This window comes from Somniosus microcephalus, chromosome 9 (genome assembly GCF_052327205.1).
Source record: "Somniosus microcephalus isolate GS21.2 chromosome 9, FLI_Smic_1.0, whole genome shotgun sequence".
NCBI classification, from domain to species: Eukaryota; Metazoa; Chordata; class Chondrichthyes; order Squaliformes; family Somniosidae; genus Somniosus; species Somniosus microcephalus.
This window is the reverse complement of record NC_140995.1, coordinates 139,370,744-139,657,197: the sequence shown is the minus strand read 5'-3', so window position 1 is coordinate 139,657,197 and position 286,454 is coordinate 139,370,744. Positions and strand designations below refer to the sequence as shown.

At 46.2% G+C, this 286,454-nt stretch overlaps 4 protein-coding genes and 1 pseudogene across 13 annotated transcripts; 4 read left to right on the top strand and 1 right to left on the bottom strand.

Moving 5' to 3' along the window:
- Window positions 1-48,415: 48,415 nt before the first annotated feature.
- Window positions 48,416-87,665, top strand: LOC147112725 (G protein-coupled receptor family C group 6 member A-like). The gene is made up of 4 exons (XM_085998211.1): window positions 48,416-48,616; window positions 53,715-54,032; window positions 85,620-86,477; window positions 87,486-87,665. Exons 1-4 carry the CDS (start codon window positions 48,416-48,418, stop codon window positions 87,663-87,665), a joined length of 1,557 nt encoding a protein of 518 aa, XP_085854337.1.
- Window positions 83,779-85,247, top strand: LOC147112726 (mitogen-activated protein kinase kinase kinase 1 pseudogene; annotated as a pseudogene).
- A 9,122-nt stretch (window positions 87,666-96,787) lies between the features above and the next one.
- On the top strand, window positions 96,788-99,455 carry LOC147112724 (G protein-coupled receptor family C group 6 member A-like). The gene is made up of 3 exons (XM_085998210.1): window positions 96,788-96,793; window positions 98,051-98,171; window positions 98,335-99,455. The coding sequence occupies exons 1-3, from the start codon at window positions 96,788-96,790 to the stop codon at window positions 99,453-99,455; spliced, it is 1,248 nt and encodes a 415-aa protein (XP_085854336.1).
- A 22,960-nt stretch (window positions 99,456-122,415) lies between these two features.
- LOC147112723 (G protein-coupled receptor family C group 6 member A-like) lies at window positions 122,416-168,469 on the top strand. Its single transcript, XM_085998209.1, has 5 exons — window positions 122,416-122,603; window positions 135,442-135,745; window positions 140,442-141,029; window positions 153,762-153,965; window positions 166,004-168,469. Exons 1-5 carry the CDS (start codon window positions 122,419-122,421, stop codon window positions 166,991-166,993), a joined length of 2,271 nt encoding a protein of 756 aa, XP_085854335.1. The 5' UTR covers window positions 122,416-122,418; the 3' UTR covers window positions 166,994-168,469.
- A 113-nt stretch (window positions 168,470-168,582) lies between these two features.
- On the bottom strand, window positions 168,583-274,845 carry fam184ab (family with sequence similarity 184 member Ab). 10 transcript variants are annotated; one of them, XM_085997319.1, is made up of 18 exons: window positions 273,970-274,845; window positions 270,117-270,252; window positions 261,325-261,506; window positions 258,130-258,327; window positions 256,975-257,097; window positions 250,133-250,294; window positions 242,984-243,105; window positions 232,015-232,165; window positions 221,097-221,138; window positions 217,005-217,217; window positions 207,588-207,741; window positions 201,984-202,111; window positions 192,904-193,088; window positions 190,280-190,426; window positions 185,002-185,119; window positions 181,977-182,081; window positions 181,582-181,787; window positions 168,583-169,287 (listed from the first exon to the last, which is right to left on the bottom strand). In XM_085997319.1, exons 1-18 carry the CDS (start codon window positions 274,618-274,620, stop codon window positions 169,200-169,202), a joined length of 3,111 nt encoding a protein of 1,036 aa, XP_085853445.1. In that variant the 5' UTR covers window positions 274,621-274,845; the 3' UTR covers window positions 168,583-169,199. The 10 variants fall into 10 exon arrangements, 9 of the variants coding, with proteins under 9 accessions (XP_085853445.1, XP_085853438.1, XP_085853446.1 ...); XM_085997312.1 differs by having other exon boundaries at window positions 181,582-181,784; window positions 273,970-274,710; XM_085997315.1 differs by lacking the exon at window positions 168,583-169,287 and adding an exon at window positions 176,379-176,415 and having other exon boundaries at window positions 273,970-274,710.
- Window positions 274,846-286,454: the final 11,609 nt, after the last annotated feature.

The window sequence follows — 286,454 nt, the reverse complement described above, 5'->3', positions numbered from 1 at the left end:
GGAGAACCCCTGAGGAAATTCCTGGTGTATATTTTTAGTGTCAACTACCAATATGAATTCAGTCAGCTGCTCAATGGCTGCAGCCGCTCTCTTGTAGCAGAATTGCAAGAAAAATTGCATAAATAACCAAAGAGAGCTGTTAACATCATTTCTTGAGGGTTTCCAACAATCATCTGCTGCAATTGCACTGGGAAATTGGGAGGACCCTGTGGAAAGTCAGGGCCCAAGGCCCAAAATTCCTGAGGAGGGCAGCATTTTAGCTTGGAGGGCCAGAATTTGGAGCAAAACCCTGTTACTTCAGGATTCTGCCCATTTATCCAAGCCTTTGACTTTCCAGTGGGGGGGCATGAGTGGAGCTTTTGCCCCCCCATGTCAAGAGGGTATGTCGGAAGTTACTGGGTTACCCCAGGAATTCTGCCTTTTAACAGTGGAACTCATGTTGAGAGCTGGTGTGACTCCCTTCGAGGCCTACCACCAGAATAAGGTCATTGATCCCTGCAAAATGACTCCACGAGACACGGCCCGATCGGCGGCCGCAGTCCAGCACCCGAGCGACGACCGCAGTCCAGCACCCGAGCGACGGCCGCAGTCCAGCACCCGAGCGACGACCGCAGTCCAGCACCCGAACGGCGAACGAGGCACAGCCCGAGCGGCGGCTGGGATAGAAAGCCCGGGAAAGGCCCGAGGAGCCAGGCCCAGAGACCTCTGAGGCGAAGGGGAGCAACCAGAAGGCTTCCAGAAGCAAACCAAGACTGTGAGTACAGGGCCCAGGGAGGGAGACTGAAGCCAGGGAAAGGCCCGAGGAGCCAGGCCGAGACAGAGGCACAGAGACCTCTGAGGGGGAGGGGAACAGCCCGAAGGCACCGGGAAACAGCGGCTCACAGACCCAGACCTGAGAAGGGTGAACCCAGAAGCCGAGGCCCAGGGACCACGGGGTCGGAGAGGGGGACCGGGAAAGTTCGCGAACAGGGAGAGGGAAACACCAAACCCGGGGCCCCAGAAAAGCTTATTCTAAGATCAACAATACTTTACCAAAAATGAGCGAATCAGAAGATCCACAACAGCCCCGCTTCCAGATTCCCCCCAACACCGCAAAAAAAGCTATAAAAGCGATCAAGCATGAGCAGATGAGAGAAAAACCAGAAACACTTTTTGCTGACTGTTACAACAATGGGACAAAAAGTAACCTCATTTTCTACTCAGATCAGCCAGTGGCTTGGATCACAGCAATAAAATCACACTATACCAATGTTAAGCTAGAAAATACCGCAAATGGGTCCATAATGAAAATTAACACACCAGGAGACAGTTCAACTACGACGGTCAACGCGTACAATACCGGAACAATATTAGTGCAAGGCAACCTCGACAAATTTGCAACAGCCTTCAGGACACTGAAAAAATTAACTAAGGGGGGAAGGAACAGCCCCAGAGTGGCCCGCACTCCCCCCAACATTGACAACTTACCAGGAGAAAATCTGCCTGGTCAGGAGGTGAACGAGCCACACAGTTCAAACCAGACACCAACCCCGGGGAACCACAGCCACACGATACAACTGACAAACCCCAGCATAACTACCAGGGAGGAAGCCACACATAGTCCCCCTACCATTCCCAGCTCACCAAGAGAAGAGCAGCATAGCCAGGAAGTGAGTGAGCCCTCCAGGGCCGACCAGCCTAGCCAGGAAGTGAGTGAGCCTTCCAGGGCCGACCAGGCACATACCCCGGGATCACACAGCCAGATACAACCAAAAGATAAATTTAATCAATTAGAGATAGAGGTGGTTAAACTTAGAGAGGACTTCCTCAAAATGAATGACTATCAAAATCAGGAGAGGGAGAGACACAAGAGAGAGCTGAAGCTACTTGAGAACCAGGTGAATCTACTTAGGAATCAGGTGAAAGAGCTGCAGGAAAAAGAGAGCCATAGAGGAGAGATAACACCATTAGACCAGCAACCAGAGGCTAGAGATAAGACAAGGCAGAGCTGGACGGAACGGCTGCACTCCCACACGGAACAAAAGCAACAGACACACAATACAAGGGGTGCCACACAGACCGACCAGCATACTGATTCGCAATCTTCCCCCACCACCGTGGAACCACAAGCGGGCCGCTCACAAGAGGTACGCACACACCAGACACCCCAGCCCAGCACACACACTATGAGTCCAAGCGAAAGCCACCAGACAGTAAACACAAACAAGGCTGACGTCGTAATACTCATAGACTCAAATGGGAAATTTCTATGGGAGAAAAAGCTATTCCCTAGAAGTAAAGTAGAAAAGATCTGGTGCCCAACAACAAACAGAGCCATGGGATGGCTGACCAAATCCAGATTAGGCTCCCCCCAACACATAATAATACACACGGGCACAAATGACCTAAAGACCCAACAGAAAGAAGTAGCAACATCGCTCAGAGCAATGATTAGGAAAGCAAGCAGTACATTTCCAAACACTAGAATCACTGTTTCCACAATATTGCCGAGAACAGACTTCAACAACAACACAATTCATGAGATAAATGCCAGCATAGCAAGAGACTGCGAATCAAACCACAACGTACACCTGGCCCAACACCCCACCCTCGATGAGGAATGTCTTTACGACCACGTCCACATCCAAAGGCAAAGAATATCGATCTTTGCTAAAGCCCTGAAGGACGTCGCTTTTAACCGGGTCCATACCCAGACTCCAAGAGGACCCCCCCCCGACCACCAGAGATCAGCGGGGTACATATCAGGAACACTACAAGGACCACCAACACACCAACCGAGACCAGAGAGGATCCCCATGCAAAACAACAATATCAGACCTGCACCACTCCTGTCCCACAGGGGAATAGGACTGCTCCCAGCCAGACAGAGGGAGAGATGCACAGGACGTACGCAATACCTCAGACAGAAACAATCCATTAAGAGACAATAAGCAGATGTGCAGCAGCATCTACTTCCACCTTATGGATCAAGGACTAATTAATAGAAAGAACGGTAACCAAATTGTATTAACTTTTGTAGACAACTGATGTGATCTTTTTTTTTCCCACACTTAGACACGACAAACACGTACCACTCTTTAACCTATCATAGTAAAAGATCAAACTTAACATGAAATCCTTATATATTTCGACCTGGAATATCCAAGGTCTACGCTCTTCACTGCGAGAAGTGAAAAGTAGGACCCCAGAGTTCATAGATGAAACTAAAGACCTAGATATTATCATTTTACAGGAAACTTGGTATAAAGGAAAAGGACACACTGGCTGTCCCCAAGGGTACACTGAGCTGGTGGTCCCCTCCAATAAATTACCAAGTGTAACCCAAGGCAGAGACTCCGGAGGCATACTGATCTGGTTTAAAACAGAACTTAAGAATTACATCAAATTTATAAAAAAGGGCGAAAACCATATGTGGCTCAAACTTGAGCGGGAGATTATCTCAAACACCCAAGATGTTTACATTTGCGCACTTTATATCCCTCCAATCGATTCCCCGTACTTTAAAGAGGACACCTTCTCCAACATGGAGGGGGAAATTATCCAATACCAGGCCCAGGGGAACGTGTTGATCTGTGGGGACCTCAATTCAAGAACGGGCGAAGAACCAGACTTCACCAATAATCAGGGAAACAATTACGTTTTCGGGAATAACCACTTTGACATCCCTTCCCTTCCATACAGGCATAACTGCGACAAGCAGTCAAATACCAACGGAAAACAGCTACTACAGCTCTGTCGAAACCTGGGTCTGTACATTGTCAATGGTAGGTTCATAGGAGACCTCCTAGGAAGATCGACCTATTGCTCACCTCTTGGCTGCAGCACAGTAGACTATATGATTACAGACTTAGACCCATCCTCTTTCAGAGCATTCACAGTCAAACCACAAACAACACTGTCAGATCACAGTCAAATTACTATGTTCCTCAAAAAGACAGAAACAAACAACACAGAAACACAACCCAGTAAACTGTACAACACCAAAAAATCGTACAGATGGGCCAAAAACGACACGGAAAAATACCAGAAAACAATTAGCAATGCATCAACTCAAGCTCTCTTAGACACCTTTCTGGATAACATATACACTCACAATAAAGAAGGCGTAAACCGGGCAGTTAGTAAACTAAACAATATTTTTGATAATTTGGCAACAAATGCAAACTTGAAAGCTCGCAAGAACAAACCCAAAACAAAAAACTATGAAAAATGGTTTGACCGAGATTGCCATAACATGAGGAAAAAACTTAGAAAAATATCAAACCAAAAACACAGACATCCAGAAAACGAGGAACTACGCCTTACTTATTGTCAGGCACTAACACAATACAGAAACACACTCAGAACCAAAAAAGAGCAATATATTAAGAATACACTCAGCTCCATGGAGGAATCCATTGATTCCAATTGTTTCTGGGAAAACTTGAAAACACTACACAAAAAACAACACGACGATTTGGCCATTCAAAATGGGGACACATGGGTAAACCACTTTGAAAAATTATACCAGAAAAACACACTAAGACCAGAGCAACACCAAATATGCAAAAAACTGGAAAAGCTAGAAATGGCCATAAAAGATAACCAAAACCCGCTGGACGCCATAATAACAGAAAAAGAACTTCTTGAAAAACTCAAGGACCTGCGACCAGGAAAAGCCTGCGGGACAGACGGCATACTAAACGAGATGATTAAACACACAGACAACAAAATGAAACTGGCTATCCTAAAACTCTTCAACTTGGTTCTGAGTGTCGGTTATTTCCCTGATATCTGGAACAAAGGACTCATAACGCCCATATACAAAAGTGGGGACAAAATCGACCCAAACAACTATCGAGGCATCTGTGTAAACAGTAACCTGGGGAAGGTATTCTGTAGCATCATAAACAAAAGACTTATAAACTTCCTTGAGGAGCACAATGTCTTGAGTAAAAGCCAAATTGGATTCCTGCCAAACTATAGAACATCCGATCATATCTTCACCCTACAGACCCTAATTGACAAACACGTTCACCATAACAAAAGCAAAATCTACGCATGCTTTGTAGATTTCCAGAAGGCTTTCGACTCCATCTGGCATGACGGTTTATTCCTGAAACTTATCGAAAGCGGGGTAGGAGGGAAAACATATGATGTAATTAAATCAATGTATACAAACAACAAATGTGCAGTTAAAATTGGAGACAAACAAACAAAATACTTCCCACAGGGGCGGGGGGTGACGCAGGGCTCGCCAATCTCACCGACACTCTTTAATATTTACATAAATGGATTGGCAAAACTACTTGAACAATCTACAGCACCCGGCCTCACCCTATATGAATCCAAGGTTAAATTCCTCCTCTATGCAGACGACCTGGTTCTGCTGTCACCTACTAAAGAGGGGCTACAGCAAAACCTGGACCTGCTGGAGTCGTACTGCCAGACTTGGGCCCTGACAATAAATCCCCAAAAAACCAAAGTCCTTGTGTTCCAGCAAAGATCCAAACATCAGGGACCCAAAATAAATTTCACAGTAGGAACAACCAAAATTGAACAAACCACTAACTACACATACTTGGGCTTAAAAATCAGTTCTACGGGAAACTTCAAACTGGCTGTGAATGAACTGAAAGAGAAAGCAAGAAGGGCTTTCTATGCCATCAAAAAATCAATCCAAATAGAAATCCCAATTAGCATTTGGCTCAAAATTTTCAAATCAGTAATTGAACCAATTGCACTCTATGGCAGTGAGGTATGGGGACCGCTAACTCAACAAGAATTTGCAAAATGGGACAAACACCCAATTGAGATCCTACATGCAGAATTCTGTAAAAGTATCCTCCGGACTCAAAGGAAAACAGTAAACAATGCATGCAGGGCGGAACTAGGCCAATATCCATTAATAATCACTATCCAAAAAAGAGCCACCAAATTTTGGAATCACCTACAAATGAGCAATCCCCAAAGCTATCACTACGACGCCCTGAAATGCCAAGAGCTGACCATAAAGAAGAATACCCTCAGTCAACTAGTCCTGGGACTCAGTGAAGTAACTACTAACAATACTAACAATAACCAGCCCCAGGACAGTGACAGGGTAACACAAAGAATTCGACCCAACGCAATCGTCGCTAAGCAAAAGGAAAAATATCTGACATATTGGGCAGAAACAACAAAAACCCAAAGCAAACTCAATTGCTACTTGGCCCTAAACAGACAATACAACATAGCTGATTACCTGACCATGGTAAAGGATAACAAACTGAGAAGAACCTTGACAAGGTACAGACTTAGCGAACATAGCCTAGCGATCGAAAAAGGCAGACACAGGCAGACCAGGTTGCCAAGAGAGGACAGGATATGCTCGCACTGCAGTCAGGGAGTGGTGGAGACAGAGATGCACTTCCTCACAGCTTGTGGAAAATATCAGGGCATCAGGGAGAATTTCTACCAAAAATTCTCACAAATATGCCCTGATTTCAGAAATCTGAATGACAACCAAAAACTCCCATTCCTACTGGGAGAGGAGAGAAGCTGTATAACACTGGCGGCACGCTATGTTACAGCTTGCCATGAACAGAGAGCCAACCAGTAAACTAAGAAAAGAATATATATAAACAATGCGAATGTATATTTATACACTCAGGGATATACCTGTTTATACACTGTATGAATAGAACTGCGTTTATGTGGTAAACCATAAATGTATTTTGATGCTTTGGCAACATAAGATGTAACTTATCATGCCAATAAAGCGATTTGAATTGTGAATTGTGAATTGTGTGTTGTTGGGCATCGGGGACCTCAGGCGGAGCGGATAAGTGCTGCTCCACCTAATAAGGGTGGATTAGGCCTGGCCGGGGCAGGCATCATTGATTTGAAGATGCCGGCAGAATTTGGAATGGTGTCTTCGGCCTGGAGTTAGGGTAGACAGGGGGTTCCGCTCCGCCACACCCGACCTCTAACAATTTTGGGACTAAGCCTTTCATTATTATTTAAGATTTCTGTTTGCAAGGTACTTTTACTTTAAAAGGGAATCACAAAAATTAAAAAATCTATCATCTGTCTCTATCATTTTAGCTTTTTATATGTACTTGTATCACATTAGATAAATATTTGTGTTGCATAATGATCATTTTAGAAGATATTTTTCCTAATATTAATGCAGTCTCTATTTGATGCATTTTTTGCTAATTACTGTTTAGTTATGGTTCACTAATGTCCTTTAGGGAAGGAAATCTGCCGTCCTTACCTGGCCTGACCTATATGTGGCTCCAGACCCACAGCAATGTGGTTGACTCTTAACTGCCCTCTGAAATAGCCTAGCAAGTCACTCAGTTGTAACTAACTGCTCACCACATGGACTGCAGCGGTTCAAGAAGGCGGCTCACCACCACTTTCTCAAGGGCAACTAGGGATGGGCAATAAATGCTGGCCTTGCCAGTGACGCCCAGATCCCATAAGCGATTAAAAAATAAGATGTGGCACACATTTTGTGCATTTGCTAAAATGAGAAATAAGTAATGGGAACTGAATTCTAAAATAATTCCCTTTTCATTTGTGTTTTGTCTTTTCATTTCATAGAACTATAACACAATGACATTTGTTTTAACTCACATTAAGTGGAAGCCTGTTCAATAAATTCCCTTACCCAATGTATTTAATTTGCATTAGGCTGGAATAACACTGTTATAATAATGAAATTACTACCTCCCTCAGATTAAAATCTGAGCATTAGTCTTTCATTGTTCACGTGGATCAATGAAAACTGCTCCCACTGGCCATAAATATCAGAATATTCCAATGAGTGCACAAGAGGATTTATTGTCCAAGGGAATTAGTTGCATTGCTGGCCATAAATATTGGCTGTAATAGCTTGAATTAAATAGCTTAATATTATACTGGTGGAACGGATGTAATTTACTACCTGAAATCTGTAATAGTGTAAAAATGGGCCTTCAGCCCTGTAAGATTTGCTTATTGTAAATGCTACAGGTTTATGCCCACGATGATGAAAAAAGGCTGAAAAAAGTATGCATAATGCCAGCGATGAAAGTGATAAAAATATAATACTTTTGTTCTATAACTTCTAAAACTTCAGATTCCAAATCCATGAAAACTTGATTTATACAATTCATCTCTGTCTACCTTCTGAAGTTCAGATGTAAGTGTTGATTTTAAAATAATGTTATTGTTTGAATATTAAATAATGATCGATTATATAAAAAATTGCTGTAATTTTATTTAATGCCCCAGTAGGTAGATAATGGTAGAAATAAAAATCTCATTACTAGAGAGCACCAGCACACAAATGTTATCACATCATGTTCTGCTGTTCGTTTTAGAACAAGAGAACATAGAAGTGTGCCAATACTTACGAACATATGAACAATGACAGACCCTCTGGCCCATCCAGCCTTTCCCACACAATTCTGATACCTTGGGGGTGATTCTGCTAATAGGGGCGCATTGGAGGCGGGACTGCTGCTTGTCGGGTTTCAGTCCCGCCTCCATCGAATTGTGGCCAACCCACACTATTTTCCCTTGATTGACCTTATTAAGCATGCTGGGCGGGCTTAGCAGGCCAATTAAGGGGAAACCGGTTACAGAGAACGTCAGCGTATGACGTTTCAACTGTCAAAAATTTTTGACAGATGAATTGTCATTGTTTGAGAAGCTGTCAAACACTGACATTCTCTGTTGTTTGGTGAGTTCTTGTACTCAAGGCTCACCAAACCTATTTTGTGAGCAGAAAGCAGATGGCTGTTGCATCCCCAACGATTGAAGCCTGCAGGAAGAAACAAAGGTAAGGAAACTTTTTCTATCACTTTTCACTCACTTCACATACTTACCTCTCCACACTTGCACCCATCACTCACCTCCACAGTGCACTTTTGGACCCCTCCAACCCCTGCAGACCCAGTGCTCGCCTCGCCGACCCTGGCGGGGTTTCCTGACATCGGGAAGTCTGCACCTATGATGGAAAAATGGTGTGGTGTATGTGCCTTTAAGAGCAATTGTGGTGTATGTGCCTTTAAGAGCCCCAGGTGTGCGTAATGCCGGTAATTGCCACTTGGGCTATATAAGCCTGTGTATTGTGTATATCCTTTAGAACCCCCCCCCCCAGACTTGCTTAGTAAATACCTATGAACCAACTCCTGTCTTCAGTGTCTTTATCTACACACGGACACTACAGTGGCGACGAAGTGGAAACGGACTTACCTGCAATTCGGCAGCACCTCAAGGACATCGATTCCTCCAGCGTCCAGAAGACTCAAGGAAGTAATAGAAACTGTGGTTTCACCAGCTGGCCAAGCTGGTGGCAGGTACTGCGCTAATCCTTCCTGGGCGTCAGGCTGGGGCTCCAGTGGCGGGCTCTACAGCTGAGACAGGCAGCGAAATCGGAGGCAAGCAATAACGGACTGGGAGGGTGCACTCGGGAGACGGCCGGCGCGGCAAGCAGGTCAGCGTTTAGACCTCCGTCGGGAACGAGTCTCCAACAGTGAATAAACAGAAACCACAGTAAAACAGCGTTGTTATCGGTAGCAGCGGCGGGAAAGCGCAGGAAGCGCCATATCGTTGCTACAGAGAGAAAAAAAAGTGCGGGAAGCGCCATATCTTTTTTGAAATGCCTAAGTCTGGCAATATTGATGCTTTTGATAACGAAACAGAGCCTAACTTTGGCAATATTGATGTTTTTGATAACAAGATAGAGGATTGGACCACATATGTAGAAAGAGTGGAGGTGTTTTGCACCGCAAATGGAATAGAAGATGAAAAAAAAGCTTCAGTGCTTCTGGATCTAATGGGCGCAGAAACATACAAGCTGTTACGCAACTTAATCACTCCAGCCGAACCGATGGACAAGAATTTTGAGGAGATTGTTGATACCCTACACTGCCAATTCGAGGCAGGACTGGCAGATTCTCTGCAAGACAAATTCATCTGCGATCCCCTAAGTGTAGAAACACAAAAAAAGGTATCCTCTGGAAAAGATTTAACACTGGACAAGGCTTTCAGTGCAATAGGAGCGGCAAAGATACAGCAAAAGCCACAGGACTTCGGCACCCATGAAATGACACGGGGTTTCGAGAGATGTTATCGCTGCGGCAGATCCAACCATGACCAGAGGGATTGCTGGTTCAAAGAAAAAGCATGCAGGCGATGCGGAAAGATGGGACACGTTCCACGTGTATGCCGATCTGAAAATAAAAAATCCACTAACGGGAAAAGAATCAATAAGGAAAAGCACAGAAAGGTACAAATGATGACGGACAGTAGCTCCGAAGACCAGAAGAGCGATAGCGACTCCAGGAACAAGAGACTAAGCTCTCTCAAATTACATAATGTAATTGCCAATGAAGATTACCAGACCATTTGGGTTACCCTCATAATAGCAGGGTCCCCAGTTAAAATGGAGCTAGATACAGGATCAGCTCTAACCGTAATAAATCGACGAGATTACGAGAGGCTATTTTCGCATATACCTCTAAAAGACACATCCATTATCTTAAAAACATATACGGGGCAGAAAGTATACCCCAAAGGAAAAATAAAGGTGCCTGTGGTATACAACGGCAAAGAAATACAAAAGTTGTATTTATACATTCTACAAGATGGTGGTCCACCGTTGTTGGGACGTGAATGGATAAGGAAGATACGTTTAGACTGGCACTCCATTCAGGCACTGACGGTGACCAGTAAGGAAAAAAACAATGATGACATCATACCTGAACGATTAAAAGACATCTTGGCCAACGCCAAAGAAGTGTTTCAAGAGAAACTAGGAACCTTGAAAGGCATCACCGCCTCAATAAAAGTGGAAGATGCAGCAATTCCAAAAATTTTTAAGGCAAGACCGGTGCCATACGCAATACGTCCGGCAGTCGAGGCAGAGCTGGAGAATTTGGAAAAGGCAGGCGTATTACCAAAATAGATTGGAGCGAATGGGCAACACCCATCGTTCCAGTCATGAAAAAAGCATTGAAAAATAACTCTGAGGAACAGAGAAAAATTCGCATCTGTGGGGACTTTAAGGTGACTGTAAACCCGGTCCTTCACACGGTACAGTATCCTCTTCCGAGGATAGAAGATATTTTCGCCTCACTATCCGGAGGAAAACGTTTCACAAAAATTGACTTGGCACAGGCATATCTACAGATGGAAGTTGAGGAGACCTCTAAAAAGTATCTCACAATAAACACACACAAAGGCCTGTACCAGTACAATCGACTGGTTTTTGGAGTAGCATCAGCTCCAGCTATCTGGCAAAGAGCTATGGAGCAAGTCCTGCAAGGGATTCCGGGGACTCAGTGTTACCTAGACGACATCCTTATAACAGGAGAAAACGACAACGAGCACCTTGCCAATTTGGAGCAGGTGCTCACTAGGCTGAAAGAACGGGGCCTACGAGCAAATCGCCCCAAGTGCGAATTTTTCCAAAATCAGATATCATATTGTGGCCACATAATTAATAAGGAAGGGTTGCATAAGTCACCTGAAAAAATTGAAGCAGTTATAAAAGCCCCAGCACCTGAAAATGTTTCACAATTGAGGTCATTCCTGGGATTAATAAATTACTATCATAAATTTTTACCGAACTTATCAACTATTCTACACCCTCTTAATGATCTTCTACACACAGGAGTGATTTGGAAATGGAACGAAGACTGTAAACGTGCCTTCCATAAATGTAAAGACTTAATCACATCCGAGAAAGTTTTGGCTCATTACAACCCATCACTACCAATCAGACTGGCGTGCGATGCATCCCCTTACGGCATAGGAGCGGTATTATCCCATAGATTCCCTGATGGCTCGGAACGGCCGATAGCTTTTGCGTCACGCTCATTGAACTCAGCTGAGCGTAACTATTCCCAGATAGACAGGGAAGCACTCAGCCTGGTATGGGGAGTGAAGAAATTCAACCATTACCTACACGGACAAAAATTTACCTTGCTGACTGACCATCAACCCCTCATCTCCATATTCAACCCTAAGAAAGGTGTCCCCATTATGACGGCACAAAGACTACAGAGGTGGTCCCTCTTTCTAGGGGCACACCAATACAACATTGAATACAAAGGGTCAAAACAGCATGGGAATGCTGACGGTTTATCGCGCCTGCCGTTGCCAACGATAGAAGAGGCACCTACAGTAGACCCAGTAGAGATATTCCACTCTACCATAGTGGAATGTCTACCGGTGACAAATTCTGCCATTGAAAGGGAGACCAGAAATGACCCTACTCTCTCACGGGTCTACGATTTAACAATGAAGGGATGGCCAGCACATGGCGAACCACTGTTGCCAGCATTCTCGCAAAGAAGAGAACAGCTGTCAGTGTGCCGAGGAACCTTGATGTGTGGATCCAGAGTGGTGATTCCACCCAAACTCCAGGATAAAGTGCTAAAGGAGCTTCACGAGGGGCATCTGGGTGGAGTGAAAATGAAGAACCTAGCTAGGGCATTTGTATGGTGGCCAGGTATCGATGGAGACATCGAAGACATGACCAAGAGCTGCCTAGGATGTCAGAAGGTCCAAAATGCTCCGCCACAGGCCCCTCTACATCCATGGGAGTGGCCCTCATCTCCCTGGCAAAGGGTGCACATCGACTTTGCTGGTCCATTTATGGACTCAATGTTCTTAATCGCAGTTGATGCACACTCCAAGTGGCCGGAGGTAAAAAAGATGTCCTCCACCACCACGGAAAAAACCATCACAGTATTAAGGACCATATTTGCCAGGAATGGGCTGCCGGAACAGATATGTTCTGATAATGGACCGCAATTTGTGTCCGAAGAATTCAGAAAGTTCTTAAAGAACAATGGGGTAAAGCACTACACGTCCGCCCCATACCATCCCGCCACCAATGGATTGGCTGAAAGGTTTGTCCAGACCTTTAAGAAGGCCATAAAGGCCATGGGTAATGAAGACATAAAACTTCAGCACAAGGTGGATAACTTCTTATTTGCATATAGGAATGCAACACATATGGTTACAAACCAAACTCCCGCCATGATGTTCTACAATAGAAACCTAAGATGCCGGCTGGATTTGGTCAAGCCCAACATCCGAAGGGACGTGGAGAACCGGCAGTTTCAGGGCATGAATGAAAGGCCAACTAGGGCCTTCCAGATAGGCCAACTGGTTTTGGCCCGGGACTACCGTACCGAGAAATGGCAGCCTGGAACTATCTGCACATGACTAGGACCACTGATGTATACCGTGGACATCGGAGAAAGCATAATAAGGCGCCATGCTGACCAAATCATCAAGTCATCCGAAAAGGGACAACCTACACCACCACGCTATACATCTAACGATGACGTAGAGATACCCATATCTACCTCCGATCCGGTGATACTGGAACCCGATGAACCCGGCACTGGCCTTCAAGCCGAATCAGCCTTGCCAGAAGAACCTACTACACCACCAGAAACTACTACACCCCCGAGGCGTTATCCGGGCCGAGTCAGGAAGCCTCCTGAGAGACTAACTTATAATTAATTAATACAGCAATGTATATTATTTTGCATATAACATGTAATTAATAATTACTTAAAATATGATGTACTAGTTAGCTAGAAGGGGAGGAATTGTGGTGTATGTGCCTTTAAGAGCAATTGTGGTGTATGTGCCTTTAAGAGCCCCAGGTGTGCGTAATGCCGGTAATTGCCACTTGGGCTATATAAGCCTGTGTATTGTGTATATCCTTTAGAACCCCCCCCCCAGACTTGCTTAGTAAATACCTATGAACCAACTCCTGTCTTCAGTGTCTTTATCTACACACGGACACTACAAATGGGGATAATCCTCTTAACTGCCTGTTAACTACCTGTTAACAGGCAGTTCAGTGGATGTAATCCCCTTCCTGCCTCCAGGAGACGAGACCCAGTGCGAGTCGGGGACCCGCTTCCTGGGAAGATGACACGGAGGCGGGTTGGGTACCCGCCCCCAGATTCTGCCATTTTCCCGGCAGTCCCGCCTCCAAACCTGCCTCCCCAGGGCTGACAAAATCGCCCCCCTTGTATATCACAATACGTACACGCCACCCCACCCAAAACCATGTGATATCCTGGGAGAGGTGCAAAACCAGGCCAATTTGGGGGGAAAAAATCTTGGAAATGCCTCTCTGACCCCCCTAGGCAATTGGCACTAGTCCAAGCGATCACTCTGACCCTGTTAACTCTAGGCACTACCTACCTTCTGTAAGAGGTGAACTCCGCCCTAGCCAGAAACAGGCCCAGCTCTCGTTTGACAGAATTCAGTGAATCGGCGTCCACCACACAAGCTGGCCGCCTGTTCCAGAGGTCCACTAATCTCTGGGGAAAGAACCACCTCCTGACATCTAACCTCGATCTGGCTTAATGGAACTTAAAATTGTGACCCCCTGGTCCTCCCTAATCTATTTAATTGGAACAAACTGTCAAATCGAAAACAATCTATGCCTTTCATTGCCTTATAAACCTCGATCAGATCACCCCTAATTCTACGCTTCTCTAAAGTGTAGAGTCCCAGTTCCATTAACCTATTTTGATGACTAAGATGTGTTAAACTGAGAATTAGTCTAGTGGCCCTCCTCTGCACCCTTTCCAAAGCTTCACTATCATCCACCATGTGAGGGGCCAAAAAATTGGGCTCAGTATTCTAACAGGTCTGACCAAGGTCTTGTACAAGGACAAAATATGATGCATTGTCTTATAGTCAATTGTCCTATAAATGCACCCCAACACCCTATTCGCTTTAGCTATTGCTTCATTGCATTGTTCAAGCACCTTTGGAGATCTATGCATTAGAACGCCCAGATCTCTTTTATTCACCACCTGCTTTAATGCTTTTCCCTGAAGGCTGTATGCATGGTCAGTATTTACCCTGCCCACATGCATAACAGTGCACTTTTCCAAATTTGCCAGTCACGAGCCCAATCCCCAACACATCAATATCTGCCTGAAGCCGTCAAGCATCTTTTACAGTCCGAACACTCGCACAAATATTAGTATCATCTGCAAATTTGCAGATCATGCCCACAACACCTACATCTAGATCATTGATAAAAATAGTAAAGAGCAACTGTCCCAACACCAATCCCTACAGGACACCACTGGTGCCCAGTCTCCAAACAATTTCAAATCCATCTGTAACTATTTTCTGCCTGCGGCTTTCCAGCCATTACTTGCAAACCATTCCTCTAAGATGGTGAAATATTGAAGCCTAAGACATGGTCATGACACGTTAAGGATTGCCATAGAGAGCCTTGATCCAGCTCATAAAAAATCTGGAGTGCTCAGAATAGAAATTGATATAAACAGCTAATAAGGGCAAACATTGAGGATCATTTTCTGACTCTAGTAGAAAGACTTGCCCACCAGGATTGAAAATTTGGAAGCATACTACACATGAATAGCAGTTAATATTGAATGTGGCTTCCACCGCTCCCTCCCTCCTCACTCCCATGTTCAATGCTACCTCCCAATGTTCCCTCCCCTCCTAACTCGTAAGTTCAATGATGGTTCTCTCTACTTCTTCCCGATTTCCGAGTTCAGTGCTGGCTTCCACTATTCCCTCCTCTTCTGAATTTCAATTTAATTGATGGTCAACCTCCCAATTCCCGACTTTAATGCTTACTCCAATGGCTCCCCGCTCCCAACTTTAATGCTGACTTCCACTTGTCCCTCCCTTCCAACTCTCAACATCAATGCTGGCACTGCTACTCCCCTTTAAAGTCCTGACTCGCACTGGTTTCTAAACCAAGGCTTCTTACTGTACACAAAAGGAGAAGAAACATTATTCACTCACTTTAAAATTCTGATATAAAGCAACTTAATGATTTACATTTTCACTTGGTTGGTAACACACTTTTCAATGGCAGACCTCCATCAGGTAAACCCATTTTGTACTATGCACCCAAACTGGAAGTAAAGACTTAGGACTAGAAATTTATTATAGCTAAGGAATGGGCAGTGTCAGTGGAAAAGTTGGAGAATTAGCGCCAGGCGCTAATGCTTTAGACTGCATGCAAAATTCGTGCTCAATGCTCAAAAAAACTATTGGAGTCCTAAATCAAGTCTTAAAGCCCAAGCTCATTTGCATTACCCAAGGATGGACTAATATCAGGTGCAGTCTAATTGCAAGCCATGATTGCCACAGGCTTTTTTCAGTACTTAAAGGGGAGGTTCATTGATGCTGCAGAACGTCATTCTCAGCATTGCTGGCTGTGCAGTTGGCTCAGCAAGCAGAAACAGGATAAGGAGAAGGAGCCAGAGGACTGAACCAGGTGTACTCGTGGCAGATCCACACCTCAGGGAGAGAGCCCACAGATTCTGTGATGAAGCATTGGGGGCACTGGTTTTCGCTGTGGAGAGGCAGAGGGTGGTGCTCCCCCCAGCAAGTGGCAGGAAGCCCTCGCCACAAGTCATCCGCACCATGTGGAGGAATGTAGCGCAGCATGTCTCGGGTAGCACTGTGGTCCCCAGGACTCACACACGGTGCACAAAGAAATTTAACGACCTCACTCAGGTGGTCAGGGTGAGTCAATGCTTCAACAAATGGTACATAACACCATCTGAGACACAATCTTCACACACTGCCCAAAGCACCACACCCCCCAGCACTCACCCACCACCAATCTCTACCTAGCAACACTCACACCCACATCACACACCTTGTACACAATGACAGCTATTCAACTATGGCAGGCACATCACCCAAACATATTTCTCCACACTCACTCACACACTTTCCTTTCTCTTGCAGGCCAAAGTGGCTCTCAACAGGATGGAGCAGGAGCACACAGGTTGGTGACAAGCCGACACCCAACCACTGCACTGGAGAATTGAGTGCTGCAGATTATTGGGCACCAGCTGCTGGGCGCCGTGGCCACTGGTGATGTTGACCCCCTTGGGGACAACAAGGGGGGAAAATTCAGTTGTTTGCACCTCCCGTTAGCGCCTTAAGAGGGTGCTAATGGGGCGCAAAGCAACTAGCGCCCGGGCGCGGCGATGTTTGCGCCGCTTACGAAATTAACTAGACATTTTGCGGCGGCGCTAAACACTACCACCATGATCTCCTGCGCCGGTAGATCGTGGCGTCAGTCGAGTGCGCAATGCCCCGGTAGCACCCCGGACCAGATACTGAGTGGCGCCCCCTGCCTTACCATCTGCCGCTAGCAACGACAGGTTGAGAGGAGCATTTTGCAGTCAGGAAGGAACTGGGAAAGCGCTATTTAAAGACGACCGCTTCCTGCCTTTTTTTGTTGCTGACATTTTTGCAACATGCATTCTGAGAGAGAGAGAGAGAGAGAGAGAGAGACTTCTGGAGAGATTCTACACTGTGTGAAGGAGTTTTGGGTACTGAGCAGCACTTTGCAGGTTCATTTTGATTTGCCCTCCTTGTATCTATTTAGAAGAGACTGTGGGGGCTGCACTCTGAGCTCTTTCCCTGGGTCTCTCCATTGTTCTTTCCAGCAGATTTGATGTACAGGTCTCTCCAGGCCGAGATTCAAGGCTGCAATGAGCAGGATGTGGGTGGAGAGCAAAATCAACCCTCCCCTTTAAGATAAAAACAGAAAATGCTGGAGAAACTCAGCAGGTCAAGCAACATCTGTGAAGAGAGAAACAGAGTTAACGTTTCAGGTCGATGACATTTCATCAGATCTCCCCTTTAAGAACTGGCCGGAGCCAGTGTGTCTGTGTTCCATTGCTGAATGACATCACATGAGCTTCGCCAGTGCTCTGAGGTAGCGCCTCGCTCCCCGGCCTTTGCGCCTTAAGACAGGGGTGAAGCGCCTGATTTTGCACTCCAATCACCTCCAGGGGCGATAAAAACCAAGTTTGCTGTCGGAGGCGATAATTAGCGCCAGGCGCTAAACTTTGCGCACGGCCAATAATGGCGCCCCAAACGGGGCGATACTGAATTTTTCCCCCCAACAGTATATTCATCCCTAATCCTTCTTCTCACATCCCACTTTTCCCTCCCCCACAAGCGTTTTGCACTTTCCAGCTACTCATGCCTTTCTCCCTTCCTGCCCCCTCCCCTCACCTTAACCCAACTCTTGTTCCTTTGTGCTTTCAGATAATCAGCAAGCACCTGAGCAGCCTATCCCTGAGGGCACCGTAGAGAGCGAGGCGGGAGAAAAAGAGGAGGAAGAACACACCGTGTCACTGCATGTCTCACCCGCAGACACCAGCTCAGATGCTGGCACTACGCGTTCTTTAGTGTCTAGTATAGTAGCGGAATCTGCACAGGGTGAGGCACCGGGAACGAGCGGGCTGCAGCAAGGCCAGGGGAAAGGGTAGCTTGTGGCAGCTCCTGAAAGGATTATTACTGAACAACCTGAAAATGTTACCATCCTCCAGATAGCACTTTTAATAAGTTTAGCTAGACTGTAACTTTCCAAATATTATGAGGGTTCGGAAAACTCCCCCAGAATTCTGCAACTCTTCACCAAAGATTGTACAGAGATTGAGTTTGCAAGTTTGATACAGAAGTATTATGTGAGACAATTCTAAAAATATATAGATTTATTAAAGAACCGACATATAATTTACAGTTGGTGAGTCAATCGCAACATTAACAGTTCCAAAAAGAGAAAGCTTTACAATTCTATTAGCAGAGAACCTACTCTCAAATCTTAACTTCGCTACAGTTTTACAGTTTTTAAAGTATATTCAGGATATCCACCAAAATCAAATACAGTACCTTGATAGAAACATAGAAGATAGGAGCAGGAGTAGGCCATTCGGTCCCTCGAGCCCGCTCCGCCATTTAATGAGATCATGGCTGATCATCCAAATTCAGTACCACGTCACTGCTTTCTCCCCATATCCCTTGATCCCTTTAGCCTTAAGAAATATATCTAACTCCTTCTTGAATATATTTAATGAATTGGCCTCAACTGCCCTGTGTGGCAGAGAATTCCAGTTTCACCACTTTCTGGGTGAAGAAATTCCTCCTCATCTCAGTCCTAAATGGCTCACCCCTTATCCTTGGACTGTCACCCCTGGTTCTGGACTCCCCTGCCATCGGGAACATCCTTCCTGCATCTAGTCTGCCTAGTCCTGTTAGAATTTTATAAGTTTCAATGCGATCCCCTCTCATTCTTCTAAACTCTAGCAAATAAAAGTCTAATCAACCCAATCTCTCCTCATACGTCATTCCTGCCATCCCAGGTATCAGTCTGGTGAATCTTCGCTGCATTCTCTCCATGGCAAGAACATCCCTCCTCAGATAAGGTGACCAAAACTGCACACAATACTCAAGGTGTGGTCTCACCAAGGTCCTGTACAACTGCAGCAAGACATCCTTGCTCCTGTACTCGAATCCTCTCGCTATGCAGCCCAACATACCATTTGCCTTCTTAACCGCCTGCTGCACCTGCATGCTTACCTTCAGAGACTGGTGCACAAGGACACCTAGGTCTCATTGCACTTCCCCTTTTCCCAATCTATTGCCATTCAGGTAATAATCTGTCTTCCTGTTTTTGCCACCGAAGTGGATAACCTCGCATTTATCCACATTATACTGCATTTGCCATGCATCTGCCCAATCACCCAACCTGTCCAAATCGTGCTGGAGTTTCTCTGCATCCTCCTCACAGCACACACGCCCACCCAGCTTTGTGTCATCTGCAAACTTGGAGCTATTACATCTAGTTCCCTTGTCTAGATCATTTATATATATTGTGAATAGCTGGGATCCTAGCACCGATCCCTGCGGTACCCCACTAGTTACTGCCTGCCACTCGGAAAAAGACCCGTTTATTCCAACTCTTTGCTTCCTGTCTGCCAACCAGTTCTCTATCCAAGTCAGTACCTTACCCCCAATCCCATGTGCCTTAACTTTACACGCTAATCTCTTGTGCGGGACCTTATCGAAAGCCTTCTGAAAGTCCAAATACACCACATCCACTGGTTCTCCCTTATCTATTCTATCAGTTACATCCTCAAAAAATTCCAGTAGGTTAGTCAAGTATGATTTACTTTTTGTAAATCCATATTGACTTTGTCCGATCCTGTCACTGTTTTCCAAGTGCGCTGCTATTACATCTTTTATAATGGACTCTAGCATTTTCCCCACTACCGATGTCAGGCTTACCGGTCTATAATTCCCCGCTTTTTCTCTACCAGCCTTTTTAAATAGTGGGGTAACATTAGCTATCCTCCAATCCATGGGAACTGTTCCAGAGTCTATAGAATTTTGGAAGATGACCAGCAATGCATCTACTATTTCTAGGGTCACTTCCTTAAGTACCCTAGGATGTAGATTATCAGGCCCTAGGGATTTATCGGCCTTCAATCCCGTCAATTTCCCTAACACCATTGCCCTACAAATACTGATTTCATTCAATTCCTCCCTCTCATTAGACCCTATGTTCCCCGACATCTCTGGGAGGTTATTTGTGTCCTCCTTTGTGAAGACAGAACCAAAGTATGTATTTAATTGGTCTGCCATTTCTTTGTTCCCCATTATAAATTCCCTGATTCTGACTGCAAGGGACCTACGCTTGACTTCACCAATCTTTTTCTCTTCACATATCTATAGAAGCTTTTACAGTCAGTTTTTATGTTCCCTGCAAGCTTACTCTAATCTATTTTACCCCTCTTAATTAATCCCTTTGTCCTCCTTTGCTAAATTCTAAACTGCTCCCAATCCTCAGGTTTGCTGCTTTTTCTGGCCAAATTATATGTCCTCTCCTTGGATCTTTTGCTATCCCTAATTTCCCTTATTAGCCACGGTTGAGTCACCTTTTTTGTTTTATTTTTAGGCCAAACAGGGATGAACAAATTCTGTAGTTCATCCATGCGATCTTTAAATGTTTGCCATTGCCTATCCACCGTCAACACTTTAAGTAACATTTCCCAATCCATCCTAGCCAACTCGTGCCTCATACCATCGTAGTTTCCTTTATTTAAATTCAGGATCCTAGTCTCTGAGTCAACTACTTCACTCTCCATTTTAATGAAGAACGCCAGCATATTATGATCGCTCCGACCCAAGGGACCTCGCACAACAAGATTGCTAATTAATCCTTTCTCATTACATAATACCCAGTCTAAGATGGCCTGATCTCTATTTGGTTCCTCGACATATTGGTCCAGGAAACCATCCCGTATACACTCTAGGAATTCACCCTCCACAGTATTGTTACTAATTTGGTTAGCCCAATCTATATGTAGATTAAAGTCACCCATGATAACTACTGTGCCCTTATTGCACGCATCTCTAATTTCCAATTTAATGCCACCCCCAACCTCAGCATTACTGTTTGCGGGTCTGCATACAACTCCCAATAACGTTTTCTGCCCCTTGGTATTTCTCAGCTCTGCCCATACAGATTCCACATCATCAGAGCTAATATCCTTCCTTACTATTGTGTTAATCTCCTCTTTAACCGGCAATGCTACCCCACCTGCTTTTCCTTTTTTCCTGTCCTTCCTGAATATTGAATACCCCTGGATGTTAAATTCCCAGTCTTGGTCACCCTGGAGCCATGTCTCTGTAATCCCAATTATATCTTATCCGTTTACATCTATTTGCGCAGCTAATTCATCCACCTTATTACGAATGCTCCTCGCATTAAGACACAAAGCCTTCAGGATTGATTTTTTAACACTCTTAGTCCTTTTAGAATTCTTATTTACTGTGGCCCTGTTTGATTTACACCCTTGATTTCTCTGCCTTCCACTTTTGCTATTCTCCTTCCTGTCTTTTGTTTCTATCCTTGCTTCCCTTTCCTCTGTCTCATTGCACAGGTTCCCAAACCCCTGCCATTTTAGTTTAAACCCTCCCCAACAGCACTAGCAAACACTCCCCCCTAGGACATCAGTTCCGGTCCTGCCCAGGTGCAAACTGTCCAGTGTGTACTGGTCCCACCTCCCCCAGAACCGATTCCAATGTCCCAGGAATTTGAAACCCTGCCCCTTGCACCATTCCTCTAGCTGTGTATTCATCTGAAATATCCTTCAATTCTACTCTGACTAGCACGTGGCACTGGTAGCAATCTTGAGATTACTACCATTGAGCTCCTATTTTTTAATTTACCTCCTAACTCCCTATATTCAGCTTTTAGGACCTCATCCCATTTTTTACCTATATCGTTGGTACCTATATGCACCACGACAACTGGCTGTCCACCCTCCCCCTCCACAATGCCCTGCAGCTGCCCCGAGACATCCTTGCACCAGGGAGGCAACATACCATCCTGGAGTCTCGTTTGCGGCCGCAGAAATGCCTATCTATTCCCCTTACAATAGAATCCCCTATCACTATAGCTCTCCCGCTCTTTTTCCTCCCGTCCTGTGCAGCAGGACCACCCATGGTACCAGGAAGTTGGCTGCTGCTGCTTTCCCCTGATAAGCCATCTCCCTCAACAATATCCTAAGTGGTGTATCTGTTTGAGAGGGGGATGGCCACAGGGGATACAAAGAGTTGAAGACTTACAGAGCTAGCCCTGAAGCCGATAATCGCTTTGCCCCTTCAAGCGAGTCTATTATCCCATTTGAGAGTTCAATATTTATACCCTTTTTCAAGTTGTATTTCCTTTAAGGTTTTCTGCTAATTATCTCTAGTCATTTTTCTGCTGACCCTTGCAGTTCTTACAGTCACCTCAGCTGGTAGCAGTACAGAACTATCGGCAGGATTTTCATTGTGCCATGGAGTTGGGATTGGAGGCGTGGGGAGGTTAAAATCCCAAAATCAGGGGTCCTGACCCCTTCCCGCACCCAAACCCGCCTCCATGCCAGTTTCAAAGGCAGCAGGTACCCGCCCCGCACTGGGATCCGCCTACCCGAGGCGGGAAGGGATTAGTGCCAATTAACTGCCTGTTAACAGGTAGTTAGCAGGCAGTTTTTAGCCTAATCCCTATTTTTGATGTTGAAGTGTGGGATTCCCGATGGCTCCAAACCACGCCAAGTTAGAGGAGGTGGGCCGTCGGGTTGAAGGACTTGGAGGGGTCGAGATGTCGGTGTTCAGATGTGTGCATGAGTGCAAAGGTAAGTGTGTTTGGTGCGTCTAAAGTGATTAAATAAGTTTTACATACCTTTTCTTACCTTTTCAGCCTTCCAACCTTTATGTTTCGGGAGTCCCTCATCTCACCAGCACAGAAAGCAGAATGGCTGCGAACTGTCAAAAGTGACAGCCTTCAGCTTACTGTGCAGGAAATATTTCTAACTGAGTCTGTGGAGAAGGACTTGGGTTAGAAGTAAGACTGTCAGTGTTTGACAGCTTCAAACAGCAGTGAAACACTGATATATCATCTGTCAAAAGCTCTTGACAGTTGAAATTTCAGTCTGTGACATCACCTATTGCTGGGTGGCCCTTAATTGGCCTGCTGAGCCCACCCAGTGGGTTCAACAAGGTCAATCAAGTTAAAATCGCGTGGATTGGCCGCATCTCGATGGAGGCACAACCCGACTCCTGAGTTAAATTCCTGCCCTATGTCTCTTTACGTGTTCTAAGTTTACCATAAAAAACTATGTAACTGCAGGTGTGTTTTACTTGAGGTCATTTTCATGAAGGCAGATGTTTGTTACTTTTATGTGCTCCTTTACAAGGTGTAAATTAAAACACATTGTTCTGGGTAACTATTGTCTTGTTCCCAAAGGTTCAGACTTCCAGGAGCTTTTATCCTTCTGTTTCAACAAGGTTATTGATTCAGTGTCAACAACTTATCTTATCTTAATAGCCAGAATGCTATCACAGCTTTTTCATCGTTAGGTTTCTAGATTTCCAGACCCGGTTTGTCATGTTTTAATAAGGCCAGAATTCTTTCATAGAATGGTGTCTTTTTCTGAATATTTATATGGCTTATTCCTTCACACCCCCCTCTTGACCAGAAAATGAACTGGTGCAACAAGACAGAGTTTGGTCAATGTTGCTAATAAGGTTACAATAGCACATTAATTTCACGCAATTCACAAGAGCCTAAATCATGTGCTACATGAAAATTCCTTTTAAGTCATTCCAGGACAATGTTTTGCCTTATTTTAAATTGAACACAAATTAAAAGGATGATAGGTACATTGTCATGCAATTAGCGAAACAACATGTACTTAGAATGTCCAATTGGCAGATGTACGTTCCGTAGAGGTGAGTTATTCATACGAGTCAAGGAGCTGTCATTTGGAACTGGCTGAAGCTTGACATGCTGTTCCATTGTCTTCCAGCATAAGGACAGATTCTTGTTTTCATAAAGGCCTTGCCAGGAGCTCAGTTGATTCCTTCTCCATCTGCAGTGTTTTCCTCCTTCGTTGATGTAACTCGTTGACCTTTACTTGTTTTGGTTGTGGCTTTTTGCAAATCCAATTCCTGAGGCGTTGCCAAGTATCGTGTGAAGGAGTCGGCGATACCGTCTGGCTGACCATCATCAGTAGTTCGATCGCATCCATTTCCTGTGTCATGCTCCAAGCTGGGTCTTGAAAGACAGTGTACGACTGCACCTTGTATTGTTCCTCCATTTCAGTATCCCGCAGGACATCTTTTGAAATTGTCTATGGAGACAGTTTTAAGAATATGCTTGCCATTCGGCTGGTTAATATGTATTTTAACTGTTCTTTCGTTAATAACAGAATGTATTTGAACAGGTTTTATCCACTTCGGTCTTACAGCAGGTTTTTGCTCGAACTTCTTTTCCTGTACCCATTCTCCTGCTAGTGGTTGCTATGCTTTGTTTGTCAATTTTTTCTGCCTGTTGGCCTCCCTTATCCTCTGATCAATTTGATGTATCTCCTCTGTTACTTTTTAAAAATCTAACTGTCGCTGTCGGGTCAAGGAATCAGAGAGTGTAGAAGCAATAAAAGAACCAGGGGTAAGCGGTGTATGTATCTCAACCCCATACATCAGATAATATGGAATTTTCGGGGACACTGTCCCTGACGCAGATGCAGGCACATTATTAAGTGATAGCTACACCTCCAGAATGACGGTGGTCCACTTATTTCCCCTGATTCTCAACAGTTTGACCAATAGCTTTTTTACTTCCTGGTTTTTACGTTCCACCAGCCCCGCTGATTGCAGATGACGTGGCGTGCTGTGCTCTAACCCAATCCCCCTTTGTTCGCAGTAGTTTTTGAAGACTTTGGAGAGAAAGGCTCCGCCTTGATCGGAGTGTAAGATTTTGGGTGCACCAGCTACAGAATTTATGTCAGTAATAGCATTGGTGAGTGCGTTTTCCGAAACAGCTTTTGTGGGGACCAGCCAGCAGAAGGAAGTGCATCCATCTACATGAACGAGAACATTTTCATATCCCAAAGACGGGGGAAGTGGTCCAATAAAATCAGTAAAGAATTTTCCCATTGGCTCATCAGCTTTCACAGGAGCCAATGGTGGCGGCTTAATTAGTGATGACTTATTGGTTAAATAGCATGGCTCACAATTTGCCACGTATGTTTTACAGGCCTTAAGCATGCCTGGCCACCAATATAAGGGAGTCAATTTGCAGAATGTTGTTCTGGCACCACAATGTGCTTAACCTATTTACAAGCTGTTCTCGTTTGTGTCTCGGGGGGTACTTCTCGGTTTCCCTTGGGCAACTTAACTAGCACAATACCCGTAGGGGTTTTTGAGTAAAAGTACTTTGGTGGATATCCTGATGGATTCTCTTTTGTTGGGTCTAATAGCTGAATCAGTTCCTCATCCTGATTAGCTGCCCGTTCTACCCTAGTGATTACACTAATATTGGCAGGCCCCTCTCAAGGGGGTGTCATGCAGACCGAACGTTTCGCTTGTTCATCTGCAAGACTGTTTTTGAGTGTACTGTCCCTGTGGTATGCCCGTTTACATGAATCACCTGACAATTCTGTTTCTTCATTCTCGAACGGAAAATATCTTCCCACAATGACTTATGTTTTATGGGATTACCCCTATGATTGGTAAAGTTTGTTTGTTCCCAGAAAACTAGATCTTGATTATATCCTCTTTTACAATATCAGAATCACAGAATCACAGAATCCTCACAGTACAGATAGAGGCCATTTCGGCCCATCGAGCCTGCACCGACACATATCCCACCTGATCCCTGTAACCCCTACACCAACACATATCCCACCCTATCCCCGTAACCCCACGTATTTAATCCCCCTAACAAATAGTAACTATCCGTACTGATTAGTGTGGGTTTAATGAGGTCTGCCTTTTCTAAAGCATACCGTAATGCTGCGGTTTCAGCAAGGGGTATGGACAGTAATTCTTCTGGATAAAAATAATGGGAATCTCGAAAAGTCCCTACTACTATCCCCATCCCAGCTGAGGATTGTTGGGATGTCTCTTTTTTAATTATCATTGATGAGCCATCAAAAATTATTACTTGGTCTTGTGGAGGTACTGAGCTAGGATTATTTCCCCTAATAAAGCAATTGTTTGAATTTCCTAATAAAAAGACTTAGCCAATTCCGACAGGGTTTGCCATTTCGTCAGGACCTAACCTCGGTTAGGGTTTAATATGAACTTTGTAAGAAATTTCTAGATCTCAATGGTATATTGAGGGAGTTCTGATTTAAGTTCTACAAGGCCTGATCAGGGTCTTGTCATCTCTGGAGACTTAAATCTGGGTCTTAGTACCTCTGTCAGTAAAACACTCCTTCTATACTTAACAATCTACAAGATGGATATAGATATAAATATAAGTATAGGGTTCTGTATCAACTCGTTAACACACACGTTGGGCACCAACTGAAAGGATAATTACTAGTCCAGCCACTTTAGGGCTACCCCAGATCAGGCGTATTCCTCAGACATTCACTTTCAACTAAAGTTTGAGGTAGCCGAATCCTAAAGACGGTTAATTGGATCTAAAGGTCCGGACTATCTCTCCCTAAAGGAAAGGAACAACCTGAAAATGTTACCATCCTCCAGATAGCACTTTTAATAAGTTTAGCTAGACTGTAACGTTCCAGATATTATGAGGGTCCGGAAAACTCCCCCAGAATTCTGCAACTCCTCACCAAAGAGTGTACAGAGATTGAGTTTGCGAGTTTGATACAGAAGTATTATGTGAGACAATTCTAAAAATATATAGATTTATTAAAGAACCGACATATAATTTACAGTTGGTGAGTGTGGTAAACCACTGTTGTTCACTTCACTGTTGTTCACTGTTGTTCACTTCACTGTTGTTCACTGTTGTTCACTTCACTGTTGTTCACTCTTGCCCATTGTTGTACCTGTCTGTGCATGCCTCAGCTGGCTCCGCCCCTGGCTCCACCCATATGCCCTGGTATAAAGGCGGCTGCTCTGCAGTTCCCCAGGCATTCAGGACCGGTCGACCACTAGAGGCATGCCTTCGTTCTTTAGCTAATAAAAGCCTGTTTGTTACTCTCTTAACTTCCAGTCTTTCTCAGTAATTGATAGCGCATCAATTTTATTAGCTAAACTTTTTTTTTTGATGGAGCAAATCCTCAAACCAGCACGCCTGGAACTAGACCCTCAAGAGGCGGCTTCATCTACCAAATTCGCACACTGGCTGCGATGCTTCGAATTTTTCCTAGAAGCCTCCGTTGAAACTGTTCAAAACGATGGCGACAAACTAAGGGTTCTGACCGCCAAGGTGAACCACCAAGCTTATTCGCTCATCCAAGATGCGACTACCTACAAGGGTGCTCTCGACCTCCTTAAAGAACAGTACGCACGCCCGGTAAATGAGGTTTACGCCAGACACCTCCTGGGGTCCCGCAAACAGCAACCCGGGGAATCGATGGAGGTATACCTACGGGCGCTGAAGGTGCTCAGCCGGGCCTGCAAATGTAAAGAGGTGTCGGCCACGGTGTACACGGAGGAACTTGTGCGGGACGCCTTCATCGCGGGCCTCAGGTCCAACTACACCCGGCAGAGACTGTTGGAGCAGGGCGAACTCGACCTGAAGAAGGCCACGGCCCTCGCACTCTCGCTAGACGTGGCCCACCGGAATATGGACGCCTACTCCCCTGACCGCGTGGCCGCATCGTGGATGGCGCGGGCGCCGCCATCCTGGGACACGGTAGGACCACCACCCTGCGCCGCGCCACCCCCGTCACATCCCGCCAATGGCCCAACTTCTGCAGCGATGTCCCGGGGCCCGAAGTGTTACTTCTGTGGCCAAGCCAAACACCCCAGAGCGCGCTGCCCAGCAAAAAACGCTACTTGCTCTGGTTGTGGGAAGAAAGGGCACTACGCCAGCGTCTGCAAGGCTAAACCTACCCCAAACTCCAGCAGTGCCGCGTGTGGGCCGAGCGGGCCGCCATCTTGGATGCCGCCATCTTGGATGCCATCTTGTACGCCTCCAGCCGCGTGTGGATCATGGGCGCCGCCATCTTGGACGCCATCTTGGATGCCTTCGACCATGGGTGATCCATTCCGGCCGCCATTTTTGCAACAGGCACCCGACTCACCCACTGCCTCACCTGATGACTGCAGTGACACGCCTGACCCTACGCTGGCCTCCGTTACACTGGACCAATCTAGACCTCACCAACTAGCCAGGTCCATGATGGACATTAAGGTAAATGGCCGCGCCACGACCTGCCTTTTCGACTGCGGGAGCACGGAGAGCTTTATCCACCCCGACACGGTGCGGCGTTACTCTCTCCCGGTCCTGCCAGTGCGCCACCGGGTCTCTATGGCCTCCAAGTCCCATTCAGCAGACGTCGGCGGCTACTGCATGGTGACCCTTTTGGTGAGGGGCACAGAGTACAGAAACTTTAAACTGCTTGTCCTGCCCCATCTCTGCGCTGCCGTTCTACTGGGGTTGGATTTTCAGTGCCACCTTAAGAGTGTCACGATGGCGTACGGTGGACCCCTTCCCCCACTCACAGTCTGCAACCAGCAGTTTTCAAATTGCCCGCCGCGCACCTTTTGCAGCCTCTCCACGCTTAAAGTCATCCCCCCCGTTGTTGGCTAACCTCGCCCACGACTGTAAGCCCATCGCCACCAAAAGCAGGCGATACAGCGCTGGTGACAGAGTTTTTATTAAATCTGAGGTGGAGCGGCTCCTGAAGGAGGGGATTATTGAAGCTAGCACCAGCCCCTGGCGAGCCCAGGTTGTGGTCGTCAAGACCGGCGAGAAGCAGCGCCTGGTCGTTGACTACAGCCAAACAATTAATCGATATACCCAACTGGACGCATACCCCCTCCCCCGCATATCTGATATTGACAATCAGATCGCACAATACCGCGTATTCTCCACCATTGACCTTAAGTCAGCATATCACCAACTCCCTATCCGCTATGAGGACCGCCAGTATACTGCCTTCGAGGCAAACGGCTGCCTCTACCACTTCCTTCGGGTTCCCTTCGGCGTCACCAACGGGGTCTCCGTTTTCCAAAGGGAGATGGACCGGATGGTCGACCAGAATGCGTTGCAGGCCACTTTTCCCTACCTGGACAATGTGACCATCTGCGGCCATGACCTGCAGGACCATGACGCCAACCTCGACAAATTCCTCCGCACTGCCCAACTCCTAAACCTTACGTATAACAAGGAGAAGTGCATATTCCGCACAACCCGCCTCGCTATCCTTGGCTGTGTTGTGGAACACGGAGTCATCGGCCCCGACCCCGACCGGATGCGTCCCCTTATGGACCTTCCCCTGCCCCACTGCCTCAAGGCCCTGAAGAGATGCCTGGGGTTTTTCTCCTACTACGCCCAGTGGGTCCCTAATTATGCGGACAAAGCCTGTCCACTTATCAAGTCCACCTCTTTTCCCCTGGCGGCAGAGGCCGGCTTAGCCTTCCACCGTATCAAAGAGGACATTGCTAAAGCCACCATGCACGCGGTGGACGAGTCCATCCCTTTCCAGGTGGAGAGCGATGCGTCCGACTTTGCCCTGGCCGCTACCCTTAACCAGGTGGGAAGGCCCGTGGCCTTCTTTTCACGAACCCTCCAAGGCTCCGAAATCAGACACTCCTCTGCCGAAAAGGAGGCCCAGGCCATTGTGGAAGCTGTGCGACATGGAGGCATTACCTGGCCAGAAAACGATTCACCCTACTCACTGACCAGCGTTCAGTTGCTTTTATGTTTAATAACAAGCAGAGGGGCAAAATCAAAAATGACAAGATTTTGAGGTGGAGAATTGAAATTTCCACCTACAATTACGATATCTTGTACCGGCCCGGGAAACTCAATGAGCCCCCGGATGCTCTATCGCGTGGCACCTGCGCCAACGCACAGGTTGATAGACTGCGGGCCCTCCACAATGACCTCTGCCACCCGGGGGTCACCAGGTTCTTCCATTTCTTCAAGGCCCGCAACCTGCCTTACTCCATTGAGGAGGTCAGGACCATGACCAGGAACTGCCAAGTCTGCGCTGAGTGCAAACCGCACTTTTATAGACCAGACAGGGCTCACCTGATAAAAGCCACTCGCCCCTTCGAGCGCCTGAGCGTTTATTTTAAAGGGCCTCTCCCCTCCTCCGACCGCAATGTGTACTTCCTCAACATTATTGATGAGTACTCCCGTTTCCCGTTCGCCATCCCCTGCCCAGACATGACCAGTGCCACGGTCATTAAATGTCTGAATGACCTCTTCACCCTGTTCGGTTTCCCCAGCTATATCCATAGCGACCGGGGCTCATCGTTTATGAGCGACGAACTCCGTCAGTACCTGCTCGCTAGGGGTATTGCCACAAGCAGGACCACCAGTTACAACCCCCGGGGGAACGGACAGGTGGAAAGAGAGAATGCGACAGTTTGGAAGGCCGCCCTGCTAGCCTTAAAGTCTAGGGGCCTTCCGATCTCCCGCTGGCAGGAGGTGCTCCCCGATGCGCTCCACTCTATTCGGTCACTGCCCTGCACTGCCATTAACTCCACCCCTCATGAGAAAATGTTTGTCTTCCCAAGGAAGTCCACATCGGGGACATCGCTACCGCCATGGCTGACATCCCCAGGGCTGGTCCTACTGAGAAGACACATGAGGACCCATAAAATGGACCCCCTGGTCGAGAGGGTTGACCTCCTCCACGCCAACCCCCAGTATGCTTACATTGCGTACCCGGACGGGCGGGAGGACACAGTCTCCATACGAGACCTCGCACCCTCGGGGGCCCCTGAAACCAACATCACCGCTACCCACAATGTACCGGCGGCAACGGACCCATACCTAACCCCTGTAGACGGCACGCCGTGGCCCCATGACCCGCCATTGATCACCAACCAACTCAACACCCAGGAGGACGACACGCCAGCGCTCCGGCCCGCGTGGGACTCGGCGTCGGAAGCTGCACCACCTCAGCCGTCGCCACAACGATCACGACGGCATACAAGACCCCCAGAAAGACTTAATTATACGAACTTTTAATACACTTCACCCCGTCGGACTCATTTTTTAAGCAAGGGGTGAATGTGGTAAACCACTGTTGTTCACTGTTGTTCACTTCACTGTTGTTCACTTCACTGTTGTTCACTCTTGCCCATTGTTGTACCTGTCTGTGCATGCCTCAGCTGGCTCCGCCCCTGGCTCCACCCATATGCCCTGGTATAAAGGCGGCTGCTCTGCAGTTCCCCAGGCATTCAGGACCGGTCGACCACTAGAGGCATGCCTTCGTTCTTTAGCTAATAAAAGCCTGTTTGTTACTCTCTTAACTTCCAGTCTTTCTCAGTAACTGATAGCACATCAGTGAGTCAATCGCAACATTAACAGTTCCAAAAAGAGAAAGCTTTACAATTTTATTAGTAGAGAACCTACTCTCAAATCTTAACTTCGCTATAGTTTTACAGTTTTTAAAGTTTATTTAGGATATCCACCAAAATCAAATACAGTTTGATCCCCAAGGTACAAAGACTTACAGAGCTAGCCCTGAAGCCGAGAATCGCTTTGCCCCTTCAAGCGAGCCTATTATCCCATTTGAGAGTTCAATATTTATACCTTTTTTCCAGTAGTATTTTCTTTAAGGTTTCCTGCTGATGTTAGCTAATTATCTCTAGTCATTTTTCTGCTGACCCTTGCCATTCTTACAGTCACCTCAGCTGGTAGCAGTACTAAACTATGTCTATTTAGGTGTTCTAAGTTTACCATAAAAAACGATGTAACTGCAGGTGCGTTTTACTTGATGTCATTTTCATGATGGCAGATGTTTGTTACTTTTATGTGCTCCTTTACGAGGTGTAAATTAAAACACATTGTTCTGGGTAACTATTGTCTTGTTCCCAAAGGTTCAGACTTCCAGGAGCTTTTATCCTTCTGTTTCAACAAGGTTATTGATTCAGTGTCAACAACTTATCTTATCTCTATAACCAGAATGCTATCACAGTTTTTTCATCGTTAGGTTTCTAGATTTCCAGACCCAGTTTGTCATGTTTTAATAAGGCCAGAATTCTTTCATCGAATGGTGTCTTTTTCTGAATAGGTTATATGGCTTATTCCTTCACATTCCTCAGAGGGCAGGTTCGTGCATGAGTTCTGCTGCACAGGACTCAGATGAGGCCCTCGATGGGGAGGCCTTTAGATGAAGGGTGATGGGCATGCACACGGAGATGATAGGTGCAATGGCTAGGGTGCCTGAGAGCCTCTCAGCAATGATAAGGAGAGTGGAGGAGTCCACCTCCAACATTGCACAGAGCTCTGCGCACACCATGGAGCCCATCATTTGCAGTCTGTAAAGGATGGTAGACTCCCAGAGAGATCGTGGTGACCCAGGCCTGATGTCGCGAGTGATGGGTGATCTGGCAGTTTCCATTGCAGCACAGGCAGAAGCGACGCAATGTCTTAGTGCTGTAATGCAGTCTATGCTTGGTGGCGTCCAATCTCACGCTGCCATCGTGGCTGGATCTACCACCGTCGACAGGGACTTTCATGGTGTCGCAGCAGGCCAGCAATCTGCGCTCCAACAGATTGCCAGGGATGCTGAGGTGTGACCCCGTGGGAGTGGCAGTGGGTCAATGGAGCAGGAACCTGCTGTCCTCTCGCAGGATGACAGAATTCCTGCTCCCACCACTGCCACTCCGCCATTGCCCTTGTCGTTGCCTGTCTTCTAGCCAGCCCAGACTGCTGCTGCCCATGCTGAGGTAGTGCATTCTACAGCCGGGCCTTCCAGGTCCAGAGTTGGGCGACATGCAAGGCCATCTGAAGTCTCCCGCACGGACACTCAGCAGCCTTGCACCAGCACTGCTGCAGCCACTAGTGGGCCAACACTTCATAGGAGCACTAGAGTAGGCAAAGGCACAGTAACGACAGGCACTAAGGGATTGCACAAGGGTGAATACTTAATATTTTTGCTGTAAATACATGTTCACTGATTTTTAATAAATTTATTAATTCAGTTTGGATTCTTTTGTGGTGTGGCTCATTTCAGCTTTGCACTGTGATATGACCTGCGACAGGGATGGAATGATGGGGATGTGGTGAGCAACAGGGGTCTGGGGTTTAATTTATTGGAACCACAGTCTGATGAGGCGATCACAGACTGCCCTTCCGGAACGCCGATTGAGAGGCTGCCCCCTCCCTCGCTCCTCTTCTGCCTCCTCCTCGCCCTCCTCGACGTCTTCCTTTTCCTCCTCAACCTCCTCCTCCTCCTGAGGTGGTCCCACAATCCCTGGCAGCAGGGGTTGGGCCCTCATGATGGCCATGTTGTGGAGCATGCAGCAGACCATGACAAAATGGGACACCCACTCCGGTGAGTACTGGAGGGTCTCCTCCCGAGCGGTCAAGGCAGCGGAACCGTTGCTTCAATAAGCTAATGGCCTGCTCGATGATGTTCCTGGTGGCAGCATGAATCTCATTATATGAGTGCTTGGCAGGAGTGTTGGGTTTGCGGAGGGGAGTCATGAGCCAGGTGGAGAGCGGATAGCCCTTTTCTCTGAGCATCCAGCCACAAGCTTGACATGGTGCCTGGAAGAGTGCTGGCACACTGGTCTGGCGCAGGATATAGGGCATTGACATTGAGGATTTGCTGTCTGTGGTCACACACCAACTGCATATTGAGTGAGTGGTAGCCTTTGCGGTTATGGAAAATCTCAAGATTATGGTGGATGAGCAAAAATTTTCTCCAATTAAATATTGGGAAGACCGAAGCCATTGTCTACGGTCCCGCCACAAACTCTATTCCCTAGCCATTGACTCCATCCCTCTCCTTAACATCTGTCTGAGGCTGAACCACACTGTTCGCAACCTTGGTGTCATATTTGACCCTGAAATGAGCTGCCGGCCACATATCCGCAGCATAACTAAGACCGCCTATTTCCACCTCCGTAACATCACCCATCTCCGCCCTTGCCTCAGCTCATCCGCTGCTGAAACCCTCATCCATGCCTTTGTTACTTCTAGACTTGACTATTCCAATGCACTCCTGGCTGGCCTCCCACATTCCACCCTACGTAAACTTGAGGTCATCCAAAGCCCGTGTCCTAACTCGCACCAAGTCCCATTCACCCATCGCCCCTGTGCTCACTGACCTACATTGGCTCCCGGTTAAGCAACACCTCGATTTCAAAATTTCATCCCTGTTTTCAAATCCCTCCATGGCCTCGCCCCTCCCTATCTCTGTAATCTCCTTCAGCCCTACAACCCCCCGAGATATCTGCGCTCCTTTAATTCTGCCCTCTTGAGCATCCCTGATTATAATCGCTCAACCTTTGGTGGCCGTGTTTTCTGTTGCCTAGGCCCTAAGCTCTGGAATTCCCTGCCTAAACCTCTCCACCTCACTACCTCTCTTTCCTCCTTTAAGACGCTCCTTAAAACTTACCTCTTTGACCAAGCTTTTGGGCACCTGCCCTAACTTATCCTTATGTGGATCGGTGTCAAACTTTTTGTTTTAAAATACTCCTGTGCAGCGCCTTGGGATGTTTTACTACGTTAAAAGCGCTATATAAATACAAGATATTGTTGCGATGCCCGTAAAGCCACGTGGATGCAGTCAATGGCGCCCCATACCATGGAGAATCCCGCTATCCTGGCAAAGCCACATACACGCTCGCCCTGCTGCTGCCTGGTGATGGAGAAGGAAATGCAGTCCCTTCTCCTAATGTAGAGAGCCTCTGTGACCTCTTGGATGCAGCAATGGACGGTGAACTGCGAGATGTTGGCTATGTCTCCTGTTGTAGACTGGAAGGATCCACTGGCAAAGAAATTGAGGGCGACGGTGACCTTGACTGCCACTGAGAGAGCCGTGATCACTCTGGTCTGAGGCTGGAGGTCTGGTTGCAGGAGGTGGCAGAGTTCTGTGATCACCTCCTTGGTGAAGCGGAGCATTCTAATACACTGCTCCTCGCTTAATTGGAGGTAGGAGAAGTGTTCTCCTGGTGCTTCACACAAACTCTTCCAGTCGGTGTTCACTCCAGGTGCGAAGGTAGATGGCAACAATCAATTTAGCAGATCGAGCGGTTAGTGAGTGTTGCACATTCACTGACATCACGATCAATCTGTCGTTGATGTTCCCGGCGATACCTCTTACCACCGGAGCTATTGGGGGGCTGGATTGGCGTGCGGCGCTGGATTCGCCTCGCCCCGGCAATACTGGTCTAGCACCATCTGCTGGCGTTAACGGGAGGCACTAAGGGGACGAATTTTACCCCCTTAATGTCCATGTGGGCAAAATATATTAATCGGGCGGCTGGAATCATTGTCTTCTAAATGCGGATGATGGGATGGGGGAGGATGCCAACCCTAAGTTCCTAACGGAACTGCTTTTTTTTTAAAGGAAAGAAAAGTCTAGGGAAAGTGTTTTGAGTTCATAGTACTCGCTGCAGGTAGCTCCGGATCAGCTGCTAGGTTGGTCAGGGACACTGTCCCCTTATAATGAATGATCTGTTCTAGGATCCATGGGAATCCACCCCTCCACCCCATTATGTTACAGAACTGGCCTGGAGTCAAGAGACCTGACCTAGCATGTTTCTGTTGTCATAAGAAATTTAGATTTTCTTAAAAAGTCAGGGACTATTTTTAAATATAAAAATGTTTCAAATTCAGCCCCCCGCCCTGAACTAAATGGGGGCACTCAGGAGGATGGCAAATTTCTGGCCTGTGGGGGCAGGCAGGTACCCTAGATGCACCTCTAGTGGCATAAGCACCCACCATTTAATGCAAATCGAGGGATCTCCCCCGATCAGTGCCACTTGATCCCACCCTCAGGCCCTACTCATTCCCTGCCCCATCCTTATGTTCTGCAGCCTCCCCTCTCCCTTCCAGTACAACTTCACCCAGTCCTCTGAGTCCTTCCTGTTCTGCATAGTATCTGGTGCCACATCTTCACAGTCACTATGTAATTCCCCTCAGGCACAAGTATATGAGCTGGTGTAATGTAGTGAAAAAGCAAATGATGCACAGGGTGAGATCGATGGGATTTTGGCAGAGGAGCACAGGGCAGGGCCTTGGTGCAGGAATTGAGTGGGCTTGAGCTTGACCTCCTATCCTTTCTTCATCATTACCCAGTTCTTTGTCAGCCTCATAACCAACATGGAAGAAGTACCATCTCTCCTCCTACTCTTCTCATCATCATCTCCCTCTTCTTCATCATCCTCTATTGCTGTTGCAGATCTGTAGGAAAGAAGGGTACAAGCTAAAAATGGGTGAGCATTACCCCCTTTGGATGAGGGTGACAGTGTGCTGTTTCACAGGGCTGCTATGACAACTGTATAGGTGTGCCATCACTAACCTATCACACAATGTCAAAATTACCCCCATTGTGTGTAATTTCAGGCCATAAATGATTAATTGATATCAGGCCAGAAATTCGGGTCTCCACGGGTGAGTACGCGCAGTTTACTCACCCGTAGGCCCAATGAAAGTGCCGGTTTCATGCATGCACTGCGCATGTGCAGGAAACCGGAACTTCTGTTCCCTTGAAGGAAGGTGTTCAGAGGTCAAACGCGTGCACTGGAGAGGCAGCGCGTAGACCTTGAACTTCCGTTTTTTTTTACAGGTTTCTCCGGGAGGGTAAGTCTTTAGCAGCTGCGCGTTTAAAAAGCAGCTGCAAGGCCTGCTTTTATAAGTGGTGAATTAAGTAAAATTAAAACTTTTCCACAGGTTTATTATTTTTAAATACTTTAAAGAAAGGTAAGTATATTTTTAGCCCCGTTAAAAACTGTAATTAATTTTTTCAAAAATTTAAATTATTAATATATTGGCCCAGAAATTTGGGTCTCCACGGGTGAGTACGCACGGGGTACTCACCTGTAGGCCCGATGGAAGTGCCGGTTTCCTGCATGCACTGCGCATGTGCGGGAAACCGGCACTTCCGTTCCTCTGAAAGCAGGGGTTCAGAGGTCGAACACGTGCGCGGGAGAGGCTGCGCGTGCACATCAAACTTAGGTTTTTTTTTACAGGTTTTTCCGTGAGGGTAAGTCTGCAGAATTTACACATATAAAAGGCAGGCGTAAGGCCTGCTTTTTACAAGGTAAGTGGTGAATTAATTAAAATTAAAACATTTTTTCCACAGGTTTATTATTTTTAAATACTTTAAAGCAAGGTAAGTTTATTTTTAGCCCTGTTAGAACATAAAATTATTTTTTTCAAAAATTTAAATTATTGTTTAAAATAGTTATTTCATGTAATTTATAGTTTATTTAAAAAATTTGATTTTAAAAAATTTATTTGAAGGTTTAGTGCTATTTTGGGGCCGTAGTATTTATAAGTCTTGACAGCACTTCCTGTCAAGACTTATGAATGGAGCATTCCCTGCTCCGATTGGCTGACCATGGCCCATGTGATCCCAGGGGACGCATCGAACTAACTGCGCCCCTGGGATACGCAAGCACTGTGCGCCGGCAGCTGGACCAGGCCCCGGATCGGAATTCCACGGGGCCCTACAGCTCAACGGCCGGCGTGCAAGGTAAGTGCAGGTCGGGGGCTTGCACCCGCGGGAAGCCACCGACCCGAATTTCTGGGCCATTGTTTAAAATAGTTATTTTATGTAATTTATAGTTATTTTATAAATGTGTTTATTTAAAAATTTATTTGAAGCTTTAGTTAGGTTTTGGGGCCGATCTCTATTCATAGATTTGACAGGTCTTCTTGTCAAATTTATGAATGGAGATTCCCTGCTACGATTGGCTCTCCATGGCCCACGTGAACCATGGGGACACTTCTGTTAAATCCGTGAATCTTAAGGTATGGTGTTCTTCAATAAATAGACGGAGACTGCCGATCAACAATCAACAGGTGTTTACTGGATGAGGGTAGTCTAAAAACTAACAGTACAGATCCCTGCTCAGGGCTTATATACAGGTGTGGTCACTGCCGGTACTACAGTATACAGGAGCTGTAAAAGTAGTTCTTTCTTAAAGGTACATACACTACAATTCCTCCCCTTTCAGATTAACAGTACCATAACAATCAAATAACAGTTAACACTTTTAACATGCACATTAACTGAAATAGTCCATTTATAGATTCAGTCTTTGGGGCAGCTTCCTGATCCTTGCTGGATAGCGCCTTTCTGGAGTGTCTTGTTCTTGGTGCTGAGGCTATTCTGGCCCCCTGTCGTCGGTTAGTTCATCAGCTTCCAATGCTACTGTTTCTGGGGTAGATGCTACCGGTATGTCAGGTTCATCACGAGGTACGCGAGACATGGGGTTGACTCGTTCCTGTGACGCTAGGATCTGGTCGACATGGCGTCTCACAATGTTCTCCCCAACATCCACTGTGTACATTAGTGGCCCCTGCCGTGTGCATATCATTCCGGGTTGCCATTTCCCTGTTCGGTAGTCGCGGGCCAAGACTGGTTGTCCTACATTGAAGCTCCGTGTCGGCTTCTCATTGATGTGCTGGAATTGCTTATTCTCAACATTTCTTCGCACATTTGGTCTGAGCAAATCCAGACGAGATCTCAACCTTCGGTTAAAGAACATCATGGCCGGGGTCTGGTTGGTAACTGCATGTGTCGCATTTCTGTAGGCTAACAGGAAATTGTCCACCTTATGCTGCAGTGGAATGTCGTCATCGCACATGGCCCTTACTGCCTTTTTAAAGGTTTGTACGAACCTCTCAGCCAATCCATTTGTGGCTGGATGATACGGGGCGGATGTGTAATGCCTTACCCCATTCCTTCTCATAAATTTCCGAAATTCTTCGGACACAAACTGTGGTCCGTTATCAGAGCAAATCTGCTCTGGCAAGCCGTTCCTGGCAAATATGGTCCGTAGGACTGCAATCGTTTTCTCCGTGGTGGTGAAGGACATTTTGATCACCTCAGGCCATTTCGAGTGCACATCCACTGCTATTAAGAACATTGAGTCCATGAATGCACCAGCAAAATCAATATGCACCTGTTGCCATTAAGAGGAGGGCCACTCCCATGGGTGTAGAGGGGCATGTGGTGGTGCATTTTGGACCTTCTGGCATCCTGAGCAGCTCTTTGTTAGGTCCTCGATTTGTTGATCGATCCCCGGCCACCACACATAAGCCCTAGCAAGGCTTTTCATTTTCACCCCTCCCAGATGGCCTTCGTGAAGCTCATTGAGCACTCTCTCCCTTAGCTTGGGCGGAATTACCACTTGGGATCCACACATCACTGTCCCCTGACATACTGACAGCTGTTCTCTTCTGGATGAGAATGCTGGCAACAGGGAGTCGCCATGTGCTGGCCATCCCTTCACCGTCAAATCATATACCCGAGACAGTGTCGGATCATTTCGGGTCTCCTTCTCTATATCCGTGTTAGTTACTGGCAAGCGTTCAATTATAGACGAATAAAATATTTCGACAGGGTCCACTGCTGGTGCTTCCTCCGCAGTAGGCAGTGGCAGGCGTGATAGCCCATCAGCGTTTCCATGCTGTTTCGTGCCCTTATACTCTATTCATATTGGTTCGCCCCTAGAAAAAGGGACCAACTTTGTAGCCGTTGCGCAGTCATCACCGGAACGCCCTTCTTTGGATTAAAGATGGAGACAAGTGGTTGGTGGTCAGTCAGCAAAGTGAACTTCTGCCCGTGCAGATAGTGGTTGAACTTTTTTACACCCCATACTAGGCTGAGGGCCTCCCTGTCAATCTGGGCGTAGTTGCGCCCGGCTGAGGTTAGTGACCGAGGCGCAAAGGCTACTGGCCTCTCCAACCCGTCTGGGAATTTGTGCGACAGCACCGCTCCAATACCATAGGGTGATGCATCACACGCCAACCGAATTGGTAGTGCTGGGTTGAAATGAGCCAACACCTCTTTTGATGTGATCAATTCTTTGCACTTCTGGAAAGCTCGTTTACATTCGTCATTCCACTTCCATGGTACCCCCGTTTGCAGTAGTGTGTTCAGTGGGTGTAATACTGTAGACAAATTTGGTAAGAACTTATGGTAGTAGTTCACCAGCCCGAGGAACGACCTCAGTTGTGACACATTTTCCAGTGCTGGAGCCTTGACTACTGCCTCAATCTTTTCAGGGGAATTATGTAACCCCTCTTCATCAATAACGTGGCCACAATACGAGATCTGCTTCTGGAAAAACTCGCATTTGTGGCGACTAGCTCGTAGCCCATATTCCTTCAATCTAGTGAGCACCTGCTCCAGGTTGGCGAGGTGATCACTGTCATATTCGCCCGTAACCAGGATGTCATCCAAATAACACTGGGTCCCTGGAATCCCTTGCAGGACTTGATCCATTGCCCTTTGCCAAATAGCCGGAGCTGATGCTACCCCGAACACCAGCCAGTTGTATTGGTAGAGACCTTTGTGAGTGTTGATCGTGAGGTATTGTTTCGAGGCTTCTTCTACCTCCATTTGCAGGTACGCCTGGGCCAGATCAATCTTAGTGAAGCGTTTTCCTCCAGATAGCGAGGCGAAAATATCTTCAATCCGCGGAAGCGGATATTGTACCATGTGAAGGACTGGGTTCAATGTCACTTTAAAGTCCCCACAGATGCGAACCTTCTTTGGTTCCCCAGGCGTATTACTCAACGACCTCTTCATTACAGGAATGATGGGTGTAGCCCACTCACTCCAGTCCACTTTGGACAGTACTCCTGAACGTTCCAAACCTTCCAGCTCTGCTTCGACGGCTGGGCGGATCGCATAAGGCACCAGTCTGGCCTTTAAAAACTTTGGGCTTGCATTTTCCTCTATTTTAATCGTCGCTGTTATGCCTTTTAGTGTTCCGAGTCCCTCCTGGAACACTTCCTGTGTGTCAGTTAGCATTTTTGACAGTCGTCCAGGTGTGACGTCGTCATCCTTTTTGGCCTCTACCGTCAGTGCCTGTATGAAATGCCAATCTAACTGTATCTTCCGGATCCATTCACATCCTAGTAGTGGTGGTCCTCCATCTGGCAATACATATAGGTCCATTTTTGGTGTTTCCTGGCCGTTGTATATCACGTTCACCCATATTTTTCTTTGGGGTAGACTTTTTGCCCCGTGTATGTCTTCAAGACAATCTCTGTAGCTCTCAAGGGTATATGTGAGAATAGCCGCTTGTAGTCCCTTCTGTTTATGACTGTTAGGGCTGATCCTGTGTCCAATTCCATTTTCACTTGGACTCCGTCTATCTTGAGCGTGACCCAGATAGTTTGGTGATCCTCCATTTTGATTACATTATGTAGTTTCAGACAACCCAGCTCCTTGCTTCCGGAGTCTGTATCACTTTTCTGTTCGTCTGAACTACTCTCCGTCACCTTATGTACCTTTTTGTACTTCTCCTGTGGAGATTTCTTGCTGCTGGTTTTCTTCCCCGACCTGCAGACTCTTGCTATGTGTCCTGCTTTTCCACACTGTCTGCACACTTGGTCCTTGAACCAACAATCCTTCTGGTCGTGTGTTGTTCTGCTGCAGCGATAACACTTCCCTGCTCCATATGACATTTCATTGGTGCCATATTCTTGCGGTCTCCGTTGTATCTCTGCAGCGCCCCGTGCGGCTGCTTCGTGTGATACTGCCATGCTGAAAGCCTTGTCCAGCGTAAGATCCTTTTCTGATAGAAGCCATTTCTGGGTTCCTTCACTTTGAAGCCCACACACAAACTTGTCCCTTAACGTATCTGCTAGTCCCATTCCAAACTGGCAGTGTTTCGATAGCTTGCGCAGTTCCGTTAAATACTCAGCATTACTTTTGTCTTTATGCTGGTTCCTTTTGTGAAACTTAAATCTTTCTACTATCAGCAGCGGTGTGGGGTTTAAGTGGTCCTGTAGGATTTCCACTATGCTTTCAAAATCCTTATCCACTGGCTTCTCTGGGGTTATTAGGTTTCGCAGTAAGCCATACGTTTTTGCACCCATGAAATTCAACAATACCAGTGCTTTCCTGGCATTTGGCACTTCATTCGCCTTGCAGTACACCTCAATGCGTTCCACATATGTCGCCCAATCTTCGACTTCATTGTCGAACGCTGTGACACTGCCACTCTTTGGCAGCCCTGGGTGTGGTTAGACTGGCTAAAATGGCGTCTCCCGCGCTCTCCCTTCTTCTCCGCTGGCTCAATATGACGTCTCCCGTGCTTCTCTTTCTTCCCGCACTCGCCCTTCTTCTCCGCTGCGGCTTCAAAAATAGCATCTCCCGCGCTCTCCCTTCTTCTCCACAGCTCAATGGCGTCTCCCGCACTTCCTTTCTTCCCCCGTGGACGCTGCTCAGCCCTTGAGCCCTGGCTGCGCTCTGCGCGTTCTCCTGTGCGCCTCTCCCGTTGCCGCCGCTCGGTCCTGAACCCCGGCTGTGCTTTACCCTCTCTCTCTTTTTGTTTTCCGTCAACGCTGCTCAGTCTTCAACCCCCGGCTGCGCCCTGTGCGCTTTACCCTCTCTCTTACCCCGTCGACGCTGCTCGGCCTTTTCTGTGCTGTCGGTTGGCTCCAGCCGCCGCTGTCCGGGAAGGGTCTGCGCTGTACCTGTTGCCAGCCTGTTGCTGGATCGTCGTGGCTGGAGAACCAAGCCCAGCTCTCAACAGCCTCCCCTGCGATGCTCACTCTCTGCCGGATGACTGGGCGGTTGCTCGTGGTCGACGCCCGTGCTTCTGGCCTCGACTTTCTTCCACTGTCCTCCAGGAGCGAATCCTTGGGAGGAAATGCAGAGTTGCAGGTAGGTTCGAATCAACCTCGTCGCCACTGTTAAATCCGTGAATCTTAAGGTATGGTGTTCTTCAATTAATAGATGGAGACTGCAGATCAACAATCAACAGGTGTTTACTGGATGAGGGTAGTCTAAAAACTAACAGTACAGATCCCTGCTCAGGGCTTATATACAGGTGTGGTCACTGCCGGTACTACAGTATACAGGAGCTGTAAAAGTAGTTCTTTCTTAAAGGTACATACACTACAACTTCGAACTAACTGCGCCCCTGGGATACGCAAGCACTGCGCGCCGGCAGCTAGAGGAGGCCCAGGATCGGAATGGCTTCAACATTCCCTATGCATATAACTAGGATATTACCATCTTCCCACAGGAAGTATGACCTGGGGCACTGTCCCTTTAAGAATTTGTGCTAGAGCCTGTGAGGAGATTTTCCCCCACTCAATGGGCTAGACTTTACCAACCTCGGCGGGTCCGGAGCTGGCGACGTCGGTGGCGGGTCCCAGCCTCACTGATGGCTCCAGCCCGTTGTCCAAAATGATTTTCCCCTGATTGGGCTTGTTAAGCCCACGCAGCGCGTTTGCCAGCCAATTGAAGGAAGCGGGTCTGATAAAGTCATTTGATGACGCATCATCAGCCGATTTCCTTAAAGGGACCATGAGCAAACTTACTTTGACAGTTGTGCTGTCAGTGTTCTACAGCATTGAGGTGCTGCAAACACTGACAAACACTGCACAGAGGCACATGGCTGCACCCAGGCTCTCCTCTGACTCCCTCCATATGCGTATGAAGGGAGTCACAGCACACAGGGAGGTTCTCTTCCCTTCTAATGGGCAGAAGAGACCTCCCCAGGAGACCAACGCAGCCTGGTTGCACATTGCACAGGAGGGCACAAGCAGGGATGTCATCAGGAGGACCAGGCTGCAGTGGCACAAACCTTTCAATGATCTCAGTAGATCATGAAACGTTAGTACAAAGCCACACTCAACCTCATCCTGCTGTACCACTCATCACATCCCCATCACTCTGCCTTCCCTACCCTACTCCTGCACATCCTTACTCACACCAACTTACCTTACACCTCCACCCATCCCTCTCTATCTACATTATCACTTTCCCATCTCACTAGCCACTCCTCACACTCACTTTCATCCCAGTCCAATCATATCAACTAACAACACACAAGGGTAGGCACTTGTGTGTTTTAGCCAATGTTTATGTGAGGTTTCTGTTAATGTGCTGTCAAACATTGAAACCTTTATTTTCAACACTTTGTATTCTTGGACAAATCTGTGTGCACCTTTGGAAGTGGCTTAGTGAGTTGCCATGAATAGTGAGACATAACGGTAACCCTCGCAATGGTGGTGAGTGTGAAAGGAATGGCTTGGGCATTGTAGGGATGCTTTATGGTGTTGGTGTGGGGTGGTGCCAACCTGGAGTATCATGTGGCAGCCAGGGTGTACAGCGTCAAGTGAAGTAAATCTGGCCTCCGAACCAGCACTGTGGTCGGGTGCTGATGCCCTCTCTCCTGTGCAGCATCAGTAGATTGCATAGAAGGTTGGTGTTGTTGTTGGTGCTGCTGGTGTGCCTGGTGCTGCTGGTGTTGGGGCTGATCGTGGTGGGATTCTGAGGACCAAGGTGAGATAATTTCAAAGGCACCGATGCTGATGTAATAGATGACAGAAGCGATCTGTCAATGGTGAGAGAGATTGTTCCAATGAGGTGACACTTGATAGAGAGTTTACTCAAAGCACTTGCAACCTGCATAAAGCTCAATCTGTCTTCCAACTGCAGTAAGCAACAGCTTCTGAGCTTGGAAAATGAACAGCTGTGAGATGGGAGCTTTTATAGTACATTTGCAGCTGTCAAGTAATGAGATGATTCCAGGGTCATTCAACTCCCGACGTGCTTACCTGACATGATCTCCGAGCAGCATGGACCCCATAGGCAACCTGGTAAACTCTGAAGGTGAGCTCAAAATAGTTCTTAATGGTCTGTTAACAAGGTCATAATGACCTGAATTGCCTTCCCCGCTGCTGTGTGCCGGGTCTGCTCAGCGTTGACAGACCCGACATTTGGGAAAGGCGCGAGGCAGCCCAACACACTGTCCAAAAAAAAATTCCCACCTGACCCACCAGCGATTGCGCCCACTGACCCCCGGAAAAATTCCCCCCTATATGACTGCAACTCAGTTCAATAAAAAAGAGCTACAAGTGAGAAAGTGAATTGAAGGATAGGCAAAAAGAGAGCTTTGTTAGAATGATATTTATCTGGCCTCTTCTAGGTACATGCCAAGAATGAACGTAGTGAAAAGCATAACATCTGGATGTTGCTGATATCACACACACATTTTGGGCAGGCAGCATATAAATGAGGCCTGGGGAGTTAAAATGGCCCTCACGGTGTCAAAGGTTTGGTGCTCGCATTACCCCCTCTTCCACCCGATTCCCATGCCAGGTTAAAATTGAGGTTACGCAAACACACACTGAACAACAACTACAACAACTTGCATTTATATAGCGCCATTACCATAGTAAAACATCCCAAGGTGCTTCACAGGAGAGTTATCAGACAAAATTTGACATCGAGCTACATGAGGAGATTTGGAGGAAGTGTATATTGCAGGTGTGACTTGTGACCTTTTCACATTAAAACTAATGTTGAAATATCACAGAGGAGTGATTGATGTGTCATGTTATCATAACAACTGTTGTGTCCGTGTGTTGATAAAGACACTGAAGACAGGAGTTGGTTCATAGGTGTTTATTAAGCAAAGTCTGGGGGGTTTCTAACGGATATACACAATGGGCCAGAAATTGCTGAACGGGGCTTGCAGCCACGTTTTTGCACTTACCCCGCGCTCCTGCCGATCAGCTCCAGGGACGCCTGCACTTGCTGAAACAGAAAGAATCCCGGGCAGCGTATGACGTCACGCCGCCCAGGAGTGCAGCCAGCGCGAAGCCAGGAGCGTGCAGTGCAAGTGAGACACGCCCCTTGAGGTCTCAGTTTCACTGGACACGCCCCCAATGTTTCTGTCAAGCTGCTAAGCATTTTTACATGCAAAGCAGCAGTTTAAATAGGTTTTTGGAAGTTTTTTGAAGATTTTGGTAACTTTTATAAACTTTTTAAAATGTTTACATTATTTTGAGTAATCTGAAGTAGTTTTAAAGAGAATTAAAGCAATTTAAAGACTTTTAAAAGCCCTAAAAGAATTTTTTTAATTCAATTTATTTATTTAGCAATGTCATCGTCATACGTGTCTTCACACTGTTCCCTTTGGGGAACTGTATGAAGTGGTGGAAGGATTTATGGCCATGATTAACGCTCATTCCGTGACCGTAACCATCTTTGAACCAGCCATTAGGGCGGTTAGTCCTATGGCGGGAGGGTTTTACGGGCTCCCACAAGCTATACAAGGATGGGGGGCCACCCACACCCACAGACGCAAATATCCCACTGGATGTCAACCCAGAATTTAGAGCCGGAGCTCCGACTCCACTTGCCGGGACTGTCTGGAGCGGGGTTCGAAACCCTACCCTGATCTGGCCCAGCGGCGGGGATCCTACCGCTATGACAAAGGCCCAATCCGATTAGCAACGTGAAATGGCAGCATAGGGCTCCAGTCACGGGGAGGGAAAAGGCGCAGGAAACGTATGGGTGTCACCTTTTGTGCGGAGTGGGCCTTTTGCGTAGCAGTAAGCATCCCCGCCGCTGGGCCAGAAGGAGTAGGGTTTCGAACCCCACTCCAGACAGTCCCGGCAAGTGGAGTCGGAGCTCCAACTTTAAATTCTGGGTGGACATCCAGCGGGATACTTGCGTCCGTGGGTGTTGGTGGCCCCCCCTCCTTGTATAGCTTGTGGGAGCCCATAAAACCCTCCCGCCATAGGACTAACCGCCCTAATGGCTGGTTCAAAGATGGTTACGGTCACGGAATGAGCTTTAATCATGGCCATAAATCCTTCCACCACTTCATACAGTTCCCCAAAGGGAACAGTGTGAGGATACGTACGATGATGACCTCTTGCGCAATGCACCTCCTTGGACCCTCAGTCGCAGATGCGAGGGGGCAAGTCGTGCAATTGTTAAATTTTTCATTTTATTGACATGGAGAATGTTGGCCCAGTAATTCCCTTCCAAATGCGCGAGTACGGTTGGGGTACTTACGCATCTGGCTGGATGAAATGCCGGTTTTCAGCATGCACAGTGCATGTGGGGAAAACCGGCATTTCCTGTCCTCTGAACGAAGGGGTTCAGAGGCAGAACGCGTGCGACTGCACAGGCAGCGCGTGCGCAGTATAATTCGCCGCTTTCATTAATGCTTTCAGTGAGGTCAAGTCATTACAACTTACACATGAAAAAAGCATGGGTACAGTTGCTCCAGAGGCTGCGGAGGAAGATATTTATTATCGTGGAGCTTCTGAAAGTATGTATGTCTGTATATATTCCTTTGCGTGTTATGTATATATTCCTTTACTTATGTGTATGAATGTATTATTTAATTATGACTTTCAGAGAAAGTAACTTATTGGAAAATCATAATTAAAAACATACATTCATACACATTAGTAAAGGAATATAAAACATACATACATATACGTAAAGGAATATATGTGGACATTCATACATAACTCATTCTCACATTCCATTCACACAGCCACAATTGCTCCTTCTACCTACCGTTCTGAAAACCCTTTTAAAAAAAAAAATTTTAACTTTAAAACTTACTTAAAATTTCTTAAAATAACTTCCCTCCCTTTCCCAAACAAAAATATTGCATTTCAGAAGCTCCACGATAAAATATATCTTCCTCCGCAGCCAATGAACAACTTTACACTTGCTTTTTTCAAGTGTAGCTTCTAAGGACTTACCCTCACTGAATCCATCATTGAAATCCACAAAGTTCACTGCGCAAGCGCTGCCTGTGCAGTCGCACGCGCTGTGAATAGACCTCGGGTCTGGAAATGCCGGCGTTCCCCGCATGCGCTGTTCCTGCTGAACGCCGGCATTTCCAACGGCCAGATGCGTGAGTACCCCGACCGTACTCACGCTTCTGGCCGCGAATTTCTGGCCCAATATACAGGCTTATATAGCCCGAGTGGCCATTACCGGCATTACAGCACACCTGGGGCTCTTAAAGGCACATACACTACAACAACTCAAGGATTTTAATATATTATATAAGTACTTGATGTTGTCACACTAATTCAGTTTATTGCTCTGTGTGGTATAAGTAGGAAATATTCTTCTGAAGTGCTTATCTCAGGCAATCACTCAATTTTTAACATCCCAGACAACCAACTGCTCAATGCTTTTGCTTAACAACAAGCTTAATTAATTTTGTGTACTAATCAACGGAGAACGGAGACTGGAACATACACTGCCACATGTATTCAAAATAATACCATCCTTCCAACCCCTCCCTGAGGAACAGCAATAAAAGCAGGTGTAGTTAATGCTTTGTTATATTAAAATTCACATTCTTTCATTGAGCACATACCTGTGTTGTTCCTTTTCTAAGTTCAGATCCAGCTTGATGTGTTGATGAATTGTTGAACATGTTTTCCACACTTGTCATACTTGCAGTTTCTTGCTGGACTTTTCTTTTTCACCCAGTCAGACTTTGCAATATCCCTGCTGATATTGTAGGAGCCAGAGCTCCGGGAGACATCATCATCGGAGGACTCTTTCCAGTCCACGAAAAGGTGGAAAACTTGGAAAATCGGACTCAGCTGGGACCACTACACTGCTCAGGGAAAGTTATATTTTTCTAGCCTTAGTTTGGAAATTTGGGAGAAGGAATGCTGTCGCTATTTGAATAAATATCATGCAACTTGCAGATGTCACACAAAACATGAACTGAATTATGCATAGTTACACATTCAAACAACTTGTGTAACTTCTCAAACTTGCATGTTATTGGTGTTAATGAATACTAACGAATGTTTTTTTTAGCTAATGAATAGATCCATAATTGAAAGCAACAGACTAAAGACCCATCAGGACGAGATTGATTAAGTCAACTTGCCTAGATGGTAGTACTTTTGCACTACATATACTCGCAGCTCTCCTGAGTTATGATGATAAGGCCCGAGGATGAACTTAGTTCTATGGCGCCGGTGGAATCAAGCCCAGTTTGGGACGCAAACAAATTTAGGCTTCTTTGAGTTCACTTGTAGACCCAGCAAGAATGCACTTACTAAATTTTAATTCAACTATACATATTACTGCGATGTACATTATACAATTTGAATGAATTACAATGAGTGCTACATAACTCAAATAGTTTAGGATGGTAAATTCTGCTGACTGGGTCTCTAAACTTTCTGCTGCTGGATTGTATCTTAAGAAATGGGCAGAACCAAATTGCCAAATAAAACATAAGTGAATGATTGTAGAAATAAATTTGCAAATAAAAATGAATTTAAAAATTATTTTTTAGCTGTTGGGTAAAATATCAATGCCAAGTAAAGCTTTAAAATATGTAAATTGTAAACGTGTTTGTGTTTTTATCTGGGCCTAGAAATTCAGTCTAGCCACTTTTGGGGCGGTAAAGTCGGGCGGGCGGTGAAGTTAGCGCCCGCCGGAAAGTGGAGGCCACTTCGCCGAAGTTCAGTAGCTTTGGCCAAGGAGTTTGGGCGAGCGCTGAAACTGGCGTTGCACTCCTATCTTTAGGCGCTAAGCCGGCGGTGCGGACTGATAACGCCGAGGCCGGGCGCAGCGCAGGTGCGGTCATGTTTTGATTGACAGCAGACACCCTGACGCCGGCCAGCTCTTAAAGGGGGAAGGGTCGACTTTGTCTGCTGCCACGCCCTGGATAGTGGAGCCCTGCAGCTAGGCCTGAACACTGCTGGTGGACCCAAATAGCGCCTGAAGCCATGCAGAAGGCCCGTGAACGAGCGCAGCGCTTCTCAGAGCATGCTTTGGGGGTGCTGCTTAGGGGGTTGGACAAGAACAGAGAGATCTTGTGCCCGGACAGTGGCAAGAAGGCTCCCAGGAGGCAGTTCAGGAGAGCCTGGAGGGAAATCGCCCTGAGGGTGTCAGCCAACAGCGATGTCCCCAGGACTGGTGACCAATGCCGCAAGAAGTACAACGACCTCACTCGGTTGGTCAGGGTGAGTACCCTTTCCAGTGTCCTCCTCACCCTTGCATGTGCACCTCACATTATGGGCAAAGGGACCTCAAAGGCCTAATGGCCAGCCCTCCTCCCGCAGCTATGGCACTGGCATGATCATCAATAGCACTTTCTGCACTTCACACACTGGCCAAGCTATTCGACCATGGGAGGCAGAGCACACAACAACAGGGCACCACACTGGCCAAGCTATTCGACCATAGGAGGCAGTGCAAACAACAGGGCACCACACTGTACTTAGAGGCCATCCTTTCTCTTGCAGGCCAAGCTGGCGCAGAATCTGAGGAGCCGGACTGTCACCGGGGGAGGCCGTGCCCAGTTCCAGGAGCTCAGTGACCTGGAGGAGCGCGTGGCTCGACTCATGCGTGCCCGGGTGGTTGGCCCCGTTGCTATTGGAGATGCCGACCCTGTGCTGGGCCCCAATGGTAAGGACATGACCGTTTGCACCTCTCTCGTTCCCCTTGCGCGTCAGATCTACATCCTTTGCCACTGTCCGACCAATGCGCATAATGCCACCAATCATGCCTCCCTCGCTGACGCCCTGTCCTCACTCTAAAGCTACTCTTGTGCCTTCCTGCTTTCAGCTGGTGAGGAGGAGGTCCCTGAAGCTGAGAGTGCCAGTCCCTCAGAAGAGGAGGACGACGAGGACCAAGAGGAAGGCGGCACATCGGGGGAACCCTCATCCGCGCCAGGGGATGGCAATGGAGGGGACATGTCTTGCCTGGAGGAGAGCCAGGGGGAAGTGTTGCAGGGGGGTGTAGCTCCTGGGCCCAGTGGCGTCCAGGCACGCGGGAAGGGTCGGGCAGCACGGCGGCCTTCTCCCCAGAGGGGGGAAGTGTTGCAGGGGGGTGTAGTTGCTGGGCCCAGTGGCGTCCAGGCACGCGGGAAGGGTCGGGCAGCTCGGCGGCCTTCTCCCCAGAGGGAGAGTCCGGCCTCCAGTCCGGAGACGGTCCTCGCCCAGGAGGTGCTCCTCCTTGATGAAATGTCCGCGGCCTCGGAGCGGCGCCACAACGAGTTCATGGGGGTTGTGGGACAGTTGCCTCAGGCCATTGAGTCCCTGGCTCATAGTGTGGCCGATTTCGGGGACTCACAGGCCAGGGGTGTCGACCAACTCGCGGCAGCACAGGACGCGAGTCGAGAGTTCATGAGTGGTGCCGTGCAGACACTGGCTGATCTGATGCGGGCACAGACCAGGGCAGTTCGGGCACTCACTTCTGCCACACTCGCTGTGTCACGGAAGCATCGCCAGGGCACCCGCCGCCCTGCTGCAGCACAGCGGTCTGGCCTTCACCAGATTGCTGCGCTTGCTGCAGTGCCAGCCCGGCCGAGTGCCAGTGTCTCTGGCGACCAGCGAGCGCCTGGCATCAGCCAGCTTGCCCCCATTGATGCAGCCGCCACTGCCACTCCCCCAGCCAAGCTGCGACGAGCTGCTGGAGAGACTGATGCTGCCCAGCCACAGCTGCAGCAGTCAGCAGCCGGCCCCTCCAGGGCCGGACCTCGTCTAGGCCGACCCCCAAGGGCATCTGCTGTCACGCATTGTGCCCCTCAGGAGCCTTCCCCCAGCCTTGCAACACCCACAGGGCCCAGGTTGAGGTGGAGCAACAGGTCGGGCAGGGGCCGGAGAAGCCTGCACAAGGACTCGCCCTGTCGGCACACCAAGTAGAGTGTGTTGCCAACTGTTTTTTTATATGGGGGTGTTTGTGTTCTGTATGGGGGGGGCTTATTTTGCTAACGCCGAAGATGAAGGCAACTGTTTTTTTATATGGGGGTGTTTGTGTTCTGTATGGGGGGGTTTGTCTTGCTTAGGCCGAGGATGAAGGCCAATTGGATGGACAAGTTTTGTTATTCCTCCCCAGGTTGTGGGAGTGAGATATGTTTTTGACTGTTTTTTGGGGGTGTTGTCTGTTTTTCTGTTTCATGTGGGAAGGGCCCTGAGTTTGTTAAATAAAGCTTTTTATTTATTCAGCTTGTCCAGGTGTCATGTTTCAAGTGGTTGTTGCGTTAACCGGCTGAGGGCTTGCGGAGCGGCTGCATTCAGGTGCGTTCATTGCCACAAGCCATTCCCTGACAGGGGGCCTAGAAGTGTCATTCAATAAGCCGCCGGCGGACGGCCCTTGGACCTTGTGGCTCCCTCCTGGGCTGGTACTCCTCCTCCTCCTCCTCCTCCTCATGGTCCTCCTGCTCGTCCTCCTGAGGTGGTGGTCCAACGTGAGGTGGCAGTGCCTGAGTCCTGCGGATAGCCAGGTTGTGCAGCATGCAGCAAACGACGACGAACTGGGAGACTCTATCCGGCGAATACTGTAGAGATCCGCCAGATCGATCCAGGCAGCGGAACCGTTGCTTGAGGACGCCAATCGTTTGCTCTATGATGTTCCTTGTGGCTTGATGGCTTTCGTTGTATGCCTCCTCCGCAGGGGTCCTGGGCGCGCGGAGCGGGGTCATGAGCCATGTGCACAAAGGGTAGCCCTTGTCCCCGATAAGCCATCCCCTTGGTGGAGGCTGTGCCTCGAACATGTCAGCCACAGTAGTCTGGCGCAGGATAAATGCATCGTGGCTGCTTCCTGGAAAGCGGGCATTGACAGCTAGGATGCGCTGCCTGTGGTCACACACCAGCTGTACATTGAGGGAATGGTAGCCCTTCCGGTTGCGGTAATCCTCGGCATTGTCGATAGGTGCCCGCATAGCCACATGCGTGCAGTCAATGGCGCCGTGCACCATGGGGAAGTCGGCGATCCTGGCAAATCCGACTGCACGCTGCTCCTGCCTCTCTAGGGTCATGGGGAAGGAGATGAATTGGTGTCTCCTTGCGAAAAGGGCATCGGTGACCTGCCGGATGCAGCGATGCACGGCGAACTGGGAGATGTTCGCTATGTCCCCAGCAGCGGCTTGGAATGAGCCGCTTGCATAAAAGTTCAGAGCCACCGTGACCTTCACTTCCACCGACAGAGACGTCCTGCACATCAGCTGTGGACGCAGATCTCTGTGAAGCAGCTGGCAGATCTCTGCAACCACCTCCCTTCTGAAGCGCAGCCTCTTAACACAATGCGCAGCAGTCATGGTGAGATAGGACACCTGCTGCCGGTATTCCCTGAGTGGGTAAGGCCTACGTTGCCGACGCCTGATGGCCCCTCTGCGTCTAGGCATGGCTGGCCCTCTCACACAGCGTCTGTGAGCCCTTCGCACATAATGCTGGAACTGAGGGTTGGAACCCCATGCAGCCCCCATAATAAACTTGCAAACAGTGAAATCACAATGAGTGAAATTTCCAAGCTCTGGCCAGAAGCCAAAAATACCTCTCCTATGTTGTCCCAAATCAGGAAGGTCTGTTCCTTGGTCTCTGTCCAGAAATCCAAAGCACTAAAGTCATTGCAGCAAAATGGCTGGCCTTTATAGTTCAGTCTAAGTGCCCTTTAATTAGCGCTCCCCGAAGCCCGCAGGGCCTCTGCTGCGTTCCACTTCACAGTTCTTAACAGCGCCACGCCCACATTGGGCGGGCGCCACTGAATTTCCGGTTTGGGGCGCACAAACAGCGTTGCACGCCGAAATGACGTCATAAGCTGCGCGCGCAGCTGAGCGGGCGCAAACACTTTGCGCCGGCGCTAAATGTCAACTGAAGTTGGGCGTAGGCGCAGATCGGCCTGTGCCCGGGCGCTAAGTGCCTAGCGCTGGAAATCTACCCCTCTTATGGTGCTAACGGCTGGCGGACGCAACTGAATTTCTAGGCCATTCTGTCTAGATTTAGCCTTTCTGCGTTTCTCCAAGCCCATGCTATGATATATAGCATTGAGCAGATAAACAATTCTATTTTGCGACCGGGTGTCAAACTAGGATATGAAATTTATGACACCTGCTCTGATGTCATCGCTGCAATACAAGCGACCACAAGGTTTCTTTCCAAATTTAATTCCTCGGACAGCAGTGTTGAAGTTCACTGCAATTACACAGACTATGTACCCAGTGTAAAAGCAGTTGTAGGGGGCGCATACTCAGAAATATCGATTGTAGTTGCAAGATTGTTGGCTCTGTACCTCATCCCACAGGTATGTGTATTACTTATTTTCATATGTCTGAAATGAAGTTGTATTTGTTAAATCCGTGAATCTTGATGTATGGTGTCCTTCAATTTATAGACAGAGACTGCAGAGGAACAATCAACAGCTGTTTACTGGATGAGGGTTACTCTAAAACTAACAGTACAGATCCCTACTCAGGGTTATATACAGGTGTGGTCACTGCCGGTACTACAGTATACAGGAGCTGTAAAAAGTAGTTCTCCCCTTAAAGGTACATACACTATAATTCCTCCCCTTTTAGATTAACAGTACCATAACATTCATTTAACAATTAACACTTTTAACATGCAACATTAACTGAAAATAGTCCATTTATAAATTCAGTCTTTGGGGCGGCTTCCTGATCCTTTCTGGATAGCGCCTTTCCTGAGTGTCTTGCTCTTGGTGCGGAGGCGATTCTGGCCCCCTGTCGTCGGTTGGTTCATCAGCTTCCGATGCTACTGTTTCTGGGGTAGATGCTACCTGTATGTCGGGTTCATTACCAGGTACGCGAGACATGGGGTTTACTCGTTCCTGTGACTCTAGGATCTGGTCGATGTGGCATCTCACAATGTTCTCCCCAACATCCACTGTGTACATTAGTGGCCCCTGCCGTGTACATATCGTTCCGGGTTGCCATTTCTCTGTTCGGTAGTCGCGGGCCATGACTGGTTGCCCTACATTGAAGCTCCTTGTTGGCTTCTCATTGATGTGCTGGAATTGCTTATTCTCAACATCTCTTCGTACATTTGGTCTGAGCAAATCCAGACGAGATCTCAACCTTCAGTTAAAGAACATCATGGCCGGGGTCTGGTTGGTGACAGCATGTGTCGCATTTCTGTAGGCTAACAGGAAATTATCCACCTTATGCTGCAGTGAAATGTCGTCATCGCACATGGCCCTTACTGCCTTTTTAAAGGTTTGTACGAACCTCTCAGCCAATCCTTTTGTGGCTGGATGATACGGGGCGGATGTGTAATGCCTTACCCCATTCCTTTTCATAAATTTCCGAAACTCTTCGGACACAAACTGTGGTCCGTTATCAGGGCAAATCTACTCTGGCAAGCCGTTCCTGGCAAATATGGTCCGTAGGACTGCAATCGTTTTCTCCGTGGTGGTGGAGGACATTTTGATCACCTCAGGCCATTTCCAGTGCGCATCCACGGCTATTAAAAACATTGAGTCCATGAATGGACCAGCAAAATCAATATGCACCCGTTGCCATGGAGAGGAGGGCCACTCCCATGGGTGTAGAGGGGCATGTGGTGGTACATTTTGGACCTTCTGGCATCCTGAGCAGCTCTTTGTCAGGTCCTCGATTTGCTGATCGATCCCCAGCCACCACACATCAGCCCTAGCAAGGCTTTTCATTTTCACCCCTCCCAGATGGCCTTCGTGAAGCTCATTGAGCACTCTCTCCCTTAACTTGGGTGGAATTACCACTCGGGATCCACACATCAAGGTCCCCTGGCATACTGACAGCTGTTCTCTTCTGGATGAGAATGCTGGCAACAGTGAGTCGCCATGTGTTGGCCATCCCTTCACCGTCAAGTCATATACCCGAGACAGTGTCGGGTCATTTCGGGTCTCCTTCTCTATATCCGCATTAGTTACTGGCAAGCGTTCAATTATAGTCAAATAAAATATTTCGACAGGGTCCACTGCTGGTGCCTCCTCCGCAGTAGGCAGTGGCAGGCTTGATAGCCCATCAGCATTTCCATGCTGTTTCGTGCCCTTATACTCTATTTCATATTGGTTCGCCCCTAGAAAAAGGGACCATCTTTGTAGCCGTTGCGCAGTCATCACTGGAACGCCCTTCTTTGGATTAAAGATGGAGACAAGTGGTTGGTGGTCAGTCAGCAAGGTGAACTTCTGCCCGTGCAGATAGTGGTTGAACTTTTTCACTCCCCACACTAGGCTGAGGGCCTCCCTGTCAATCTGGGCGTAGTTACGCTCGGCTGAGGTTAGTGACCGAGACGCAAAGGCTACTGGCCTCTCCGAACCGTCCGGGAATTTGTGTGACAGCACCGCTCCAATACCATGGGGTGATGCATCACACGCCAACCGAATTGGTAGTGCTGGGTTGAAATGAGCCAACACCTCTTTTGATGTGATCAATTCTTTGCACTTCTGGAAAGCTCATTTACATTCGTCATTCCACTTCCATGGTACCCCCGTTTGCAGTAGGGTGTTCAGTGGGTGTAGTACTGTAGACAAATTTGGCAAGAACTTATGGTAGTAGTTCACCAGCCCAAGGAACGACCTCAGTTGTGACACATTTTCCGGGGCTGGAGCCTTGACTACTGCCTCAATCTTTTCAGGGGAATTATGTAACCCCTCTTCATCAATAACCTGGCCACAATACGTGATCTGCTTCTGGAAAAACTCGCATTTGTGGCGATTAGCTCGGAGCCCATATTCCTTCAATCTAGTGAGCACCTGCTCCAGGTTGGCGAGGTGATCACTGTCATTTTTGCCCGTGACCAGGATGTCGTCCAAATAACACTGGGTCCCTGGAATCCCTTGCAGGGCTTGATCCATTGCCCTTTGCCAAATAGCCAGAGCTGATGCTACCCCGAACACCAGCCGGTTGTATTGGTAGAGACCTTTATGAGTGTTGATCGTGAGGTACTGTTTCGAGGCTTCTTCTGCCTCCATTTGCAGGTACGCCTGGGCCAGGTCAATCTTAGTGAAGCGTTTTCCTCCAGATAACGAGGTGAAAATATCTTCAATCCGCGGAAGCGGATATTGTACCGTGTGAAGGATTGGGTTCACTGTCACCTTAAAGTCCCCACAGATGCGAACCTTCTTTGGTTCCCCAGGCGTATTACTCAACGACCTCTTCATTACAGGAACGATGGGTGTCGCCCACTCGCTCCAGTCCACTTTGGACAGTACTCCTGAACGTTCCAAACCTTCCCGCTCTGCTTCGACGGCTGGGCGGATCGCATCAGGTACCGGTCTGGCCTTAAAAAACTTTGGGCTTGCATTTTCCTCTATTTTGATCGTCGCTGTTATGCCTTTTAGTGTTCCGAGTCCCTCCTGGAACACTTCTTGTGCGTCAGTTAGCATTTTTGACAGTCGTCCAGGTGTGACGTCGTCATCCTTTTTGGCATCTACAGTCAGTGCTTGTATGGAATGCCAATCTAGCTGTATCTTCCGGATCCATTCACATCCTAGTAGTGGTGGTCCTCCATCTGGCAATACATATAAGTCCATTTTTGGTGTTTCCTTGCCGTTATATATAACGTTCACCCTTATTTTTCCTTTGGGGTAGACTTTTTGCCCCGTGTACGTCTTCAAGACAATCTCTGTATCTCTCAAGGGTATATGTGAGAATAGTCGCTTGTAGTCCCTTCGGTTTATGACTGTTAGGGCTGATCCTGTGTCCAATTCCATTTTCACTTGGACTCCGTCTATCTTGAGCGTGACCCAGATAGTTTGGTGTTCCTCCATTTTGATTACATTATGTAGTTTCAGACAACCCAGCTCCTTGCTTCCGGAGTCTGTATCACTTTTCTGTTCGTCTGAACTACTCTCCGTCACCTTATGTACCTTTTTGTACTTCTCCTGTGGAGATTTCTTGCTGCTGGTTTTCTTTCCTGACCTGCAGACTCTTGCTATGTGTCCTACTTTTCCACACTGTCTGCACACTTGGTCCTTGAACCAACAATCCTTATGGTCCTGTGTTGTTCTGCCGCAGCGATAACATTTCACTGCTCCATATGACATTTCATTTGTGCCATATTCTTGCGGTCTCCGTTGTATCTCTGCAGCGCCCCGTGCGGCTGCTTCATGTGATACTGCCATGCTGAAAGCCTTGTCCAGCGTAAGATCCTTTCCTGATAGAAGCCGTTTCTGGGTTCCTTCACTTTGAAGCCCACACACAAACTTGTCCCTTAATGTATCTGCTAGTCCCGTTCCAAACTGGCAGTGTTTCGATAGCTTGCGCAGTTCCATTAAATACTCAGCATTACTTTCGTCTTTATGCTGGTTCCTTTTGTGAAACTTAAATCTTTCAGCTATCAGCAGCAGTGTGGGGTTTAAGTGGTCCTGTAGGATTGCCACTATGCTTTCAAAATCCTTTTCCACTGGCTTCTCTGGGGTTACTAGGTTTCGCAGTAAGCCATATGTTTTTGCACCCATGGAATTCAACAATACCAGTGCTTTCCTGGCATCTGGCACTTCATTCACCTTGCAGTACACTTCTATGCGTTCTACATATGTCGCCCAATCTTCGACTTCATTGTCGAACGCTGTGACACTGCCACTCTTCTGCATCCCTGGGTGTGGTTAGATTGGCTAAAAATGGCGTCTCCCGCGCTCTCCCTTCTTCTCCGCTGACTCAAAATGGCGTCTCCCGCGCTCTCCCTTCTTCTCCGCTGTGGCTCAAAAATGGCGTCTCCCGTGCTCTCCCTTCTTCTCCGCCGCGGCTCAAATGGCATCTCCCATGCTTTCCTTTCTTCCCCCGCGGATGCTGCTCAGCCCTTGAACACCGGCCGCGCTCTGTGCATTTTCCTGCGTGCCTCTCTCATTGACGCCGCTCGGTCCTGAACCCTGGCTGCGCCCCATGCGCTCTACCCTCTCTCTTTTTTTTTTTCCGTCGACGCCGCTCGGTCTTCAACCCCGGCTGCGCCCTGTGTGCTTTACCCTCTCTCTTACCCCGTCGACACTGCTCGGCCTTCCCCTGTGCCATCGGTCGGCTCCAGCCACCGCCGTCCGGGAAGGGTCTGCACCGTACCTGCTGCCAGCCCGTCTCGCTGGAGTCTCCGCCGGATGGTCGACGCCCGTGCCCCTGGAATCGGCCTTCTTCTGCAGAGTTGCAGGTAGGTTCGAATCGACTCGTCGCCAATGTTTAATCCGTGAATCTTGATGTATGGTGTCCTTCAATTTATAGACAGAGACTGCAGAGGAACAATCAACAGGTGTTTACTGGATGAGGGTTACTCTAAAACTTACGGTACAGATCCCTACTCAGGGTTATATACAGGTGTGGTCACTGCCGGTACTACAGTATACAGGAGCTGTAAAAAGTAGTTCTCCCCTTAAAGGTACATACACTACAGTATTTAAATGCTGGCAGTAAGTGATATGTTCCTATCTTATATTTTGACATTAAAACAATGAGTAAAACTATGAGCTATGACAGAGCAGATTGTGCTTGGTCTATGCAAGCAGTGGACTTGATGGAACAAATGTTCTTTTTTCATTCAATGCTTACGTTATTCTAAACAAGTTCCTACTAGCTTGTACAGTGTGTACCACTGATACTGTGCCTCCTTTTACTTCAAGTTATTCTGTGTTAAAAATACAGGAAGATATGACTCTCAGCTGCTCAGATAAATAGAGTAAAACAATACAATGCAAGATGTCAGGGGTCTTCCGTCTTAGGCTGCTGTTCTCTGCATTGTGTGCTAATTTCTCTTGGAAGAATAATGCCTACACTTGATATAGAAGGGAAGGAGCTGTACTCCTTTTTGGAGATGGGAGATGAACTTTTAAGGGTTAACATGCATGGCAAGATATGAGGATGCTGAAATGGAGGATCCACGTGAGAAAAACATGGTGCATGTATGTGTGAGGTATGTATGGTGTTGTTGGAGTCGCTAGAAATCAACAGGCTCTGAGACTTTTGTTGCAGCAAAGGCAAAATGCGTGTTACTTTATTCACTCTCCATGAGGACTGAGAATCTCAGCCTCATTGCAGGGCTATGACATCATCACGCTACCGACGCATGACGTCATTGCGCTACCGACGCTCTTAAAGGGACCCTGCCCTGATAACCCAACCAAGTACGTACATATAACCACATTGGCTATACATTGTGAATTGTGTTATTGTCCCTATGTTGTCTCCGCCACATACTTCCTCCCAGAATTCACTAGCACTGGCAATGTCAGTCGTTGGGGGGGCCGGATCACACGGTCGGAGCGGCTCCTCAATTCCAGGGCGGGGACGGGGGGGTTCGTCGGGGGGACCTTGGGCGTGCGGTGGTGGACTGAGGGTGCAGAAACTGGAGGTCGGCCCCGCCTCGGGGGCTGTGCCAACTCAATGGGTCGGCCCAGATCCAGGTGGGCCAGCTTAAGACGGTCCACGGAAATGCAGTCCGGCTTACCGCTGACATCCACTACGAAGGTCTTGTCCCCGGTTTCCAGGACGCGGAATGGTCCATCGTAGGGTGGCTGAAGAGCTGCCCGGTGGGTGTCGTGGCGGACGAAAACGTACTCCGCCGCACGAAGCTCGAGCGGAACGTGGGACTGCGGGAGGCCGTGCTGCGACGTGGGCACCGGTGTGAAAACCTTGGCGTTGTCCAGAAAGTCGGACCGCTGACAGGCTGCGGACCAAGGTTCCGTTGCGTTGGGGATGAAATCCCCGGGAACCCGCAGCGGCTGTCCGTAGATGAGCTCGGCGGACGAGGGCTGGAGGTCCTCCTTGGGGGTGGTCCTGAGTCCCAGCATGACCCACGGGAGTCTGTCGATCCAACTGCCGTCCCGGAGGCTGGCCCGGAGTGCAGCATTCATGGAGCGATGAAACCGTTCGCACAGTCCGTTAGCCTGAGGGTGGTATGCTGTGGTGCGGTGGAGTCTCAACCCAAGGCCTCGGGCGACAGCGTTCCAGAGCTCCGACGTGAACTGGGGCCCCCGGTCTGAGGACATATCAGATGGGGCGCCGAACTGGGCGACCCAAGTGCTGATGAACGCCCGAGCCACATTGGCGGACGTCGTTGAAGACAGCGGGACGGCTTCCGGCCATCGGGTGGTTCTGTCGACCATTGTGAGGAGGTGGGTGAACCCGCAGGAGGGCGGCAGGGGCCCCACCAGGTCCACGTTAACATGGTCGAACCGCCTCTCGGGCACCGCGAAAGGCGCCAACGGGGCCTTAGTATGGCAATGCACTTTCGAGCGTTGGCACACCACGCAGGTGCTGGCTGTGGTGATTATTCTTTATGTTTAGTAAGAAGTATTGTGATTGGTTGTTTGTTTCCTGCCTTGGGATATATGCTGTAATCTCATTGGTAGTTGATGTCATGTGATTTGTGGTGGCCATCTTAAATTCAGTTCTTTCCAGCCTTTAGTTGGGACTGGGTGTTGAAAGATGTGCTACAGGATTTTTAAGTTAATAAAGCCTAGATTAGAAAGGCAAATCTATTCTTTATTTCACTGGCCCAGTCACGAAAGTCTTTCCTGAGCCTGTGCCAGACGAACTTAGCCGCCACCAGCTTCTGTGACGGCTTCCTGCCCGGGTGGGAAAGATTATGGACGGCCTCGAAAACTTGCCGTCTCCACCCGTCGGGCACGATGGGACGTGGCTGCCCAACGGAGACGTCGCACAGGAGTGTGGTGCCGGCATCGTCGAACGCGACGTCCACTAGTTGAAGGCCCGTGACCGCCGTCCTGTAGGCCTGGACGTCCGTGTCAGAGGCCTGGTCGGCTGCCATGTGTGTGTAGTCGATGCCGAGGTGTACGCCGCTGGCGACGGCTCGGGAGAGACAGTCGGTGACGGAGTTGTCTTTCCCAGCCACATGCTGGATGTCCGTTGTAAACTCTGAGATGAAGGCCAGCTGGCGTTGCTGACGGGCCGACCACGGCTCGGAAGCTTTGGCCATGGCGAAGGTCAACAGTTTGTGGTCCACGAATGCTGTGAACGGGCGAGCCTCCAGTAGGAAACGGAAGTGTCAGACGGCGAGGTAGAGGCCAAGAAGCTCGCGATCGAAGGTGCTGTACTTCCGCTCGTTGAGGTGGAGCTGCCGGCTAAAGAAGGCGAGCGGCTGCCAGGTGCCATTGACCCACTGTTCGTGGACGGCGCCGACCGCATAGTCCGAGGCATCGGTGGTGAGAGCGATTGGCACATCAGGTAATGGATGCGCCAGCATGGTCGCGTTAGCCAGGGCCCTTTTCATGTCCGTGAAAGAATTGGCCATCTCCTCGGACCAGTCGACGGCGAGCTTGTTGGGCTCATAAAGGGGCCGCATAAGCTGGGCTGCTCGGGGGACGAAGCGATGGTAAAAGTTCACCATGCCCCAAAACTCCTGCAGGGCCTTCACGGTGAGGGGTCGCGGAAAGTCCATCACGGCCGCCACTTTTGATGGCAGTGGCATCGCCCCGTCCTTCGTGATGCGGTGCCCGAGAAAGTCGATCGAAGACAGCCCGAACTGGCACTTGGCCGGGTTGACGATTAGGCCGTGCCAGCTAAGGCATTGGAAGAGAGTCCGAAGGTGCGACTCATGCTCCGTCCTGGAGGTGTTGGCGATGAGGATGTCGTCCAGGTAGATGAACAGGAATGTCAGGTCCCGTAACACGGTGTCCATTAGGCGTTGAAAAGCCTGGGCAGCGTTTTTGAAGCCAAATGGCATGCGGAGGAATTCGAACAGCCCGAACGGGGTGATCACCACGGTTTTCGGGATGTCCTGCGGCCGGACAGGGACCTGGTGGTAACGCCGGACGAGGTCCACTTTCGAGAATACCACTTTCCCGGCCAGGCGGGCGGAGAAGTCCTGGATGTGTGGAATCGGGTAGCGGTCCGGGGTCGTAGCGCTGTTGAGGCGCCGGTAATCGCCGCACGGGCGCCACCTGGTTTCGGAGCGATGTGGAGGGGCGAGGCCCGCAGACTGTTCAATCGGCGGATGATGCCGAGGTGCTCCATGGTGTCGAACTCGGCTTTAGCGATGGCGAGTTTCCTCGGGTCGAGACGCCGAGCGCGGGCATAGACGGGCGGACCGGTGGTCGAGATGTGGTGTTCTACCCCGTGTTTGGTGGTGGCGGATGAGAACGTGGGCTTCGTGAGGTCCGGGAACTCGGCGAGGAGGCGGGAAAACTCGTCGGAGGCCGAGAGTGCGCTGGACAACTTTGTCGTGCTGGACCCGCTGAGGAAACACGGGAGCGAGCTGAAAGTCTCAGCGTTGATGAGACATCAGTTCCTGACGTCCACCAAAAGGCCATTGGTGCAGAGGAAGTCAGCGCCGAGAAGTGGGGTGGACACTTTTGCCGTGACAAAGTCCCAGGTGAACCGCTGCCCGCCAAAGCAAAGCGCCACGCTCCGTTTCCCGAAAGTGCGGATGGAACTGCCGTTGGCGGCTTCGAGGACGGGGCCGTGGTTCCCCCCTTGCATGTCTATGGTTGACGCGGGCAGGACGCTCACCTGGGCACCCGTGTCGCAAAGAAAATGACGTCCGGAGTCGGTGTCCGTAATAAATAACAAACTGCCTGAACGGCCGACAGCCATAGCAGCCGACAAGTGGTCTTTTGTTTGTTTCAACGCGGGAAAACTGCACGGGGGCCGGCACTTCCTGGCTTTGGGGCCGAACTGCGCGTGGTAGAAACAGAAGCTTGGGGGCTGCTGCCGTTGGGCTGTTACGGTGGGGGCAGGGCTCCGCGTGGCCACGCAGTACTGTTGCCCGGCGGAGAAAAATTTGTCGGCCTCCTCGGCCAGGCCGCGGAAATCGGTAATGGAAGAGTTGGCTAAAGCCGACCGTACCTGACCTGGCAGCTGTTAAAGGAACAGTTCCTTGAAGAGGAAGCACGGCCTGTGTGTGCCCAGGAGGGCCAGCATATGGTCCATCAGCTCCGAGGGCTTGGAGTCGCCAAGCCCGGGTAGAGAGAGAAGCCGGCGTGCGTGCTCGGCTTCGGTGAGTCCAAAAGTTTCTAAGAGGTGCGTTTTCAGCGTTTCGAATTTGTTGAGCTCCGGGGGGTTCTCGAGCAGGCTCACGACTCTGGCTGCGGTGGAGCTGCCGAGAGCAGAGACGACGTAGTAGTACCTCGTGTCGTCCGCGGTGATGTCCCGGAGTGCAAATTGAGCCTCGGCCTGGGCGAACCAAGCGGTAGCCTGTCGTTCCCAAAACTCGGGTAATTTGATGGAAACGGCGTTCGTCGCCATTTCGGATGAGGTCTTTGGCATCGTCCAAAAGAGCAGCGGGGTCACCAATGTTGGAGTCGCTAGAAATCAACAGGCTCTGAGACTTTTGTTGCAGTAAAGGCAAAACGCGTGTTATTTTATTCACTCTCCATGAGAACTTAGAGTCTCAGCCTCATTGCAGGGCTATGACGTCATCACGCTACCGACGCATGACGTCATCACGCTACCGATGCTCTTAAAGGGACCCTGCCCCGATAACCCAACCAAGTACGTACATATAACAACATTGGCTATACATAGTGAATTGTGTTTAGGTACATATAACCACATTGGCTATACATTGTGAATTGTGTTATTGTCCCTATGTGGTCTCCACCACAGTGTGAGGTATATATGTTCTGTGAAACCCCATAATGCACTTCCAATCATTGAGGGCGGAGAGTGACAGTTTCTTTCTGAGGGTCTCACCAGGCAGTCTTGTACTTAGTTGACATGTCACTTACTTTTACTCCCCAATCCCCATGTCAGACGATTACATTTATTCTGACATTGTAATGGGGTCCTTGTGGTCATGGAGGTAACACTTATTGCCACTGCTACCTTTGTCGAACCACACAGGCAGCTGCATTGGCAGATTTCTTGCTTCCAGAGCTAAGAATGCCACCCCAACTCTGCATTATTTCCTGTAAGGGGTCGTTTTAACGAGCTTATGGTGTGCTAAATCGATTTTGATTTTCGCACTACTCGTGAGCAGTTTCGAAGCGCTCCCCCCTCATGGTTCTAGACACTGGGCTTATTGCCAGACAACCTTTGTGTGTTGGCCCAACTCGTGACTCAGAAGACAAATGGTCAGATGAGACAGATTGAGTTTTAAATCAAAACGATCTTTATTTTTGAAAGAGAATGTACACAGAGAAAAATGGCAAGAATAAATGCAGACGAAAAATAACGTTCCTCACAGAGGACTAAATTATACACTGAGAAAAATAATTTTAAAGCATATAAACAGTTCTAAAATAGCGATAAGCTAAAAGCGGGGGTGAGGGAAGCACACGGACACATCGAGGGATAAATCACACTCCTGACTTACAAATACCCTTAATGTTACAAACCCTCCCGTTACTGAATATACCTCAATTATGTCAGTTAGGTAGAGTTGGGCCTTTATGCTCACCAGAATTTCAAAACACTTCTGGACCTTGGTACTTCTTGTTACGTCTGCAATTTCCGATCTTCCTTATGGGACCGGCTCCTGGACCCTGTTACTTGGTGTCGTCCGGGACCTCCGACCTTCCTTATGGGACCGGCTCCTGGACTCGCTCTCCTGTACAAACTTTGGAAGTCCTCCGAAATCCTCGAGCCGTTTTCTGTTCCGCACAGTCCTCGAACTCCTGATGGTAACTGGACTTGGACTTCACGGTGTGAACCATCTCTGGAGGAGTCTTCCTTACTCTGGTCGAATCTTAGACTGACTTGCTGACGATTTACCTGAACGGTTATACTCTTTTCTGGCCCTAATCTTGGCGCCAAATCAACCGTTTTCCTTTGTTAAGGTTGCTTTAACAAAAGCAAGCACATTAATTTTAACTGCTCACAAATCGAACTAATGGGAATCCAATTAGTGTCCCTTCGTTTGTGTGTGCTCAGCGGTTTCTGAGATCGGTTACCGCTCTGCCAGTGATTAGCGCACCTCCAGGTGCTAATAGTTTTGTTTACTGCTGTAACCACATTACAATATCAAAAACAGTAAGGTTCTGGATTCTTCTAATCGATGATGACTCAGACTGCTGTTAGGTACTGTGTGTGTGTCCTTTTGAACTGGGCCATGAGAACTGCCAACTCCATTCTGTGTTCTCACAATGTGGCCACTTCAGGGGCCCTACCCGTATACTGTATTTCATGGATTTTTGCGAATCCTACAGTCCCCCCTGTGATACAATGAGCATCTTCAATCGTCTTTGTATCATAAAATGTCTTTGGGTGAGCACAAATCCGTTCCCTCCCCAACTGACCTTCCCCGTAATTTACCTTGCTAAGGAGTGTACCTCGCCCGCACTTTCCTCATTCCGAACAACGAAGTTTGAGAAAACATTTCCTATTGGAGACAAACCTTTAAACAATATACAGACTCACCTAGAGTCATAACATAATCTTATTTCAATAATACAAAACCATCCAATGTACAAAACAATCCAATAGAATACCTTATACATTCATTCTAAAATAACAATAACTAAACCTTATTCTCCAAAACCGGCCGGCCAGCTTATAATCTGCGGGGACTGTCGCAGGCCTCCCCCTGCGGCGTTCCCACATCAGTCTCAGCTGCTAGTCCCAGGCAGCCCGTGGCTGCTGGCTGTGGACTGTTTAAACTTCCCGCAGCTTTCTTACGTGGGTTTCCTTTTGTGAAAACCGGCGACCAGACCTTCTTCGGTTGCGGTTTTCTATCTGACCGTCTGACGGTCACCACATATGAGGTTTCCTCATGGGTCGGACCCTTGGCTGGAGTTTTGGCCCTGGCTGCAGTTCGTGGCTTCCCCACGACTGCCGGCTGTGGGCTTCCTCCCGCAGGCTCCGCCTCCCTAGGCTCTGGGTCAGCGGCAGGCACCTCTTTGCTACCTGGGACTCCAGGTTGAGAGTCCCCGCCCCCAGACGCCACCTCTCTAATGCTACACTGAGGGGCAAGACCTAAAACCTCCGGCTCCTCCCCTTCGCCGCAGTCGGGGGCGGGACCTTCATCCTCCGACTCGGCTTCATTATGACCAGGGACAGGGCCTGGGACCTCCGGCTCCTCCCCTTCTGGGTAATCGGGGACAGGACCTGGGACCTCCGGCTCCTCCCCTTCTGGGTAACCAGGGACAGGACATGGTTGAGGGAGGGGCAAGACTGGCAGCTCAATATTCCGGGGTACAGAATCTTCAGGCGAGACAGAGGGGGGGGTATAAGAGGAGGGGGTGTAGCAATATTAATTAAGGAGTCAATTACTGCAGTAAGGAGGGATGACATATTAGCAGGTTCCTCTAATGAGGCCATATGGGTGGAGCTTAAAAACAAGAAGGGGGCAAGCACTTTGCTGGGAGTGTACTATAGGCCTCCAAACAGTCAGGGGGAGATAGAGGAACAGATATGTAGGCAAATCTCAGAGAAATGTGTAAATAATAGGGTAATAATAATGGGGGATTTCAACTTCCCCAATATTAACTGGGATAGTCAGAGTGTGAAAGGCACAGAGGGTGTAGAATTCTTAAAGTGCATCCAGGAGAGCTTTTTGAGCCAGCATGTAGAAGGTCCTACAAGAGAGGGGGCGGTACTGGACCTAATTCTAGGGAATGTGGCCGGCCAAGTGGAAGAAGTGCTAGTAGGTGAGCACTTTGGTGACAGTGACCATAATATGGTGAGATCTAAGGTGGTCATGGAAAAGGACAGGGATGGGCCGGAAATAAAGGTTCTAAATTGGGGGAAGGCCGATTTTAATAGGATAAGGCAGGATCTGGCCAAAATGGACTGGGATCAGCTACTTGTAGGAAAATCCGCATCGGAGCAATGGGAGGCTTTCAGAAGGGAGATTGAGATCATACAATGGCAACATGTTCCCGTAAAGGTCAAGGGTGGTTCCAAAAACCACAGGGAACCGTGGATGTCAGGGGATATATGAGAATGGATTAGAAAAAAAAGGAGGGCTTTTGGCAGATACAAAAGGCTAAAGACGGAGGAAGCCCTAGAGGAGTACAAAAAGTGCAGGGGGATACTTAAAAAAGAAATTAGGAGATCAAGGAGGGGCCATGAAATAACACTGGCGAGCAAAATAAAGGAAAATCCTAAGATGTTTTATAAGTATATTAAGGGTAAGAGGATAACTAGGGAAAAAATAGGGCCCATTAGGGACAAAAGTGGCAATCTGTGTGTGGAGCCGGAAGATGTAGGAGGGGTTCTAAATGAATTTTTTGCACCTGTTTTCACTATGGAGAGGGACGATGTAGACATAGAAATAGGGCGGGGGGGACTGTGATATGCTCGAACACATTAACATCGAGAGGGAGGAGGTATTGGCGGTTTTAGCAGGCCTAAAAATGGATAAATCCCCAGGCCCGGACGAAATGTATCCCAGGCTGCTGTGTGAGGCAAAGGAAGAGATTGCGGGGGCTCTAACACACATATTCAGAACTTCTCTGGCCACGGGGGATGTGCCAGAGGACTGGAGAACCGCTAATGTAGTTCCATTATTCAAGAAGGGGAGTAGGGAAAAACCGGGGAACTACAGGCCAGTGAGCCTAACATCAGTGGTGGGAAAATTATTGGAAAAAATTCTGAGGGACAAAATCAGTCTCCACTTGGAGAGGCAAGGATTAATCAGGGATAGTCAACATGGCTTTGTCAAGGGAAGATCATGTCTGACTAATTTGATTGAATTTTTTGAGGGGGTGACTAGGTGTGTGGATGAGGGTAACGCAGTGGATATGGTATACATGGATTTCAATAAGGCCTTCGATAAAGTCCCGCACAGGAGACTGGTCAAGAAGGTAAGAGCCCATGGAATCCAGGGTGCCTTGGCACGTTGGATACAAAACTGGCTTAGTGGCAGAAGGCAGAGGGTGATGGTCGAAGGTTGTTTTTGTGACTGGAAGCCTGTGGCCAGTGCTGGGTCCCTTGCTGTTTGTGGTCTATATTAATGACTTGGATATGAATGTAAAAGGTATGATCAGTAAGTTCGCGGATGATACAAAAATTGGTAGGGTGGTAAATAGCGAGGAGGGTAGTCTCAGTCTGCAGGACGATATCGATGGGTTGGTCAGATGGGCGGAACAGTGGCAAATGGAATTTAACCCGGAAAAGTGCGAGGTGATGCACTTTGGGGGGACTAACAAGGCAAGGGAATACACAATGAATGGTAAGACCCTAGGCAAGACGGAGGGTCAGAGGGATCTGGGTGTGCAAGTACACAGATCCCTGAAGGCGGCGGAACAGGTGGATAAGGTGGTAAAAAAGGCATATGGGATACTTGCCTTCATTAGCCGAGGCATAGAATATAAGAGCAAGGAGGTTATGATGGAGCTGTATAAAACACTGGTTAGGCCACAGCTGGAATACTGTGTGCAGTTCTGGTCGCCACACTACAGGAAGGATGTGATAGCATTGGAGAGGGTGCAGAGGAGATTCACCAGGATGCTACCAGGGCTGGAACGCTTCAGCTATGAAGAGAGACTGGGCAGATTGGGTTTGTTTTCCTTGGAGCAGAGGAGGCTGAGGGGGGACATGATTGAGGTGTACAAAATTATGAGGGGCATAGATAGGATGGATACTAAGGAGCTTTTTCCCTTAGTAGAAGGGTCAATAACTAGGGGGCACAGATTCAAGGTAAAGGGCGGGAGGTTTAGGGGGGATTTGAGAAAGAACTTTTTCACCCAGAGGGTGGTTGGAGTCTGGAACTCACTGCCCGGAAGGGTTGTGGAGGCTGGAACCCTCACAACATTCAAGGCGCATTTGGATGAGCACTTGAAATGCCATAGCATACAAGGCTACGGACCAAATGCTAGAATATGGGATTAGATTAGACAGGGCGTGATGGCCGGCGCGGACACGATGGGCCGAAGGGCCTCTATCCGTGCTGTATAACTCTATGACTCTATGACTCTATGACCTAAGACCTCCGGCTCCTCCCCTTCTGGGTCCCAGAACAATGGGGGAGTCTCCCGTTTAGATGAGACCACTCCTCCCCTCACGCAGGCTGCACGTCCAGCCTGTGTGACCTGTGACTGCAGCTCCCCTACAGCGTTTAACTCTTTACTGGCCTTTTCAGCCCCTGCTGTCTGTTTCCCTGCCTCCGGCTTAAACAGCTTGCACTGTTTAATATACCTGGCAGCTAGCCAGTAATCTAGTTTTATCTCCTCTTCCCTACCCACTCCTGTACTGGGGGCAGGTATCCCCTCACTGTTGTGTATGTAATATGTATGTCACTTTAAACCTATGGCCAGGGCAGCACTACTTTGTAGGGCGTAGTGATACCGTAGTACCACTCCTGGCCATAGGGGTATAAATAGTACTGTGGGTACTGATCTCCCCTCAGTTCCCGCCTGTGGGTATGAAGTAAAGACCTGAGTTCAACCCTTCCAAGCTGTCTCTTCCTTTTTGTATTAAGTATATTCACATACTTTACACTGGCGACTAGGAACGTTCGAACTCACCAGTACAAGGTGCAACAAAGGATCGGTAGCAGTACGGGGAGAGAAGCTTCTTACCAGCCTGCAGAGTCCAGCGTCGACCGAAGGAGGCCCGCCCAGTTCAGGAGGAGCGGCAGCAACGGAGCGAGAGAGAGAGGTTCCAGCGGAGGCTGCGGCAGCTGAGAGAAGAGGCTGAACGGGCGTTCCAGACACGGGGCAAAAGTCCACCCAGGGTCAGGTAAACTGCAATCCTTCCCAGGGAACGCGAGCTGCAAGGGCCAGAACGGGCAGGCGATCTGGGGAACAAACGGAGCCACGAGGACTAGCGGGCCACGAGAGGGGAAGGTCGTTGTAATAGCGGCGGTGGCAATAACGGGAGCTGCAAGGGCCAAAAATAACGAACCTGGAGAGACGTCGTTGACAGCAGAGGGAGAAAAGGCGGGAAAAGCGCCATCTAGTGGACAAAAGGGGAAAAGTTTTTTCTCTTCAGCAGTTTAAAATTAACAGCGCCATCTAGTGGACAAAGGGGGAAAGTTTTTCTCTTCAGCAGTTTAAAATGAACAGCGCCATCTAGTGGACAAAGGGGAAAAGTTTTTCTCTTCAGCAGTTAAAGAAAAAAAATAACAGCGCCATCTAGTGGAAAAAGGCGGGGGAACCTCTTCAGCAGTGTTAAAAATGGCTAAAGCAGCTCGGTTGTCAGAATTTGTTGCCGGCATAGAAGATTGGGATGCATATGTAGAAAGGCATGAACTTTATTGCATAGTAAACAAGGTGAAAGATGACGAAAAGGTAGCAACCTTATTAAATTCTATGGGGGCAAAAACATACGGTCTGCTGAGGAATCTTCTTACTCCAGAAAAGTCAGCAGACAAAACATATGCCCAAATTGTTGATACGTTAAAGGAACATTTAAACCCTAAGCCACCATTTATAGTGGAAAGGTACCACTTTTACAGACGCGACCAAAGGAATGATGAGTCGCAGGCAGCCTATTTGGCTGAGCTCAGACGGTTGTCCAAACATTGCCAGTTTGGAGCCTTTTTGGCGGAAGCGATCAGAGACAGATTTGTCTGTGGCATGTTAAATGAGAGTACACGAAAACGGTTGCTGGCCAAGAAACAGCTCAGCCTAGATCAGGCGATGGAAATAGCATTGGCACATGAAGCGGCAGCACAGGGTGCTGCCCAAATACGACAAAATACAACCGGCTATGACACCCATGAGGTGACATTTCACAAAGGTAAATGCTACCGTTGTGGCAAAACCACCCACGACCAAAGTAATTGTTGGTTTCGTGATAAAATATGCCGGCAGTGTGGGAAAAAGGGGCATATAGCGAAAGTTTGTCGGTCGGGTACGAAACCCAATAGTGGGGGCAATCCGAGCAGTACCAAGGCAAGGACAAAAATACATAAGATATCTGACAGTAGCTCAGACGAGTCACAGGAAGGCACAAAAGCAGAGCCTAAAGGTCTGGGATGTCTCAAGTTATATGGTGTAGACAAAACGGAGGACCACAGCACAATGTGGGTTAAAATGAAGGTAGCAGGCGTCGAAGTTAATATGGAGCTGGACACGGGTTCAGCCCTATCAGTAATTAATGAACAAGATTATAACAGGCTGTTCAAACGCATTCCCTTAAAGGATACCGAAATCAAATTAAAAACATATACGGGACAAAAAGTTTACCCGAAGGGAAAAATGCAAGTAACAGTTAAATGCAACGGCAGAAAAGTGCCAGGACTTTATTTATACGTCCTACCAAACGGTGGACCACCACTTTTGGGTAGGGAATGGATAAGAAAAATCCATTTCGACTGGAAGTCGATACACGAGATAAAAGTAGAGACCACCAAGGATGATACAACCATTACAAGCAGGCTGTCGAAAATATTGGCAAAAACGCCAGAGGTGTTCCAACAAGGGCTGGGGACCTTAAAGGACATTAGAGCAAAAATAACTATTGCTCAAGACGCAAACCCCAAGTTTTGTAAGGCCAGACCGGTGCCTTACGCCATTCGGCCAGCTGTGGAAGCAGAACTGGATGCCTTAGAGAGTGCAGGTGTCCTTACAAAGATTGAGTGGAGTGAGTGGGCCACGCCCATCGTCCCAGTTATAAAGAAATCTGCAAATAACACGCCGGGGGAACCAAAGAAGGTTCGCATTTGCGGGGATTTTAAGATAACTATTAACCCAGTCCTGCACACGGTACAGTATCCGCTGCCGCGGATAGAGGACATATTCGCATCGTTAGCTGGGGGTAGACACTTTACGAAGATTGACCTTTGTCAAGCTTATTTACAGATGGAGGTGGAGCAGGACTCGAAAAAGCTCCTAACGATCAACACACACAAGGGATTGTACCAGTACAATCGCCTGGTATTTGGTGTGGCGTCCGCCCCAGCCATATGGCAGAGGACCATGGAACAGGTCCTACAGGGCATTCCAGGAACGCAGTGCTACCTGGATGACATCCTGGTGACAGGACAAACGGATAACGACCACCTCGCTAACCTGGAGCGAGTACTTCTGCGGTTGCAACAATACGGACTCAGGGCGAACAAGCAGAAATGTGAGTTTTTCCAGGAACGTATCTCATACTGTGGTCACATTATAGATAAGGAAGGCCTGCATAAGTCCCCAGAAAAGATCGAGGCAGTAGTGAAGGCCCCGCCCCCTGAGAATGTATCTCTGTTACGATCATTCTTAAGTCTTATAAATTATTACCATAAGTTCCTCCCGAACTTATCGTCCATTTTACATCCACTAAATTCATTGCTGCAAAAGGGAGTCTCCTGGAATTGGGACGAAGCGTGTGAGGCTGCTTTTAAAAAGGGTAAACAACTCATTACATCAAAGGAAGTGCTCGCACACTTTGACCCAAAAATGCCAAGGAGGTTGGCATGTGACGCCTCCCCGTATGGTATAGGGGCAGTGTTGTCACACAAATTTCCCAATGGGACGGAGAGGCCAATAGCATTTGCCTCAAGGTCGTTAACTACAGCCGAAAGAAACTATGCGCAAATCGACAGGGAGGCCCTCAGTCTGGTGTGGGGTGTAAAAAAATTCCACCACTATCTACATGGGCAATGTTTCACACTACTGACGGATCATCAGCCGTTGGTGTCCATATTTAATCCAACAAAAGGGGTGCCCCTGATGACGGCCCAAAGGCTACAGAGATGGTCACTGTTCTTAGGAGCACACCAGTACCTTATCGAATATAAGGGTACCAAACAGCATGGCAATGCGGATGGCCTGTCGCGGCTACCATTGCCTGCCGAGATCGAAGAGATAGTACAGGACCCCTTGGAAATGTACCATACGGCGGTTATGGAACACTTGCCCATCACCAGCCAATGTATCGAGCGGGAAACACAGAATGACCCGACACTGGCAAGGGTTTACGAATTGACCGTGAAAGGCTGGCCGGCACAGGGTGACGCATCATTGCCGGCGTTTTCGGCAAGGAAGGACCAGTTGTCCGTATGCCGGGGCACATTGATGTGCGGAGCCAGGGTGGTGGTCCCTCAAAAATTACAACATAAAGTGTTGTGGGACTTACACGAAGGTCATCTGGGGGGCGTCAAAATGAAAAGCCTCGCCAGAGCCTACGTCTGGTGGCCCGGCATTGACAGGGACATCGAGGAAGTAGCAAAAGCATGCCAAGGGTGCCAGATGGTACAGAACATACCACCCCAAGCCCCACTACATCCGTGGGAGTGGCCCTCAACGCCGTGGCAAAGGATCCACGTGGACTTCGCTGGGCCCTTCATGGATGCGATGTTCCTTATTGTAGTGGACGCCCACTCAAAATGGCCGGAGGTCATAAAGATGTCATCAACGACAGCCGAAAAGACGGTCGCAGCCTTAAGGACCATTTTTGCCCGAAACGGGGTGCCCGAGCAAGTCTGTTCGGACAATGGGCCACAATTTGTGGCAGAAGAATTTCAAGCATTCCTAAAAAGGAATGGAGTGCGACATTATACGTCCGCACCATATCATCCGGCTACAAATGGGCTGGCAGAGCGATTTGTACAGACTTTTAAAAAGGCCATCAAGGCGATGGGGGAGGAAAGGTTGCCACTAGAACACAAGGTGGACAATTTCCTATTCGCGTACCGTAATGCTGCACATACGGTGACCAACCAGGCCCCCGCCGTCATGTTCTTTAATAGAAGGTTAAGGTCTCGCCTCGAATTGCTCAGACCAAACATCCGGAGAGATGTGGAAAACCGAGTATTTCGTAGGGCTCCTGACAGACAGACACGGAGCTTCGTGGTGGGACAGCAAGTGTTGGCCCGTGATTATAGAAATGAAAAGTGGCGGTCTGGTACGATAAAGGCCCGCCAGGGACCTTTGATGTACACAGTGGATACTGGGGACGGCATAATCAGACGACATGCTGATCAACTTGTGGAGTCCAGAAACCCAACTGATTCACTACCTCAAACGTCTCAGCACATTGTTCCAGCGGAATCATGGCCCAGCTCGTCGCTACAGAAGTCTCAGGATTGCGAGGAGTTCGGCACTCCAGTGAGCTCCACGGCACAGGATGTGCCATCAGACACCGACGACTCCAGCGATGAAGTGGTGACGGAAGTACCGCCGCCTACACCGAGACCGACTAGAGAAAGACGTTATCCTAGTCGAGACAGGAGGCCTCCTCAGAGACTGAATCTATAACATGTTTCTTTTTATATATATATATATAGGTAGACAACTCTGATGTAAATATGTTATGTATGTTGTGTTACCAAATGTTATTAGCCCTAGTTATGGTGCATCTGTTGACTTAATTGCACGGGTACGTTTTAATTAAAAGGGGAGGAATGTTGTGTATGTAATATGTATGTCACTTTAAACCTATGGCCAGGGCAGCACTACTTTGTAGGGCGTAGTGATACCGTAGTACCACTCCTGGCCATAGGGGTATAAATAGTACTGTGGGTACTGATCTCCCCTCAGTTCCCGCCTGTGGGTATGAAGTAAAGACCTGAGTTCAACCCTTCCAAGCTGTCTCTTCCTTTTTGTATTAAGTATATTCACATACTTTACACTCACCGCCCGCTGCTGGTGGCTGAAAATCTTCATGAACCATTTTAAAAACCTTTAGCTGACCCTCTAAGCTGCCAGCCCTCACTGTTAACCTAGCATTCTCCTCCCTTAAAGCCTGCTCAACTAACTTAGCCTCCGCAACCTGACACTGCAGGTATTCCTCCATTTTACTGGAGGTCTTTTCCTGTGCATGTCTTTCTGGGGGACACAGGTCGACAGGCTGCGCTGGCTCTAGTCATTGTGGGGGGGCAGAGGTGGGGGAGGGAACTACAGCAGCTGTACTTCCCTGGCCAGTCAGAAGAGACCGCATGGCCTCTAAAAATGACTCAATCCCAGCGGGAGCAATTTCTGTCTCTGCCTTTTGGACTGGGGGTGTGGGAACCTTTACCCTTGTGTCCTTCCAGGGATTCTTACAGTCCCTGCGCCAATGCCCCTCCTTCCCGCAACCGTAGCACGTTTGCCTGCTTTGGTTGGGACGGCTCCCTTCCTGGCGCCACTCTTTACGGGGCTGGTCACCAGGCCTGACCTCACAAACCTCCCCTTTTTGCTGGGGTGTCTCACTATCCCTCCCGTTTCTAAAGGTGACAGTGAGTTGGCGGATTACCGTCGCCTCCGTGGTCAGAGGGTTTCGGGGGTCGAACCAGGCCATTGCCTGCATTCGAACGCGGGGCAGGGAGTTGTTCATAAGGCACCTTAGCCAGTGAACTAACGGTTCCCCGTCCAGGTGCGCTCGCGCCGGCATTCCCGGGCACGCATCCTGGTAGACTGGCCACAGCCTGTCCGCGAACGCCTGCGGGAATTCCCCGGGGAGCTGGACTGTTCTCTCTACCCGGGAGAACGGACTCCCCTCATTCATCCCCATGGCCTCCAGGATCTCTTCCTTGAGCTTGCCATAATTCTCCTGACCCCTCTTACACTCATCGGGTAGCGTCTGGAGGAGATCGCTACCCAGGGAGAACAGCATCATTTTGGCCTTTTCTGCCTCGTCGCAGTCATTCACACAGGCCGCCTGCTCTATCTCCCTAAAGTGCAGAGAAGGGTCCCCCTTCATGGTGAGTTTGGGGATGTAGCTCACCATGGAACGCAATTGTTGCGTACCGTGTGGAATCTGGAATTGGTTCTGGATGTCCCCAGTTTCCCCGTCGTTACCGGGTGGTCCGTACCTCCGCTGTATAACGGGGTACACCGGTCCCGGTCCCTGACTCTCTCTTGGGCTAGCCTGGTCTACCTGGGGTTCTTCATCTCCCACCTGCTCCTGTTCTCAGACCTCTGGAAAACTAGGGGCTAGGGGTGGTGGCTGTGCAACCTCAGGTTCCCTAACCCGTTTTGTTCTGGGGGCTGCCTGCGGAACTGCCCTGACTGGGTTGCCGTTAAATTCGGCCTGGCCGATTTTTGGGCTAATGAGACATATCATCCCCTTTGCTTTGGCCAACTCCATACGTAGGCTTTCAATTTCCTGCCTACAGGGGCCGTGGTCTGCTTCCTCAAACCCCTGAGCGCAAGCCACCTTATAAGCTGCTTTTACCTCGGCTACTTTCTCCTCCTGTGCCTTAAGTTCCCCCGTGAGACTGCTAATTTCCGCCTTTAACTTCCTTTCTCTTTCCCTAGATTCTCTTGCTTGGTACGCAACATGTTCTACCCTAAAGCTAGCACTCCCCTCTAACTCAGCTATCTTGTCCTTTAGCCTTTCTACCCTGGCTTGGTGCTCACGCTGTACTTCAGCGGCCTGGCTTTCCATGTGCTCTACTTTCCCCCGATGATCCCGGACCATCGCTGCCCTCTCTTGGCTTATTGCTTCCAGGGCCACTAGCACTTTCCCTTCTGCTGCAACCTTTTCCTGCAGCTCTTGGGACAAATGCCTAATCTTAGATTCTTTACTGGCCACCGCGTGGTCCAGTACCAGAACCTGCTTTTTGTAACACATGAGCCATACCGCTTTCTCAATGCCCTTGTGGTGCTTTTTACTAGCCGTCCACTGAGCGGCTGCCTTTAGGGGACGCTCGGCTCCTAACATGTCATACACCCATTTTTTCGCTACATTGACTTTCCCACACACGTAGGAAGCTAACTTACCTTCCAGCACATCTGTCTCACCCGAGTCTTTGTCCACCACACAAGGTTTCTGTAGCCAGTGTCCTGCCGCGGTCGCCATTCTGTAAGGGGTCGTTTTAACGAGCTTACGGTGTGCTAAATCGGTTTTGATTTTCGCACTACTCGTGAGCAGTTTCGAAGCGCTCCCCCTTCATGGTTCTAGACACTGGGCTTATTGCCAGACAACCTTTGTGTGTTGTCCCAACTCGTGACTCAGAAGACAAATGGTCAGATGAGACAGATTGAGTTTTAAATCAAAACGATCTTTATTTTTGAAAGAGAATGTACACAGAGAAAAATGGCAAGAATAAATGCAGACGAAAAATAACGTTTCTCACAGAGGACTAAATTATACACTGAGAAAAATAACTTTAAAGCATATAAACAGTTCTAAAATAGCGATAAGCTAAAAGCGGGGGTGAGGGAAGCGCACGGACACATCGAGGGATAAATCACACTCCTGACTTACAAATACCCTTAATGTTACAAACCCTCCCGTTACTGAATATACCTCAATTATGTCAGTTAGGTAGAGTTGGGCCTTTATGCTCACCAGAATTTCAAAACACTTCTGGACCTTGGTACTTCTTGTTACGTCTGCAATTTCCGATCTTCCTTATGGGACCGGCTCCTGGACCCTGTTACTTGGTGTCGTCCGGGACCTCCAACCTTCCTTATGGGACCGGCTCATGGACTCGCTCTCCTGTACAAACTTTGGAAGTCCTCCGAAATCCTCGAGCCGTTTTCTGTTCCGCACGGTCCTCGAACTCCTGATGGTAACTGGACTTGGACTTCACGGTGTGAACCATCTCCGGAGGAGTCTTCCTTACTCTGGTCGAATCTTAGACTGACTTGCTGACGATTTACCCGAATGGTTATACTCTTTTCTGGCCCTAATCTTGGCGCCAAATCAACCGTTTTCCTTTGTTAAGGTTGCTTTAACAAAAGCAAGCACATTAATTTTAACTGCTCGCAAATCGAACTAATGGGAATCCAATTAGTGTCCCTTCGTTTGTGTGTGCTCAGTGGTTTCTGAGATCGGTTACCGCTCTGCCAGCGATTAGCGCACCTCCAGGTGCTAATAGTTTTGTTTACTGCTGTAGCCACATTACAATATCAAAAACAGTAAGGTTCTGGATTCTTCTAATCGATGATGACTCAGACTGCTGTTAGGTACTGTGTGTGTGTCCTTTTGAACTGGGCCATGAGAACTGCCAACTCCATTCTGTGTTCTCACAATGTGGCCACTTCAGGGGCCCTACCCGTACACTGTATTTCATGGATTTTTGCGAATCCTACATTCCTCCAGCAACATATCCACATTGCAAACTGTAAAGTTTGAACCCCTCTGCTTTGCTTATAGACTTGACTATTCCAACGCTCTCCTGACCGGCCTCCCATCTTGCACCCATAGAAACATAGAAGGTAGGAGTAGGAGTAGGCCATTCGGCCCCTCGAGCCTGCCCTGCCATTCAATGCGATCATGGCTAACCATCCAAATTCAGTACCCTGTCCCTGCTTTCTCCCCATACCCCTTGATCCCTTTAGCCTTAAGAAATATATCCAACTCCTTCTTGAATATATTTAATGAATTGGCCTCTACTGCCTTCTGTGGTAGAGAATTCCACAGGTTCACCACTCCCTGGGTGAAGAAATTCCTCCTCATTTCTGTCCTAAATGGCTTACCCCTTATCCTTAAACTGTGACCCCTGGTTCTGGACTCCCCGACCATTGGGAACATCCTTCCTGCATCTAGTCTGTCCAGTCCTGTCAGAATTTTATAAGTTTCAATGAGATCCCCTCTCATTCTTCTAAACTCCAGCGATTACAAGCCCAATCGACCCAATCTCTCCTCATATGTCATTCCTGCCATCCCAGGTATCAGCCTGGTGAATCTTCGCTGAATTCCTTCCATGGCAAGAACATCCTTCCTCAGATAAGGTGACCAAAACTGCACACAATACTAAAGATGTGGTCTCACCAAGGCCCTGTACAACTGCAGTAAGACATCCTTGTTCCTGTACTCAAAACCCTCTCGCTACGAAGGCCAACATACCATTTGCCTTCTTAACCGCCTGCTGCACCTGCATGCTTACCTTCAGCGACTGGTGCACAAGGACACCCAGGTCTCGTTGCACTTCCCCTTCTCCCAACCTATTGCCATTCAGATAATAATCTGCCCTCCTGTTTTTGCCACCAAAGTGGATAACCTCACATTTACCATGTTATATTGCATCTGCCACGTTTCTGCCCAATCACCCAACCTGTCCAAATCATCCTGGAGTTTCTCAGCATCCTCCTCACAGCACACACGCCCACCCAGCTTTGTGTCGTCTGCAAACTTGGAGATATTACATCTAGTTCCCTTGTCTAGATCATTAATATATATTGTGAATAGCTGGGGTCCAAGGACCGATCCCTGCGGTACCCCACTAGTCACTGCCTGCCACTCGGAAAAAGACCCGTTTATTCCAACTCTTTGCTTTCTTTCTGCCAACCAGTTCTATATCCAAGTCAATACCTTGCCCCCAATCCCATGTGCCTTAACTTTACACGCTAATCTCTTATGTGGGACCTTATCGAAAGCCTTCTGAAAGTCCAAATACACCACATCCACTGGTTCTCCCTTACCTATTTTACCAGTTACATCCTCAAAAAATTCCAGTAGATTAGTCAAGCACGATTTACCTTTTGTAAATCCATGTTGACTTTGTCCGATCCTGTCACTGTTTTCCAAGTGCTCTGCTATTACATCTTTTATAATGGACTCTAGCATTTTCCCCACTACCGATGTCAGGCTTACCGGTCTGTAATTCCCCGTTTTCTCTCTACCACCTTTTTTGAATAGTGAGGTAACATTAGCTACCCTCCAATCCATGGGTACTGTTCCAGATTCCATCGAATGTTGGAAGATGATCAGCAATGCATCTACTATTTCTAGGGCCACTTCCTTAACTACCCTAGGATGTAGATTATCAGGCCCTGGGGATTTATCGGCCTTCAATCCCGTCAATTTCCCTAACACCATTTCCCTACAAATGCTGATTTCTTTCAGTTTCTCCCTTTCATCAGGTCCTATGTTCCCCGACATCTCTGGGAGGTTATTTGTGTCCTCCTTTGTGAAGACAGAACCAAAATATGTATTTAATTGGTCCGCCATTTCTTTGTTCCCCATTATAAATTCCCCTGATTCTGACTGCAAGGGACCTACGCTTGACTTCACCTATCTTTTTCTCTTCACATATCTATAAAAGCTTTTACAGTCAGTTTTTATGTTCCCCAAAATCTTACTCTCATATTCTATTTTCCCTTTCTTAATTAATCCCTTTGTCCTCCTTTGTTGAATCCTAAACTGTTCCCAATCCTCAGGTTTACTGCTTTTTCTGGCCAATTTATATGTCCTCTCCTTGGATCTTATGCTATCCCTAATTTCCCTTGTTAGCCACGGTTGAGTCACCTTTTTTGTTTTATTTTTATGCCAAACTGGGATGAACAAATTCTGTAGTTCATCCATGCGGTCTTTGAATGTTTGCCATTGCCTATCCACCGTCAACCCTTTGAGCGACATTCCCCAATCAACCCTACCCAACTTGCGCCTCAGACCATCGTAGTTTCCTTTATTTAAATTCAGGACCCTAGTCTCTGAGTCAACTACTTCATTCTCCATCTTAATGAAGAATTCTATCATAGTATGATCGCTCGGACCCAAGGGGCCTCGTACAACAAGATTGCTAATTAATCCTTTCTCATTACATAATACCCAGTCTAAGATGGCCTGATCTCTGGTTGGTTCCTCGACATATTGGTCCAGGAAACCATCCCATAAACACTCCAGGAATTCCTCCTCCACAGTATTGTTACTAATTTGGTTGGCCCAATCTATATGTAGATTAAAGTCACCCATGATGACTACTGTGCCCTTATTGCACGCTTCTCTAATTTCCCTTTTAATTCCATCCCCAACCTCCACATTACTGTTTGGAGGTCTATATACCACTCCCATTAACATTTTCTGCCCCTTGGTATTTCTCAATTCTACCCATGCAGATTCCACTTCATCAGAGCTAATATCCTTCCTTACAATTGTGTTAATCCCCTCTTTAACCAGCAATGCTACCCCACCTCCCTTTCCTTTTTGCCTATCTTTCCTGAATATTGAATACCCCTGGATGTTGAGTTCCCAGCCTTGGCCACCCTGGAGCCATGTTTCTGTAATCCCAATCAGATCATATTCATTTACCTCTATTTGCGCAGCTAATTCATCCACCTTATTATGAATGCTCCTCGCATTAAGACACAAAAACTTCAGGCTTGTTTTTTCAATGCTCTTAGACCTATTAGAATTATTATTTACTGTGGCCATGTTTGATTTAAACCGTTGATTTCTCTGACTGCCACTTTTGTTTTTCTCCTTCCTACCTTTTGCTTTTTTCCTTGTTTCCCTTTCCTCTGTCTCCCTGCTCAGGTTCCCAACCCCCTGCCATTTTAGTTTAAACCCTCCCCCAGAGCACTAGCAAACACTCCCCCTAGGACATTGGTCCCGGCCCTGCCCAGGTGCAAACCGTCCAGTTTGTACTGGTCCCACCTCCCCCAGAACCCGTTCCAATGCCCCAGGAATTTGAATCCCTCCCCCTTGCACCATTCCTCTAGCCACGTATTCATCTGAAATATCCTTCTATTTCTACTCTGACTAGCACGTGGCACTTGTAGCAATCCTGAGATTACTACCTTTGCGGTCCTATTTTTTAATTTACCTCCTAACTCCCTATATTCAGCTTTTAGGACCTCATCCTGTTTTTTACCTATATCGTTGGTACCTATATGCACCACGACAATTGGCTGTTCACCCTTCCCTTCCAAAATGTTCTGCAGCCGCTCTGAGACATCCTTGACCCTTGTACCAGGGAGGCAATTCACCATCCTGGAGTCTCGTTTGAGGCAGCAGGAACGCCTATCTATTCCCCTTACAATAGAATCCCCTATTACTATAGCTCTACCACTCTTTTTCCTCCCGTCCTGTGCAGCAGAGCCACCCCTGGTGCCAGGAAGTTGGCTGCTGCTGCCTTCCTCTGATAAATGTAAGAAGTCACACAACACCAGGTTATAGTCCAACAGTTTTATTTGAAATCACAAGCTTTCGGCGCGCTGCTCCTTTGTCAGGTGAAGTGGAGAGATGCATAAAGACACAGCTTATATAGTCAGAGAATAATGCCAGATGATTACAGCAGTCCCCACTACACCACAGAGACCTTAAAAACTATAAACCACAGAGTTAAAGTATAAAAAGAGAGAAATACTCACCAACCAATCACTTACCTGCTTTCTGGTGACGTCACACTTTGATTACTTTTTACTTCTCTCCCTCCCTCTGAGCTCGGAGATTGGAGATTAGTAAACCTACCTGGTCCTCGCTGCCGCTTTATAGCCTCGCCGCCGCTCAGCCGCCTTGTCTCCCGCAGGTCCACTGCTGCCGCCGCCCTGAGGCCTACCTGGTCCTTGCCGCCGCTTTATAGCCTCGCCGCCGCTCAGTCGCCTTGTCTCCCACAGGTCCGCTGCTGCCGCCGCTCTGAGGCCTACCTGGTCCTCGCCGCCGCTTTATAGCCTCGCCGCCGCTCAGCAGCCTCGTCTCCCACAGGTCCGCTGCTGCCGCCATAAACTTGAGCTCATCCAAAATTCTGCTGCTCGTATCCTAACTCGCACCAAGTCCCATTCACACATCGCCCCTGAGCTCGCTGTCCTACATTGGCTCCCAGTCCAGCAACACTTTGATTTTTAAATTCTCATTTTTGTTTTCAAATCCCTCCATAGCCTCACCCCTCCATATCTCTGCCAGCTCTACAACCCTCCGAGATCTCTGTGCTCCTCCGATTGTGGTCTCTTGCATACCCCCAATTTTAATCGCTCCATCATTGGCACCATGGCTTCAGCTGCCTCGGCCCTAAGCTCTGGAATTCCCTCCCTAAACCTCTCCGCCTCGATACCTCTCTTTCCTCCTTTAAGATGCTCCTTAAAGCCTACCTCTTTGACCAAGTTTTTGGTCACCTGCCCTAATATCTCCTTATGTGGCTCGGTGTCAAATTTTGTTTGATAATCGCTCCTGTGAGGCACCGTGGGACGTTTTACTATGTGAAAGGTGCTATATAAATGCATGTTCTTGTTGTTGTTATTGTTAAATCCACAATGGTTGTTTTTTTCTATAACATTAAATTTCCTCTGCCCCCTCCCATTTCCACCCAAAAAATAAAACATATATTGCTTACCTTGATATTTGACTGGATTAAATTCCTTTAAATAAAAGCTTAACTTTCCTGGGAAATTAACAACTGAAAATAAGGAATTTTATTCATAATACTCCCCAATTATCATCTATATTTTGTGATGAACTGCCTCGTCTTATTAACAACAGAAAATGCTGGAAAAAAAGGCGGCACTAGATTAGGTGTGAAATGCGCTGGCAGAATGAGAGACAGCTGCCACTTCTCATTCTGCCAGCGCATTTCACACCTAATCTAGAGCTGTCTTTTGTCTCTCCACTAGTCCTATCACCAGCTCGTCTCGTTTTGAATACCTATAGTTATGAAACCTATTCCAGTGAAAGCTGATGGGACAGAGTTTGGCAAGCAAGCGACTGACTGTCAGACAGATGTAATTACCTCCCCACAAATGCAACGGGGGAGGTGTAGTCCTTCCCCTGGCAGTTCATCTTCATCTGTCACGTCGTCTTCATCTTCCTCAAAAACTACTGCAAAGTCTGAATCTCCCGGTGTAAGACGGAAAAGAGTATCACCAGTTCCTTTTCAGAGTGGACGTGTGACTCCTCCTAGGAGAGCTCCTTCACCAGATGGCTTCTCACCTTACAGCCCTGAGGAAACTAACCGTAGAGTCAACAAAGTAATACGAGCACGACTGTAATTGCTGCAGCAAATAGGGCCAAACTCCTTCCTTATTGGAGGTGATGTTCCTGATAACAAGTACAGGGTGTTTATTGGTCCTCAGACCTGCAGTTGTGGACGTGGAACATTCTGCATTCATGTTCTGTTTGTTATGCTACGAGTCTTCCAGTTAGAGCCTTCTGACTCATTGCTGTGGAGAAAGACATTAAAAAACTTTGAGGTGGAGAGTCTGTTTCAGAAATACCACAGTAGACGGAGTTCACGTATCAAAGCTCCATCACGTAACACCATACAAAAATTTGTTTCCCGTATGTCTAACTCGCATATATCTGCTTCATCCAGTACCTCTACATCCAGTGCAGAACATAGCTTGAAGGATGAAGAAGAACAAATGTGTCCCATTTGTCTGCTGGATATGCTTGATGAGGAAAGCTTGACAGTGTGTGAAGAAGGCTGTAGGAATAAACTTCACCATCACTGCATGTCAATCTGGGCTGAGGAATGCAGAAGAAACCAGGAGACTCTCATCTGTCCTCTTTGTAGCGCCAAATGGAAGTCCCATGAACTGCACAGCCATGAAGCACAAAGTTCAATACAAATCCAGAACCAGCCGCTGGAGGTAGATGCACAGCGGCGACAGCAGGACAGTGACTTTAACCTGCTTCATTATGGGGTTCAACAAATCCCACAAGCTTACAAAGAGTTGGCAGAACCCTGGATTCAGGTATTTGGAATGGAACTGGTTAGTTGTCTCTTTTCTCGGAACTGGAATGTACGCGAGATGGCATTAAGGCGTCTTTCACATGATGTTCGTGGTGCCTTGCTGTTGGCAAATGGCGAAATCCATACTGGAAGTTCCTCCTGTAGTAATGGAAGCGACACTGGATCTAGTAGTCTGACAGGAGCCAATGGGTCATCTCAGACTGATATCTCGGGAGACGTGGTGGTGGAGTCATGTTGCAGTGTACTCTCTATGGTCTGTGCTGACCCAGTCTACAAAGTATATGTCGCTGCTTTGAAAACCTTACGAGCCATGTTGGTCTACACACCTTGTCATGCAATGGCAGAAAGGACACGACTTCAACGACTTCTCAGGCCAGTAGTTGAAACTATATTGGTCAAATGTAGCAGAGCAGGCTCGAAGGGCTGAATGGCCTACTCCTGCTCCTATCTTCTATGTAATGTCTCTTCACTTCTCTTTTGTTCTCTCATCCCCATTTCCCAGCCCCCAAACTGGCCTTTTAATCTGTTTCATTTCCTGTGCTTTTTCAGTCCTGATGAAGGGTTTCGACCTGAAACGTTGACTCTATTTCTGGCCTGGCCTGCTGAGTTTTTCCAGCATTTTCTGTTGTTATTTCGAATTTCCAGCATCTGCAGTATTTTGCTATCGTGCCTCATCTTATTACCATTTATTAAATAACGAATTTATTCTATATTGTATAAGTATTTTGTCCATCAATTAAACAGCACAATATAATTCAGGATAACTAAAGGCGCATTTTCTATTTTGATCTTTGAACAGGTCAATTATGGAGCATCAGCTGAAATTCTAAGTGATAAAGTGAGATTTCCATCATTTTTCCGGACTATTCCAAGTGATGTCCATCAAACTGAAGCTATGGCTAAACTTGTCAATCATTTTAAATGGAACTGGGTTGGAACAGTTGGCAGTGATGATGCTTATGGCCAGGCTGGAATGAACAGTTTTATCTCAAATGCAGGGAAGTTTAATATATGTATTGCTTTTCATTATGTTATTCCAAGTTATATTAATCACCAAGAAGTTGATGGAGTGAGCATAGATCAAATAGCTGAAACCATTAAGAATTCATCGGCAGTAGTTATTATTTTATTTGCAAAGGTGCCAATAGTCATCCAATCGTTCACTGCTTTAATTAAGCAGAATGTGAGTAAGCCCTGGATTGCCAGTGATTCCTGGTCCACTTCGAGACAAGTTGCCAGCTTGCATCATGTTGAAAAAGTTGGAAACATCTTTGGCTTTTCCTTCAAAAATGGAACCATTCCAAACTTTGCTGACTACTTAAAAAAGTTGGACCTATGTCCCAAAGGTGCCAACAGGTTCATTGAAGAATACAAGAAACTCTATTTAAACTGCTCAGATCAATGTGTTAACGACACAGGGACATGTGATGCAAACTCACAGCAGTACAAACCTCTTGACACTTTTAATTTGGTGTCTCACTGTGCTTGTACCAAAACAAACAACGCTCTGAAAGATCATGATTTAATTGAAAATATTCATTCAGGCACCACCTATGGTGTGTATTTAGCCATCACTGCTGTAGCTCATGCTCTACAGAGGATCCTTAATTGTGAACAAAGAAATTGTAATGAAAATATTAACCTTCAACCCTGGCAGGTAAATAAGTTTATTTTCTTGTAAATTTATTGAGACTGCAATTTAATTAAACTCAGTCAAATTTTTCACTTCACTTTGAAATGGCACTGAAGACTCATAATGATTATAGCTGTGGCCCAGAAATCGACAGGATTCTTCCTACTCGGTTCCAGAAAACTCTTCAAGCCAACAGATAAGATGGTCCCGGCTGGACAAGCTGCAGGAACCATCCCAGTACTTTGTGCTGGTTGATTTTCCTCCTTTCACACTACTGAAGTGAATATTTAATGCACATATGAACGCACAAGAAAAGAAAAGCTCCCCCACTAAGAATGAACTCTGCCAGGATGCCTCTAAGTACTTTGATAAGTGAATAAGTCCCTATGGACAGAGCTTGTGCACTCCATAGTGGGCAAAGAGAAATTTTGTGTCGATTTCTCAGCCGGTTAGTTCAGAGACATTTATAAATGGTGAGGAGTTTCCACATGTACGAGATATCTACTGATTAAAAACTAGTGCAATGGGCAGAGATTTTATGAGACCGCCAGACAACAGGCATACTTGACCAAGATGCAGTGCCAGACCTGGGGGAAAAGGCACGTACAACGCCATCTATAACATCTAAAACAGCATCAATTACCTCAGTGGCATTGCTGGAAGGGTCATAAGAGTGAAAGTAGCAATTGGACTAGGGAAAGAAGCAAAGAATTTTCAATGACCATCCCAGCTTGCTGTGCCAGAGAGACGGGGTTGGTTTGTTACAAGGCATTTTGCAAGCAGTACATTTCAGATAGTGAATTCAAGTCGATGGATATGAGCTTTTTTCAAAACAGATTAATGCTAATTATGATCCTTCAGAGTCACTTGAAAAAGATGATTTGGTGTTCACCGTCTGAGTTGGATCTTGACTGAGGTCTCAAAGCTCCAGAGCCTGAGTGATATTGTGCTTCCATGAACTTGCATTGTTTGCCTTTTTATGTTCCATAAATAATGCAAGTGACAAATAATTAAAGAATATTTCATTTTCAGTTGGTTAATGAACTAAAGGATGTTAACTTCATGGGAGAACATGGGCCATTTCAATTTGACAATTCAGGAGATTTCAGAAATGGATATGATTTAATGAGCTGGAAGATTGCGAAAGCATCTGTACAATTTGTCTCTGTTGGCAGCTATAATGCAGTAAACAGTAAGATTAAACTTCACTAACTACACTTTCCTGAAAACTACAAAGGTGATTAACTTGCTTATTTACTTTTTTTGCGGGGGTGGGGGCGGAGGGGGTGGCAGTGGGCTTAATTGAGTAACATCAATTTTCTTGTGTATTCATTTTATATCAAATATGAAATTACCATTGTAATATGAGCGGAGAAACATTTAACACAGCCCTGGACATTTTGACCACTATTTGAATTTAAATATTAACCCATTTATTTTAAACTAGCTGGAGTACCCGGTGTTGCCGAGGGAACTGAAGAAACCTCTGCCATGTTTATAAAACTGTTTATAAAACTGTTGGGATTGAAGAACTCTTGCTAAGCACCCAGGAGGTGGTTCTCTAACTTTGTTTTTTGTTAATGGGGATCGCCAGTAGCCATACACTCCAGGTTTTACAGTTTTTCTTCTATGTGAATTTGGAGGTAGCAAGCAGAATTATAATTTTGCAATGTTATCATTGACATTAATGAGAGAGAGAGAGAGGGGGAAGGAGTGAGAGAGAGAGAGAGGGGGAAGGAGTGAGAGAGAGAGAGAGGGGGGAAGCAGAGAGAGAGGGGGGAAGGAGAGAGAGAGAGAGAGGGAAGGAGAGAGAGGGAAGGAGAGAGAGAGGGAGAGAGGGAAGGAGAGAGAGAAGGAAGGAGAGAGAGAGAGGGAAGGAGAGAGAGGGGGAAGGAGAGAGAGGGGGAAGGAGAGAGAGAGGGGGAAGGATGAGAGAGAGGGGGAAGGAGAGAGAGAGGGAGGGGGAAGGAGAGAGAGAGGGAGGGGGAAGGAGAGAGAGAGGGGGGGACGGAGAGAGAGGGGGAAGGAGAGAGGGGGGAAGGAGAGAGAGAGAGAGGGGGAAGGAGAGAGAGAGAGAGGGAAGGAGAGAGAGGGGGAAGGAGAGAGAGAGAGGGGGGGAAGGAGAGAGAGAGCGGGGGGTTAAGGAGAGAGAGGGGGGGAAGGAGAGGGAGAGGGGGGAAGGAGAGAGAGAGGGGGGAGGAGAGAGAGAGAGGGAAGGAGAGAGAGAGAGGGGGAAGGAGAGAGAGAGAGGGAAGGAGAGAGAGGGGGAAGGAGAGAGAGAGAGAGAGGGGGAAGGAGAGAGAGGGGGGAAGGAGAGAGAGAGGGGAGAAGGAGAGAGAGAGGGGGGGAAGGAGAGAGAGAGGGGGAAGGAGAGAGAGAGAGGGGGAAGGAGCGAGAGAGAGGGGGAAGGAGAGAGAGAGAGGGGGAAGGAGAGAGAGGGAAGGAGAGAGAGAGAGAGAGAGAGAGAGAGAGAAGGAGAGAGGGGGGGACGGAGAGAGAGAGAGGGGGGAGGAGAGAGAGAGAGAGGGGGAAAGAGAGAGAGAGGGGGAAGGAGAGAGAGAGAGGGGGGAAGGAGAGAGAGAGGGGGGGAGGAGAGAGAGAGAAAGGGGGAAGGAGAGATAGAGAAAGGGGGAAGGAGAGAGAGAGGGGGGAAGGAGAGAGGGGGAAGGAGAGAGAGAGAGGGGGAAGGAGAGAGAGAGAGGGGGGAAGGAGAGAGAGAGAGGGGGGAAGGAGAGAGAGGGGGGAAGGAGAGAGAGGTGGAAGGAGAGAGAGGGGTAAGGAGAGAGAGAGAGAGAGGGAAGGAGAGACAGAGGGAAGGAGAGAGAGAGAGAGGGAAGGAGCGAGAGGGGGAAGGAGAGAGGGGGAAGGAGAGAAAGGGGGGAAGGAGAGAGAGAGAGGGGAAGGAGAGAGAGAGAGGGGGAAGGAGAGAGAGAGAGGGGGAAGGAGAGAGAGGAGGGGAAGGAGAGAGAGAGAGGGGGAAGGAAAAAGAGAGAGAGGGGGAAGGAGAGAGAGAGAGGGGGAAGGAAAGAGAGAGAGAGAGGGAAGGAGAGAGAGAGGGAAGAGGAGAGAGAGAGAAAGAGGGAGAGAGGGAAGGAGAGAGTGATGGAAGGAGATAGAGAAGAGAGGAAGACACCCCGGGGAAGGGGTTGGACTCAGAGCCCGTCCTTGGTGACCCGGAGGCCCCGTGCGTGGTGTAGTGCCTCAGGCCCAGCTCGAGTGACCCCAGCTCAGCTCCCGCTCCGGCCCGCCGCCGCCGCTCACCCGCTCGATGTCTTTCGGGCTTTCAGGCCACGCGGGTGTATCTGCGCTCCGGCCCGCCACCGCCGCTCACCCGCTCGATGTCTTTCGGGCTCTCAGGCTGCGCAGGTGTATCTGTCTCTGTGTGTGAATGCTCGCTGTCTCTCGGGCCGCCTGGTTGTCTCTGTCTATGTCTGTGTATCTGTTTTCCCGCTCCCGCACTCATGGCAGGCTGCAGGATTAGGCCCCGCCCACACATGCCATGAAACACCCCCCGTGACGCACCGCGCTTCCCCTGTAGGACTGGTCAACCATCACGTCACTCAACGCTAATGAGCGGATTTTGTCCGTTTTTTGAAAGTTTTCTTTACACTGTCTGAGCAATTTTTGTCTGACCAAAAAGTAAATACCCCTATGACACTCCCCTAATCATAAGCTTTCTTTTGATATCATATGTGTAGGTATGCTCTATAACTTTTGAGTTTACCACGGACATACACACAGACAGACATACACACAGACAGACAGACAGACAGATCTATTTATTGTAATGTATGTACCTTTAAGGGGGAGAACTACTTTTTACAGCTCCTGGATATCCTGTAGTGCCGGCAGTGACCACACCTGTATATAAACCCTGAGTAGTGATCTGTACAGTCAGTTGCAGTTTGAACCCTTATTCAGTAAACACTTGTTGATCGTTCCCTGCAGTCTTTTGTCTGATTATTGAAGGACACAACATTAAGATACACGGATCTAACACTGGCGACGACGCAGATTCGAACCTACCTGCAACTCTGCATCACCTCCCAGGGATTCACTCCTGGAGAACAGTGGAAGGAGGTCGAGTCCAGAAGCACAGGTGTCGACCACGGGCAACCGCCCAGTCATCCAGCGGAGATTTGAGCATCGCAGGGGAGGCTGTCGAGAGCCAGGCTTGGCTTTCCAGTCACGGTGCTCCAGCGAAATGGGCTGGCAACAGGTACTGCGCAGACCCTTCCCGGACAGCGGCGGCTAGAGCCCAACCAAGCGGCACAGAAAAAGGCAGAGCAGTGTCGACGGGGGAGAGAGAGAGGGCAGAGCGCACAGGGCGCAGCCGGTGTTCAGGACTGAGCGGCATCAACGGGGAGAGAGATGAGAGAGAGCAAAGCGCAGCCGGTGTTCAAGGGCCGAGCAGCGTCAACGGGGGAGAGAGGCGAGAGAGAGCAGAGCGCAGCCGGTGTTCAAGGGCCGAGCAGCATCAACGGGGGAGAGAGGTGTGCAGGAAAACGCGAGGTGCTGCCATTGCCACGAGGGCTGCCGAGAGCGGCGTTGGCAGCAGAGCGGGAGACGCCATTTTAAGCCGCAGCAGGGAAGAAAGGAAAGCGCGGGAGATGCCATTTTAAGCCAGTCTCAACTCACCCAAAAATGCCGAAGAGTGGCAGTATCACAGCGTTTGACAATGAAGTCGAAGATTGGACGACATATGTCGAACGCATAGAAGTATACTGCAAGGCGAATGAAGTGCCAGATGACAAGAAAGCGCTGGTATTGTTGAATTCATTTGGTGCAAAAACATATGCCTTACTATGAAACCTAGTAACCCCAGAGAAGCCAGTAGAAAAAGATTTTGAAAACATAGTGTCAATCCTACAGGACCACTTAAACCCCACACCGCTGCTGATAGCAGAAAGATTTAAGTTTCACAAAAGGAACCAGCATAAAGATGAAAGTAATGCTGAGTATTTAACGGAACTGCGCAAGCTATCGAAACATTGCCAGTTTGGAATGGGACTAGCAGATACTTTCAGGGACAAGTTTGTGTGTGGGCTTCAAAGTAAAGGAACCCAGAAACGGCTTCTATCAGAAAAGGATCTTACGCTGGACAAGGCTTTCAGCATTCCAGTATCACATGAAGCAGCCGCACGGGGCGCTGCAGAGATACAACAGAGACCGCAAGAATATGGCACAAATGAAATGTCATACGGAACAGTGAAGTGCTATCGCTGCGGCAGAACAACACACGACCATAATGATTGCTGGTTCAAGGACAAAGTGTGCAGACAGTGTGGAAAAGTAGGACACATAGCAAGAGTCTGCAGGTCGGGAAAGAAAACCAGCAGCAAGAAATCTCCACAGGAGAACTACAAGAAGGTACATAAGGTGATGGAGAGTAGTTCAGGCGAACAGAAAAGTGATACAGACTCCGGAAGCAAGGAGCTGGGTTGTCTGAAACTACATAATGTGATCAAAACGGAGAATCACCAAACTATCTGGGTCACGCTCAAGATAGCAGGAGTCCAAGTGAAAATGGAATTGGACACAGGATCAGCCCTAACAGTCATAAACCAAAGGGACTACAAGCGGCTATTCTCACATATACACTTGAGAGATACAAAGATTGTCTTGAAGACATACACAGGGCAAAAAGTCTACCCCAAAGGAAAAATAAGGGTGAACGTTACATATAACGGCAAGGAAACACCAAAAATGGACATATATGTATTGCCAGATGGAGGACCACCACTACTAGGACGTGAATGGATCCGGAAGATACAGCTAGATTGGCATTCCATACAAGCACTGACCGTAGATGCCAAAAAGGATGACGATGCCACGCCTGGACGACTGTCAAAAATGCTAATTGACGCACAAGAAGTGTTCCAGCAGGGACTCGGAACACTTAAAGGCATAACAGCAACGATTAAAATAGAGGAAAATGCAAGCCCAAAGTTTTTTAAGGCCAGACCGGTACCTTATGCGATCCGCCCAGCCGTCAAAGCAGAGCTGGAAGGTTTGGAACATTCAGGAGTACTGTCCAAAGTGGACTGGAGCGAGTGGGCTACACCCATCGTTGCTGTAATGAAGAGGTCGTCGAGTAATACGCCTGGGGAACCAAAGAAGGTTCGCATCTGTGGGGACTTTAAAGTGACATTGAACCCAGTCCTTCACACTGTACAATATCCGCTTCCGCGGATTGAAGATATTTTCACCTCGCTATCTGGAGGGAAATGCTTCACTAAGATTGATCTGGCCCAGGCGTACCTGCAAATGGAGGTAGAAGAAGCCTCGAAACAGTACCTCATGATCAACACTCATAAAGGTCTCTACCAATATAACCGGCTGGTGTTCGGGGTAGCATCAGCTCCGGCTATTTGGCAAAGGGCAATGGAACAAGTCCTGCAAGGGATTCCAGGGACCCAGTGTTATTTGGACGACATCCTGGTCACGGGCGAAAATGACAGTGATCACCTCGCCAACCTGGAGCAGGTGCTCACTAGATTGAAGGAATATGGGCTCCGAGCTAATCGCCACAAATGCGAGTTTTTCCAGAAGCAGATCTCGTATTGTGGCCACGTTATTGATAAAGAGGGGTTACATAAGTCCCCTGAAAAGATTGAGGCAGTAGTCAAGGCTCCAGCACCGGAAAATGTGTCACAACTGAGGTCGTTCCTCGGGCTGGTGAACTACTACCATAAGTTCTTGCCGAATTTGTCTACCGTACTACACCCACTGAACACCCTACTGCAAACGGGGGTACCATGGAAGTGGAGTGACGAATGTAAACGAGCTTTCCAGAAGAGCAAAGCATTGATCACATCAAAAGAGGTGTTGGCTCATTTCAACCCAGCACTACCAATTCGGTTGGCGTGTGATGCATCACCCTATGGCATTGGAGCGGTGCTGTCGCACAAATTCCCGGACGGCTCGGAGAGGCCAGTAGCCTTTGCGTCTCGGTCACTAACCTCAGCTGAGTGTAACTACGCCCAGATTGAAAGGGAGGCCCTCAGCCTAGTGTGGGGAGTGAAAAAGTTCAATCACTATCTGCACGGGCAGAAGTTCACCTTGCTGACTGACCACCAACCACTTGTTTCCATCTTTAATCCAAAGAAGGGCGTTCTGGTGATGACTGCGCAACGGCTACAAAGATGGTCCCTTTTTCTAGGGGCGCACCAATATGAAATCAAGTATAAGGGCACGAAACAGCATGGAAACGCTGATGGGCTATCACGCCTGCCACTGCCTACTGCGGAGGAAGCACCAGCAGTGGATCCTATCGAAATATTTCATCCGACTATAATTGAATGCTTGCCAGTAACTAACGCTGGTATGGAAAAGAAGCTTCAATGTAGGGCAACCAGTCTTGGCCCGCAACTACCGAACAGAGAAATGGCAACCAGGAACGATATGCACACGGCAGGGGCCACTAATGTACACAGTGGATGTTGGGGAGAACATTGTGAGACGCCATGCTGACCAGATCCTAGAGTCACAGGAACAAGTCAACCCCATGTCTCGGCCATACGTACCTGGTGAGGAACCCGACGTACAGGTCGCATCTACCTCAGAAACAATAGCATTGGAAGCTGATGAATCAACTGACGACAGGGTGTTAGAATCGCCTCCACACCAAGAGCGAGACACTCTGGAAAGGCGTTATCCAGAAAGAATCAGGAAGCCTCCCCAAAGACTGAATCTATAAATAGACTATTTTCAGTTAATGTTGCATGTTAAAAGTGTTAATTGTAATTAGTTTGATATTTAATTGTTAAATGAGTGTTATGGTATTGTTAATCTAAAAGGGGAGGAATTGTAATGTATGTACCTTTAAGGTGGAGAACTACTTTTTACAGCTCCTGTATATCCTGTAGTACCGGCAGTGACCACACCTGTATATAAACCCTGAGTAGTGATCTGTACAGTCAGTTGCAGTTTGAACCCTCATTCAGTAAACACCTGTTGATCGTTCCCTGCAGTCTTTTGTCTGATTATTGAAGGACACAACATTAAGATACATGGATCTAACATTTATATATATATAATGTTAATGCCGCTAATAAAATAGCAGATAGAGAAATGTCATTCTAGCACATTAAGCATTTATCCAGTATCTTTACTGACAGTCATTTCTAGTTTTTTTCTTTACTTACGGGACATGTTTTAGGAAGACTTTTATGTTTAGTTTGCTTAATTTTAGGCTTAAATAAGCCGACCTAGGAGAAAAAATTTTAAAATATAAAATAATACTTGTTATTTTTTCCATATTACCCTTTATATGTAGCATGTGCTTGATAATTAAAGCAGCAAAAATTATAATGGGAACTAAATGTGTGGCCCAAAGTTCCTATTGCTTATGGCCTACCAAAAGGCATTTGACAAAGTTCCACACAAAAGGCTATGAGTTACACTCAAAGCTGTAAGTAGTCGAAGGGTAGAAAACAATGGGTATTTGTTGGGGAAATCATGCCAGGGTGGCAGAAGTATTGAATGCGGTGCCCCAGGAATTGGTGTTGGGACCACTACTGTCACCAATGTCTTGGATTTAGAAACTCAATGCAAATTGGTGATGTGGAAACTAGGAGGGGCAGTGGAATCAGAAGATACAACTCAGAAATTACAGAATGAGTTGAACAAAATATGTAAGTGGACAGAACAATGGCAAATAGAACTTAATGAGGACATGTATAAAGAGCTACACACTGGAAGTATAAATGGTAAAGAAAGAAAGAACTTGCATTTCTCTGCTGCCTTTCACAACCTCAGGACATCCCAAAGCGGTTTAGAGACAATCAAGTACTTTTGAAGTGTAATCATTGTTGTAATGTAGGAAATGTGTCATCATGAATGGTGTTGAAATAGCTAAGGATGAAGTTGAAGGAATGTTAGTAGACTCAAGAGTCAGCATGTCCAACCAGTGTAGAGCAGCAATCAATAAAGCCAATCTAGTTATGAAATATTTAGCCATAAAAATTAGAATACAAGTCAGGGAAGTCATTATAACACTGTATGGTGTGCTGGTCTGACTATACCTTGAGTATTGTGTCTAATTCTGGTCACCAAGAGAGACATTTAAGCATTGGTGGCAATGTAGAGACAAGCCAAAAGGCTGATCCCTAGTGTTATGGGTCTGAGTTTTGAGGAAAGACTGGAGAAACCTTCTGCTAGAAATTGGCCTCCTTAGCGCCTCCCGTTAACGCCTCCGGAGGGCGATAACAGGGCGCTAACGACTTACCGCCCGGATGCAGTAATGTTACCACCACCCGCGAAATTCACCTGGCGGTTTGCGGCAGCGGTAACCCCTAGCGCCACAATCTCCTGCGCCCGGAGATCATGACATCATTCGGCTGCGCAGCGCCCCGGTAACGCCCCAGACCCGAACTTCGGTTCCACCCCCTGCAGCATCACCAGGCAAAAACACCGGCAGCTGCAGGAGGTGTTCATCGGGAGGCCGGGTGTTCGGGGTTGATACTTAAAGACGAGGTGGCCGAGGTAAGTAAAAAAAATTCTGAAATGCTGTCTCTCTTTTTTTTTTCCTTTGCCTTTGCCAGCGACTGATCAGCCCAGCACTCTGCTGCACTGCATCGGGCTGATCAGGCTGGATTGCGGCTTCCGTCGGGGACCAGGTAAGTTTTCCCCTTGCAGAGCCTGCAGCGATGGCCCTTCCCTTTATGTGCTTGATTTGCATTCCACTTCCTTCCTGGAGCGCTAAAACCCAATTTTTTAAAAGCTAAGAATCATTAGCGCCTGGCGCTAAGTTTCCCTGCTTTCAAAAGTTACCGCCCCCAAACAGGGCGATACTGAATTTCTCCCTCCCGGACTCTTCAGCCCTGAAAGGATGTGCCTGAACGGTATCTAAGATAGTAAATAGTATAGAGAAAATAAATCCAGAAAATTACTTTAAATTAAATTGTAAGATTAGGATAAGGGGACACAGGCTCAAATTAGTAAAAGACAAATTTAGGACTGATATAGGAACATAAGAATAGGAGTAGGCCATTCAACCCCTCGAGCCTGTTCCACCACCATTCAATTAGATCATGGTTGATCATTATCTTAACTCCATTTACCCACCGTGTCTCCATATCTCTTAATGTACTTGCCTAACAAAAATCATTTCAGCTTTGATATTTTCAATTGACCTAGTCTCAATGGCTTCTTGGAGGAGAGAGTTCCAGATATCAGGAAGTTTTTCTTCACACACAGATCAATGCATGAAATGGAGTTCCAGATTAATATATCTCTGGAATCAGCTAAGAATAAATTGGGTACTGCAGTGGGGGACTTTGAGGTCTTTATGGATGGATGAACACAGATGGGTCAAATTGCCTTCCTCATATATGAATGTAGGAGGTATGATCAGTAAGTTCGCAGATGACGAAAATTGGTGGAGTGGTAAATAGCGAGGAGGGAAGCCTCAGGCTACAGGATGATATAGACGGGTTGGTTGGATGGGCAGAATGGTGGCAAATGGAATTTAACCCTGAAAAGTGTGAGGTGATGCATTTTGGGAGAACTAACAAGGCAAGGGAATACACAATGAATGGTAGGACCCTAGGAAGGACAGAGAATCAGAGGGACCTTAGTGTGCATGTACATAGATCCCTGAAGGCAGCAGGACAGGTAGATAAGGTGGTTAAAAAGGCATATGGGATACTTGCCTTCATTAGCCAAGGCATAGAATATAAGAGCAGGGAGGTTATGATGGAGCTGTACAAAATTTTAGTTAGGCCAGTTCTGGTCACCACACTATAGGAAGGATGTGATTGCATTGGAGAGGGTGCAGAGGAGATTCACCAGGATGTTACCTGGGCTGGAGCATTTCAGCTATGAAGAAAGACTGGACAGGCTGGGGTTGTTTTCCTTAGAGCAGAGAAGGCTGAGGGGGTCCTGATTGAGGTGTACAAAATTATGAGGGGAATAGATAGGGTAGATAGAAAGGAACTTTTCCCCTTAGTAGAGGGGTCAATAACCAGGGGGTATAGTTTCAAGGTAAGGGGCAGGAGGTTTAGAGGGGATTTGAGGAAAAATGTTTTCACCCAGAGGGTGGTTGGAATCTGGAACTCACTGCCTGAAAGGGTGGTAGAGGCAGGAACCCTCACAACATTCAAGAAGCATTTAGATGAGCACTTGAAATGTCATAGCATACAAGGCTACAGACCAAGTGCTGGAAAATGGGATTAGAATAGACAGGGCTTGATGGCCGGCGCGGACACGATGGGCCGAAGGGCCGATTTCTGTGCTGTATAACTCTATGACTCTATAATCACTGAGTTATCCAAATATAATTGCAGCCACTTTTTTATTCAACTGTACGTCATGGTTCAAAAAGCATGCTTACAGCTGTCTCGTCTACGAGTTCGAGCCACTAACTCCTCACGAATTCTGATGTTTGGATGCTGAGATGATATTGCGCTGAGATATGGTATTTCAGCAACCGGCCTCAGCTCCCATCACCCCCGAGTTGGACAGACCACAGAAGATAAAATCATGAGCCAGGGCAGAAAAGTTCAGTCTGCACAAGGCTCTGGTCCAAGTAGAATGATCACCACATTTATCAACCTAGTCAGTTCAGCATTGTGTTTGTGTTGTATTTCCCATAGGTTATATTATCTAATTGCTCACAAACCTGTATGCCGGGAGAGAGGAAGAATGCAAGCTCCAGAAGCCCTTGCTGTTATGGGTGTACACCCTGTCCAGTGGGATACTACTCTGCAAGAAATGGTAGGAATCAACTGTGATGCACATCTTGGAACAGTTGTGAAATAAAGAAGCAAAGAATAGTTGTCTGGACCTTCAGTTTACAAATGCTGATAAATCATTAGAAAATTCTATTCTACTTTTTATAGGATTCCATCAGTTACCAGTACTGCCCTTTTCGCTGCAGATTCCAATCTTTGTGAAGAATGCCCCAAGGATCACTGGTCTGAGGCAGGAAGTCCGACGTGCCAGGAAAGAACTATAGAGTTTCTCAGATGGAATGAAATAGCATCGATTGTGCTGATAACAGCTGCCAGCCAAGGAACTTTTGTAATCTTTGTAATAACTATAATAATCACAAAAAGCCTGCACACACCAGCTGTGAAAGCTGCTGGAGGTTGGATGTGTTACATAATGCTGTTCTCACTGTTACTTAACTTTGTCAGTGTGACATTGTTTATTGGAGAGCCACTTGATTACATTTGTAAAATCCAGCACCCACTTTTTGGTGTAAGTTTTACTTTGTGCGTTTCCTGTATTTTGGTGAAATCTATTAGGATCATACTGGCTTTTAGTTTTAATCCAATTACCCATAAAAGGATAAAGTATGTCTTCAAGCCAGTGCCTATTATAATAGCTACCACAGGAATTCAAGTAATCATTTGTGCAATGTGGTTGTGTTTAAATAGTCCGCAAATTATAAAATATAAAGATTTCCCCAAAATCATTTTGCTGTTATGTGATGAGGGTTCCCATGTAGCATTTGGTGTAATGTTAGGATACATCGCTTTACTTGCATGTGTCTGCTTCCTTCTTGCTTTTACAGGAAGGAAGGCTCCTGATAAATACAATGAGGCTAAACTTATCACATTCAGCATGCTCATTTACTTAATTGTGTGGATTTCTTTTGTTCCTGCATATATTAACATACAAGCTGACAAGTATTCCCCAGTGATTGAGTCAGTTGCGATTTTAGCATCGAGCTACGGCATTTTATGTTGCCATTTCTTTCCAAACAGTTATATAATTTGTTTCAAGAAAGAAAGTAATGTTGAGTTGAAATATCTAGTGCATGTGAGAGAGCATTTTAAACGGAGAGGGCAGTTTGTATGTCCCAACCCAAATACAAGAAGAGATTCTGAAATTTCTATAACAGGGCAGCTCACCACTTCTGTACCAATGAATCTGAATTTTGTTCCTGGATGTCCAGCTTATCCTTTCAATAAGGAGCATATCAAAATGTTCAAAACAGCCCAGAGTTACATAGTCACACCAAACATGCTCAGAAAAAGACGTGGAAGTTGGTAAATATTTTCTATTATGGCACTGAAATGCAGAGAGAGTCAAAATGATTGTTTATTACGCTGATTTGTACTTCAATGATGCATTAACATTGGACTACTTTTCCAACAGGACTATATGACATTATTGTAATGTATGTACCTTTAAGGGGGAGAACTACTTTTTACAGCTCCTGTATCCTGTAGTACCGGCAGTGACCACACCTGTATATAAACCCTGAGTAGTGATCTGTACAGTCAGTTGCAGTTTGAACCACATTGAGTAAACACCTGTTGATCGTTCTCTGCAGTCCTTTTCTTATTATTACACGGACGTAACATTGGCGACGAGCAGATTCAAACCTACCTGCAACTCTGCATCACCTCCCAGGGATTCGCTCCTGGAGAACAGTGGAAGAAGGTCGAGTCCAGAAGCACGGGCGTCAGCCACGGGCAACCGCCCAGTCATCCAGCGGAGATTTGAGCATCGCAGGGGAGGCTGTCGAGAGCCAGGCTTGGCTTTCCAGTCACGGTGGTCCAGCGAAACGGGCTGGCAACAGGTACTGCGCAGACCCTTCCTGGACAGCGATGGGCTAGAGCCCGACCGAGCGGCACAGAAAAAGGCTGAGCAGCGTCGACGGGGGAGAGAGAGAGGGCAGAGCGCACAGGGCGCAGCCGGTGTTCAGGACCGAGCAGCGTCAACAGGGGAGAGAGGCGAGAGAGAGCAGAGCGCAGCCAGTGTTCAAGGGCCGAGCAGCGTCAATGGGGGAGAGAGGCATGAAGGAAAACACGCAGCGTGCAGCCGGTGTTCAAGGGCCAAGCAACGTCAACGGAGGAGAGAGGCACGCAGGAAAATGCGAGGCGCTGCCATTGCCACGAGGACCGCAGAGAGCGGCGTTGGCAGCAGCGCAGGAGCAGCGCAGAAAACCCACAGGGCGTCGCCATTTGCCACGAGGACCGCCGAGAGCGGCGTTGGCAGCAGCGCGGGAGACGCCATTTTAAGCCGCAGCGGGGAAGAAAGGAAAGCGCGGGAGACACCATTTTAAGCCAGTCTAACCACACCCAAAAGTTCCGAAGAGTGGCAGTATCACAGCGTTCGACAATGAAGTCGAAGATTGGACGACATATGTCGAACGCATAGAAGTATACTGCAAGGCGAATGAAGTGCCAGATGACAGAAAGCGCTGGTATTGTTGAATTCAATGGGTGCAAAAACGTATGGCTTACTACGAAACCTAGTAACCCCAGAGAAGCCAGTAAAAAAGGATTTTGAAAACATAGCGTCAATCCTACAGGACCACTTAAACCCCACACCGCTGCAGAAAGCAGAAAGAATTAAGTTTCACAAAAGGAACCAGCATAAAGATGAAAGTAATGCTGAGTATTTAATGGAACTGCGCAAGCTATCGAAACACTGCCAGTTTGGAACGGGACTAGCAGATACTTTAAGGGACAAGTTTGTGTGTGGGCTTCAAAGTGAAGGAACCCAGAAATGGCTTCTATCAGAAAAGGATCTTACGCTGGACAAGGCTTTCAGCATTCCAGTATCACACGAAGCAGCAGCATGGGGCACTGCAGAGATACAACAGAGACCGCAAGAATATGGCACAAATGAAATGTCATACGGAACAGTGAAGTGCTATCGCTGCGGCAGAACAACACACGACCATAATGATTGCTGGTTCAAGGACAAAGTGTGCAGACAGTGTGGAAAAGTAGGACACATAGCAAGAGTCTGCAGGTCGGGAAAGAAAACCAGCAGCAAGAAATCTCCACAGGAGAAGTATTATGTCCGTGAATGATTGAGACACGGACAGCAGGAGTTGAACAAAACAAGTCTTTACTGGTGGAAGTCAATAGTGAAACTGAAAACAACAGAGACTCACTAGCGCCATTTATACAGGGGTGGTCACTGCCGGTACTGCAGTCTGAGACCAGTTATTCTCTTAAAGGTACATACACAACAATTCCTCCCCTTTTAGATAAACAGTACATAACATTCATTTAACAACTAAATGATAACTAATTACAATCACAATTACGGTTGCTAGATACATTGGTTAAGTTTAAGCAATTATAAGTTCAGTCTTTGAGGAGGCTTCCTGATTCTGTCTGGATAACGCCTCTTTGGGGTATCAGGTTCTTCTGGCAATATTGAGTCGGGATCAATGTCATTGTTTGGTTCATCTGCTTCCAATATCACCGGTTCTGCGGTAGCTGCAATTGGTACGTCGATTTCATTGCCAGGTGTATCAGATCGTGGTGTGGAGTTGACGTTTTCCAGTGGCTCTAGAATCTGGTCAGCATGGCGTCTTACAATGCTCTCTCCAACGTCTACGGTATACATGAGAGGTCCTTGCCGTGTACAAATCGTTCCTGGCTGCCATTTCTCAGTGCGGTAGTCCCGGGCCAAAACTGGTTGACCTATCTTAAAACTCCTGGTCGGCCTTTCATTCATATTCTGAAACTGCCTGTTCTCCACATCTCTTCGGACATTTGGCTTAACCAAATCCAAGCGGCATCGTAGTCTTCGATTGAAGAACATCATGGCTGGAGTTTGGTTGGTAACCGCATGTGTCGCATTCCGGTAGGCAAACAAGAAGTTGTCCACCTTGTGTTGTAGGGGTATGTCTTCATTACACATTGCCTTGATAGCCTTCTTGAATGTTTGGACAAACCTCTCGGCCAATCCATTAGTGGCTGGATGATATGGGGCAGATGTGTAATGCTTAACACCATTGTTCTTTAAGAACCTCCGGAACTCTTCAGACACAAACTGTGGTCCATTGTCAGAGCAAATCTGTTCAGGCAGCCCATTCCTGGCGAATATGGTTCGTAAGACTGTGATAGTTTTTTCCGTGGTGGTTGAGGACATTTTTATTACCTCTGGCCACTTTGAATGTGCATCCACCGCAATTAAAAACATCGAGTCCATGAAGGGACCAGCAAAATCAATGTGCACCCTTTGCCATGGAGATGAGGGCCACTCCCATGGATGCAGAGGAGCTTGTGGTGGGGCGTTTTGGACCTTCTGGCATTCTGCACAACTCTTGGTCATCTCTTCGATTTCTCTGTCTATTCCCGGCCACCGCACAAACGCTCTGGCTAACTTCTTCATTTTTACCCCACCCAGATGACCCTCATGAAGCTCATTGAGCACTCTATCCATCAACTTAGGTGGAATTACTACTCTGGATCCACACATCAAGGTTCCTCTGCACACTGACAGCTGTTCTCTTCTCGGCGAGAATGCTGGCAGCAGTGGTTCGTCATGTGCTGGCCATCCCTTCACCATTAAATCATAGACCCGTGATAGTGTCGGGTCATTTCGTGTTTCCTTTTCTATGTTTGCATTCATCACAGGGAGACATTCGACTATGGTCGAGTGGAATAACTCCATTGGATCCACTGCAAGGTCTTCTTCTTCCACCGTCGGCAACGGTAGGCGTGACAATCCATCAGCATTCCCATGCTGTTTAGTTCCTTTGTACTCGATGTCATATTGGTGTGCCCCTAGGAAAAGGGACCACCTCTGCAGCCGTTGTGCTGTCATTATCGGTACGCCCTTCTGAGGGTTGAAAATAGAGACAAGAGGTTGATGATCGGTTAGTAGAGTAAATTTCTGACCGTGCAGGTAGTGATTGAACTTCTTCACCCCCCACACTAGGCTGAGGGCCTCTCTGTCAATCTGGGCGTAGTTACGCTCGGCAGAAGTTAACGAGCGTGACGCAAAAGCTATCGGCCTCTCTAAACCATCAAGGAATTTATGTGACAGTACCGCCCCAATGCCGTAGGGAGACGCATCACACGCCAGTCTGATCGGCAGTGCTGGGTTGTAGTGAGCCAATACTTCCCTTGAAGTGATTAAGTCCTTAGTCTTCTGAAAGGCCCGCTTACAATCATTGCTCCATTTCCATGCTACCCCTGTTTGTAGCAGGGCGTTCAGTGGGTGCAGAATTGTCGACAAATTCGGCAAAAACTTATGGTAGTAATTCACCAATCCGAGGAATGACCTCAGTTGCGACACATTTTCAGGTGCTGGGGCCTTAACAACCGCTTCAATTTTGTCAGGGGACTTATGTAACCCCTCTTCATCAATCACGTGGCCACAATACGATATCTGTTTCTTAAAAAACTCGCACTTGGGGCGGTTGGCTCGTAGCCCATGTTCCCGTAGTCTAGTGAGCACCTGTTCTAGGTTGTTAAGGTGTTCACTGTCATCTTCACCTGTCACAAGGATGTCGTCCAAGTAACACTGAGTCCCCGGAATCCCTTGCAGGACTTGTTCAATCGCTCTTTGCCATATCGCCGGAGCCGATGCTACTCCGAATACCAATCGATGATACTGGTAAAGACCTTTGTGAGTGTTTATCGTGAGATACTTCCTAGAGGACTCTTCAACCTCCATCTGCAAATATGCTTGTGCTAGGTCAATTTTTGTAAAACGCTTCCCTCCAGACAGTGAGGCGAAGATGTCTTCTATCCTTGGAAGAGGATATTGTACTGTGTAAAGGACTGGGTTCACCGTCACCTTGAAATCCCCACAGATGCGAATCTTCCTTGGCTCCCCGGACTTATTGCTTAACGTTTTCTTCATGACAGGAACGATGGGTGTCGCCCACTCGCTCCAGTCGACCTTAGACAACACGCCTGCCTTCTCCAGATTCTCCAGCTCTGCCTCGACGGCTGGGCGAATTGCATATGGTACCGGTCTTGCTTTGAAAAACTTGGGAACTGCATTCTCTTCTATTTTTATCGAGGCGGTTACGCCTTTAAGCGTGCCCAGTTCTTGTTGAAATACCTCTTTGGCGTTAGCTAAGATTGTTGACAATCATCCAGGAGTGACGTCTTCATCTTTTTTACCGTCCACCGTCATTGCATGAATGGAGTGCCAATCTAAGTTTATCTTCCTGATCCATTCACGTCCCAATAACGGTGGTCCACCATTTGGCAGTATGTAGAGATACAATTTCCGTATTTTCTTGGCGTTGTATTCGACAGGCACCCTTATTTTTCCTCTGGGGTATACTTTTTGCCCCGTATACGTCGTCAAGATGATGGATGTCTCTCTCAAGGGTATGTGTGAGAATAGCCGCTCGTAGTCTCGTCGATTCATGACGGTTAGCGCTGATCCTGTATCCAATTCCATTTTAACTTGGGACCCTGCTATCGTGAGGGTGACCCAAATGGTTCGGTGATCCTCTTTTGCGATTACATTGTGAAGTTTGAGACAGCTTAGTCTCCTGTTCCTGGATTCACTATCGCTCATCTGGTCTTCGGAACTACTGTCCGTCATCTTTTGTACTTTCTTGTACGGTCCCTTAGTAGCCTTTTTGTTGTCGCTGGTCTTCTTCCCAGACCTGCAAACTCGTGCAATGTGTCCCATTTTTCCGCATTGCCTGCATATTTTGTCTTTGGACCAGCAGTCCTTCTGGTCATGGTTAGTTCTGCCGCAGCAATAACATTTTGCAAATCCCCGTGTCATTTCGTGGGTGCCGTATTCCTGTGGCTTTTGTCGAATTTCTGCAGCTCCCCTGGCTGCTGCTTCATACGATACTGCCACGCTGAAAGCCTTATCTAGTGTCAGCTCTTTCTCTGATAGTAACTTCTTCTGTGTTCCTTCACTCAGGAGTCCACAGACAAATTTGTCCCGTAGGGTATCTGCCAGTCCTGCTCCGAACTGGCAGTGCTTTGATAGCTTGCGTAGTTCCGTAAGGTACTCAGCATTGCTCTCATCTTTATGCTGAGTTCTCCTGTGGAATTTAAATCTTTCTGCTATCAACAGCGGTGCAGGGTTTAGGTGTTCCTGTAGGACAGCAACAATTTCGTTAAAACTCTTCGCCTTCGGTTTGGCTGGAGTAATCAGGTCCCGCAATAGGCCGTACGTTCTAGCGCCCATTAAGTTTAGCAATATCGATGCCTTTTTCTCCTCAGCTATTTCGTTTGCCTCGAAATATACCTCGACTCTTTCAACATACGTGGTCCAGTCCTCTGTTGTATTGTCAAAAGCAGTGATACAGCCAGTCTTCGGCATCTTGCAAATCTAAAATGGCGCCTCCCGCACTTTGCCTTCTTCCCCGATTTAACAAAATGGCGCCTCCCGCGCTTTGCCTTCTTCCCCGCTGTTGCTAGCGTTGCTTTCCGCGGTTCCGGTTGCAACCTGCAGCTCCTCGCGGTTTCCTGCGCGTTTAATGTTTCTTTTTAAAATTATTTTCCCGTCGTGGAACAACCCTGTGGGACTCTTGCCTCCCTCTTCTCGGGTCTATATGCAGCCCGGCTTCGTAGCACCGGCCGCGCCCTGTGTGCTCCACCCTCTCTCTCTCTTCTTCCCGACAATGCTGCTCGGCCCCGTTGCAAACCACCCGCTCGAGTTCGCGACCGCCGCAGCCCAGGAAGGATCAGTGCACTACCTGCCACCAGCCCGATTAGCTGAAGCACCGTCGACAGGAACCAGGCCCCGCTTCCGACAGATTCTCCAGCAATCTTCAACTCCGCTAACACAGGGGCGGATGCCCATGGTCGACGCCCGTTTCTACTGCCTCTTACTTTCTTTTCTTTCTGGCCTCGACCTCTGCTCACTTCGCTGTAGGAATGGATCCCAGGAGGTGGTGCAGACTGTAGGTAGGTTCGTATCTGCTCGTCGCCAGTATTATGTCCGTGAATGATTGAGACACGGACAGCAGGAGTTGAACAAAACAAGTCTTTACTGGTGGAAGTCAATAATGAAACTGAAAACAACAGAGGCTCACTAGTGCCTTTTATACAGGGGTGGTCACTGCCGGTACTGCAGTCTGAGACCAGTTATTCTCTTAAAGGTACATACACAACAAGAAGTACAAGAAGGTACATAAGGTGAAGGAGAGTAGTTCAGACGAACAGAAGAGTGATACAGACTCCAGAAGCAAGGAGCTGGGTTGTCTGAAACTACATCATGTGATCAAAACGGAGGATCACCAAACTATATGGGTCACGCTCAAGATAGCAGGAGTCCAAGTGAAAATGGAATTGGACACAGGATCAGCCCTAACAGTCATAAACCGAAGGGACTGCAAGCGGCTATTCTCACATATACCCTTGAGAGATACAAAGGTTGTCTTGAAGACGTACACGGGGCAAAAAGTCTACCCCAAAGGAAAAATAAGGGTGAACGTTATATATAACGGCAAGGAAACACCAAAAATGGACCTATATGTATTGCCAGATGGAGGACCACCACTACTAGGACGTGAATGGATCCGGAAGATACAGCTAGATTGGCATTCCATACAAGCACTGACTGTAGATGCCAAAAAGGATGACGACGTCACACCTGGACTACTGTCAAAAATGCTAACTGACGCACAAGAAGTGTACCAGCAAGGACTCGGAACACTAAAAGGCATAACAGCGATGATCAAAATAGAGGAAAATGCAAGCCCAAAGTTTTTTAAGGCCAGACCGGTACCTTATGCGATCCGCCCAGCCGTCGAAGCAGAGCGGGAAGGTTTGGAACGTTCAGGAGTACTGTCCAAAGTGGACTGGAGCGAGTGGGCTACACCCATCGTTGCTGTAATGAAGAGGTCGTTGAGTAATACGCCTGGGGAACCAAAGAAGGTTCGCATCTGTGGGGACTTTAAGGTGACAGTGAACCCAGTCCTTCACACTGTACAATATCCGCTTCCACGGATTGAAGATATTTTCGCCTCGCTATCTGGAGGGAAATGCTTCACTAAGATCTGGCCCAGGCATACCTGCAAATGGAGGTAGAAGAAGCCTCGAAACAGTACCTCACGATCAACACTCATAAAGGTCTCTACCAATATAATCGGCTGGTGTTCGGGGTAGCATCAGCTCCGGCAATTTGGCAAAGGGCAATGGAACAAGTCCTGCAAGGGATTCCAGGGACCCAGTGTATTTGGACGACATCCTGGTCACGGGCGAAAATGACAGTGATCACCTCGCCAACCTGGAGCAGGTGCTCACTAGATTGAAGGAATATGGGCTCCGAGCTAATCGCCACAAATGCGAGTTTTTCCAGAAGCAGATCTCGTATTGTGGCCACGTTATTGATAAAGAGGGGGTACATAAGTCCCCTGAAAAGATTGAGGCAGTAGTCAAGGCTCCAGCACCGGAAAATGTGTCACAACTGAGGTCGTTCCTCGGGCTGGTGAACTACTACCATAAGTTCTTGCCGAATTTGTCTACCGTACTACACCCACTGAACACCCTACTGCAAACGGGGGTACCATGGAAGTGGAGTGACGAATGTAAATGAGCTTTCCAGAAGAGCAAAGCATTGATCACATCAAAAGAGGTGTTGGCTCATTTCAACCCAGCACTACCAATTCGGTTGGCGTGTGATGCATCACCCTATGGCATTGGAGCGGTGCTGTCGCACAAATTCCCGGACGGCTCGGAGAGGCCAGTAGCCTTTGCGTCTCGGTCACTAACCTCAGCCGAGCGTAACTATGCCCAGATTGACAGGGAGGTCCTCAGCCTAGTGTGGGGAGTGAAAAAGTTCAATCACTATCTGCACGGGCAGAAGTTCACCTTGCTGACTGACCAGCAACTACTTGTCTCCATCTTTAATCCAAAGAAGGACGTTCCGGTGATGACTGCGCAATGGCTACAAAGATGGTCCCTTTTTCTAGGGGCGCACCAATATGAAATCGAGTATAAGGGCACGAAACAGCATGGAAATGCTGATGGGCTATCAAGCCTGCCACTGCCTACTGCGGAGGAAGCACCAGCAGTGGATCCTGTCGAAATATTTCATTCGACTATAATTGAATGCTTGCCAGTAACTAACGCTGGTATAGAGAAGGAGACACGAAATGACCCGACACTGTCTCGGGTATATGATTTGACGGTGAAGGGATGGCCAGCACATGGCGACTCACTGTTGCCAGCATTCTCATCCAGAAGAGAACAGCTGTCAGTATGCCAGTGGACCTTGATGTGTGGATCTCGAGTGGTAATTCCACCCAAGTTAAGGGAGAGAGTGCTAAATGAGCTTCACGAAGGTCATCTGGGAGGGGTGAAAATGAAAAGCCTTGCTAGGGCTTATGTGTGGTGGCTGGGGATCGATCAGCAAATCGAGGACCTGACAAAGAGCTGCTCAGGATGCCAGAAGGTCCAAAATGCACCACCACATGCCCCTCTACACCCATGGGAGTGGCCCTCATCTCCATGGCAACGGGTGCATATTGATTTTGCTGGTCCATTCATGGACTCAATGTTTTTAATAGCCGTGGATGCGCACTCGAAATGGCCTGAGGTGATCAAAATGTCCTCCACCACCACGGAGAAAACTATTGCAGTCCTACGGACCATTTTTGCCAGGAACAGCTTGCCAGAGCAGATTTGCTCTGATAACAGACCACAGTTTGTGTCCGAAGAGTTTCGAAGATTTATGAAAAGGAATGGGGTAAGGCATTACACATCCGCCCCGTATCATCCAGCCACAAATGGATTGGCTGAGAGGTTCGTACAAACCTTTAAAAAAGCAGTAAAGGCCATGTGCAATGACAACATTCCACTGCAGCATAAGGTGGACAATTTCCTGTTAGCCTACAGAAATGCGACACATGCAGTCACCAACCAGGCCCCGGCCATGATGTTCTTTAACCGAAGGTTGAGGTCTCGCCTGGATTTGCTCAGACCAAATGTACGAAGAGATGTTGAGAGTAAGCAATTCCAGCACATCAATGAGAAGCCGACAAGGAGCTTCAATGTAGGGCAACCAGTCTTGGCCCGCGACTACCAAACAGAGAAATGGCAACCAAGAACGATATGGCAGGGGCCACTAATGTACACAGTGGATGGTCACATCTACCTCAGAAACAATAGCATTGGAAGCTGATGAATCAACTGACGACAGGGTGTTAGAATCGCCTCCGCACCAAGAGCGAGACACTCGGGAAAGGCGTTATCCAGAAAGAATCAGGAAGCCTCCCCAAAGACTGAATTTATAAATAGACTATTTTCAGTTAATGTTGCATGTTAAAAGTGTTAATTGTAATTAGTTTGATATTTAATTGTTAAATGAGTGTTATGGTACTGTTAATCTAAAAGGGGAGGACTTGTAATGTATGTACCTTTAAGGGGGAGAACTACTTTTTACAGCTCCTGTATCCTGTAGTACCGGCAGTGACCACACCTGTATATAAACCCTGAGTAGTGATCTGTACAGTCAGTTGCAGTTTGAACCACATTGAGTAAACACCTGTTGATCGTTCTCTGCAGTCCTTTTCTTATTATTACATGGACGTAACAATTATAAGCTGGTCATAAATGGTAATTTTGCAGCAAATGCTTATGTGAATGATAAATTTCACAAAGTAATTTAGTTACTAGATAACACAAGAATTAATTCTAAAAAGCCAAGGCGTTTACATTCATTCAAGTTTTGTTTTTACAAGTCAGATTTAAGAGAAATAGTTTGCATTTTACAAGATGTAGTAAAACTGCAAAGCATTTTTACATTAGTTTTGTTTCTTTTGTATGTTTTACTTGGGGTTGAAAATTGCATGAAAATAATATTAAAAAGCCGAATCAGCCTGTGCTTATGTGAGATGCCTGAGTGTTTGGTTCATTTATATTCCCAAACTCATTGCTGTCAACTGAATAGACTCCTAGCATGCACCAGTATGTACAACTGCTAGCAATTTTGATTGACAGCCAGATTGACCATTCAGAGAGCATGCCACTTACAGTCCTAAAATGATTTTAGGATAGTGAAAGTAACCAGATTTTTTTCCCACATAAGCCATTAAAAACATAGCCTCTTCAATTTTGTTCTGAATTAATTTTCCTAAAAAAATTAAAATTAAAAACTAGATTCAAAGCATTATTTACAGCATGTTACATGCATGACAAGTGAAACTTTAAATCTTTGGTCCCAAGATTTCATGGGTTGTGATCAGAGCAGCTGCGCTGGACTCAAGCACTGACCCCGCTAGTGTTCACAGAGTCAGTGGGAGGGCATCTCACCTGCATGAGTCAGGCAGCTGCAAGCAACACTTCAGGTGCAGCTTTGGTATCCGCCTGCTCTATGTGCCCAGACACTCAGCCACCCATGGTGAGAGGAGGATACTCAGCCCCACCCTGTGGTAAACCACTGTTATTGCATATTGTTACCTCTGGTTGGCGCTGTGTACCAATGCATGCCTCAGCTGGCTCCGCCCACATGACCAGGTATAAAGGTGGGTGTTTCGGCAACCCACTTCCTTCATGGAAACAGTCGTCCACGAGAGGCATGCTCTGTTCTTTAGTTAATAAAAGCCTTTTCATTACCTTCCTAATTCATCGCCTTTTATGGAGTAATTGATAAGCATATCAATTTTATTAACTAAAAGTAAAATGGCGACACCTGAGCAGCAACAACAGCAACAACAACAGCAGGCGTTGCTGCGAGCCCTCAGACCAGCATGCCTGGACCTCGACCCTCAAGCAGCGGGTTCATCGATCAATTTCAAACACTGGCTGAGCTGCTTTGAGTCCTTCCTAGAAGCCTCCGCTGTGACATCGGAGGAGAACAAACTAAAAGTTTTGACCGCCCAGGTGAGCCCTCAAGTATATACACTCATCCGGGACGCTGCTACGTACATGGCGGCCCTCGAACTACTAAAAGGGCAATACACGCGCCCAGTGAACACGATTTACGCCAGACACCTCTTGGGATCCCGCAGGCAGCAACCGGGGGAATCGGTAGAGGCATTTTTACGGGCGTTACAGACACTCTGCAGGGACTGCGACTGTAAGGAGGTAACGGCTGCGGGGCAGGCGGAGGGACTTACCTGTGATGCCTTCGTTAGGGGCCTCCAGTCCGACTACTCCCGGCAGAGACTGCTCGAAAGCAAGGAGCTCGACCTGAAGACGGCCGTAGCCCTTGCGTTCTCGTTAGATGCGGCCCACCGAAACCTCGAAGCATACTCACGTAACGGCGCCGCGCCATGGCCATCGCGACCTTGGGACATGGGACCGCCGCCCCCGGTACCAACTGCTGCAGCAATGTCCTGAAATCAACTGGGACCGCCACCCCCGGTACCAACTGCCGCGATGCCCCGTAACCAGGCCCAAAAATGCAATTTCTGTGGCCAGTTAAAACACCCTAGAGCGCACTGCCCAGCTAAGACCGCTACCTGCTCGGGCTGCGGGAAGAAAGGCCATTACGCCAATGCCTGCAGGGGGAAACCCGCGAACGCCAGCAGCGCCGCGTGCGAACCGTGGGGGCAGCCATCTTATCCGCCATTTTGTGCACCTCCGGCCGCATGGCCGCCGCCATTTTGTCCGCCGCACTCAACCGCCATTTTGTCTCCGGACTCGACCACCGTCTCGTCGGACGACCATATCGACTCACTAAGCCATACACTGGCCTCCGTTACGCTGGATCAAGCCCTCCCTCATCATCTGTCCAGGTCCATGATGGACATCACAGTAAACGGCCGCGCCACCACTTGCCTATTTGACAGCGGGAGCACAGAGAGTTTTATTCACCCCGACACGGTACGTAGCCACTCCCTCACGGTCCTGCCAATGCGCCATCGGATTTCTATGGCGTCTAAGTCCCATTCAATGGACGTCGGCGGCTACTGTGTGGTGACCCTTTCGGTTAGGGGCACAGAATATAAAAATTTTAAACTTCTAGTCCTGCCCCGTCTTTGCGCTGCCGTGCTGCTAGGGTTGGATTTTCAGTGCCACCTTAAAAGTGTCACATTAGCATACGGTGGACCCCTCCCCCCACTCACAGTCTGCAACCAACACCTTTTAAATCGCCCGCCGCACACCACTTGCAGCCTTACCACACTCAAAGTCCCCCCCCCCTTGTTCGCTAACCTCACCCACGACTGTAAACCCATCGCTACCAAGAGCAGGCGGTACAGCGCCGGGGACAAAGCTTTTATTAGCTCTGAGGTGGAGCGGCTCTTGAAGGAGGGCATTATCGAAGGGAGCACCAGCCCCTGGCGAGCCCAGGTTGTAGTCGTTAAAACCACCGATAAACGCCGCCTGGTCATTGACTACAGCCAAACCATAAACCGGTACACTCAGCTGGACGCATACCCCCTTCCTCGCATATCTGATATGGTCAATCAGATTGCGCAATACAAAGTATTCTCCACCATTGACCTTAAGTCAGCATACCACCAACTCCCCATCCGCCATGAGGACCGCCAGTATACTGCCTTCGAGGCGAACGGCCGCCTCTACCACTTCCTTAGGTTTCCCTTCGGCGTCACCAACGGGGTTTCGGTCTTCCAAAGGGAGATGGACCGGATGGTTGACCAGAACGCGCTGCAGGCCACCTTTCCCTATCTGGATAACGTCACCATCTGTGGCCACGACCAGCAGGACCATGACGTTAATCTAGAAAAATTCCTCCGTACGGCCCAACGGCTGAACCTAACGTACAATAAGGAGAAATGTATGTTTCGCACCAAGCGCCTTGCCATTCTCGGCTGCGTAGTGGAGAACGGAGTCATCGGGCCCGACCCCGACAGAATGCGCCCCCTTATGGAGCTCCCCCTCCCCCACTGCCAAAAAGCACTGAAGAGATGCCTGGGGTTTTTCTCTTACTATGCCCAGTGGGTGCCCCACTATGCGGACAAAGCCAGGCCCCTCATCAAATCCACCTCCTTCCCCCTGACACCAGAGGCGTGTGCAGCCTTCACTCTTATCAAGAGCGATATTGCGAAGGCCACAATGCACGCAGTGGATGAGTCCATCCCCTTCCAAGTGGAGAGCGATGCATCCGACTTCGCCCTAGCTGCGACCCTTAACCAGGCGGGGAGACCCGTGGCCTTTTTCTCAAGGACCCTCCAGGGCCCCGAGACTCGACACTCCTCTGTCGAAAAGGAGGCCCAGGCTATTGTGGAAGCGGTGCGTCACTGGAGGCATTACCTGGCCGGAAAACGGTTTACCCTTCTCACTGACCAGCGTTCAGTTGCTTTTATGTTTAATAATAAGCAGAGGGGCAAAATCAAGAACGACAAGATCTTGAGGTGGAGAATCGAACTCTCCACCTACAATTACGATATCTTGTACCGGCCCGGGAAACTCAATGAGCCCCCAGATGCCCTATCACGTGGTACATGCACCAATGCGCAGGTTGATAGACTGCAGTCCCTCCACAATGACCTCTGCCACCCAGGGGTCACCAGGTTCTTCCATTTCATCAAATCCCGTAACCTGCCCTACTCCATCGAGGAGGTCAGGACCATGACCAGGAACTGCAAAATCTGTGCCGAGTGCAAACCGCATTTTTATAGGCCAGACAGAGCAAGCCTGATCAAGGCCACTCGCCCCTTCGAGCGCCTGAGCGTCGATTTTAAAGGGCCCCTCCCCTCCTCTGACCGCAACGTGTACTTCCTCAACATAATTGATGAGTACTCCCGTTTCCCGTTTGCCATCCCTTGCCCAGACATGACCAGTACCACGGTCATCAAATGTCTGAATGACCTCTTCGCCTTGTTCGGGTTCCCTAGCTATATACATAGCGACAGGGGCTCATCTTTCATGAGCGACGAACTTCGGCAGTACCTGCTCGCGAGAGGTATTGCTACGAGTAGGACCACCAGCTACAACCCCCGGGGGAACGGCCAGGTGGAAAGAGAGAACACGACGGTTTGGAAGGCCGTCCTCTTAGCCTTAAAATCTAAGGGCCTTCCGACCTCTCGCTGGCAGGAGGTCCTCCCTGCAGCGCTCCACTCCATCCGGTCACTGCTTTGTACTGCCACTAATGCCACCCCTCATGAGCAAATGTTCGTTTTCCCCAGGAAGTCCACATCGGGAACCTCGCTACCGACATGGCTGACTTCTCCTGGGCCCGTCCTACTGCGGAGGCACATGAGGACCCATAAAACGGACCCCTTGGTCGAGAGGGTGAACCTCCTACACGCCAACCCCCAGTATGCCTACGTGGCATACCCAGACGGGCGGGAGGACACGGTCTCCATACGAGACCTCGCACCCTCGGGTGCCCCTGAACTACCACCGTTATCCCCCACCACCCCTCCCAACCCAACCCCTGTAGACGGCATGCCGGAGCCCCAGGACCCTTCGTTGACCACCCAGACACCAGATTCGACGTTGGATACTGCACCACCGCCGCCGCCACCACGACGATCAGGACGTCAGACAAGGCCTCCTGATAGACTTACCTACACGAACTTGAAGTACACTTCACCCCGCCGGACTCAATTTTAAACAAGGGGTGAATGTGGTAAACCACTGTTATTGCATATTGTTACCTCTGGTTGGCGCTGTGTACCAATGCATGCCTCAGCTGGCTCCGCCCACATGACCAGGTATAAAGGTGGGTGTTTCGGCAACCCACTTCCTTCTTGGAACCAGTCGTCCACGAGAGGCATGCTCTGTTCTTTAGTTAATAAAAGCCTTTTCATTACCTTCCTAATTCATCGCCTTTTATGGAGTAATTGATAAGCGTATCACACCCTTAATCTCAAGCAAGTTGACCAATGCGGGAACTCAGGTCAAAGCTCTGCTACCTTGCACATCCAGTTGTGAATGGTGCTGGACAACTAAGAAACTAATGGGAGGAGGAGGCTCCATGAACATCCTCATCCACAACAATGAAGGAACCATCTTCAGCCAGAAATGCCAAGCGGATGATTCTTCTCGGCCTCCTCCTGAGGTCCCCACCATCACAAAGGTCAGTCTTCACTCCACGCAACATCAAATAAAGGCGGAGTGCACTGGACACAGCAAAGACTGCAGGACCCAACAACACCCCAGCTGTAGTGATGAGGTCCAGTGCTCTGGAACTAGCCACATCCCTAGCCAAGCTGTTCCAGTACAGCGACAACACTGAAATCTACCTGACAATCTGGAAAATTACCCAGGTATGTCCTATCCATACAAAGCAAGATAAATCCAACCCAGCCAATTATCACCCTATCAGCCTTCTTCCATTCATCAGAAAACTGATGGAAGATGTCATCAACTGTGCTATGAGGCTGCACTTACTCTCCAATAACCTGCTCAGTTTGGGTTCCACCAACACCAACTCCAGACCTCATTACTGCCTTGGTCCAAACATGGACACCAGAGATGAATTGCAGAGGTGAGGTGAGAGTGACATCAAGGCAGCATTTGACCAAGTGTGGCACCAAGGAGCCCTAGTAAATCTGAAGTCAATGTGGACCAGGGGGAAAAGGCTCCACTGGCTGAAGTCATACCTAGCACAAAGGAAGATGGTTGTGGTTGTTGGATGCCAATTATCGCAGCCTCATGAAATCGCTACAGGAGTTCCTCAGCGCAGTGTCCTAGGCCAAACTATCTTCAGCTGCTTCATCAATGACCTTCCCTCTATCTTAAAGTCAGAAGTAGGGCTGTTTGCTGAATATTGGTTGTCATCTTCCAAAATTCTATAGATTATGGAACAGTTCCTGCAGATTGGAAGGTGGCAAATGTAACCCCACTATTTAAAAAAGGAGGGAGAGAGAAAACGGGGAACCACAGACCGGTTAGCCTAACATCCGTAGTAGGGAAAATGCTAGAGTCTATTATAAAGGATGTGATAACGGGACACTTAGAAAATATCAACGGGATTAGACAAAGTCAACATGGATTTATGAAAGGGAAATCATGTTTGACAAACCTACTGGAGTTTTTTGAGGATATAACTGTTAGAATAGATAAGGGAGAACCAGTGGATGTGGTGTATTTGGATTTTCAGAAGGCCTTTGATAAAGTCCCACATAAGAGGTTAGTGTGCAAAATTAAAGCACATGGGATTGGGGGTAATACACTGGCATGGATTGAAAATTCGTTAACAGACAGGAAACAGAGAGTAGGAATAAATGGGTCTTTTTCGGGGTGGCAGGCAGTGACTAGTGGGGTGCCGCAGGGATCAGTGCTTGGGCCCCAGCTATTCACAATATATATCAATGATTTGGATGAGGGAACCAAATGTAATATTTCCAAGTTTGCTGACGACACAAAACTAGGTGGGATTGTGAGGAGGATGCAAAGAGGCTTCACGGCGATTTAGACAAGTTGAGTGAGTGGACAAGTACATGGCAGGTGCAGTATAACGTGGATAAATGTGAAGTTATCCACTTCGATAGGAAAAACAGAAAGGCAGAGTATTAATTAAATGATGATAGACTGAGAAATGTTGATGTACAAAGGGACCTGGGTGTCCTTGTACACCAGTCACTGAAAGCAAACATGCAGGTGCAGCAAGCAGTTAGGAAGGCAAATGGTATGTTGGCCTTCATTGCAAGTGGATTTGAGTACAGGAGCAAGGATGTCTTACTACAGTTATACAGGGCCTTGCTGAGACCACACCTGGAGTACTGTGTGCAGTTTTGGTCTCCTTACCTAAGAAAGGATATACTTGCCATAGAGGGAGTGCAGCGAAGGTTCACCAGGCTGATTCCTGGGATAGCAGGACTGTCGTATGAGGAGAGATTGGGTTCACTAGGCCTGTATTCACTAGAGTTTAGAAGAATGAGAGGGGATCTCATTGAAACGTATACAATTCTGACAGGGCTAGACAGACTGGATGCAGGGAGGATGTTTCCCCTGGCTGGGGGGTCTAGAACAAGGGATCACAGTCTCAGGATACGGGGTAGGACATTTAGGACTGAGATGAGGAGAAATTTCTTCACCCAGAGGGTGGTGAATCTGTGGAATTCTCTACCACAGAAGGCTGTGGAGGCCAAGTCATTGAATATATTTAAGAAGGAGATAGATTTCTAGACACAAAAGGCATAAAGGGGTATGGGGAGAGAGCGGGAATATGGTATTGAGATAGAGGATCAGCCATGATTCATATTGAATGGCAGAGAAGGCTCAAAGGGCCGAATGGCCTACTCCTGCTCCTATTTTTCTATGTTTCTATATTGTTTTTGTTCAGCTCCATTTGCAATTTCCCAGATAACAAAGGAATCTATGTCTGAATGCAACAACACCTGGACAACACCCAGGCAAAGGCTGAGAGGTGCAAAGTGACTTTCATGCCACACAAATGCCGGACAATGGCCATTTCCAAGATGAGAGAGCCTAACCACAGCCCCTCGACATTCAATGGCATTACTATCACCAAGACCCCCACCATTAGTGTCCTGGGGGTCACCATTGAAAGAAACCTAACTGGTCCAGCCACATAAATGCCATGGCTACTAGAGCAAGTTGGGTATTCTGCAGTGAGTGGCTCACTCTCCTGACTCCCCAAAGCCTTTCTACATACAAGGCACAATGAGTGTGATGGAATACTCTCCACTTACCTGGATAGGTACAGCTGTAACAACACTTAAGAAGCTCAATGCCATCCAGGACAAAATAGTCCACTTGATCGGCAACCCATCATAAATGATCTGGAGCTAGGAGTACAAAACATACTAGCTAAGTTTACAGATAATACAAAGCTAACAAAAGTGGTAGCCTCCAAAGCTGAACAGGATAAGCTGCAGGAGGATTTGAATAAATTTGGGAATTGAACAAACAGGTGTCAGTTGAAATGCAATGTAAAGAAATGCAAAGTACTTCACATGGGGACTATTACTTAAATGGAATTATGGGGACTATTACTTAAATGGAAAGAAAATTATGTGCATGAAAAATGAAAGGGATCTGGAGGTCCTGATTGACAATGTGCAATTCTGGTCACCAAAGTACATAAAGGATATTGAAAGGATACTGGAGAGACATCGCACTAGAAAGATTAAAATGAGAGGAATGAGATGATAAATATACAAATATGTACAAAACAGAGGGGAAATAATAAGTAAGCCTAGAGAAGATAAAAACTCAGGTCCGGATGGATTGCATCTGTACATGCTCAAAAGCGCTAAGGAAGAAATAGCAGAGATGTTAGTACAGTATATATATATATAATATATAAAATCAATAGAAAAGGAAATAGTGCCACAGGATTGGCAGACAGCTAATATTATTATCGCCGTTCCTTCATCGTCACTGGGTCAAAATCCTCGAACTACCTCCCTAACAACAGTGTGGGAGTACATTCACCACACTGACTGCAGCAGTTCAAGAAGGTGGCTCACTATCACCTTCTCAAGGGCAATTAGGGAAGGGCAATAAATGCTAGCCTTGCCAGTGACGCCCACATTCCATGAACAAATTAAAAAAATAATTCTGATATTCTAAATGGGAGATAGAACAAATCCAGGGAAATATGCTTGACCGACCTTACTGAATTCTTTGAAGAAGTAATAGAAAGAGTAGACAAGGGTAATGAAGTGAATGTAGTATACATGGACTTTCAAAGAGCCTTCGATAAGATACTGCAAAGTAGACTCATGACTAAGATCAGAGCATGTGGAGTCAGGGGACAAATAGCAGAATGGATAACAAACTGGCTACTAAACAGAAAACAGAAAATAGGGGTTAAAGGTCGTTTTCGGAAGGTGGGAAATGGTGTTCCACAGGGATTGGCGCTGGGACCACTGTTGTTCATCGTTTACATAAATGATTTGAACTCAGGAATCAGAAGCACAAAATCAAAATTTTCGGACAACACCAAATTGGAAGGTATAGTTAGTACTGAGAAAGACTGCAACAAAATACAAGAAGACATTAACAAACTTGCAGAATGGGTCTGTAAATAGCAAATGAATTTTAATATAGATATATGTGAGGTGGTGCATTTTGGTAGGGGGAATATGGAGGCCATCTGCTCCTTGGAAAAAAAGGCCGGGAAATTGGACCCATTTGCGCCAGCCGTTAAGGCTGGTTTAGAAGAAAAAATGGCGGCCACCTCACTTCTGCCCACTTCCAGCACAGAACACAGCGGCCGGCATTTTGGGCAGGTCGGCAGTGTTGCCATTGCTTGCGCTCACTCCAGATATTTAGATGAGCCAGATCGTGACATCAATCAATGTGCAATGCTGAATTGGTGCACGATCTGGTATTTTGGATGTCACGTGCAGCTGTATGATGGACCCCCTACCAGTGCTTCTTAAAGGGACATGCAACTTTCAGGTAAATTTAGATTTTTGCTTTTGTACTGGTTTCTTTACATTTTATTGGAGTAGTAGATTGGTGTACTACATTTAAAATGTTGTTAAAGTCTGAAGGGTATGCAGGGAGTGCTGCTGGACATTTGCAAGGCTTTGACTCTTAAAGAAAGGTCTCTGAGAAGACCACTTGCACTCAGTCCTGGCGGCTCTAGTTGCAGTCCGCGTTGGGCTGCAGCATGACATGGAGATGGAGCAGAGGCTGCAAAGGGGACAAGCTGCTCATAGAGGGAGGAGGAGGAGGAAGAGAAGGTGGAGGAAGAGGAGGAAGCAGAAGAGGAAAAAGCAGAAGAGGAAGAAGTGGAATGAAGGAGGTAACCCAGACAGCCCCTTTCTGGCTGGGATATCTGGGATTGAATCATCTGCCTGTGGTACCAGTAAACACAACCCCAATTCCCTTTCAGCATTTGTCCCATACCTTACCTTCCCTCTGTTACTGACCATTACAGCGTTCTCTTGACCACAATGCTGAAATAAAAGCCACTACAAAGCAAACTTTCCAATCCAACTTTATCCATATATGCATCCAATATTATATCAAAAAATCAACTAATCACCCTTGTGCCTTCCTTTAATGAGTGTCACACATGTGCATTTGCCTTTCCTAGTGCTCTTACGCAGTGCTACCCCAGTGGCTGCTGCATGGCTGGTAGAAGGCTGATGACTTTCAGTGGGGGACACTGCAGATGGCCTTGCAGGATGACCTCGAGGAGCTGGTGGCTGGGAATGTGAAATCGAGTGGTGGTGTTTCTTCTTCTTCTTCTCTCTCCTCTCCCTCTTCTTGTTGACCCACTGCAGGCTGATTTCTTTTGTGTCTGAAATGAGGAAGGCACTAGGGTAGGGTTGTGGTGATGGGAGGGAGTAAAGCAAGAGGTGCATGCTTACATCATGTGCAGCTTGTAAATCAGAAGATATTGTGGGATGAGAGGTAAGTGGCATGAGAGAAGGAGGATAACCTATGAGGATACTAGCATCTTGTATTTCCTCAGCCCCACCGTGGCCAAGGGGACAGCCATGCCCCTTCCAAGAATGGCCAGCACCATCCAAGGGGGTGAGTTGAAGCTAGGAATGTGAGGTGTGCCTCGTGTTTGGTAGAGATTGTTGGTAGGTGAGTGATGGGGGGGTGGGCCATGCATTGAGCAGTGTGTGAGGCTAGTGATGCCGTTGATAAGAGATGGCTTTTGAAGATGCATCCACTGACTTTGACCACTCATCTGAAGTCATGAAACTTCTTTGGGCACTGGAGCCAGGTCCTGGGGGTGACACTGCTGGCAGTGATTGCCTCGGCAATCTGGTCCCATATCCTTCTTTCTGGAGGGCCTCCTGGCCCCCTGTGGGTAGAGGACTTCTCTTCCAGTGTTGACTTCCTGCACAAAGCTCGAGACCCTGGGTGCTCTTTCCCTGGCCTGTTGAGTCATTTCGGTTAGTGCAAAAGCACTTCCATAATTTTTCATCAGCAGAAGGCAGCTCACCTTTAGGAGGTGCAGACTGCATTTAAGAGGACCTGTCAGCAGCGTGCTCAACGCTAGGCTGTGCACTGCAATCATTATAATTAGCAGGCAGCATGAAGTTGGTGTGCTGCCTGCGTTCTTTGAGTGGGCATATCTCATATCGCTGTGCCTGTGCCTGTTTTTCGCACTGTCCAATTTCTAGGCCTAAGAATCTAAATAAAGTAGAGTCACAAAGAGATCTATGAGTACAGATTCACAAATCATTCAAAGTAGCAACGCAGGTTAACAAAGCCATAAAAAGTGCAAACAAAGCACTGGGGTTCATTTATGGAGGAATAGAGTTCAAAAGCAGTGAAGTTATGTTAAACTTATACAGAACTTTGTTTAGACCACAGTTAGAGTGTTGTGCACAGTTCTGGTCTCCATAACAAATAGATAAAAATATTTACAAGGATGATAGTAGAACTAAGAGGTTATAACTATCAGGAAAGACAGGCTGCGGCTCTTTTGTCGAGAGAAGAGAAGACTGAGAGGTTTCCACTTGTGAGGGAGTCCAAAACGAGGGGCCATAAATTTTAATCACTAATAAATCCAACAAGGAATTCAGAAGTAACGTCTTTACCCAGAGAGTGGTGAGAATGTGGAATGCATTACCACAAGGAGTAGTTGAGGCAAATAGCATAGATTCATTTAAGGGAAAGCTAGATAAGTACATGAGGGTGAAAGGAATAGAAGGATATGTTGATGGGGTTAGATGAAGTATAAGGTGGGAGGTGGCGCATGTGAAGCATAAACACTGGCATACATCTATTGGGCCAAATGGCCTGTTTCTGTGCTGTGAATTCTATGTGATTCTATGTAATTTTGACTTTGGATTCAATGGAAAGGAGAGTGATGTATAATGGGCAATATTGGATCAAAGTCAAAATTACCCCCAGGGAGTGAAGATTCATAAAGCAGCCTGAATTTGACTTAAAAACCACACCCAGTAAAATGGTCAAGTAAATGAATGCCTGTTAGATAGGGGATCCTCTCCTCTCCACAGAGGCGGAACTTCAGAGACCTTTGGCAATTTTAACATTGAGCCAGGTGCTGAATTAATCTCACTTGAACAATATGTTTCCCAACCCAATTATTCCTAATCATAAAAACATCCCTTTAAATACAATTGTGTAGCACATTTAAGAGGAAGTTTTTTAAGTACAGTTTTACTTCCTTAGGGAACTTAGAAAATGCTTTCTGCGCCTGGCTTCATAAATAGAATTGTATGCAAACAGTTCTTTCACCCATACAGATAGTATTTAACGATTCTGAGTTATTGACTTCCAGTCTACATGGTTCTAGAAAGAATGTAATGGTAAAAACAGGGTGGAATTTACTCTTTCAGAAACAGGAAGAATGATAATCAAATCCTCCCTATATCTAGATAGAGCAATGTTTCTAAATGTGTACAGAGTGGTATTGTGTGCAACAGAAATGATCTCCATACCTCTTAAGTGATCTCTTTGGGTTTTCTATAATTCCAAACATTTTCAAACTGTTAAAACCCCTGAGAAAGATGTCACCCTTGCCTGTTACAGTTATTGTTTCATTCCTTATATTTTACCACCCAGTCAGACTTTGCAATATCCCTGATGATATTGTAGGAGCCAGAGCTCTGGGAGACATCATCATCGGAGGACTCTTTCCAGTCCACGAAAAGGTAGAAAACTTGACTCAGCCGGGACCACTACACTGCTCGGGGTAAGTAAGTGTTTCTTCCAAAGGCGCTGCTTACAGTGACTCGGATACACTGTTTTAAGACCAGAGGGTATTATATCATATAACACACAATATATGTTATTATATAACAACAACTTGGATTTATATAATACCTTTAATGTAGTAAAATGTCCCAAGGCGCTTCACAGGAGCGAGTATTAGATCAAATTTGACACTGAGCCACATAAAGAGATAATAGAACATGTAAGCAAAATCTTGCTCAAAGAGTTAAGTTTTAAGGAACAACTTAAAGGAGGTGAGAGAGATAAAGAGGCAGAGCGGTTTAGGGAGGGAATTCGAGAGTTTAGGGCCTAGGCAGCTGAAGGAGGAGTGATGAAAATTGAGGAAGCGCAAGAGGCAGCGCAGAGATCTCGGGGGCTTGTGGGGCTGGAGGAGGTTACAGAGATAGGGAGGGGCGAGGTCATGGAGGGATTTGAACACAATGATAAGAATTTTAATATCAAGGCGTTGTCAATGTAGGTCAGTGAGCACACGGCTGATGAATAAATGGGACTTGGAGCGAGTTATGATACAGGCAGCAGAGTTTCGGGTGAGTTCAAGTTTATAGAGAGTGGAAGATGGGAGGCCAGCCAGGAGCGCATTGGAATAGTTAAGTCTAGAGGTAACAAAGGCATGGCTGAGGGTTTCAGCAGCAGATGAGCTGAGGCAGGGGCACAGATGGGCAATCTTACGGAGGTGGTAATAGGTGGTCTTGTTGATGGACATGGGGTCAGAAGCTCCTCTCAGGGTCAAATAGGATGCTGAGGTTGCAAACAGTTTGGTTCAGCCTCAGACAGTGGCCAGGGAGAATGAGCCGTCCACAGTGTGCAGGACTCTGCTGATGAAAAAGGCCTTGGAAAATTTTGCTCATAGTCTATAAACTTAAAATAAAACTTAAAATTACCTAAAGCATTACCTAGACAAACTGAGTTGGGAGATCCAGGTCGGAGCAGCAGCAATGTTACCTAGTGTTGGAAGGCCAAAAGTAAATAATGGTCACTATAGAAACCTATACAAGCCTTACAGTATAAAAGCAATTCCTAGTGTTATGCCCGGTGAAACAAAATCATGTTAAGTTGAGGTAAGTGTGACAACCAGGACATGCATGTGTCCAATTCTGGGCACCGCACATTAGGAAGGATGTGAAGGTCTTAGAGAGGGTGCAGAAAAGACTTACAAGGATGGTTCCAGGGATGAGGGACTTCAGCTACGTGGATAGACTGGAGAAGCTGGGGTTGTTCTCCTTGGAGCAGAGAAGATTGGGAGGAGATTTGATAGAGGTGTTCAAAATCATGAGGGGTCTAGACAGAGTAGAGAGAGAGAAACCGTTCCTATTGGTGGAAGATCGACAAACAGAGGACACAGATTTAAGGTGATTGTCAGAAGAACCAAAGGCGACATGAGGAAAAACTTTTTACGCAGTGAGTGGTTAGGATCTGGAATGCAATGCTTGATGGGTGGTGGAGGCAGATTCAATTGTGGCTTTCAAAAGAGAATTGGATAAGTACCTGAAGGAAAAAAAATTGTGGAGCTGCGGGGAAAGGGCGGGGGAGTGGGACTAGCTGAAGTGCTCTTGCAGAGAGCTGGCACGGGCTCGACGGGCCGAATGGCCTCCTTCTGTGCTGTAATCATTCTATGATTCCAGATGCAAAACCTTTCGGGGTGGAATTTCTGCAGTGTTTTACCAATCATTTGCTGCAACGTCAGTGGAAGTTATGGCAAACAACAACAACAACTTGTATTTATATAGCACCTTTAACTTAGTTCTCTACCACAGAGGGCGGTGGAGGCCAGTTCATTAAATATATTCAAGAAGGAGTTGGATATATTTCTTAAGGCTAAAGGGATCAAGGGATATGCGGAGAAGGCAGGGACAGGGTACTGAATTTGGATGATCAGCCATGATCTCATTGAATGGCGGAGCAAGCTCGAAGGGCCGAATGGCCTACTCCTGCTCCTATCTTCTATGTTTCTATAACATCCCAAGGTGCTTCACAGGAGCGTTATCAAACAAAATTTGACACTGAGTCATATAAGGAGATAATAAGGCAGATAACCAAAAGCTTGGTCAAAGTGGTAGGTTTTAAGAAGCATCTTAAAGGAGGAGAGAGAGATGGGCCTAGAAATTCAGTTGCATCCGCCAGCCGTTAGCGCCATAAGAGGGGTAGATTTCCAGCGCTAGGCACTTAGCGCCCGGGCGCAGGCCGATCTGCGCCTACGCCCAACTTCAGTTGACATTTAGCGCCGGCGCAAAGTGTTTGCGCCCGCTCAGCTGCGCGCGCAGCTTATGACGTCATTTCGTCGTGCAACGCTGTTTGTGCGCCCCAAACCGGAAATTCAGTGGCGCCCGCCCAATGTGGGCGTGGCGCTGTTAAGAACTGTGAAGTGGAACGCAGCAGAGGCCCTGCGGGCCTCGGGGAGCGCTAATTAAAGGGCACTTAGACTGAACTATAAAGGCCAGCCATTTTGCTGCAATTACTTTAGTGCTTTGGATTTCTGGACAGAGACCAAGGAACAGACCTTCCTGATTTGGGACAACATAGGAGAGGTATTTTTGGCTTCTGGCCAGAGCTTGGAAATTTCACTCATTGTGATTTCACTGTTTGCAAGTTTATTATGGGGGCTGCATGGGGTTCCAACCCTCAGTTCCAGCATTATGTGCGAAGGGCTCGCAGACGCTGTGTGAGAGGGCCAGCCATGCCTAGACGCAGAGGGGCCATCAGGCGTCGGCAACGTAGGCCTTACCCACTCAGGGAATACCGGCAGCAGGTGTCCTACCTCACCATGACTGCCGCGCATTGTGTTAAGAGGCTGCGCTTCAGAAGGGAGGTGGTTGCAGAGATCTGCCAGCTGCTTCACAGAGATCTGCGTCCACAGCTGATGTGCAGGACGTCTCTGTCGGTGGAAGTGAAGGTCACGGTGGCTCTGAACTTTTATGCAAGCGGCTCATTCCAAGCCGCTGCTGGGGACATAGCGAACATTTCCCAGTTCGCCGTGCATCGCTGCATCCGGCAGGTCACCGATGCCCTTTTCGCAAGAAGACACCAATTCATCTCCTTCCCCATGACCCTAGAGAGGCAGGAGCAGCGTGCAGTCGGATTTGCCAGGATCGCCGACTTCCCCATGGTGCAGGGCGCCATTGACTGCACGCATGTGGCTATGCGGGCACCTATCGACAATGCCGAGGATTACCGCAACCGGAAGGGCTACCATTCCCTCAATGTACAGCTGGTGTGTGACCACAGGCAGCGCATCCTAGCTGTCAATGCCTGCTTTCCAGGAAGCAGCCACGATGCATTTATCCTGCGCCAGACTACTGTGGCTGACATGTTCGAGGCACAGCCTCCACCAAGGGGATGGCTTATTGGGGACAAGGGCTACCCTTTGTGTACATGGCTCATGACCCCGCTCCGCGCGCCCAGGACCCCTGCGGAGGAGGCATACAATGAAAGCCATCAAGCCACAAGGAACATCATAGAGCAAACGATTGGCGTCCTCAAGCAACGGTTCCGCTGCCTGGATCGATCCGGCGGATCTCGACAGTATTCGCCGGATAGAGTCTCCCAGTTCGTCATCGTTTGCTGCATGCTGCACAACCTGGCTATCCGCAGGACTCAGGCACTGCCACCTCACGTTGGACCACCACCTCAGGAGGACGAGCAGGAGGACCATGAGGAGGAGGAGGAGGAGGAGGAGGACCAGCCCAGGAGGGAGCCACAAGGTCCAAGGGCCGGCCGCCGGCGGCTTATTGAACGACACTTCTAGGCCCCGTCAGGGAATGGCTTGTGGCAATGAACGCACCTGAATGCAGCCGCTCCGCAAGCCCTCAGCCGGTTAACGCAACAACCACTTGAAACATGACACCTGGACAAGCTGAATAAATAAAAAGCTTTATTTAACAAACTCAGGGCCCTTCCCACATGAAACAGAAAAACAGACAACACCCCCAAAAAACAGTCAAAAACATATCTCACTCCCACAACCTGGGGAGGAATAACAAAACTTGTCCATCCAATTGGCCTTCATCCTCAGCCTAACCAAGACAAACCCCCCCATACAGAACACAAACACCCCCATATAAAAAAACAGTTGGCAACACACTCTACTTGGTGTGCCGACAGGGCGAGTCCTTGTGCAGGCTTCTCCGGCCCCTGCCCGACCTGTTGCTCCGCCTCAACCTGGGCCCTGTGGGTGTTGCAAGGCTGGGGGAAGGCTCCTGAGGGGCACAATGCGTGACGGCAGATGCCCTTGGGGGTCGGCCTAGACGAGGTCCGGCCCTGGAGGGGCCGGCTGCTGACTGCTGCAGCTGTGGCTGGGCAGCATCAGTCTCTCCAGCAGCTCGTCGCAGCTTGGCTGGGGGAGTGGCAGTGGCGGCTGCATCAATGGGGGCAAGCTGGCTGATGCCAGGCGCTCGCTGGTCGCCAGAGACACTGGCACTCGGCCGGGCTGGCACTGCAGCAAGCGCAGCAATCTGGTGAAGGCCAGACCGCTGTGCTGCAGCAGGGCGGCGGGTGCCCTGGCGATGCTTCCGTGACACAGCGAGTGTGGCAGAAGTGAGTGCCCGAACTGCCCTGGTCTGTGCCCGCATCAGATCAGCCAGTGTCTGCACGGCACCACTCATGAACTCTCGACTCGCGTCCTGTGCTGCCGCGAGTTGGTCGACACCCCTGGCCTGTGAGTCCCCGAAATCGGCCACACTATGAGCCAGGGACTCAATGGCCTGAGGCAACTGTCCCACAACCCCCATGAACTCGTTGTGGCACCTCTCCGAGGCCGCGGACATTTCATCAAGGAGGCGCACCTCCTGGGCGAGGACCGTCTCCAGACTGGAGGCCGGACTCTCCCTCTGGGGAGAAGGCCGCCGAGCTGCCCGACCCTTCCCGCGTGCCTGGACGCCACTGGGCCCAGCAACTGCCCTCCCCTGCAACACTTCCCCCCTCTGGGGAGAAGGCCGCCGTGCTGCCCGACCCTTCCCGCGTGCCTGGACGCCACTGGGCCCAGCAACTACACCCCCCTGCAACACTTCCCCCCTCTGGGGAGAAGGCAGCTGTGCTGCCCGAGCCTTCCCACGTGCCTGGACGCCACTGGGCCCTGCAACTACACCCCCCTGCAACACTTCCCCCCTCTGGGGAGAAGGCAGCCGTGCTGCCCGACCCCTCCCGCGTGCCTGGACGCCACTGGGCCCAGGAGCTACACCCCCCTGCAACACTTCCCCCTGGCTCTCCTCCAGGCAAGACGTGTCCCCTCCATTGCCATCCCCTGGCGCGGATGAGGGTTCCCCCGATGTGCCGCCTTCCTCTTGGTCCTCGTCGTCCTCCTCTTCCGAGGGACTGGCACTCTCAGCTTCAGGGACCTCCTCCTCACCAGCTGAAAGCAGGAAGGCACAAGAGTAGCTTTAGAGTGAGGACAGGGCATCAGCGAGGGAGGCATGATTGGTGGCATTATGCGCATTGGTCGGACAGTGGCAAAGGATGTAGATCTGAAGCGCAAGGGGAACGAAAGAGGTGCAAACGGTCATGTCCTTACCATTGGGGCCCAGCACAGGGTCGGCATCTCCAATAGCAACGGGGCCAACCACCCGGGCACGCATGAGTCGAGCCATGTGCTCCTCCAGGTCACTGAGCTCCTGGAACTGGGCACGGCCTCCCCCGGTGACAGTCCGGCTCCTCAGATTCTGCGCCAGCTTGGCCTGCAAGAGAAAGGATGGCCTCTAAGTACAGTGTGGTGCCCTGTTGTTGTGTGCACTGCCTCCCATGGTCGAATAGCATGGCCAGTGTGGTGCCCTGTTGTTGTGTGCACTGCCTCCCATGGTCGAATAGCTTGGCCAGTGTGTGAAGTGCAGAAAGTGCTATTGATGATCATGCCAGTGCCATAGCTGCGGGAGGAGGGCTGGCCATTAGGCCTTTGAGGTCCCTTTGCCCATAATGTGAGGTGCACATGCAAGGATGAGGAGGACACTGGAAAGGGTACTCACCCTGACCAACCGAGTGAGGTCGTTGTACTTCTTGCGGCATTGGTCACCAGTCCTGGGGACATCGCTGTTGGCTGACACCCTCAGGGCGATTTCCCTCCAGGCTCTCCTGTACTGCCTCCTGGGAGCCTTCTTGCCACTGTCCGGGCACAAGATCTCTCTGTTCTTTTCCAACCCCCTAAGCAGCACCCTCAAAGCATGCTCTGAGAAGCGCTGCGCTCGTTCACGGGCCTTCTGCATGGCTTCAGGCGCTATTTGGGTCCACCAGCAGTGTTCAGGCCTAGCTGCAGGGCTCCACTATCCAGGGCGTGGCAGCAGACAAAGTCGACCCTTCCCCCTTTAAGAGCTGGCCGGCTGCACCTGCGCTGCGCCCGGCCTCGGCGTTATCAGTCCGCACCGCCGGCTTAGCGCCTAAAGATAGGAGTGCAACGCCAGTTTCAGCGCTCGCCCAAACTCCTTGGCCAAAGCTACTGAATTTCGGCGAAGTGGCCTCCACTTTCCGGCGGGCGCTAACTTTACCGCCCGCCCGACTTTACCGCCCCAAAAGTGGCTGGACTGAATTTGTAGGCCATAGAGTGCCAGAGAGGTAGAGAGTCGGAGTGGGATGAGGCCGTGGAGAGATTGGAAAACAAGGCTGAGAATTTTAAAATCAAGGCATTAATTGACCGGGAGCTAATGTAGGTCTGTGAGCATAGGGATGATGAGTGAATGGGACTTGGTGCGAGTTAGGATATGGGCAGCAGAGTTTTGGATGAGTTTAAGTTTATGGAGGGTGGAAGATGGGAGGATGGCCAGGAGAGCGTTGGAATAGCCAGGTCTAGAGGTAACAAAGGCATGGGTGAGGGTTTTAGCAGTAGATGAGCTGAGGCTGTGGTGGAGTTGGTCAATGTTACGGAGATAGAAATAGGCAGTCTTGTTGATGGAGCGGATATGTGGTCGGAAGCCTCTCTCGGAGCCAAGTTGCAAACAGTCTGGTTCAGCCTCAGACAGTTGGTGGCTAGGGAGCAGAGTTTGTGGCGGGGACCAAAGACAATGGCTTCAGTCTTCCCAATATTTAATTGGAGGAAATTTCTGCTCATCCAGTACTGGATGTCGGACAAGCAGTGTGTCAATTTAGAGACCGTGGAGCGGTCAAGAGAGATGGTGGTGAGGTAGAGCTGGATGTTGTCAGCATACATATGGAACTTGACAGTCAGGAGAACCCTCATGGAAAGTACGGCCATTATTTTATTATTGATAAAAAGGCAGGGCTGTTGTGATCAGCAATAGATAGTGTATCTATATATATAAAGCGGTCGATCTGTCTGTCTGTCCTTCTGTCAGTCCTTCTGTCTGTCCTTCTGTCTGTCCTCACGTGTGCGTCTGTCGGGCTATGCGCTCGAAAGTTACAGAGCGTACCTACGCGTGCGTTACGTCGAAAGAAAGCTTACCTTTCCAAAACGGTCTTAAGCGTATTTACGTTTCGGCCGGGCTAAAATCGCGCCCGCGGTATCCGAAAAACCTTCAACATTCCGCTCATTAGCATCTCATTATCCGCTCATTAGCGACAGAGTGACCTCGAGGTCGACCAATCGTTGCTGCCGCGTGCGGCCGGGCCCTCCTACGGTCGAGTGACGGGACGATTGACCAATCCTACGCTTTGGTCACCTGACGGTCGACCAATCGGTGCATGTGTGGGCGGGCCTTATCGTTCTGAACCGAGGTGAGTGGCCGCCATCTTTATTCTCACCTTCTGTGTGTTTGTTTGTTAGGAGCGATTTTTTTTTTAATGTGTAAAACGTCAAAACACAATGTCTAAAACATTAAAACACAATGAAGATGGTGTCCCATCTTCTTAACAGCCGTTTTAAAAAAAATAACTTTTGGTGTTTTCAGCAAGAATGCGCGTTCCTTCTCCGTGGCAGCTTTTTAAAAACATTAAAAAACTTTCAAGATGGCCTCCCATCTTCTTAACACCCGTTTATTAAAAAAAAAAAAAATTTAATTTCTGTTGCTTTCACAGACTGCGCGTTCCTTCTCCGTGGCAGCTTTTTAAAAAAAAAAAATTTCTCTTGGTTTCACAGGCTGCGCGGGTTACCCCGGCAACCGGGCCCGCTGGCCGTCTCTCTCAGCCACAATCGGTGGACTTCAAGCCGGCTCGGCCGGGGGGGGCGGGGCTCTCAGGACTGCGGGGCGGGGCGGGGCTCTCGGGAGTGCGGATCTCGGCCGGGGCTTGCTGAGCGTGAAGGGTTACCCCGGCAACCGGGCCCGCCGGCCGTCTCTCAGCCTCAAGACGGCTCACGTCTGTTCTCGACTCGGGAGTACGGGGCGGGGCGGGGCGGCTGGGGCTTGGAGAGCAGGGCTCTCGGGAGTGCGGGGTGGGGCGGCGTGGCAGGGTTACCCCGGCAACCGGGCGTGGCCGTGGCCGTGGCCATCTCTCAGCCTCAAGCCGGCTCACGCCTGTTCTCGGGGCTTGGCGCCATTTGCGGCCGCGGGCCACTCGCCCTCTCTCTCTCCATCCCTCTGTCTCTCTCCCCCTCTCCCCCCCTTCTCTCCCACGCTCCCCCCTTCTCTCTCCTTCTCACCCCCCTTCTCTCCCCCGCTCCCCCCTTCTCTCCCTCCCCGCCCTCCCGCCCCCCCTCCTCCCCCTCCCTGCCCTCCCCCCTCCTCCCCCTCCCTCCCTCCCCCTGTCCGCCCTCCCTCCTCCCTTCCCCCCCCGCCCGCCCTCCCTCCCCCTTCCCCCCCTTCCCCCCCGCCCTCCCTCCCCCCCTTCACCCCCCGCCCTCCCTTCCCCCCCCGCCCTCCCTCCCCCTCCTGCCCTCCCCCCCTCCCCGCCCCCCCCCTCCCCGCCCTCCCCGCCCTCTCTTCCCCCCCCGCCCTCCCTCTCCCCCTCCCCGCCCTCTCTTCCCCCCAGTCGCTCTCTCTCTTCCCCCCAGTCGCTCTCTCTCTCTCTTCCAACAACAACATGCCCTCGAAAAAGCCTCGGCACCGCTGGGCACTCCAGCTAGTTATTATATAAGTTGATCACTTGTGGTGTTGCTCATGGATGAAGATAAATTGTCTCTCTTGCAGTAACATTTTCTCTGCTTCCTCCCTGCTGCCTAATTCTTGCTGTCTCTCAGTTTTTTTTCAGTTCAGTTCAAATGCTTTATTGGCATGAAAGTTTACAGAGAACCATATTGCCAAAGCTTACATAGCAAAAAGGTACAGTTTTCTCTCTCTCTCTCTCTCTCTCTGTGTTATTCTGTTTGTGCTCATTTTTTACTCTCTACATTTGGTTTCCACACACTTTTATCATTGTGGTGTCTGAGGGGCCAATTTTCTTGGCCTCCTTCAGCCTGACTCTGAACAGGAGCTGTGTACCTGAAGTGCGCTGTGTCTGTCCAAGCCAAGCTGCCGCCGGTTTTGGTGTCACGGGTCATTAACATGGCTGAAAGCTATGGCAAGCAAATGGAGCACAGCAGCTGTCAGCCTCTGGCCTTCAGACTGCTGCTGAAAGCCCCTAGGCTTATCGAGAGTTCTAAAAACTCTTCTATTTTCTGTTTATTCTTTGGTTACTCAGTCTGGGAAGGTCCTGGCACAAGCCTTCCACCAGCTTCTGTGAGCACCCCTGTATCTGGATGCCTCATAGCCATAGCAGGAAAGAGAGGTGGGAAGCTGTAAGAGGTGCCCATTCAGACATTTCAGCAATGGGCTGGTAGATATTGCCAGTGAAGGCCTAGCTCCAGCCTTGGATGAAGCCCCGGAAATGCCTTTGCACCTTGATAAAGGGCATTTCCCGCAGGTAAAGGTCAAGAAAATTGGCCCTTACATAGTGCTCTCTCATCCTGCTTCACTCTGTCCATGGGGAAAGGGATGTAAGTGTTCCTCCTGGCGTAGAAAGCCTCGGTGGCTTCCCAGATTCAGTGGTGCGCAGCACATTGGGAGATGTCGCTGGAATTCAGCCTGGAAGGAGCCTGTGCCATTAAAGTTAAGGGCTACGGTGACCTTGACGGCCACAGGCAGTGCTGACCATGCCCAGCTTTAAGGCTCATGTTGTGGCTGCAGCAGGTGACCTAGCTCGGTGACAGCCCCCTTGGTGAAGTGAAGACACCCGACACATTGCTTTGCAGTGAAGTTAAAGCAGGAGAAACTCTCCCTGAAGACACTGTGGGAATGGTCTCCTGTGCAATGCCCTTCTCCACCCTCTTCTCCCAGCTGCTTGATCTCTTTCCTGTCTTCGCTGCTCCCCCTCCTCCTCCAGCCCCAAAGGCAGACCTACCAGACCACCCATGACTGCAGTGAAACTGTTTTGAAGGCAGACAAAAGCAGTCCAGTAGCAGCAAAAAGTTGTTAGCAAAGTCACAATTCAGCTGTAGAAGGCAGAAAAAAGGCCAAAAAACACCCAAAAGTTAACCGGCAGCCTAAAAGGACAAACCAACCTGTATGGAGTGGATGAGCCCTTTTAATAGCACTGCTGCAGGGTTCTCGCTGCCTGTTAGCACCATGATTTGCTGAGCGAATTTATCACGTAGTGAGTCAGGCGCTGGGCAGCCCAATTTCACAAAAGGATCCAACAACAAGTGTAGGACCCTTATTTAAATATTATAATGAGGTTCTTTAATACTGCCAGCCTGCGCCCTGGATGCCTACGGAAGAGCCCGGTCCAATATGGCGGCCGGCGCACTTCCAGCAAGGAATGAGTGTGCACGCCACCCACCATATTGGATCATATGCCTGTAAAACTGCCGCAGGGCTATTGAATTTTCAGCCCAAGATTTTTAATTGTATAGTTTGTTGTTTTTTGCTTAATTGCATGGGACCACATCGAGGAATGGAGGAGGGAGAAAGCAATGTATTTCTGAAAGGATTAACATTGTTATCATGTTAAAAGGTATCACGGGGGTAAAGCCTGTAACCGGTTTTTGCGGTGGCCAATTTCCTATAGGCTCTGCCGCAATCACCAATTATTGTAAGTGGTTTCACCCTGCCCGTAGCGAGCACGCATACCCCCTTACTACAAGTTCTGGACGATAGAGATTACTGAGGACAGATTGGAACATGGACAGCGTTTTCGGGCTCACCCGTACAGTGTTTATTAAAGTTGACAAAACCACTCCACTCGCATACAGTACGAGCAGTGTGAACACAACAGTACAGTTTAAAACAGTACAACCCTGACTTGTCCAACAAGCCCCTGCCGTGCTGACTTACCACGGCCTAAAAACACCCTCCCGTGAACTAAACTATCACAGGACCCTTCCAACGCTAAACCCCCCTCTGGTTTGGTAGGAACACACAGGCACCCCCTCACACAGCTAAGTGATCTTGTGGGTGTGTAGGCTTGGCAATGCTCACCTAGATTGCCCTTTTTGATCTTGCTTGCAGCTTCCTCCTGTACGTCTCGGCTACCTGGTTCCGTACCGGCCTTGTGGCATGCGAGTCCCAGCCTTAGTCAAAGTCCGTCTCGGTTGGAAGAGCAAGGCTCTGCTCCTCTTGACGTCCATTGTGTGGCGGGCAGGAGAGAGAGAGCTATCCAAACTGCTCTCTGATACACCCCTCCAATACACAGACCGCTGTCTGTGGTTTTAATGGACACAATGGGCTGGATTTTCATTCAGAAGTCGGGAAGGAGGTGGGACTACAACTTTCGGGTTTTAGTCCAACCTCCATCGACGTCCGGCCAATCCACGCGATTTTCCCTTGATTGACCTTGTTGAGCCCGCCCAGCGGTCTCAGCAGGCCAATTAAGGACCACCCGGCAACAGGTGATGTCACAGACTGAAATTTCATCTGTCAAGACGTGCTGACAGATGAAATATCAGTGTTTCACAGCTGTTTGAAGCTGTCAAACACTGACAGTCTGACTTCTAGCCTGAGTCCTTCTACGCAGACTCAGTTAGAACTCTCGCCGGCACTGAAAACTGCAGGCTGTTACTTTTGACAGCTCGCAGCCATTTTGCTTTCAGTGCCGGCTGAATGATGGACTCCCGAAGCCTACAGGAAGAAAGGCTGTAAAGGTAAGTACAGGTAATTTAAACTTCTTTACACACTTTAGACACACCAAACACACTTACCTTTGCACTTATGCACCCATCACTCACCTGAACACTGACATCTCGACCCCTCCAAGTCCTTCAACCCGACGGCCCGCCTGCTCTAACCTGGCGTGGTTTGGAGCCGTCGGGAATCCCACACGACACCCTTCAAAATAGGGATTAGGCTAAAAACTGCCTGTTAACTACCTGTTAACAGGCAGTTAACTGGCACTAATCCCTTCCCGCCTCGGGTCGACGGGTCCCCTCCTCCTTTGAAACTTACGTGGAGGCGGGTTTTGGGCGGGATCCCCGAATTTGGGATTTTAGCCCCCTGCACGCCTAAAAGCCCACCTCACGGCACACTGAAAATCTAGGCCAATGCCTCAGGGAAGTGGTTTCCAAGCTTCCTCTGACGGTTTGAATGGTCTTCGAACTCATTTCGACCTTCCAGCCAGTTAACTTAACGAGTTCATCTTGACCAGAATAATGAGTTGTCAGCCTTGTTAATCAAGACTTGGGAGTGGGCCTCTCGCGCCATTGTTCCCAAGGACAGTTCGTTTCCATCCGAATACAACCTGGTTACGTGAGTCACCTCCAGCTTGAGTGCTTTTTTCACTGCTCCCCCCACCCCAAACAGTCTGTCCAGTTTTTAAAAAGCCATATGTTCAAAATCCATGGTGTCTGTGCCGACTGCTTACAAGCCATGCCTCTACTTCACCTGTACATTGGGGAAATAATGAGGTTGTCTCTGAGTAAGGTCTGTTGTGCTCATTCCCATGCAGGATACGAGACAAGAAACTTTTTTTTTAAATAGCCCAGATATATAAGAGCACTTGTTCTCTTCTTTCTGTAGGTTTGATATACGAGGATTTGTACAAGCAAGTGCAATGATATATACAGTTGAAATTATAAATAACTCTTCTCTGTTGCCTGGGGTAAGATTGGGTTATGAAATATACGACTCCTGTGCAGATTCCACAAAAGCCATAAAAGCAACCATGAGATTTCTGTCTGCATCTAACTCTGCTGACAGCCATTTGGACGTGCGCTGCAACTATTCCGATTACATCCCAGTTGTAAAAGCTGTTGTAGGAGATGCTTATTCTGAAGTTACCATTCCAGTTGCCAGGATAATGACCCGTTACCTCATGCCGCAGGTAAGATCATGAAACAGAAAGCCGTTCATTTAAAATAGAAAAGTGTGACTGAAGTCAAAAGCATTTTTATAACATTTTGTATGACTGCTGCTTCAATTTAGGAGCTTCACAAATGAGCAGCAGTTATGATAACAATTGAGTATTTTTGACTATAATGTATGGGTTCTTTCTTTGTAATGCATTCTTAGTTCAAAATAGGTTCTTATCAGAAAGACATCTTCCTCAAAATGGCTTCTGCAACTGTATGATGGGAGAACAATGCTTATTCTTTTAGCTCTGTATAAATTTTTGTATAACACAGTTGATTTTCTAACAGACACAGGCACCTGGGAAAATATAGCTACTAAACACACCCTAAAGTGCTAGACACAATGGGGGAGAAATTCAGTAGGTTGCGCCACCCGTTAGCGCTTTAAGAGGGCGCTAAGTGGGTCGCAAGCCAACTGGCACCCGGGTGTGGCACTGCCCACACCTCCCGCTAAATTCCGTGGGACGTTAGTGGTGGCGCTAACCGTTAGCGCTATGCCACTGCCGATGACGTCATCGGTGTGCGCAGCGCCCCGCTGCCGCCCCAGCCGCGATATTTGGCAGCGCCCCCTGATGTACCGCCGGACGCTATGTCCAACCAGTTCAGGGGGGCCTACCTGCGGCCGGGGAGGCGCAAATTAAAGGCGAGGTGCGGGGCGGCCACTTTTGTTGTTGGCCGCCTGCCAGCACCTGCCTGCGCTCCTGTCCCCGGCCTCCTGAACACGCCCCCCCCCGTCGCCACGGAGTGCCGGCTGCGCTCCAAGAGCCCGGCACTGCTCCTCGGTGCTGGGCTCTTTTGCCTGCACTCCCGATCCTCGGGGGCCCAGTTGGGCCCCAGATCGCGCTGCACAAGGCCCCTCCCCTTTAAGAAGGGGAGGAAGGCCTGCAATACCGCAGCGCGACGTGCCGCAGCGTGTGGCGCTGCGGCACGTAGCACCACGATATTCACTCACAGCACCCCAAGAGGGATGCGGGGCGCCTCCAGTAGCGCCGCGCTTCCCTTTGGTGCGCTACAACTCAATTTCCGGTGCGGAGGCACGAATGTTTCCGGGGCGCTACATTTAGCGCCCTGGTGAGGCTGGCGCCCCAAACGGGGCTATACTCAATTTCTCCCCCAATGAATGTGTATCACTGGCCTATTGATCAACGTTATAATCCTTTCAGGTACCATCAGCTGTTTTGAATGAGTCTGAAATAAGTGATAATAATCACGTTTTGAAGTGATGTGGAAATCCAGTTATGAAGTTTGTTGTCTATTGTTCAAGTAAAGTAGCTCCAGCTCATAGTCTAACTTTTCAAAGGCAAGACTCTTTCAAATAGCTTTATAGGTGTAAGAATCAGGCACTTTGGATGAACCAAGTGCTTAATGGTTTTAGGTGTGCTAGAAGAGGACATGGAACCATCTGCAGAAAAGGTATTGGTTCTGAAAAGAATTAGCAGAACTGAAGGTGAAGAAGTCACCAACAGCATACATCCTAGGCTGCTGAAAGAGCCATTCGAGGAGGCTCTTCAAATTGAGTTTTTTTTTAGGTGCACAGGCCACTAGTAGGCCCATCTTAAAAGTTTTTACATATTAAAAAATATTTAATTTACTAAAAAACTCTCTCTCTCCCCCGTCTCTCTCTCTCTCTCTCTCCCTCTCTCTCCCCCGTCTCTCTCTCGCTCTCTCTCCCCCGTCTCTCTCTCTCTCTCCCCCGTCTCTCTCTATCCCCCCTCTCTCTCTCTCTCCCCCGTCTCTCTCTCGCTCTCTCTCTCCCCGTCTCTCTCTCTCTCTCCCCCATCTCTCTCTCTCTCTCTCCCCCCTCTCTCTCTCTCTCCCCCGTCTCTCTCTCGCTCTCTCTCTCCCCCGTCTCTCTCTCTCTCTCCCCCGTCTCTCTCTCTCTCTCTCTCCCCATCTCTCTCTCCCCGTCTCTCTCTCTCTCTCTCTCCCCCGTCTCTCTCTCTCTCTCTCCCATCTCTCTCTCTCTCCCCCGTCTCTCTCTCGCTCTCTCTCTCCCTGTCTCTCTCTCTCTCTCCCCCGTCTCTCTCTCTCTCTCCCCCGTCTCTCTCTCTCTCTCTCTCTCTCTCTCTCCCCCGTCTCTCTCTCTCTCTCTCCCCCGTCTCTCTCTCTCTCCCCCCGTCTCTCTCTCTCTCCCCCCGTCTCTCTCTCTCTCTCCCCCCGTCTCTCTCTCTCTCTCCCCCCGTCTCTCTCTCTCTCTCTCTCCCCCCGTCTCTCTCTCTCTCTCTCTCCCCCCCCGTCGCTCTCTCTCTCCCCCGTCGCTCTCTCTCTCTCCCTCCCCCATCTCTCTCTCTCTCCCTCCCCCCAGTCTAGTAAATGGTTCTGTATAGCTTTTTTTAAGTCATTTTCAGTGATTTAAAATCGTGTTACTCACAGGTGGTGGACTAGACACTTTTATTAAAAATGCTTATTTTTTTGTGATAAACCCATTTTCAGCTGTATTAATAAAACTGCAATAGGTTACCACACTTAAATATATCAAGGAATATTTGTTAATGCAATGCAAAAAAAAACGTAATTATGTTCTATCATGCTGCCTGATTGCATTGGTTCATGGAAGATTTTATGTTTGTGATTATGCAAATGAGTTTGGGTGGAAACTTGAACCGTAACTTCACTTTGGGAAAACAGCGCAATTTCAAGCGAATGGCCCATATTTTCCGATCACAGGCCTCCCGCGGGTGGAGGCCTGCGATCTGAAAAAATCTGCGCCCTTACCCGAGGGCTCCCGGGACGCACACGCTTCCGTTCCTGGGCCTCTCCAAACTTGAAGTGCGCAGGGCCCACGTATCCCAGGGGTGCGTGTAGTTCGCAGCGCCCTGGGATCACATGAGCCATAGGGAGCCAATCACAGAAGGGAATCTCCTTTCATACACTTGACAGGAAGACCTGTCAAATATATAAATGGAGATCGATGAAAAAACATAGTAAAACTTTAAATAAATTTTTTTTTATCACATTTTTAAATTGACTTGAAATTACAATAAATTAAGTATTTTAAACAAAAATTTTATTTTTTGAAAAAAATAATGTTTTTTTATGAGGCTAAAAATAAACTTACCTTTTTTTAAAGTATTTTTAAATGATAAATCAGTGAAAATTTAAAAAAAAAAATTTTCAACTCTTATCCTGGTAAAAGCAGGCCTTACGCTTTTACCAGGTGTAAGAATTGTAAGGGTTTTCTGCGGGTGGAGGGTCTCCTAAAAGTGGAACTATCCGCCCGCAGTGGCCCTTCTCCAGGGCAGCCGGAGGATCTGTCAAGACCATTCCTGACAGATCGGAAATGCCAGTTTTCAGCGCATGCGCTGTGCATGCCTGAAATCGGCACTTCCGATGTCCCTACGGGTGGGTACACAACACGTAACCACCCGTAGGGATCGGAATATCTGGGTCACTTTGTACCCAGTTTCCCAATTGCACCCAAAGCGGAAACTCTACCCTGCTGTTTAGTTTAGCTGATTTCAGCACCTGCCTGCTTATTGCTTGTTTCTGTAAATTAATCTGTCTATCTGTCACATGCCCAGACTTGTGTCAGCAGATCACATGGAAAACTTTGCACAACATGAACTATGTTGTCACATGGAATAATTTTAAATGACAGAAACAGTTAGACTGTCACATGGAGTAACAACGTTCACAGAATCACAGAATCACGGAAACCCCACAGTGCAGATAGAGGCCATTTCGGCCCATCGAGCCTGCACCGACACATATCCCACCCGATCCCCGTAACCCCTACACCAACACATATCCCACCCTATCCCCGTAACCCCACGTATTTAATCCCCCTAACACTAAGGGTCAATTTATCATAGCCAATCAACCTAACCTGCACATCTTTGGACTGTGGGAGGAAACCGGAGCACCCGGAGTAAACCCACGCAAACACAGGGAGAATGTGCAAACTCCACACAGTCGCCCGAGGCCGGATTCGAACACGGGTCCCTGGCGCTGTGAGGCAACAGTGCTAACCACTATGCCTTGGACTATTTGCAGCTCCTGGGAAATGAGGCAGTTTTTTTTATATGGTTTCAGTTTACACATTGTCACACTGAAACAAATATTAATAGTACAGTAATAAAACTCATTAAATGTCAAGAGTATCTTTACTACTGTAATACTATATGTGGTGCAGCTTCCAGAAATTGGGTTTTAATGGGCTAAAAAACATTTCAAAGCAACAGTTATTTAGCCAATTAAAACTCCTGAGGCTGAAGATTGACTTGGCCCTGTCACAGAAATGGTCAATTCAATGCTGGAAATGTAACAATGCATTAAACAAGGAAGAATGGGCAATAAACATTAAACTCGTCAGCGGTCCAGAGAATCCAACCATACACACAATGTAAGGGTTACCTGTAGCTAGCAATATTTGGAATATTCTCCAGCTTTTATAATATTCAAACACATACTAATAATTGAAGTATAAAAACGTTGTCCTTAAATAGTAATTGGTACTGCGATATACCAAACCATAGTAGGTTGACACATCACTTTTAGTTTGCAATATTTGATTATTTATTGGCAAGATTATTGACAATTACATTTTCATCTTTGGCTATTTCCCAGACTTTTACTGGCATATAAATGTTAAAAAGATCTGCTGGTTATTTAAAATCATTTCTATGATTCTATGAAAATGGTTACTGTTTTATTTTGATGTTCTGACAGATCAGTTATACAGCATCTGCGGAAATTCTCAGTGACAAGGTGAGATTTGCATCATTTTTCCGGACTGTTCCAAGTGACGTCCATCAAACTGAAGCCTTAGCTGCACTTGTCAATCACTTTAATTGGAACTGGGTCGGAGCCATTGCCACTGATGATGACTATGGGCGGGCTACAATAGACAGTTTCATCTCAAATGCAGATAAGTTCAAAATATGTATAAATTTTTATGAACTTATTCCAAGTTATGCCAATCATCAACAAAGTGATGAAATAATAAGAAAAGTAGCTGAAACTGTTAAAAATTCATCAACAGAAGTTATTATTTTGATTGCAAATATACCAATTGTCATCAAATTGTTCACCACATTAACTAAACAGAATGTAAGTAAGATCTGGATTGCTACAAATGGTTGGTCCAATTCTAGGCAAGTTGCAACCATGGATCAAATTGGGAAAGTTGGACACATATTTGGCCTGTCCTTCAAAAATGGAAACATTGCAGGTTTTGCTGATTATTTACAAAAGTTGAATCCAGGTCCTGATACGACAAATACATTCATCAAGGAATACAAAAAAACATTAACTCACGTAAGTGAGTCTATCAATGATACCAAGGCATGTAAACCAAACTCACACTTCCTGACTCTCTAAAAGTCGTGTCATCTCTTGCTTGTCCAAACACGAATGAATCTGTCAAGGATGATTTCTTCTTTAAAAATACTCAGCGTGGTGGAGCTTATGGAGCATACCTTGCAGTCAAAGCAATAGCTAACGCTCTGCAGAAGTTGCTGAACTGTCGAAAAGGAACATGTGACACAACATTTGATTTCCCTCCATGGAAGATAATTAAATTTTGCTGGTGTTAATTATTAGCTGTGGAGGTTTATAGTTGAAGTAAAAATGTAACTTTAAAAAAAAATGTTAACACTGTAAGTAGCACAGGGTATTTGGCTGCCAACAAGATGGTCGTATGTTCATGTCTCAGGCAGGAGTACTTGTCAATGCTTGGGAATAAATGTTTCTCTGTGTCAGATAGGTTGTTCGCCTATTAGATGGTGGTGAGATGCTCTATAATGGAGAGAAAGAAAAACTGGTGCAGCCAACTTGGTCTTTTACAACTCCACTTCCTATTGTGTTCTTTCTAGCAGTATTCACCCAACAAATAACAAAACAAAATCCTTCGAACTGACGGAGGTTGCTGTGTGAAAGAGTTCCTACCATGAACTTAGTTTATATAAATTTGTTTTATTACAGTTTTAAATAGAGGATAATAAAATGTTCCACGAGTTACAAAATGTTAATATTTTCTGATGTAAATATCTTCCCTGGATGATATTGAATGAATAGATTACAATTAGTGTAAGTCTCATATTTTTTGGATAATCCCAGTTTTTCCGGTGTTTCAGCAGTTGATTGTCCTGAAGCATGAGAAAAACGAATAAATCTCCTGTGGTATCATTCACAGCTTGAGTTGTGAGGGCCTGGGGGCGAGGGGAGGTAAGTCTATCGTCAGACTAGGAAGAGAAGCAACCAAAGACCAAGACCACTAGAGAGTGGAAGACCAAGAAGCAGGCAGTAGGAGGCCTGGGGAGCAATAGGCAGGTTAGAGATGAGGAGGCGCTAAAAGTGACTGCAGATTGTATAATGCAGACAAGTTGCACATTTGCTGGGGTGGCAGACTCCAGCAGGGAATTCTCATAGTGACTGATAGGAGGGTGAAATGTGTTTACCAGCAATATGATTTGTTGTTTTTCACAGTAAAACCATTGAGCCAATTAGAAAGTTTGAAGCTTGCAGTCAGACAATCATTGGACACGTACAAAGATTTTACTTTCATTCATTTCTCAGTCAAGGGGTCAACCCACAGTACGGCCTAGAAATTGAGTGGGGTTAGCGCCCATTTTGAGGCGCTAGAGGGCCTAGCGCCGCAAGTACAGCCGATTGAGAAATTCACTTGGGCGCTGCCATCGGTGTTAGCCGGTTGCGCTGCGCCGGCACCGATGACGTCATCGGTGTGCGCAGCGTCCCGGTTGCCGTGGCAACGCGCCCGAACGCCGAAATTGAGTTGCGGCCGCCTCGACCGTGGCAGCCGCAACCAACGATTTTTCAAAAGTTCGCTACGGGTCTTAGTGCCGGCGCATTAAGGTCGCGCGGCGGCCGGCCGCTTTCCCGGCGGCCGCCTGCCCGCACCTCCCTCCCCGGACTCCTCCAACACCCCCCCGCGGCACAGATGCGTGTGGGCCGCGAGCCCAGCACTTCTCCGAGGTGCCGGGCTCATTTTTCTCCACAGATCAACGGCCAGCGGTCGGGTGCAGGCAGCTCCTCCTTAACGGAAGGAGGAGGCCTGCGCTTCCCCAGCCTGCCGCACCGCATCGGGTGCCGCAGCGGCGGATTAGCGCCGCAATGCGGCAGTCAGCGCCCATTGCGAGGCGCTGACACCCTCCAGTAGCGCCGGCAGCCGTCTGGGCGCGGCGCTACTGAATTTTTGGCGCGCGCAGGGGGACTTAGCGCCGGCGCTAAATTTCCGGCGCTAAAGCCCTGGCGCGGCGCCAACTCAATTTCTAGGCCTACCTTTTGTGGGAGCGACAGTCTGTATTACCCGAGTACATCGCTATTCTTTCTGTGCCATCTGTGAGACCAGAACATGAGTTAAAAGTTAAAATAGCTTTCTGCTGAGCATGGGTTGTAAATTGTGTAAGGGGATTTTAAAGCACAGATATCTTCACAGGAAAGTAAAATAGTAGAATGTGTAAGAGTCAGTCAGTCATATCTGTAATGGTCTGGATATGTCAGCTTGGTCACTTGTATTTAGGGGAATTGGAAGTTTATGGTAATAAAACAATTAGAAGAGTAATTGTTGTTTGGCGAACCAACCTCTACCTAGTGGAAGCTGAACGCTAACTCTCCGACACCTCCTCCTACCTCTGCCTAGACCATGACCTCACTACCGAACATTAAGCCACCGTTTCCCAGACTGTCACTGACCTCATCTCCTCTGGAGATCTTCCCTCCATGGCCGCCAACCTCATAGTTCCCCAACCCCGCACAGCCCGCTTCTACCTCCTTCCCAAGTTCCACAAACAGGACTACCCTAGTAGACCCATCATTTCAGCCTGTTCTTGCCCCACGGAACTTATCTCTTCCTATCTCAACTCTATTTTTTCTCCCCTTGTCTAGTCTCTTCCCACCTACATCTGCGACTCTTCCAACACCCTCCGCCATTTTAACAGTTTCCTGGCCCCAACTGTCTCCTTTTCACTATGGACGCCCAATCCCCCTACACCTCCATCCTCCACCAGGATGGCCTGACGGTGCTCCGCTTCTTCCTTGAACAGAGGCCCAACCAGTCCCCATCCACCACCACCCTCCTCTGCCTGGCTGAACTTGTTCTCACATTGAACAACTTCTCCTTTGACTCCACTCACTTCCTCCAAATTAAAGGTGTTGCTATGGGAACCCGCATGGGTCCCAGCTATGCCTGCCTTTTCGTGGGATATGTGGAACATTCTTTGTTCCAGTCCTACTCAGGTCCCCTCCCTCACCTCTTTTTCCAGTACATTGATGACCGTACCGGTACTGTTTCCTGCTTTCGCCCTGAACTAGAAAATTTCATTCACTTCGCTTCCAATTTCCACCCTTCCCTCACCTTCACATGGTCCATCTCCGACTCTTCCCTTCCTCGACTTCTCTGTCTCCATCTCTGGGGATAGGTTGTTGACAAACATTCACTACAAGTCCACTGACTCCCACAGCTACCTGGACTACACTTCCTCCCACCCCACTTCCTGTAAGGACTCTATTCCATTCTCCCAGTTTCTCCATCTCCGCTGCATCTGCTCTGACAATCCCTCCTTCCATACTAGTGCTTCCGCCATGCCTTCCTTTTTCCTCAACCGAGGATTCCCCTCTACAGTGGTTGACATGGCCCTTGACCGTGTCCGTTCTATTTCCTGCACTTCTGCTCTCACCCCTTCCCCTCCCTCCTGGAACCACGATAGGGTTCCCCTTGTCCTCACATTTCACGCCACCAGCCTCCACATTCAATGGATCATCCGCCACCATTTCCGCCATCTCCAGCGTGACTCCACCACCAAACACATCTTTCCCTCACCTCCCCTTTCAGCATTCCGAAAGGACAGGTCCCTCCGCGACACCCTGGTCCACTCCTCTATCACCTCCAACACCCCTTCCCCTTCCCCTTCTCCTGGCACCTTCCCGTGCAAGTGCAGGAGATGCAACACACGCCCTTTTACCTCCACCCTTCCCACTGTCCAGGGCCCCAAGCATGCCTTCCAGGTGAAACAGTGATTTACTTGTACTTCTTGCAATTTAATATACTGTATTCGCTGCTCACAATGTGGTCTCCTTTACATTGGGGAGACCAAACGCAGATTGGGTGACCGCTTTGCGGAACACCTCCGTTTAGTCCGTAAGGGTAACCCTAAGCTTTCGGTCGCCTGTCTATTTAATTCTCCGCTCCACTCCCAATCAGACCTCACCGTCCTCGGCCTCTTGCAGTGTTCCATGGAAGCTCAACGTAAGCTCGAGGAACAGCAACTCATCTTTCGATTAGGCACTTTACAGCCTTCTGGACTCAACATCGAGTTCAACAATTTCAGACCATATCCTTTTCTTTCCATTTATTTGTTTATTTATTTTTCTATTTTTTTCTCTCTCCCACATGGCAGCTGTCTTTCATTCTACCAGTGCCATTTACACTTCATCTAGAGCCATCTTTTGTTTCTTAACTTGTCCCATTACCACCTCCTTTTGCCTTGCACCATCTCTTAATCTCTCTTAATGTCTCTTAATCTCTCCTGCCTTCCATCCTATCACAGACCTTCCTTTTTGTTCTTTCCTCCCCTTTCCCTGCCCCTGCACTTGCTTAAAATCTGTTACATCTCCAGCTTTTTCCAGTTCTGACGAAGGGTCATCAGCCTGAAATGTTAACTCTGTTTCTCTCTCCACAGATGCTGCCTGACCTGCTGAGTATTCCCAGCATTTTCTGTTTTTATTTCAAATTTCCAGCATCCACACTATTTTGCTTTTGTAGAAGAGTAAAGTGCCTGGTTGTTTAGTTTATGTTGTTATTCTGTTGTCATTTGTATGTATCTTTGATGTACTATGATTTATTGGTAGTATGCATAGAATGTAGTGATCAAAGGTAAAGAATGGTACAGGAAACTTTGTGTTATCCGGAGGCTAACTGTCCGGAATGCTCGAGCTACCGGCAAAAATCAGGAGCCGTTTCGTTAGGTTTTTTCTCTTCTCGTTGCTTTTTTCTCAACAGTCAAGCTCTGCTAGGTCTCGCTGAAGCTGTTGCTAAGCTACAGAGACGCTTGGACTGTTTAGAAGCTGTTGCTAAGCAACAGGGTTTGTTGACAGATACGGAGCTCAAAAGCTTCCGTATGTTTCAACATTAGCGCTGGAATGTCCAGCAGTTTTGAGGGAACGGCAACAGCTCGGTCCCGTCGGTGCCGGATAGCACAAAGTTTCCTGTATAAGAAATGTGAGGGAATGACTGTTTAGCAGCTCATATTGGAATCATGGGAGTATAATGTCTCAAGAGTTCATACTGGATTCGTGGATAGTGTAGTGTCTCAACAGCAGCTCGCTCTCATACTGGAGTAGTGTAGTATGAAAAGACTTGTGCACTTATACTGGTTGTGGCTAGTATGAGGTTTCAATAAAGTCCTAATCCTGCATTACTACAACTGAGTGTGTGTGTAATCTGGCGTTTAAAGTAATGAGATGGAAAAGAAGAAGAAAGTAGTGTAGAGATTTGGCTAATTGGTAGCTTATCTCTAGTCTTTCAAATAATCAGGATCGAGTGAAAACAAATATTGTGTTTAATCAGAGTTTAAGACGGAATATAACATGCTAGTTATTGGGCAAAAACATACAACCGTGACAAGCAGCTGGTACCAGTCCCGATTGGACAGATGGCTGGCATGCGTGAACAGTTCTCTGGCATCCGGCCTCTCTCTTTCTCTCTCTCTGGAGCCTTCAAGTTGGTGAGTATGGGATCACTCTCAAAAGAGCGTTCAACCAGCCTAACTTCTGCTTGGCTCTCCCCTCCACCGTCTGTGTGGGCAAGCCCTCAGGGTGTTACTTTTATTCTCTTTTTAGGGGTGAGCCTGAGGCCAAATTATTGACAAGACTATTTAACCTATAGAGGTTCCCTTTTAATCAGGAGGCCCAAGCCAGAGCTGTCGCACTTCAGCCAGTCGTTATCTCACTTTCATCTAGCAAACGGCCCCATCCTAAGATGGATACCTTAACCTTCTCAAATTCCTTTCATTCTATGTCTTTTCCTAATTAACTTTTAATTATCCTTGCAAGTTTTATTAAGCTAACACCAATTCCTACCTTAGCATTATATCATGGTTATTAGTAACAATAGAAGTGTAAAGTCTGTGGGTTGTGCAGTTAATAAATACACAGACTTCAGAAGTAACAAACAAACAGGTCTTTACTATTCGAAGGTCCGGGCGAATCTGCCCCAGCAATCATGCCACAACACTTATATACTGGTGTGGTCACTATCAGTATTACAGTATACAGAAGCCAAACAAATAGTGCCACACCTAAAGTAGTTCCCTTAAAGGTGAACGGTTACATTCAATAGTTCCCTTAAAGATAGACGGGTACATAAACTACAATCCTCCCCTTTTAGCTTATTACTTACAGAGTCCCCGTTAAACATACATATCTACAAATTCCTATAAAACAAATTACAGATATAATCTCGGTGGAAACAGTTCACAGGTTCAGTCTCTGCGGAAACAGTTCATAGATTCAGTCTCTGATCTTGACTCGTTCCGAACAACATTTCTTTGGTGTAGCCGGTTCACCTGGCTAGCGTGACTCCTCCATAGCCTTTTTCTTGACGTAACAGCTTGAACTTTCGTCCTGTTGAACCAGCAGTGCGGACTTTTACAACCAACTGGCTGTCTTGACATTTTCCAGTTTTTCAACTAATTTAGCTCCTTTCGTAATGTCCCGCCTGGAATGGTAGAAGTGCTAATATTTTAGACAGTTATTATCTTCTGCTTCTTCTTTTTCGTTTCTGCCTTTTTGAAACTCTCGGAGCTCCTTTCTCGGCTGCCAGCTGTAGCGCCACCAACTCTCTATGTTCCTTAGACCTTAAGTGCTTCATCCGGATTTCAGCACTTTGGGAGTTTTCATCACAAGCTGGGCAGACCACATCCTCGTAATATTCAGTGTCACTCAACAGGTCATGGTAATATTCAGGTTCGTCCTGAGTTAGGCCAGCGAGAGAGCCTTCTTCTTCCTCCTCACCCGTCTGGACGTTAGCTGACGGTGGTTCCTTCCCTAAACATCTTTCTTGAAAAGCCTTCTCCATGCATTCATATTCATCCCGCTCTTCCTGGGTTATCTGCCATTCCTTCACGACGGACCTCATTTGTGAGTTCAATACCTTCCTTTCCATCGGTAATTGCGTTATCAGGCTATTTAACCCTTCTACTGAAATAACGGTTTCCACATTCTTCTGTTCACCTTGACGTGATTCAATGTACTTTTGGCATCCTTGTAAAATTTGTGTTGCCACCTCAGCTATCTCCGTGACTTTTGAGAGCTCCGAACTCGTTCCCCCTGAAGATTGAAGCTCGTGTTCAGATTGTTCCCCTTGCCAAGTCTTGTCCTTCAGCATATGAAGGAGTTGGCCGACCGTTAACTCTTCCCTGGGAACATGGTGGATCAGAGTCTTCTCCATTTCATCCACCTCTTTCTCCAATACTTCCACCTTATGTTCCTCTTGAACTTTGGCTTCCAGCGCTCGGCAAAGTTGCGCCCTGATGCTCTCTAGTTCATGTTCAGGGACCATTCTTAAGTGTCCTGTTCTTCCACTGAAAGGATTCCCAGTTGAATCTGTTCTTCAAGTTGTTGAACCTCGGTCATTGCCGCCTCATACTTGTCTTGGGTGTCCTTCAATGTTTTTATAAGTTCTTGGACATCCTGTCTTTCATGCTCTGCCATGATTTTCACCTCTAATTGCTCATCTATGGATGGAGCTTCTATCGATGAGTCTGTCTTGGCCTTGAGTTCATCAAGAATTTCCTGCAGCCTTTGGACTTCTTGCTCATGTTCAACCTTTAGTTGTTCATATGCTTCTACTGAAACTAGCTTTTCGGAGGCTGCCGAGTTAACCCCCTCCAGAATTGTAGCCTGGGCCTGTTCATACTGTTCTTTCAACTTCTCACACTCTGCTTGTAAGGAGTCGTAGAGAAGAACTGGAATAAAATCCTGGCTCCCTGAAGATTCCTCTTCCTTTGGTTCATTCTGTAAATATTCTAGTTCCTGAACAGCATCAGGGGAATGTGATTGGTATTTGACCATGATGGCTCTATGGTCGCTCTCTGCTTGAGCTAGCTGTCTCTGTAGTCTTTCCAGGTTCCCCCATTCGGTGTCCCAGAACTTTTCCATATTTTTCATCTCCTGTACGAGACGGTCACTCAACTGTTCTAATTGTTGTCGTACTTTGACATAAGTTTGCGTCCGAGCTCGGTGTTCTTCCGTCATGGATGAATCCTTTGCTTGAACAGGCTCAGAATTCTCTGTCAACCTGGAGTTCTGCTCTGCAGCTTTATTCTTCTTGGTACCATAAGTCCTTCTGCATGTCTTCGTTTTCTTTCCCATCATCGGCAAGTCCCTTTTAGCCTTGTCTTCCATTTCCGACTTGGTCTTATCATCATCCATTTCAGAATCTGAGCTAATAGCTTGCACCGAGTCCTCCCTCATTATGGCTTTTAGGTAATGCCATTCCATGTCTATTTTCTTAATCCACTCCCGTCCTAGAAGTGGTGGTCCTCCCTCAGATAATACGTACAAGTTCATTCTTGGGTGTTCTTTACCCCTATCTCTCACCTTGACTCTTATTTTCCCCACGGGGTATACGTTATGCCCCGTGTATGTCTGTAATACGAACTTGGTATTTCTTAAAGGTATGTGAGAGAATAGCCGGTGGTAGTCCCTTCGGTTGATGACTGATAGAGCTGATCCAGTGTCCAGCTCCATTCTTACTTGGACTCCAGCTATTTTTAGTATGGCCCAGATGGCCTGTAGATCCGTTTCTTTACCCACATTGTGGATTCTCAGACTACCCAGCTCCTGGTTGTTTGGGTCTGAGTCTGAATTCTGTTCGTCTGAACTCTTCTCAGCCACCTTGTGTACCTTGTTGTACTTTTCTGGTGGTGGCTTCCTTTGATTATTGGTCTTTTTCCCGGACCGGCATACTTTCGCGATGTGACCCAGTTTGCCACACTTCCTACACTCTTGGTTCTTAAACCAGCATTGATTCTGGTCATGCGTTGTCTTCCCACAACGGTAGCATTTTGTTGTGCTAGAAGTAATTTGGTCCACCCCGAGTGCCGCCGCCTTTAGTTGCATTTCCGCCGTTCCTTTCGCTGCGGCTTCGTGTGATGCAGCTATAAGGACAGCCCTGTCCAGTGTGAGGTCGTTCTCTTCCAGTAGTCGCTTCTGCGTCCTTTCTTTGGACAATCCGCATACGAACTTGTCCCGCAGCGCTTCTGTCAGATTCTCTCCGAACTGGCAGTATTTCGCTAGCCTACGCAGTTCGACCAGGTATTCCGCATTGCTTTCGTCTTTCTTCTGCGTTCTTGCGTAGAATTTGAATCGTTCAGCCAGCATCAGCGGTGTGGGGTTCAAGTGGTCCTTCAGCACAGCCACAATCTCTTTGAAGGTCTGATCCGCTGGTTTATTTGGTGCTATTAGATGCTTCAAGAGCCCGTATGTTTTTGCCCCCATCGAGTTTAGCAATGTTATCGCCTTGTCGTCTTCCTCTATTTTGTTGGCTTCGCAATAGATCTCTATGCGTTCCACGTACGTGGCCCAGTCTTCTATTTCTGAATTAAAGTCGTTAATATTCCCTCGCTTAGGCATTTTTCTTCCCTTGGGAGCAGCACCAGTATTTCTTTAAGTATTCTTATTTATTTGTGTATTTCTAAGATGGCGGTTTTCCCGCGAAAATGGCGGTTTCCCGCTCTTCCTTTCTCGCCCCGCCCACTTCAATGGCGGTTTCCCGCTTCTGGCGTCTTCTCCGCTTAATGGCGGCTTCCCGCATTTCTTCCCGGTGGAAGGGGTACGCTTCCCCCACAGCGGACAGGTTCAGCCGCTGGCTGGCTTTCGCACAGCTCCCCTTACTCGGCTATGTCTTTTCCTCCCGCCCGCACGGCTCTACCGGCGCTGGGTACACCCCGTTAACGGAGGACAGTTCAGCCGCTGCACTGGCTCTCGCACAGTCTCTCTCTCCGTACCCGGCTCTGTCGCTCTCTCACCCGCACGTTCGGTGCTACCGGCCCTGGGTACCCCGTTGGTGGAGAACAGTTCAGCCGCTGGACTGGCTCTCGCGCAGTCTCTCACCCCGTTTTTGGCTGTGTCTCTCACCCACTCCCGCACGTTCGGTTTTGCCGGCTCTGAGTACCCCGTTGGTGGAGAACAGCTCAGCCGCTGGACTGGCTCCTCGCAGTCTCTCTCTCCGCACCCGGCTCTCACCCGCACGGTTCCCGTTCGCCTCCCCAGCCCTCTCGCAGACCGGTGTTTCCCTCCCCGGCTGCGGCTGGGTTTCTCTTCCCGCGCCTACTCACAGGCTCAGCGCTTCGTGGCTGCGGTCGCTGCCCGGGTTTTTCCCGCCGATCGCGGTCCGGCTGTCACCCGACGCCGTTGGACCCGACTTTTGGCCGGCACAGCTCCCCCTCGACCGAGGTCGAGTGCTCTGCCCTTATCCTCCGGATACTTCTACCCCTTCCCCTACTCACAGTCTCTTCGGCCGCCTTGTTTCTTGCTGGTCGGCTCACTCCGCACCGTGGCAGAAGGGTAGTCAGTGCCTGTTGCTGATACAGCTTTTGTTGTTAGTCTTCCTGCTTTCTGTTGTTGCAGCCTCGTGTTTTCTTTTGGTAGCACGACGAGGGCAGTTGTCTCTCTTCGACGCTCTTCGTTGCTTTTGGTAATCTTGCCGCAGGGTACGATCGGACTCGTCGCCACTGTAAAGTCTGTGGGTTGTGCAGTTAATAAATACACAGACTTCAGAAGTAACAAACAAACAAGTCTTTACTATTCGAAGGTCCGGGCGAATCTGCCCCAGCAATCATGCCACAACACTTATATACTGGTGTGGTCACTATCGGTATTACAGTATACAGAAGCCAAACAAATAGTGCCACACCTAAAGTAGTTCCCTTAAAGGTGAACGGTTACATTCAATAGTTCCCTTAAAGATAGACGGGTACATACACTACAAGAAGAAACATAGGCATTGAGCCTTAGTTAGTCCTTTGAGAGCAACATCAACAAGGTTGAAATCCTAACTTGAAAACAAGATTATTTATGACCATCACACTACAGAATGCTATAACATCCGCAGGGAACCAAAACACAGGCAGATTCTACGCATCTATCTAATTATTCTAAGACTAGTCTGAAGAGACTTTCTGCCTCTAGTTCTAATACAATCATGTAAATACAGCATTACTTGCGTCACAGTTTTATCCGCAAAACCATATATATTTTGGACATCCCTGATTTCTAACAGTAGTCCAACATCTTTCTTTAAAGAAGGTTTCCTAGCTTTACTATGCCTATGAGGTGCTCCCTATGAGCAGAGTTGGTGGAAGGCTGCTGTTTCTCATGTGGGGACCCTTGAGATATTGAAGTCTGTGAGGGCCAGGCCGCAGACTGCTGCAACTAGACTGCTGCCAGAGCGATCTGGCCCGGCTGACTTGCTGGCACCATGGCTGATACTGGTTTGTTTTGTGGCGGGGGGGGGGGCGGCAGCACGCACTGCTCCCATTGCACCACTGCCACTCCCTTGGGTCTGGGGCTCATCATTTCTAGTGATCTCCGGGAGAGCAGATTGAAGAAGATGACTGATCACTTCAAAGCCCCGATCCATTTGATTGAACATTCTCTCCATTGTGGAGTCCAGGGTCTGCATGGCAGCCAATGGATGAGTTGGTGGTTGTGCAAGTGGTAGTATGTGAGAAGAGACTGGTGTTACTCTATGGTGAGGAGAGTGAGAGGTGAATGTGTTTGGAATGAGAAAAAGGTGTTTTAATATGGCTTTGTGATTGTATGTTGAAGGATGTGATGGAGTGAAGGTGATAGTTGAGTGGTGGGGGAGGGGGGGGGAGAGGTGTGTTGTCAGATAAGAACATAAGAAATAGGAGCAGGAGTAGGCCATACGGCCCCTCGGGCCTGCTCCGCCATTCAATAGGATCATGGCTGATCTGAATCTAGACTCACGTCCACTTCCCTGCCCTCTCCCCGTAACCCCTAATTCCCTTATCTGCTAGGAAAATGTCTATCTCCATTTTAAATTTATTTAATGTTGCAGCTTTCGCATGTTGAGAGAGGTGCGATATGAAGAGGTGTACTCACCCTTGCTGCTCTTGTGAGGTAATTAAACTTCTTTCTACCTTGACCCCAGGTGCTAGGAGTGATACTGCTGGCACTGACCCTGTCAGACCTGCTCGACAGAGGCCTTGGGGAACCTCCTGCAGCTCCTGGGGGTGCTGGGGAACAATACCTCCCTCCTGGCTCTCACTAGGACCACCAGGGATGCATCAGGAAAGCAGATGGCAATTCTTCAACTAAGCTCTGTTGACTGGAAAATGCAAGCTGGGGATACAAGCTTGATTTAAGAGGTGCACCCTCACTTTAAGTACAGTCATGGAACGCACCGGAAATTGCACGGGCCACACGGGAGAGCTGCAGGCGGTCAGGAGAGCAGCCCACCCTTCAAATGTTAATGAAGTCTGGGAGTTAAGATGGCTCGAGTCTCACACTGACAACGTCATGGGGGCTTCCCACCCGCATGATTCCTGTACTGTTAAAATCAGGCCTCGTGTCAGAACCCTGGTTGTTTTACTGAGTCTACATAAGTCAGTGCTGTTGCTGGTACTTTCTGCTTCCAACTTACTAAACTCTTGAATTTTGCTCATTTCAAAGCTGTATTCTAAAGGGTCAAAATATTCATCCCTGATTTAGTAATCTATTTTTAATAGTTAAATCACAAATTGCTGTAATGACATCACATATTAGATTAAGCAAGTGCCGTAAAATATGTGCTAAGTAAAACTCCTATTTGTTCTTATTTTGTTTTAAATTTACATAAACATTAATACTTTAATTTATGTTCTTAGAGCATGAATTAACATCCTAGCACTGAACCGAACTTGTAAATTAATGTAATTACATATGCAGTGAAGCTTAGCATAATTAGAACTTGTTCTAATGTACACTCAATATTTTTTTTTAAGTAAATGCCATTTTCATTTGCAGCTATTAAAAGAGCTGAAGAATGTTAGCTTTGTTGAAGAAGATGGTGAATTTAAATTTAACGAGGCAGGAGATTCCACAAATGGATACGATTTACTAAACTGGAAGACGGTCAATGGAAGTGTGGAGTTTAACGTTGTTGGTGAATATAAACTGGTCAACAAAAAAATATACATTAGTGATCACAGCTTCCAGAATGCTATCCAGGTAACTTTTATATTGCTTGATAAACCCTGCAGTTCTTTTCTCCAAGTGTAATGAGTATCCATTAAGATATATTTCCTATTAAAACACATTTATAAGAATAAAAGCATGCATCCCAGGATATAATTTATCCTTGCATAACACAGCACATTGCTTAGCCAACTACAGACTGCCGCACGACTGATTTAGCCATCCATCACCAGATCTGGCTGGACAACATCAAGCTCAATTGAGCCTTGCTCTTATATGCCAAAACTACTCTGAATTCCAGGATCATTCTGCAGAACAAAGATAACCCCTGTCTTCTTTTCTCCACTATCAAGCAGCTCCTTAAACTCCTCTCCCCTGTGTCCTCCACTGTCACCTCCAAAAGAAATGCGAGGAGAATGAGACCATGGCTGGAATTTTAAGTTTTTGACCTGCTGGGAGCAGAGGTCCCAGTAGAGCATGGGAAACCCAGAAGTCTGGCCCGGTAGAGCAAGGGAAACCCAGAAGGCAGGCAGCCAACCCCCTCCTGGGAGCAGGTTGGCTGCCCGCCCCCCCGTCCTGCCTCCGTTTAACAGGAAAGATGTGGTTGCACTAGTGAAGGTACAGAAGAGATTTACGAGGATGTTGCCAGGACTGGAGAATTATACTTAGGAGGAAAGATTGGATAGGCTGGGGTTGTTTTCTTTGGAACAGAGGAGATTTAATTGAGGTGTATAAAATTATGAGGGGTCTAGAAAGAGTGGATAGAAAGGACCAATTTCCCTTAGCAGAGAGGTCAATAACCAGGGGGCATAGATTTAAAGTAATTGGTAGAAGGATTAAAGGGGAGTTGAAGAGAACTTTTTCACCCAGAGGGTGGTGGGGGTCTGAAACTCACTGCCTGAAAAGGTGGTCGAGGCAGAAAACCTCAGCACATTTAAAAAGTACTTGGATATGCATTTGAAGTGCCGTAACCTATAGGGCTACGGACCAAGAGCTGGAAAGTGGGATTAGGCTGGATAGCTCTTTTTTGGCCGGCACAGACACAATGGGCCGAATGGCCTCCATCTGTGCTATAAATGTCTATGATTCTATGAAACCCGGATGTGGGCGGGTCGGGGTTGGGATTCACATTCTTAACACTTAACCTCCCACCCGACCCCAATCCAAAATTCCCCTCCACCCCATCTGTTTAGCTGCCTCTGCTGCTTTTCCCCTTGCCCATCATGCCAAACCTTCCTCAGAATGCCCCCTGCCCTAGCCCTGGTATCTATCCCTAGTTTCTCTCTTATCTTCTCTCGTGCCCTCTCTGAGTTGATCTTGTCCATGAGATCCACCTCCTGCTCACTTGATAGCATTCCCACTAAACTACTGACTACTCAACTTTTCCTAGCCCCCTTGCTAGCTGACATTGTAAATGTCTCTCCTCAAACCATCTGGTCTTGCAAACAATTCCCTCATCTCCATCCTCCCTTTCCTCTTCAAAGTCCTTGAACAGGTTGTTGCCTTCCCAAAACTCCTTGTTTGAATCTTCATAATAAGTTTTCTGCCCCTGATACAGCACTGAAATGAACCTAATCAAATTCACAAATTACATCCGCTGTGATTGTGACTATGATGCATGATCCTTCCTCGCCCTTTTCACCTTTCTGCAGTCTTTGACATAGTTGACCACAGCATCCTCCTTCAACATCTCTCTTCCATTGTCCACTTAGTGTGGGTTGCTCTCGTTTGGTTCCACTCTTGCCGATCTAATCTAATTGTAATCAGAGCATCTCCAGCATTGGCTTCTGCTTCCGCCCCCGCACCATTACCTCTAGCATCCCCCAAGGATCTATATTTGCCCTCTTCCTCATCTACATGCTGCCCTTTTGGTGACATCATTCGAAGACATAGGGCTGGATTTTCATTGAGTCGTCGGATAGGAGGCGGGACTACAACTTTCGGGGTTGTAGTCCCGCCTCCATCGAGTTCCAGCCAACCCACGCGATTTTGACTTGATTGAACTTGTTGAGCCTGCCCAGCGGGCTCAGCAGGCCAATTAGAGGCTACCCGGCAACAGGAGACATCACAGATTGACATTTCATCTGTCAAGATCTTTTGACAGATGAAATATCAGTGTTTCACAACTGTTTGAAGCTGTCAGACACTGACAATCTGTATTCTAAGTGAATTCATTCCTCTCAGGATGATTTAGAGATCTCCCTGGAACAGAAAGCTGAATGCTGCAATTTTTGACAGCTCGCAGCCATTCTGCTTTCTGTGCCGGTGAGATGAGGGACTCCCGAGACCTGAAGGAAGGAAGGCTGTAAAGGTAAGTAAAGGTATGTAAAACTTATTTAAACACTTTACACACACCAAACACACTTACCTTTGCACTCATGCACCCATCACTCACCTGAACACTGGACATCTCGACCCCTCCAAGCCCTTCATCACGACAGTCCGCATCCTCTAACTTGGCGTGGTTTGGAGCCGTCGGGAATCCCACACTTCAACGTTAAAAATAGGAATTAGGCTAAAAACTGCCTGTTAACAGGCAGTTAATTGGCACTAATCCCCTTCCCGCCTCGGGGAGGCGGGTCCCAGTGCAGGGCGGGTACCCGCCTCCTTTGAAACTGGCATGGAGGCAGGTTGGGGGCGGGATGGGTTTGGGACCCCCGATTTGGGGATTTTAACCCCCCACACTCCTCCAATCCCGCCTCCACGGCCCAACGAAAATCCTGCCCATTAGGTCAGCTTCCACATGTACGTTGCTGACACCCAGATCGACCTCTCCACCACCTCTCTCGATCTCTCCATGGCCTCTGTGCTGTCAAACAGTTTCTCCAATAGAGAGTCATTATTAGAGTCATTACGGCGCAGAAGGAGGCTGTTCGGCCCATCGAGTCCATGCCAGCTCTCTGTAGAGCAATCCAGTCACTCCCATCCAGTCTTGAATGAGCTGCAATTTCCTCCAGTTAAACATTGGGAAGGCTGAAGCCCGCACCATAAACTCCATACCCTCGCCGCCGATTCTATCCCCCTCACTGGCCACTCTCTCAGGCTGAACCAGACTGTTCGCAACCTCCATGTACAATTCGATCCCAAGCTGAGTTTCTGACCCCATATACTCTCCATCACAAAGACCGCCTACTTCCACCTCCATTCCATCACCTGCTTCCATCCATGCCTCAGCTCATCTTCCCATCCTCCCTGCTCTGTAAATTTCAGCTTGTCCAAGACTCTGCTGCCCGTATCCTATCCTGCAGCAACACCCACTCATCCCTCGCTCCTGTCCTTGCTGACCTACATTAGCTCCCAGTCCCCAAACATTCACAAAAAATTCTCGGTATTGGGGTAGAGTTTCCTCTTTGGGTGCAATTGCCAATTTTCCTCGCATTTCTGCTCAAACTCATTTGCCTATCACCGAAAGCAAAATCTGCCAGGACCCAGCATAATCGGGCAGCGTTTTAAAATGTAATTTAAAAAAAAAATTGCTTCAAACATTTTTCCTTTATATATTTAAAAGTGGTAACGTGGTGAAGTTTGATTAAAGCACAGCAGTTTATCACAAAAATATAAGCTTTTTAAATCACAATATCAATCTCCCACAGCTGAGTAACCCGATTTTAAATTACTGGAATTCACTTTCAAAAACTATTTTCTAGTTATATTGGGGTACATTAGTCAGTTTCTTAGTAAATTAAAACAAAAATCACATTTAAGAGCTTTTAAAACATTCCTATTAGTGTCCTTGTTCCCAAAGGAACCAGCTTAGTTTTTAAAGCCTTCCTGAAGGTCTGCAAACGAGTGCAATTAGTGGAAACTCCCAATGGTGATTAATTCATCCTGGGAGCGTTCCAATTTTGTGGGCGAGGCCTGTTTCCAGTGCAATGTTTTTAAAACTAGCGTAAAAAATCGTAGAAACTCGACTTGCGCTGAACGCAAATTTCGCTTAAAATTCCGTGATCTTTTGCGGCAGTTATGCCGATCTTCGATGAATTGCACTGAAAAAACCAACACAATTGAGCGGAAACTCCAGGCCGTTGTATGTAAATCTCTTCAATGCCTCTCACTTTCCTATCTCTATAACCTCAGAACCCTACTAACCCCACCCCCTCCTGCCCCTCCCCCATCCCAGAACTCTCTATTCCTTTGACTCTGGCAACAAAACTTTCTTTGCCCCATTATTGATGGCTGTGCCTTCAGCCATCTAGGTCCCACACTCTGGAATTCCCTCCCTAAATTTCTAAGCCTCTCCATGTCCCTCACCTCTTTTACCACCCTCTTTAAAACCCACCTCACCCCTCCTAATGGCTCAGTGTCAATTCTTGCCTGATAGCTGGAATGTTTTCCTATGTTAAAGGCGTTATATAATTGCACATTGTAGTGGTTTTAGATGTGTATACTCAAGCCCACTTTCTTACACTTATCTCTTATAGCACTTATTACACTTATAGCACGATGGCATAGTGGTTAGCACTGTTGCCTCACAGTGCCAGGGACCCGGGTTCAAATCCAGCCTCGGGTGACTGTCTGTGTGGAGTTTGCACATTCTCCCCGTGTTTGCGTGGGTTTCCTCCGGGTGCTCCGGTTTCCTCCCACAGCCCAAAGATGTGCGGGTTAGGTTGATTGGCCATGATAAAAAAATTGACCCCTTAGTGTTAGGGGGGATTAAATACGTGGGGTTACGGGGATAGGGTTTGGGTGGGATGGCTGTCGGTGTAGGGACCGGGTGCTAGGGTTTGGATGATCAGCCATGATCTCGTTGAATGGCGGAGCAGGCTCGAATGGCCTGCTTCTATGTTTCTTTCTTTAATCTTTCGTACCATTTACTTCACACTCCATAACTGCTCACTGCCTTGAGACTATTTCAACCAAGAGAGGGTGCTAGTCATCTATAAACCACATACGCCAGTGCCATTCTGGATCAGCAGCTAGGAAGGACACTGAAATTTGATTTTCTCCAAGGTGGTTTGCCACCTTGGGCTGCAGATATCAGAAGTGGGGAGATTGGCGCGTCCATAGTTCCACAGTCCCAGCTGTAGAATTCATAAACTTTTGATTACAATGTTCCTCAACGACAAAATGTTATTTGAAAAAAAAAGTTGATATTTGTATGACTTTGATAATCCGATGCAGCGACAACTAATTATTTCTAGTGAGGCAAATAAGGTGTCAATCCAGGTGAATGTGTACCTTTAATCAATGCTGACAGCAAGCAAAATATCTCAACTATTTGAATGCCAGTCGTTAAGTGCAGCTTATAAACATCCAACTTCGGAGGCTGCCCAGTGGGACAACGCGTTGCAATACCAATGCAGACACCACAGCAACAAGGGAGGCTTGGATCCTTTGGTCTACTGGGATGATGATTCTGGTTGATCTGCTGTAGGGAGCTGCTAAACAGAGCAGACCACCCAGCACTCTGGTAAAAGGCCAGAGTGACTGACTGGGGATAAAAGAAAGAAATTTGGGCCTATAAATTGGCCTCCTTAGTGCCTCCCGTTATCATCTCGGGGGGGGGGGGCGATAACAGGGCGCTAAGCACTTACCGACCAGGCGCGGCAAGAAGATCGACTCCCGCTATATTCAGCGGGAGGTTTGCGGCGGCGGTTATGGCGTTGTGTCCCGATCTCCTTCGCCCGGAGATCACGACGTCATTGCCATGCGCATCACCCCAGGCCCGAACTTCGGTTCCGCCCCATGCAGCATCGCCAGGTGAAAACACCGGCAGCTGCAGGAGGCGTTCATCGGGAGGCCGGGCACTTCGGGGTTGATACTTAAAGGCGAGGTGGCCGAGGTAAGTAAATAAAATTCTGAAATGCTCTCTCTCTTTTTTTTTTCCTTCATCTTCGCCAGCGATCGATCAGCCTGGCACTCTGCTGCAGTGTATTGGGCTGATCGGGCTGGATTGTGGCTGCCATCGGAGACCAGGTAAGTTTTGCCCTTGCAGAGCCTGCAGCGATGACCCTTCCTTTTAAGGGAGGGAAGGCGCTTCCAACGCAGCAGCGCTGCACAGCTTGATTTAGCACTCCACTTTCTTCCTGGAGAGCAAACCCCAAATTTTTTAAAAAGTTGTAAAAGGCCTGCCGCTAATTTTTTCAACTTTTAAAAGTTGGCGCCCCTAATGGGGCGATACCGAATTTCTCCCCCAATGTGCCACAAAAGCTTGAGTTTCAGAAATGCTAACTTGGAGAATGCGTATAACTAATATTTTTATTATCGGTATTTTCTCAGGTGTAACCACCACAGGAATTTTGAAGAAAATATTTTAATAATACTACTGTATTAGTTCAGCAACAGCCAGGTGACATATACTGATACAATCATTATGCTTTATTCCAGCATGCAATTCCACTCAAAATGCTTCAGGCCCAAATCTAAACTGCAGATTTGTGCTGTCTTACAATAAAAGTTACAATCTTATGATGTGTAAGAATGAAGGATAGCCCTATTTGTTTTAGCCTTATCAAACCTCACCACACAACATCACCAGATTAGCTTGACTGTACCATTTGCCCTATTGTGACTCTGTCCACGAACCACTATGTTCCATGGAGTATTTGAACCTCTGTGCATCCAGTCCTATTTTAAATAGTTAATCATAATACCATTAATTGCTTTTTCGGGGAATTGAGTCTGTTACTCAGTGAGAAAAAGAAAAAAAAATGTCTTTTAATCTTTAGTCTTGCTGGAGGCTTGTTAATTTTGTATTCATGCACTAGTTCTGTGATCACAATCTAAGTTCAATAACCTCCTTACATCTACACTAATTAGGCATCTCATCATTTTAACCTTTAGACTGCCATAACTCCTGGATCAGATAATTTTATTTCAGTTCACACACCATGACGTTAAACTGAACACTCCTATTACAACAGTAATTGTCAGTAGCAGCTTTACTAGTGTAATATCAACCCTACATAATTATTTTAAGTGCTCGTTTTAGTTAAGAGTAGAATTTTTAAAAAATAAAGCACTTCAGTTCTACTTAATTTGGTCTCCTCCAATTCTCTCTTTTCCATTCTCTTTCTTTCCTATTTTTATTTTTTGCTATTTATTTTACATTTTTTCAGCCTAGTTTTGGTTATCCTATTTATTCTAACACCTTTTCCTTTTTTTTTCAAACTTCTACTTGCCTGTTTTGTTATCGATTTGCTCCCCTCTGCTCCTGAAGGCGTGGGCTTTTTCTGGCTACAGGCCTACAGTAGCCACCCATCCTTTGGTAGCTGCCCTTGACTCAGCTTTTTAAATTCATTGAAATTAATGCAGCAAGAGTAAAATAAACACTCAAGGAGATGACTTTGTATATATTGTTTTATAACATATTTTGGGTATGCTATTTCCTTGTAACATGCAGCAAAATAAATCCAAAATGACTGCAGAATAAGTAGCACCCTTTTGTCCAAATAATGTTCAAACAAGCCTGCTGCCTCTCGCCCTCTGCTTTAACACCTGCCACCTGAATAAAGCTACAAACTTATCTGGTAAATAGCATAGAGCGACATGGGAAGGAGTTTGATTCAAGGATATACCAACTCTCAAGGTACAAATAATGTTGGTACACATCTCACTCCCACCTCTTCTGCGTCACTGCCATGTACTACAGTTCTTCTTATATACTACCCTGTAGGTAAAATAATCATTGTTGTGCTATAAATATCTATTTTGACATTTAAATAAACTTTTCTCTTTTCAACTTTCTTCTCCATACATATCAGATCCCAACTAGAGGACATATTTGTTCGCATTGTCCATAGGATTTCCCACTAGCTTTATCCTGTCACCAGTAGGATTGTGTTAAGGAGAAAATTGGGTCAAGAGACATGCACTTGTATTAAGCACTCTTAAAAAAAAGACTAAACATAATAATTGCAAGTATGGCTTACATTAATACTTGCTAGATATCCATTTAATTTGTCTTTGGTCTATTTTCCATAGAATATATTTTCTAACTGCTCAAAGATGTGTAAAGCTGGAAAAAGGAAGAAGCTTGGTACGCCCGTGTGCTGTTATGAATGTGTACCTTGTGAAAAGAATCATTTTTCTTCACAGAATGGTAAATGTTGCTGCATTTTATGTTAACATTGAGAACAACAACCACTTACTTTTATATGGTGCTGTTCACATAATGAAATGTCCCAAGGAACTTTAACTGTCAAGCAGTGGAGACTAAGTAGGAAGTAAGAGGAACATTGGGGGTAATTTTCTGCAAGGCTTTTCCCGCTTGTCTGCCGTAACTTTGGTGGAAGAGCCGTGGAAACCCTGAAAAAAAATGGCGTAAACACCGTTATGGCAAATGAGCAGGAGAACTTCCACAGAAATTCACCCCTGCAGTCAGATGAAGGAGTATTGAGCAGGTTTGTGAATAAGGAGAAAGAGATAGCAAGGTGAAGAGAATCCCAGGGTGCATGGGCATGGTGGTTGGTGAAAGCAGAAGGATTTTGCAAACAGTGAGCTAGTGGAGGTCAGTGAGGACAGGAGTGATGGGTGTGCAAGACTTTGTGCAGGATATGATTGGGCCCCAGAGTTCTGGATGACTTGACATTTTTGTAGAGTGGAGCTACAAAGCCCAGCTAGGAGAGAATTGGAGAAATTAAACCTTGAGGTGACAAAGATGTGGAGCAGGGTCTCAAGCTATATTTGCAGGAATTGTCACATTTGCTTGACAATAACAGTGGGGAACAGTCTTCACAAGTCAACAAAAAGCCAGATGGACAAAGCACATTGCATGGCTAATTTAATATTACCATTGCATTGTTTTAGTTCAACTATTGTATTTTACAACAAAGGTTCCATAATTATTGCTCTGGTCAGGCTGCACTTTGAATATTGCGCTTGGTTCTCATCACTAATGCATAAGGAAAACATTGGCCGCGATCTTACCTGAGGAGGCGCATTGGAAGCGGGACTGCTGGTTTCCGGGTTCTTGTCCCGACCCCAGCGACATCCGATGAGCTGACTCTATTTTCCCTGAATGACCTTGTTAAGCCCGCCCTGCGGGCTTGCCGGCCAATTAAGGGAAAGCTGGTGCCAGCTGACATCAGTGCATGACGCTTTATTTGCCTGTTTTCTTAAAGGGACAGGCCCCATAATTTTTTGACAGATGAATTGTCAATGTTTGACAGCAATGAGGTGCTGTCAAACACTGACAATCACTGTCCAAAGGTGAGCCCTTGCACCCAGGCTCACCAATGGCTCTCTCCTTAGGAGAAAACAGATGGCAGCTGCATGTGAGGTTGCAGAAGCCATTTGTCAATTCTCCCGATCAGATGAGGCTTCACAGAAACATCAAATCTTGTCACCTGCAGATACATATAAACAGAATAAAAATATTTCTCACTACATTCTCTCACGTCATACTTACCTGTGCACCATTGCACCCATCACACTACCTCTGCAGCTGTCATTTGCACACTTACACTGCAGCAGACCCACAGCTCGCCTCACTGACCCTGGCGGGGTTTCCCACCGTCGGGAAGCCTGCATCAGCAGGCAGAAAATGGTGAAAAGCCGCTTAACTGCCTGTTAACCGGCAGTTAATTAGCTCTAATCCTCTTCCCGCCACTAGGAGGCGTGTCCCTGTGCGAGTCGGGGACCTGCCTCCCAGGAAGATGGTTCAGAGGCGGGTTGGGACCCGCTCCCAATTTTTCCCATTTTCCCAGCAGTCCCGCCTCTAAACCCGCCTCCTCAGGGCTGGTAAAATCCAGCCCATACAATCTCTGGAAGTAAAGACCACAAGGCCTACAGTCAGGAGAAGTTGTAATGAAAAGTTCAGCTTTGAAAGAAGGTGAATGAGAGGGATCTTATAGCGAAAGATAAAATACTAAATGGAGTAGAAAAGGTTGATCATAAGCGCTATTTGTTGTTAAAACACAACTTTAGATAAAAACTGGTAAAAGGCAAATTCAAGACTGAAGTCCATTGCCGCTTTCTACGAGTTTTACTCACCTGTTTATTCGCATCTGCTTTATTCTTAAACAAAATCCAGACTGATCCAGTGAATTATTGAACCATACAGATCAGGAAGGTCCCAGGTTCTAGCTTTGGTCTATGCTAAATTAGATGATTTCAGTCAGGACACGAGTTGGTCTGAATAACTTTGGATTAGGGAAGAGAAAATTGGCCAGGGTTCCTTGCTGAGAGGATAACGTGTTTCTTGGTTTCAGCAACTGAATCTCAGCAGTCTTATGCTTGTGCTGTTATTTACCTACATTGAAACCACTGCACTTTTTAAATAATTAATTCTATGTGAAAGGCTTTGAGATGTTTCTGAGAGACATGATAAAGCACTATATAAATGTGCCTTTTATTGTTATAAAAAGTTCACAAGAGAACTATCTGTATCACGCCACTCATTGAAAATCTAGAGGCAATGGAGAAATGGACCCATATCTGGCAGAGGTCTTTTAATATGGATAAATATAGCATTGTTCACTGAGATAGAGTCCACTACAAGTATGTGTACATCCTGCAGGGTTGGATGCTCAAGGCTGATGAGCAAGAGAAAGACCTGGGTGTTATAGTGCTTGAGTCATTGAAGGTCCATGACCACTGCCACGAGGCTATTGCAAAAGCAAATAGGTGTTAGGATATATTGCCATGATAATTATAAAACAAGTAGTACTGTTCTACCACTGGTTAAAGCCTTGGTCAAGCTAGAATATTATGTCTAGTTTTGGTCCCTGGAAAAGGTTCAGAGGCCACTACATTGTTTGAAGGTCCTTAGTTGCCACGATAGGTTTAACGAGCTGGGGCTCTGAACTCTAGAAAAATGTAGACTTTGAGGAGATTTGATTGAGGTCTCTAACATAATGAAGGTATGATACACAGTCTATGTAGACAGGCTATTTAAGTTAGACAGGTTAGGGAGGACCATGGGACATGAGTATAAGTCAACCTTGGTGTCATATTTGACCCCGAGATGAACTTCCGACTACATATTTGCTCCATCACCAAGACTGTTGACTTCCACCTCCATAACATCACCCGACTCCGACCCTGCCTCCGCTCATCTGCTGCTGAAACCCACATCCATTCCTTTGTTACCTTTAGACTTGGCTATTCCAACGCTCTCCTGGCCGGCCTTTCATCTTCCACCCTCCATAAGCTTGAGCTTATCGAAACTCTATATCCTAATTCTCACAAAGTTCCATTCACCCATTACCCCTGTGCTCGCTGACTTACATTGGCTCCCAGTCCGGCAAAGCATCAATTTTAAAATTCTCATCCTTGTTTTCAAATCCCTCCATGGCCTCGCCCCCTCCCTATCTCTAACCTCTTCCTGCCCTACAACCCTCGGAGATCTCTGCGCTCCTCCAATTCTGGCCTCCTGCGGATCCCTGATTTTAATCGCTCTACCACTGGCGGCAGTGCCTAAATCTCTCTGCCTCTCTATCTCTCCTTCTTTAAGACGCTCTTTAAAACCTACCTCTTTGGCCAAGCTTTTGGTCATCTGCCCTAATATCTCCTATGTGACTCAGTGTCAAATTTTGTTTAATAATGCTCCTGTGAAGTGCCTTGGGATGTTTTACTATGTTAAAGGCACTATATAAATACAAATTGTTTTTGAAGTTATGTAAGCGAAGAACTAGATTAGATGTCAGGAGGTACTTTTTGCAGAGAGTCATTGTCCTATGGAACAAGTTGTCAACAGTGAGTGCGAATTCACTGAAAACATTCAGAAGCGATGGATGAGTTCCTGAGAGTGGCCATTTTAACTGCATTTAGAAGGTAGGTAGGTGTTGGAGGATTTGTCTCCCAGTCACTGTGGTCTACCAGAACTTGTTTGATTTACTTCAGGGGTTGGAAAGGAACTTGCCAGTTTTTTCTGAATTGGCCTAAAGTATTTCGTTTTTTTCTGCCTTTCCCAGGAGAGGCTTTGGGAAGATGAATGTGTAGAAGTTACACCATGACAGTATAGGACAGGCCCAATGGACCAAATGTCCTTTTTTGGATGTCCATATGAATTGTCAGTTTATCGGTGGTAGAATACCACCAATAATGTGAAATAAAAAATACAGCTCCTATAAAATTGGATAATGGAATTGTGATACAAATAATAAACTAAAACAGTTTAAAATCACCAGTTTACTATTGTAAATGTCTTTCTATCTTCCATTCTAGATATGGCCGAGTGTCACAAATGTCCAAAAGAACAATGGTCTCTTGAGAACAGTGAAAAATGCATTGACAAAACAATCGAGATCCTTCAATGGACAGACAGCTTTGCTATTACACTAACTGCAATCAGTGCATTCAGGGTGCTCATAATTTTTGCAATGGCAGCAATATTTACAAAGAACTTGGACACACCTGCTGTAAACGCTGCAGATGGGAAACTCTGTTACCCAATTCTAATCTCACTGGTTCTTAGCTTCGGCAGTGTTGGATTTTTTGTTGCCGAACCAACAGACCATATCTGTAAAATCAGGCAGCCTGCCTTTGGCATAAGCTTTACACTTTGTATGTCATGTATTTTGGTGAAAACTTTTAGGATCATTTTGGCTTTTAAATTTAAACCCAGCATCCATAGAAAACTGGTTCAACTGCACAAGCCAGTGCTAATTACATTCGTTGGAACAGGAATCCAAGTAATAATTTGTACACTATGGCAAGTGTTTCAAGGTTCACAGCCTGAGAAAATATATGATGTTAAGAAGATATTCCTAAGATGTAATGAAGGCTCTCACATTGCATTTGGTGCAATGATAGGGTACCTAGCCATTCTTGCATGTTTGTGCTTCATGATCGCTTTCAAAGGAAGAAAGTTGCCAGGAAACTACAATGAGGCTCGGTTTATCACATTCAGCATGCTCATTTACCTAATAGTGTGGATTTCTTTCGTAATAGTGTATACTAATATTAACATGCAAGGCAATAAGTATATTCCAACTGTTGAAATTATTGCAATTTTAGTTTCAAATTATGGAATGTTATGTTGCCATTTTATTCCCGTTGGTTACACAGTCTGTTTTAGGGGAAAAAAGAACACTGAAGAAAGCTGTAGGATTGCTCTGCACAAAAATTACAAGAGCACAAAACATAAGGTGGAAAGAACTCAGGGGGGCAAGCAATGATCCAACAGTAAACCAAATACCCCGGGGTCTTTGCCATTAGTATTCCCAACTTTTCCTACTCCTTATAAAAAAATACATAACCATACATTACAAAGCGAGCAGAATCCTAGGCGTACCCAAAGCTCCGTTAGAAAAAGATGCAATAGCTGCTAAATATTACATTTATCACACAAGCAGTGCAGACATTAATTTGAAATAAATACATCATTTTTCATCTACCATTGATTATAATTTTCAGGTTAAATCTCTTTTTAGCTTTTCCTTAGTTCATAAAAGATTGCATTTACATTGCAAGAACTACAGGGGCAAACAAAACATTTGTCGTTTTCTAATGCCAATTTTGCCAATTCCCTGGTGTTATTATATAAACGAAACAATTGTTCCTTTGAGCATTCATGACACTTAACCATATCTATAAGTTAAAGGGTATCGTTTTTCTTTTCTTTTGTATGTTTGTCCTGAAAAAGACAGCTTAATATGATATTTTCTGAAGATTTATTGTTCAATGCCAACACTCCATTCTCCTGGGAAACCTGAAAAGAAAATTCAGTCATGCCAGTTAAATTAACTGATTGTTTGAGGCATTAATGCCTGACTAGTTTAAGTTACTGCAGTAGAGGGACTGTCGACTTGCATCCCAAACAGCAGGCACAGAGTACCTTCAACTATGGAGAATGAATTAGTACAAGATCACAGGTTTTGTACAGGAGACCACCTGTCTGCAACATCGTGATGGCATCTTTATCTGCATGCTCAGCACATAATTTCCCCAGAACCTACCAAGCTAGGCTATACTGCTGTAGTGTGCGTGGAATAAACAATATACTTTGCTCATCTACATCATTTCCTCATGGTGGAAAGGTTTGATTGTAAAATTTGGTGTGTAAGCCACAAATTTTGTGCATGTTTTTCATATCCTGTTGTGGTGTATGTAACCTGTTCCACCTTAAGAGAACTTAAGCCTGTTCCACCTTAAGAGATGTACTACTTTCTCTGGCTGCTGTATACGTAATACCGGTGGTGACCACACCGGTATATAAGCACTGTGTAGTAAATTGTATTCAGTATAGTCCCGACCTCCAACCAGTAAAGACCTGTTGAATTTACTCTTGTAGTCTGTGTAGTAATTATCACTATAACACACAGACTTAACACCTGTAAGTACAGTGTGGCGGCTTATATCCAGCAGATTTAAAGGGTTTCTTCTGAAATGACAACCATACAAGTGTGGCTTTATACACTGGCTGTTACTGTATTTCTTTTGGGACCTAACTCACACTGAGACTGCATATTGTATTTCAAAATAAATGAAAAGGACTCAGCATGCATTTGTTGTTAAGTTCTTTATTCAGCCTGTGAGGAACCCAAGTAGTCACTTACCCAGCTCTGAATGTTATATTTGATTTTGTTTTATTTTATATGCAGCACATTTTTATGGCACTCTGAGTAGCGTATTATTGCATTTGCTCTAGTGAACTGGAATGAGCAAACAGTGCATAAAATCCAAATGTCAAGCAATGCTAATGGTTAATTCATGAATTGATTCAGCGATTAAACATATCCCTGAACAAAACAAAAAAAGTTCTATGTTACAGGAACAAAAGTTTATTTAGCAATCAATACAAACTTTCAGACAATGAGGCATCCCAAGGTAAAATACAAATTATATTTCACATATACATTATATTTCAACATATTGCACATTTGTACCTGAAATTATATATGTAACTTTAAAGAGGTAAATACATACTGGGGAGGTGCCAAGCAGATATAAGGCTTTTCTCCCAAAGGGGCAAGAGATAATCACAGGGAAAGTAAACCACTCTATTGGCCAGTTAAGAATGTTTTTGGCAGACTTGGAAGAATGTCACCTGTTCAACCTCTCAACTGGGGAACTGTGTAAGGAGTAGGGAGTCCAAAATCATAATGTAAAATTGAAATGGGTAAACAAAATAAAAATACATCTTGTGCTGCTGGAAATATTACATAGATTTTTTTTTAAAGTCCTAGATGGCATTTCAAACTGACCCAGGTGAATAACAATTCCTCACAATTAGCGCAGTTTATGCTGTAACTGGTCCTTTTTCAAAGATTTTATCACAATAAATATATATATATTCAAACGTGCTGAAAATGGATTTTACAGCATCATGCTCATACTGCAGAACTATATGGTTTTAAAGATCCATTAGGAGTTTGGCTAGTTTTAGAAAGTAAAATATCTTGCAAACCATTCCTCATGCTGTGGATCAGATGAAGGCTCTGTGACTGGTGTGGTTTCCATCTGTGTAGGACTACATTAAGAGAGAGAAACCATTTTTATAAGTTTGAACAATGGCAGCGAAAGTTCAAAAGACATCTGATCACATTAATCACATCCATTGGCACAGTCTTTCGCATTCTTTTGAAAGAAGTTCAATTTCTGCATACAAATAAGAACTGTGACCATTTCACAATTGAACAATGTTCTTTCAAGAAATTTGGACCATTAGGTTGGCGCTTTGATCAGGTGGTCTTTCCGCATTCTAATAATGAAGTTTTGTACATAAGACTTCATTCTGAATCGGTTTCTTTGACTGGGCAAAGCAACATTGAGACCTCAATTATACGAATGATGAAAACATAAACACAAAGAGAACAAAGCAGCTCTAAGTAATGGTTGAAAGAGAATAAAGGCTGTAAGGTAGCTTTGCACATGGAGTGAAAGAATAAGGGAGAGCTTACCTAGAGTATGTTACTGTACATTCATTCAACCCCCACATACAATGTAGTGAAAAAAATGGCTAGGGATTTAGAAGCTAGATGTAGTCTGCATAGTAGCACCAAGGAGATATGTCAGATTAAGACAATACTACTTGCTAAAAGCATATAAATTGCCCCAAATAACTGCTCATGCTCACTCATGCTGGTTTAGGAGATGGCCATTGCATGATCAGAATGGACATTGACTTTCCTCAGTGGATCCTACCTCAGGAAGTAACACAGGGAGATGTATTCTACAACCACAGCACGGACTCAATGGGCAGAATGGCCTCCTTCTGTGCTGTTATGACTCTATGACAACCAATTTTTCTAACTTTAGGTCTAACAAGGTTATGTGTTTGTAAGAGGCAAACAATTGCTTAAATTGGCATAAACTTTCCATTTAAACAATATAGAAAGCTTCTATTAATGGAATGATATGACAGCTAAAACCTCAACACTGATTTCCTGAAATAATTGAAACTCATACAATTTGCAGTGAATAAAGTATACGAACAACAGTGCTATTCATATGTCAAACTAGGTGCAGTCAGTTGGTATAAAGGCCACGTAAAAGGATCAGGTTTAAGTTTCACAGAACAGGGTCAACTACACTGCAATAAAAATACAAAATGGTGAAAATACTCAGGAGGTCAGGCTGCATCTGTGGAGAGAGAAACAGACGTTTCAGGTCAATGACCTTTCGTCAGAACTCTATCAATTTGTAGAGAACCAGTTCAAATCTCTGCCAGGAGATAACTGTTGAATGCAAAGCTCGACTTTTTAGCTGCCTTCCTAAGTTTGAACATCATAGAGCTAATTGGCATGTTATTGGCAGGGAACCTCACTCACTGGCCACACATAATGGGCATTCACAGGAATGCTATCCATTTATTTTCCATCCATTAAAATTAATGTACAGAAAATCACAAGCAGTGTGCTGGCAGTTTCCTGATATGCACAGTCAGTGGCTGAAGCTCCCTGCCAATAGTGCGTGTTCATAACCTCAGCTCTGGTCATTTGTTCCCCAAGTATCATCCCACCAAAGAATGAACTTGCATTTATATAGTGCCTTTCATGACCTCAGGATGTCTCAAAGTACTTCAGTACATTTGAAGTACAGAAATATCTCACACAATGAGATAAATTTAAAAACATTTTTTGAATTCAATCTCGAGATATGGGCATCGCTGACAAGGTCGCCGATCACAGCGGGTGGGGGTGGGGCGAAGAGAGGGCGCGATTGGCAGAAGGGTGCCTAATTCAAATATGTTATGAAAAGCAGGACACTTGCACGACACACTACCCGCCGCCATAAAAACGGCAACGGGCGAGTATGCGGCAGGTTGGGGACATGTTCCCCGTTTAAACACCACCCCCCCCCAACCCGTAGGAAGGGTTAATATCGAAGCCCTCCATTCTGCAGGGCTGGGACTTCTCTCATCCTTGGTCTGGCAAAACATCAACCGAGTGAAACCAGGCATACCAGCTCACAGATCAGTTGAAGTGGGCTCCACCCCAGACCTGGAACCCTAGCCTGCAGTTTCCAGACTCGCCCATGGTGGGTGCCTGAGGTCCACCCCTACCAGTGTTGGTATCTGCCGCCATTAAATTAAGTGTTCTCTATTTGACCCACATTGACATTAGTAACGTCAGACCATAGCTATACCCTCCATTTCCTCAACAGCAATGGTTTTTTGTGATGTGGGGAGTGTCTGTCAGTGTCTAGGAGGTGCAGAGATGGGTCAACGTTTGAGGTGGAAACCCTCATCAGAGCACCGTCCTAGCAGATCTGTGAGCTTGTGATGTGTTTTCTCTTCTCAAGACTGACAGATCTACTATGCTTTGCCTGCATTTTCTGTTTTAAATTCAGATCTGCTGCACTTGCATTTTTTTCTTCTCTCTCTCTATTGTTCCTTCATTTCTCACAATTTGTTTGTGTGGCCCTTTCCTGCGTCTTTCCCCCCCTCTACCCATTTGTCCTTTTTATATCTCTGCGTCACCTCGCTGATAATCTTTTATATCTTCTAAAAGCCTTTTATTAAGCAGTTTGCAGGTCAATTAACCCGTCAATTCCCCCTCAGTGATTGGTGTATCTGCTGACTCTCTCCTCCTTCCCTCCCCCCTTTTTTTCCTCTTTATCACTAACATGCTCATTTACCTTTCAGGCTTCAGTTCTGATGAAGGATAAACACCCAAAATGTCACAGCCTGTCTTTTTCTTTACAGATGCTGAGTGACCTGCTGTTTCAAATTCCCAGCATCTGCAGTTTCGCCTTTTGTTTTACTGATACATTAGTTACTGTACATGTTGTAGCCATCATTCTCCAAACAAAATTATACTCCATATACCAAGATAGCATTACAGCTTAGAAAATCAGTGACGCACTAGCCTAATAATGAGAATTTCTAACGAGAAACCTACATCACCTTCGTTTACTGTATCCCATAACATTGGCTCCTCAAGTCCTAATTTTTATAACTGCACGAGACAACTTAACATTAAGTGCAGCAATAATACCACAAGATCTTTTCACTTTTATGACAGGAAGGATGAGAAAATATGGCTCCTGCTACAGAATCAAATCTACTCCCTGCACATTAATGAAATGCATTATTGCGATTCAAATCAAGGAAATATCAAATGGGTGACTGAGTTCAAGTACCATCTAACAGCTGCTTAGTGTAGATTTAACACTGGCCTGGGATGAGATTACCTGCATAATCGTTTGTGCACAGTATGTAATAGAGGAAACCTAAATAAGGGGAGGGGAGCAAATCAAATTGAGGAAAGAAGCACTAATTTAAAGCCAACTTGTTAACTTGTAAGAAACAACACTGGCAAGAGTAACAAAATGCAATATGGAAGCATTATATAAACTAGAAAGCATTTTTAGTCCATACAACATATAAATGCCTTCTGAAAAACAGTAAAAACAGGGACTCAAGTACCAAATGTTCCGCAAACAAGTCCATAGACAAGTGGCAGTGATTGTATAGACTGTGGGGGCGATTTTGCCAGCCCTGGGGAGGCGGGTTTGGAGGCGGGACTGCCGGGAAAATGGCAGAAACTGGGGGCGGGTACCCATCCCGCCCCCGTGCCATCTTCCAGGAGGCGGGTACCCGACCCCCGCTGCGTCCCGTCTCCTCGAGGCGGGAAGGGGATTACAGCCACTTAACAGGCAGTTAAGAGGGTTATCCTCATTTTTCCAACAGAAGTGCGGGCTTCCCGACGTCGGGAAACCCCACCAGTGTCAGCGAGGTGAGCAGTGGGTCTGTGGGGATGAGAGGGGTCGAAAAGTGCGCTATGGAGGTAAGTGATGGGTGCAAGTGTGGAGAGGTAAATATGTGAGGTGAGTGAAAAGTGTTAGAAAAAGTTTACTTACCTTTGTTTCTTCCTGCAGGCTTCAATTGTTGGGGATCCGGAGGCTCCGGAATCTCCACGGCAGAGATGACAGATGGCTGCTGCATTCTCCGATGCAACAGCCATCTGCTTTCTGCTCAGAAAATAGGTTTGGTGAGTCTTGAGTACAGGAACTTCTCAAAGCTATCAAACGATTACAATTCATCTGTCAAACGCTGACGTTGAAAATTTTCAGTTGATCAGAGAGAGCCAGCATGGATTTGTGAAAGGTAGGTCATGCCTGACAAACCTGATTGAATTTTTTGAAGAGGTGACTAAAGTAGTGGACAGGGGAATGTCTATGGAAGTTATTTATATGGACTTCCAGAAGGCATTTGATAAAGTCCCATATAAGAGACTGTTAATTAAGGTAGAAGCCCACGGAATTAAGGGAAAATGATTGACCTGGTCGGGAAATTGGCTGAGCGGCAGGAGACAGGCAGTAGGGATAATGGGTAGGTACTCAAATTGGCAGGAGGTGACTAGTGGTGTCCTGCAGAGGTCTGTGTTGGGGCCTCAACTATTCACAGTATTTATTAACGACTTAGATATCTGATGGCATAGAAAGTCATATATCCAAATCTGCCAATGACAAAGATAGGTGGAATTGTGGGCAGTGTAGATGGAAGCATAAAATTACAAAGGGATATCGACAGATTAAGTGAATGGGCAAAACTGTGGCAAATGGATTTCAATGTAGGCAATTGTGAGGTCATCCATTTTGGCTCTAAAAAGGATAGAACAGGGTACTTTCTAAATGGTGAAAGGCTAAAAACAGTGGCTGTCCAAAGAGACTTGGGGGTCCAGGTACATAGATCATTAAAATGTCATGAATAGGTACAGAAAATAATCAAAAAGGCCAATGAGATGCTGACCTTTATATCTAGAGGACTAGAATACAAGGGGTTAGAAGTTATGCTGCAGCTATACAAAACCTTGGTTAGACCACACCTGGATACTGTGAGCAGTTCTGGGCACCACACCTTAGGAAGGATATATTGGCCTTGGAGGGAGTGCAGCGTAGGTTTACCAGAATGATACCCGGACTTCAAGGGTTAAGTTACGAGGAGAGATTAGGGTTGTATTCCCTCGAATTTAGGTTAAGGGGTGATCTGATCGAAGTTTTCAAGCTATTACATGGATCAGATAGGGTAGAGAGAAACTATTCCCACTGGTTGGAGATTCTAGGACTTGGGGGCATAGTCTAAAAATTAGAGCCAGACCTCTCAGGAGTGAAATTAGGAAACACTTCTACACACAAAGGGTGGTAGAAGTTTAGAACTCTCTTCCACAAATGGCAATTGATGCTTGATCAATTGTTAATTTTAAATTGGAGATTGATAGCTTTCTGTTAACCAAAGGTATTAAGGGATATGGGGCAAAGGCGAGTAAATGGAGTTAGGTCGCAGATCAGCCATGATCTCACTGAATGGCAGAGCAGGCTCGAGGGGCTGAATGGCCTACTCCTGTTCCTATGTTCCTAAACAGTTTTCTTGGACTCAGCTGAGTATGATGCCCTGCAACAGATAGGTTGCGGCGGAGGGGGGGAAGCGGCCAGAATGGCATACATTTTACTCAATATACTTAGCATTTTGTCTATCAGAGTCTTGCCCTAGTTTCTACCTTTTTTTGCTGAGACAAAAGTAGCCACTTTGTACTCTCTATTGAAAGGTTCAAACTCTGATAACAAGAAGCTTGGTAACAGCTACCCATTTAAAGGAAAACTGCAATGTGTATGTGTGTCTGCATGTGCATGCTTATATAAGGAAGGAAAAGGTAGAGAGAAAAGGGTCCGCTGAGATCCACCAGAGCCCAAACTGCGACCAGCGTCCTTGATCAAGATACGAGCTAATACAACACCGTATAAATGCGGCTATGTTTAGCTTTTTCTTGTGTATAACATTAAATGTCAGTTATCTGGTTTATTTGTAAAGGTGTTTCGTTTTGGAAGTATGCTTGCTGTCTGCTGTTAAGGATGATGAGCTAGGAGCAGCTACAGGCCTTGATGAGAATCTGATTCATCGTTTAATTTAACCTTCCCATTAGATTTATTTTGGAAGAATAAATGGCCCTGAAAAAATACGATTTGAATTGTACAACCCATCTGCCTTGTGCTTCTAATGTCCTTTTCCCATACAAAATGTTTAAAGTGTTTTCCCATACAAAATGTTTCCTCAATCTGTTGTCAGATTCCACAGGCTGAAAAATCAAGGTCAAGTCAGACACAACAGAAAAAAGGTTTCCAGCAGTTCTAGAATTTAAAGCATGCTAAAGCAATGAGTAATTTTCCAAAAATTAAATTGAGGAATTCAAACAAAATACAACGTTGACAAAACGTTGTTTTGCAGTGGAGCAGCATATTAAAGATGAGCACAGAGGGACCTGATGGCCTTTTCTCATCTTGGTACATAAACAAGCATAGAATGTTGAAGATGCCAATGTGATGAAAAAACCTATTAATACGCCTGAAAGTTGGTTGACGGAAAAGGAATCCTTATAAAAAATAACCTTTCAGATTATTCGCGTGGCCTTCCCATGGTATATTGCTCTTGCACACAGCAAAGTCCCACAAATACAGGAAACTTTGGTTTATCCGGAGGTTAACTGTCCGGAATGCTCGAGCCACCGGCAAAATTCAGGAGTCGGTTCAGTAAGTTTTTTTTCTTTTCGTTGCTTTTTTTTCCCCACTAGTCAGGCTCTGCAAGGTCTAGCTAAAGCTGTTGCTTAGCTACAGAGACGCTTGCAAGCTACGGCTGACTGTTTAGAAGCTGAAGCAACAGGGTTTGTTGCTAGATACGGAGCTCAAAAGCTTCCGTATGTTTTAACATTAGCGCTGGTTTGTCCGGCAGTTTTGATGGGACGGCAACGGCTCGGTCCCGTCAGTGCCGGCTATCACAAAGTTTCCTGTAGCATTGGGATAAATGACCAGATAATCTGCCCTACTTTTCTTTAAATTTTCTCCTGAAGGATCACAGGATCTTTTACGTCTGTCTTAGACCGTTGACAAGGTTTTAGATTAACATCTCACCTGAAAGATGGCACCTCTGACAGTGCAGCACTCCTTCAGTACTGCACTGAAGTTTCAGCCTAGATTATGCGCTCAAAGCTCTGAAGTGGGCTTCAAACCACAATATTCTGACTCAAAGCGAAGAGTGCTACCACTTCAGTGGAGCTAAATATTGGGCGGGGCGTATAACTGTTATCCAAAGCGATGCCACCCGTTCTGTGATACGGCCCAGGATAAATTTCTACCCCATTATTTCCGGTAATTAAGAGGTCTAGAATGAGGAGACATAGATAAGATTAAATGTAAGAGATTAAAGACAGAAACTGGGGGAAAAATTTAAAAAGGAGAGTTGCGATGCTGTGGAATGCACTTAGAGTTAGCAACTGAAGCAGAGACCATGTCAACATTTAATAATGAGGAAGATCTTGCTGGAATGGGCAGCTCGCAGCGCACGCCTATTAGTTAGACCTTTTTCTGCACTCTTCAGCACAAATTTTTTTGTGCAGTAACTTGCTGGAATTTGAAGCTGATAACGGCGTGGCGAGGGAAAGGGGCATCTGGAACCTTGGTGAACCAACAGTGTATCTCCTTAACAAATGAGTTTTGAGGATTGAGAAAGAAACAGAGGAATGACGAAGAAGGAGGGTGAATTCAATGTCAAATCAGGTACAGAAAGAGAAATAAAGCAAGGAAACAAAAGATAGGATTAAGAGAGAGAAAACAGAGACAGAAAGGAAAAGTAAGAAAAAAAATTAAATTTCAAATTTTTAAAATTTCTAACAATTGACTACGTGCAGAAATGAGATTGAACAGTTTATATTTTTCCAATTCTGGGCCAGAGAGATTGCATTAACAATTACCACATCATTAAAAAGGTACTTACGCTGTTAAATTTCAGCCCCAACTTTCTTCGGCGAGTTTAATGGGCAATTAATGTGCAAATCAAGCAAGTTCTTAAAAATAACGGGGCGATTAAAGGTGAGATGCCATTTGTGCTAAGCAAATGGTGGAGTGGCATAAATTGACCAGCAAGTTCTGAAGATTTGCAACTCATGGCGTATTTCTTAATCCCCCAAATTTGCTGGCCGATTTGCGCATTAATCACTAACACGACTCTATTTTTCCAGCAAGATCTTGCCCAATAGATTAAATCGAAGGGGAGGGGAATAAAGGGATATGGGAATAGAATGGGCCATGGGATTAGCATTATTGTTTGTGTGTAGGAGAAACACCAACACGGACTGGTTGGCGCGAATGGCCAATTTGTGCAAGATAATATTTATGTGATAATGGGAAAAGAAGTACTGCAAATTACAAATCAGTAAAACATGGCACCAAAATTTGTTCAATTGAACTAAATCATAATTTTAAAATACAGAAAACTTACACAAAGTACAACACAAGAACCCAAAATAAAAGATAACATGCAGGTTTAGTTTAAAACATCTTCATAGCATAAAGGAGTATAAATAATGTTTAATTAGTGACACCAGCATGCTTTGGTTAACATGCTACAGGCATAAGTACAGAACCAAAACAACAGCTGGTCTGCAAAATGTATTTATTAAAATAAAAAATGTATACTTTAAAAAGTGCATGCTTTACATCAAGTAGCAGCTACCAAACAAAGCACGATACAGGTACAGTAAGCCATTACAACTAAGGCCCAGATGATAAGAAATTAACAACTTAAAACAGGAACAAATTCACAAATACAATCAATGGCAAGGAAGAAATATATAACAGCAAATAAACAAGGTGAAAGCACTCATACAGATGTTTTCAGATAAAGCTGCACAATTCCCTTTTCTGCTTTTAAATATAGTAATATGTAACTATTAGAAAATTGGTGTAGCAGCTCCTGTACAATTATAAATAATTCATATTAACTATGCTTGCTTTTACAAATTATTTACAATATGTTGCAGCAATCTAGTTTCTGATGGTCATTTTTAATTTGGCCAGATTATAAATCACTCGATTTTAAATTTATGGAATTAAGTTGAAAGTGACAAAATAAATACAGATGTGGAAGCTGTAGCATTAATGACAGAGCAGAGACACAGCTACTGGACAAAACACAATAGTTAACAATGAGCAAGTGATGTGGAACCCGAAACAAAATTTAGAATACGCACTACATACCTTATCCAGTTTTGAAAAAAAAATGTCCATCAGAACACGTACTGGAAAAAGTCTAGCGCCATTCACTCATTTTTAAAAGGGAAGGAGGCTTCACAGGTAATGTAATCATTATGACGCGCTCAACTGTTTATATCTTCCATTGTCTTAGTTTTAAACCCATAACTTTTCTCTAAAAGTAAGCCATCTCAGCAGTCAAAATAGCCACACTTTCTAATGAAGGAAAGAGACCCCGATGGATCTGGTCCACTAGTTATCAGGAAGTTCTGTGCAGCCTGTATACTTAAAAGGTCAATAGGGAACCTCTTATAAAACAAATCTCATTTTCTGGTGTTACTTTCTCCCTTCTTGCAACATCATGCACCAACCATTTTCTGACAGGACACCCATTAACACATATGTGTCTATGTTATTCTCTGCTACAGCATGCTTCACACCTCCAAGTAGCCATCCTTCCTGCTGGAAAAAACAAACAATGACAGGCTCTTTCTCAAAGACCCATTTGAGACATTGAATTAACTATGTGACAAGTCACACACACAACTCACTTAACACTCAATGGTAACAATACACGCGTGCCACCAACTCACTGTCACACCAGGTACTGTGCATTTTAAACTCACTGTCACACCAGGTACTGTGCATTTTAAACTCACTGTCACACCAGGTACTGTGCATTTTAAACTCACTGTCACACCAGGTACTGTGCATTTTAAACTCACTGACACACCAGGTACTGTGCATTTTAAACTCACTGACACACCAGGTACTGTGCATTTTAAACTCACTGACACACCAGGTACTGTGCATTTTAAACTCACTGACACACCAGGTACTGTGCATTTTAAACTCACTGTCACACCAGGTACTGTGCATTTTAAACTCACTGACACACCAGGTACTGTGCATTTTAAACTCACTGACACACCAGGTACTGTGCATTTTAAACTCACTGACACACCAGGTACTGTGCATTTTAAACTCACTGACACACCAGGTACTGTGCATTTTAAACTCACTGACACACCAGGTACTGTGCATTTTAAACTCACTGACACACCAGGTACTGTGCATTTTAAACTCACTGACACACCAGGTACTGTGCATTTTAAACTCACTGACACACCAGGTACTGTGCATTTTAAACTCACTGACACACCAGGTACTGTGCATTTTAAACTCACTGACACACCAGGTACTGTGCATTTTAAACTCACTGACACACCAGGTACTGTGCATTTTAAACTCACTGTCACACCAGGTACTGTGCATTTTAAACTCACTGACACACCAGGTACTGTGCATTTTAAACTCACTGACACACCAGGTACTGTGCATTTTAAACTCACTGTCACACCAGGTACTGTGCATTTTAAACTCACTGACACACCAGGTACTGTGCATTTTATTTCCAAAGTGGCCTCTGCCAAGCTTGGCTGCACTCATATTTATGCTGGTTGTATGGCATGTTTTGCTATATGCATCGAACCAGCAAATTAAACTATGATGCCATCAGTTATGGTGCATGAAACCTCAGTTCACAATTACTTGGTGCATGTTTATCCTGGATGACAATATTGAAAGAGGCAACATATTGTACATTTCATACAGTGACAGTATTATGCAAACTGAGATGCAGGGTGAGAAAATGCTGAATTAAAAACTTTGACTAAAGAATGCACCTAAACACCTAGCTCTCACTGCAACCTAATGCTCCGATATTACTTCTGTTCACACTTGGTTCTCAGCTGAAACTCTGAATGTACAAATTTGGGATGGTTTTACACTTGGAATGCAATTCTACTGCCAACTTGGTTAAAATGTCTCAATTAAATTAATCTTTATTTTATTTTCAATTCACTGTGGTTCTCCAGGGTAAATTTGAATTTAAATAAAAGACAGTGATTCAGCAAGGGGCGCAGGGTGCATCCACTGTGCCAGAATGGTAAGGCTCGAGGCTCCCCAGATATTGGACCTCAAGCCTCATTAAAAAGGAGCTGCTGTGATGCAACAGTCAGCTGGTAAAGAGTAGTAAAAAAAAAATCGGGCTGCTGCTAGCTTCGCAGCAGCCCTCAGCCAAGTGGGTCCGGAGGTGCGGTCAGGTAACGTGGAGCTGGAGGTTGGGGCATGGGTCGGACATCGGTGTCAGGGATCACGGGGGTTGGACCGGGGATCAGTGTCGGTGATCGCAGTGGTCATGTCGGTGATCGCGAGGGTCGGGAGCACAGGGGAATCTCACCTGTGATCGGGGGGGGGGGGGGGGGGGGGGTCCGGAGGGGCAGCGATGATGGAGAGGGTGGGAAGCAGAGTAATTTTCCACTTGACATTCCTGGTGGGGAACATTGGCGACCAAGAAGGCACAATGGAAATTCTGGTTGATGCGGCGCATGATTTTCTGATCTTTATGATTGTAAAACCATGCCCAGCACATGCCGCAATCTCAGTAGGCAATGCTCCATCACGAAGGAAAAACAAATGAACAATTATCTTTACAATGCATTTTAAACCCACAGATGGATTTTTATCAGCATGGGCAATTATTGTGGTCTTACATTCTATTTTGGTGAACATTTATTTAAAGCATACAATGAAACATTGTATGAGACAAGGTCAATCTAGTTATTACTTTTACTGTTTAAAATACTGAGTAGGTTATAAGCATCAATGTGGATAAAATGACAAAACTGCTTTCAGAAGGTTAAAAATTCAGGTGTATCTTCATTGAACTTTTAAGTCCTGTTTAGTAACCAAAGGGCTTTTCCAAAAAGAAAGTTGTGCATCTTACAAAATGGAAAATTATTTCAAATTCATAAACAAGTACAAATACATTATTTTATGCCAATTCATGTCATTACGCTAATCCTAACTAGTGTAACTAGCTCATTTTTAAAGCAGTGGAGGCAAATAACAGAAGAAGGTTCAACAGTTAAAGAGGAAAAAAAATCAGCATAAACAGTCTCACTAATATTGATCAGAACTGTTGAAATAATGGCTTATCACAAATTAATTAAAAATTAAATGTGGTAATCATTAGGCTATTAAAGTAGCAATATTAATGAGGCCTGCACATCGACTAGAAGGCAGTCATTAAGTTAATTTCAAATTCAAGCATAAATTGCAGAGCAGAGGGAAAGCATGCTTTAATTGCAAAAATGTGAGCTTGAAATCAAGATCTATCCTAAAGACTTGTCCAATCTTAGCTTATGTAATTGGATGTTGAATCTCAAAAGTGGAGTTTTGGATCACGGCCAGTTTGTACCATCACCTCAATGGTCTAGTTGAGGTGGATGCTCACCTCAGAAATCTTTTTGCCTCTTTTGGAGGTACTGGCTGGGGTAGAGGCTTGTTGCTATTGAACCCAATATCATGAACAGGGGAATTAAGAATTGGCTCCAGGCGGTTGTGCTGATGTTGCCCATTTCCCACTCCTGCTGATTCCAGCGCACTTAGATTTGGGGCACTGACAAAACGATTGGCAATTTTATCATTCTTTTTCTTCTGCTGCAATAGAAACAGGAAAAATTAAGGAACAAAAATATTAATTTCAAAGAAAGGTCATTGTTAATCAGTTTTATAAATCCATAGTGTAAATATAGATGATCAAAAGTATTCACCTTGAACATAGCAAGTCCTACTGGTAACTACAGAGTACTAAGCAGATTAAGAAATTAATACTCCTATGAAACAAACCTTGGCTAGAGGATTGATGACTCCTACATTAGGGCTGGCATTAAAAACTTTGTTGAAATTTGTTTCTCTGTTCACCAGTTCCAGCTGGTAAAATTTCTTGTCATCCTGTTAAAAGTAAATATCAGAAATTAAAATTTGCATTCTATAACTATACTTTTTAACAACTTGCACTGATATAGTGCCTCTAACACAATGGCCCAGAAATTCGGGTCGGGGGCTTGCGTTCGGGTCGGGGGCTTCCCGTGGGTGCAAGCCCCCGACCTACACTTACCTATCGCGCCGACATTTGAGGCCTGGGCCTGCGTGGATTTCCGCTCTGTGACCCGGTCCAGCTCCCGGCGCACTGTGCTTGCGTGATCCAGCGGCGTAGTTAGTTCGATGAGCCGGCTGGGATCACGTGAGCACTGGGCAACCAATCGGAGGTTGCAAAAGTTCATTCATGAGTTTGATAGTAAGAACTGTCAAACTCATGAAAACTCAGGGTGCCCAAAACAGTACTTAAACTTCAAATAAAAGTTTTTAAAAATCCCACTAAATAAATGAACTATGAATAACTGTAAAAAAACTATTTTAAACAATTAATCCAATTTTTGAAAAAAATAATTTTTTAACAAATCGGGTCTAAAAATACTTACCTTACTGTAAATTCTTTAAAAATAATAAACCTGTGGAAAAAAATTTCTAAATTTTATTAATAGACCACTTACCTTTTAAAACTAAGTACTTACGTCTGCTTTTTTCACGCGTAAAAACCGGAGGCCTTTACGCACAGGCAACTCTTTAAAAAAGAAGGAATTTCAGTGCGCACACGCTGCCTGAAACGTCGCATTCGTTCCGCCTCTTAACCCCTTGCTTCAGAGGACAGGAAATGCCGGTTTTCAGCGCATGCGCTGTGCATCCTGAAAACCGGCACTTCCATCGGGCCCACGCGTGAGTACCCCGTCCGTACTCACGCGTTGGGACCCGAATTACTGGGCCAATAAAATGTTCCAAGGTACTTCACAGGAGCATAATCAGACAAAATTGACATGGAGCCAAAGGAGATATTACGACAGGTGACGAAAAGTTTGGTCAAAGAGGTAGGTTTAAGGATAGTCATAAAGGAGGAGAGAGATAAAGAGGCGGAGAGGTTTAGGAGGGTAGTGCAGAGTTTGGGCCTAGACATCTCAAGAACGACCACTAATGGAAGGAGTGGATGTTTAAGGTTGTGGCTGGGCTGCCGCTCAAGCAAACTTCTTTGTCCTAGATGGTGCTGAGCTTCTTGAGTGTTGTTGCAGCTGCATCCATCCAGGCAAGAGAGTATTGCATCACAGTTCTGACTTGTGCTTTGTAAGTGGTCGAGAGGCTTTGGGGAGTCAGGAGCAATGTTCCCTCTAATTTTTTTTTTTTTGGCGTGCATGGCCCCTATAAGGGGCTGCGCAACCCATTCAAATTTCCGCGCATGCGCGGTTTTTCCACTGTAAAGTCGGCAAGCGGCTTGTGCGGGACCTCCAGACAGCTGCGTGGCCGCACAGCTTAATGGGAACATTGACAGGAGGTGAGACACTCGCTGCAGAATACCCAGCCTCTAGCCTGCTCTTGTAGCCACAGTATTTATATGGCTGGTTTAGTTCAGTTTCTGGTCAATGGTGATCCCCAGGATGTTGATGGTTGGGGATTTGATGATGGTAATGCCATTGAATGTAAAGGAGGTGGTTAGACTCTCTCTTGTTGTAGAGGTCATTGCCCGGCACTTAAGTGGCAAGTAACATTCACGCCACACATCAGCCCAAGTCTGAATGTCGTCCAGGTCTTGTTGCATGCGGGCATGGACTGCTTCATTATCTGAGAAATTGTGAATCGAACTGATCAGTGTGCAATAATCAGTAAACATCCACACTTTTGACCTTATGATGGAGGCAAGGTCATTGATGAAGCAGCTAAAGATAGTTGGGCCTAGGATGGTGCCCTGAGGAACGGCCCAAGCTATATCTTGAGGCCGAGATGATCGGCCTCCAACAACCGTAACCATGATCCCAGCCACTGGAGATTTCCCCCTGATCCCATTGACTTCAATTTTACTAGGGCTCCTTGGTGCCACGCTCAGTCAAATGCTGCCTTGATGTCAATGACAATCAATCTCACCTCACCAATTCATCTCGTGTCCATGTTTAGATTAAGGCTGTAAGGAAGTCTGGAGTCAAGTGGTCCTGGTGGAATCCAAATTAACCATTGGTAAGCAGGTTATTGGTGAGTATGTACCAATTGATAGTTCTTGGAGGGTTGGAGGGCTAGAGGAGGTTACAGGGATAGGGAGAGGCGAGGCCATGGAGGGATTGGAACATGAGGATGAGAATTTTAAAATCAAGGCATTGGTGGAGCCAATAGGTCAGCAAGCACAGGGGTGATAGGTGAATGGGACATGGTGCGAGTTAGTCTATGGGGAGCAGAGTTTTGAATGAGCTCATGTTTGAGGGGTTGGAGGATGGGAGCCCAGCCAGGAGAGCATTGACATAGTCAAGCCCGGATGTAAGAAAGCATGGATAAGAGTTTCTGCAGCAGATGGGCTGAGGGAGGGGTGGAGACGGGCGATGTTATGGAGATGGAAGTAGGCAGTCTTTGTGATAGAGAGGCTATGGGGTCGGCAGGTCAGTTCACAGTCTAATAGGGCACCAAGGTTCAACCTCGGACAGTGGCCAGAGAGGTGGATGGAATTGGTGGTTAGGGAACAGAGTTTATGGCGGGGGTCGAGGACAATGGCTTTGATCTTCCCAATGTTTAATTTGAAATACATTCAATTTGAATCACCTATTGGCTAACAGTAGTTTAAACTTTGAAAGTTCAACTTATGCTGAAAAACCAGACTTGGAAAGCAAAATTAACAACTTTGGCACCATTTTTTCAACTTAGCCATAAAACTGTAATTATGATTTTTGTCCCAAAAAGGTCTGAATACAGCCCATAAAAGTGTAACAAGCTGGTTATTGGCCATTTGTCCTTCTTGGCTACAAGTCAGACCCTACATTTAAAGCTAATAAATACACACCATTAGTTTTTTCATGAGTTGATCCCGTTCTGTAATCATTTCCTTTAACTCAGCGATCAGCTGCAGATCCTCTGCTCTTGATTCTCTGCTATTGTATTTCTCTTCAGCTTCTTCCAATCTAGAAAAATGCAACCACATTATAGGAGTTTATGGGCTAAAAATTCGGTGGCGCCGCGTTTGGGGCGCCAAGCTCGCCTGGGCGCCGGAATTTGCGCTCCGGCCAGAGCCGCTTGCGCCCTCCCGATATTCAGTGGGAGTGCCCCAAGAGGGACTCGGGGCGCTGCTCGTCCCACTTGGGGCGCTCAAACTGAATATCGCCGCGCTACGTGCCACAGCGCCACATGCTGTGGCACGGCGCGCTGCTGTACTGCAGGCCTTCCTCCCCTTCTTAAGGGGGAGGGGCCTGCACCAGCACAATCACCGATCGCGAGTGCCAGCAAAAGAGCCCGACACCGAGGAGAAGTGCCGGGCTTTTGGGACACAGCCGGCACTGCCCGGGGGGTGGATCAGGAGGCCGGGGAGGGCGGCGCGAGGAGGTGCTGGCAGGCGGCCACTGGAAAAAATGGCCGCCCCGCACCTCCACCTTAATTTGCACCACTACCGCCACAGGTAGGCCCTGTGAACCGGTTGCGATTTGCGACCGGCGTTACAGAGGCTGGCGCGACCAAATATCGCGATCGGGGCGGGAGCGGGGCGCTGCGCACACCAATGACGTCATCGGTGGCGGCGCAGCGCTACAAGCTAACGCCGCCATTAGCGCCCCGCTAAATATCACGGGAGGCGTGGCCAGTGGCGCTAAAGCCACTGAGTGCCCTCTTTGGGCGCTAACTGGTGGCGCAGCCCACTGAATTTCTAGGCCTATGTACCAAGGATAAGCATTCAGATAGTCCAGAACTTGCCGAATCCAAATTATACATTTTGCACAATCAGGAAAATCAGAGATACACAAACCAGGTCACCACAAGGTGACTAACAAAAACATTGAAAACAAATGCACATTAAAAAAAAAGATTTTGGGGTCTTCTGTGGTGTGACTTGTGGATCAAAAGTGGAAATAAATAAATTGAGAATATCAATAAAGGGGGAAAGGCAAAACCTGCACAATGACACCAAAGAGGTTCGTCAGCAAGGAGTCAAGGGCGCCCTCTGTATTGAACAGGGATTTTCTTTTAAAAGCTGTCCCTCTCTCTCTTTCCTGTCTGTTCTCATTTCTACCCGATTTTTGTTTTTTGTCTTCCCTCCTTCCATCTTTATACTTTCTTCTGAGGATTCTGGTATGCAGAAACTAGATTATAATCACACAATGGGACCACTGCAAATAGGATCACTAAAGTGCAAGAACACAGATCTCGTGTCATGTGTGGATCTACATAAAAAGAGCAAAATCCAAAGCCTGGACTCTCAAAGAAGCCTACATGGATGATAATGTTGCAAGTGTTGCAAGATGGGATGGGTGAGTTTATTTGAAATTTTGAGAGTTCTTTTTCACAATTGTTGATTTTTTTTCCATATTTATGTTGATACAAATTTCCTTTTTTGTGTTGCATAAGGGGAATATTTCAAAATTGTAAATGTATATTAAGAATGTTTTGCTGTAAATAACGAATAACTGAAATCTTCATCCAAAGCAGATAGGGTGCAAAACCAACATGGTAGTTCAAAGGCCAGTTGGGGTTGAAATTCAGGGATCTGATTGTTTCATGAATGAGAGTTATTTTGAAAAAGTGTTGAAATGTTTACAGATTAGTTGGTTTTTCAGTGAATGTGAAACTTAAGCTCATCAGCATCCTTTTTGTGCTCCATTAACACCACTCTACAGACTATTTCTCTCCCTCTGTGTATACATATTCAATATGCGGATAGAAGTACTAAATGCAATTTTAATGTGTTCAACATATGCAATGACACATAAAATTACTACAAACACTGTTAAGTGCCAGTTACAAAACCGAGGGAGCAGCAAACACAGCCTATAAAGACTTAAAAGCTAAGTACTGTGGATGCTGGAAATCTGTAGATGTAATCTTCCTTCCAATTGTTATAAGTTTTAGTCATGATCAGGACCAGGAAAACCCTTTGTTACAATATTTGCCTATAGTTATGGAAATGCAAAGTGTCACAAGTCCTGTCTATGGAAGGTTGAAAGTAATTGCCTTGAAAGTATCAATCACAATTTACCAATTTTATTCTAGCTTAATAAAAGTAGTAATTACTAGGTCTGGCAAGATGATATTGTAAGTGACAAATTACAATAATAATTTAAAATAGAGGATTTGTATATTACATAGAATGTACAGCACAGAAACAAGCCATTCGGCCCAACTGGTCCATGCCGGTGTTTATGCGTCATACGAGCTTCTTCCAATACCCTACTTCATCTAACCCTATCAACATATTCTTCTATCCCTTTCTGCCTCATGTACTTATCTAGCTTCCCCTTTATGGCGACAGTTCTCCTGTCATCAAAACAAATGAGGCTGCATGTAAGACAAAAGACCCATTTTAACTCGGGGCGGGAATCGGGAAGGTGGGGGGCTGAGATGGGCGGCAAACCGTCCTGACCTCGGCAGCGAGATGCCCGAGCAATTTTAACTCCCTTGTCTCATGTGCATGCCCTTGGTCAGTTGCCGGTCTGAAATCAGTTGGAAGCAGCACTTGGCTGGTGGGCGGGGGTGGAATGTCAGGCGGTAGGAGGTTGGCACCGGGGTGGAAGCAATGGTCCCCTGGCACTCAGGTAATGTGCGTGGAGGGAGTTTCAGGAGGGCATCATGTTGTGAGGGGGAGAGAGGATCCCAGGATGTGGGAGGCCTAAACTTTTCTTCTGGGGCCTGGGGACAAATCCTGTTCCACCTGGCCCCACTAGGAAAGTAAAAGCAAAAAAAAAAAATTACCTGTCTGGGCCTTTTCTGATCCCGACTCTTCTTTCCGCTAGGTTCACCTGGTGGGAAAGCTACAGCGGCTTCCCTCGTCAGCCCACTGGTTAAAATAGCAGCTGGACCCCGATTATGCCATCAGAGCTCAATCTGCATATTTAAAGGAGGGCCCCGTGGATTGCAGTGGGTGTTCTTCCTGCCTGCTCACAAGAGCAGGTTAAAATGGAATACTGCAGGAAGAGAGCGGGTTGTCGGTAGGTAAGTCTCCCAGGCAATTTTTACTGCTCCCCCATCTGACGTAAATCGGGTGGGCAGGGTTAAAATCACCGTTAAAGACTATAATCACAATAACACAAGTGAGACCAAGTTTCATCATGTTAAATTAAGTTTTGAGTACTTTGCTTTAAATTCAGTCAAAACAAGCGTAATAAAGGCTTCCCCTTGCACACAGCTGTAATACAGTGAATTCAACTGTTAATTTATACCAACTCCCAATATACAGGAGCATGCAGCAGAAAACCACATTCAAATCTGACACCAGTTTGGCAATCTACTGCAGAGTGAAACTGAAATTAGAATAATTATCTACACACCTGGTGTATGCCACATTTGATCTCCTTTCCAGAAGATGTTAATGCATGCTTGGGTACGATTCCACAGGTGCCAGAAGCTCGTGAATACCTTGCCAAGTGGCCATTTCCCAAGTGCGAGCCTCAGTAGTGTGTTTGCAGCCTTTTTAAATGCGAGTGGGCAGAAGGGGAGGGGGTGCATCACAGCCAAGCCTGATGCTCACCTAACAACTTGCATGTACTTTCCAGCAGGTGTCACTGCATAGCAGGAGCCCAAACTGATTTCTTTCCTTCCGACCACCTGGATGAGGTACCTCAGTGCAGGCCCAGTGATTGAATCTGGGACCATTCTAGTTAATATGACTCAGTATCACACAAGAGATCAACTAGGACATTATAGGCCTATTAGTCTAATGTCAGTTGTGGGGAAGTTACTAGAATCTATTAGGGACAGAGTGGCTGAACATTTGGATAAATATGAACCGATCAGAGAGAGCCAGCATAGATTTGTAAAGGGTAAGTCATGCCTGACTAAATTGAATTTTTTGAGGAGGTAACAAACATGGTATTTATATGAACTTCCAGAAGGCATTCAACAAGGTTCCACATAAGAGACTGTGAACAAAAATGAGAGGGCATGAATTGGAGACAACTAATTGGCTTGGATGGGGAATTGGTTAGGAGGTAGGAGACAAAGAGTATGGGTAGTAGGTATGTACTCAAATTGGTAGGATGTGACTAGTGGTGTCCCCCAGGGGTCTTTCCTGGGGACTCAGCTTTTCACTATATTTTTAAATGACTTGGATGAAGGAATAGAGAGCCGTATATCTAAGTTTGCTGATGACAGTAAGTTAGGTGGCAAATTAAACAGTGTAGATGGGAGCAGAAATTGCAAAGGGACAGATTATGTGAGTGGGCAAAACTGTGGTAGATGGCGTTTTATGTAGGAAAGTGTGAGGTTATCCAGTTTGGACCTAAGATAGATAGATCAGAGTATTTTCTAAATGGCAAGAAACTAGGAACTGTGGATGAGCTGAGCGATTGAGGGGTCCAAATGCAGAAATCACTAAAAGCTAGTGGACAGGTACAAAAATAATTAAAATGGCTAATGGCCTTTATCTCAAGAGGTCTGGAATACTAAGGAATAGAAGTTATGTTACAGCTGTACAGAGCTCTGGTTAGATCCCATTTAGAGTACTGTGTTCAGTTTTGGGCACTGCAGCTCAAGAAGGATATACTGGCCTTGGAGCGGGTACAGTGGTGATTCACCAAAATGATACCAGGGCTAGAGTTAAATTATGAGGACAGATAGCATAGGCTAGGTTTGTATTCCCTTGAATATAGGAGATTAAGGGATGATGTAATTTAGGTGTTTAAGATGATTAAAGGATTTGATAGGGTGGATAGATAGAAACTATTTCCTCTCGTGGGAGAGTCCAGAACAATGGAGCATCATCTTAAAATTAGAGCCAGGCCATTCAGCGGTGAGATCAGAAAGTACATAATCACACAAAGGGTAGTGGAAATCTGGAACTCTTTCTCCCAAAAAGCTGTTGAGGCTAGGTCAATTGAAAATATCAAAACTGAGATTGTTAGGCAAGGGTATTAAGAGTTACAGAACCATGGCAGGTAGATGGAGCTAAGATACAGATCAGCCATGCTCTAATTAACAGGCTCGAGGGGCTGAATGGCCTACTCCTGTTCCTATGTTCCTATCAAGTTGTATGTTCTCCCAAGTACTGAACAACAAATTAATCAGTATCCTTTCTAGTACTGATACTACAGCTATTTGCTTCAGCTCCTAAAGTCATTATTTAAAAATGCCACACAACATACAAGATTTCCAGAGCAGAAATTTTATCCTTCAGGAGTTCCTGAGCCTTGTTGAAGTCTGCTAGCATGCACTGTGTTTCTCGGATATGGGCTGCAGTCATTTCATTTATCTTCTTTTCCTGTTTCTTTATCATCTCCTGTTCATAGATCCTGTTTAAAAAGAGACAAAGTGAAGCTAACTCCCAGCTTAACTTAACAGCCACTCACTTATACAGCTAAATCTGAATACTTCAACCGTCAATGTGCCCACAAATCAGACAATGTTAGATCCATTTCCTTTAACCCATTTCAAGCTGTTAGAACATCTCAGGTAACAATAAAAAGAAATAAACAATGCAAATTCATTGCCTGTACCTTTCGTATGTAGCCAGGATATGAACATGCCCATTCCTTCTCACTTTAGCAATATTTTTGCAATCCTCTCTTGCTTCAGTGAACAACTTAAGTGCCTATTGCCCCTTCAGTTTTACATTTATTATCCACTTAATTTTTAGCTTCTCCATTGACTCCCCAGTGAGTTTAGTCAGGCAGGTAAAGTTTGGGTTTGATGCCTGGTCTGTGCTCAGTTAGTTGATCTCAGCTGGAGCAGCTGTCGAGGTGCTACAATTGTTCTCCAAAGCCCTAGGTTAGGGAGGGGTAATTGTCCTTGAGCCACCTTTCCTGGAGTTACTTGCTTGTTCATGTCAGGTGAAGATCATAGAATGATACAGCACAGAAGGAGATCATTTGGCCCAACATGCCTGTGCCAGCTCTTCAAAAGAGCTATCTCATTAGTCCCAACCCCCTGCTCTTTCTCCATAGCCCTGCAAATTTTCCCCCTTCAAGTATTTATCCAATTCCCTTTCGAAGTTATTATTGGATCTGCTTCCACCACCCTTTCAGGCAGTACATCCCAGATCATAGCAACTCGCTGCGTAATGTTTTCCACATCTCCCCTCTGGTTCTTTTGCCAATTACCTTAAATCTTTGTCCTCTAGTTAGCAATCCTTCTGCCACTGGAAAGAGTTTCCCCTTATTTAGTCTATCAAAACCCTTCATGATTTTGAACACCTCTATCAAATCTCCCCATAACCTTCTCTGCTCTTGGGAGATCAACCCCAATTTCTCTAGTCCCTCCACGTAACTGAAGTCTTTCATCCTTGGTACGATTCTAGTAAATCTCCTCTGCACCTTCTCTAAGACCTTGACATCCATCCTAAAGTGTAGTGCCCAGAATTGGCCACAATACTCCAGCCTAACCAGTGTTTTATAAAGGTTTAGCATAACTTCCTTACTTTTGTACTCTATGCCTCTATTTATGATGCCAAGGATTCCATATGCTTTCTTAACAGCCTTCTCAACTTGTCCTGCCACCTTCAAAGTTTTGTGTACATACACTCCCAGGTCTCTCTATCCCTGCATCCCCTTTAAAATTGTACCTTTTTGTTTATATTGCCTCAACTCATTCTTCCTGCCAAAATGTATCACTTCACACTTCTCTGCGCCAAATTTCAGCTGCCATGTGTTTGCCCATTTCACCAATCTGTCTTTGCCCCCCTGAAGTCTGTTACTATCCTAGTCACTGTTTACTATATTTCAGAGTTTTGTCTCATCTACAAACTTTGAAATTATGTCCTGTATACCCAAGTCCAGGTCATTAATATACATCAAAAAGAGCAGTGGTCCCAACACCAACCCATGAGGGATATCACCGCATACTTGCCTCCAGTTTGAAAAGCATCGTTCACCACTACTCTCTGCTTTCTGTCCCCTAGCCAATTCTGTATCCACGCAGCCACTGCCCCTTTAATCCCATGGGCTTCAATTTTGCCAGCAGGTCTATTATATGGTACTTTATCAAGTGCCTTTTGAAAGTCCATATACACAACATCAACTATACTACCTTCATCAACCCTCTCTGTTACTTCATGGGATGGGATTGTATTTAGCTGTGATGCCTCTTGAAGCCAAATATCTTGCCAACATTTATCGTCAAAGCTCACACCTCACACTTAATAGGCACCTTGCAAAGTATTGAAGGCTGAGCACCATCTGTAGCGATGTATCCACTAAAGGGTCAACACCTTCAAGTAAGGAAGGAGAAAATTTGCAGACATTGACAAGAATTATTTTCCTGTTTTCTTTTCACTTTCTTCATGTTTTGTATACATATTGTCCTCATTTTGCACCACTTAATATGCCACCCAAATATAAAATAATAATGATAAGTAGGTGAAACCAAATGTCAAAGCAAAAAAAAGGAACAAATGTTTAACCAGTCACTCTTCTGAGGTTCTGATCTCAGCCACACAAAATAGGGAGGGACCAAGAGTTGGCCAGGTGTCTCATCACTGAGGAGAAAAGGAAGGAGTCAGAAGAGTTGTCTCCAAAGGCAACTCTGATACACCTGCAGCGTCAGCAAGCATAGATCGATTTTGATTCATTTTTTAATTATAAATTGGTTCTTGCGCTGGACATTGTGCACTTGATAAATTGTCAAAAAGTGCAAAAATCTAAATTTTTCTTGCCAATTTCAAGATTTGTTCATTCTAATGGGAACTAGTTTTGAGCTGATCTGTAAAAAAAAGGGTTAAAATGATAAAGAAAAATACAATCAACTTTTTTCAAAATTGTTCTCCTCTGTTTACCGAATTTTCTGGTTGACTTCACTCCGTATCTTTAGAACTTCATTCCCTTTGTACTCGAGCTCTTTGGTCAAGGTGCTTAAATTGTCATGTGTAGACAGGTTCTCCTCATCCAGTTCCTTTATATGGTGCTCACGGTGCCGTACTTCTTCTTGTAGATCAGATACTCTGCTCAATAGTTCTTTCTTCTAGATTGTAAAAAAAAAGTCTCATGAATTGGTAAGTATATAAGGAATAATTTTATGAAATGCACTCCCACTGGGAGCATCACCCACAGGGATCAAAAAACATGCCCCACACAATTTCCATCCATTAATCTGAGCGATCCTAATAAGCCCAAAAGGAACAAAATGGTTTGATTTTCAATTCCTTCCCAAAAAACCCCACAAGCATAATGTGCATCAGTTATGAAAACTTATTAAAAGTACACTTTCATTCAACTCATCCGCCAGCTTATTTATCAGGTCCTGTTCACAAATACAAGCAGATATCACAATGATCCAACTCTTGACATAAATTTAATATTCAGGGAGTAAGAGAAAGAAAGAGGTATTTCTCAGTAAAGAGTACACAAATGACAGAGGATTCTCATGTGTAAAGCATTTGATGGTATGGGGAAAGATAGACGATAGGCTAGAGGTTACCGATATCATAAACAGTACAGTTAAAAGAAAAGATTCACCCAGGAACCTCCAGTCTCTCTCAAATTAGCAGCCACAAAGTATAGCATGAACATTTTTTTAAATTATCCAATACTTGCATTTATATAGTATCTTTTCACATCTCTTGGAAATATCTTAAAAGTGCCCCATACCATGAATTATTTTGAAGTCCAGCAGCCAGCAATGTTCCAGAAACAATTTTTTTTGATGGCACTAATTCAGGGAAGAATGTTAGCCAAGAAACTGGGAGAACTCCCTACTATTGAATTGTGCTATGAGATCATTAATGTCCATTTGAACAGGAAGATGAGCATTGGTTTAATTTCACATTCAAAGAATGGCACTGTTGGCAATCTAGATTATGTGCTCAAATCATGGGATGGAGGCTGAGACATATATAAGGCAGAGACATCCTGCATGACAGACTGAACCTGTGGTTGTGTGACAAAAGCAGTTTACAAGACCATGAATATACAAAAAATAGGGTAATTCTCATGCCAAATAATTGTTTACAAGCACTTAACGATTCCCCAAAACAGAATTTAAAAAAAATCCATGAACTTAATATATTTCAAATAATTTAAAAGCTTAATGTTTTTTAAATGATTCATAAGTGCATAATGTCTCAGACATTTTGCAATAAAATGGGAGTCATAAATCACCCAGATAAGAAGTCAATTATCTCATTTGGAAATATATTAATAAGTCCTGTTGGAATAATTGAACATGTCTGTGTTTATGAAAAAAACCTCAGCTGACCAAAATGAGTTTCTAGTAACTTCATTTCTGAAAGAACCAAGAGTCTACGGAAACAAAGTCACTTACAAAGTTGGTACAATAAAATATTAAATTATAGAGGTGATAAATTGCTGTACAACTAGCATGTCCACCTACTAAAAAGGAGTCATTAATGTCAGTGAAAATCATATGATCTAATTATTTATAGACAAATTAATGTAATAAGAAGTGCACACAGGGCAATTTTGGGGGAATAGTTTTATGTTGGCCGAGAGGAAGCTCTTGTGAAGTTTGGTTAAAATCCAATGAGGCGGGGGATGGGTCGACAGAGTAGAGCAACTGAATATACGTTCCACAATATTCACAATTCCCAGCACAGAATTCATAATCTTAGCCTGAATGAAGAACATAAGAAATAGGAGCAGGAGGTGGTCATTTAGCTCTTCAAGCCTGCTCCACCATTCAATATGATCATGGCTGATCTTCGACCTCAACTCCACCTTCCTCATATCCCTTCAGTCCCTTAGTATCCAAAAATATATTGATCTTTGTTTTGAATATACTCAACGACTGAGCATCCACAGCCCTCTGGGGTCGAGAATTCAAAAGATTCACAACCCTTTCAGTGAAGAAATTTCTCATCTCAGTCCTAAATGGCTGACCTCTTATTCTGAGACTGTGACCCCTAGTTCTAGACTCCCCAGCCAGAGGAAACATCCTCCCAGCATCTACCCTGTCAAGCCCCTTAAGAATTTTATATGTTCCAATGAGATCACCTCTCATTCTTCTAAACTCTAGGGAATATAGGCCTGATCTACTCATTCTCCCCTCATAGGACAATCTCCCCATCCCAGGAATCAGTCTAGTGAATTTCTGTTGCACGCCCTCTAAGGTAAGTATATCCTTCCTTAGGTAAGGTGACCAAAACTGTACACAGTACTCCAGGTGTGGCCTCACCAAGGCCCTATATATTTGCAGTTAGACTTTGTGGTAAACCACTGTTTGTATTCCACTGTGTACATGCCTGGACATGCCTCAGCTGACTCCTCCCACAAGTCCTAGTATAAAGGTGACTGCTCCCCAGCCCTTTGTATTCTGGACCGGTCGACCACTCGAGGCAGACCTTCATTCTTTTGTTAATAAAAGCCTTTAGTTACTCTCTTAACTCTCAGTCTTTTATGAGTAATTGATAGCGCATCAATTTTATTAACAACATTTTTATAATGGAGAAGATCCTCACACCAGCATGCCTGGACTTAGATCATCGGGAGGCGGACTCATCCACCAAGTTTACTCACTGGCTTAAGTGTTTCGAAAAATTCCTGACCGCCTCCGCAGCAATCAAATCGGACGAGGACAAACTGGATGTCCTGACCTCCAAAGTGAACCACCGAGTGTACTCGGTCATCCAAGACGCGACCTCGTACGCGGACGCTATCAAGCTCCTCAAGGACCAGTACACGCGCCCAGTGAACGAAGTGTACGCCAGGCACCTTCTGGGGAGTCGTAAACAACAACCTGGGGAATCGACCGTGGAATACCTTCAGGCACTGTCTGTGCTTGGCCGGGCCTGTGGTTGTAAGGATGTAAAGGCCGCCGTGTACACAGAGGAACTTATCCGGGACGCTTTTGTAGCGGGCCACAGATCCAATTACACCCGACAGCGACTGTTGGAGCAGAGTGACCTCGACCTCAACAAGGTCTCTGAACTCGCACTATCATTGGATGCAGCCTACCGGGGCATGGATGCCTACTCCTCTGCACCGTTGACGCCGCGGGGAATGACAGCCTGGGACACGGTAGGACCGCCTCATAGCGCCGTGCCACCCCAGCCACACCCCAGCAACGGCCCAACTACCGCAGCAGTGTCCCAAGGCCAGACAGCAGTGCCCCAAGGCCAGAAATGCTACTTCTGTGGCCAGGCAAAACACCCCAGAGCGCGCTGCCCGGCGAAAAACGCGATCTGCTCGGGCTGCGGGAAGAAGGACGACAGCCGGAACGCAGCAGGCCCCCAACACCGCCTCATCTGATACCCGCAGCGACACACCGACCCCTACGCTGGCATCCGTTACACTGGACCAAGCGAGACCGCACCAGCTGGCCAGTTCCACAATGGACATTAAGGTAAATGGTCACGATACAATCTGCCTTTTTGACTCTGGGAGCACGGAGAGCTTCATCCACCCCGACACGGTGCGGCGTTGCTCTCTCCCAGTCCTGCCTGCGCACCAGCGGATTTCTATGGCCTCCGAGTCCCAGTCGGCGGACATCGGCGGCTGCTGCGTGGTGACACTCGTAGTAGACGGGACTGTGTACGATCATTTTAAACTTCTGGTCCTGCCCGACCTCTGCGCTGCCGTCCTGCTGGGGTTAGATTTTCAGTACCACCTTAAAAGTGTTACGATGGCGTACGGTGGACCCCTACCCCCACTCACAGTCCGCAGCCAGCAGCTTCCAAATTGCCCGCCGCGCACCAAGTGCAACCTCTCCACACTCAAGTCACCCCCCCCCCACTGTTTGCTAACCTCACCCCCGACTGTAAGCCCATCGCCACAAAGAGCAGGCGATACAGTGCCGGGGACAGGGTTTTCATTAAAACCGAAGTGGAGCGGCTCCTGAAGGAAGGGATTATTGAGGGCAGCACCAGCCCCTGGCGAGCCCAGGTTGTGGTCGTTAAGACCGGCGAGAAGCAGCGCCTGGTCATCGACTACAGCCAGACAATAAATCGCTACACCCTGCTGGACGCCTACCCACTCCCCCGCATAGCTGATATGGTCAACCAGATCGCGCAGTACCGCGTCTTCTCGACCATTGACCTGAAATCAGCGTACCACCAGCTCCCTATCCGCCCTGAGGACCGCCAGTATACTGCCTTTGAGGCAAACGGCTGCCTCTATCACTTCCTTAGGGTTCCCTTTGGCGTCACCAACGGGGTCTCCGTCTTCCAAAGGGAGATGGACCGGATGGTAGATCAAAATGCGTTGCAGGCCACTTTCCCATATCTGGACAATGTGACCATCTGCGGCCGTGACTTGCAGGACCATGACGCAAACCTCGAAAAATTCCTCCGCACCGCCCAACTCCTGAACCTGACATATAACAAGGAGAAGTGCATATTCCGCACAAACCGCCTCGCCATCCTTGGCTGTGTTGTGGAACACGGCGTCATCGGCCCCGACCCCGACCGGATGCGTCCCCTTATGGAACTCCCACTGCCCCACTGCCTCAAGGCCCTGAAGAGGTGCCTAGGGTTTTTCTCCTATTACGCCCAGTGGGTCCCCTACTATGCGGACAAGGCCCGTCCGCTGATCAAGTCCACCTCTTTTCCCTTGACGGCAGAGGCCCGCTTAGCCTTCCACCGTATCAAGGAGGACATTGCCAAAGCCACCATGCACGCAGTGGACGAATCCATCCCCTTCCAGGTGGAAAGCGACGCGTCCGACTTTGCCCTGGCCGCTACCCTCAATCAGGCGGGGAGACCCGTGGCCTTCTTTTCACGAACCCGCCAAGGCCCGGAGACCAGACACTCCGCTGTTGAGAAGGAGGCCCAGGCGATTGTGGAGGCTGTGCGTCATTGGAGGCACTACCTGGCCGGAAAACGATTTACCCTGCTCACTGACCAGCGTTCAGTTGCTTTCATGTTTAACAACAAGCAGAGGGGCAAAATCAAAAATGACAAGATCTTGAGGTGGAGAATCGAACTTTCCACCTACAATTACGAGATCTTGTACCGGCCCGGGAAGCTCAATGAACCCCCAGATGCGCTATCGCGTGGCACCTGCGCCAGCGCGCAGATCGATAGACTGCGGGCCCTCCACAATGACCTCTGCCACCCGGGGGTCACCAGGTTCTTCCACTTCATCAAGGCCCGCAACCTGCTTTACTCTATTGAGGAGGTCAGGACCATGACCAGGAACTGCCAAGTCTGCGCTGAGTGCAAACCGCACTTTTATAGACCAGACAGGGCCCACCTGATAAAAGCCACTCGCCCCTTCGAGCGCCTGAGCGTTGATTTTAAAGGGCCTCTCCCCTCCTCCGACCGCAATGTGTACTTCCTCAATATTATTGATGAGTACTCCCGTTTCCCGTTCGCCATCCCCTGCCCGGACATGACCAGTGTCACGGTCATTAAATGTCTGAACGACCTCTTCACCCTGTTCGGTTTCCCCAGCTATATCCATAGCGACCGGGGCTCATCGTTTATGAGCGACGAACTCCGTCAGTACCTGCTAACTAGGGGTATTGCCACAAGCAGGACCACCAGTTACAACCCCCGGGGGAACGGACAGGTGGAAAGAGAAAATGCGACAGTTTGGAAGGCCGCCCTGCTAGCCTTAAAGTCTAGGGGCCTTCCAACCTCCCGCTGGCAGGATGTGCTCCCCGATGCGCTCCACTCTATTCGGTCACTGCTCTGCACTGCCACTAACGCCACCCCTCATGAGAAAATGTTTGTCTTCCCAAGGAAGTCCACATCGGGGACATCGCTACCGTCATGGCTGACGTCCCCAGGGCCGGTCCTACTGAGAAGACACGTGAGGACCCATAAAACGGACCCCCTGGTCGAGAGGGTCGACCTCCTCCACGCCAACCCCCAGTATGCTTACATTGCATACCCGGACGGGCGGGAGGACACAGTCTCCATAAGAGACCTTGCACCCTCGGGGGCCGCAGTAACCCACTACTCACTACCACCCCCCCCCACGACCCGATATCCAGCCCCAGCAGACGGCAGGCCTGGACCCCGCGACCCGCTCGACATCTATGAGGACGACACGCCTGTGCCACAGCCTACGCAGGACTCGACGCCGGAAGCTCCACTACCCCTGCCGTCGCCACGCCGATCACAGCGGCAGACAAGACCTCCGGAGAGACTCCAATACACTAACTTTTAATACACTTCACCCCGCCGGACTCAATTTTAAACAAGGGGTGAATGTGGTAAACCACTGTTTGTATTCCACTGTGTACATGCCTGGACATGCCTCGGCTGACTCCTCCCACAAGTCCTAGTATAAAGGTGACTGCTCCCCAGCCCTTTGTATTCTGGACCGGTCGACCACTCGAGGCAGACCTTCATTCTTTTGTTAATAAAAGCCTTTAGTTACTCTCTTAACTCTCAGTCTTTTATGAGTAATTGATAGCGCATCAGACTTCTTTACTCTTATACTCCAATCCTTTTGTAATAAAGGCTAACATACCATTTGCTTTCCTAATTGCTTGCTGTATCTGCATGTTAACTTTCAAGGACACCCAGGTCCCTCTGAATACCAACATTTCCCAATCTCTCACCATTTAAAAATATTCTGCTTTTCTATTTTTCTTCACATTTCTCCACATTATATTCCATCTGCTATGTGCCTGCCCACTCAATTAACCTGCCTAAATCCCTTTGCAGCCTCTTTGGCTGCAATTTTGCCGGCACTCAGAGGGCGGGTTTGGAGGCGGGTTAGAGGTTAAAGCCACCTTCCCAAGTGTCGGGTCCCCAATTTGCAAATGGATCCGATACCTAGCGGCGGGAAACGGATTAAAGGCAATTAACTACCTATTAACTGGTACTTGTGAGCAATTTTCAGGGCCTTTTTCAATTTTCCAGCTTCTGGGTCAGGTTTTACGACGTCCGGACAACACGCCAGGTAAGTGTGGCATGTTGTGAGTCTGGTCTGATGTTTGTGAAAAGATGACAGCTACAGAAGTGGTGTCAAGGATGCCATGTTGCACATGGTGAGTTTCAGAGCAAAGAAAATGTTGGTTACTGCATTTTTAATACATATACAGATTTCTTTAGCTTACAAGTTTTTTAATCCAACTGTATGTCCAGTGCCACCTCATTGGGAGAGCCTCTCTCGCCAGTGACAGATCGCTTCTGTCATCTCACCTGCAGCTGCCATCTATTGCAGCAACATCGGGGCCAATGAAACAATCAGACCTTGGTCCTCCGAATCCTTCCACAAACAGCCCCAACACCAACATCACCAACCTTTGCTGCCATCACCTGATGCTGCACTGGACACAGGGCAGCAGCCCCTGACAAAATTGCTGGCCAGGAGGCCAGCGATGGCATCACCATGGCCAGACTTTCTTCCCTTGATGCTGTAAACCCTGGCTGCCACATGATGCGCCAGGTTGACACCATCCCACACCAGCACCGTGAAGCATCCCTTCAATGTCCAAGCCATTCCATGCACACACATCACTATAGCGGGGCAGGGGGTGGAGTTATGTCTCAACAATCACTGAGAAGTGTCTTACTGAGTTCCAATGTACACAGATCTGTCCAATAAGGGGCACTTTTTGAAAAAGAGATTTCACTGTATGACAACACATTACCAGAAACTTCACAAGGACATTGGCTAAACCTCTCAAGTGCCCACCCTTGTGTGTTGTTAGTTGGTATGCTTGCAGTAGAATGAGGGTGAGTGTGAGGGGTGGCTAGTGAGATGGGGAAGTGATAAAGTAGATAGAGAGGGTTGGGTGGAGGTGCAAGGTAAGTTGGTGTCCTGGGGAGGTCTCTTCCACCCTTGGAAGGGAAGAGAACCTTCCTGTGCACTGTAACTCCCTCCATAAGCATATGGAGGGAGTCACTGGAGAGCCTGGGTGCAAGAATTCACCTTTGTGCAGTGATTGTCAGTGTTTTCAGCACCTCAATGCTGTCAAATGCTGAAAAATCAACTGTCAAAATAAAATTGTGCGTGGTCCCTTTAAGGAAACCGGCAGATGACGCGTCATCAAATAACGTCATCAGACCCGCTTCCTGTTAATTGCCCAGGCGGGCTTAACAAGGCCAATCAAGGGAAAATCACGCAGAGCGGAGGCAGCTGGGGGAGGGACTGGAACCCGGAAACCAGTTGACCCGCCCCCATCCTGACACCGCTGAGAAAATCGCGGCCTTTTTGTCCTCTTCACAACTTGCTTTCCCACCTAGCTTTATATCATCAGCAAATTGGATACATTACACTGGGTCACCTCATCTGAATCATTGATATAGATTGTAAATATCTGAGGCCCAAGCACTGATCCTTGTGGTACCCCACTAGTTACAGCCTGCCAACCCGAAAATGACCCGTTTATTCCTACTCTCTGTTTTCTGTCCATTAATCAATCCTCAATCCATGCTAATATATTATCCCCATTCCCATGAGCCCTAATTTTGTGTAATAACCTCTTGTGTGGGACCTTATTGAATGCTCTTTGAATATCCCAAAACACTACATGCACTAGTTCCTCTTATCTAATCTGCTAGTTACAACCTCAAAAACTCTAAGGCTGGGCATATCCCTCATAAGGTAAAAGGGGATAAGATTTTCAGCAAATGAGTCTCCCTCCCAAACAGCACCAGGAAATAGATGTAGTTCACCACCATGGTCAGAGACTGTATTATAATAGCAGCAATGGGCACACAGAATGGCCATAAGGGAAGGAAATAACATTTTAAGAAAAAAAATATAATGCAAAAAATCACTTTGGCGTTGCTGATATAACTTTATGGTCACAGAAATACTGGAATACAAAATACATTCTCTGTTAAGATAATTATTATATTTAAACTAAACCACTTTGAATAACATCATTGAGTAGTCTTGTGTCTAGAGCAATTAGTTGAACTGTTGAATAACAGTACATGATGTGTAAGCTGTGTTAATACATTTTTTTTAAAACACTGAACAGAACAATGAACTAACCTACCTGCTGTCTGCGCAGCTCAATAGCCCGATCTAATTCCATTCTCGCAGCTGCCATTTCCTGCTGATGGTTTTGTCTCAGCTGGTCCATGGCTACAGAATGCTGATAGTTGAGATCCGAGCGCAAAGAGGCTAGAAAGACCATACAATATAGCATCAGTATTTGCAACAGCTTCATAACGTATTCCTAGGTTGTTGACCAAATGTATAAACTGTAGAGAGAATACATTTACAAGAGAAAGGAAAACAAGACTGACTCTGCTACTGGCATCCCACATCCGTTAAAAGAAAACTGCCATAAGCAAAAATTTTAGAATTTAAAAATGATTAAAAATGTGATATCTATCTTGAGTTTAAATTTTTAAATGAATATTCACATGTTAAAAATTGTAAGAATGCTGGGATAATATTTCTTTGCTGTTGTTAAGGCCTTTGCCCTGGCCTTCCCCACAAAACTAAAACTAAAATCCCCAACTGATTTAGAGGTCTTGCGATAGATTACCTATTCTGGCAGAAAATACATACAATTAGGCATTAACATTTCATATAACGTCTTTTAAATTGGGAATGTATTTTTGCTGCATCAGTATTAAGAAATGAAATAAATATTCAAAATGATGGGTGGTTTTGATAAGGTAAAGAGGGAAAAATTTCCAATGGTAGGTGGGTAGGTAACTAGAGGGCATAAATTTAAGATCATGACTAAAAGAACAAAGACAGAGGTTAGAAGAATTTTTTTATATGCAAAGGGATGTTGGGGCACAGAATGTCCTACCAGAAATCAGTGATAGAAGCAGAAGCAGAATTTATAATAGCTTTCAAAAGGGAAGTGGATAAATATTTGAAAAATAAAAGTTTGGAAAAAAGTAGGAAAGGGCAGGAGAATGGGATTAAGCGGATAGCTCATTTGCATGATGGGCTGAATGGTCTTGTTCTAAGCTGTAAAATTCTCTGATTTTATTGATGGATAGAAGTTAAGGGCCTAGAAATTAGTTGATGTCATGCCCGTTTTACAAGAGTAAAATGGATGCCGGATATGGGTGAAATACAGGTGTCCAGGGCCGTCGCTTGAAACAGGCGTGCTCCTCCCAACTGCACACTCTCCCTCCCGATCGCCTCCCTCATCTGCCAGGCTCTACCCGAGGGTCAATGCTGGTGATGCAGTGGCCCAACGTTTAAATCTGCTTCGCCGGTCTAATTTAATGAGGCCTGAGGCCCAATATTGAGTGTGCCTCAGGCCTAAATGTTTAGGTACAGGGATCGATCCCTGTGCCCAATTTGCACCTGCAGGCCAGCATTGTCCAATTTCAACACCACGTTTATTTACATTTGTATATTCTATATCTTGTGTGTAGGTCACTGCAGTATGCAGAGAAGGGAAACAAGACAGCAGTACCAATGACTACTAGTAATATTTAACAAATTAATAGAAATCTTTTTTGTTATGTAGTGATCATTAGGACAGGTGTCTGGAGGCTGTAGTTTGGGTTGCCAACCCCCCAGGATTGTTTGCGAGTCTCCCGAAATTGTAGATTAATCTTCTGGCCACTGCTGAGTGCAACCTGGGAGTAAAGTCATAGGGATATTAAACAAAAGTTTTATTTTTCATTTTCTTTGTTTAGTTTACACACTTTAGTTTATTAGTTACTAGCTGGAGTACCCGGCGTTGCCGAGGGAAATGAAGAAACCTCTGCCATGTTTATAAAACTGTTTATGAAACTGTTGGGATTGAAGAACTCTTCCTAAGCACCCAGGAGGTGGTTCTTTAACTTCGTTTTTTGTTAATGCTGCGTCCAAGTCTGTTACGTTTTTTTGAGGGCAGGCTGTTATGAAAAAAGAACAAATAATTTTTATATATATATATAAATGAGTTTGTCTGTCTGTGTGGGAAGGAGAGAGAGAGAGGGAAAGAGAGAGGGGGAAGGAGAGAGAGAGGGGGAAGGAGAGAGAGAGGGGGGGAGGAGAGAGAGAGAGAGGGGGAAGGAGAGAGAGAGGGGGAAGGAGAGAGAGAGAGAGAGAGGGGGAAGGAGAGAGAGAGAGAGAGAGGGGGAAGGAGAGAGAGAGGGGGAAGGAGAGAGAGAGGGGGAAGGAGAGAGGGGGGAAGGAGAGAGAGAGGGGGAAGGAGAGAGAGAGGGGGAAGGAGAGAGAGAGGGGGAAGGAGAGAGAGAGGGGGAAGGAGAGAGAGAGAGAGAGAGAGAGAGGGGGGGAAGGAGAGATAGAGAGAGAGAGGGGGAAGGAGAGAGAGAGAGAGGGGGAAGGAGAGAGAGAGAGAGAGAGGGGGGAGGAGAGAGAGAGGGGGAAGGAGAGAGAGAGAGGGGGAAGGAGAGAGAGGGGGAAGGAGAGAGAGGGGGAAGGAGAGGGGGAAGGAGGGAGAGGGGGAAGGAGAGAGAGAGAAAGGGAAGAGGAGAGCGAGAGAAAGAGAGGGAAGGAGAGAGTGAGGGAAGGAGATAGAGGAGAGAGGAAGACACCCCGGGGAAGGGCCTGACTCAGAGCCCGGCCTTGGTGACCCGGAGCCCCCGTGCGAGGCACAGCGCCTCAGGCCCGGCCCGAGTCACCCCAGCTCAGCTGACGCTCCGACCCGCCGCCGCCACTCGCTGTCTTTCGGGCCGCGCGGTTCTCTCTGTGTAGATAAATAGGAGAGAGAGAGAAAAAGAGGGAGGGGGGGGAAGGAGAGAGAGGGGGGGACGCGCGGGTGTATGTGTCTCTGTGTGTGTATGCTCGCTGTCTCTCGGGCTCTCTGGCCGCATGGTTGTCTCTGTCTCTGTTTTCCCGCTCCCGCACTGACGGCAGGCAGCAGGATTAGGCCCCGCCCACACATGCCATGAAACGCCCCCCATGACGCACCGCGCTTCCCCCGTAGGATTGGTCAACCATCACGTCACTCAATGCTAATGAGCGGATTTTGCCCGTAGGATTGGTCAACCATCACGTCACTCAACGCTAATGAGCGGATTTTGTCCGTTTTTTGTATACTGCCCGAGCAATTTTTGTCTGACCAAAAAGTACAAACGCCTATGACACTCCCCTAATCATAAGCTTTCTCTTGATATAACATATGTGTAGGTACGCTCTATAACTTTTGAGTTAAGCGGGGACATACACACAGACAGACTGACAGACGGACAGACTCATTTTATATATATATTTGAGATAAAAATATTGGAGATGGGAAAAAAGTCTGTTATATATAAAGACTCATCCTGTCAGGTAATGAAAAGTTTGTTCACTTTTCAATTGGACTGGGAAGGAGGTGCACCATGAGGATGACCAATGGCGGGAGTGGGGGGTGGGGCAGTTGGAGGCGGGAGATCATGAAATTAAACCTCCAGGAATACGTCCAACTAAAGCTGGCAACCCTGGCTGTAGTAACTGTGTAACCATGCATCCTGGCTGTAGTAACTGTGTAACCATGCATCTGTGGGATCAGTTTCATGCTCGACGATTAGTCCAATGTATATCATTGTCAGGGCTGTCGACCAGCAAGATGTAATAGAGGCCAGAGCAATAGGATGGGCAAGGCAGGTAGCCAAAACCATTAATCAACTCCAGTCTTCATTTTATCACCAACATCCTCCTTATTCCTACATCTCATTCTTATGCCTCCCACATTGTAGCACAGCTCTATGTGCTTTCCAGACCTATGGGGTCGATTTTCCTTAAGCTGTCGGGAAGGAGGCGGGACTACAACTTTCGGGTTTTAGTCCCGCCTACATCGACGTCCGGCCAATCCGCGCGATTTTCCCTTGATTGACCTTGTAGAGCCCGCCCAGCAGGCTCAGCAGGCCAATTAAGGGCCACCCGGCAACAGGTGACGTCACAGACTGAAATTTCATCTGTCAAGAGGTCTTGACAGATGAAATATCAGTGTTTCACAGCTGTTTGAAGCTGTCAAACACTGACAGTCTGACTTCTAACCTGAGTCCTTCTACACAGACTCAGTTAGAACTCTCACCGGCAATGAAAGCTGAAGGCTGTCACTTTTGACAGATCGCAGCCATTTTGCTTTCAGTGCCGGCTGAGTGATGGACTCCTGAAACCTGGAGGAAGAAAGGCTGTTAAGGTAAGTACAGGTAATTTAAACTTCTTTACACACTTTAGACACACCAAACACACTTACCATTGCACTTATGCACCCATCACTCACCTGAACACTGACATCGCGACCCCTCCAAGTCCTTCAACCCGACTGCTCTAACTTGGCATGGTTTGGAGCCGTCGGGAAGCCCACACAACCCCTCAAAATAGGGTTTAGGCTAAAAACTGCCTGTTAACTACCTGTTAACAGGCAGTTAATTGGCACTAATCCCTTCCCGCCTTGGGTCGGCGGGTCCCAGTGCGAGGCGGGTATCCGCCTCCTGTGAAACTTACGCGGAGGTGGGTTTTGGGCGGGATGGTGTCGGGACCCCCGAATTCAGGATTTTCCCCCACCACACGCCTGAAACCCCGCCTGACGGCTCCAGGAAAATCTACCTCTATATCGTTCGCAGCCTTAGCACAGGACCTTCCTCTCTGCCCACCTCAGCAATGCCTCTTCCAGTAAGTCAGTGACACAGTAGGCTGGTTCTGCATACAGTCTGACTAAACTCCTAGACCTACAGATTAACTGATGACTTGCACACTGTTCTTGTTGCTTCTGTACTTTATTTTTCACAAGCAGCAGGATCAGCGATGAAGAAATCAGTGAATCAGCCAGTTCCAATATTGAGTGAACTCCTATGCCCACTTAAAATGGCTGTTCCCACTCTTGATGCTGTGCCCCCAACTCAGATGCTGACAACACTCCCCTGGCACTCAAGCACCAAAGCGGATCTTTCCCAACCCCTACCCTCTTCTGCTCCAGCTTCGAACCTTGCTATACTCCCTCTCTACTCCAATCTCAGGCATGACCCCACTCCCTCCTTGCCAGAGCCTCATGCCTGCAGTCTCCCTGCTTCCTTCACTACCAATCCCTCAGATCCTTTATCACGCATACAAGTTACAATGGCTCCTGATTACTCCAGTACCAGTCATAGTTGCAGCTATAGATCCATTACATCAAAGTGAGATATCTAGCTAAGGGTACAGGTGCAGCATTGCAGACTATACCTGGTGGTCCACCTTCTGCTTCCATCCAGGCGCTTCTGCCCCATTCAGGTGCCAGCCCCTAATTTTTCTCTCGCTTGCCAGTGTTACAATAACTTCTGGGCAGCTTCTCCCCAGTGTACCTACCTTTGATCCAGTACACATTAGTTGCCATCTTGTTGCGTATCATAGCCAGTTCAGTAAATCAGTAAAGTAGTATGTATGAGGCATACAAAGAAAGGAGAGAGAGGAAGACTAAACTCTCAAAAAGAAAAGCAAGATTGAGATATAGATACTACAATGATAGACCGTGTACGTGTGGGAAGTGAGAGAGGGTAAAGAAAAGGCGAAAGACCAACGTAAAGAGAGAAAGACAGAGAGCGAGACCGAAAAATCAAATTATGTGAAAGAAACAGAGAAACAATAAGATACAATTTCTTTCAGTAAGCAATACCACAGGAGATCTTCACTACTGTTAAAAGTGTTAAATATTCAAAAACTGATCCTTACACAGTGTGAATCAGTAGAATTATTTAAGAATGCATACCAAGTAGTGCTTTCCCTTCATCCTGCAGCTCTGTCCTCAAATCCTGTAGTTGTTCCTTTGCTTCCTTTTGCAAAGCCTCTAAATTAATTCTCTGAGTGTCCTTCTGGGTCTGCATATCTTCCATATGCTGCTGGTTTAAGCAGTCTTCCAATTGCTATAAAACATACTCAACACAATTACATTCTTTACTTCTCCACTCAACTTTCCCTTTCATGGCTCTTTTCAGTTCATATAATCGGTTCACAAATTACAATTTCAGGTTTGGAGAAGGAAAGTAAAATTTGTTCAAACAGTAGTTTACAGTTCATAATACTTAATATGCTGTTAACATTCTGATTACTACATGACCTTCTGTTAGCAGGATAATTCCTGATCCTACATTGAAAAACCCAAGACCACAAAATCATAATTGGACACAAATGAAACTTCAATGAATTAGCAAGTGAACTAGTACAAAGACAATGCCTTAATGTACTTACTGAAGCAAAACAAAAAGGTAAACAAATTTGCTCCAACATTAGTAAAAACTCATTGTTAATCTGGTGTTAGGAGCACATCTCGCAGTCCAATTTAAGGTCACTGTCACAAATTCAGGTCTGCCTTAAATATTCTCTTGAGCACTCCTGTAAGCAGCTCCTGCACCTTGTGTTCAGGAGTGCACCTGTATCGCTTAAGCTGTGGCTCAGTTGGTAGCACTCTCGCCTCTAAGTCAGAAGGTTGTGGGTTCAAGTCCCACTCCAGGGACTTGAGCACATAAAGCTAGGCTGACACTCCAGTGCAGTGCTGAGGGAGTGCTGCACTGTCGGAGGTGCCGTCTTTTGGATGAGATGTTAAACCGAGGCCCTGTCTGCTTTCTCAGATGGACATAAAAGATTCCAGGGCACTATTTCGAAGAAGAGTAGGGTAGTTATCACCGGTGTCCTGGCCAATATTTATCCCTCAGCCAACATAACAAAAACAGATTGTCTGGTCATTATCACATTGCTGTTTGTGGGAGCTTGCTGTGTGCAAATTGGCTGCCGCATTTCCTACATTACAACAGTGACTCCACTTCAAAAGTACTTCATTGACTGTAAAATGCTTTGAGACGTCTGGTGGTCATGAAAGGCGCTATATAAATGCAAGTCTTTCTTTCTTAAGATCACAAGCTGTATCTAGTTATATCAAGTTAGGTCACAGATCAGTCATGATCTCATTGAATGGCAGAACAGGCTCGAGGGGCTAAATGATGTACTCCTGTTCCTATGTTCCTACGATCTAATCGTAGGATAGCATAACAAGGTGAGGGGCGGGGTACTGAACATAACAATACTGGTACCTTCTTGTGATCTGAACTGGATACTGTGTCTTTCACACGTGCCCTTGTGTGCTTCTCCAATCTTTCAAAAGGCAGATTGATTCATACTTTTAGAAGATGAGGCTGAATGTTTATTTTGCAATTGTGAATTGTGAATAAGCAAAAAAACACTTGTAGCAATTCTCATGACTCTATGGCTTGATTCTATATCACTAATTGCAGCAAATAAAATTATGAAATATGCCACACTATCCCCAATAGTCGGCTTACTTTACATTTTTTGGTCAGCCTTATTGCTAAATCTGACTGGCTCTCTGTAGGCCTAGTTGGCTATCTCTTAAAACAGGGGAATCTGGCCAAACCTCAACCCCCTTATCAGGTTTTACAACAAACTGAACTGCACATGTTCCTTGTTTTCTTTTTGTTCCTTCTGACCATAGAAAGTGGGGGCTGTCCCTCTGACTTAACCCCATTCAGTGATTCACCAGTAGACTCATCAATAAAACCATCTACCTATTTTTCTTCTCCATCCCATCCCTCCCCAAATTAATTGCAAAGACACCTCATGCTTGGTTTAAATGAAGAGGCTCATCCCGATGATAACTGTTGTGGATGTTTGTAGAAAGGCTGAAGTATGATTAACAAATTGCCTCAGTCATTGCGGAATCATCTTCAATGGCTGGCTCATTAACATATAAACTGCTTTTTGTCTCAGCAGATGCAAGGAAAATTTAAAACCTGTGAGAACCCACTTAATTTAAAACAAAGCAATTAAATGTAATTCATTTCCAAATCCTTTCTGGAAAAATGGTAGAAAAATCCCAGAACGTGACAGTCGCTAAGTTGGTGAATTCAGGCAATTATAAATTGTTGAGGTCATTCAAGATGTAATTAATGCAAGAGTAATTGCTCACAAATGTAAAACCCTAGGTCAACAACTGACTTACTTTCCCTTTTTCCAAGAATGGTTTGCTCCTGTAACATAGGGCTGGATTTTACCAGCCTTGAGGAGGCGGGACTGCTGGGAAAATCAAAAAGAATGGGAGCGGGTCCCAAACCCGCTCCCAATCTGCCTCCAACCAATCTTCCCGGGAGTCGGGTCCACGATTTGCGCAGGGACCCGACTCCTAGTGGCGGGAAGATTATAGCCACTTAACAGCCTGTTAACAGGTAGTTAACAGGCAGCTAAGAGGCTATTTCCAATTTTTCGACTGCTGCTGCGGGCTTCCCGACATCAGGGAACCCCTCCAGGGTAAGTGAGGCAAGTGAAGCACCTCAATGCTGTCAAACACTGTCAAATCATCTGTCAAACAAGTGTGGTGCATATGCCTTTAGGAAAACCGGCAGCTGAAGCATCATCAACTGCAGGGCGGGCTTAACAAGGCCAATCAGGGCAAAATAGCGTCTGTTCGTCAGACGTCGCCGGGGGCGGGACTAGAACCTGGAAGGCAGTACTCCCGCCCCCAATGCATCTCGGTGAGTAAAATCCAGCCCATAGTGTGGCACTTTGCATTTGCTGTCTTATGTGTGGCGTGGTTTCCCCAGATCCTAGCAAATTGGTTATATTCCTATGGTAAGTAGAGTATGCAGAAAGATTGCCATTCAATGACAAATTACAGAAGAGCATGCACTACTTCAGTAGAATGATTTTTTTCCCTATTGCCCACAATATTTTCCCTCATATTCTGAGTAAGATTGCCAATTCAAGTCAGCACATAACAACATCTTTCATTTATATAGCGCCTTTAACACAGGAAAATGTCCAAAGGCACTTCACAGGAGTGTCATCAGACAAAAATTTAAACAGAGCCAAAGGAGGAGATATTAGGACAGGTGATCAAAAGCTTGGTCAAAGAGGTAGGTTTTAAGACATGTCTTAAAAGAGGAGAGGTGGAGAGGTTTAGTGAGAGAATTCTAGAGATTAGGGCCAAGACGGCTGAAGGCACGGCTGCCAATGGTGTGGCGAAGGAAGTGTGAATGCACAAGACGCCAGAGTTAGAGGAACACAGAGTTCTTGGAGGGCTGTGGGGCTGGAGAAGGTTACAGAGATAGGGGCCTAGAAATTCAGTTGGGCGCTGCAAGCTTTGCGCCCAGTTGGCACCTAAAGAGGGTTTCTGCGCCAGTATAAGAGGTTGCGCTGATATTCAGCGCTGCGGTAATGGCGGCGGTAGCCGGTAGCGCTGCGCCGACACCGATGACGTCATCGGTGTGCGCAGTGCCCCGGTACCGCCCCGCTTCCGGCCCAAACCCCATATTTAGTTGCGGCCGCCTCTTCTGCAGCGGCCGCAAACAACGTTCGTGAAACGGGGCCGTACTGCTGCGCTACTGGGGCGCTTTAAGGTGGAGGTGCGGCCGGCCGCTTTTTCGGCGGCCGCCTGCCCACACCTCCCTCCCCGGCCTCCTCCACCACCCCCCCGCGGCATTGGTGGCTGATTCCCGTGAGTCCGGCACTTCTCCGTGGTGCTGGGCTCATTTGCTGGCAGAATCCAGCGGCGATCTCACGGCTGCAGGCAGCTCCTCCTTAAGAGAAGGAGGAGGCCTGCAGTACCCCAGCCTGCCGCACCGCATCGGGTGGCGCAGCGGCAGCTGGAGCGCTGAAATTCACTTTCAGCGCCCCAAGCGGAGGCGGGCACACCCTGGAACAGCGCCCGGTTCCGAATTGGGGCGCTAAAAGTGAATTTCTGGCGGTCGCAACGGGCTCCGCGCGCAGCGCTAACTTTTGGGCGTTAGCCTGCTGGCGGGCCTTAACTGAATTTCTAGGCCAGGGAGTGGTGAGGCCATTGAGGGATTTGAACATGAGAATGAGATTTTTATAATCAAGGCATTTGTGGACCGGGAGCCAATGTAGGTCAGTGAGCACAGGGGTGATGGGCGAACGGGACTTGGTGAGAGGTAGGATACGGGCAGCAGAGTTTTGGATGAGCTCAAGTTTATGGAGGATGGAAGATGGGAGGTCAGCCAGGAGAGCGTTGGAATAGTCGAGTCTGGAGGTAACAAGGGCATTGATGAGGGTTTCAGCAGCAGATGGGCTGAGGCAGAGGTGGAGACAGGAGATATAATGGAGGTGGAAGTAGGCAGTCTATGTGATGGAGAGGAAACAGAATCGGAAGCTGATCTCAGGGTCAAATAGGACGCCGAGGTTACCAAGTCTGGTTATCGGAGACAGTGGCCCTGGAGGGGGATGGTATCTTACATGCATGTATCATATGGTGTGCCTCTACCCTCTGTCCAGAAGTATTCACAATCTGGAAAATTCTTTTGTGGGATGAAAAATAAGACAGAATTAATAAATGATCTCATAGTAAAGCATCCTCTAGGAAAGAGTGATCATAGCATGGCTGAATTTCAAATTCAGTTGGAGAGTGAGAAAGTTGTATCTCAAACCAGTGTCCTGATCTTAAACAAAGGCAATTATAATAGCATGAGGGCAGAACTGGCTAAAGTGGACTGGAAAAATAAATTAATAGGGTAAGACAGTTGAAATGCAGTGGCGGACATTTAAGGAGCTACTTCATAACGCTCAACAAAAATATATTCCAGTGAGAAAGAAAAATTAAGAGAAGGGAGCACCATCCGTGGCTAACTAAGGAAGTAAAGGATGGTATCAAATTGAAAATGAAGGCATACAATGTTGCCAAGATTGGTGGGAAGCCAGAGGATTGGGATTTTTTTTTAAAAACCAGCAAAGGATGACTAAAAAAAAATAAGAGAGAAGATGAATTGAGAGAGTAAACTGGCAAGAAACATTAAAACAGATAGCAAGAGCTTCTACAGGTATATAAGAAGGAAGAGGGTAGCTAAAGTAAACGTTGGTCCCTTAGAGGATGAGGCAGGGGAATTAATAATGGGGAACGGGGAAATGGCAGAGACTCTGAACAAACATTTTGCATCTGTCTTCATGGTAGAAGACACAAACAACATCCCAATAATGGATAATCAAGAGGCCACAGGGAGGGGGGGAACTAAAGGCAATCACCATCACTAAGGAAATAGTACTTGGTAACATAATGGGACTAAAAGATGACAAGTCCCCTGGACCAGATAGCCTGCATCCCAGGGTCTTAAAAGAAGTGGCTGCAGAGATAGTGGATGCATTGGTTGCAATATACCAAAATTCCCTGGACTCTGGAGAGGTCCCAGCGGATTGGAAAACCGCAAATGTAACACCCCTATTTAAGAAAGGAGGGAGACAGAAAGCAGGAAACTATAGACCAGTTAGCCTAACATCTGTCGTTGGGAAAATGCTGGAGTCCTTCATTAAGGAAGCAGTGGCAGGGCATTTGAAAAATCATAATGCAGTCAAGCAGAGTCAGCATGGTTTTATGAAAGGGAAATCACCTTTAACAAACTTGCTGGAGTTCTTTGAGGTGGTAACGAGCAGGGTGGACAAAGGTGAGCCAGTGGATGTGGTGTATTTGGATTTCCAGAAGGCATTCAATAAGGTGCCGCCTAAAAGGTTACTGCATAAGATAAGAGCTCACGGAATTGGGGGTAATATATTAGCATGGATAGTGAATTGCCTAACTAACAGAAAGCAGAGTTGGGATAAATGGGTCATTTTCCGGTTGGCAAACGGTAACTAGTGGAGTGCCACAGGGATCGGTGCTGGGGCCTCAACTATTTACAATCTACATTAATGACTTGGATGAAGGGACCGAGTGTAATGTAGCCAAGTTTGCGGATGATACAAAGATGGGTGGGAAAGCAAGTTGTGCAGAGGACTCAAAGAACCGGCAAAGGCATATAGACAGGCTAAGTGAGTGGGTAAACATTTGGCAGATGGAGTATAATGGCCTAGAAATTCGGGTCGGAGGCTTCCCGCGGGTGCAAGCCTCCGACCTGCACTTACCTAGCACGCCGGCCGTTGTGCTGTGTGCCTGCGTGGGATTCCGATCCTGGGCCTGCTCCAACTGCCGGCGCGCAGTGCTTGCGTATCCCAGGGGCGCAGTTAGTTTGAAGTGTCCCCTGGGATCACGTGGGCCATGGAGAGCCAATGGTAGCAGGGAATCTGTATTCATAGATTTGACAGGAAGACCTGTCAAGTCTATGAATACAATTCAGCCCCAAAACATCACTAAAACTTCAAATACATTTTTTAAAAATCACATTTTTAAAACTATAAATTACATAAAATAACTATTTTAAACAATAATTTAAATTTTTGAAAAAATTAATTACAGTTTCTAACGGGGCTAAAAATAAACTTACCTTTCTTTGAAGTATTTAAAAATAAAGCTGCGGAAAAAAAGTTTTAATTTAACTTAATTCACCACTTACCTTGTTAAAAGCAGACCTTGCAACTGCTTTTTACAAGCGTAGCTCCTGGAGACTTACCCTCCCGGAGAAACCTGTAAAAAAAAACAGAAGTTCCAGGCGTACGTGCTGCTTCTCCGGTGCACACGTTCGACCTGTGAACCCCTTCCTTTAAGGGAACGGAAGTTCCGGTTTCCCGCGCATGCGCAGTGCATGCACGAAACCGGCACTTGCGTTGAGCCTGCATGTGAGTAACCAGCGCGTACTCACCCATGGGGACCCAAAGTTCTGGCCCAATGTGGGAAAGTGCAAGGTGATACACTTTGGCAGGAAAAATAAAAAAGCAAATTATTATTTAAATGGAGAGAGATTACAAAATGCTACAGTTCAGAGGGGCCTGGGGGTCCTTGTGCATGAAACACAAAAAGTTAGCATGCAGGTACAGCAAGTAATCAAAAAGACAAATGGAATGTTGGGTCTTTATTTCAAGGGGGTTGGAGTATAAAAGCAGGGAAGTCCTGCTACAACTGTAGAGTATTGGTGAGACCACACCTTGAGTACTGCATACAGTTTTGGTCTCCTTATTTAAGGAAAGATATACTTGCATTGGAGGCAGTTCAAGAGACGATTCACTAGGTTAATTCCTGAGATGAGGGGGTTGACTTATGAGGAAAGGTTGACCAGGCTGGGCCTATACTCATTAGAATTTAAAAGAATGAGAGGTGATCTTATTGAAACATATAAGATACTGAGGGGGCACGACAAGATAGATGCAGAGAGGGTGTTTCCTCTCATGGGGAAATCTAGAACGCGGGGGCACAGTTTTAGAATAAAGGGTCGTCCTTTTAGAACTGAGATGAGGAGGAATTTCTTCTCTCAGAGTGTCGTAAATCTGTGGAATTCTCTGCCCCAGAGAGCTATGGAGGCTGGGTCATTAAATACATTTAAGGTGGAGATAGACACATTTTTGCAAGATAAGGGAGTGAAGGGTTATGGGGCAGGCAGGGAAGTGGCTTTGAGCCCAAGATCAGCCATGATCTTATTGAATGGCGGAGCAGGCTCGAGGGGCCAAGAGGCCTATTCCTGCTCCTATTTCTTATGTTCTTAAATCAAATTCCTGGAGGTGTCTTGTCTCAAATGGTAAAGTTACTGTTGATTAAGCCAGATAATTTAACACAAAGGCAAAAATGAAAAGTAAGCAGACAGTTCAGCTACTGAAATAACAACAGAAAACACTGGAAAAACTCAGCGGGCCATGCAACATCCGTGGAGAGAGAAACAGAGTCAACGTTTCAGGTCGAAGACCCTTCGTCAGGACATTCAGCTACTGTATGGAACTGAAATAGCAGTGCCACATTTTGATATCTTTCAATAGGTTGAAAAAATGGATTAAAAAAAACATATTGCTCCCAAACAATCTAGTGAATAGAACTAATCTCCCCTCAAAAGGGATTTTCAGTAGATGTGATATGAATAATTTCTGCTGAGACCGCTGACTAAGTGTATGCTTATGTCTGTTATTCGGTACATGGGGAATTCTCTATCTTAGTCAGTCTGCCTGGGAGCGTTCAGGTTCTTTCCCACAGAGATAGAGGGATTAACCAAAGTTGTCAGTCTGAGGTATTCTTGCAATATTTAGTTGCAGTGCATCATTAGCAAAGTTGGGAAGAGGATCTCAACTTGTTCTCTCAGTGAATAGCATATTGTGCATATTGGGGGAGAAATGAAGAAAATGTGGAAAGGGAATGCAAAAACAGTGACCAAAAAAAATCAATTTGGAAGGCACTTTATTACTTCCCCAATAGAAATACTTGCTTGCTATACTGAAGCAGGGAATAATCCTTTACATCTTTTGGTTGTGACTAAAGATCCAGACCATTGACAAAAGGTGCTGTGCAACATTCAAATCATCATCAAGCATGCATTCAAAACAAATTCAACACACTGCACCTTCAATAGTGACCCCTATTCTTGGTCCATGTGCAGTGGTTCAATTCTCCCCACTTGAAGCATCTGTTATACCTCCAAATAGCATAATTCCCAAAGCTGAGATAGCACACCCAAAACCCACCAAACACTGACACAGCAGGCAAGCACAGCAGTACAATATCACTGATGCTACTCCATGGAATCAGTCTTTGTTGTTGTCCAAAACCCAAACCGCATGTAAAGTTCACTCACCACCACAATGTACCGTGTATACTGCACACTATGAATGTAAATTACAATGATTATACATTGTAACTAAAGAACAATTTCAATATAAAAAATCCCAAAGCACGGATTAAGTTACTAAATTAATCCTTACAAAGGTGGAGGCTGATTCAATTGTGGCTTTCAAAAGGGAATTAGATAAATATCTGAGGGAAAAAAATTTGCAGGGCTACAGGGAGTGGGACTAGCTGAGGTGCTCTTGCAGAGAGCCAGCATGGGCTCAACAGGCCGAATGGCCTCCTTCTGTGATGTAACCATTCTATGATTATGAGACAGAACTCATGATACTATGCAAAACAACAGATTTCATAGCAAAACAATGAAATCTTTCTATAATTTGAGCCATAGAGCTACAGTAGTTTTAAAGAGCTCAATGATCAACTTTAAAAAAAAAGGAAAAAGTTTTCATTGGAAAATAATAGCCAAATGTTATAATCTAAACCCCTGCTGGGGCACTTTCAATAGAAAAAAGTCTTCTATTTTAGGGGTGGAGTGCGAGGAAGTCATCCAATCAGAGATTATTCCATAACTGTGGGCAGGTTTTATTTAATGGGTTGATAAATGGCAATGTATTATTTGACTACTGCACAAATTAAGCAAGTGAAAAAATAAGTAAATTCAATATTTGAAAGTACAATACTACAACAACATGCCTTGCATTCACGGTCCTTGGATTCCTCCATATTTCTAAAAGCAATGCGGTGGGTATCCTCCAAAGATGCCTGTCTGCGTTTATGCTCATCTTCCATCCCTTGCATTTGCTGTGTGAGCCGCTGTCTCTCACGGTTCAACTGGCACTGCAGTTTCTGCAAGGAGTCTTGGGACTGGGATAGCTGCATTTCCAGGCTTTGCTTCAGTAAGGAGATCTACAGCAGACAGAATTTAACAGTGAAACAGGAATTAAAGATAGCAATATTTGTAAATCAAGTAAAAAGACTAACTTAATTATGTTGAGCTTGATTTGGTATTAAACACATTCATACATATAACTTCAAGCAACGACTTCAAGCTGTAGACTGGAGATTTCCCCTCAGCAGATTAAAAGCAGCGACAAATGACTGATGGATATCAGGACAACAACCTTCACTGCACTACACAGTCAGCTATATATACAAACATTCTCTGGAGTTCAGCAATTTGAGCAAAGTGATTCTTGAAGTTGAATTGCTCAAACACTTCATTTTTTAGTTCTGTAGAAAAAAGTGTTGAGTGTAGTTTTGAACATATATTGGGTAATTTTCCAACTTTATATTTGGCTCTGCCCACCCAAAGTGTTACTGGAAATTTCAATGCATGCGACATACATTTTTCCGACCATAGTCAGAAAATTGTTCTCAGTGCACTCCATTTCTTGCTCTTGGCAAGCAAGACTCCCCGACAGAAGCGCAAAGTTGGAAATTATCCCATGTGGTTGACTTGGTGCCATGTAGTTGGAGCACCAACATGTAGTACTAAAGATGCAAGTTTAGGCTTCTGTGCTGCACTTGTGAAACATTCTAGAGCGCCCTCATACCAATCTTCCATTTTATTTCTGGTTTTATTTTATTCCTACCCTACATGTTAAAGAATGAACAAACTTGCATATATATATATACATAGTGCCTTTCACGATTGAGCAGAGTCAACACGGATTTATGAACGGGAAATCGTATTTGACAAATCTGTTAGAGCTTTTTGAGATTGTAACTAGCAGAATAGATAAGGGGGAATCAGTGGATGTGGAGTATTTGGATTTTCAGAAGGCATTCGATAAGGTGCCACACAAGAGGTTATTAAACAAAATTAGGGTTCATTGGATTGGAGGTAATATACGAGCATGGACTGAGGATTGGTTAACAGACAGAAAACAGAGAGTAGGAATAAACTGATCATTTTCGGGTTGGCAGGCTGTAACTAGTGGGGTACTGCAAGGATCAGTGCTTGGGCCTCAGCTATTCACAATCTACATCAATGATTTGGATGAGGGGACCAAATGTAATATATCCAAGTTTGCTGATGATACAAAGCTGGGTGGGAATGTAAGTTGTGAGAAGGATGCAAGGAGGCTTCAAGGGGATATAGACAGGCTAAGTGAGTGGGCAAGAACATGGCAAATGGAATATAATGTGGAGAAATGCGAAGTTATCGATTTTGGTAGGAAAAATAGAAAGGCAGAGTATTTTTTAAATGGTGAGAGATTGGGAAATGTTGGTGTTCAGAGGGACCTGGGTGTCCTTGTACACAAATCATTGAAAGTTAACATGCAGATACAGCAAGCAATTAGGAAAGCAAATGGTATGTTGGCCTTTATTACAAGAGGATTTGAGTACAAGAGTAAAGACGTCTTATTGCAATTATATAGGGCCCTGGCGACACCAGGCCTGGAGTATTATGTACAGTTTTGGTCTCCTTCGCTAAGGAAGGGTATACTTGCCATAGAGGGAGTGCAATGGAGGTTCACCAGACTGGTTCCTGGGATGGGGGAAGGTTGTCCTGTGAGGAGAGATTGAGTAGACTAGGCCTATATTCTCTAGAGTTTAGAAGAATGAGAGGTAATCTCATTGAAACATACAAAATTCTTACAGGGCTTGACAGGGTAGAAACAGGGAGGATGTTTGCCCTGGCTGCGGAGTCTAGAACCAGGGGTCACAGTCTCAGAATAAGGGGTTGGCCATTTAGGACTGAGATGAGGAGAAATTTCTTCACTCAGAGGGTGGTGAATCTTTGGAATTCTCTACCCCAGAGGGCTGTGGAGGCTCAGTCATTGAGTATATTCAAGACAGAGATAGATAGATTTTTGAATATTAAGGGATTTGAAGGATATGGGGATGAGGAAGATGATCAGCCATGATCTCATTAAATGGCAGAGCAGGTTCGAGGGGCCAAATGGCCTACTCCTGCTCCTATTTCTTATGTTATTATGTTTATGTCTTCTGTATGTCTACAGGCATGGGACAGTAAATCTGAAAAGAACTGCACTACATTTAAAAAATCACCCTTCAACATAACCATTGTAAATGAATTGTCTTGGAAATACAGAAGCAATGTACAGGAAACTTTCGATTAACCGGCCCCTAAATAACCGGAACGCTCTATCCACCGGCAAAATTCAGGAGTCGGTTCAGGTAACTTTTTTTTACTTTTAGTTACTTTTTTTAATTGATTTGTTGCTGTGCAAGGGTGTAGCTGAAGCTGTTGCTAAGCTACAGAGATGCTTGCAATTTGTGCCGATTGTTTTGAAGCTGTTAAGCAACAGGGTTTGTTGCTTTATACAGAGCTCTGAGCTCCGTATCTTTTACTATAGCGTTCGGTTATCCGGAATTGTTGATGAACCGGCAACACATCGGTCCCGTCCGTGCCTGATACCAGAAAGTTTCCTGTACTTTAGTAAATTTTATTCATTATTACAAATCCTATTGTATTGTACTTAAGAACATGTGTAATGTAGTCCATTTTGTAGATAAAAATTCACTGTTAAAAAACTAACATGCAAATATTCTATTATAAACAGCCTATAAACACAAAATTGGCAACCATTCAAATTACAGCAAGCGCGAGCAATAGTTTGTTTTCCATCAAATGACTTTCTTCTCATGCACACATACTAGTCTACTCGTACAATTTTTCATGCACAGATAGTATGTGAGCATATTAAAATACCAAAGTTTTTTTTTACTTCAGAAGCTGAATATGGAGTAAAGCTTATAAGCCACATTGCTTGTTGCATAATACGAGTGAAATTCCATCATTCTATATTCATTTTTTTGATTATAAAATTTCAACTTCATACTGCTTTTGCACTTACAGGTTTAAAAAATCAATGTAAAATTTGTACAGATCAGTTTTGTGCTTGGTTATGTTGACATCTTTTAAGTCTGGGTTCCAATTACATTAGTGTTCTATCCTGGGCCTAAATAAAATCTGCTGACTGGGCCACAACACTTTCTATTGGAGAGGAAACTTATTTGAACCATTATTCTTAACTTCTATTTACCAGAATTTCTAATGAAAATACATCAACCTCAACCAGATTAAACATTCTATCTAATTGCCCTCTCATCCTATATGTTAGGAAAAGTGAAAACTCTATGTTAAGAAATGTGATAAAGACAGCTCAGAAGCATATATTTATGGAGAAGTACAGTACTGCTAAGTCACTAAATGAGTGGGAATGGTGAACTATGTACAGCACTCCTCACTTATGTTACGGGGACAGAACAGAATATTTTGGAAGAAGCGGGAAACAGAAACAGTTCTACACAAACCTTCTGTTCCCAAGCAGTGCTCAAGTAGACTTATTTTAAAGTCATAAAACATAATAAGGGAAGACAGATAAATATTTCCATTTGTAACATTTGGGATTATAGAACCATTCAATTGAAATTTATATACCTTTTAAAATAAGGATGTTATTTCTTCATATGCTGGGCATTGTCTTTAAGATTAAATTTCACAATTTCAGATCTATTTATTTCTTGGTTAAATCTTTTCTGTAAGTTAATGCACGTCATGTTATGAGAAATGAAAGCAATTCAAATAATGCAAACATGCAACAATCACACACATATATTCAGGCGAGATGAATACTGCATGTACTTTAAGGCTAGATTTTTAAATTTAAAACATTTTAAAACAAACTCACTATTTTTCCAATATATAGTATGTGTTCAGAGAAATTATGCTTTAAAATGAATAGATCGAGTAATGCAAGCATGCCACGCCTACACATCAGGTATCAGGCAGGATGAAAATTGCAACTCACTTACATTACTGATAGATTTTTGTAAAGCTTCACCTAGAAAGTGCCGCTATGAAAAAGATCAGAGGAATAAAAAAAACTTTCAGAATCTAATCATGAAACTAAGAAACAAAATTTGGAGTAAGAATGGAAAGAAAGTACAAATGTTTATTATGAACAGTGTGATAATTTTGTCACACAGTTAAAAACAATATAGTCAGGATAATGATATTCAATATTTACACAAATGGGCTGAATTTTAAAAGAGCTGCGTCAACATTTGTTTCTTGTCAAAATATTTTATTTATACAAATTCAAGCAGCGTAAAATTCAAAAGTTATCAAAACATAGCTTCTCTTTTGAAATATTAAAAAATACTGCTGAAAAACAAGAGACTTCTGCCATATTAATAGGTTTTATGATTTTTGATGCTACAAAACCTGTTAACATATGGCCTCTGAGAGGGACTACCTAATTAATACTAGGCAGCTTTGTTCAATGCCCAAGTTATGAAACTGCCCAGATTCACTTTACTTCATACCCAACATACAATTACAGTATGTAACTCATTACAGTAGTCTCAACTTAATTTTCTTCTTTTTTATTAAAATATTTATATTGTTGTATGAGAGATTTGCATGGTTATCTATAATGCCTGGTTCCAGAGATTAAAGGAGAGAGTTCTGAACCAAACCTCATCAACTGCTACCTTTGAGACTGTAATTCCTAGAGATGGCTAGGGTAGCAGCCTCAGGCATTTTAAACCTACTGTACATCAATACAGCCACAAATCTTTAAAGTTATCAGAAAGAGAATTGTGTGTAAAGTTCCATTATTAAATGAGGCACAAGAGAATGGAAGATTTAAACAAAAAATTTCAAGAATTACAAACCGATCATCTAATCTGTATCTGTACTCAAATGTTTATTTTCTCTCTCCTATTGTTTCTAGGGGTTTCTCACACATGTTCTTTTACTGGATTTGTATCTTTCACCCTTTTAAAGTCCAGGGCAGCCAGCGAGATGGTGCCTGTGTAGGATATACTTTTGCCTGAGTTGGGTAATCTTCCTATTGTTGTCACAGTGATTTGATGCTGAGGCATAGATTGGTACTGGCACTGGGCTGGGACATGCAAAGCACCAGGCAGGTTGCGTTCTCAGACTGAGCAGAGAGGCTGGAACTGGCTAACAATAAGCAAATTGGAGGCTTGGGACTTAGACTGAGAGCAAAGGCCTTGGGTAGAGGCTAGAAGAGGAAGCAAGGTCAGGAGAATATGCTGAGAGATGAGTCCAGGGTCCTGTAACTGATGGCCAGTTTCAGGCACGTCAAAGGGAATGGAGGCATAATTGGGAAGTATTGGGTTTGGGTGGCTGCTGAGAAACTGAACAAGATTGCAGCCAATAAGTGTTTGCATCTGATTCAGGTTAAGAGTAAGCAAGAGAGTTGAGAAATAGCAGTCACCAATAAAATGCCCAAAAACAGCTGGATAATGGACATAAACAATTTTTATTTTTATTTTGTATAGGTTAATAAACATCACCTGAGGAGAAAATTTGGCTGGAGTAACTCCATCCAATAAGTCAGAACTGCTATAACCAATGTCCTCAAGACTGAAGTAAGTACTTTTACACTTACGATATATTGAGCATTTCTGCTCTTTCTATTCTTCCCAATGAGAAAAGAACAAAATATCTTTTCATTGATCTGTTGTAGGTCATAGGAAGTGCAAGATGATAAATGATAAATACATTAATCATCAGTTGAGCAAACAAATTTCATTACATTTTTATTCTATTATATACTTAAAATGACCAGAAGATGCGCTTCACATAGCTCGTATTGAATTCATTCTTATGTTAACTGCCATTGGAAAAAATGAAAATATTATTGATAAATATGCATCTGAATCTACAGTAAATTCAATCCAGTTAAAAGGCATAATTAATTTTCACAAAATCACAACCATTCTGTAACTATATTCTCAAATATTCAGAATTCTTTTAAAAAACATAGGCTAAAAATAGGATAGCCCCTGAAAACTGGTGCTGGGATCGCGATGCGTGATTAACCCGCACCTGTTCAAAGTAATGTAGGCAGCACGCAAACCTTTTGCTGCATACTAATTATAATGATAGTGGTGTGTAGCAGAACACTAAACACGCTGCCGAGTGGCTGCACGCTTAGCAGGGGGCCAAAGTTCATACGAGGCTAGCACCAATTAAAGCTAGCCTGCAGTTCTTAAAGCCAGCCAGCACCTCTTAAAGGGGATATGTATTCTGGCTGCAACAGGCACTGGAAGTCATTGTAAGAAAGAAAGACTTGCATTTATATAGCGCCTTTCACAACCACCGAATGTCTCAAATCACTTTACAGTCAATGAAGTACTTTTTTTTTTGGAGTGTAGTCACTGTTGTAGTGTGGAAACGCGGCAACCAATTTGCGCACAGCAAGCTCCCACAAACAGCAATATGATAATGACCAGATAATCTGTTTTTGTTATGCTGATTGAAGGATAAATATTGGCCAGGACACCGGGGATAACTCCCCTGCTCGTCTTTGAAATAGTGCCATGGGATTTTTTACATCCACCTGAGAGAGCAGACGGGGCCTCGATTTAACATCTCATCCGAAAAACAGCACCTCCGACAGTGCAGCACTCCCTCAGCACTGCACTGGCGAGTCAGCCTACCTTTAGGTGCTCAAGTCCCTGGAGTGGGACTTAAACCCACAACCTTCTGACTCAGAGGCGAGTGTGCTACCCACTTAGCCACATCTGACACTAGAGGAGTGTGACCTATAGGAAGAGTGAAGATGGCGCAGCATGGCAGAGAAAGGGCTCCCAGATTTTCTGATGTAGCACACTAGGCTCTGGTATAGGAGGTGGACAGGAGGAGATGTCCTGTATCCACAGGGTTGAGGAGGTCATCCAGACAGACCCTGAGAAGGGAATGGAAGCAGATAGCTGTCCCTGTCAATGCAAGCAGTGTAGCCCAAGGACCTGGATGCAGCGTAGGAAGAAGTTTAATGACCTCAAACGCGTGGTCAAGGTCAATGAATTCATCTTCAAATGCCATACCCCACAAATTGCACTACTCGCCTTACACACTGCTCAATTCGCCACACCCCCACCAACAATCTCTATCAATCGCAAATCATACTTCACATTCATATGCTCTATCTCACCCTCACACACTTACCATTGCTGCAAGCCTCAGACCCACATCTCACAGCTTGCACACACTGTCAGCTATTCAACCATGACAGCCACATCAGCCAAACACAGTGAACCACACTCACTGACACACTACCCTCTCTCATGCATGACAAGGTGGCACAAAATCATGGGCAGTGGCAGCTAACCACCAGGGGGACAGGCGCGCCTCCATATCCTGACCCTGCTCAAGAAGACAGTGCTCGTCAAAATTGGAGTGGCTGTGACCGACGCCGTGGCCAGTGGCCGCGCTGAAACCAGTGAACATGATGGTATGCCCCTACCTAATCCTCCTTCTCACATCCCACTTTCCCCCTCATCCCACAATCTCTTCTGACTTACAAGCTGCAGATGGTCTAACCATGCACCTCTGGCTTTCCCCTACCCACCACCCCCCCTCCCCTCACCACAAACCTACCCTTCTGCCTCTCTCATTTCAGAGACCTAAGAAATCCTACCTGGCCAGGCAGTGGTGCAAGAGGAAGATTGGAGTGGTGAAGAAGAAGAAACACAGTCACTCGATCTGACACTTGCAGTCACCAGCTCAGATACTGGCAGTGAGCGAGCTTTAGAGGATAAGAGGGATGTGCGCATGGTGAGTCACTGAGCTCGAGTGGGCTGCAGCCAGGGCAGGGGTAAAGGGTAGGGCAGGTGCCAGCTCCCTGGAAGGCGAGGTCGCACACGAGTTTGCTGCACAGAATTCAGGTGAGGACTTCGATGGGGCGGCCTACAGAATAAAGCCGATGGGTATGCACAATGAAATGCTTGATGCATTGGCAGGCCTGCCAGAAAACCTGAATGCAATCTCAAGGAGCATGGAGGAGTCCAGCTCCAACCTTGCACAGGGCTTTGCTCAGAGCTTGGAGCCCATCCTTTCTAGCATAGGAGGGGTGGGCAGATCCATTAATGCACTTGTGGCCCAACCATTATGCAGCGCCTGATGGCCGACGTCTCAGCTTCCATTGCAGCACAAGCAGCAGTCACCCAACGTCTGAATGCTGCAATGGAAGCTCAGGCTGAAGTCATGCAAGCTCAGCTTGCTGCCACTCAAGCACAGACTTCTGTCATCGTGGCTGGGTTTACCAGTGTTGAAAGGGGCTTGCAGGGTGTCACAGCATTCCAGCAATCTGTCCTCCAACAGATTGCTAGGATTGCTGAGGCGTCATCCCGAGGGAGGAACAGTGGCTCCGTGGAGCACAAAACTACTGTCCTCTCAGGATGACAACATTTATCCTCTCGCAACTCTGCCAGTGCCCTTGCTGTTGCCTGTCAGCCAGCCAGCCTAGACTGCTGCAGCCTATGCCAAGGTGGTGCAGTCTGAAGCCGGGCCTACTAAGCCCAGTGCTGCTCGATGTCGTCCTTCAAGGCCATCTGCAGTCTCCCCCACTGAAAGTCAGCAGCCTGGTCGCACCCATACGACCAGATTTAGGAACAGCTTCTTTCCCAGGGCTGTCATCCTACTGAACTCCACAAATAAACTCTAAAGCCTGCACATCTGCCAATGCACTTTATTATGGTTATGTTTATGTTAATGTATTACAAGCCAAATGTATGTTGAATGTTTAAATGTCTTAATCTAAATGTACACTCTCGGGAGCCACAAGCCTACATTTCGTTGTACTGCACTTGTGCACTAACAATGACAATAAAAGTTGATTTGATTTGATTTGATTCCACCAGCCGTGCTGCAGCCACTGGGATAGCACTGCGTAGGAACACTAGGACAGGCAAAGGCACACCGAAGACAGGCACTAAGGAAATGCACAATGGTGATTAGTTGACTTTTGAATGAAATATTGTGATGATTTGATTCATAAAATTGGTTTGGAATGTTTGTTTTGTGGTGACTTTTATTGTAAAGGAACTTGTGATGGTCAGTAACAGGGAAGGTAAGGTGTGGGACTACTGTTGAATGTGGAATTGGGGTTGCGCTCACTGGTACCGCAGTCAGATGAGTTGATCACAGACAGCCCGGGCAGAAAATTGCTGGATTGCCTCCTTCCTTCTGCTTCCTCCTCCTCCTCAGCTGATTACCGTATGCCTGGTGGCGAGGGCTGTGCCCTCATAATGGAGAGGTTGTGGAGCATGCAGCAGACTATGACGAATCTTGAGACGCACTCTGGTGAGCACTGCAGGGCTCCTCCAGAGGGGTCCAGACAGCGGAAACTTTGTTTAAGGACACCAATGATTTGCTCTATCCAATTCAGTGTGGCAGCATGGCGTTCGTTAAATGCATGCGGCCCGCGTATGCGCGGGCTGTGCAGCGGAGTCGTGACCCAGGTGGTCAGTGGATAGCACCTGTCGCCCAGTAGCCACACACTGTTTTGTCGTGGTGTCTCAAATGTTGATGGTACAGCGGACTGCCGCAGAATGAAGGCATCATATCTGCTGCCAGGATACCGAGCATTGACTTGCATGATGCGCTGAGTATGGTCGCACACCAGCTGGACACGGAGGGAGTGGAAGCCTTTCCGGTTGCGGTACATCTGCGAATTGAGATGCGGTGCCCGCAAAGCGACGTGTATGCACCATAGGGTAGCTTGCTATCCTGGCCAAGCCACGTGCTTACTCCATCTGCTTCACTCTGGCAAGAGAGAATTAAATGTATTCAGCTCTCTTTGCATAGAGAGCCTCTCTCACCTCCCTTATACAGGAGTGGACGGCGAACATGTAGATGTTACAGATGTTGCCTGCTCAAGCCTGGACGCGAAGAAGCTCAAGGCCATGGTCACCTTTACAGCCACTGCCAATGTCGTCCTCGCCCTGGACTGAGGTTGCAGGTCTGCCTGCAGCAGGTAGCAGATTTCAGTGAGCACCTCTAGTAAAACGGACACGTCACATGCACTGTTCCTCGTGAGGTTGAGGTAGGAGAATTGCTCCCTGGTGGATATGGCCTCCTGCTGACAGCCATTCTCCCCCTCCTCCTGCTGCCTCATCTCGCAGCTTGTCCTGCTCTGTATCGCCTCTGCTCATTCTCCGTGTCATGCTGCAGGCCCAGGGGGTTACAAACTACTGCACCCATGTCTGGGAGCAACTGGTCTGAGCAGACACCTTGCAAGTCAGTACCAAGTCCTTGAGCACGTGCCACACCATCCTTGTAGACTTTAGGCCACTTTAAAGTAGTCTAGAAAGCACCAAACACGTCTACAAACTCAGCAACAGCTAGTAGAAATCAATCAGCAACTAACCTGTAAGTAGGTGATGATCCCTTTAAATAGTGCTGGTGGGGGGTCCTTCCTGCTGCTTAACGCATGTTCAGCTGTGCAAGGTTAAGAGTTCCAACGTTGAGGTCGAAAATGGCACCACTGGTGTCATGATGTCACGATCTGCGTACTTTGCATACTTACGGCACACACTCCCAGCACCGTCGCGAACGCCCTCACCAAAATAGCGTCCAGCACAACCCGCACCAGAAGTGCGCGCGCTGTACGGACGCCATTTTTGAGCCAAATCGGCACCCATAGCGCTCAAACAACGGGCACTACGCAACCGAAGTTTTAGACCAAGCTCTTTTTGCATAGCTCTGAAGGTAAGAAATGCCTGCACTAAGACCTAAATATAAACATCTATGGAGGCTCTTAAAAATATTAAAATATTAGACAAAGTGTGTGATTGTCATGGTCTGTGACACAGATACATTTACAGCCATGAGGCAAATAATTTGACTTATTCAGGCCCCTATGACTGCCTCTTTTATGGTGTGTTATGGAGGAGCGATGGTGACTCCTAAACTGACTAAGCAAATTTAATAACTAGTGGATTTTCAGTATTGCTGCACGAAGGTAAATTAAATTAAGAATATAAAAGGAGAGGGCCAGGTTCCATCTGGCAATAATGAGGCAGCCAAGTGGGGAGTGTCTAAGTGAGGAATCAAAGGGAGTCATTGCCATCTCACACTGTGGTTTAGGTAGCTCTTCTTTAAAAACTCTTATTTTTCTTCCTTCTCTTTTCCCTATCTTTTCTTTCCTCCAATTCTTGCTTTCTGCCCATGCTCCTCCCCCTTTTTAGGTTTAGGTCTTTTTCCTTTTCTCATTCCTTACTTACACTTTATCGTGCTTTGACCATTCAATTTTGTCTTTTTCCTGTTGCCTTTCCATTTAGGTTGCCTGCAGTTCTGCTTTGTCAATCACTTTTCCAGCATGCTCGAGTCTGTCAGGTTGACTCTGTGGCAGAATTTAGAAGCCACTGAGTAAAATGTGACGAGAGGGCAATCAGGGCTGGGCCTCTGAGAATGAACGAGACAGGTGCTAGGAGGAGTGGATTGGACTTGTATTGGGAGTGTAATGTAGAGCAGCTGGCAAGTCTTAGAGTGAAGGGCTGTAAGTAGCCGGCTAGACTCGGGGTACAGCCAGATCCAGCCAGCCAACCAGATCCAGAACTGAAATGCCAGCAGTGGTTCTCCTCCGTGCATGCAAGAATGTAAATATAGCTTTGCTTTGGTCTGGCATGCATCAGGCCTCAAAGTACAGAAGTGCAGGTGGATCTGATGCTGCATGAAAGTGTGGCATGGTGTACCCGGAATTAAGGTGGTCATGAGGCCCGGAAGTTGCATCGGGACAGACTAGGCTATGGTACAATTGAAAGTTATTGGAGTGATTGGAAGATGGGATGAAGGTGGGAAAATTCAGATTTTTTTCAAGTATTGAACTTGCGCTTCTTTATTTTCTTTTATGGGGTATCGCCATGGATCTGCTAGAGTTCTGAAATCCTTGCACTAAAAATCAGCTGCTGAGATGTGCACGTCATCGTTAGTGTACTTTTATAAGAATTTTTATTTCTATTCAGTACAGCAGCGCATTACCCCCGGCTTGTTTTTTTAAGTTTCAGCAATACCACAAACGCAGTGGATCTGGCAATCACGAGAAGAGAAAAATTCAGGTCCACACCATGGCTTAGACTTTCACCACAAGTCTAAAATGTATGAAGATGCAGTAAGTAGTAGTCATGCGGAATAGTTTTGTGGAATAAATTATCTGGAAAGGCCAATGAAATTAACTTAACAGGCAACAAGAATTGAGTAGTTGGATCAAAAAGGGACAGGGTTGTTGGGCCTAAACCTTGTTTCTGTGTCTAAAATTTCTCCTATTCTTGCATTCTATACATTGGAATATTTTCACGTGTACTGCTTTAGATAGCTAATCAAATCTTGAATTAAAACAGAATTAGATTTTTTTTAAATGATAATGCACTAGAATTTTAAATAACTTGCATTATTAATTCTGAATCAAAATTTAATGAAAACAAACACAAGGCAGCTAAGTGGCAGAACACACTAGTAGTTTCTAAGTTTTCTCCCTAATGGCAATGAGATCCCAATCAGGGAAGACACTAAACAGAAGTTCGACACAACTCCATGGGAAAGAAGAAAAGTAAAAGTAGGAAAGGCATTCAGTTCTGATTACAGAGCGCTATTGGCAGAGATTTGGGAACAGGTCATCGTTCCACCCTCTCAGCCTAGCAATGACAGGTTAGACTTGAGAGTAAGCCAACTATAAAAAGGGGTGCAGAGTTATATTATTCTACAAAACCGCAAAAGTTGGCCTGTAATTTGCAGTCAGCGGCAAAGCAAAGGCATTCGCCGTTGGCCTCGAAGTAAGCTTCCCGCAAAGATCTCACGATCTCTGTGGTGATAAGTTTGGCTTTTCCAGTGTGCAGTTGAAATCAATGTAGCATAGTGGGAATCCCATAGTGCCAGCTGCTGTGATGGCAACAAGCTGTTTAAGTAGCCAATCACATTGCAGAATTCTCAGACAGGGAACCAGGAAATAAAAAGCACTAATAATAAATCACTTTTTTTTAAATTGAAAGCGCGAAATAAAGATTGGGACATACACATTGGGTTAAGGTAGAAGCTGAAATATCATGAACAAACTTTTAAAAATGTATTTTTTTTATTGATTTTAAAATCTAATAATTTTTACATAATGGAGAAATATGACATTCCACCAATATAAATTTAGTTTTTCAGGGCCAGAATGCTTGTTTATCAGTAGTTATTACTCTGATCGCCATTAAGAACCCAGTTACACCTCATTTAAATGGGTCTAACTTTTTATGGAGTTTCTAACAGCAATATTTGTTCGGGAAAGGGGTAGTTATCATCAGATCAGTGATTTCACTGATTGCCGGCACAAGAAATTTACAGATCACTGACAGATTTATAACACAAGTACATATTTTAAAACCTGCAAAAGATATTTTGTAAAGAAAACATAAAATACTTCATCATAAATATAGAAGTGTGTGTAGTCCTTGCAAGAAAATACCTAGGAAAGGGATTAAAAGGAAACTAGAGCCTACTTTGTTCAAACACAGTCCTACTGTGATAGGAAAATCACTGGTTTTATTCCAGAATTGTAAACTAAAAGGTAAAAAAGAACTCTCAATAACATCTGTGCTAAGCTAGAAGCTCCAAACAATCCAAGGACTGTGCTCATATCTCAACTGAATGCTAATCAACAACAACTTGCATTTATATACTGCCTTTAACATAGTGTCCCAAGGCACTTAATAAAGCAAAATAACAACAGAAAATGCTGGAAAAACTCAGCAGGTCAGGCAACATCCGTGGACAGAAATTTGAGTTGACGTTTCGGGTCGAACCCTTCTTCAAAACATGCCTAAGTGGGGTATGCTGTAAAATGCCTCAGAAGTCAATAATTATTGCAAATATAAGTTTCAGACAGAGATCAATAGATTTTTGGGAACTAAGGGAATCAAGGGATATGGGGATAGTGCAGGAAGGTGGAGTTGAGGTAGAAGATCAGCCACGATCTTATTGAATGGCGGAGCAGGCTCGAAGGGCCGAATATGCCTACTCCTGCTCCTATTTCTTATGTTCTTATGTTCCAAAGTTTAATGATCAAATTACATTTGGAAATCTAGTAACCTCTTTTAAACAAAATGAAGCATACAAAATAGTCAACATTTTCAATTTACATTAGAGAATGATACAGTCCTTGTTGACAAACCAAATATCTCCATGCTGCAACATATAGAAAAATTTAGATTTGGCACAACAGTGAGCCAAGCTAACAGTATATTTTTCTATAGTGATAAAATCTGGATTTTTTAACCATTGACACAGAAGCAGTTAGAAAGATTCCACCAAAAGCTTACAATTTCTGGGAGTTGGTGAAGGGAATAAAGTGCTCCTGTTGCATTGATTTGCTGCAAAAGTATGCACATGTAGATTCTGGACAAAGACAGGGTCAGGCTTGGCTGGTTAATGGGCTCTTCTTCCATGTCCTCCCCCATGAATAGAAAGCTCACCCATACTCACAGGCAAGGATGGCACACAAAGAATGGTTACTTGGTACCAGAAAGCTCCCACCACTGCGGTCGGTGGAATTATACCCTAGCACAAGTCACTGCCTTCAGGAGAGAAGAGGTAAAATGAGAAAATTAGAGGGAAAAATAGAAACATATCTGTGATAAAATTAGTTACAACCTTCCAGCAGAGCTACAACATTAAAAAAATATATTTTTTTTATTTCCCCTTCTATTTCTGTTAGGCTACTTAAAGCGATCATACTGATGCATTTGTGCAACAATAAAAAAAAGGGATTTTCCGTTTTAAAGAAATGCGTTTTTTTTTGGCTCATATTTATCACTGCTATTTTACTATTAAAAAAATTGTGCAGGTATCAGATGAAGGACGGTAAAATGGTTTTGCAAAGTATTAATTGCATTTAGATATGAAACAGTGTTTTTATAGCTGAGAAGACCCAGTCACCTGATTCAGAAGATCTTCCACCTTCTTCTGCCAGTCTTCTTTCTCTGCACTGATTTCCTGGTCCTTCAGATGTGATAATTGAGCCAGAGCAGAACGTTTCTCATCTGCGTGCTGTCTTTCTAACTTCTCACACAGTTTCTCATGTTGCTCCCTAAAATAAATATTTTACTTCAGTAATATGAAATACAAAAAGGTTGGCAAACTTTGGGTTGTACATGTAAGCATAGAAACAGTTAGGCAGTGAATGTCCTCAATTCATAAGGCTTAGTGATTCAATAAAGGAATGGTTAATGCTGAAATTTTTTCCGTTTTACCCTAAAAAAAAATCCTAACTGTCGTTTCCTGAAATTCTTCCCTTGTGTACACCAGTTACAAAAAGTTATGAAACTTGGTGTCTTGTCAAAGGCTTGTGAAAAGCCAATTCAAGATCCTTTGAGTCAAATTCCAAAGCTTTGTAAATTCCCCCAAATGATGCATTGGCATAAACAGTTTAAACCTTGTATTGCAACTGCAAAAAGAGTCAGCATAGTTTGGAACGGAAGCAGAACAGCCACACCAGTACAAAGGTATTTTGTGTGTGTGTTCAATGGCACGTAGAGGATTTAGTGCTACATTGGTCAATCAGCAGGATGAGAAACAGTAGCCAGCTAAGGAGTTTAGAGAACATAGGAGGAAAACTAAGAGCTGCCTACAATGCATGAAGTACCATAAGAAAGCATTAGCTAGGCCTCACAGACCATCAGTTCCTGAGGAGAGTCTAGGTCAGCAGGGATGTTCTCAACATTCACACAGCCCAACAGTCATAAAGCACTACCAGGCAGTAACAAACACCACAGCACTCAACCTCAATGTTAATGGGTCCTTCCAGGCATCCAGAAAACATCTATGCTAATGTTCCACTGCATAAAACAATGAGAAATGCTACACAAGAAAAACCTACACATACTTTTGCATGGAGGAGCAGCCGCAGTAGGAGAAAAAGACACAATTTTCTCTCACAACTATGACTTCCGTAGGATGTAGTATATCAATATGCTCCAAAGAGAACTGTCAGAATTAACGTTGTGTGCTGCATGATGCCACTGCCTTACCATAGAATTGACCATGGACCAGAAAGACAAGGAAAACCAGGAAGGCAAAAAGCCAATAGCAGCAAAGCCAATGTAAGGGAAGAGACTGACACATCAGGCTCTTGCTAGTGAATTCATCCAGTAATAAGCCACGCACCATGGTCCTTACAACACTGATCAGTTCCAGCTTATATCTTGTATTTGATATATCTTTTATATTTATCCCCGTTATATTTCATCACTATACATTGACTCAGCAAACAGCTCTTTGGTTCATAGCATAACCAGCACAAAGTTCTACAAACTAATTGCCCTTGACCTCCACTGACTCCCTATCCCACAGGGGCATCATCTTAAAATATCCTCATCTTCAAATTTAGAAACATAGAAGATAGGAGCAGGAGTAGGCCATTCGGCCCCTCGAGCCTGCTCCACCAGTCAATGAGATCATGGCTGATCATCCAAACTCAGTACCTTGTCTTCTCCCCATATCCCTTGATCCCTTTAGCCTTAAGAAATATAACCAACTCCTTCTTGAATATATTTAATGAATTGGCCTCAACTGCCTTCTGTGGTAGAGAATTCCACAGGTTCACCACTCTCTGGGTGAAGAAATTCCTCCTCATCTCTGTCCTAAATGGCCTACCCCTTATCCTTAGACTGTGACCCCTGGTTCTGGACTCCCCCGCCATCGGGAACATCCTTCCTGCATCTAGTCTGTCTAGTCCTGTTAGAATTTTATAAGTTTCAATGAGATCCCCTCTCATTCTTCTAAACTCCAGCGAGTATAAGCCCAATCGACCCAATCTCTCCTCATACGTCATTCCTGCCATCCCAGGTATCAGTCTGGTGAATCTTCGCCGCACTCCCTCCATGGCAAGAACATCCTTCCTCAGATAAGGCGACCAAAACTGCACACAATACTCAAGGTTGGGTCTCACCAAGGCCCTGTACAACTGCAGCAAGACATCCTTGTTCCTGTACTCGAACCCTCTCGTTACGAAGGCCAACATACCATGGCTTGCCCCAACCCACCTCTACACTCCATTTCTAGCTCTATGTTACAGCTTGCATCCTCTGTTCATCTGGCTCTGGCCTAATGTGTAATCCTCCTCCCTTTCCTACTTCTCCAAATTTCCTGCAACTTCCACCACTTCCCTGTATAAATGTATAAAAGGTGTTCTAATGCTGTTGTCTGCTTTTCTGATAAGCATATTAAAGGGACCAACTTGAAGGTATACATGAAGAGCTCTGTTTCTATTTGTTATGGTGCATGCTAATGAATATTGTGAATGTCACTTGCAGCTGTGCTGTATGTATATTGCAAATTAGTGCACTATGCTCTACTTTGTGTGTTACTTTGAAGAGTATCCCTTCTTGCAAGAGAAGATAGTGACTATCTGCAAATTTTCCTTACAACTGCTTTTGTTTCCAATGGCTTTCTGCCTTCATATCTTAGTGACCGAGGACTTCACACCTGTGCCAGGAATATCATGCGCTGTACTCACTATGGAAGAACTTATATTCACATGCTCATACATGTTGATAACTCAAATGCATCAACATAAGGGCAAACCACTTGGTCCTGTGCATTGCACACATACTCCTAGCAAAAGGTCCCTTGAAGACTAATCTGGTCAAGCAAAAACTGCTAAACTACAACTAGGGCCTCGAAATTCGGGAGTTTAGCGCCGGCCGTAAAGGCCCGATTTGGGGGGAAAAAATGGCGGGAGAGTTATTTTTGGCAGTGCGGCAGTGCTGACGATATCGGCGTTCGCTATCGTTATGGAGATTATGTAGATCGTGATGTCTGTGAGTGCGCAACGCACACTTGACACCCAATCTGCCATTTTGGAGTTCGCCGCTCCACTTACCTGCCTGTCTTAATTGTGACTAACTGAGCAAGCGTTGACAAGCAGGAAGGAGGCTCCAGCAGCATTATTTAAAGGGATCGTCAGCAACAACTTGCAGCTAACATAATTCTTCAGTTTGACTGGCTCTGTGCAACTCTCCGCAACTCTAGCAGCTTTATAAACTTCTATCAAGGTGCTAAGGTGAAGGGGAGTGTTTGGGCAAGTGGAGAACGCTATCACTCTTATTTAAAGACTTCTGCTCACAACACTTGCTCAAAATCATGGGGGCTCTAGTGGCAGTCCCCCTCGCACTCGAGTATCTTCGGGAGAGGGAGAGGAGGCAGTGAAGAGGAGAAGAAGCGCGCAGAGGTTGGAGGAGGAGGGCTCTCAATAGGAGGCCTTACCCAGCTAGGGTCTTCAAAGAGTACTTCTCTTATGTCCACTTAAGTGAGTAGTGTATTAATAGGCTCGCTTCAGCAAGAAGGTGTTCAAAGAACTCTGCCATCTCCTACAACCAGACCTGCAGCGCGACCACAGCTCTCACAGTGGCCCTCAATTACTTCACCAGCGGATCCTTCCAGACTGGAGCAGGAGACATAGCTAACATCTCCCAGTTTGCCGTCCATCGCTGCATCCAGGTCACTGAGGCTCTTTGCACCAGGAGAAGGGACTACATTTTCTTCTCTCTAAGCAGAGACAAGCAGGACGAGCGCACATGGCTTTGCCAGGATAGTGGGCTTCACCATGGTGCAGGGCACCATCGACTGCACCCACGTGCCTTTGCAGGCGCCTCATAACAATTCTGAGATCTTCCGTAACTGCAATGGCAACCACACAATGTGCAGTTGCTCTGCGACCACACCCAGCACATCCTGATGGTCAATGCCCGCTATCCTGGCAGCAGTCATGATGCCTTCATCCTACGTCAGTCCGGTGTGCCAGCAATCTTCCAGCCACCATGTCAAAACTGAGGGTGGCTGCTCAGACAAGGGCTATCCACTCGCACCTGGCTCAGGACTCCACTCCGCAACCAACACCTCTGCCCAGCATTCATATAATGAAAGCTATGCTGCCACTATCACCATCATCGAACAGACCATTGGGCTGCTGAAGCAACAGTTCCGCTGCCTTTACCACTCGGGAGGAGCCCCCCAGTACTCAGCGGAACGGATGTCCCATTTCGTGGTGGTCTGCTGCATGTTCCACAACTTGGCCATCATGAGGGCACAGCACTTGCCAAGAGGGATTGCGGGACAACCTCAGAAAGAGGACGAGGGAGAGGAGGAGAAAGAGGCGGAGGGAGCCAGCAAATCCCCCTTCAGCATGGGCCGTCGGTGAATGCCTCATCGGACTCCGATTTCAGTGAATGAAATCCCAGATCCCCGTTCACCACATCCTCATCAACCACATCGTCTGTCACACAATATCATAGCATTTTCCTGGTCACAAAGCTGAAATGAGAGCCACCACAAAACAAACATTCCAAACAAAATTAGTAAATTTATCAATAATCAATTCACAAATACGATATCAACTAATTACCCTTGTGCAATCTGTTAGTGCATGTCATTTGGGTGCGCTGTCCTGCTCGAGTGCTCCAACGAGGTGATCCCCCAGTGGCTGCAGCATGGCTGGTGGAAGGCTGCTGAGTTTCTGTGGGGGGAGACTTCAGATGGCCTTGCAGGATGATCTCGAGCAGCTGTGGCCCTAGAAGGCCCGGCTGTAGACTGCACCACCTTGGCATGGGCAGCAGCAGTCTGGGCTGGCTGGCTGACTGACAGACAGGCAGCAGCAAGGGCAATGGCAGAGTGGCAGTGGTGGGAACAAGAATGCGGTTATGCCGAGAGAGGACAGCAGGTTCCTGCCCCACAGACCAACTGCTACTCCCTCGGGGCGGCGCCTCAGCATGACTAGCAATCTTTTGGAGGACTGATTGTTGGCCAGCTGCGACACCCTGCAAGCCCGGTTCGACACTGGTAAACCCGGCCATAATGGCAGCAGTCTGAGCTTGGGTGTCAGCAAGCGGAGACTCGACGAGGGCAGTCTGAGTTTCGATGGCACCAAGCAGAGACTGCAGGACAGCGGTCTGCACTTCCGCTGCCGCAGTGAGCTGCTGGGTCGCTTCTGCCTGTGCTGCAATGGCAGCCGCGACATCGCCCATCACACGCAGAATCATGTCTGGGTCAACAGTCTCTCCTGGCGTTTTCCATCAGTTCCATCCTGAAAATCATGGGCTCCAAGCTTTGCGCAAAGTCCCGGCCAATGTTGAAGCCGACTCCTCCATGCTCCTTGACATTGACAAGAGGCTCTCTGGCAGGCTTGCCATTGCACCAAGCAATTCATGTGCATACCCATCACCCCTCTTTTGAAGGCCACCCCATTGAGGTCCTCATCTGAGTCATGTGCAGCAGAACTCGCGCGCGAACTCACCCTCCGGGGAGTTGGCGCACGAACTACCCTTTCCCCCCTGGCCTTGCTGCAGCCCACTCATGCCCAGTGCCTCACCCTGTGCAGATCCCACATCTACACTACCCTCTAAATTATGCGCAGTGCCAGTTTCTGAACTGATGTCTGCGAGTGTCAGATGTAGTGATGGTATGTCTTCTCCTCCCTCGCTCTCCTCCATCGCCTTAAGGACAGGCTCTGCAGCTGCTTGTTCTTGGTTATCTGAAAGCAGAAAGGCACAAGGGTCAGGGTTGGGGAGCAAGATATGCATGCATACAGTATCAGCAGCTTGTAAGTGAGAAGAAATTGTGGGATGAAGGGAAGTGCGACGTGAGGAGGAGGATTAGAAATGAGCATACCATTGTTGTGCCCAAGGGCTTCAACTTCACTCACTGCCACGGCCTCGGTGACTGTGCGTGACCTTAACCTGCAAGAGAAAGGGAAATATGTCAGATGCGATGTGCCTGCCATAGTTGAATAGCTATCAGTGTGCGCAAAGTGTGAAGTGAAGCAATGATTGTGAGGTATGAGTGGTGATAAGCAGAGATTGTTGGTAGGTGAGTGATGGGGGTGTGGTACATTGAGCAGCGTGAGGGGCTTGTGGTGCAGATGGTGGGTTATGGCATTTGCTGAAACCTTCACTCACCTTGACCTGCCGTGTGAGATCATTAAACTTCTTGCAGCATTGGATGGAAGACCTGGGGACCACGCTGATGGCTGTCACGTAAGCAGATATCTCTTGCCAGAGACTTCTATAAGTGGGCTGGTGGCTTCCTACCGGTTTGTGGGAAGAGGAACGCCCACCTCCGCTTCATGGCCACCACCAGTGAATGCGGAGCCGCATCTGTGAACCCTATTGCTCCCTCCCTCTGCTGCCGCTCAGCCATCTCTTGATAAATCAGTTCCGATTCCAAGTGGCGCTCCAAATGGAATGATAATGAGGTGCTGCTGCATCAAAGCACGTCCCTTTTAAATAGTGGAGAAAGCCTAGGCCAAACGTTACTTGCAATTAGACTGCACCCGATATTGGCCCACCTGTTAAGTGGTAAGCCAATGAGCAGCACAGCTAAATAGCGCTGGGCTATGACACCGCCCGTTTTTGGGCCTTTTCCAATTTCTAGGCCCTTTTCCAATTTCTAGGCCAAGGTCTCTAAAGCCCCTCGTAGTTGTCTGCATGCTTTCTCGAAACTCTCTGAAGCTAGCCATTACTGCATCATAGTGTGGACTTCAATACCATCAGTAAGAAATTTCAGTTTTCTCTTGGCACCACTGTTGTCTCCACTGCAGCTGCCAAATGGTCAATGGCAGAAGGTACTCCATCACAACAATAACCACATTGCTGGACCATCTTTCAGTATGTGACAGATTACAGTGACTGAGGTATACATTCACGCTCATACACCATCAGCATATGAAAGCTGACCCCATGAGGTCTGAATCCCAAAGCGACACATCAAGAGCAGTCATCATAGTGGCTTATGTCTACTGCCAAGACGTCCCTGCTTTTGCCAACAGCACTGCCTTTTGCTCACCCATGCCTGGTGACTCATCCTGTGATCCCTCTTCAAACTCATTGAATACGTCGTTCAGTGTGTGTACCTCTGGCTGTCATTTGTCTCAAGTTGTGATGTTGATGCAGTGCGTTGTGATGCGAGTTCTGGCTGTGAAGAAGCACCTTTCTGATCTGTGACCCAGCCTTCAAGTCCACGGTGGCAGTGGTGTCAGAAGAGAAGATGGAAGATTATAGGTACTATTAACAATATTGTGGCACTACCATCACTGCATGCTTTCTTGTGCAGTGCTGCTTAATGATCATTTGTTCCCAGATGAGCATAATTCTTGGCAGTGCAATACTGTAAGAACATCAACATCATCAATAACCAACAACTATATTGCATTTAGTTGTGGGCACCGATCCTCAGGAAAGATATACAGGAAACTCTCGATTTACCGGCACCCAAACAACCGGAAATCTCGGTTAACCGGCAAAATTCAGGAGTAGGTTTAGTTAAGTTTTTCTTCATATTAGTGGCCGTTTCTTGATTCTTGGCTGTGTAATCGGGTGTTTCTGCACTTGTTGCTAAGCAACAGGGACGCTTGGTCTGTGGCCGGCGTTCTTGCAGCTGTTGTTAAGCAACAGGGAAGCTTGGATTTGTTGCTGTGTACGGAGCTCTCGTACCTTTTAACTATAACTCTCTGTAATCCGGACTTTTTGATAAACCGGCACCACGCCGGTCCCGTCGGTGCCGGATAAAAAAGAGTTTCCTGTACTGGCCTTGGAAGAGAAAGAGTGCAGATTTACCAGAATGATACCAGGGTATAAAGGGTTAAATTATGAGGACAGGGTGCATAAACTTGGCCTGTATTCCCTCGAGTTTAGATGGTTGAGGAATGATCCAACTGAAGTGCTTAAAATTTTTAAAGGATTTGATAGGGGAGGATATAGAAACTATTTCCTCTGATGGGGGAATCCAGAACATGATTTTAAAATTAGAGCTAGGCCATTTAGGAATGAAATCAGCAGGCACTTTTTCACAGAAGGGGTAGTGGAAATCTGGAACTCATTGGAACAAAGGCTGTGGATGCTGAGTCAATTGAAATTTTCAAGGCAGAGATCAATGATTTTTGTTAGGTAAGGGTATCAATATAGAACAAAGGTGAATAAATGGAGTGAGGTACAGATCAGCCATGATCTAACTGAATGGGGTAACAGGCTCAAGGGGCTGAATGGTATGCTCCCTGTTCCTATGTGACTTGCATTTATATAGCGCCTTTAACATAGAAAAATGTCCTAAAGTGCTGCAATTTTTTTTAATGGATACCAAGCAAAGAATAAGACATTAGGAGGGGCTTGGGTAAAGAAGTGGGTTAGAAGGAAGGTCTCAAAAACAGAGAATGGAGGTGGAAGGTTCATGGACACTCCAGAGCACGCGGTCTGTAGGACAGGTTAAATGACTGGACATAAGAATAGAACATGATGGAATAGTTAGCATATAAGATGATGAAGGAATTTAATTAAACTAACAAAGCATGATTATAATTAACTAATACAATTAAGGCCTAAGGAGAATGGAAAGTTACTAAGAGAAAAGAAATGAACTTAGCTGAATAATGTACGAAACGTGGCCTCGAGAGGTACAGTTAAGAATTGCAGCCCTTAGTTCCCACAGTTTCATGTCGAGGTCAGTCATGTGACATCTACTGAGTCAGTATGAGTGACAGTTGCAGATAAAGAAACTGTACAAGTAGATGTGTTACAAGAATGGTATAAATATGTAATGAAATCCTTTGTCAGGTGAACACAGCATTTGGAACAACCTTGAATGGTGATGCGCCTAGCCCCCGATGAGTCTCCTGCTGGTGAGTACATAGACATATTCCTTGCTTGTATTACTTGTGTGTTGTCAAATAAAATCTCTGTTAAGTTGCTATGAGTCCTGGTTCTCGAGTCTTTATTCACAGAGTGTGGATCACTTAGAAAACACAGCCCGGGCACCTGAAAGCACTGTCCCCAACGGTGCGGTGACAGGGAGGGGTGCACAAGAGGCCAGTGTCAGGGGAACAGAGTGTTCCGGGGGAGGGGACAGAAATTGGGAGGTTATAAAGATAAGTAAGGATGGGCAAGGCCATGAAGGAATTTAAGCACATGGATGTGAAATCTTAATTGAAGGCATGGGGTATTGGGAGTCAACGTAGGTAAGCACAGACAGGTATGATGAGCTACTGGACTTGGTGCAAAATAAGATACAGGACGTAGAGTTTGAATGAAAGTTTATGGAGGATGGAGGTTCAGACTGAAGAGCATTGGAATAGTCATGTTTGGAGATGACAAAAGCATGCATGAATATTTCAGCTGCAAACAAGTAGCAATAGAGTGCAAAGTTCCAAAAGTGGAAGTAGGCAGGATATTGGGTATGAAGCTCAGCTCAGGGTCAAATAGGATGCTGAACTTGTGAACAGTGTAGTTTAGCCCAAGACTATGGCCGGGAAGGGCGATAGTGGCAAGGGTACAGAGTTTGTAGTAGCTGCCGAGGTGGATGGCTTTGGTCTTCCCAATGTCCCTATGTAGGTACTGCTGAGCCTAACGGGAAGTATCTGGAGAGTAGCCCTATACTGCTGCCTGGATGCAAGTGGGGCAGGCAGGCAGACAGAAGCATTTGCCTTGCTGGAAATCTGCCATTATATTTATAAACATAGCATGACTGATATCAGGAATTTAAGCAGAGTGGAGGAATAAAATCTGCATCAACCAACACTCCATGATGTGCTGTGGGAATGTGAGTGTGCACATGTGCGTTTTGCATATAGTACACACACGTCTTGAACATAAGTCACCTTACTTTCTGTTATGATTTTTCATTCTAAAACAACAGGATATCAGAACGGATAATGTAGGAACTGTATGACTCAAAAGCAAGGAAAGCAGATAGAAAACCATTAATGAGAACTTATGAAAATAACAAATCCTGACCAGGTCAGGTCAACATACCAAAAAGGAAAAAAAAATGGACCAAACGCTTTTTGAAAATTCCATGAGATCTTTTCTTCAGTAACTGAAATTTTTAATTCTCAAAATAAGGTTTTAAAACATTTTTTTTAATTACATATTTTACAATAACATTATTAAATTTATCCACTGAATTGTCTTTTATTGCTTTCCATGATATTTTTACTTCAAGTCTTCAGCATGTTGCAAAAAACTCAGCTTCAACTGGATTTCCCCAGAACAATGTTGCCAGTCATCAACTATATTGGTGCATTGAGCATATGGACCTTTCAGCATTTCCCAGCAATCATCAGTCGGTTTCTGATTTAAAATCGGGCATCTCCCCTCAACCATGAAGACTTGAATGTTTTTGCTTTTTCCAAAAGACTTGGAAACAAACTCATAATTCAATTCTCAAAGCTTTATTTTAGGCAAGTCATGCATTTATAATATTAACAACAGCTCCAATGCTCAATTTGACAAGAACTGTGTTTTCCGACACTTAGAAAACAAAAAAATTGTTTATTCAAAATATATTAATTTTTCTCAACAGAAGAGTTGAAGTTTTTTTTATTTTTCCAAATGATTGAAATCCAGCTGGAAGATCATCTTTAATTATTGTACGCCTCCTGATTGGCTGCTGCCAAGTCACATGTGTCAGTTTTGAGCTGTAAGATATGTATACGGATATTTACTATTATACTTACCTTTCAGTCTCCTTAAAGCTAGATGGTACTGTGAGGTTATGCCCTAGATACCACCCACTTCATGAGCTTGTCCCATTTCCTGCTCTCGGTTCCCCCTGCTCATCCTTGTTGCCACTTCAGACCTCAAACATCTGTCCCTATCTACCACTCTGGGATCTGCTTTGCCTGGGCAACTGTTGTGCTGCTAAAACACAGGCAAAATAACTTACTTCCATAGAGAGATTTTAAAAATTGTTTCAAACTTTGATGATTTTAATACTTATGCATAAAACAGAAAATGTAACCTTACTTAATTTAATCAATCTTGGATACCATTAAAAACTGAAAAATTATATAATGGCATTATTACGAAAAAAAATTCTAGTTAACTGGCAGTGAGATTGCATTCAAGCAGAACACTGGAATTACCTTACAGTTGCTTTCCATTTTTGTTCTAGATCCTTTTCCAATTTTTTCAATTTGAGTTTCTCCTCTTCTTTTGCTACAGTCAGTCTTGCCTCATAGTCCTGCCTTTGCTGTTCCAACTCTCCCTATGGCATACAAGTATATTATTCTTGTTACTGTAGTTAAGTAATTGTTTAAGAGCTACAAAAAGGTAACTTCTACTGTAATTATTTATTTGAAGCAGCGTACAAATTGGATTGTTACTATCGGGCTTTATCCCAATACTTTTATCTTACTTCATGACAGAGGCCAAATCTTCTACGAACAAAAACCTCCACACTTCTTCACGCAATGACTGGGATAGCATGCCACAAGATGCTAATTACCCCTCCACTATGGTATCATGCACCTGTGATTAGATTGATGCCCACCACATTCTATCTACTTGGAAGCTGGCAAATACCACGCTGTTAGACCATCATGTTCAGGCTAAAAGTAACAGTGAGTTCATTACAACAGCAGAAAACCGCAGCAAGATATTAGTACAGTACTTGACTTGCACAATAAATAAACTGCTTCAAAATAGGAAAATGGCAGCCTAAAGTTGGTTAAGTTAATTTTAGTATCTTTTGACTGACTCACTAACAGACGTTACTGAAATCATATTTTATTGGATTCTTGAAAATCTATTAATGTTTTTAAACAACCTGACTTCTCTTAGAACAAAGCTTCATTGATGGCCTAGCCATTAGAGATAATGAATGTCAGTCTGAGAGTCTGTGGATTCACATTTCAAAGAGCCATTCCCCAACCAATCTGCTATCTTTAGCCTAACTAATTTCTAAGTACAGATCGTGGCACCAAAGGTGGCTAGCCAACTCTGAGTGAATCTGTGGTACATTAGCCACTTTCAGGTATTTACTATCCTATCACACAGAAGAAACTTATTTTCATCTATAGCTAGCTAAAACCAATCTTTAAACATTTACCCTACTTATTTAAAGTTATATAATACAGAAATTCTCCCTATTTTACATAGGTTGAACAGTTTATTTTTGTCATATGGATTTCTTACAGAACATAAATGTAAGACAACTTATTTTCCCCTCAGAATCATAGAATAGTACAGCACAGAAGCAGTCTGTGTCGGCTCTTTCGAAGAGCAATCCAGTTTGTTCCGCTCCCCCGCACTTTCCCCATATCTGCCATTTTTTTTCCTTCAAGTATTTATCCAATTCCCTTTTGAAGGCTACTATTGAATTTGCATCCACCACCCTATCAGGCAGTGCATTCCAAATCCTAATCACTCGTGTAAAAAAGTTTTTCCTCATGTCACCTCTGGTCCTTTTGCCAATCACCTTAAATCTCTTCCCTCTCATTATCTACCCTTGAGTCATTGGAAACAGTAAGATTTGAAATTTAGGAATGTAAAAATTAATGATGAAATAAAGGAAGCCCTATAACCAAAATGGTAAAGAATCACAGATATATATCTTACTGTGTCAATTTTATTACAGGATTCATCAATTTTCTTGTGATGTTGTGGTCACAATCATTCTTCAAAATCAGAAACTGCCTTAATTCTCAACTGGTATGGACATGGTAATTTGCTTGGACGTGGGAAATTTATTGATCAACAAATGATTTTGAAGAGGGGATTGTACCCCATTTCAGCATATTTCAGGATCAGGAGGTTAGATCCTTAGAAGGGTCTTAGTGTGCCAGAGGTCAGAGAGCCAAGTCTTTCTCAACAATTAAAGGATCATGAGAATGCTCATTATTTATTCTACCCAAATGCTGTGAATAACCTGTGATATTGGGGGCAGGACTAAAGTGTACAAAAGACATGGTCCAGCTAAGTTTCTAAAAGCAATTGAAAACTGCTCATCTATAAGAGTTCTAATTCAGCAGTGGGATTTCCAACTTTTTTTTAAAAACTAAAAGCCTATGGCAGAGAGCTGCTGACAGCAAGAGAAAAATGAACTAAGGGCAAGAATGAAGTTTCTTAATAGACTGGCAGTCTAGGTGATTTCGACCTTTGCGATGTAGGCAGTATCCTACTTGGGCGAGGTAGAGCAACTGAAGAATACTGTGTTAGTTATGACAGTGGTGAGAAATACAAAGATCTATATTGGAAAGGCTGCTTATTTATTTCAACTATAGAATGTACAAAATTATGGAATATTATGGATGTTTCTAGTTAAAATTAAGGTAATTACAACTCTGAGTGCAGTCAATCATGGTGGCAATGCAATTTTTCCATGGAAAGCAAGAGAGCAGAATTAATTGACTTGTTTCCTAGTAATTACACAGTCCCCCCTCTCCATGTTTCTTTATGGGCTGTAAATTTCACAATTTGAGGCCAACAAAATAGATCTACTAATCAATCCATTATACCCCAGTGTCTTCCAGCTACCCAAAGCATTACTAATAAAAAATGTTTAATTAGAAGATAGCCTCTCCTTAAGAATCACAATACTTCATTACATTAAAGATCAAGATCAGTTTTTATGAAAGCATTCACATTCCTCAAGGAAAATTTCAGTTAGCTTCCTAAACTCTCTTTTAAGAGAGGGAGCGTTTAAACAAGTATTAGAAGTTCTGATGTATCTGGATTTTTTTCGTCATCTGGCCCGCCATGTCAACAAATGAAGGTGCACCGATACATTGCTGTCAATTACTCCTATACACAGGACACATTTAAAAGGTAATTTTCGAGTTCACACTGCTTGGTGGGTAGCTTCACCTGCCGGCAGTACACATCATAAATTCCAATATCCGGTCAAAACTTATAGGCAGCATGTTTCCAAATTTCAAGTATGGGCTGCCAGCAGGTAAGGCACCCCACTAGCAACACGGACTTGTTAAATTTACCCCTTTAACCTAATCACTGTAGGTTGTTTATTTTCAGTTGTTTGATGGCAGTACAGCATTGAACGTTTGTTAAATTATCAACAACATGCATTTATAGCGTGCCTAACGTAAATAAAAGTCTAAAGGTGCTTCACAGCAGCATAATCTTGACATCAAGGCAGCATTTGACCGAGTCTGGCATCAAGGAGCCCTAGTAAAACTGAAGTCAATGGGACTCGGGGGGGAAAATGCTCCACTGGCTGGAGTCATACCTAGTACAAAGGAAGATGGTTGTGGTGGTTGAAGGTCAATCATCACAGCCCCAGAACATCGTTGCAGGAGTTCCTCAGGGCAGTGTCCTAGGCCCAACCATCTTCAGCTGCTTCATCAATGACCTTCCCTCCAACATAAGGTCAAAAATGAGGGTGTTCGCTGATGACTGCAGTGTTCAGCACCATTCACAACTCCTCAGATAATGAAGCAGTCCATGCCCGCATGCAACAAGAAGACCTGGATGACGTTCAGGCTTGGGCTGATAGGTGGCAAGTAACATTCACGCCACAGAAGTGCCAGGCGATGACTATCTGCAACAAGCAAGAGACTAACCACCTCCCCTTGACATTCAATGGCATTACCATCACCGAATCCCCCACTATCAACATCCTGGGGGGGTCACCATTAGCCAGAAACTTAACCGGACCATCCACATAAATACTGTGGCAACAAGAGCAGGTCAGAGGTTAGGTATTCTGCGGCGAGTGTCTCACCTCCTGACTCCCCAAAGCCTTTCCACCATCTACAAGGCATAAGTAAGGAGTGTGATGGAATACTCTCCACTTGCCTGGATGAGTGCAGCTCCAACAACACTCAAGAAGCTCGACACCATCCAGGACAAAGCAGCTCACTTGATTGCCACCCCATCCACCACCTTAAACATTCACTCCCTCCACCACTGGCGCAATGTGTCTACAGTGTGTACCATCTACGAGATGCACTGCAGCAACTCGCCATGGCTTCTTCAGCAGCACCTCCCAAACCCGCAACCTATTCCACCTAGAAGGGCAAGGGCAGCAGGCGCATGGGAACACCACCACCTCCAAGTTCCCCTCCAAGTCACACACCATCCTGACTTAGAAGTATATCACCATTCCTTCATCGTCGCTGGGTCAAAATCCTGGAACTCCCTACCTAACAGCACTGTGGGAGTACCTTCACCACACGGACTGCAGCGGTTCAAGGTGGCTTACCACCACCTTCGCAAGGGCAACTGGGGATGGGCAATAAATGCTGGCATTGCCAGTGATGTCCAGATCCCACAAACGAATTTAAAAAAAGACAAAAATTGACATTTAAACTAAAAGAGATATTTGGAGGGGTGACTAAAAGCTTGGTAAAAGAGATGGATTTTAAGGAGGGTCTTAAAGGAGAAATGTGGAGAGGTTTAGGGAGGGAATTCCAGAGCTTAGGGCCAAGAAGGCTGAAGGCACATTCGCCAATGGTGGGGTGAAGGATTTTGGGATCCACCAGTGTCCAGAGTTGGGGGAACACAGAATTCTTGGAGGGTGTAGGGCTGGAGAAGGTTACAGGGATTGGAGGGCCAAAGCTATGAAGGAATCTACATAGAAACATAGAAGATAGGAGCAGGAGTAGGCCATTCGGCCCCTCGAGCCTGCTCCACCATTTAATGAGATCATGGCTGATCATCCAAATTCAGTACCCTGTCCCTGCTTTCTCCCCATATCCCTTGATCCCATTAGCCTTAAGAAATATATCTAACTCCTTCTTGAATATATTTAATGAATTGGACTCAACTGCCTTCTGTGGTAGAGAATTCCACAGGTTCACCACTCTCTGGGTGAAGAAATTCCTCCTCAACTCAGTCCTATATGGTTTACCCCTTATCCTTAGACTGTAACCCCTGGTTCTGGACTCCCCCGCCATCGGGAACATCCTTCCTGCATCTAGTCTGTCTAGTCCTGTTAGAATTTTATAAGTTTCAATGAGATCCCCTCTCATTCTTCTAAACTCCAGCGAGTACAAGCCCAATCGACCCAATCTCTCTTCATATGTCATTCCTGCCATCCCAGGTATCAGTCCGGTGAATCTTCGCTGCACTCCCTCCATGGCAAGAACATCCTTCCTCAGATAAGGCGACCAAAACTGCACACAATACTCAAGGTGCGGTCTCACCAAGGCCCTGTACAACTGCAGCAAGACATCCTTGCTCCTGTACTCGAATCCTCTCGCTATGAAGGCCAACATACCATTTGCCTTCTTAACTGCCTGCTGCACCTGCATGCTTACCTTCAGCGACTGGTGCACAAGGACACCCAGGTCTCGTTGCACTTCCCCTTTTCCCAATCTATTGCCGTTCAGATAATAATCTGCCTTCCTGTTTTTGCCATCAAAATGGATAACCTCGCATTTATCCACATTATACTGCATCTGCCATGCATCTGCCCAATCACCCAACCTGTCCAAATCATACTGGAGTTTCACGGCATCCTCCACACAGCACACACGCACACCCAGCTTTGTGTCGTCTGCAAACTTGGAGATATTACATCTAGTTCCCTCGTCTAGATCATTAATATATATTGTGAATAGCTGGGGTCCTAGCACCGATCCCTGCGGTACCCCACTAGTCACTGCCTGCCACTCGGAAAAAGACCCGTTTATTCCAACTCTTTGCTTCCTGTCTGCCAACCAGTTCTCTATCCAAGTCAGTACCTTACCCCCAATCCCATGTGCTTTAACTTTACACACTAATCTCTTATACGGGACCTTATCGAAAGCCTTCTGAAAGTCCAAATACACCACATCCACTGGTTCTCTCTTATCTATTCTACCAGTTACATCCTCAAAACACAAAGATGAAAATTTTAAATTTGAGGTGTTGGTGAACTGGAAGCCAATGTAGGCCAGCGAGCAGAGAGGTGATGGGTCAGTGATACATGGTGCAGGATAGGATATGGGCAGCAGAATGAAGCATGAGCTGAAATTTACATTGGGTGGAGGAAGGGAGGCTGGCCAGGAGAACATTCGAATCGTCAAGCATGGAAGTAACAAAAGCATGGATGAGGGTTTTGGGAACAGCTGGGCTGAGGTGGGGCAGAGGCGTTCAACGTTTTGGAGGTGGAAGTAAGAGGTCGCTGTGATAGCGAAGGTATGGAGTCGGAAGCTCTACTCGGGGTCAAATAAGATACCGAGGTTGTGCGCAATCTCATTCAACCCGAGACAGTGGCCAGGAATCAGTGGCAAGTGTAGAGTTTGTAGTGAGGGCCGAAGACAACGGCTTTGTTCTTCCCAATGTTTAAGTGGAGCAAATTGTGGCTCAAGTGGTCTGACAACACTGAGGCAGTGGCGGGAACATGAGAAGTGGTGGAGATGTAGAGCTCGATGTTTTCAGCATACATGTGGAATCCGACCCCATGGCCCTGATATTTACGGGGAAGCGGGGAGGGAGCATGGGGGGGTGGGGAAGACTTCCGTATGGAAACCCGGAAGCACAGGTTTCCCTGGATGTCCTGCTCATAATAACAGCAGGAAGCATTTTACATGTTTTCACCAGGTTTCCCGCCCAGCTGTGGGGCGGGAAGGCCTGCGGCACCAGGCCTCAGCCAGGAAGAGGAGAGAGAGGGAGGGAGGGAGGGAGGAGGGGCTCATGGTCAGGGGAGGCGGGGGGGAAAGAGGGCTTTGGACTCAAACCATTTAACTTAAAAAGTCAATTTCACTAGAGATTGCAGGAAATTGTGCCGTCAACCTAGTTTGATGTTTGAAGCGTCATTTTATTATATCTCTTAAAGTTTTTTAAAATTTATTCCAACCTACAATTCTCATAACCATACAGATTCCTTCCAACAGAACAGCACAGCAGTCCAAGGTACAGCCTTTGTCAGCAGCAAATCTCTTTCCAGAATAGCCCAGTATGATGATTTGGGTATTCACCATTATTCTTCCCCTCAAGATGCGAAACTCTACTGGTAAAAGGTAATTCCCCGAGTCAAGAAAGAACAAAAAGGTCAACAAACAAAGCTTCAGGAAGCCTTGGATTCAAACTTGTGATCAGTGGATTGTTTAGCCGTTTACAGAAAATAGACTTAATGCCTCAAGGAATGCACTTTTCACCAGCTGTCAGTTATGACACACCAACTGTTCATCACCATGGAGGAGTTTATAGGCCATTTACCCTAACCTATAAAAGAGATGAACTGCAATACATTAAAAAATTAAAAGAAACAGGATCAGGGCACGTGTTTAACGGGAATTTTAAAATTGAAACGTGGGGTAGATAGCTACAAATAGATAAGCCATTAGTACCTGCACAGAAGAAAGGGAATCACTTGTCTCCCTGAGCTTGGCCCGGGTATAATCCAGTTCTTTTTGCAATCTCTCCTGAGCATCGTTCAGGCTTGAAATATGCCCTTCAGCTGATCCTAGGCCTTGCTCACTCTTTTTCACAAGCTCTTGTAAACGGCACACCTAGTAAAACAGGAAGCACATTTTTCATTGGCCTCATGAGTTTAAGGTCTTTTGGGAAGCATTAATAAAGAGCAGGAATGTTCGCTAATGTATCTATAAGATACTGTGGACTGTACAAGGTGGTCGAGATGGTCATCTGGGTGATCAACACGTTTCCATCCTTGGCTCAGGGTACACTGGTGATCCATTGATATTATCTACGTTTCTATGGAAAATCTCCATCAACTGCATGTGCTAGACCTGGTGCCTGTTTCTCCCATCAATAATTCTAGGCCTATTTTCAGATTCAGACTTGACCACTGACCTGATGCACTCACATAAAATGATAAAAATTGAAAAATTATGACAATATACAATACGGTTATCACAAATCCCTACTATATATTCAGATAGATTACAGGTTTTCAGATTTGGTGCGGAAGACCCTGGGGTAGAATTTCCACAGGGATAGCTCACTGCAATCTGGAATGACTTCTCTACATGAACAAACTGGTCACCTTATTCCACCAAGATTACAATTCTAAGCACCTCTCATTATTGCCACTGTTTTCCTCTATGGTACCCACCATAGTCACTGCCCCATTGCCACTGTCTCATGGAATATATCCATCACCAGTAAATCAATCACAGCACTGAATACCCTCTGAACTACATGGATATATATTTGTAGCTAGAAATATCATATGACAAGGACTTTCTTCAGTTTTAAACAGATTGATCGATAAGGTATTAAATAACATTCAATTTTACTTCTTGCAACCATCTCAAAGATGAATTTAGAAACTGCCACCTTATATTTGCAGAGGGTCCCTGGGTGTGTGTTAATATTTGCTGAGGGCTCTGTAGTGTGTGTTGACATTTGCAGGGAGACCCCAGTACAGAAAGGTTTAAATACCTCTATGTTATATTAATGTAAAGGATTACAGAGATGCTCGTATGTCCCATAACTATTTAGCCACAAAATCACTGGAGACCTGGTACAGATTAGGATTGGTGCCTTTGCTCAATACACCATCAGGGAATCCAGACAAACCAGAGAACAGTGCCTTTATCCACTAATCCCACAGAGAGAGGCTCACTAAAAAAAAGACAACTTCTGTTGTATTCGTGACCGTCTTTGAGAAGTGATTTAGTGTTGGTGAGGCAAGGGTCCCAGACCTGAAACGTTAACTCTGTTTCTCTCTCCATGGATGCTGCCTGGCCTGCTGAGTATTTCCAGCATTTTCTGTTGTTATTTCAGATTTCCAGCATCCACAGTATTTTGCTATTGTATTATTAAAGATTTGCAATTGTGGGCTGACAGTTGGTTAATTGGATACTGTAACATTTCTTGTAACATTAAAGTATCGAGTGTAATAATTTTTGATCCATCTGATACAAGATACTTGGAAGAAGGTGGTCCTGTTTATGACCATTGAATCATACAGCACAGGAGGCCATTCAGCCCATCGTACCTGTGCCGACCAGGACATGTCTGTTCTAATCTCGGTCATGCCTGTGAAACCCGAATTCCCTCAAGTGTCCATTCATGTGGACATTTAGGCTGTTGCTCCAGACCAGAGGTCATTACTTCAATCTCCCTATTTTGCCTCCTGGCCTCTCCTCTCCTGTCTCCTCCCTTCCTGTCACGTCACCTTTTATTCCTTCATTTTCGCCCCCGCATCCCTACCCCAATCCATCAATACTCTCCTGTGGCCATCGCAGGCTTGAATCCTCTTTGAAAAAGCATTCTCCAAAAATGCGTATCAGTCCAATCGTAAATTGAAACAGTGGGCCGGATTTTGCTGTAAAAATAACGGTAAGGCTAACAGCCCTCACTGTTATTTATGTACAAATCGGACAGCAACCTCTGGCGACCGCACATGTGCAGTTAAATGTGGAAATCAGGAAGTTTCTGTCCGAAATGCCCTGCTCCTCCAAAAGCTGCATGAAAACAGCATATTGTCATCTGACTCACCATTCAAATATATTGAACGGCATAAAGTTGCTGTATTTACATAAGAACATAAGAAATAGGAGCAGGAGTAGGCCATACGGCCCCTCGGGCCTGCTCCGCCATTCAATAGGATCATGGCTGATCTGAATCTAGACTCACGTCCACTTCCCTGCCCTCTCCCCGTAACCCCTAATTCCCTTATCTGCTAGGACAATGTCTATCTCCATTTTAAATTTATTTAATGTTGCAGCTTCCACAGCTCTCTGGGGTAGCAAATTCCATAGATTTACTGAGTGAAGAAGTTTCTCCTCATCTCAGTTTTGAAAGGGCAGCCCCTTATTCTAAGATTATGCCCCCTAGTTCTAGTCTCACCCATCAGTGGAAACATCCTCACCACATCCACCCGATCAAGCCCCCTCACAATCTTATATGTTTCGATAAGATCGCCTCTCATTCTTCTGAACTCCAATGAGTAGAGTCCCAACCTATTCAACCTTTCCTCATACGTCAACCCCCTCATCTTTGGAATCAACCGAGTGAACCTTCTCTGAACCGCCTCGAGAGCAAGTATATCTTTTCTTAAATATGGAAACCAAAACTGCATGCAGTATTCCAGGTGTGGCCTCACCAATACCCTGTATAACTGCAGCAAGACTTCCCTGTTTTTATACTCCATCCCCCTTGCAATAAAAGCCAAGATTCCATTGGCCTTCCTGATCACCTGCATACTAACTTTTTGTGTTTCATGTACCAGGACCCCCAGATCCCTTTGTACTGTAGCACTTTGCAGTTTCTCTCCATTTAGATAATAACTTGCTCTTTGATTTTTTCTGCCAAAGTGCATAACCTCATACTTTCCAACATTATATTGCATCTGCCAAATCTCTGCCCACTCACTTAGCCTGTCTATGTCCTTTTGCAGGTTTTTTATGTCCTCCTCACTCACTGCTTTCCCTCCCATCTTTGTATCGTCGGCAAACTTGGATATGTTGCACTCGGTCCCTTCCTCCAAATCGTTAATATAGATTGTAAAGAGTTGGGGTCCCAGCACTGATCCCTGTGGGACACCACTAGCTACTGATTGCCAGCCCGAGAACGAACCATTTATCCTAACTCTTTGTTTTCTGTTAGATAGCCAATCTTCCACCCATGGCAGTATATTACCCCCAATCCCGTGATTTTTTATCTTGATCAGTAATCTTGTGTGTGGAACCTTGTCAAATGCCTTTTGGAAGTCCAAATACACCACATCCACTGGTTCCCCTTTATCCACCCTGTATGTTACATCCTCAAAGAATTCGAGCAAATTTGTCAAACATGACTTCCCCTTCGTAAAACCATGCTGACTCTGTCCTATTAAATTATGTTTATCCAAATGCTCCGATACTGTTTCCTCAATAATGGACTCCAACATTTTGCCAACCACAGATGTTAGGCTAACTGGTCTATAGTTTCCAGCTTTTTGTCTACTTCCCTTCTTAAATAAGGGTGTTACATTGGCAGTTTTCCAATCTGCTGGGACCTTTCCTGAGTCCAGGGAGTTCTGGAAAATGATCACCAATGCATCCACAATCCCTACCGCCACTTCTCTCAAGACCCTAGGATGTAGGCCATCAGGTCCGGGGGATTTATCCGCCTTAAGTCCCATTATTTTACTGAGTACCATCTCTTTAGTGATTTTAATCGTGTTTAGCTCCTCCCCCCCAATTGCCCCGTTTGTCCAGTGTTGGGATATTTTTAGTGTCCTCTACTGTAAAGACTGATACAAAATATTTGTTCAGCGTCTTTGCCATCTCCATGTTCCCCACCACTAGTTTCCCGGTCCCATCCTCTAAGGGACCAACGTTCACTTTAGCCACCCTTTTTCTTTTTATATAGCTGTAGAAACTCTTGCTATCTGTTTTTATATTTTTTGCTAGTTTACTTTCATAATCTATCTTCCCTTTCTTAATTAATCTTTTAGTTATTGTTTGCTGGCTTTTAAATGCTTCCCAATCTTCTATCCTCCCACTAGATTTGGCTAATTTATATGCCCTTGTTTTCAGTCGAATACTATCCTTTATTACTTTACTAAGCCACGGATGGCTGTCTTTTCTTTTACTCCCCTTTTTCCTCAGTGGAATATATTTATCTTGAAAGATGTGAAATGTCTCCTTGAATGTAGACCACTGCTCTTGTACTTACACTTTAATCTGTTTTCCCAGTCCACTTTAGTCAATTCTACTCTCATACCTTCATAGTCTCCTTTATTTAAGCATAGTACGCTGGTTTGAGATCCAACTCTCTCACCCTCAAACTGAATTTGGAATTCAACCATATTATGGTCACTCATTCCAAGGGGATCCTTTACTAGGACATTTTTTATTCATCCTGTCTCATTACACAGGACCAGATCTAAGATTGCCTGCCCCCTGGTTGGTTCAGTTACATACTGCTCAAGGAACCCGTCCTTAATACACGCTATGAACTCTTCCTCAATGCTGCCATGCCCAATTTGATTAGTCCAGTCAATATGAAAGTTAAAATCCCCCATGATTATAACTGTTCCCTTATTACAAGCCCCAACTATTTCCTGATTTATACTCCGACCAACAGAGTTGCAACTGTTAGGAGGCCTGTAGACTACGCCCACTAGTGACTTTTTCCCCTTATTATTCCTTATCTCCATCCAAACTGTTTCACTATCCTGATCCTTTGACCCAATATCATTTCTGACTATTGCAGTGATTCCATCCTTGATTAACATAGCAACCCCACCTCCCTTTCCTTCCTGTCTGTCCTTCCTAATTGTCAAATACCCTTGTATGTTTAGTTCCCAGTCATGATTATCTTGCAGCCATGTTTCCGTAATGGCCACCAGATCATACCCATGTGTAGTTATTTGCACCGTCAACTCGTCAATTTTGTTACGAATGCTGCGTGCATTCAGATAAAGAACTTTCAAATATGTTTTCTGACAATTTATTCCTGCTTTTCCCCCTTTTTTACTTTACCATTATACATTCTGTCCCTTCCTGACACGCTCTGGTTTTTAATTCCCCCACTGCTACCTTGCTCTATTGCCTTCTCCGCTGTCATTTTTATTTTTCGCTCTCTTAAAACCTCCCCCCCACTAATTAGTTTAAAGCCCTCTCTACAGCCCTAGTTATTCGATTCGCCAGGATTCTAGTCCCAGCACTGGCCAAGTGAAGTCCGTCCCAACGGAACAGCTCTCTCCTGTCCCAGTACTGATGCCAGTGTCCCAGGAAGCAAAACCCATTTCTCCCACACCAGTCTTTGAGCCACGCATTTAACTCTCTAATTTTATTTACCCTAGCCAAATTTGCACGTGGCTCAGGTAGTAATCCAGAGATTATTACCCTTGTGGTTCTGCTTTTTAATTTGGCCCCTAGCTGCTCAAACTCCCTCAGCAGAACCTCCTTCCTTGTCCTATCTATGTCGTTAGTACCAACATGGACCACGACAACTGGATCCTCCCCCTCCAAGTTTCTCTCCAGCCCAGAGGAGATGTCCTTAACCCTGGCACCGGGCAGGCAACACAGCCTTCGGGACTCTCGCTCTCGGCTGCAAAGAACTCTATCTATCCCCCTAACGATACTATCCCCTACCACTACAACATTTCTTTTAATTCCCCCCACTTGAATGGCCCCCCGCTCCACGGTGCTGTGGCCAGGTTGCTCATCCTCCCCACAGTCCCTGTTCCCATCCTCACAGGGAGTAAGAGCCTCAAACCTGTTGGACAAGAGCAAGGGCTGCGGCTCCTCCAACACTACCTCCTGGATCCCCGTACCTGCCTCACTTCTAGATATGGACTAATTTCGTCAAAAAAAGTTTGAGCTTGTCCAATCCAATGCAAGTACCCTTTATAAGTCTTAATTACTGCCAAACAACCTCTCTGGCACTGAAAATTAACTTTTACAAATGTGGAGTCTCATTAATTCAGCTTTTAATTATTGTTGGAGTTTTTTTTAATTAAATACTTTTTTTTAAACTTTTTCTTTGTCCCTTTTATCTCTCTTAATCTAATCTTTCTTTCCCTCTCTTTATTTCACTTTCTGTACCCGATTAGGCATTAAATTCAATATTCTAACTGACACTTCCTGGTTCAGACTATGCGCTGCTCATTAACGATTCTTCAACCTGCTTGATTAAGGAGATACAAAGTTGCTTGTCCTGTTCAGACAGGTCCCAGATGCCCTGTAGAGGGCACTTCATTTTTTGGATGGTTGAACAACAGCAATTTACCATGCAAACGCCCATAGAAAGTCCATGGGTAAGTACGTCTAACGAGCTGCTCAGAGAAAAATCTGGCCCAACAATTCACCCGAGTTCTCCTCTTCTTCCTCAATCTCTTATAGGCACATAGGAACAAGAGTAGGCCATTCAGCCTCTCGGGCCTGTTCCACCATTCAATTAGATCATGGCTGATCTATACCTCAGCTCCATTTACCTGCATTTGCTCCATATCCTTACCTAACAAAAATTTATCGATCTCAGACCCGAAAGCTTCTTATTCTATAATACATACATAGACTTTCTACATTCCAATCGAACTGGCATTTTCCATTTGACACTAGCAGACAGATCTTTTGTTTTCAAAAAAGATAGAATATTTTCAAAATTGTTTTTACTGTGGGGCATTTAGAGAGAGTTATGGCACTGAACAGGCCAATTTTCCAGACAAAACTTTTTTTAATTACATAATCATAATTAAGATCAGCAGTGTGACTAATCATATTCTTACCTCTTGATTAGCTGTATTTAGGTTAGCAGTCAACTCTTCCCGTAAGTTTTCCATTTGCTGTTTGAACTGATTTTTCTCTTCTTCCATTCGCAGCCGATCCTTCTCAAGACTTTGGTCCATTTCCTAAATGGGCAGTGGGGCATAGTTACAGAGATTAAGATTCTTAAATGAATAAATGCAAATGTTGCTATTACTTCATGCAAATACATATCCTTCTTATTTTGGCTTTCAAAATAGTTATCCATTTAATCTCCTGAAAGAAAGTTCTGCATACGATTTGATCCCCAAATACGTATCGTCCTAGTGTGGACTCACCAGTGATCTGTCCAACATTTGAAAAGCTTCTTTCAACTTATAGTCAAATGCACACTTGGTATGGAACCTGTTATTTTATACCCTTCACTTTGACTAGTGAATGATTATAACAATTAAATAATGTTCTTCGCCATCATTGCTAATGATCACCTTTCATAATGCCTACACAAAATAGGATCCATTCACCATGTACATGTTTGCTCTTATTTTAATATATATTACCTTATATATTCACCTGCATTAAATAATGTTCTTCCTCTAAGTGGGTACTTCTAGATCATACCAAAGGGAATTGGCTTTATCCGTTTCCATATTATTATTATTGTGCCCAAATTTGAATGGCCAACCTTTAGAACAAGTTAGTAAATACAGTGAATCATTTTAATAGCAAATTAGGAAGGCTGAATGTGGGATAAAACATTTTTCCAGATACATGAAGATTTGGAATTGTCTTTCAGGGGATTAAAAAAATATCAGAGGACAAATGTGAATGGAGACTGACTGCATCCTGCAACATCAATCAACTGGACTAAACAAGGCAAGGAATAAAGACAATAACCTTTCATGCAAAGTAGATTTAATCAAATACTAAAACCAGGAGACTGAGTGAGCTCAAATCTGATCTGAGCTTTAACTTTCTCTTGCAAACATGAATTGACTTTATTCAGCTCCATTCTCTGGGAAATATACAATAACCACATCTTACAATTTCACTATGAGATTTGACCATTAAAATACACAACAGTTAAACCTTCAATTAACAGTAACATCCTTTTGGTAATACAACATGCTATGATTAGCACTCACAGGTTATTGTAAATTACAATATTTTCCACTAACCAATTGCAACTTTTTCTTTTCCCTCTCACTTGCGTCTTGAACAGATTCTAATGCAGCTTGATGTTTTTGGGATAACTCCTCCATACTCTTCTTATAGGTTTCTCTTAAATATCTGGTTTCCTCTTCAAGTTTATGGTGCAGATTTGTTACCTCCTTTTCATAATATTGTTTTTGCATTTGTTTTTCTTCATTTAAAGACTGCAATTACAAAAGAAGGGTTTATTCAATGGCAAAGAGAGCAGCACGTTTCAGGTCTTGTAGACAGCTGAAGGAGTTAGGCACTAGATTGAAGAATAATACCTCAACGGTGGCAATCGTCAGGGACTGTGTTAAGATATAATCTATTTGGCTGCAGTTAAGAAATAGGAAGGGTGATAATACAATTCTTGGTGTACATTACAGGCCACCAACAGTGAAGAGATAGAGGTGGAGATCTGCAAACAGTTCAGAGAGCTATGCAAGAACAACATTGCAATAACTTTGTGCAATATTTTCTGACCCAAATTAGGCCAGAGTAAAAGGTAATGACATTGGTCAAATATGTTCTGTGAAGCAGCTCCATAATCTACCTGTAACAGATGTCACCAAAGGGGCTCCCTGCAGCAAGGTAAGACCTATAATAATTGGTCTCTGTGGTGCTGAAAACCAATTCTTAAGACTATACAATTAAGACATAGATTTAAGATTATGGGGCAATTGAAAATAATCTCCGTACACTATTCCTTCACTAAGAAAAATGAAATAAACATACCTGAAATCTAATGACAATAATGGAATAAATGACTTCTATTGATCCAAGTCAAATATTTATGGCAAACTCCCTCTTGTTCGGCTCGACACAATAAATAACATTTCCTTTCTCATTCATTGCCACCTACATCAATCCTTTAAATTTGGTCACTACTGTTATACAATTTTTAAAAATCACATATAAAAAACATATTTCTTATGGTGGTGTTCAGGCAAAAAGAAAAGTCTCATGTATGAGCCCCAGTCTATGCTGTGTTAGCAGATCTCAGTCAGGTCAGCAGCAGGAACATAAAAATTGATCTCCATGCCCCAAGATTAGGAAGGACAAAATCAGTCAGTGTTCATATGCTTCCATTATTTTTTCTAACTATTTCCTTATCAATTTTGTCCATTTTTTTTGATGGCTTATTATTAATTTTTGTTTGATATTACAGGGACTCAAGTTGATTCACTTATATCCAGCACTGAAGTTACCTAACTAACAACTGTCAGAAACAACCCTAATCTATCACTGTCCATTTCTATATTGCTCCTTTTATGGCCTCAAACTTTGGAGAAGGATGAAAAGATTATTTAGATTTAATTATTTTATGCAGAGTGTAGTGACTATATGGACTAAGTACCTGAAGAATGATTTGAGAGAGATTATGACTGGTATCATGGAATACTTCCTGGACACTGGGACCAGCTGAATGGACCACAATGGCCGCTTCTCAGTCCTGTATTTATCAAATGCCTCTTTTTAAACCTTGTTTTTACTCTAAGAACGTATTCGTAGAATCCCAAGCTTTGACACATTATCAATTTCTGATCAGAATATATTTAACCTATATCTCATCCATCTTGTATTTAAATATTTCCCTCTGCCAGTCTGCTATTTGACTTGTCAATTTTTCCAAACAGTTAATGTAGGTTAGATCCCCTTTCATCCCAGTGAAGTTATTTAATTTCCAGTCTAATAGCTTTAACTTTTCTTTCCATTTTCAGTTGAACCTAATTAGGTTATGATCACTAATAACAACAGAAAACGCTGGAAAAACTCAGCAGGCCAGGCAGCATCCCTGGAGAGAGAAACAGAGTTAACGTTTCAGGTCTGGGACCCTACATCAGAACTGGAAAAAGCTGGAGATGCCTGGCCTGCTGAGTTTTTCCAGCGTTTTCTGTTGTTATTTCAGATTTCCAGCATCCGCAATATTTTGCTATTGTAATAGGTTATGATCACTATTTGCCAAATGTCCTCCCCTACCTCTGGCTTTGTTAGCCAGAACCAGAGTTAGGAATGTGTCCTCTCTTACTGGACATGCAGCATATTGATTTAGAAACAGACCAATGAGAACTTTCCTTTTATGATTGTAATCATGTCCTTAATTAAAAAGACAACCCTTCTCCCTTCTCGATCTCTCCTAGAGAAGGAAAATTTTACAGCTCAAAATATTTAGTTCTTGGCATTATCACAGCTCATGCTAAGTTTCCATCAAGGTTACAACAGCATGCCCCTCCATTCTAATTAGTGCCTTCAATTCCCCGACTTTATTTTTACTGCTTTGCATTTTCACATATATACTGCCACCCCGATGGCTTCATACTCCTTAATACACTTTTCTCTTTTTTCAATTTCTCCTTTCACTAACTTTTTCCTTAACCTCTCTTCTATTTGACAGAGTGCATTTCTCCACATTCCTCCCATTCAGCTTACTGTTTTAGAGTGCAAGCGTCCCGGAGTCCCGGATTCCGGAACATTCCAGATCTCCGGATTTGGGACGCTCAACCTGTGCCTCACATTTATCTGTGTTGAAATTCATTTGCCAATTATATGCCCATTCTGCAACTTACCTCCCTTAACAACTCTGCTGTCATTAGAAATTGCAGTCCACCACACAGCAGCATGTAGCACATCATTTGCACTTGAGGCCATGTGGCAATTTAATGATACGGTTTGTGCTTTGGGAGAGAGGGGATCTGTCAAAGTATCAATAATTTTATCTCCATTCAAGAGATATGTACAAAGTCACAGAAACATGAAATCAAACTCAGCACCGGGGGGAAGAGGGGGTGGTGGGGGGGAGGAGAGCGGGCGGAGTGTATTTTTTACAAACAGACTGGAGGTGGGGGGGGGGGGGGGGAAACAGATTATAAATGTTTAGCAACCTCCTGACAAATAATATGAAATACATTTGGAGTAATCGGCATTGAAAGTTTAGAAAACAAATCAAGTGTAAATGATGTGCTACATGCTGCTATGTGGTGGACTGCATATGGTGAATTTCTAATGGCATTTCTTCATAGGAAAAGAAAGTCAACTTTTAAAAGGATTAAGCAGCAACATCAATCAATTTGAACTTTATGTAACTTGTTCTGCTTCCAAAAACTCCACATTATTTATATTCCTTTTTGGTCCATTTCATTACACTAGGGATAGAAATTTCAAAAAATAAAAAACACAACCTTCTCAACAGCCAGTAGTTGCTGCCTCTGTCGCTCATCCAATGTCTGGTTGTTGTTCTGCAAGATGTTCCTTTCCTCTTCAAGATGTGATAACCTCTCCTTTAACCTGCAGTGCTGTGACTCCTGATCCCGGATTGTAGCTTCATGGGTCATTTGAGTGGCTTGAAGCGTCCCAATATGACCTAAACACAGTATGGTGCAGTTTTGTCATTGTTCCTCGAGTAGCTAAAAGCCTCTCGTATTTTAATACTTAAATGATCCCGACATCTGTCCGCGGCTCAGTGGTAGCAATCTCACCTTTGAGTTAAATGGTTGTGGGTTCAAGTCCCACTCCAGAAACTTCAGCACAAAATCTAGGCTGACACTCCAGTACAGTACTGAAGGAGTGCTGCACTGTCAGAGGTGCCGTCTTTCAGACGAGACGTTAAACTGAGGCCCCGTCTGCTCTCTTAGGTGGACGCAAAAGATTCCATGGCACAAGGTGAGTTTTCCTTGATGCCCTGGCCAATATTTATCTCTCAACCAATCACTAAAACTGATTATCTAGTCATTATCGCATTGTTATTTACGGAACCTTGCTGTGTGTAAAATGGTTGCCGCGTTTCCTACATTGCAACAGTGACTACACTTCAAAAAGTACTCCATTGGCTGTAAAGTGATTTGAGAAGTCAAGATGTCATGAAAGGCGCTTAATATAAATACAAGTCTTTCTGTTCTTTTATCTATCAGGTTAAATATTAAGAGATACAGCAAGGGTTTACTCCTTGCATAAAGGTCTTTTCATAGTCTCAATAAACATTGTGCAATATGAAATTTTAAAAAATGCACTTTATGCCATATAACTACAACTTGCATTTATATAGTAACTTTAATGTTGGAAAACATTAAGGCACTTCACAGAGGTGTAATCAGACAAAAAAATATGCCAAGCCAAAGAAAGGGGTGATCAAAAGCTTGGTAGAAGGGGTGATCAAAAGCTTGGTAGAAGGGGTGATCAAAAGCTTGGTAGAAGGGGTGATCAAAAGCTTGGTGAAAGGTAAATTTTAAGGAGGATCTTAAAAGAGGGGAGGTAAATGGAGAGGCAGAGCGAATTAGGGAGAGAATTGCAAAGCATGGGGCCTAAACAGTTGAAGGCACAGCTGCCAATGATAGGGCAAAGAGGGGATGCACCAGAGACCAGAATCGGAGGAACGGAACATTCCAGGTGGTTGTACTGCTGGTGGAGGTTACAGAGATAGGGAGGGGCGAGGCCATGAAGGGATTGAAACACAAGGATGACGATTTTAAATTTGAGGCATTGGGGACCGTTCGCCAATGTAGGACAGCGAGCACAAGGGTGATGGACTAGCGTCACTTGGTGCACTAGGATACGAGCAGCAGCAGAGTTTTGGTTGAGTTGAAGTTTACACAGGGAGGAGGATGGGAAGCCAGCCAGGTGAGCACTGGGATAGTTGAGGCTGAAGGTGACAAAGGCATGGATGGGAGTTTCAGATGTAGATGGACTGAGGTGGAGCAGAGACAGGCAATATTTAGATATGGAATTAGGCGGTCTTTGTGATGGAGAGGCCACGGGGTTGAAAACTCAGCTCAGGGTCGAATAAGATGCCGGGATTGAAAACAGTCTGGTTAAACCAGAGACAGTAGCTGGTGAAGGGAATGAAATTGTTGGCAAGAGTATGGTTGTGGTCGGGGCCGAAGACGATGGCTTTAGTCTTCCCGATGTTTAACTAGCAGAAATTGTGGCTCATCTAAGACTGGAAGCTAGACAAGCAGACTGGCAGCACAGAGCCAGTGGAGGGGTATGGGGGAGTGATTAAGAGGTAGCGTTGGGTCAGCGCATATGTGGAAGCTCACCCATGTCATCGGATGATGTCACCAAGGGGCAGAGTGTAGATGAGGGGAACCAAGGATAGAGGTTACTTTATGAAGCGACAAGAAAGGTACATGCAAACAGAAAGGTCATACTAATAGCTCATAGTAAGCTCGAGGAACAGCACCTCATCTTTCTATTAGAGACTTCACCGCCTTCTGGACTCGACATTGAGTTCAACAATTTCAGACCATAACCTCTGCCCCTATTTTTTCCAGGCGGCAGCTGTTGATGATTTTGCCATCCCCATTTGCAACATTTAACCACTCCTGCCGTCCACCCTTTCACAGACCGTCCCTTTTGTGCTTTCCTCACCCCCACCTTTCCCTGCCTCTGCACCTGCTTAAAATCTGTTACAATTCTAACTTTTTCCAGTTCTGACGAAGGGTCACAAATCTGAAACATTAACTCTGTTTCTCTCTCCACGGATGCTGCCCGACCTGCTGAGTGTTTCCAGCATTTTCTGTTGTTATTTAATACTAATAGAGACTTTACCAACTCCAATATAATTACCAACTTAATAAAAATTGAGAGGGCAGGCAACAGAAAATGTCAGAAAAGTGTCAGAAAATCAAAGGTGCACTGCCTACAATTTTCTGTCCATTCACATTATTAGACAAAAAGAAAAATCACAAGCAATGCACCTGCAATGTTCTGAAAAGCCTCGTGTGCAAGATCTCACTGACCTCTGAAAATTCCAATAGAATGACCAAGTGGTCTAGAATCTGAACTCATGCAAGTCATTCATGAATGCTTTCCAACCCAGTGTATTAGAAATGCCAGTAGAGGAAACACATCACAACGCAATAATGACAAGTAACCCAGATAACTAAAAGAAGAGGTGGCACTCTTGGTTGACAGCTACCATAACATGAGAAATTTAACTAGGTTGGGGATAAACCAGTACTTAGGTATAATACTTTAAATGGTTTGGACTTCAAGGCAATGAAGAAAGAGCTTAAACAAAATCAACTGCAGGGTAGCACTCAAGAAAATTTCTGTTGAGGACAACCATTAAAGACTAACTATTGAGCATGCAGCATCTGTACATACCAAGGGCTAGCAAGCACATTTTAAAGAAACTTAACCCTAAATGGATTAATAAGACAGTATGAAAATAAACAAACCCTAAAAAGATGGTAGAAAAGTAGTTGTAGGAAAGCAGTGAGATGAATACAGGAACCTCAAAAAAAAATTTACAAACAAGGTCTAAGTGGCTAAATAGGGAACTTGAAATGTCCATAGCTGTAGAAGCTAATAAACAATTCTTCCACAATTATTACAGCAAAAGAATTGTCAGAGAAGAACTGAAATCCCTTAAGGATTCAAACAGAATTGAAAAGGAGGATGCACTAAAAATAGTGAACATATATAAAATGACTATTCCATGTTAGTATTCGCTGAATGAGACACCAGTAGCATTCACCTTATTATTACACCTACAACTAAACTCAATGATTGATCTCGCTTGTATGGACATCCTAGAGCCCTAGGTTTAAAGGATTCAAAACTGATAAATCGACAAGATGGACGCTACGTACCCAAGGCTGCTGACACTAGGGACGAAATCTACAAAGAATTGACAATGATCAGCAGGGAGCTAATAATACAGGGGATATCCCACTGAATTGAAAACAAGCCAAAATGCTGGTCAGACCTCATTTGGAGTATTGTGATCAGTTTGGAGCACTTCATCTCAAACGATATACAGGCCTTGGAGGAGGTCTAGCAATGATTCATCAGATGATACCTGGGATGAAGAGGCTTTGCTGAGATTAGAGTCTGCATCAACTTGGGTTATATTCCCTGAAGATGAGGAGGTTAAAGGGTGATCTGTTTGCCACATTTAAAATAATGAAGGAAATTGGTAGGGAATGACTCTTCCCTCTAATAAGGACACCCAGAGCAACAGGGCATAATCTTACAATTAGAACTAAACCAGTTAAAACTGAATCCAAGAAAAAAATCTTTACACAAAACATTGTGAGAATGTAGAATGTGCTGCTCCATAATGAGACCATAAATGCAGGATCAATTGAAGTGTTCAAAAGGGAGATACTTAGTTGAGAAGGAAGGAACTTAAGGGATTGCAGAAATGGTGTGGATTCAGCAATAAAGAGAAAAGACCTGCAATGGCTAACAAGATGGTGGAGTATATTTGACTACCCGAATGGCCTACTCCTGGTGTGAGAAAATCTATACACGCTTCTTCGTTTCAGAACTCCTGCATTCAGACTATAAAATTGCTGTAAGTTGGAAATTCAAGCCAATGTCCGGAACTTTTACATTGCTGACAGTGCGGGTTCACGAGTGGGTCGGCAATTAAAAGTGCTGAAATTAACAGCGCATCAGGATCCCGCCGACTTTCGCATTTAACTCGGACGCCTTTCCCAGCGCGCCACGGACCCGCTCGGGAGAGGCGGGCGACCTCATTGAAGTAATTAACCGCTCGTTGAGAGACCTATAAGAGGCTTTTTAACCTGAGGTTTCAGTTTTTACTGCTTGTGCATGGGATTCACGGACTTCCTGAAGCTCGCCTGTGAAAGCAAGGCGAAAGCTCAGTGGCCATTGTGCGAGTTTATTAAGTGACAGCTGGAAAAAGCACATAAATAGTCACACCTTATACCTGCTTTCTTGCCTAAGGGAGAGGCTCTTATTGACAGCATTTTGTGCAGAGATTTTGCTTTCAGGAGTTTGCAGGTGAGTTCTGCAACCTTAGAAGGTACTCTCACCACATTACAAGTCACTCCAACTACATTGGAGGATTGTGCCGCTGATCTCCACTTTATCTGCCGTCTACCAAATCAGCACATGTGCCAAGTTTCACCTTGGACCTCAGATTCGGACCAAAATGAGCCCCAGCACCAACAACATCAGTAGCCTTCTCTTCACCGAACTGATGCTCCACAGGAGATAGGGAATCAGCACAGGGGTGCACCTCGGCAAAGGAGATATCCCTAGAGCTGTGGAAGCTGCAACATTAAATAAATTTAAAATGGAGATAGACATTTTCCTAGCAGATAAGGGAATTAGGGGTTACGGGGAGAGGGCAGGGAAGTGGACGTGAGTCTAGATTCAGATCAGCCATGATCCTATTGAATGGCGGAGCAGGCCCGAGGGGCCGTATGGCCTACTCCTGCTCCTATTTCTTATGTTCTTATAACACAGAGTATACAGGCAGAGCATGCGCTTCCTGGACATGACTGAACAGCAGTGCTTCAGGAGGTTCAGGCTATCACGCCAAGTCATGGCAGACATTTGTAGCCAGTCAAATGGCTACCAGTGGCCGTCAAAGTCGCCACCGCCCTCAACTTCTTCACCTCAGGTTCCTTCCAGGAATCTGCAGCAGACATTTGCAGGATCTCGCAGTTGGCTGCCCACAAATGCATCAACCAGGTGACCAATGCCATGTTTCACAAATCAGGCACTTATGTACACTTTGCCACTGATGAAGCCAGTGTGACTGAGCGGGCGCTCTACTTTGCGGCTCTGGCTGGCTTCCAACAGGTGCAGAGCGTCGTCGACTGCATGCATGTGGCCATTAAGGCACCCCCAGATCACCCAGGAGTGTTCGTGAACCGGAAGGCCCTCCAATCCCTCAATGTGCAGTTCGTCTGCAACCACAAAAATATCATGATGCATGTGTGTGCCAGGTTCCCAGGGAGCGGTCATGACTCTTCTGTCCTGCACCAGTCCACCCTCCCCTCAGCTCTTCGCACCTCCAAACAGACTTACCAGCTGGCTGCTTGGAGACAAGGGCTATCCACTGAAGACGTGGCTGATGACATCCTTGAGGAGGCCAAGCAATGAGGCTGAGGAGCGCTATAATGAAAGCCACAGGATGACCAGATGTCTCAGAGCAAGCAATAGGCATGCTGAAGATGCACTTCAGATGCCTGGACAGATCTGGAGGATCCCTTCAGTACGCACCAACTAGGGTCTCCAGAATGATCGTCATAAGCTGCACGCTGCATAACAGAGCGCAGCAGCGAGGATTGGAGCTGCAGGAGGAGCAAGATGCAGTCACTTCAGAGGAGGAGGAGGAGCAGGTGGAACTCTAGGAGGAGGTGGACATTGTACCAGCAGCCGCACATTGCTATCCGGGAGGCCTGGGATGGCCTCATAATGGCACGATTTAGTTAAGTTGCACCAGTGCACCCATCTGGTTCCCGATGCTGTACCAACTTCCCCACCCCACCAACGCCACAAAGCAGTCCTAAAATGACCAAACCATTCCTGTCACACACACACCCATTGCTCGAGCTTAAGTAATGTCTCACCATTCACTCCAACTGATAAGGCTACTTCCCAGGTAGCAGGCAAAAATTGACAAGACAGGAAAGTGGTGCAAAGAAATACATTTGTGCAAGTCATAAATAGAACTAAAACTTAACACTAACATTTTGGCAAACAGCCATGTGCATACCCTTGTGCATCTACGATTGTGTCACTTTTCTTTTCCAAGTGTTTCTACAAGATGCACTCCCTGTGGCTTCAGCAGAGGTAAATGCAGGCTGCTTACTTCCCTGCTCTGACTACTTTGACACTTTTGGTGGACACCTTCTGGGTTTTGGAGCCTGTGAGGGTCCCGCCAAAGATTGCACCTCCTGCAACTGTGCAGGGGCAGACACCAAGGCAGCATATGGGGCTCTGACTGAGAGAGGCGCATCGGGGGAGAAGTGGCAGCACTTTGAGCAAAACTTCCATTTCCAAGTCCCCTCTCACCATCATCCCTCTCACGGGCCACCTGCACTTCCCTGCTAGCAAGGAGCTGGAGAGCACCTTACCGCACATCAGTGGGGTGATGAATGATGTCCAAGCCTACGTTGGTAGCCCTCCTCGAGAGGAGTCCAATAAGAGTCTGCAATCTGTTGTTCACAGCATGTTCTCGTTTGACTGGCGCATTAGCTTCTCCATGAAGGTGGCCATCCTTTCCATGGAACAGCATATCGTCGCCATCGCCTGCAACATGGTGCTGCTCATGTTGGAGGTGGACTCCTCTATTCTCTCTACAATCACACACATTGCGGCTGGAAAAGCTGCCAGAGCCTCGCGCATTTGTTGCTGCTCCTCCAAGATCAACCTCTTTGTCGACAGCCCCGAGGTTCATCATCTGCATCCAGCTGAACAGAGCTTGGCGTGTCCTTCGCCCTCCGGCGAGGGCTCTCCACTGCTGTCCCTGTCTCCATCATCTGCTCTTGTTCACTTGTGATGTGTGAGACACCAGTTGACAACACTACTCTATGTCTCACAGGATGTGCACGTATCTGCGCTGGTGCTGGGTGTGCATGGGTCTGGTGAGGGTGCACCCTCAGAGACTGCAGCTTCCTTTGAGGAATCGTCTTCCTCCTCCGACTGGACAGTGGGGGGGGGGGAAGGGGAACATGATGGACCTGTGGGAGAGTAAAGGCATGAATTGGAGCTCTTATGAAAAGAATTTTTAACGTCGTCATTATGCACATCATATTTCACTGGCTGCTGATATCAGTCACCATGAATGACTGTTGTATGCCATGTAGCTGTATGATACTTAATTCTGTCACCAAGTTACTGGGAGGTCCCCCTCTCTCCATCTCCCACCGCCAGCAGCTCTGCCACGCCGCTTAATTCCAGCACCTCCTCCTCCTGCTGGCATCAATGTACTGTAAATTAGAGGGCCACCTCCGGTTCTCTCTTTCTCCCTGTTGTTCTGCGCTCTCTTTTCCTGCAAAGAGGGAAAGAAGAGAACTTTGAGTGAGAGTGATGGAATGAGTGTAGGGGATGGATGGGCTACATCTCCAGAGGGAGTAACATGACATTGCCAAATGGCCTCCTCTGTGCCGTGACTTTCTATGATTGCAGTAGGCTGAGGGCGAGTGTCAGTAGTGGCTAGTCAGATGGGGATAAAAGTACGTGCATAGACAGTGAGGGATGGGTGCACCTGCAAAGTAGGTTGGTGTGAGGAGTGACGTTACATCCAATACTTTGAGTAGGCTTGGGAAGGCAGAGTGATGGGGTTGGGGTGATGCGCACATCAGGATGTAGTTGAATGTGGCATTGTACTCACCGTTCCTGACTTCATGAGGTCATTAAATCTCTTCCTATACTGCATCCAGGAAAGGCTGACAACACCCCTGCTGCTCACTTCGAGTGCAATCTCCAGCTGGCCTCTTCCTGTCATCACCAGGGAACAGGATCTCCTTCCTTGGTCTCTCTCCCTGGAGCAGGATGTCCAGGGAGGAATCTGAAAACCTGGGCGCAGTATTCTGGCGCTGTGACTGCATCGTTGTCTATAAATTATTGCACCCTCAGTCAAGTATTGGATGTAACAGCGAAGGGCACCTTTCGCAACCACCTCAGACCCTCCTACAACAACCTTCAACTCTGATGAGTGCAAGGCTCCTTTAAATAGGCGAGCTGAAGGCGAGTCATCCTTGGCGTCATCAGACCCGCTCCATTTAATTGACCGAGAAACCAGCATGACTCAGTCAATTGATCTAGTTAAGTTAAACACACAGTGGAGAGCACGCTGATGGAATGTTTGTGCTGGTGACCCGCTACGCAGCCCCCCTGAACCCGAACCCACTCACAGGTAAAGATTCACCCAATGTGTTCGGAAATTGGAGAGCATTCAACACAAGATGGATCAACAAGTTAATTCTCAGATGGGATCGTGATATACCTCTGGAGTTCTGAACTCCAACACACTAAAAATTATGAATAATGCAACATTCACATATTTTTAAAAAATCAACTGTAAGCTGTCCTTTTCCACATTATGAAGAAAACCCTTTAAATCATGGCAATTTATCCTCTACGATGTACATTATGTTGTTTCAAATAAAATGACTGCAGCAAAAGCCAGAAAAGTGGAGTGAATCAGATAGTGGAAATGCCATTTTTTTTTTTTTTTTAAACGTGGTTTAACTAAAGATGGACCTACTTGATTTAAGTAGCAGTTCTGTGGACTGTTGTTGAATACGATCTTTACAAGCAACCAGTTCATCATCTAACTGCTTTTGTTTTGTAAGAGTCATATCAGCTTTCTGTTGGCCCTCTTTCAGCTGTTGCTGAAGCATCTGAAAGAATACACACCATATTGTTAAAGAAAAGAACCATATTGTTAAAGAAAAGAACATCAGTTGTTACAACTAGGCTCGCTGTTCAGAATTCAATATTGCATACCATAGGTATGGTCTTACATCGAAAAAGGAAATTTAAAAAAATCAAAAAGTGAGATAATTAATTTTAAGAGTTTCATGCCACACATGGGCCATGACAATCACATGCAATTCTCATTCCCACTGCATATATCTGCATTGTCCTGGGGATGCATCTTTTGAAGAGAGAAGACATCAGAGAAAACAGCTTTCTGCTTCACCCCGCCAATCTTTCGGCAGGTCACAGGCAGGTGGAGACTAAAAGTTACTCGGGCATGCATTCTGTCATGTCCCAGTCTCCCCACTGCCTTCTAGGATCAAGTCCTGTCAGGCCATGGTATGCCCGGCTACGTGTGGGCAGACCAATGCAAGTTGGTTGCAGATAAGGAAACATAGAAGATAGGAGCAGGAGTAGGCCATTCGGCCCCTCGAGCCTGCTCCGCCATTCAATGCGATCATGGCTGATCATCCAAATTCAGTACCCGGTCCCTGCTTTCTCCCCATACCCCTTGATCCATTTAGCCTTGAGAAATATATCTAACTCCTTCTTGAATATATTTAATGAATTGGCCTCTACTGCCTTCTGTGGTAGAGAATTCCACAGGTTCACCACTCTCTGGGTGAAGAAATTCCTCCTCATTTCTGTCCTAAATGGCCTACCCCTTATCCTTAGACTGTGACCCCTGGTTCTGGACTTCCCGACCATCGGGAACATCCTTCCAGCATCTAGTCTGTCTAGTCCTGTTAGAATTTTATAAGTTTCGATGAGATCCCCTCTCATTCTTCTAAACTCCAGCGAGTACAAGCCCAATCGATCCAATCTCTCCTCATACGTCATTCCTGCCATCCCAGGTATCAGCCTGGTGAATCTTCGCTGAACTCCTTCCATGGCAAGAACATCCTTCCTCAGATAAGGCGACCAAAACTGCACACAATACTCAAGGTGTGGTCTCACCAAGGCCCTGTACAACTGCAGCAAGACATCCTTGTTCCTGTACTCAAACCCTCTCGCTACGAAGGCCAACATACCATTTGCCTTCTTAACCGCCTGCTGCACCTGCAATGCTTACCTTCAGTGACTGGTGCACAAGGACACCCAGGTCTCGTTGCACTTCCTTCTCCCAATCTATTGCCATTCAGATGATAATCTGCCTTCCTGTTTTTGCTACTAAAGTGGATAACCCCACATTTATCCACGTTATATTGCATCTGCCATGCTTCTGCCCAATCACCCAACCTGTCCAAATCATACTGGAGTTTCTCGGTATCCTCCTCACAGCACACACGCCCACCCAGCTTTGTGTCGTCTGCAAATTTGGAGATATTACATCTAGTTCCCTTGTCTAGAACATTAATATATATTATGAATAGCTGGGGTCCAAGGACCGATCCCTGCAGTACCCCACTAGTCACTGCCTGCCACTCGGAAAAAGACCTGTTTATTCCAACTCTTTGCTTTCTGTCTGCCAACCAGTTCTCTATCCAAGTCAGTACCTTGCCCCCAATCCCATGTGCCTTAACTTTACATGCTAATCTCTTATGCGGGAACTTATCGAAAGCCTTCTGAAAGTCCAAATACACCACATCCACTGGTTCTCCCTTATCTATTTTACCAGTTACATCCTCAAAAAATTCCAGTAGATTAGTCAAGCACGATTTACCCTTTGTAAATCCATGTTGACTTTGTCCAATCCTGTCACTGTTTTCCAAGTGCTCTGCTATTACATCTTTTATAATGGACTCTAGCATTTTCCCCACTACCGATGTCAGGCTTACCAGTCTATAATTCCCCGTTTTCTCTCTACCACCTTTTTTGAATAGTGGGGTAACATTAGCTACCCTCCAATCCATGGGTACTGTTCCAGATTTCATCAAATGTTGGAAGATGATCAGCAATGCATCTACTATTTCTAGGGCCACTTCCTTAAGTACCCTAGGATGTAGATTATCAGGCCCTGGGGATTTAATCGGCCTTCAATCCCATCAATTTCCTTAACACCATTTCCCTACAAATACTGATTTCTTTCAGTTCCTCCCTTTCATCAGACCCTATGTTCCCCGACATCTCTGGGAGGTTATTTGTGTCCTCCTTTGTGAAGACAGAACCAAAATATATATTTAATTGGTCTGCCATTTCTTTGTTCCCCATTATAAATTCCCCTGATTCGGACTGCAAGGGACCTACACTTGACTTCACCAATCTTTTTCTCTTCACATATCTATAGAAGCTTTTACAGTCAGTTTTTATGTTCCCTACAAGCTTACTCTCATTCTATTTTCCCTTTCTTAATTAATCCCTTTGTCCTCCTTTGTTGAATCCTAAACTGCTCCCAGTCCTCAGGTTTACTGCTTTTTCTGGCCAATGTATATGTCCTCTCCTTGGATCTTATGCTATCCCTAATTTCCCTTGTTAGCCACAGTTGAGTCACCTTTTTTGTTTTTTTTTATGCCAAACTGGGATGAACAAATTCTGTAGTTCATCCATGCGGTCTTTGAATGTTTGCCATTGCCTATCCACCGTCAACCCTTTGAGTGACATTCCCCAATCAATCCTACCCAACGCGTGCCTCAGACCATCGTAGTTTCCTTTACTTAAATTCAGGACCTTAGTCTCGGAGTCAACAACTTCATTCTCCATCTTAATGAAAAATTCTATCATATTATGATCGCTCCGACCCAAGGGGCCTCGTACAACAAGATTGTTAATTAATCCTTTCTCGTTACATAATAGCCCGTCTAAGATGGCCTGATTTCTGGTTGGTTCCTCGACATATTGGTCCAGGAAACCATCCCGTAAACACTCCAGGAATTCCTCCTGCACAATATTGTTACTAATTTGGTTAGCCCAATTTATATGTAGATTAAAGTCACCCATGATGACTGCTGTGCCCTTATTGCACGCTTCTCTAATTTCCCTTTTAATGCCATCCCCAACCTCCGTAGGAAACATGGCCTCCACAGCTTTTCCCACCATTTGCACTTTTCTAAAGCTTGATACTGCAGCCACCTCTTGGGCTTCAGTATCCAGATATTGTTGGTAGGTGCCACAGGCCAGTAAGATCAGCAAACTCAATACAGCCCGAGAATTGAAACCCGAGATGTTTGAGCCTGAATCTCTCGTGATACATTGTGCAGTGATTAATTCATCAAGCTATTGGAGATGGCTGGGGAGTGTGTTAAAAAAAAAACCTAATGATACCATTGAAGCAATTCACAAAAGTAATTTTCTTTACCCACTGAAAACAATAGACCTATGTGCAAAAGTTATCCAGCCATGTTAAGATGCATTTCTCTTGCTCTCTTGTAGGGTTTTAAAAAGGCAGAACAACAAATTCCCCACTACTGTATTATCATACATCCAAAAATGATTCATGACATTAATTTTACTAACCAAGACATTTGACTGACCAATTTGAAGCAATATTATTGGCAGAACTTCTATTTTTAGCATAGAAGTTTTTTCATCAGACATATCAGTGCATAAACCAAAAAAGAAACCGGCTTAAATTCCAAAAGGAGGCCACTTCAGATATAACCAGTGTTATATTCATCCTTGCCCTGTGCTGTAGTTTTTTTAAAATTTGGGTAGCAAATGCTTTACATCTACCTTATCTAATAATTTATATTAGCTCTTACTTGTACATGGTCTTCTGCTTTGTTTACTGTTCCTTGAAGCTGTTCGCATTTGTTCCTCAGTTGATTGGCATCTTCCTGTGTGATCTGCAATTCCGTCTGCAGCTTGTCAAGTGCCTTTTTCAAAGCAGTCTCTTGGATTTGAAATTCCATCTTTAGCTGAGACTCCCTCTGTTTCCATTGAAACAAATGTTCCGATGTCTGCTGAGATTTTTTTAAGGCTTCAAACTCATGTTCATAAAAGGCCTGAGCTTTGCTCAATTTAGCTTCAAATTCTTCCACTAGTTTTTGCTTCTCGAGTGTAAGTTCTTCAATTTTATTGTTCATAGCAATCAGTTCAGCCTTGAGCAGTTGCTGTACCTTCTCGTGTTGTTTATTTGAAGTTTCATGCTGACTGTGATGAGTCTTTAAGAGGTTCTGGATCTCTAGCTTGTGAGCTGACTGCAGATCTTCCAGAGTTTCCTGTTTATCTTGTCCAAACTGGGACTCTAACTGCATAAACTGTTGTAGCTTATCATCAAAGTTTTCCTTAATTTCTTGCATATTTCTAGACATAATTACAATACCTTGCATTTGATGGGTCTCTGTAACAAGTTGTGTGTCTTCAACCTGCTGCTTATAGGCCTCAAATTCTGCCAGTGCTTGCTGTTTCATCTGCTTATGCTGTTCCAGAGATTCTTCCAATGACTGGATTCTCTTCTGTAGTTCTACTTCCTCATTGATTTTACCCTTATACTGAAGAATCTTCTCTTTTGTTTCATCAAAAATTTGTTGGACTTCTTCCTCGTGGGCCTCCTTGAGTGCCTGGATAGCAGCCTCATGTTCATCATTTTTAGTATTTAAAGCATAGATCACCTGCAAAAAATGACATACTGTACAATATATTTATACAGCTAATGGATCGGTCATAGCATTGTTTATGGCAAGTCAGAGTTTGTTGTTTTATCAGAAGGATATTATACCATATAACACAATATTTTATATTAGAAGAGTGTTTATGCCTTGATTGCCCTTTACGAATAGATGTAAAGAACTGCCTTGCAGAAAGCTGTCTTAGCCCTGTACTTGCAACTATCTCTAGTTTCTCTCCCATCTCCCCTGTTCAAGGTTGCCCTCTCCAAACTCATCTCGTCCATGAGACCCACCTCCTGCTCTCTCGACCTGGCCGGAATTTTCTGGGGTCCGTGCAGGCACGATTGGAGGCGGGTCAGGTGGGAAATTTGCAATATCTTGGAGCGGGTCAGAACCCCGCCGTCATCCCACCCCCACGCTCCTTTCCCTTGGGCGTGTTTGCCAGCACGACAGAAACCTGAACTGCAGAGGTGGGCGAGCTGATTTAAATCATTATCAAGTAGTTGTCAGACCCTTAAGAGTCTTTTTAAACCTACCTATCAAATTTCCTTGGCTGACCACAGGAACCACGCAGCTCGGGAACCAAGTCTGTCAAACTGAGGCTGAAGTTGAGTGGCCATTGATCCAGCTGATTAGTGCACAGCATGGAAATTACAATAAAAACTCCCACCTTACAGCTGATCACTATTGCTGACTGCATTGCCAGCACAAATTTAGCTTTCTACAGGCTGCAAGTGTTTCCAGCAAAGTCGCCATCCAGTGTTACCTCATTTTTAGAACCTATCACATAATTAACAGATTGCTTCTGTCATCTCTACTTGACCTGCCATCTATTCCACCAGCATGGGTGCCGTCTATACTGTCTCACTTTGGTCCTCAGAATCGGACCATGATGAGCCCCAACACCAGCAGCACCAACAACACCACCACCCTTCTCCACCTGATGCTGCACAGGACTGAGGGCATCAGCACAGGAGGTGGTGCCCCCAACACAGGGTATACAGGCAGAGGATGAGCTTCCTCAACATGACTGAGCAGCAATGCCAAAGGATACACAGGCTATCGCGCCAGGTTGTCACAGACATCTGCACATTGCTGGAGCAAGACCTACAGCCCAGAGGAGGTGGACACGCCTTACCAGTGACTGTCAAAGTCACCAACGCCCTCAACTTCTTCGCCTCAGGCTCCTTCCAGGGATCTGCAGCAGACATTTGTGGCATCTCGCAATCAGCTGCCCACAGATGCATCGCAGAGGTCATCGATGCCCTCTTTGACATGTCAGCCAATTATATCAACTTTGCCACTGATGAAACTAGTGTTGCTGAGCCGGCGCTCGGCTTTGCCGCTCTGGCTAACTTCCCACGGGTGCAGGACGTCATTGTCTGCACACATGTGGCCATCAGGGCACCCTATCATCACCAAAGAGTCTTTGTCAACTGCAAAGGCTTCCACTCGCTCAATGTGCAGCTCGTCTGCAACCATAGGAAAATCATCATGCATGTGCGTGCCAAATTCCCTGGCAGCTGCGCTAGTCTACCATCCCTCAGCTCTTCGCTCATCCAGACATACCTTCCGGCTGGCTGCTTGGAGACAAGAGCTATCTACTGAAGACGCAGCTCATGACACCCTTAAGGAGGCCAAGTGCTAAGGCCGAGGAGTGATATAATGAAAGTCACATTTCCACCAGGTGTGTCATAGAGCAGACAATAGGCATGCTGAAAATGCACTTCAGATGCATTGACAGATCTGGAGGAGCCCTTCAAACACACCAGCAAGGGTCTCCAGAATTGTTGTGGTCTGCTGCGCCCTGCACAACACAGCGCAGCAGCGAGAATTAGCGCTGCATGAGGAGCAAGGCACTGAGCGCACAGCCTCTTCAGAGGAGGAGAAGGAGTATCAGCTGGAAGACGAGGAGGAACAGGCGGCGCAGATCCAACCAGTGCTCGAGCACATTGCTGCCCGGGAGGCCAGGGATGGCCTCATTGTGGCCAGATTTACTTAGCTTTACACAGTACACCCATATGGTTGCCACATGCTGCGCCAGGTTGGTACCATCCCACAGCAACACCATAAAACACCCCTACAATGACCAAGCCATTCCTTTCACACTGACCACCATTGCTGGAGGTAAAGTTATGTCTCACCATTCACTTCAACTCACTGTCACTTCCAAAGGTGCACACAAATTTATCCAAGACCGGAAAGTGGTGAAAATAAAAGATTTTTATGTGACATCACACTAATGGAAACTTTACAGAAACATTGAATAAAACACCCAAGTGGCTACCCTTATGAATCTACTTGCATGTCATCTTTCTCTTGCGTGTGCTTCTACGAGGTGCTACCCCTGTGGCTTCAGCAGAGGTAGAGGCAGTCTGCTCACTTCCCTGCTGCGACTGCTTAGACACTCTTGGCAGACGTCCTCTGGGTTTTGGAACCTCTGATGGGCCCGCCAAAGTCTGCTCCTCATGCGACTGTGTAGGGGCAGACTCGGCCATCGCTGTCCGGGGAGGCATCTGGGGCTCTTACTGAGGGGGTGGCACCGGGGGAGAAGTGTGAGCGCTTTGAGAGGAGTCCCCACTTCCATGTCCCCTCTCACCATCATCCCTCTCATGGGTCACCCACACTTCCCTGCTAGCAAAGAGCTGGAGAGCACCTTGCTGCACATCAGTGGGGCCATGAGAACCCATGTCCACTTTGACAGCCCCCCTGAAGAGGAGGTCCATGAGCCTTTGCCATCTATTCTCCGTAGATAGCCATCTAGTCTCCATAGAGGCCAGGTGCTCCTGTGAGTGGCACATTAACTGCTCCATGCAGGTGGCCATCCTATCCACGGAAGAGCCTACAGTTGTCATCGCCTGCGACACGGTGGTGCTCATGTTGGCGATGGACTCTTCCATTCTCTGGATGTTTACAGACATTGAGCTTGTAAAACCTGTCAAAGCCTCCTGCACTTCTTGCTGCACCTCCAGGAATACCCTCTTTCTGGATGGCCCTCGAGGCTCAGCGTCTGCAAGCAACTGAGCAGAGCTGGGAGTGTCCTGCGCCCTTCAACGAGGAGTCTCCACTGCTGTCCCCGTCTCCACCATCTGCTCTTGCTCACTTGTGAATTGAGAGACACCAGGTGACAACACTACTCTATCTCGCATGGGATCCACCGACGTGTGGGTATCTGCGCTGGTGCTGGGTGCACTTATTTCTGGTGGCAGTGCGCCCTTAAAGGCTAGAGAATCCTCTGAGAAGTCGTCTTCCCCTTCTTCCTGGACAGACCGGAGCAGGGGGGGGGGGGGGGGGGGGGGGGGGAGCGAGCTCTTGATGGACCTGTGGGAGCATAAAGAGCTGAGTTAGATATGTCATATGAAGAATGGGTACAGATACCATTATGCACATGTTGACCATTCACTGGCTGCTGACATCAGTCCCCATGAGTGACTGATGTAGGTCATGTAGCTGTATCATATGTAATGCAGTCACCAGGTTGCCGAGAAGTCCCCCTCTCTCTGACTCCCACCTCCAGCTGCTCGGCGACTCCCAAAACTTCTAAGGCAACCTCCTCTGCTGTTGTTAAGGTCGCTAATGATGGTGCTCCACCTCCGGTGCTCTCCCTCTCCCTCTTATTGTGGGCTCTCTTTTCCTGCAAGGAGGGAAAGAGAAGGTTAAGTGAGAGTGATGGGTTAAGTGTAAGGAATGGGTGGGTTACATCTTTAGAGAGAAACTATGATGAGTGGGGTGCCAAAGCCAAGTAGCTTCCTTGTGTGTTGTTAGTTGGTATGATTTCATTAGGATGAGGGTGAGTGTGAGGGGTGGCTAGTCAGATGGGGATGTGATAATGTAGATAGAGAGAATGGGTTGAGTGGACATGCAAGGTATGTTGGTGTAAGGATGTGCAGGAGTAGGGTTGGGAAGGCAGAGTGATGGGGATGTGAGGAGAGGCACAGCAGGATGAAGTTGAGTGTGGCTTTGTACTCACCTTTCCTGATCTAATGAGATTATTGAAACGTTTGCGGCACTGTACCCAGGTCCTCACAACATCCCTGCTGTTTACCTCCTCAGCTATTTGACACAAGCATATGGAGGGAGTCATCGGAGAACTTGGGTGCAGCCCTCTGTCTCTGTGCAGTCATTTCTGAAAATGTTTGCCACACTCCAATGGTGCAGTGTGCTGCCTACACACTCCTAGATGAACCTTCAAATGCAATGTGGCCATGGCGCCTTTAAATATCCCAGCTGAAAATGCTTCATCGCTGACGTCATCAGCCCCGCACCATTTAATAGGGCCGGGTAATGTGCAGGGCGGGCTTAATAGGCCTCATTAAAGTAAAGTCCATTTCAGGAATGGGATGGAATCAACGAGGTCGTCACCTGCCACGGCGACCGCCCGCATCCAACCTGCCCAGGTAAACAAAATTCCGGTCCTTGAATGTGTTGTTGCCTCCCAAATTTGTGCACATCTTCCCCACAACTCCATGTTTGAATGTCTCCTATCAAGTTTCCGCCCCTAGCACAGCACTGAAATAGCCCTAATCAAAGGCATCAATGACATCCTATGTGACTGTGACCATGGTACAATTTTATTGCTCATCCTTCTCGACCTGTCTGCAAACTTTTAATATGGTTGACCACACCATCCCTCCTCTGTGCCTTTCCTCCGTTGTCCAGTTGAGTGCGATTGCCCTCGCCTGGTTCCATTCTTATCTATCCAGTCGTAGCCAGAGAATCTTTTGCAATGGCTTCTCTTCCCACTCCGTTACCTCTGGAGTCCCCCCCAAGGATCTATCCTTGGCCGCCTCCTATTTTTCATCTACATGCTGCCCTTTAGGCTCATTAATTTTATTAATACACCTGTCCATCTATTATTTTTCAGTTTTGAAGACGGATTTGCCCCAGAAATGTTAACTGGTCTGTTCTCTCCACAGATGTTACCTGACCTGCTGAGCTTTTTTAGTATTTTATGTTTTTGTTTCTGATTTTGTGTGTTAAACACATTGGGGGAAAAATTGGGTATCGCCCATTTTGGGGCGCTAATATCGGCCAGGTGCAAAGTTTAGCGCAAAATTGGCCTCTATCGCCCCCGCCTGGAGGTGATTTGAGCACTAATCAGGCGCTACATCACCATCTTAGGGCAACTAGGGATGGGCAATAAAATGCCAAGCTTGCCAGTGATGCCCACATCCTGAGAATGATTTTAAAGAAAATATAAGGGGATCATCCAGGCCCTAGAGACAGTGTAGAGAATAGCAATAAGTATGATGCCAGGTATCAGTAGGTAGAGCCCTGATGAACAACTTGCCAAAATAATGGGCAGACAGCAGGACAAGAGGGTAAAGATTCAAGATTATGAAGGGAAAATTTGGGGCAGCCGTCAGGAAGTATTTCTTTACATAAAGGCTGTTGAGATAAGTGGTGAGGGAAGGATACAACAAAGGCCCTGGCCACAATTTTACAATCCTCATTAAATATTAAATTGTGTCATTGGACTAGAGAGTAGTTGATGTAATCCCCTTATACAAGAAGGGAGAATAGGATAAACAAGGTAACTATAGACCAGTTAGTCTTACGTTAGTTGTGTGCAAACACTTAGAATCCACTTACAGGTTGACTATCCCTTATCCGAAAACCTTGGGCCAGCTGTGTTTCAGTTTTCGGACATTTTTGGATTTCAGAAGGTATTATTTCAGACTGGGAAATTCCGAACATTAAATTAATTTGGTAATTAGTATTTGTATTTAATATAAATTTTAAAAGTTCAGGCTACCTCTTGCGACTGTTCCGTGTCTCATTCCCCTTCCTGCTTCTCTGTGCTGCCACTCACAGTCTGTTTACAGCTCCCCCTGCTCCGTCTCTGAATTCCTTGACTTAGCGGGGGGTCTGGGGCTCGACTGCCGCCGCCAGTTGTGGGAAAGCCGGATATCGGCTGACTCCTACGCTAAGCTGGCCCGCAAATCAGGTCAGAAATGCATGAGCCACGTCGGGTCATTTTGGCGCCACTCGGGTTATGTCATGCGCACGACTTATGCTTCACAAAAAAACTTTTGGTTTTCAGAGGTTTTCGGTTTTCAGAAGTGCGGATAAAGGATAGTCTACCTGTATTACTACTATTTGCTGCTCATAATTTTATTTCTCAATAAACCTGAATATTAGTAGCCTGAGTCTATCAGAGTATTATTTGTCTATCAGTCAAAGAGAAGGGCCGAATTTAAGTTGCTTCATTAGGCGGAATAGGACAATAGCGCTCGAAAATTGCAGTGCTGTACTTACTGCCTCATTCTCACTCCATTTCCACCCGCTGCCATTTTCCTGGGGACCTCTACATGGGAGGCCTAGGTGCCTGCCTGTTTCAGGCAGGAGCCTCATTACAATATGCTAATCAGGGTCCCATGATGTACATAGGAACCTGATGCAATTTTTAGGTACCAATACGGAAGCATGCACCGCACACATTCCACCCATTGGTACCAGGCAGTGAGCAGCCTAAATAACGGCCTTTAAAAGGGACCACTGCAGGCCGCTTAGGAAACTGTTGTCATTTTTTTTAATTTGATTTTTGCGGGAAAGGAGGATCATGAATGCTAGATACAAGTGTGGCTACTGCAACACCTTTTTAGCCACATGCACTAATTTTAGTAGAAAATGCCTTACACACAATACAAGTAAATGTACTTCACATTAATATTTACTTAACAAACATCTACCCATCATTCAGTGTGAAACTTTGCAGTACTTCTCTTTCACCATAGTTTGGAATTCTGATCAGACGTAACATATCTTAATGCAGTTTCTAGGTTTTTGTCCTGCAGTTGCGAATGGTAATTTGACTTCATCAGAGTGATTGCTGAGAATGTTGCATCCCAGAATACAGTTGGATGCTGCTTGCCTTTTGCTATTATGTGCTGTATTAGATCTGCTCGTTATCAGTTGGGCTTCTTTTCTTTTGTTGGCTAGAAGCAGTTATTCCAGTTGGTCGAGCTGACCACGATGACTGCTCTCCTCTACATATAATGTTGTGTTTCCATGGTGCCGAGTTCCACCATGTTGCACAGCATTTTAACAGAACCAATAAGTAGCAACTTTTGCAACACAACAATCAAAAATACTGGCACACACTGATTTTTGTCTTACCATTATATCAACAAATGCACAAAAATTGTAAAGTACACATGCAGATGCTGCACGAGTGAGTATTGAGATCACGTGTCCAACGACCGTGCCTATTACTCAATTTTATTTACACAGTCCGTGTAATGCTGGTAGGTAGGGAGATGTGTGATTTGCGTGCACTCCCGCTCGCGACAATGAAGGAAAATCAATATATATCAAAGAGTTGCATTTTCAGACCATCAGATTGGCTAGTCTTTGGAATGTTCCAGATTTCTCTCATTCCTTTCTGTTGAAGACCTTGATTTTCCAGCAAACTTGAGATCATCTGCAAACTTACACTTTTTTATAATGTACATTTGTCCAAATCATTTATAAATAGTACAATTCTAGGGTACTCCCCCAGTCATAGCTGTCCTGAACCATCATTGACCACCGTGCTTTATTGTTTGGCCAAATTATCGAATTTATAACTTTCTCTTCATGCATAAGTCTCTTTTGAAGTCTGGGTCAACTGGGTTCCAAAAGTCGAGCTATTTAACATCCAGCATATCGCCAGTTCTGTTACACTCAAAAGAATGTCAATAACTTTATACAAGTAAGGATGTGCTTTTCATAATCACAGACTGGCTTAAAAGTAGTGCAAAGCTGTTGTGAAATGCTCTCTAATTGCTCCATTCTTTTTCCTAAAACAGATACAAATATCAGGCAAACAGGCATATAATTCCTAGGAGCTCAAATCATCTGGTATTACACTCGATTAATGAGCTATAAACATTTTGGACACATTTGCTCCTACCATTTCCTTAAGTACTTCTAGCAGGGGCAGGGGCAGGGAAGAGGGGGGGGGCGGGGAAGAGGGGGGGGGCGGGGAAGAGGGGGGGGGCCGGGGAAGAGGGGGGGCCGGGGAAGAGGGGGGGCCGGGGAAGAGGGGGGGCCGGGGAAGAGGGGGGGCCGGGGAAGAGGGGGGGGCCGGGGAAGAGGGGGGGCCGGGAAGAGGGGGGGGCAGGGAAGAGGGGGGCAGGGAAGAGGGGGGGAGGGGAGAGAGGGGGAGGGAGGGGGAAGGAGAGAGGGAAGGAGGAAGAGACCGGGCAGGCCAGACTAAAGATAGCGCTGTTCGGGCCCACATTGAAGTTCCGCCATGATCAAAGATGGCGTCACAAGGAAATTGTCATGCCGCCAGGATCAAATATGGCGCTGTGGCGTCGCTGCATTGAACTGCTGCCAGGATGAAAGATGGCCGGGCCCAGTTGCCGGGGTAACCCTCCTCCACTCCCGATCTCCAGAGCCGGTTGCCGGGTTAACCCTTGGGGGGGGGGGGGGGGGGGGGGGGGGGAAAAGAGGGGATGGGGGCGGGGGCAGAAAGAAAAAAAAGCTGTCTGCCAGCCTTCAGGGCAGGTGCAGCCAGCCTTGAAGGTGCGTGAAGAAGCCGGCGGCCATTTTCTCATGTCGGTTGGAAGCACGGCAAAAAAAAAATTCTTAATTAAAAACAGCAAAATTTCTTTACTTTTAAAAAAAAAGTAGCTGCAAGGTACAAAATCGGAAATCTTCTAACTTTATATGTTCTTTCCTTAAAAAACTTTTGCCTTTTGAAAACCGAAAGTTTTTTAAGGAAAGAAGATACAAAGTTAGAAGATATAAAATCTGAATTATTTATTCTCTATCTCTTCACTTACGTTGCAATAGTTGCTGCAGTCACTCCAGTGCTCGCGAAGACTAAAGTAACTTTTATTTATTCTGTCTTATTAAGCATCAGGCCCCGCCCACACACGCCATAGGATTGGTCAACCATCACGTGATGGGGGAAGACCAAAGGGGGTTGGGGGGGGGCGAGGGGTGGGAGGAGCTTGCCAGAAAACTATTGCCTAGGGTCCAGCATGGCTGGCAACAGACGCCCAGGCTTAGAGGCCTACCTGCAAAAACGGGGAACGGTAGGAAAATTAATGAGATTAGATAAAAGATTTAGAAAGTAATTAACTTCTTTAAAAACAATTTCTGAAAGTAATGAACTTTTTTTTTTAAAAGAATTTCTGTTTTAAAAAGAACTTTTTTTTTTTTTTAAAGACGCAGAAAGTGGGAAAAAGGAAAAGTTTGTAATCAAGATGGCGGCGACTCACCTCGGTTCAGAACGATAAGGCCTGCCCACACAGGCACCGATTGGTGGACCGTCAGGTCACCGAAGCGTAGGATTGGACAATCGTCCTGTCACTCGACCGTAGGAGGGCCCGACCGCACGCGCCAGGAACCCGCCGTACGATTGGTCGACCTCGACGTCACTCGATGCTAATGAGCGGATAATGAGCGGAATGTTGAACGTTTTTTGGATACCGCGGGCGCAATTTTTGTCCGGCCGAAACGTAAATACGCTTAGGACGGGTCTGGAATCGTTTCGCTTTCTTTCGACGTAACGCACGTGTAGGTACGCTCTATAACTTGAGAGTTAATTCAAAGACAGACAGAAGTATCCTTTTATATATATATATATATATATATATATATATATATATATATATATATATATATATATATATATATGAGACGAGCTGGAGTGCCCGGCGGTGCCGAGGCTTTTTCGAGGGCATGTTGTTGTTGGAAGAGAGAGAGAGAGAGAGAGAGCGAGCGCGGCTGGGGGGGAAGAGAGAGCGCGACTGGGGGGGAAGAGAGAGCGCGACTGGGGGGGGAAGAGAGAGCGCGACTGGGGGGAAGAGAGAGCGCGACTGGGGGGGAAGAGAGAGCGCGACTGGGGGGGAAGAGAGAGCGCGACTGGGGGGGAAGAGAGAGCGCGACTGGGGGGGAAGAGAGAGCGCGACTGGGGGGGAAGAGAGAGCGCGACTGGGGGGGAAGAGAGAGCGCGACTGGGGGGAAGAGAGAGCGCGACTGGGGGGAAGAGAGAGCGCGACTGGGGGGGAAGAGAGAGCGCGACTGGGGGGGAAGAGAGCGCGCGACTGGGGGGGAAGAGAGCGCGCGACTGGGGGGGAAGAGAGCGCGCGACTGGGGGGGGAAGAGAGCGCGCGACTGGGGGGGAAGAGAGCGCGCGACTGGGGGGGAAGAGAGAGCGCGACTGGGGGGGAAGAGAGAGCGCGACTGGGGGGAAGAGAGAGCGCGACTGGGGGGGAAGAGAGAGCGCGACTGGGGGGGAAGAGAGCGCGCGACTGGGGGGGAAGAGAGCGCGCGACTGGGGGGGAAGAGAGCGCGCGACTGGGGGGGAAGAGAGCGCGCGACTGGGGGGGGAAGAGAGCGCGCGACTGGGGGGGAAGAGAGCGCGCGACTGGGGGGGAAGAGAGCGCGCGACTGGGGGGGAAGAGAGCGCGCGACTGGGGGGAAGAGAGCGCGCGACTGGGGGGGAAGAGAGCGCGCGACTGGGGGGAGAGAGCGACTGGAAAGAGAGCCGACTGGGGGGGAAGAGAGAGCGCGACTGGGGGGAAGAGAGAGCGCGACTGGGGGGGAAGAGAGAGCGCGACTGGGGGGAAGAGAGAGCGCGACTGGGGGGAAGAGAGAGCGCGACTGGGGGGGAAGAGAGAGCGCGACTGGGGGGGAAGAGAGAGCGCGACTGGGGGGAAGAGAGAGCGCGACTGGGGGGGAAGAGAGAGCGCGACTGGGGGGAAGAGAGAGCGCGACTGGGGGGGAAGAGAGAGCGCGACTGGGGGGGAAGAGAGAGCGCGACTGGGGGGGAAGAGAGAGCGCGACTGGGGGGGAAGAGAGAGCGCGACTGGGGGGGAAGAGAGAGCGCGACTGGGGGGGAAGAGAGAGCGCGACTGGGGGGGGAAGAGAGAGCGCGACTGGGGGGAAGAGAGAGCGCGACTGGGGGGGAAGAGAGAGCGCGACTGGGGGGGAAGAGAGAGCGCGACTGGGGGGGAAGAGAGAGCGCGACTGGGGGGGAAGAGAGAGCGCGACTGGGGGGGGAAGAGAGAGCGCGACTGGGGGGGGAGGCGACTGGGGGGGAAGAGAGAGCGCGACTGGGGGGAAGAGAGAGCGCGACCTGGGGGGGAAGAGAGAGCGCGACTGGGGGGGAAGAGAGAGCGCGACTGGGGGGAAGAGAGAGCGCGACTGGGGGGGAAGAGAGAGCGCGACTGGGGGGGAAGAGAGAGCGCGACTGGGGGGGAAGAGAGAGCGCGACTGGGGGGGAAGAGAGAGCGCGACTGGGGGGGAAGAGAGAGCGCGACTGGGGGGGAAGAGAGAGCGCGACTGGGGGGGAAGAGAGAGCGCGACTGGGGGGGAAGAGAGAGCGCGACTGGGGGGGAAGAGAGAGCGCGACTGGGGGGGGAAGAGAGAGCGCGACTGGGGGGGAAGAGAGAGCGCGACTGGGGGGGAAGAGAGAGCGCGACTGGGGGGGAAGAGAGAGCGCGACTGGGGGGGAAGAGAGAGCGCGACTGGGGGGGAAGAGAGAGCGCGACTGGGGGGGGAAGAGAGAGCGCGACTGGGGGGGAAGAGAGAGCGCGACTGGGGGGGAAGAGAGAGCGCGACTGGGGGGGAAGAGAGAGCGCGACTGGGGGGAAGAGAGAGCGCGACTGGGGGGGAAGAGAGAGCGCGACTGGGGGGGA

Coding starts and splice junctions, on each gene's coding strand:
- LOC147112724 (XM_085998210.1), top strand. Junction 98,172..98,334: donor ATACTACTCTGCAAGAAATG/GTAGGAATCAAC, acceptor TTTTCGCTGCAG/ATTCCAATCTTTGTGAAGAA.
- fam184ab (XM_085997319.1), bottom strand. CDS start 274,620: ATGAAACAGCAAGCACTGGCAGAATTTGAGGCCTATAAGCAGCAGGTT. Junction 261,507..270,116: donor AGAACTGCTACTTAAATCAA/GTAGGTCCATCT, acceptor TACTGTGTTTAG/GTCATATTGGGACGCTTCAA. Junction 185,120..190,279: donor ATTTCTGCTCTGGAAATCTT/GTATGTTGTGTG, acceptor GCATTTTTCTAG/ATTGGAAGAAGCTGAAGAGA.
- LOC147112723 (XM_085998209.1), top strand. CDS start 122,419: ATGTCACCCTTGCCTGTTACAGTTATTGTTTCATTCCTTATATTTTAC. Junction 122,604..135,441: donor GGACCACTACACTGCTCGGG/GTAAGTAAGTGT, acceptor TTCTTTCTGTAG/GTTTGATATACGAGGATTTG. Junction 141,030..153,761: donor ACAAAAAAACATTAACTCAC/GTAAGTGAGTCT, acceptor TTTCATTTGCAG/CTATTAAAAGAGCTGAAGAA.
- LOC147112725 (XM_085998211.1), top strand. CDS start 48,416: ATGTTTTCCACACTTGTCATACTTGCAGTTTCTTGCTGGACTTTTCTT. Junction 54,033..85,619: donor CTCTGTACCTCATCCCACAG/GTATGTGTATTA, acceptor ATCTTTGAACAG/GTCAATTATGGAGCATCAGC. Junction 86,478..87,485: donor TTAACCTTCAACCCTGGCAG/GTAAATAAGTTT, acceptor TTTCATTTTCAG/TTGGTTAATGAACTAAAGGA.